Here is a 271,691-nt window from a genome sequence, read left to right as displayed (position 1 = left end):
CAAATTGGTACTAGGCTAGACAGGAATAACCATTTCTGGGGATTTATTTAACAATTTCTGACACTTTACTAAGTGAGAGAAGCCAACGCAGTTCAGCAAAACAACCAAATACAGATACTAAAGCTTTTGGTCTAGTACTGTACTAGGCCTACTTGGGTATTTCACTTTCCTTCGGAATAGTTTTACATCACGGTGGCAACTATAAGGATAACCCTGGCCTGTATCATATATGAAAATAAAATAAAGCATGTTGATCTCGAGAGCTCTGAGGTACATTTATGTAAGGCATTGAAGTGGTATAAAATACAAACACCATGGTATGTTTTTACAGTGCATAAAGCAGGCCTGGCATAAAGGGTAGGAATATTAAGAACGCTATGAAAAATTATGTAGTGATAGGAATATAAGGGGAAACAAGCACTAGCCTTTTTCTGGTGACAACTGACAAGACCACTTATCAAATGTAAAATTTTATGATATACATGTAAGTAACCTGGCGTTATCCTCATTTAGTAAACCTTGTGCTGTGTGGTAATTGAAATGAATAAATATTTAATTACTTTCTTTTTTATGTTCTTTTGATCTAAAGTGGATAAAGCACTTCACTATTTGGTAAAGTCCTGGTTGTAAATTCATTTTATGCATTGGCCCCCAAATAAATTGAATTCTGTTAAGGTTAGTGGAATTGAATATCTGCATTCTGCACAACACTTATCTCACTTGCCATCAATTAATAGGCAATACATGTTTCATCTTCAAAATCTAAATTCACAATTTTGATTCAAATTGTCAAAGTTGATTTTAATATTGAATGAACGTAATTCCCGATTAAGGATACCAATAATCTTTCTTAGAACATGTTTGCATACATGATACATTTTTTGCCTGTTGTGTAGTACATTTTGTCATGTTTATTTTAACTCACTGCATGGTAGTATTAATTCTAGTAACAATTGCTTTTCTTTTATGTTAATAGGGCCACATGGAAAACCACCAAGTTGATGATATGTGCCGCCCTGTGGCCTATTTAAATATCAGAAATAAAAAATAAATAATTAAGGGCCCACTCAGTCAAACTTAAAGGTAAATGCTAGTTTTGGTAACGATACCAAAATGAGTTCGTACAGAATCCAATAAAATGACCACCAAACATGCCAAAGTGTCTGTTTGTATAAATAAAACGCATGTGCCAAAGGATTCTGGAAGAAATTGTGTAATTGCTGAGAAATCAGCAAATAAGCACAGGATTCGGGTAGAGCGTCGGGCCCGACGCTCAAAGCAATAATTATACACTGTCCCACGTGCGCTTATCTGTGTTGGTGAACTTCAGTGTGAACATTTTTCAGCGTAGATTTCAAGATTTCACAAAGTTCAGTTTATGTAACTGTACCAGATCTAGATCTTCGATGTCGATATACTGACAATTAAGCCTTGTTTTACAGACTTTCTCATGAAAGCAGTGTTAACTGCAACTACTGGAATTTCTCTTTAACGTTAAACTATAAAAGACAAGCAAAAGATATGCCCAATCCCAAAGTACATTCATGTTTTTGAGTGGTCAGCTCTGGACTCTGCACTGGTAAAAAAAATCAAATTCAGCTAAATTTACAACGGCACAAAATCTACAATAAGAATTCAGGATATGAAGCTAGGGACTAGTAAATATAGTAATTTATGGCACCACATGACATACCGGTACATCTCACCTCAGCTCTCGCTCTCCAAACGACCGGTGGGGGACCAGCAGAACCTTACATCCAGCCCGACAGTTCCGGGGAAAATTAGTGCAGCGTCCCGCTCGCTACAGCAGCAGTGAGCATTTACGGCGTGCGACGAACTCGGTTGCCATTTTTCAAATCAACGATATTTCACGTATTTTGTTATAAGATCGTACAAATTTGATAAATTTAGGTGGCCGCAAATATATTAATATAAATGTGCAGCGTTAAAATGAATTTCTAACGTCAATTTCCGATATAATTATAAACAAGTGGAATGCCTCTGGCCGTCTCACCTGCATCACGCGATTCAATATAGCAGCAGTGCTGATTTTGAAAACTACTATAACTCGCACAAGATGTTCAGTGATACTTGGTTACTCTTACAGTATTTCCACGTTTTATGAACTAGACCAATACACTTATAGAGATATGATGGCAATTCAACAAATACCCCCAACGTGGCCAAAGTTATTTGACCTTACATGACCTTTGACCTTGATCATGTGACCTGAAACTCGCACAGGATGTTCAGTGATACTTGATTACTATTATGTCCAAGTTTTATGAACTAGACCAACACACTTTCAAATTTATGGCTGTAATTCAACAAATACCCCAATTTGGCCAAAGTTCATTGACCCTAAATGACCTTTGACCTTGATCATGTGACCTGAAACTTGCACAGGATGTTCAGTAATACTTGATTACTATTATGTCCAAGTTTCATGAATCAGATCCATAAACTTTCAAAGTTATGGTAATTCAACAGATACCCCCAATCCGGCCAAAGTTCATTGACCCTAAATGACCTTTGACCTTGGTCATGTGACGTGAAACTCATGCAGGATGTTCAGTGATACTTGATTAACCTTATGTATAAGTTTCATGAACTAGGTCCATATATTTTCTAAGTTATGATGACATTTCAAAAACTTAACCTTAGGTTAAGATTTTGATGTTGATTCCCCCAACATGGTCTAAGTTCATTGACCCTAAATGACATTTGACCTTGGTCATGTGACATGAAACTCAGGCAGGATGTTCAGTAATACTTGATTAACCTTATGGCCAAGTTTCATGTACTAGGTCCATATACTTTCTAAGTTATGCTGTCATTTCAAAAACTTAACCTCAGGTTAAGATTTGGTGTTGACGCCGCCGCCGCCGTCGCCGTCGGAAAAGCGGCGCCTATAGTCTCACTCTGCTATGCAGGTGAGACAAAAATGATTCAACATTTTGCACGCATTTCCAATGGTAGCAGTCGACAAAAAGGCCCGGTTGGAACTATTCGGATCCTTCAAATTTGACCTTTGACCCCTGTTGTCGCAACCTTGTTTATATAGGGCCTTGCTATCTGTGAGTGCACCCCCCCCCCACCCCCACCTCCCCGGTGTCGATCTTTCCCGAGGCAAAGGGTTCCTGCAACCCAAATAACATAGGATCTTAAAACATCAAAATACCTCACATTAGATTCCACCCAAATTTTCTGAAATTCTCTATATTGAGAGAAAAAAGTCATTATTCGCAGCTCTAACGCTTGCTAAGCTCCACCCCTCGAAATAAAGGAGGCATGTGCGGTCACGTGACTTTATGACAATGTGTGGCGTTAAAGCCAGCCATTCCTCGCCTTTGCCGTCAAAGAGATCATGCTTAACGATCTCAGCATATCATAACTTTGACTGAAATTCACAATTACAAATGACCACTGATGGAAAAATTTATGGAGTTTGTCAAATGCACATAATTTGTGAAGAAAATGTCACACTGAGAACACCTTCAAAGTGTCAATTTTGCACCTAATTTGCACCTTTCAGAAAAGAAATCACCTTAAAAGGTACAGCTTAATTGCACCTATTTTTCTGAAAGGTGCAAATTTGCATCATTAAATGTGTTCCAGGTGTGACATTGGTAAAGGTGCAAAATTGAACCTACTTTTGATAGAGTGTTTAAAACATCCTCATCCCATCATTGTTAAAAACTCTTGCAATTTTCAAAAATAGACCCTATTCGAAAGTGAGGGAGCGAAGCAATCGAGCAGAACTTGAAGGATTTGTTGCACAATTTTTTGTAAATTTTATGCATTTTTGCAAGAAAAATATAAATTTTCTAAATTTCTGTGGGTCAACTGCATGACCGTCGCCAAGGGGGTGGGGAGGTTGCGCACGCAGCCCCCCCCCCCCCCTTAATTTTGGGTAAAAAGAAAATAAGCCCAATAATAGACGCAACAAATTTTCTGGGGGGAGGGGGGTTGGGAGTTTTGGAAAAGGGCGACTCGGTTTGTTGTTATTCATATCTATGGCCTTGTTTATATATATATATATATAAATATGAATAGCCTATAGCAAAAAAAAAAAAAAAAAAAAAAAAAAAGGTTTTCTTCAACACAACGGGGGCAGGAGTAGAGGGTAGGGGGTTAACAATAACAGTAACAATTGAACTGTATGTTATAGGCGCTAGGCTTGAGTGTATAACTACAATGGATAAGACTCAACGTTACTCGTTGTTACCCCCCTCCCTCTGCCCCCGCCGCGCTGCATTTGCAAAATGGGCAATGCCAATCATCAGCTAAAATTAATATTATTAGGGTCTAACGTTAGACTCTTAGAGATCTGAAAATATTTAAGAACTGAACACTAACTGTTTTTTTTCTGCATTTGCATGGGTTTCGTGTGTAGCCTCTGGCTCTAACACTAAGTTACTAGCACAGTTCTCAACAATGGAGTCAGGTTGGTCTAGGCTTATTAGTGACTAGGCCTAGTGACACTTATAGATAGGGCCCTAGCCTAGCCGGTCTATACTAGAGCATAGGCCCCAGTGTAACGCCCCAGTGACAATGTTGTGAGGGAGTAGGGCCTAGGCCAAGGCCTAGGCCTATACCGTTTCACACAAACAAAGTTAGATCTAAAGCGTAGGTCTAGATCTAAGTAAATTCTAACTTCAACTTACCCCTTCCCGTTGAAAGTTGTTAATAACTGATTGAGGCATCCCTAAACTATAAAGTATACCCTCCATTTTCCAGATTTATTTTTTCACGATCAATAGATTCATATACGTATGCGCCTGCACTTCAATTCTCGGAAGCAAAAAGAGCACGCTAGCTATACGTACGTACGTGAGGATTTGCTCAGTGCATGCTCACTGCGACACGTTTATGCGCACGTACTGTAAAAAGTGATGATCAAATGAAAAGCGACGACCAAATGAAAAGTGCCGATCAAATAAAAAGCGACGATCAAATGAAAAGCGACCATCAAATATAAAGCGACCATGTATGGAATGCCGAAACCATCAACTTAAATTGTGATGATCAAATGAAAAGCGACGATCAAAAGAAAAGTGACCATCAAAGAAGAAGTGACGATCAAATAAAAAGTAACCATCAAATAAAAAGTGATCATCAAATTTAAAGTAGCCATCAAATAAAAAATAACCATCAAATAAAAAGCGACCATCAAATAAAAAGTGACCATCAAATTAAAAGTGACCATCAAATAAAAAGTGAGCAACAAAAAAGCGACCATCAAATTAAAAGTGACCATCAAATAAAAACTGAGCATCAAATTAAAAATGACCATCAAATAAAAAGTGACCATCAAATTTAAAGTGACCATCAAATAAAAAGTGACCATTAAATAAAAAGCGACCATCAAATTAAAAGTGACCATCAAATAAGAATTGATGATCAAATAAAAAGCGACGATCAAATGAAAAGCGACCATCAAATATAAAGCGACCATGTATGGAATGCCGAAACCATCAACTTAAATTGTGATGATCAAATGAAAAGCGACGATCAAAAGAAAAGTGACCATCAAAGAAGAAGTGACGATCAAATAAAAAGTAACCATCAAATAAAAAGTGATCATCAAATTTAAAGTAGCCATCAAATAAAAAATAACCATCAAATAAAAAGCGACCATCAAATTAAAAGTGAGCATCAAATAAAAAGTTAGCATCAAATAAAAAGTGACCATCAAATAAAAAGTGACCGTCAAAGAAGTGATGATCAAATAAAAAGTGATCATCTAATAAAAAGTGATCATCAAATAAAAAGTGACCATCAAATAAAAAGTGACCAACAAAAAAGTGACCATCAAATTAAAAGTGACCATCAAATAAAAAGTGACCATCAAATAAAAAGCGACCATCAAATAAAAAGTGAGCATCAAATGAAAAGTGAGCATCAAATAAAAAGTGACCATCAAATAAAAAGTGACCAACAAAAAAGTGACCATCAAATTAAAAGTGACCATCAAATAAAAAGTGACCATCAAATAAAAAGCGACCATCAAATAAAAAGTGAGCATCAAATGAAAAGTGACCATCAAATAAAAAGTGACCATCAAATAAAAAGTGACCATCAAATTAAGTGATCAAATAAAAAGTGACCATCAAACAAAAAGTGACCGTCAAATGAAAAGCGATAAAAAAATTGAAAGTGACCATCATCAAATCTAAAGTGGCCATCATCAGTTCAAAAGTGGCCACTATCGAATCAAAAGCAACCATCATCAAATCAGAAGCAGCCATCATCAAATCAAAAGTGGCCACTATCGAATCAAAAGCAGCCATCATCAAATCAAAAGCAGCCATCATCGAATCAAAAGCAGCCGCCATCAAGTCAAAAGTGGCCGTCATGAAGTCAAAAGTAACCGTCATCAAATAAAAAGCAAGTAAAAAGTGGCCGTCATCAAGTCAAAAGTAACCGTCATCAAATAAAAAGTGGCCGTCATCAAGTCAAAAGTAACCGTCATCAAATAAAAAGTGGCTGCCATCAACTTACAGGTGTCCTTTTGGCGCGCACATCAGGAACGCCGAAAGGACAACATTGATTTGATGTTAGAAACTGATTTGATGATGGCTGGTACAGAGGGATATGATGCTGAAAATTGATATGATGATGGCCACTTTTGATTTACTGATGGCTGCACTTGATTTGATGATGGCTGGTACGGAGGTCCATCAAATCAAAAGTGACAGTGATCAAATTTTAGCCTTTCCGCGTTCCATAGTTTTGATCTTTTGTTGACTTCAAGAAAACCTGCTCCAGAGAGTTCGGTGTAGCCAACATGGGTTCTGGGACCAGAACAGTTTATGAATCTAACCATTTTATTCTGTATCATTTTCTACTTCTTTTTATCGAGTTCGCTTATGCCACTAAACCAAGCAGGGTTAGCATAGTCAAATAAACTCTGAATAAGAGCAAAACAGAGAATACGCCTTGCTTTCTGATCCATACAACTCTGATACCTGTACAGAAATTTCAAACGGGCATTCGCCTTTTTTACGATTGATTCTACTAAAGATGAAAATGAAAGGGAGCTGGTCAGCTCAATGCCTAAATACTTTACAGATTCTTTCCTCTGAATTATCTTATTATTGTATGATACTTCAAATTCAAATGACGTTTTATAACTACTTTTAGAACAAAACAGAATGCTCTCGGTTTTGCCTAAGTGTAACGAAAATCTATTATCAGTCATCTAATCGACACATATAGACAGATGTTCGCTAAGTTTTTCCTCAACAAATTTTGGGTTGGAATTTTAACAAAGTAGTACGCTATCATTTCACACTTTGACGCGCGCCTGTGACGTAATGGAAAGCCACTTTAAGTTGCAAATTTTTGCAACTTGTTAAAAAAGTATCAGGATTCCAAAAATGTATAAAAAAAAAACCGAGGTTTCTGCGTTCCGTATGCGCTACGCGCGCACAAAACGCGCGCGCCGACGCGCACGCACGGAAATTTTCCATGAAATTTTCAAAATGCTCAAAATTGTCTGAAATGTACTCTCGTTTGATCAAAGTTGAATTTTGAGCATTTTTAAATTTTGACGCGCATGCGGTCACGAATGCAACACGGCGGTAGATATTAACCTGAAATTAATGCCTACCAAAAGAATTTTGAAAATTACGTTTAGTTAGGAAGATATGGTCAATTACATGACTCAAGGTGAAAAACACCAAATGGCGCCTACGTGACGTCATGTATTACTGGTTATCATGAAAAGCTTGACACCGATTCTTCTGATGAATGTCATTGATCATGGAAATTTTCATGTTAATTGAATGATGAAAACATACAGAAAGTGGGCGAACGAAATCAGGAAGAAAGAAAGAAGAATAAAGAATAAATGAATAACTAGAACTGAACTTGTCACTGAGACAAGTTAGGTGATACGCCATCAGCGCCATACAGACTCAGATACGATGGATGATTATATATGCAGTTGACTTTTAAACTTGGACTGGTAGGTTGTTCCCAAATATGATTATTATTGAGTAGACCGAATCCGACACTACTTTTTCAAGGTCATTTTCATCACTAAATTGATATTTGAAAGTGTGAAAAATTACCCTAATTTGATTAGTGAAGATGACGTCATACGATCTTGGTTTTATTACAAGAAATGATTGTTTAGTCACTACATACTATCTGGCTGGATGTGATCTTTAGCTATGTGATTGAAAAAGAAACAAAGACTGTAATGTACAAATAAATCTTCATATCCTATTATCTTTATTTTTATTTTAGGCCTATAGCCCTAATATAGGACCGCAATCAGCAATCTAATAATTACCTCCAAAATGGCCACAGTTAAATGACCTTAAATGACCTTTGACTTTGGTCATGTGACCTGAAACTCGCACAGGCTGTTCACTGATACTTGATTATTTTTATGTCCAATTTTTATGATCTAGATCCATACACTTTCAGAGTTATGATGGTTATTCAACAAATACCCCCAGCATGGCCAAAGTCCATTGACCTTTGACCTTGAACATGTGACCTGAAACTCGCAGAGGATGTTCAGTGATACTTGATTACTCTTATGTCCAAGTTTCACGAATCAGATCAAAAAACTTTCAAAGTTATGATGGTAACTCAACAGATACCCCCAGCATGGCCAAAGTTCATTGACTTTTGACCTTGGTCATGTGACCTGATATTCGCACAGGATGTTCAGTGATACTTGATTACTCTTATGTCCAAATTTCATGAATCAGATCCATAAACTTTATGATTGGTATGATTGTAATTCAACAAATACCCCCAACTTGGCCAAAGTTCATTGACCCTAAATGACCTTTGACCTTGGTCATGTGACTGGAAACTCTGGCAGGATGTTAAGTAATACTTGATTAACTATATGTTTAAGTTTCATGAACTAGGTTCATATATTTTTTAAGTTATGATGACATTTCAAAAACTTAACCCTAGGTTAAGATTTTGATGTTGATTCCCTAACATCGTCTAAGTTCATTGACCCTAGATGACATTTGACCTTGGTCATGTGATCTGAAACTCAGGCAGGATGTTCAGTAATACTTGATTAAGCTAATGTTTAAGTTTCATGAACTAGGTTTCAAATTCAAATTCAAATTTATTTATTTCACTTCCATCAAACAAAAACAAATTGTATACCATATATAAAGGTCTCTATACTTTCTAAGTTATGATGTCATTTCTAAAACTTACTCTTCGGTTAAGATTTGGTGTTGACGCCGCCACACAGTGGGCCGGGGCGAAACAAAAGTGCGCAAAAAGTCTTTTTGGGCAATTTCATATTTTTAATTTTTCTCATGCCCAGCTAAAAGACAACACTTTGAAGAATACTTCAGCAAAATATTTATTTCAGGAATATGCATAAAGGTTGTTAATTTCCCACCTAAAATCGTAAAATGTGACATTTTGCGAAATGCCGCGTATAATCAACTTAGTTGAAAAACAAGCCATTTCACCAGAGGTTTTTCATGTAGGAATCGGAAATGGCACCCACATAATCCTGATATATTCTTTTTTTCGTGTGAAAGGGTTCAAAGTAGATAAAAGACACATTTCAGGAGGTTTATAGGATAATTATTCCTCGAAATAGGCGGATAATCCATGTTTTATGCATTTGCATTAGAAACGTTTAGATTTCCGTAGATTTCCGTTTGCATTCTATCATCATCATTTTGCCAGATGTCTAAGCTTTAAGTTGATATCAAATTTAGCTGCCTGTTTTTTTCCCGTTTTCAACAACACCCCCAAAACGTACTCAAATACGGTCATTTTTATACCGCCCAGTGGGGTGTACATAGCCGTTCATTTTTGCACGGCGAGGCCGATCCCCTTCCATTCCATGAAAATGATATGAATTCCGGGCATAACGTAAACAAAATAAAGGTTGATAACGCATATAAGGGCTACCCGCCCCTTTTCCAGAGATAAAACTTACTTGTAGAATAATTTCAGCCAAAAACACTCCTTATAGTAAAACATTCGTGGTGTTTATATATACTCTGCGTTTTACCCAAGTCTACACCGCTTGATAAAGCACGGTTAATATTTTTCAGACTTTCAAGCATTTGTTTTTATCTAATGATCATTTTAATGCCATAAAATTATTTTCAGGATCTCATACACACTTTTTAGGCATGTGAGAAGCATAAACCAAGATTCACTCTGGTCAATCTTATAACACAAAGTTTATTACTGCACATTGTTTAGCGTAATTTATCGTTTCACAGATAGGTTTTAAGTAGCCAATCAAAATTTGGTATCAAAGTGACGTCATATCGGCTTTAAATTATGTTCAGTCGATTCTACGCCTAAAATTACCCTTAATCAACATTAGAAAGTAAAAATATGACGCGGAATATAATTTTGGCGAACTTTCAACTCATTCTGGCCCACTGTGCGCCGCCGCCGCCGCCGCCGCGGTGGAGGAAAAGCGGCGCCTATACAGTCTCACTCTGCTATGCAGGTGAGACAAAAACGGCTCAATGAGACGAGACAAAATGACCAAGTGGACAAAACATGGAGCAAAGACGGACGCATATTTGCCGTATTGAAAGTAAAAGAGAATCAAACAAAACTAATCCATAACTGTTGATGTTCTAAAAAGTTTTAGTTCACATCTTGCAAGTAATGGATGAAATGTTTAGAACTGAACAGATTTAATTTCGATTTCATTGCATTAATCCTGGTGAAGTTTTAAAGTGCCGTACATTAAAGGTCAAGTCCACCCCAGAAAGTTTTTTTATTTGAATAAATAGAAAAAACTCAAACAAGCACAGTACTGAAAATTTCATCGAAATCAGATGTGAAATAAGAAAGTTATGGCATTTTAAATTTTAGCTAATTTTCCACAAAACAGTTAATGATTTGGAAGAGTTGCGGTTTCTACACGGAGGGACGATCCATGTATGGGTTCATAGGGGTATAGAAATCAATCATTCCTGTATGCTAATTATCATTAAGTCTACTCAGTGTTAGTCTAATTTCCACTTCGGTTACTTTAATAGTATGTATTACTCTGTCAAATGAGATTGTGGATCATTGTCTTACCATATAGGTTAGATGGTATTAAATTCAGTGGACATTGTGGATGTCGTTGAAAACAGCGTAACCATGCAGAAATGATACAAAATTGTGAATGGGCTAAATGGCAATTAGACCAAATTGTTCGTAGCCGAACTGGTTGTAGGCAAACTAGGATTTAGACTGTGTGGTAATGTATCCATTGCGAAATTATACCACTTGAACCATGGCTGAATTTACCATCAGTGTTCAACAACATGCATGGCATGCTTTGTGACTTTTTTTTAGGGGGGGTTGCGCCAGTGTCATGTCAATCGCGGAAAGAGTGCCCCTTTCCTTCAAGCAAAAGAATAGATGCGATCGGAGTAGGCCTGTGTAAAAGAAATCGTTGAAGGAAAAGAACGTGGAATAAGTTTAGAATTACTGATCAATCTTTTTAGCACGCCTTTATTTTGCATTTGATTTCTTTAAAAAATTGCATCGTTTTTAACGATTTCATGCTAAGGCTCTCTTGAAGAGCAGTATTTCTTGCTATTTCTTTATTATTTTCATATGATTTTTGTTATTCACTGAGTGCTTGACCACAGTATGATGATGCAAATCTGGTGAAAATGAAGAGACATAATTTTAAATTGTTTTAGTTGGCTTTTTTTTGTATTTTTTTTTAATTGACAGAATCAAACATATTGGCTTTGTTAATGAATGTTGATATATAGCATGATTCCTACAGGAACTAAATTATTGAAGCCAGCAAGCTTACTCATTCACAAAAACAAATAACCCTCTCTTTTTTAATCAAAATTTCATAGAAGCACGAAATTTATAACATTCAGTATTACAAAATGAGCGGGAATAAAATTAATTATAATTCAATGGCAATAAAAGGCTTCCAAGACACATAATTTCCACAATTTTTATTAGACATATAGTTCTAACAATTTGTTGGTACCATGCGCGTATTCCACACAAGTAAAGATGAATTAAATCGTCAATTAATTTCAGATGGAAATTGAATACAAAGTGCTACAAATCAATAATGTTATAGTTGTCGGAGCGATTAAAATAAAAACATTATACTTGTGACTCATGTCAAGTTACATTTTTTCTTTACTATCTGTTTGTCAGATATTACTAACTACATTCTTAAAAATGATTAGACAAAGTAACCCTTTTGTTGGTAAGTATGTGTCCTACCAATAAAAATAGTCAATATCAATCGAAATTCTGGTAGATTGTAATCAATTAATTAGTTAATTTTGACCATGTGGTAAATATGTATCCGGCTAATAAAGATAGTCAATATCAATCAAAATTCTGGTAAATTGTAATCAATAAATCAATATTTTTGACAGTGTATAAGCAATAGTCAAATATAACTAGAATTACATTTGAACTCAGCTAATCCTTCTTTTCTCATCATTAAGTTGTTAAATTCCTTCTGATGGACATATAATAACACATTGGTTTATCGGTTCACCTGCTTGCGCGACCTCTAAATCATTTTATCAACAGATATTGTATTGAATCAGGTTGTGACCTTACTTTTTTCGATTACCGGTGGGGGTTTAAATGTTTTTATCGAATCAGCAAAATCATGTCTATACAAACAATTATGAGTGATTAAAACAATTAGAGACAAAATCAAGCATAAATCAAAGAACAAAAACTGTTCTTGTCTTACACACCAGGGGCCCGCAATTCAACGCTTAGCAATGATAACATTTTTCTATTGATTACGTGGACTACAATGTACAATCAATCGTGAAAAATCAAGCGTGCGAGCTAACCTTATTGTTACCGGACCCAGATCATGTTTATAACTTGTATGTATAATAAAGAAAATAAGTAAAACAAAATTCTCTGAGGAAGAGGTGAAAGGGCATTTGAAACACGATATACCGATGGTAGGCCTATTATTTACAAAGTAACTTTATAAATACCGCAAACAAAAATAGGGATCGAAATATGAAACATACGAGGAGCCTACACTCTTATTCCAGAGGAGTCAATTTCAACTCAGAATTGCACCAGCTGGGAGCCGACTCTGATTCGAGTCAAAGTGACTCGTTTTCGAGTTACTTTAGCTCTTCTTTGAGTGAATGTCAGCACATGCCATGCACACCATCCATGTCGTATTCAGATATAAAGGTGTAAAGCATGAAGGCGTTGGTATGGTAGCAGTACCCCCAATGGATACGAATGCGTGCTATTATGCATATCAATGACACTTTAATGACATTACGCACCCTGAACTTGGTAAAGATGGAATCTTTGAGCAAGGTAAAAATATAAACCTTCTTAACGTGAAATATCAAACACCAAAAATATACAAGTTGCATTTTTTAGGGTGTAAACAGGGTTATGATTGTACATTAGTGTGATGTTTGGATTTCGTTTAGTTTGTAATCTAAATCCTTCATTTCTGTAATAGTGTATATCATACTAAATCTCATCACATAAAAATTTTATGCCAGGATGGTCTTGTCATTAGTAGCAACTTATTTAATGAAGTTTTTTATGTAATAACGTCGTGTACTAATTCACTTTCCGAATGAAATTATATAATAAAAGTTATAATACCCCTCAGTCCAAGTTCAAGTCAAACGGAATAAAGGTTTTTTTTTAATACAGTTTCGTGATATATTATAAATCCTACAACGGAATATGGCATGCCATGTCGCATTATTTGCAATTAATATACATGTACATGTAGATGACTTACCAATCCTTAAAAATATTGTTCTTGCATATTAAGTTCGTTTGTTTCTGTTTATTATTCAATATAAGAACATCATATTAATATTTACAATAGAAATAACATATAACAATAAAAATATGATGAATATGATGATGATAGTAATAGTAAAAAAGTAGTAATAATAATAAATAACAATATAACAATAACCATAATAATAATAATAACAATTTTCCTAAGTTTGAAGTTGGACTCATCTAAAGTTCATATAAACATGGCATTAAAAATTAAATAATAATCATCCTTTTCTATCCTGCTTGAAATACCAAAATCTACGATATAAATGCTACAGTATAAGAAGAATTTGCATAAGAAGAATGCCCAAAATATACCACATCAGAAAATAGATCAATCATGATAATCAGGTATTTATACAATATATAAAGGTTTGTTGAGCTATATGTTAATTAGATATTTTAGATTATATCTTCTTGTTCTCCATTTTTGTATCTATTTTTCAAATATTGAAAGGAAGATATATCATTTTACATTATTCGATCCATATCAAATGATGCAATCATTTATTAAGATTTCTTTTTCTTTTTTTTTTCTTTCGAAAAAAGGGGAAACATTCAAGTGGGTTTCTTTTTTAATTACGTTACAATAATGATGACGCTTTGATAATAATTTTTTTGTGCTTGTTTGATCTGTCTTAGAGTTTCGAAATGTAAAATGGTGAACTTATTTTTCTGTCACGTGATTGGTCTCAGGCTTTTAGTTAGTCTTTTCTGTTCTAGGTTTTCTCGTGGTTATTTTATCTTTATGCTTTTTATTGTCGATTGTGTCTTTCTTTTTTTTCAAGAATACAATGTGTCGTTAGTATTTTACCATTTGTACTGCAAACTGCCGCAGTCGATGTGGCATCTCAAATTTGTCAAATTATCATTTTTAGTCTCTTGGTTTATATCCAGTCTTCTTGACGATGAAACCACGATCGATACACGAATATGCCATGTCAACGAGCGATGCCTTGGGGTCGTATGGTGTGATACCGAGGACTTGACGAAGCTGAGACGGAAAAGGGAAGGAAATCGATAAATTTGATCAGTGTGACCTTGATATAAACATTAGGTGATTTTGAGAAAAAAATCCAATAGTGTGATTTTTTAATAGTTTATTTAATTTGGTTGGTGATCAAATCTTATTCTTAACAAAAATCAGCATGACTGGATCCGTCTGGATATAGATATCTACATAGACATTCTATGTAGTAATGAGTATATGATCATGCAGTCGTTCCTGGTAGGTGTTTCATAAAGCTGTTCGCAAGTTAAGAGTGACTTTACGAACGACTGGTGATCCTTTCTTGTGGTAAACAGTATATACCATTAGCAATGGTTTTGCGCGTGAGAAAGGTTCACCAGTCGTTCTTAAAGTCGCTCTTAACTTACAATCTGCTTTATGAAACGGCCCCCAGGTCCACTCTTGATCAGTAGAACACTGCTTTATCACACATATTTCATTTGTTAGAAAATATTCATAAAATTAGGGTGTTGAGGATACACCAGCGCGGCGGGTGTTGGAATCACACTGTCAGGTATTAGAAAATAATAGGCCTACACCACGGCGTATCAACATAACACCAAATAGTGATAAATTACAAACAAATACGTTTTGATTACACCATTGAGCGATGGACGTACACCGTGAATGGCATCAGCATATGTGATTTGTTTATTGTTACTCGGGCATTTTCGTTCTTCTTCGTATCGATTCATAAATGGCTTTACTGCAATTCGTTGTCACTCGTTAATGTTCGTTGTTCATAGACCTTAAAGGCCCCCTCAAACCTAACCGAATTGCCTGGAATATGCCTTGCGATGGCTGGTGAAAGGCATTTTTTTTAATTGTTTTCATTGGTAACTGATAGTAAATCATATTTACCCTTCGTGTTTTTGTTCGTACACCTGAAATTTTGAACATGTTTAAAATTTCCCGACGAATTGAAAAATCGTTGGTCATCTGTTTGAATTCGCATCTCTTATTTAGTCTGCGGTAATCATTCGTTTATCGTTTCTGTGTTATTGTCGTGCACAGTCCATCATCGCGCTTATGCCAAATTAATGGACCGATCTCGAAAGAACCCTTAACGAAGCAACACGATGACACAAACGTACAAGAACGCCTGATCTATTCCCTCGTCTTTATTTCTAATCGCACGCCATATCAAACAATTGCTCACTGTTCGTTCGTCATATTGGGTTATATCAACCCTTCGCTCGCCTTCGGCTGCAATTTACTCAAAGAGGTGAACTGAAAAATCGATATCCTTCTCATGTCATATTTATCCTTCGCTTACCGTTCGTTGATAAAATTTGACAATAGTTACTGATCGCATGATTTGACTGAATTTTTATTTGAATTCGCGTGCATTTCGTGCATTTTCCCATTCGTCACTCTTCGTCCGCCTACATTCGGTCAGGTGTGAGGGGGCTTTATACTCACTCTATGGTCGGAAAACCTAAGATAGTGACCATGAAGTTGAACGATCTTCTTCGTGGTAGAGTCGAACCAGCTAAGGACTTTGAGCATAAAGAATGGAGCCAATCTCGTCGGTGGATTATATCCTGGCACAAAAATAATTATCATATATTATGTCATGTTATATCGTAAATATACACATTAAAAACAATATGATTTAGGATGTCTAGACGCTTTTCTGTACTTTCGTGGGAGGCAGGGTGTCCCTGGCGCAATTTTGAGGATAAGTGAATCAAAACTTAGTGTGACCTTTCCCATGGTTTACGTTGGTAATACTGGGGTCATCGCAAACATTGTATGATATAGTCAAGCTAGTTCTTGTCACGCGGAGCTCTTAATTAGGCACCGTATGAACGCAACTTTTCTCTAAGTCAATGCCATAAAGAAATTACTGATGAAACCGATTCCTAACCGGCAAAAACTATAATGCTCACTCCCGTATAAATGGGAATTTGGGGTCCTGCTCGGCTGCCCCCCACCCCCCCCTCCCGAAATAAATTCTTACGACTAAGAAAGAGGAAAAATCGGAAAGAGAAAAAGAAAGCAAAGTAAACGGGTGAAATACGATATCATGTTTTGATATTAAGTAAAAATCTATTCTGTAATCAGATTTTCATTACAAAAGACGAAAATTTTAGCTCGCCATCTTTTTTTCATAAACTTTGCCCAGACGCCATTTTTATTGAACAATCTGATCTGTCCGTACTTCAACCACACTGGACCTCTAGAAAGGTCTTTGTATTTATATTATGTCACCATTCAAAATAATTATTCATTTGTGCACACTGTTTTGACTTTTATGCGGTGAATAAAACCAAACTGAACCAAACCAAAGCAATCTTATTCATGAACTATCGGGCTTACATCCATCTTTAAGTTCTGTGTAAAATTAATTTTAATACGAAGTTAATTATTATATATCGGATTATATGTATCCAATTATTTTGGCTATTTCCTGGTATTTGTAATTCTGTATCTGGATAAGACGTCATGATGGATCGGAATATAAAAGTAACTTGGGGCCTTTTCACATATGAATCTTGAATCATCATTGTAATGATGATTGCAGTACGTCTTTAGAACCATCGGCCCCTTCACACGCTCACTCGAAAACTGTGATTTGAATTCAAATTTCCGAGCGAAGGCGTTATGTGTCCTTGGTGACTTGTCGATCAAAGCACTGCATCGCAAATTCAAACTACGATGAGTGCATGGCAATTGTATTACATGTATCTACGGAAGTGCTTGAAATGTCACGTAAGCTCCGCCCCCCAAAAAAAATGTTTTGGGGGTCAAGCCTTTCACAGCAAAATTCGTACCGCAATTTGAGTGAAACTTAACTGGAATTCACATCCGGGGTAGAATTTGAATTTGTGATTGTGATTAGCGTTCGTGATTCTAATCATGTTCTAGTTTGGTTGCACACGTGCTAAAAATTCGTCATTACCCTTATTTTCACTGGAATCATCGTTCAAATTAATATTTTTTGTACCATGTGGAAGGGCGGTTGGTTTACTAGCATGGACTGATCGGGTAGGCTTATAGTTCAAAGGTTTTAACAAATGTTTGAAAATTCAGAAAGACATTTTCATTGTCATCTTTGGTTTTGAAATATGAGCGATGCTGTTTAAACTGTAATACGATATTTGCTCCGCGACAACGCGACAATACCCGAGCACTGCACTTAGAATCATAAAACGAGGATGATGAAATTTAAGCACGATGTTTTTTTTTATCCACAATGATGATTATTATAATAATTTGTTGAATAGTTGGTTTCTATCGTATTGTATACTTATGCAGCGACCGCCTCACTCCTATTATTTTTAAAGTATTAAAAGAAACAAACAAAATGGAGAGATGGACAGAGAAAATAAGAAGAAAAGGAAGAGAAAAGAAGAAAGAGGCCTTGGTCATGCTATTTCATAATACCAATATTACTACACTGAAAAACACGTCCTTTTAAGGGTCATGATGTCCCCCCCCCCCCCCCTTAACACAGCCCGTAAAATTGTTAATGTTTGGTTAGAAACAAAGACTATTTACGTACCTTGTTTAGTGAACTCTTCTCTCAGTGCTTGAGAAATCTCTTGATACCACATTGTGTATGGAGCAATAATATGACGATTACCTTAGAAAAAACAAAAGACAATGAAATATCAAACTAGACACTCTCAAATCATCCTTCAAGCATATGAAAGAAAATGGTTTAAATGAAAACTAAACGATGGTGAACAATTATTATCCTTGCTATATCCCTGCTGGAGTGAACACAGTGTCACACAGTGTGGAATGGTACAGAACACTGTGGAGCAGTACGGAACACTGTGGAGCAGTACGGAACAGTACATAACACTGTGGAACAGTATGGAACAGCGTGGAACGGTGTAGAACAATACATAACACTGTGGAACAGTGTTGAAAAGTACGGAACAGCGTAGAATCATGTGGAACAGTACGAAACAGTGTGGAACAGTTTGGAACACTGTGGAACATTACGGAACAGTGTGGTACAGTACGAAACAGTGTAGAACAATTCGGAACAGTACAGAACAGTGAGGAACAGTACTTTACACTGTAGAACAGTGTGGAACAGTACTGAACAGTGCAGAGTGTGGAAAAGTATGGAACAGTGTAGGACAGTATGGAACACTGGAACAGTACAGAACAGTGAGGAACAGTACGGGACAGTGTGGAACAGTATGGAAAAGTACATTATGGAATTGTTTATGTGGAACATTATGGAGCAGTTCGAAACATTATGTGTAATCATCTTTACACTGTTAAATCTGAGTATTTTAACACAGAGAATATCGTCTTTACATACTCCATCAAGTTAACATACTGTGAATATTCACATTGACGAGTTGTCCACAGTGTGTAATTATCTTCACACTATCAAAATGAGCAGTATAGCACTGTGAATCCATGTAAACACAGTGTGAACACTCACACAGTGTGAAATCACCTTCATACTATTAATTTTGGGCACTTTAATGATGTACACATTAAAAACACTGTGTCACCCTGTTTTCTTACAAACGGGAATAGATAGATATTCATCAAAGTCTTTGCAATCGCGAACAGATTATTTCCACACATCTATGTAAAATGCGAAGACAATTAAAGTTTGGTAATGTGGCTTTTAAAAATGTTATGAATTGAATAAACAGAGTAAGCAGAAAACTAAAATTGTTATAAAAAAAAATTTATCAAAAATATTGAAGTAGAACCTACCGCAATTGAACCCCCCTTCCCCTTCCCACACCCTAAGGATAAAATGGTTAAAATGACTAGACCGTGACTAGTTAGTCAGCTATAGGTAAAAGTTTTTTTTTTATAGTTGTAACAAAATCTGTCTCGTTAAATTGATGAGAAAATATGATTAATTATCTAATTGTTGCGCACAACTAACACTTTGATCTAGTCACTTGCTACTGACTATGGATAGAAAAAATACCATTTGCTTCGGGTAGTGTCATTGCGATGACGTGTGCCTTAGCGACATCACGGACGTCACAGATCGGGAAGCTGACCCTTGCAATCATGCTTTGATTGCGTTCCATCAGGCCTCGTAAGATCTCTACGCTGGTACCTGCGCCTCCACACAACACCGGCCCAAAGACAAGGGATGGATTGACCACGGCCAGCTCGAACTTCGAATCAGCTACAGATAAAAGTAAGCATCAGTGAAATAAAGAGTAAAAAATTTGAGGGGGTTAATCATGTTTCGGATGGGGGAGAGCAAATGAAATTTAGTATAATCCAGTATTTTTATTATAAAGCGTGTCGAAACTGCCAAGTTTAATGCTTTTATGGTGCTTTCTAATGCTCTTTAAATTAAAGTATGTTTTTGCATTGCATATTATTAAATTTTGAAGCTGTCAAAATTATTTGTATTATTATTATTATTATATTTTTTTTTTTTCTGGGGGGGGGGGGCATATCGATTTGCCCTCATGTTTAGGGGGCGATCGAAACTCCCACCCTTCAATTGACGCCTCTGGACGTACACCATTATAATGTCCCACATTACGCTTTACACCTTGTTACTTCGGTCAAATGAGGATGAATTGAATATATCATGTGATTATCTTTCATGTGCCATGTGACTTATATTAAAGATCGTAACGAAGACCTCTTATGCAGGGGAGTTACAGGGACTCACGAATTGACGAAGGAAATGATGGGGGTATATCAATGAGGTTTAGAATTCTTATTCAACGATCTTTTGATCATGTTGATAGGGAAAATTCAGCCGTACTGCGCATGGATAAGGAGGAGAGCGCAGATTCGGAGATTCATGGACAAGGTTATGAAATGTATAGCTCCCTGGTGGGGCGCTAGGAGGAGAATCTAAATGATGACGAAAGTTTAAATAATGATGAGAACAAGGAGAAGTTAGAGGCTGATCAAATCGACGAAAGTCATTATTGTGTAATGGGGGGAGGGAGTAAAAAACATACAATTTGTTACCTGGAAGTTTTTCAACGAAATCCCATGCGGCCCTTTCAGCGAGTGCCTTGCTCTTGGAGTACGCATCCGTAAGACCCATTTTCTCCACTTTTAACCATGTTTCTTCTGTCAAAGGTTCTTTCGGGGTTTCAGTAAAATCTACAAACAAATATCATAAACATGTTTCAAAACTCTCACGGACGAACAAAATCAATTACCATTTCATCATAATTGCTTTTGTCATCCTATATATGAATATCTTCCATCTTTCGTTTTTTTTTTACTTTCATTTAACATGATCATAATTATGAACCATGTACAATTGTTGTTGCGGCATTTATATTTTGCCCCCCCCCCCCCCCCCCGGATACATTTGTTGAGCACTCTATTTTATTTAGTAATTCATGCCCGCCTCCCCGATCACGTCTCCCTCTCTCGTTCCCTTTCCTTCTCTTCTTTTCTCTGCCCTTTTCTAGCCCTTCGTCCTTTCTTTGTATTGTTTACTGTATTGTATTTATGTCTATAGGCGTATCCGGCCACAAGCTTGTGCTTTTAGGGTATACGCTTTCTTCTATATAAACCTAACATGTACATACTTATATTCTTCATGACAAACTGATTTTCGTATGACTTTATGTTTACGAAAAATTTAGAAATTAATGTGTGAAAAAGGAAGAAAATAAATGTTTAATTGAATTGAATTGAATAATATACTCCTACAAAAAATGTAAAACCTTATAAGAAAATTTCATACCTTTATGGAAAATGGCAGTAGACATTATATTTACAGATGAAAATATGGCGAAGAACCGAAATCACTTTTGATTTTTTTTACTCAATATCGAATTTACACAAATTACATTGAAACGATTTTCAAGAAATGTTACTGCTATATTAATAGATTATGGATGAATTTGAAAATGAGACGAATGTATAATTTCTTAACTTGCAAACCTATGTTAGCAAAACTAGGAATGTAGAAGAAATTGAAAGATGTCAGAATTCATGTCATTTATTAATTGATTACTTTCATTTATCTATATATTATGTGATATGTATACTGTATTAGAAATGAAACTAAAGTCCTTCGTAAGATATTTAAAGGGGTAGGCCCAACTCAAGGCTGAAAATGATATGATATGAACAGATAAAGTAAATCGGACTGAAAAACCAGAAAATTTCATAAAAATTGGACAAGGAATAACAAAGTTATGACATCTAAAAGTTTTGCATTATTTCTGTAAAAATTTCCTCATTAATAGGGAATGAGCACGCTGATGATGTTATATCCCCCCACTCATTCTTTTGTATTCTATTACATGAAATTATATTTATTCGAAATTTGTCTACCAACAATGAAAAAAAAATGGATTGACAAATTAATTAATGCATATTTTTTTAATATATTTTTTTTCATTCTGTTATTTTTCATTCATTTATTTATTCAAGTCCATTAAAATACTTTGAGCATATAAAAAATATCAAAAATACATAAAGAAACAAAGATACATAGTAAGATGCAAGTAAGATTTTTTTAAGGCTAAGATTGTGTAAGGATCTTTACAGTACATGCATAAAAATGAACATGAAATGGGAAGCTGCAAAAGAACAAAGCAAATGTTCTGTCGAGGCAGTCCCTATGGACAGTAAAATATAAAATTCAAGACTTGTACTGATAAAATAAACATATAATAATTAGGAAATATGATGGGATAAATTAAATTAAGATGTTGGATGGTTGAAAAGAAAGCTTTTCAGCGTGGATTTTAAGGAATTTAAATATGAAATCTGTTTAATGTTACGGGGAAGAGAGTTCCAAATGCAAGGTCCTTTGAATTTAAAAGAAAAGAAAGATGCTGTATTTTCAAGATTTTCAACATAACAATTTTTAGGATTTATATAGTATTATAACTGTGCATCAATATTCTACCTTTGATCATAGAGGCAAGATTAATTCGGCACTGAAATGGGAAGCTGCAAAAGAACAAAGCAAATGTTCTGTCGAGGCAGTCCCTATGGACAGTAAAATATGAAATTCAAGACTTGTACTGATAAAATAAACATATAATAATTAGGAAATATGATGGGATAAATTAAATTAAGATGTTGGATGGTTGAAAAGAAAGCTTTTCAGCGTGGATTTTAAGGAATTTAAATATGAAATCTGTTTAATGTTACGGGGAAGAGAGTTCCAAATGCAAGGTCCTTTGAATTTAAAAGAAAAGAAAGATGCTGTATTTTCAAGATTTTCAACATAACAATTTTTAGGATTTATAGTATTATAACTGTGCATCAATATTCTACCTTTGATCATAGAGGCAAGATTAATTCGGCACTTTATTTTGTTTATGTCTAAAAACCATTAATGCTACACAATATTGATTCAACTGATATACATTTAGGAAATTAAGGGGTTCATTTAAGTGGTTTTGAGGGAGCATTAAAATCAGACATGCAACATATTCTAACAATCTTCTTTTGTAATTTGAACAATCCAAGGAGCCTGGTGGGATACGTGTTCGCCCAGATAGTGTTGCAATACATTAAATAAGGCAAAATCATCGAGTTGTAAAGTAAAATTAAATTATACTGTGGCAAGAAATGGCGCAGTTTGCTGATGGCACCAATAAATCTTGATATTCTATTTGATATGACTCGTATATGTTCATTCCATGTTAAATGTTGGTCAATAACAACCCCTAGAAAATTTGGTTACAGCCCGATAGACCGCGGGTCCGATAGACCGCGGGTCCGATAGTCCGCGGGTCCGATAGACCGCGGGTCCGATAGACCGCGGGTCCGATAGACCGCGGGTCCGATAGTCCGCGGGTCCGATAGTCCGCGGTGTGTGTAAAATTATGATCAGGATATAGTGAGATCCAATGTCATCAAGAGGTCAAAAGGTCAATGATACGAGTCCATGGGGTTCTATAACGATGACACAAAGGACAATCGCCCCCTGAAAGCTACTTCAAGGAAAATATTATCCCCATATTTTTATCGTCGGGGACTGTTACCCCCCCCCCCGGAAATTTGCCCTCTAGACGCCAATTACCCCTAGTACGGAGCCTTTCAAATGCCATTGACTTGACGACAAGGCGAGATACTTTATCTTGCCATGTCGACTAAACAAGCTTATGTCCGCATGGCGAGATACGTTATCCTGCCAAGTCCACATATAAAAAGTTATACGTCAACATGGTGAGATATTTTATCTTGCCAAGTCGACTTGTAACAAGTTATATGTCAACACGGCGATATATCGGGATTCTCGCCGGGACTTGTACACTTCATATCTCGCCATGTCGACATATCGACTTGACAAGATAGAATATATCGCCATGTCGAAATAATAAGCTTATTAATCTTACATGGCAAGATAAAGTATCACGCCATGTCGTCACGTCGATGGCATTTTAAAGGCTCCGTACTAAGGGTAATTATCCGGGGTAATTGTCTGGAGGGTAAATTTCCGGGGGTAACAGTCCCCGGCGGTAAAAATATGGGGATCATATTTTCCTTGAAGTAGTTGTCAGTGGATGATTGCCCTAATTGGGTTATTGTTATCGAACCCAGACGCGGATCCAGGATTTCGTGAGAAGGGGGGCCCAAATTTGATCTGATTCTTGGCGCCCATGTGTACTTTTCGAAAAATGGCGCCCACTCCCTCCCAGTCAGGCTAACTTAAGTGCCTAAAATGGATTTTGAATTTATAAACACATTAAAAAAAGGCAATTAATGACCACTCTTTTAATGGGTTCTTGAAAAAAAATCCATGAAAATATAATGAAATATCAATGGGAGCGCGAAGCGCGAGCGATTTTTGGGGGTTTCAATTTGGTTTAACTTCTCTCCAGAGTAGGCCCTACTAGAATATTGTGTGAACGGGAGCTGTTGTTTCTTTACTAGTTGTTTTAGAATAGCCTTCAATAATATTAATGATAACTTCTTGGGAATAATGCTATCTCGAAGCAATCGACTCATTCTCCTCATTAGTGGCGTATTTATTCAGCATGGGTGCACGGGGGGGGTGGGGGGTTCTTGTTGAACTTATGTAGAGGGCACCAAGATGAAAAAAAATAAATGAAATGGGAGGGGGGTAGACGATAAAGAATATCTGAGATTTTATTTTTTTAAACACATTGAGGTATTTCACAAGGCCTAAATAAATAATGAGAACGCGAAGCGCGATCTGATTTTTTTTTTATTTTTCATGTATTTTATCCTGAAAGCCTAATTCTTGGGGCGGAACCAGCTTCCGCAAATAAGGAGGGGGGGCGAATTTTTTCACCCATATTTTCCCCGATCGGCCGCTCAATGTTGATTTTTTTGTTGGTTTCTTTGAAGGGGTTGTTCCAGTGGCGTAATGAGCTAACAATTTTGAGGGGGCTCGATATGGCGTATCGCATAAAATTAATAAGAAGTTTCCAGTGAGCGAAGCGAGCAAGCAAATATGCTGACATTTTTATTGAAAAAATACAAGGTTGTGATAGATTTTGACATAATATTTGGAAAATAATATCATATTTCATCCTAATCCCTTTCCTTTTCTCTCTCTTTTTTTTTTCTTGGTCGTGATTTTTTTTTTTTTTTTTTTTTTTTTAGGGGGGCAAAACGCCCATGTCCTAACAGTCGTTTCCTAGCTTTACTTTATAAACAACATAAATGTGTAATAATCTCATAAGCCCTATGCAAGCTAAACAAAAATGAAATTTCATGTATTTTGTCCTGAAAATTGAAAATTCTGGGCAATGTTTGTGAACCTGAACAGAACGCGTTATGTAACTAAATAATTACCATGAGCGCGAAGCGCGATCAGAAGTGTTAAATATGCATTCTGGCCTAGTCGAAAAGGGATCTGTTAAGGACGTTTTGCAGTTAGCCATTAAGACGATACATATTTCAACGATTAAATAATGTGAGCGCGAAGCGCGAGCTTAACATTTTTGATATTCCAACCTAAAAAGATAAGATTTCAAACCCCCCAACGGGACACTCGAGTCATGTTTGACAATCATGAAAAAGGAAGGTTAATTTCTGGTATCTTCATAATGCGAGCGCAAAGCGCGAGCAGAAAATGTTTGATATTCTGATCTGAAACTGGATAATTTTAGTACGTTTTGAATAAGATCAAGCTGCGTATATCAAAAAACATGCGTGCGCGTGTTTTAGAGTTAGACAGAATCTGTATTCTGAATACATTTCATTTTTCATCATGAAAATCAATAATTCGAGCGCAGAGCACGAGTTGAAAATAATATTTGAAATTCCGATATGAAATGAGTCAAATTAAGCACTATTTACAGCACTGTGTATATAGGGAAATTGTGACGTCGATGAGGATAGCACTAAATAAATTATGCGAGCGCCAAGCGTGAGCTGATATTTTATTATTATTTTAACCTAGGATCGAGACATTTTAGGCCTAAGGATATTTTGTCATCATATAAGAATGATGACTATCTTCATTTTCTTTGTAATCATGAATAGGATTCGTTGGTTGATATATTTTTAGCAAATAACGCGAGCGCAAATCGCGATCCGAAATTTTTAAATGGGGGGAATTTAAGTAGTTTGTTATAGAATTAATATATAGGTGTACATAACTCACCAAAATGCGAGAGCACAGCGCACAGTGGGCCAGAATGAACCCAAAGTGCGCCAAAACCCATTATTCACACATTTGTACGATTAAATTTGGTAGATAGGGGTAATTTCACCAGTAGAATTCAATAAAAGTAATTTCAAATATTGATGACGTCGTTAAAATACTGTTTTCTGATTGGCTGTTAACATTTGAGAAGAAATTACATGTTTCTAATTTTACAATAAGTTTCAAATTTTCAGAAACTAGTTTTAGAGAAATTTCAGCAATAATTAAGCATATTAGCAAACACACAAACAGGCAAACAAACAAGAAAAGTCTATGCTCGGGGTACAAATAATTCGATTGGTAACTTGAGTATCGCTTAAAGAGGGCGCCCTACCAAGAATCCGGAATTGTAAAATTCAATGATTATCCACACCTATAATTAAAATGGATTGATACCAGAAGTGGACAGTGAAATCTTTAAAATAATGATTCCAGTGATAAATAATAGAGGCCGGGTCCCGGGCCGGGTCCTCTGCAGGTAAGTCAGTACAAGGCCCTACAAGGCCTACCTATTTCACCAAGAACGGTGTATACAAAGTTATTCCGAATCAGAGTCTCTCTCTCTATCTCACCAACTAATATGTCTTTGGTGAGAGGATCTTTTAGCATATTTTGAACATCAGGGGGAAGAGGCTGTGATTGTTGTACTCTGAAAAACTTGCTACTACTCACAATGTCACCTGTTACCATTAGTCTGTGGAATACATATAAAGTCAATGAGCCTCAAACCAAACAATCCTTGAAATGATAATATACACTTCCTTCTTGATCGATACTAACAATTATAGCAAATTTAAAATGAGCCAAGTGATAAACGAATTCATACGTGTATTTGAAGTTACAAACCCTTTGGGGGGATAAATACTAAAAATGATAATGCAACTTAGGCATGTAATAGAGCCCACGTATATCCCATCTCTGTCCTATACACATTTTCATATTTTGTCAGAAAACTGCGTGAGACCTATCACATCCCTAGTCATGTGTGTTATAGTGATATACAGTAGCACCTACTTGGTTTATGAACAACATTTTACCCGGGAATCTTACCTTAAGAATTAATCTCAGGATGACAGCATATCAGATATGGCACACGGGATGGAACAGTTTGGCATCAAAATGAAGTTGTGTAACATGTATTATTATATAGTTAGTGGAATTGGAAATGAAAGTTTGCCTTTATGTATGTTTAACGAAAATATTTTAAAGGCAGACACCAGTCACAAGAGCCAGACACTTGAGCCAGAACCCTCCCCCCCCCCCTCTCTCTCTCTCTCTCTCTCTCCAAGCACGCGACGGGGAGTTTGTTTGGTTTGTTTAATGCCACTCGCAACGTTCGGCACGCGCATAATGGGACACTAACTTGGAACGATTTTTGTGATAAATACGGCGAACATGTGGTTGGAAAATTGGTTATATCTCCAGAAAATGCACGTATATGCAGCTAAATTTGGTATCAGTGTAAAGCATGAACTATAACAAAGACCGTCATGGTATTTACAGCGCAGCAATCGGCAGCAATTTGTAAAAGAAATGCTCATGAAAATTGTTTTTGCTAAAACCCCCCATTATCAAATGGTTTCGTCCAAAATTGCCTCTGAAGGGATTATCATTTTATCTTGAAAATCTTTCATCACTTAAAACAATCATTCATCAAAGAGCACCGTGAATAAGAAATAAATTATCCGTTTTTTTTGTTAAAACAGTGAAATATCTAAAACTGTCATTTACACATGCGGTAGCCGTAAAGAGTCATTTTCCGGTAATATTGAATAAAAATGGGCAACTAATAATCAATTTAATGGAGAAATATTGTATGGAGGCATTCTACAGGTTCTTATCTTTGCTTAGAACATGAAAAAAAACAAAATTTGTTTCATGACCAAAAACCAGTTTTGGCGCACTTTTGCTCTCTCCTGGCCCACTGACTGTGCAGCGTTAGCATAGGCCTTCATTTTTTTAGAATCGAGACACCTGAAAAAGAATATTTAGATAATCTTATATGAAATACAAAGAGACAATAGGTAGGCCTACTTAGCAAATAATGCGAGCGCACAAAATGTTGCAAATGTTGATTCACACCATAAAACGGACATTTTCCAGAGCACTTAAAAAAATAAATTGGTAAATGAAAAAAAATAAAAATGAAAGATCGATGTCCGAGCTGAATTATGTTCTGTATATTGACTGCAAAACTTGATTTTGAACTATATATTAGCCTATATTGACCGAGATATGTATCTCATCGAACAGGCAATGCGAGCGTGATGCGCGAGCGAAATTTTAATATAGTGACATTAAATATTTTCAAAAATTATTTTCCAAGTCTTCTCCTGACCTTATTTTATTCACTCGTCTTCCTCCTTTTATGTTTCGTCTTCTTTTTTTCTCCTATCTTTCCCCTTCTTTGTTTCTTTCTTTCCCCGTCTTTCCCAATTTATTTGCTCCGTCAATAGGGGGAGGGGCCCTCGGGCCCCCTGGATCCGCGTATGTTAGTAGTTGTTAAGATGAACACGATGCATATCTATTAAGAAATGAATGCAAGCGCGAAGCGCTAGCTGAAAACTTTTATAATGATGAAATGAAAAATACATTTTCAGTTTGTGCTTCTCGTTCGCATAAAAAAAAACTGTAAGGTCGGGATGCGTATATAACTAAACAATTTATTGATGCCAGCGCGAAGTGCGAGCCCAATTTTTTTATATACTGACTTAAGAAGGACTAAGGTATAATTCCTATTCTAATTGCTTGTCCTTTTTCTGTTTCTTACCCCTTTTTGCGCCACCATGGGGGGGGGGGGCAAAATCTTTGCCCCTTGGATCGGCCTATGTATGTTGACTTGAAAAATACTAACACTTACATGTGGGATTGATGCAGAGGATGCATACCTCATTGATGAAATATTGCGAGCGCGTAGCGCGAGCTGAATTTTATAATAACCCTTTTTTGTGACCCTGAACAGGATATCTATCTCGCTAAACAGACTTAAAACTCGAAACCATTGTTTTTGTCTATTATCGTAAAAACGGAATATTTCAATTCAGCCGCATTAATTTAAGCTTTTTGGGGGCAGGACATATATTTCACTATTAACAGGCAATACGAGCAATGTTGCGCCCCCGGTCGAAAATGAATTTGCATGAAGCCCCCTAAGTTCAAGGTCAATTTGGCGCCCTCGGTTGAACATTAACTTGGCGCCCCCATGTGAAACATAACTTTGCCCCCCCCCCCCCTCTGAAACATGTATTTGTCGCATTATGGTCAAAATTCAAATTAGCGCTCCCCTAGTTCGAACATCAATTTGGTGCCCCGCTAGATCGAACATCAATTCGGCGCTCCCATAGTTCGAACATCAATTTGGCGCCCCCCTCCCATTTCAAACATCAGTTCGGCGCTCTACAGATCGAACGTCATTTTGGCGCCGCCTATAGTTCGAACATCAATTCGACGTCCGGGTCAACATCTCCCTCTTTCGTTTCCCATCTCCTATTCTTTTTTTTTTCTCTCTTATCCTCATTCCCCTTCCTTTCTCTTTCTTTCTTTCTTTCTTTCTTTCTTTCTTTCCCCCTCTTCCTCTCCCCTTTTCTTCCTCTCTTCTTTTCCTTCCTCCTCTCTCTCTCTTTTTCTTCTCTTTATTTTCCCCTTTTCTTCTCGTTTTTCTTGTCTTCCTTTCCCATTTTCTTCTCTTTTTTCCCCATCTTTTCTTTCCCCCTTTTCTTCTCTTTTTTCCCGTCTTTTCTTTCTCTCTTTTCCTCTCACTTTTCTCTTTTTTCTTCTTTTCCTCCCCCCTTACTCTCTCTTTTTCTTCTCTTCTTTTCCCCTCTTCCTCATTCTCTCTCTTTTACTTATCTTCCTTCCCATCTTCCTCTCTATGTAAATATTCTTCTCTTCCTTCCTCGTTTTTCTTCTTCTTTTTCCTCCTTTTCCTTTCTCCTTCTTTTCTTCTCTTCCTTTTCCCTCCTCTCTTTTTTTCTCTTCTTTCCCCCTTTTCTTCTCCCTTTTTCTTTGTCTTTCCTTTCCCCCTTTTTCTTCTCTTTATTTTCTTCTCTCCCTCTCCTTCCCCCCTCTTACTCTCTTTTCTATTCTCTTCTTTTCCCATCTTCCTCAGACCTCTCTCCCTTTTTATTCTCTTCCCCCTCTCTTTTTTGAGCTGGGGGTGGGGGGATGAGGCAGTTTCCCCTCGGCCCCCCATGGATCCGCACCTGATAGAACCCCATGGTCTCGTATCATTTGACCTTTGGACCTCTCGATGACATTTGATATATCTGATCATAATTTTACACACACTGCGGATTACCGGACCCGCGGTCTATCGGACCTGCGGACTAACGGACCCGCGGTCTATCGGTCCCGCGGACTATCGGACCCGCGGTCTATCGGACCCGCGGTCTATCGGGATGTCCCCGAAAAGGTTTAGATTGCACACGTTTTATGACAACATTATTCATTTTGATGATTAAATTATTTGATGGGTCATCTGTAATTAGATTTTGCTTATAACTAAAATAAATGAAACTGGACTTCGATGTGTTAAGTGACAACTTATTACAATTAAACCATTGTGAGACGTATTGTAATTCATCGTTCATAGTTTTCTTTAAGTCGTTCAAATTTTCATCACTACATAGAATATTGGTGTCATCAGCAAAAAGAATAAAATTCAGCTTATTAGAACAATTAATCAAATCATTTATGTACAATAAAAACAATAACGGCCCCAAAATTGAGCCCTGAGGCACACCACACTTGACTTTCTTTGGGTCTGACAAAACACCACTGTAAAAAGTTATTTGAGTTCGATCTTTTAAATAATCTTTAAACCATTCTAATACCGTACCTCGTATGCCATATATTTTTTGTTTTTTTTAACATAATTGTATGATCAATAGAATCAAACGCTTTGCTTGGATCTAAAAATAAACCCAAAGTATGCAATTTCTTATTTAATGAACATATTAAATAATTATGAAAATCAATGAGAGCCATTTCAGTGGATACATTTTTTCTAAAACCATACTGGCAAGAATTCAATATTGCATGTTTCGTTAAAAAGATTTCTAGACGATTATAAACAATTTTCTCAAGAATTTTAGAAAAAAATGGCAGTATACAGATATTGGTCTATAATTTCCTATAGTATTCATATCATCCTTTTTATGTATTGGTGTAATTTTAGCAATTTTCAATTCCGATGGAATTTTTCCGGTACATAAAGAAAGATTTAAAATATGTACAAGAGGTTTCAAAATCAAGGCAGATATCTTTTTTAAAACACATGAATTAAAATTATCGATACCACAGCAATTAGTGCTTTTAAGTGATTGTACAATTTTGAAAATTTCAGATTCATCAACAGGAGTAAAAAAATAGTGATACTTCATTCAATCGAGGCAAGAATTTATAAAAATCATTTTCATCACTTCGTGGAATATTATTGCACATATTTGGACCAATATTGATAAAAAAATCATCAAAATAATTGGCAATTATTTTAGAATCATAAATATCTTGATCATTTATCTTAAAATATGATGGAAGAGAATTTTTTGACTTACCAAATATTTCTTTGACCACAGACCAAGTTTGCCTTATATCACCTTTTGTCTTTTTTAATTTATGAGCAAAATTATTTCTTCGTGCTTGCTTCCTTAGTTTATTCACCTTATTAGGGGCTTCATGATATTTTGTTTTATTTGAAAATGACCTAACAATATCTTTTATATAGCTTATGCTTATTTTGAATTAATTTTAATAATTCAAAGTTCAACCAAGGTTTTCTGCATTTTTGTTTACTTTTCTTTTTGACTAATGTAAAGCTTTTATTGTAATAGAAGGCAAACTTGGTTTTAAATTTCTGTAAGCAATTTCTACATCATCACAATGAATAATGCTTGTCCACTCTTCCGTGATCAAATCTGATTTCAAATTATCAATAGTATTATCATTAATCAATTATTTTTTTACATTCTGTACATGTTTATACGTATTGAATAAGGTACAATTTGTAATTTGAAAAATTGGCAAGTGGTCAGTGACATCATGAAAAAAAATTCCAGAGGTGATGAACGAATTGATATTATTGGTAAAAATATTATTTATTAGTGTTGCACTAAGAGCTGAAAGGCGAGTGGGCTTATCAATTAATGGCAAGAGTTGTGATGAATATAATACCTGTAAAGTACATTTAGAAATATCAATATTAAAATCCCCCATAATGTATATGAGTTTATTTTCTTTAATAAGTTCCTGAATACATTTATCAAATTCAGTAATAAAACTGTCAATTTCGCTCTTTGGTTGCCTGTAAATGATTCCAACAATAATGTTTTTCCCTGATTGAACAATAATTTCGATAAATAACATATCAGTGCCATCATGATCAATATGTATATAATTTCTGATTTTAAATTTAATGTATTTGAAACTAATAATGCTACTCCTCCTCCCATACCATCATTGCGATCGGAATATACAAATGAATATCCTTCTATAGGTTAAAAAGCTTTGGAGTTTTACAATGAATCGATGTTTCAGAGAAACCATATACAGAAAATGAAGATATAAAATCAACTATTTCACAAGAGTTCTTATTTAAACCGCGTGCATTAAAATGTAAGATACTAAAATCATTATCAAATGAATCAGATAAAAGCCTGAATCAGCTTCAAGATAATATGTACACTCATTCATCTCTTCCTGTAGTTCACAATCTTCAATGTTGCATATGTTATTTTCATGTTTTCTGTCAAAAATACTTTCTAGGTCATTAATATCAATGTACGGAGCAGATTTATGAAATTGAAGAGTATCCATAAATTCATCATTGTTTAATTTATAGAAAGGAAATGCAGAATAAAGGCAAGAAGGACATTCCATGCAAATATCTATTTCACTACACATAACTAAATTGTGAAATACTTAATGTAAATCCATTCCCATCGAGAGATGAAGAACATAAGAAAATTAGAAGAAGACATGTAAAAATGCATCATTGAGTAAGATATTCATTGTTGCGGCTTATTTCGCTACTGTTACAGCGGGCATAAAATGTATGAATGTCAAAATTTCATATAATTATGATTTCATAATAATTATGTAAAGTTGGGACATGACTTAATCGGTCCACCTAATGAATATTCATGACGGCGTGCATATAGCTATTTTAAAAATAAAATATTGATAAATTTGAAACTCAATAACTATTTTGTCATCAGATTTTGATGAAATTCTCCGCGTATTGCTCGGTGAATGGTACACAATGTTGGTTAGATATTTTAGCCAGGAGTACCCCTTTAAAGAAAAAAAAATCTAGTCCGTCTTACCAGTGATAGCTGCACATGAACTGGTGACCACAACTCTTTTGACCCCGCCCACCTCCTTACAGGCCTGGAGAACTCTTGTTGTACCCTCTACAGCAGGCTTGATGAGTTCATCTTCGTGTTTCGGAGCAGCCATAGGGAAAGGACTAGCTGTATGGAGAACATGACTGCACCCCTGCACGGCTCTTTATACCAACAACAACAAAAAGAAATGAATGATTACTTTTATTTCCAGCTACAAGGACTATAAGTTATACATCTTTCTTCAGAATACTGATTTATTTCCTAGTACATGTAGTATGTACATTATGGCCCGTATTCTTAAGTCAGGTTTAACTAAGACCATGTTCTAACTCTGTGCTAAAATCATGGGAAGCCAAAAATGTCAGAGTTATGTTTACATTGTACGCTTCTCATGTTAACTCTGCCCTTTCATAATTCTTTACTGGTGAAGACAACTATCTTATTTATCCTTGCCAGACAGTTGTGAATTATTTGAGAGTCAAATAAGCTGAGCTGCATGATTCAGTGTATCTCTACTGTTAAAGATTTATGTCACGATTGGCTTTCAACATGTTCAATAGTTAAACCACAACTTTAAACTAGAGTTTAAATTAAACCTGACTTCAGAATACGGGCCTTTGGGTTAAAAATTCTGATTTGTCTAATTGCACACATATCTCTTTGAATGTTTTCTGTACTCATGATACATAATTTTTTTTATTACTTTGTTGGAAATGAAAAAAAAAATGAAACTGAGACTGAAGGTAGCTACAGTGTATTTTGATGAAGGAGGTGAGGGTTCAAGACGCCACCCATCTCTCTCAATGAAATTACACATCCCTTTCATACTCTTCTTTTTTTTCTCTCTTCATAAAACCATTTATTATTGTTTTCTATTCTCTCTTCCCTCACTACTTTAAAAATCATAAGGGTGGTCGCTCCCTAACCCCCCCCCCCCAGTCTTTATCTTTATCCGCTGTTGACATTTTTACACAACCGTAATATAGGGGTAATATAGGAGCGCCTTGAACACCTAGCAAGGTGGATACGTGCGCTATACAAATCCTATATTATTATAACAATGAAAAAACATAACGCTGGAAATTTCATCGGATGCAAAATAGATAAATTATAAAGATATGACATTATGAAATATCGTTTATTTTTCACAAAATATTTATATTCACATCACAATGAGCCTGTTCAGACCGGCAGAGATAGCGCGATCTAGCGCGCGCTAGATCGCGCTATCTCTGCGGTGTGGAAGGTACAACGTCGTTTCGGTCCGCCCAACAGCGAGCCACGGCGAGCCAAAACGGCGTGCCACTGGAGCACCTCTTGGGGGTGGTCCACGAGAGATAGCGCGGTCTAGCGCGCGCTAGATCGCGCTATCTCTGCCGGTGTGAACCCGAGCTACGATAGCACGCCGGAAGTCATCTACACGCGGGGAATTTTATACTCATTCTATTTTGGTGCGATCTGAATCTGAATCGGTACAACTCAACACTCCTAATTTTATGGAGTAAAACGCGTCGGAACATCGTGAAAATAGAAATATAGTAAGTAATGCGTCATGGCAACAGGACCTCTCAAAAAAGGGGGTGCTACGATAGACCGCGCTATCTCACTGCGGTGTGAATCCGGTGAATGCCAATGGGCGGACCGTGGATCGCGCTACGATAGCGCGATCCACGGTCCGCCCACGGTCCCCCCTTGCGGTGTGAACAGCCTCAATGATATGCAAAAAAGAGGAATCGGTGATAACTTTTCTTGGGGACAAGACGCATAAATTTTCAAAGAAAGTCGAAAGCGAAACGATCTTGCCATGGGGAGCTTGTGCATTATCTAAAGATAAATTGAAGAATTCCGTGCAAACTTGTAATTTTTTTTTAATTTCGGTTGCGTACGGCCATGGATGATCCGTCACTCTTTCACTGTTGCAGATCTGACAATTATCACGGTAGATAAAAAAATGACGATTCCACATATTCACAGAAAAAAAGATACCTTACTTCACTTAATAAGAAGAAGAAGCAGAATATCTACTATAAATATTCTGACCAAAGAGCAGTCAGATAAAAAGGGAGGAGACAGTGAGTATACCCTTACTCTTTCCATCCTTCATCTTTATTCAAGTCAGCTTCTACCAGTTCCAGTTCATGGGCAGGGTTCTGACAGAGTTCCTTCAGAGGTCCTACTTTCTTGGGGTTGGTGAGACTCCTGACTGTTCCTCTGACCTTGTAACCAGCTTCCTGGAGTTGCTTCACGATGTGGGTTGCTATATAACCAGATGCACCCGTCACCAAGACTCCTGCATTGAAGGTATAAAGACAGCATTATTATCATGTGCCTTGGGTTAGTCAGACTTCGAACGTGTAGCCGGCTTCTTTGAATTGCTATAAGATGTGGGTTACTGACGCACTCGTCACACCCCTGCATGTACATGTAAGAATAAGGACAACACTAGTAGTGCCTTGCTTTTGGGTTAGTAAGAATTGGAACGTTTTCTCTCACCATGTAGCCAGCTTCTTTGAATTGCTATAAGATGTGAGTTACTGACGCACCCGTCACACCCCTGCATGTACATGTAAGAATAAGGACAACACTGGGTTAGTAAGAATTGGAACGTTTTCTCTCACCATGTAGCCAGCTTCTTTGAATTGCTATAAGATGTGAGTTACTGACGCACCCGTCACACCCCTGCATGTACATGTAAGAATAAGGACAACACTGGGTTAGTAAGAATTGGAACGTTTTCTCTCACCATGTAGCCAGCTTCTTTGAATTGCTATAAGATGTGGGTTACTGACGCACCCGTCACACCCCTGCATGTACATGTAAGAATAAGGACAACACTAGTAGTGCCTTGCTTTTGGGTTAGTAAGAATTGGAACGTTTTCTCTCACCATGTAGCCAGCTTCTTTGAATTGCTATAAGATGTGGGTTACTGACACAACCGTCACACCCCTGCATGTACATGTAAGAATAAGAACAACACTGTCCTTGGGTTAGTAAGAATTCGTACGTTTTCTCTCACCATGTAGCCAGCTTCCGGGAGTTGCCCTGAGACCTCTGGGAAGATTTAGTTGTTTTTCTTTTCTATATTGTTGTGATTCAAAGATAACTTTTTTTTTAATCACAAAGTTCTTTAACGTCTCACAATATGAATAACACATCAAGATAAACAAATCTTTATTCCAGCTACGTGATGCATTTGTAATTGAATTTACAATAGCAAGGTAAACTGCGCAATAGCTAAGGGCAGGGGAGTGTTTCATCAACATGTTCGTCCAACAAGATGTCAGATTCGACAACTTTCCTTGATTTTGATTGCCTGAGAGGCAATGTTACTATGGTAACTGTCGGATAAAACAGGACTTGTCAGATAAAATGTCTGACAAGTCCTTTCATGAAACGCTCCCCTGATCTTGGAATATATTAACACGTCTGTGGGCCCCGTTGCATAGAAGTTACCATTGTCGTAAATTTGCCATGGAATAACTTGCATGGATTCCTTGATTTTGATTGGCTGTTGATTAGTGTTACCATGGTAGTTACCATTGGATGACAAAGTTACCATGAAAATAATAACTTTTATGAAAAACGAGCCCTGTAAGCGAAATGTAAGTTGGAACTTCATCTTCGTCTATGCGTGGATGAGGTGAAATATTATCAAAGCATTTCATTCAAGAAAGGGCTTAGCGTAATAGCTTTTTTTTTTAGATAATTCACACAGGTACAAAGGATTGGTCATAATGACCGGTGTGTTGGTCGATATAAATGTTGGCCAAGAAAGTGTCAAAATCAATCAAAATTTATGTACGGTTGAATTTTTTTTGGGTCAAACTTGACCGATATTTATGATCGGGAATATTTCTAACAACGTATAGGCCCTTTACCAATCCTTTTTTGTTTAGTCGTAAAATAAATAAACCTGAAGGTGTGTTTTTTTTTAATTGCAAATAGGACTACTGTTTACCAAGTACGGAATGTTTTAAATTTACAATGTCATTTTGGGTCCACGATGAGATGTCAAATATTGACTCGGTGGACGGTAAGTAGATTTTCTGTGTTGTCCTGATAAGATTCCAAATCTTTTGTTTAATATGCCGTTACATTGGTCGTGTCTTTCAGGTTGATACTGAGCACGTCAATGCCACGATGTGTATGCACTATACATGTATAAGTAGTCCAGTAGATATGTAAAAAGATGCTCGAATCTGGCAGAAAGTGTGAAATTTAGCATAATGCAGGGGTATTTTTCGGTGCTGATTTAAAAAATTGCCGGCCCCAAGCGATTTGACCATCGGGTCGGCCACCATTTTGAAATCCAAGATGGCCGCCATGAAAAATCATTTAATGTCATTTTCTTGAGTTTTACATGGCATGTGACACTGAAATTTGGCATATAGGGGTATTTTTAGGCACTGATTTCAAATATTGCCGGCCCCCAGCAATTTGACCATTTGGTCGGCGGCAAAATGGCCGCCATCTTGAAATCCAAGATGGACGCCATGATATATTACTGCACTCATTTTCTCGAATTTATATGAACTGCGGTATTGAAATTTGGCATATAGGCTTAATAGGGGGTGCTGATTTCAAATATTGCCGGTCCCAAGTGATTTGACCATCGGGTCGGCCGCCATTTTAAAATCCAAGATGGCCGCCATGAAAATTCATTAAATGTCATTTTCTTGAGTTTCACATATGTGACACTGAAATTTGGCATATAGGGGTATTTTGAGGCACTGATTTCAAATATTGCCGGCCCCCAGCAATTTGAACACCAGGTCAGCGGCAAAACGGCCGCGATCTTTAAATCCAAGATGGCCGCCATGAAATATCGTTGCAATAATTTTCTCTAGTTTTGTATGAGCTATGGTATTAAAATTTAGCATATATAGTGTAGGTGTAGTTTAGGGCACTTATTTCAAATAGTCTTACCACCAGGTCAGCCACCATCTTGAAATCTAAGATGGCCGCCATGAAAATCACTAAATATCATTTTCTTGAATTTTACACGTGCTCTGAACTTTGGCAAATAGAGTACCTATTTTGGGGTGCTGATTTCAAATATTGCCAGCCACAAGTGATCTGACCATCAGTTCAGCGGCAAGATGGCTGCCATGAAAAACAATATCAAAATAATTTTCTTGGATTTTACATTATATATGACACCAAAATTCGGCATACAGAAGTATGTGGCACTGACTTTTGCCGGCCACCAGCAATGTTACCACCGGGTTTCGGCAAAATGACCGCCATGAATTTAAAGCTATGATAATTATCTTGAGTTTTATATTCACTCTGGCCCTGAAAGTTGTCATATATTTAGGCACTGATTATTGTCAGACCCCTGTTTGGTTGCCATTTTGAAATACAAGATGGCCGCCATGAAAGATTATTTGCTCAAGTCTTACGTATGGCCTGTAATACTTTGAATTTGGAGAAAAACTTGATCTTTGCATTCTTGATCAATGAAAAAAAACATAATAAATAGATGTTATTTTGAATTCCAATATGGTTACCAAGTTTGAATGATGTACAACATTATAATGGTGAGTAAAACCCATTGTATTGGCACTGAAAACAAATCCAACACAACCACATCTTTGTCCGTTGCAAGGATTATAATACTTTGGCACCCTTAATTGCTGATATAGATGTTACGTAAGTATGAAGCACCATAAATACACAAACCAGCTAGCTTCTTCTGCAGTTACACAATTGAAGTGGCTTTGGTTGAATAATAACCATCCGGAACAATCATTTTCTGTTGAGAGGCTGTAAATTATTTCTTTGAGTTTTATATGATCTGCAGTATTGCACTTTGACATATCGACGGAGTGCGGGGTGCTTATTTCAAATATTGCTGGTCCTCAGCGATCTGATCCCCTGAGTCAGAAGCAAACTGGCAGCCATCTTGAAATCTAAGATGGCTGCCATGAAAAAAGATCATTAAATAAATTACTTTATCTAGTATCACGTAACGTATCATATGAAAATTTGGCATCTAGGGATATTGAAATTGCCCCCAGTAATCTGTCCAATAGATATGCTGCAAAATGGCCACCATCTTGAAATCTAGAGAGGATCGACTGTCATGAAAATTGATTAAAATCATTTTCTTAGTTTTAAATAATTTGAGGCACTGCATTTTAGACATACAGGCAGGTTTTTGGCCTGCTGGTCTTAGAATATTGATCCAATAATTGCAATATTTTATTACAAATCGACATGAAGAAAACTGCTCCAGACTTGAAGTACTGATGGTTATATAGTGGTATGATGATGATGAAATTAATATTAATTATGGATGATAATAATACATATATTATTGTTCAAAATAGAATTCAGTAACATAAATTTTATTCTGCCCATACCCTGTAGATCGTGAGCCCGGCAGCAACTTAGCAGCGCCACATCGGACGTTGCTCTATCCCTTAAAAAGGGAAGTTCACCCCGGAGAAAAGTTTGTTGTAAAAACACAAGAAAATATGATATAAAAAATATATTGGTGGATCCATCAAAGATATTAGAATTTTAAGTTTTTGATTTGTGACGTCATATACTGAACGAGCAGCTGCCCCATTATGTTGTGTGATATAAAATACATAAATGGTTCATCATGGGTAATTTTTTTTTCTGGAGCGGGTGTGAAATAATTTGTTTGTTGATATACTGAGGGTTCAATAAAAAACATTTTTTTTTTTTTTGAGGAGCCTACATTTCATTGATTTTTGTACTTTAAGAAACATGGGGGAACTGCTTGCATCTGACGTCACAAATACACCAAATGAAATTCCAATAGATTTTTAAATATTTGATGGAATTTCCTCAAACCTTCAATATTTTTTTATTATTTATTCTGTTATTGTTTCAATAAACTTTTTGTCAGGGTGAACTTCCCCTTTAATTCGTTGACCGCCAAACAGGGTAGAAGCAACTCCCCTCTTTTAACATCTTTTGGTCTGATGCTGTCGGAGCTTGAACTCCCGATCTCCCCATTGTGAGGCGAACATGCTCCAATTGTCAGATTGTCGAACACACGATGGTTATCAATTAAATCGTTCCAAAGTAATTCCTGGAGATCTGTAAGATTCACTGTCAACCGTCTAGCATATAAATGATTGATAGCAATAATAAATGGATTGCCATCAGTTATACCATACATGAATTTTGATTCGTGCTATCATATTGTACTTATTCTCCCCCACAATAATCAATATTTAGAACTAAGCTAGGTAATCATGTCCTTGTGTCATGATGGGTCATATGGGAATTTAAAATGGCAGATAAAGTGTGTTATGTGTTATATGTTCATTACCTATCCATATTTGAAATTAACATACAATACAAGTTTTTGCTTCATAATACCAATTTACAGTGTCACGGGTAATGTAGAATTCAGGAAAACATTTTTGAAAGATATTTTGTAGTAGCCATCTTAGATTTCAAAGTGGCGGTCATTTTCAGCTGACCCGGTGGATCAATCACTGGGGCAGCAGGCCGAAACCTGCCTGTATGTCTAAAATGCAGTGCCTCAAATTATTTAAAACTCGAGAAAATGATTTTAATGAATTTTCATGACAGTCGATCCTCTCTAGATTTCAAGATGGTGGCCATTTTGCAGCATATCTATTGGACAGATTACTAGGGGGAAATTTCAATACCCCAAGATGCCAAATTTCACAATAATACCTACGTTATAATTATGATACTTGATTTTTTTTTTTTTTTTTTATTATGGCAGCCATCTTGGATTTCAAGATGGCTGCCATTTTGCAGCTGAGGTATCACGGGCCTAAAACATTTCCCATAGACTCGTGTGTTAAAGAGGCGCTCTAAAAAAAAATAAGGATGAAATTTGAAAATTGAATGTTTACTACCAGTGGATAGGATATATGTCTGACTTTCCATATCTGACCAGAAAAGGGTACCTCAACCAGCTCATTTTAAAAATAAATCAGCATTTATGAAGACTACACCTGACAGGATCAAATTCATCACTTGAGACAGTAAAATGGCAATACTTCTTCCGCCAGTATAAAAATTGTTCCAAAGTGGTGATATATCTTCCCAATTTGAAAAAAGGAAGTTCAGTAAAGTTACCCTCCCTAGAATCAGTGTTAGATTATCAATCATATTCATTTAATTTTGTCAATCAGCAATATCAAAATTAAAATTTGAGAATTAATGGGTTGGCTCGAATGAATATCTTTGGCCTGCCAGTTGTAATTACGCCCGTATAACCCTGACTCAGGGGATCAGATCGCTGAGGGCAAGCAATATTTGAAATAAGCTCCCCACTCTACTTCTATATGTCAACGTGCAATACCGCAGATCATATAAAACTCAACGAAAACATTGCAATATTTCTATTTTCTATGGCAGCCAGCTTGGAATTCAAGATGACTGCCATTTTTCCGCCGACCAATTGTCAGATTGCTTGGAGCCAGCAATTTTTTTAATGAACTCACCCAGATACCGATATACTACAAATTTCAGTGGCACATATTATATAAAATTCAAGAAAATGAGTTCAATGATTTTTCATGGCAGCCATCTTGGATTTCAAATGGCGGCTGACCCGATGGTCAAATCGCTTAAGTCCGGCAATATTTGAAATCAGCGCCCAAAATTAAGCATATATGCCAAATTTCAATACAGCAGTTCATATAAATTCGAGAAAATGAGTGCAATAATTTATCATGGCGGCCATCTTGAATTTCAAAATGGCGGCCATTTTGCAGCCGACCAAATGGTCAAATTGCTGGGGGCTGGCAATATTTGAAATCAGTGCCTAAAAACACCCCTATACATGTATACCAAAGTTCAGTGTCACATGTCATGTAAAACTCAAGAAAATGAGATTAATGATTTTTCATGGCGGCCATCTTGGATTTCAAAATGGCGGCCGACCCGATGGTCAAATCACTTGTGACCGGCAATATTTGAAATCAGCACCCCAAATTAAGCCTATATGCCAAATTCCAATACCGCAGTTCATATTAAACTCGAGAAAATGATTGCAATAATATGTCATGGCGGCCATCTTGGATTTCAAGATGGCGGCCATTTTGCCGCCGACCAAATGGTCAAATTGCTGGGGGCCGGCAATATTTGAAATCAGTGCCTTTAAATCCCCCTTTATGCCAAATTTCAGTGTCACATGCCATGTAAAACTCAAGAAAATGACATTTAATGATTTTTCATGGCGGCCATTTTGGATTTCAAAATGGCGGCCGACCTGATGGCCAAATCGCTTGGGGCCGGTGTACCGGCGGATCCTGCGCCTGGCAGATACTGTTCTAGGCACCAAATCCGCCGGCGGATCGTGTTCTACTCTGGCGGATTCAGTACCACTCTCTTCGGAAGATATCGTTCTTGCGCTATCGCGATATCCTTCATTCACATACGTCACGTGGTACGAGAAAACTAGTCAAAAGCGGTAGATTTCATCAATTAATGCTTGCAGAAAAAGATATCTATGTTATCTCTATGTGATATGAGTGAAAAAATAAAATGCGTAATCTGAAAGGGGAAAATAACGCATTTTCTTGTTACAACTCTATGGAATTACACCACTTCTAACATTGCGAGGCCGGTGAAAGCATTTTCGAAACCCGATATATTCAGCTGTAAGCGATGACTGCATGAAACTTGCATTTCTGTTTTTAGTTTAAATTAATAGCTTTCGATTTGTCTGATTTGTCAATTAAATTTTGGGGTCTGGTCTGGGTCTTTAAATAGTCCACATTTAGTCTTCATTCAACTGTCAATGTCTGCTGCACTACTAGTATACAAAGAATTTTCCCCCAAGATAATGCTTGTATTCAAATAACATGCATTTGTTAATTTATTTCATACCTATTAATTTATTGCAGTATGAAAAATCCTTCTTATCACAATTTTAGGGATAAATTGGGCACAATATGCATCGATTAATACAGAGTATTAAATGAAGGCAAACAATGGCAGTTTCGATACTTAAAATCATTATTTTGTATTAAAGGGATGGTCCGGGCTGAAAATATTCATATCTAAATACATAGAGTAGAATTCACTGAGCAAAATGCTGAAAATTTCATCAAAATCGGATAACAAATAATAAAGTTATTGAAGTTTAAAGTTTAGCAATATTTTGTGAAAACAGTCGTCATGAATATTCATTAGATGGGCTGATGATGTCACATCTCCACTTTCCGTTTTCTTATGTTATTACATAAAATCATATTTTTTTCATTATTTCATACTTGTGTGAATAATATGTCTCTTTTATAATGAAATAAGTTGCAGCAATAAATATCTAATGCACTAAATCAATTGTCAATTCAATTTTTCTAGTTCTTGGAGGAAAAATTTTGAATAAACCTAACTTCATATAATAAAATACAAAAGAACAAGTGGAGATGTGACATCATCAGCCCACCTAATGCCGACATTCGCATTCTACAAGCAATAATATTATGAGCGAACAGCAAAACATAATTATTTTCATACATAATTTGCATTATTTATTTTGAAATATGAAGTTTTAACTTGTTAAAATTTTTCTAAACATTTGTAGTTTAAAAAACCTATAGGCCTATATGGGGTGCAAATTTTCGCCAAACAGTCTGGCAAACTAACACTAAACATGGTGTGAAAAAGCACAGTTAAAGAGGTCGATGCATACTGCGGACTGAAAAAAGTATAAAAATTCACAAAATAGAATGATGAAAATTTCATCAAAATCTTATAATAAATAGCATAGTTTTGGCGTATGTGCCAGGTCTATGTAATACATGAAATATCGAGACATCATTTCTCCTATTAATCCTCATCCCCATCGAGCCCTTTGTCAAAAGCTGTATGGATCCGCCCCTGAATAAGAATTCACTAAAGGCGGACGAAACCCCCCCCCCCCTCCCCCATTGCGATCGACATTGCCTGCAGAGCCGCGCATGCGCGCGCTGCCGAGGTTGTCTGTCCAAATCAATATTAAACGTATAGTCAATAGAACCAAATCCGCCGAGGAACCAAATCTGCAAACATCAAGCCGCGTCAAACCCGGCGGATATGGTTCCGATTAAAGAAGATATCGGCCATTTAGAACCATATCTGCCGGCGGATACGGTATCCGCCGGTGGAACCAAATCCGCCGCTACACCGGCAATTTTTTTAATCAGCGCCCAAAAATACCCCTATATGCCAAATTTCACATTTCCTACCAGATTCGAGCATCTTGGCCATTTTTTGTCACATAACCTCTCTACTATAGTACGTCCCACAAAAAGGAACCCGTTTTATAAATTATTTCACATTAATAAATATATTTTTCGTATATCGTCTTTTACTACAGACCAACGGCTTAGAAAATCGTTAGACCATGGCAGATTAATAAACAAATATTAAGGCATATCAGAAACGATTTGCGCAGAAATCACGCGTTAGTCTGAATCCACTCTTATTTCAGGGATCAGTAGTGAGAGAAACTTTAAAAGAATACAAAAGAAATGCTAAAGAGCCAAAAGTCGAATAAGCACGGTCGTCGGATCACGAACCAATCTTGTCCTATTTATCTGCGAAATCTCATTTTTACATTAAAATTTCAAACTCATCTTGCTCATTAATGCGTGAAGTGCTCGTCACATGTTAGGTATCAAAATATAGAGGAATAATTGAATTGTACAATGATGTAAATGAATTATCACAAATTGTATGCCTTTTAAAATAAAAGATATAAGAATCCCGGTTTCCTTTATTCTGGGCCGCTCTTTATAACCGATCAAAATGGAGTGCGCGCCAAAAATAGTCCTTATCGTCGAAGAATCGAGACGTAATAAGACCATTTGATTATGTGTATGTGTGCTTAAAATGACGGCATTAGTTACAATTCGCGTGTCTTATGTATTTTTTCATGTTTTGTCGGGACTTTGTACATTTCAAATATGTAATAGGCCTATATTGTGTTCTTCATCAATGATTATGGACCAGCATGGTAAAGTTTTAATGTGATTTTGATATTGTATATAATTCAGTGTGTCTAATTATGCTGCGATACAAGTTGGCCTTTTTTTAGTTGAATAGAAAAGAACAGTGTTGTTATGGCAACGACGCTAAAGAGCATGCAGACACATCTATCAATCTCTTGATTAATTTTCTTTTATTAAACGTTTTATCCTTATAATAATTGTTTTGGGTTGATTGAAGATAGATATAGGCCAGGTATGCAATGATGGTCTGCAAAAATATCGAAAACTGACTGATTATCTAACCAGTTTTGTTTTGTTTAATTTTAATGATCCCCAAATAGATACAAAAATCATCGTGATAAATTTAGATTGTGTGAAAATATTTTTTAGCATTTATCACATTATATTTCAGTGAAAATTACTTTTTTTATGATAGTCATGTCTCGTTATAAGGATTGTAATATTGAGTTATATTGTAGAGCACAGTTAGCTAATTCAATTCTTTCCAGTGGAATTTTTCAGTGAAATACATGCATAATTATCATAATAAGAGATATGATGGTGATAATGACAATGACATTGATATTAATGGTAGATGATGATGTTGATAATCATCTGATGACAGTATAATGGATATCGTAGTAGTAGAAGTATAGGAGTAGTAGTATAGTAGTAGTAATAGTTAGTAGTTGTAGTATAGTAGTAGTAGTAGTAGTAGGAGGAGGAGGAGGAGGAGTAGTAGTATTAGTAGGAGTAGTAGTAGTAGTAGTAGTAGTAGTAGTAGTAGTAGTAGTAGTAGTAGTAGTAGTAGTAGTGGTGGTAGTAGTAGTAGTAGTAGTAGTAGTAGTAGTCGTAGTAGTAGTAGTAGTAGTAGTAGTAGTAGTAGTAGTAGTAGTAGTAGTAGTAGTAGTAGTAGTACATGTAGTAGTAGAAGGGGGTAGAGGATGAGTATTTAGGAGTAGTAGTGTAGTAGACAAGGGCTGCACCAGGATAATATGATAATTGATATACTGAGTAATTATGAAAAATGACAATTGAAAAAGAAATACGTGATTTAATTGATTTGATACACTGTAAGAAATGAAGTGCTAATTTAGCACTTACAGTGATTGTATAGTGACTGCACTACGAGTGCTGATTTTCTAGTTTAAATTTGAACTAGAAAATCAGCACTCGTAGTGCAGTAACTATACAATCACTATAAGTGCTAAATTAGCACTTCATTTTTTACAGTGTAGGATAACTAAACGACCTCAAAATCCTCATCTCCCTCTCTCTCTCTCTCTCTCTCTCTCTCTCCCTTTCATTTTCACTCTCGAAAAATCAAAGGGGGCGGTCATGCAATACTGATGAAAAAAACACAAATCATTATTAAATTCTATATACCAACAATTGAAAAAAGAGTTCTTTTTACTTACTCTCAACGTTTTCGGTCATTGTTTATAATCAGGCTTTTTCCAAAACAACAAAAAAACAATGCTATTCAATTGATATCATGGGGTATACTATAACGAAACTCCACCTTTCGCTGTATTCCGCACTATATAGCAAGCTTAATTGATGTTGGTATTGAATTTGTTGGTTTGTATTGATAGGTGCTCGTCCGTTCCTGTAGTGTGCGTAAAACGGTCGTGCAGATAAAAATAAACTTGAACTTTGTACCTATATTCTCCTGCTGTCCATACCTTGTGCTCTGACCACACGTTATATACAGAATGAATCAGCATAAAATGAATTCTCTGACTAATGAGTCAGCGTTTTGATCAGTGTATTAATTATATCCATCATGGTTTGCTTATGTTTTAATTATTTACGCGGTTTAGAAAACGGGACACCATTATGGGATTAAAAAAAACCCATGATACTATATAGTCTTCACATCATTTTGAATATCGATAACAACAAATTATCAGATGTTGCTTTTGTCTATTTGAGAAAATCATTCGATACTAGTGACCATAGTATTGTGTTACAAAAATGGAAGGTATTGACTGTTCTGATTGTAGTGTCAAATTGTTTGTATCATACTTATCTAATCGAGAGCAGACGGTTTGTTTTAAAGGGACTACTAGTACTTCAAATTCGTCAAAAGTGAGAATTAATGGGAGTCCCACAAAGCTCCATCCTTGGACCACTTCTTTTTTCTATGTATACCAATAGTTTACCAAAATGTATTCATGATGGCGTTGTTGATATATATGCTGACGAAACAACTCTTACAGTCAGTGGAACTAATGCTATATAAGTAGAACAAAAACTAACCAAAAGTATGGAAAGTGTATTCTCATGGCTAACTAAAAACCGTAGGAATTCTGATAAGACGAATGTGATGCTTATTGGACCACGGTCGATTCTCAATGGATTGGAGGCTTTTTCTGTCCCACTAAACGGCTGTTGTCTGAAAAGAGTTAAGGAGGACAAGTGCCGTGGTGTTATTATTGATGAGGAGTTGCGATGGACAGAACATGTGGAAAAAGTTATCAAAAATGCTCAAAAATATAAGTATAATAAAGCGAGCAAGAAGTTATGTTCCAACAAAATTTCTGAAACTCCTTTACAACGCCATCGTTCTTCCACATTTTGATTACTGTTTCTCCGTTTGGTCGGAGAGATTTCAAAGAAAAAATACGAGGCCGCACGTATAGTCTTGTGAGAAGGATTTGATGTTCCTTCAAAAGACATGTATAGTAGATTAGGTTGGATGCCTATTCAGACACGTTTCCAATTTGGACATACAGTGATGATGTATAAATCAATGCATGACATGGCACCAACATACCTAAAGATTAGTTTACAACATGTCAGCTAGTTACATGGTCACTGTGGAAGACATGCTGTAAAAGATACATTGCAAAAACCTAAATTTAGGGCAGATACGTACAAACATAGTCCTTTAATTTCAGGAATTACAGTATGGAACCAACTTGAAAATTCTATCAAAATGTCACCTACTTTGCAAAGTTTTAAATACAATCTGAAATCTATGTTATCTGCAGGGTAACCCGACACATGCTCCGGCGACGATTGCTCCGGTGACAAATGCTCCCGAAAATGCGACATTCGCTCCGCGACATTTGCTCCTCGACATTTGCTCCACCGACAGTTGCTCCGCCGACAGTTACTCCGCCGACAGTTGCTCCACCGACAATTGCTCCACATCTAGCGACAAATGCTCCGGCGACAAATGCTACCTGAACGACACATGCTCCGGCGACAATTGCTCCGCCAATATTTGCTCCGTCGACAATTGCTCCGCCGACAGTTCTCGCTGCTTTAAAGAAAAAATGGCCATGACGCATGGGAACTGCTACAGCGTTAGCTATAGCAAGAACTGTCATCAACGTGGCATAGTTTGCGATGCAAGCATTCTGTTTAAATGCTGGTGATATTAATTTCTAACTCCGAAAGTAATTCATGCATGACCAAACCAAACAAGAATTTTAACCAAAACAAATTTCTCCCAGGCTAACACCAGGCAGATTTTAAACGTCATCAGTCATTGTTAGATGAACTTAATTTTGCAATGAAAGGAAAAAGTTAAAACAGATTAAACAATGAAGCGTCGTGGTGTAGCGGTTCTGACTCTCGCCTTGTAATCAGAGGGTCGTGTGTTCGAATCCCACCATGGCCTAGCGTCCTTTGGCAAGGCGTTAATCCACACTTTGCCACTCTCCACCCAGGTGTAAAATGGGTACCCGGTAGGATGTGAAAGCCTATATGTAGTATGCCTAGCAATTGAGTCTTGGAACTCTTGTTGGAATGCTCCCCAGGGAGTGGAGAAGGTGCATACATTGTATGCGGGCATGCAAGGATCCGATGACCGGGGTAATAATATGTCTGTAAAGCGCTTAGAGACGTCGTTCCGATGTATTAAGCGCTATATAAATGCGGAATATTATATTATTATTATTAAATACCTAGGTCTTATAATAGATGACAAGTCGAAATAGAATATACACTCTAATAAAAATAGGTTAAACTTTGCATGTTTACCGATGTTACACCTGGAGCACATTTAAAGCTGCAACTTAGCACCTTTCAGAAGAAGGGTTCAAAACTAAACATCTGAAGGTGCAAAGTAGGTACAAAAATGCACCTTTCAAGATGCTCTTAGTGTGACATTGGTCTGCACCTTTTATATTAATGAAAATGATGATATTAAAGGTGTAAAGTTGAACCTATTTTACTTGGCGTCTATATACAAATAATACGTGCAGATCTATACCCTGGTAGCACATAATGTTTTAATAACATTTCGAAAAGGTCTCACTTGTGTTTTCCAAATAATGTTTTGTAAGATAACATTATAACATTTTATAACATTAATACAACATTTTAATCCTCGCGTTTAACATTTTAGTAATTTTCTGACCGAAATGTTTTTATGCTGAAAGAAAATAATGTTTTTGAAACATCATTATAACTTTTCCAAAAATGCAAAAAAACGTTTTAATAACATTTTTAGAATATTATTGCTAAACGGTATATAAAAATGTTTCCCTAACCATACATATAACCATACATTTTGACATTTCAAAAAAAAAATCGTAACCTTTACATAACACTATTATAATATTTTTTTTAATTTTTTTGTACTAGCTGGGTAGCTTTCAATAGCTATTTTGAATACATCGTACAAATATTACAAATCTATCATTCACCCTTGCTATGTGCAGTACTGGGAAATTGCCTTAGATGTTTTTAAAAGAAAATTTTAGAGATTGCAAATAAAATAGATCTGCACGAATTGTCACTGGTATTTTTTATTATGAGACAAGTAGAGGAAGAAACCTACTGCAGATTTGTTTTTCTTGGCCAAGTATCAATTAAAGACTATATTATTTTTAACCACCCTTATGTTTAATGTATTGATTGTTATATACATCAATGTCACGAAGGTGGATTTTTTTCGTCACATTTTTAATACTAGAAAGGCAAATTCCCTCAATGTAGTTTTACCAAATCCGGGTTTAGAATACATCAATGTCACGAAGGTGGATTTTTTTTTCGTCACATTTTTAATACTAGAAAGGCAAATTCCCTCAATGTAGTTTTACCAAATCCGGGTTTAGAATTATTTAAATAGTTGTTCAGACATGCCCTCCATTATGACTGAAAAAGACATCCCTATGATCTTCAAAATCCTAGTTAAAAACAACTTATCGATTCCTTAACCTATCTCAAGCTATACTTATTTTTACCTATATCTTGATATTTGAATGATTTCATAACCCCCGGTTCCATGGATGCAAAATTATGTATACCATAATGATATTTCTGCAATATATTCTTTTATTTTTTAAAGATATAAGCCTCATACATGCAATGTATTTACTCATCTTAGTTTATTTCACGTATATATTGTTAACAGTGATAAAAACCCAGCTTATATTTTGTTAAGATTATTCACTTTTTTTAAACACTGTACTTATACATGTTATATGCGAAATTTATTTTTGGTAGTTTTATACCCATGTACTTACATTTCATATTTTTGGTTTTACAAGAATTTTGACAAGCATTTGGCATAGCATGATGAGTTCCTGTTTTAGCTGTATATGCTTTCTATTTTTGTTTACTTTGTCATATTGTAATTGATTTTCGACCTTGTTTTCTATTTTGTTTTTATAAACTGTGTTGGCTAGGTTTTGACATAACGTCGGAAAAATAACTTTGTAAAAGAAAGTGAAAAAGTTTGTTTTCTTTTAAAAAGTCGTTCATTGTCATTTGGTCTTGTATGTAGTTCTCAACCTTTATGCATGATCATATTTTAACAGATTATTTTGTTGCAGTTTGAGGTTAGTTCAGCGTGATCAAACAATGCCTATTCTTTGAATGGCTCCAAGGCACGTCCTCAGCAAGTCTGTAAAAACTAATTTCTAAGAGGAGGTTTTTTTTTACACACTGCACGTAATTGAAGGGAAAAAATAAAAGAAAATTGAGTGAAGGTGACAGGAAACACCTTTCTAACAAGATTGTAAAACTTTATTAGTTTTTAATTCCATTAGAGGGGCTAGGAAACAGTTAGAAAAATAAACAGTGAAAACAGACCAAAATAGCATTAGAGCGAGAAGAAAGAGATAGGAGAAAAAGGGAGAGGGTGTAAAAGGAATAGGAACAGAAGTTACTAGGAATGCAGAGAGAGAGAGAGAAATTTTAAAACAGGAGGAGAGAGGGACGGGGAAGAAGGTGGTTTTCAGGGAAAGAAAGGGAGAAATAATTGAGATAAAAGCGCTGATGGGAAATTTAATTTGAGCAAAACTATTTCTTTCCGCTGAGCAATTCAATTAGGAATATAAAAAATATATAAAATAATAATAATGACCATACAGCTTTGGAGAAGAAGCGTTGTTATTTTTACAAAAAGAACAATAATTGGATGGCATTTTCGGCGGAGCTATTATCAGAGGAGCATTTGTCCCTACATAAGATGCAATTGTCGGCGGAGCAATTGTCGACGGAGCAAATATTGGCGGAGCAATTGTCGCCGGAGCATGTGTCGTTCGGGTAGCATTTGTCGCCGGAGCATTTATCGCTAAATGCGGAGCAATTATCGGCGGAGCAATTGTCGTTGGAGCAACTGTCGGCGGAGCAACAATCGGCGGAGCAAATATCGGCGGAGGAAATGTCGGCGGAGCAACTGTCGGCGGAGCAAATATCGGGGGAGCATATATCGGCGGAGCAAATGTCGCGGAGCAAATGTAGCATTTTGGGGAGCATTTGTCACCGGAGCAATCGTCGCCGGAGCATGTGTCATGGATTCATCTGCAGATGAGGTGTAAATTATTTCCAAGGATATAAGCATATTTGAAAGAAACTATACTATGCATATCTTATTTCTAGACATGGTCCTTGTCAATGTATCCATTGGCGGCGGAAGCATAACAATTTTTTTTTTTGGGGGGGGAAGAATATTTGCACCTACATTTTCCCAGTCGGCTGCTAAAAGCTGATTTTGTTTATATTTTTTGTTTACGGGGTAGTCCACACTAAATTCTGAAGTTTTAACTACATCTTATAGTTTTCCTTACAAATAATATGAGATAGGCCTATCTAATAAGGCAGGCGCATTACAAAATTTTGCACCCCGTGGGCCCGGGGGGCACTCAGTATTAATGCTTAGTGGGTATGTGCCGCGGAGGGGACCCCCATTTTTACACTCAAATTTCCGTTCCAGGGCATAGCATTTTTGTCTTATTGAGAAAAAGAACAAAGAAAGTCGCTCCAAAGCATAGCATATTTTCCGTTACGTTCCGGTCGCATTGATCTGCTACAATGAGCCGCAATTTTGGTGAAAGGCGGCCGCAGAGCGCTGTCCGACCATCGCCTCTGCGCTCGCGCACCCGGCGCCCGTGCCGCCGGGCTAGCTGCATGCACGTTCCATAGGGATGCATACGCACTCATACGCAGGCGACCCGTTTTCACAAACATTTGTAGTTCCGAAGCCCGTTCCGTGGACCAGGCGCGGATCCATGGGTGGGGGCCGAGGGGGCCTTGGCCCCCTCCCCTCTCCCCCCCCCTTCGGCTAAAAAAAAAAAAGAAGAGAGGGAAAGAAAGTGAAAAAAGAGGGGAAGAGGGGAAAGAAAAGAAAAAAAAGAAGAAAGGAAGAGGGGGAAGAAGGGAAGAAAAAGGAGAGAGGGGAAGAGGAAAAGGAGAAAAAAAGAGAGAGGAAGAAGGAGGAAAGAAGAGAAGAGAGAGAAAGGGGAAAAGAAGAGGGAAAAAGAGAGAGGAAGAGGGGGAAGGAAGAAGAGGAGAAAAAAGAGAGAGGAAAGGAGGAAAGAAAAGAAGAAAAAGGGAAGAGGGGGAAGGAAGGGAAGGAAAAGGGAAAAGAAAGAGAAGGAAAAAGAGAGAGAAAGGAAAAGGAGAAAAAAGAGAGAGAGGGAAAGAGGGGAAAGGAAGAGAAGAAAAAGAGAGAGAGGAAAAAGAGGAAAGAAAAGGAGAAAAAAGAGGAAGAGAAGAAAAGGGAGAGGGAAGAAAAAAGAGGAATAGGGGAAAAGAAAAGGAGAAAAAGGAGAGAGAGGAAGAGGAAGGAAAGAAGAGAAGAAAAAAGAAGAGGGGAAAGAAAAAAAGAAAATAAGAGGAGAAGAGGAGGGGAAAGAAAGAGAAAAAAGAGAAAGAGGGGGAAGAAAGAGAAGAAAAAGGGAGGGGGAGGGGGAAGAAAAAAGAGGAAGCGGGGAAAGAAGAGGGGGAAAGAGAGAGGAAGAGGGGAAAAGGAAAAGGAGAAAAAGGAGAGAGGGGAAGAGGGAAAAAAAAGAAGACAAAAAGAGAGGGAAGAAAATAAGAAAAGGGGAAAGGAAGAGGGGGAAGGACGAGAAGAAAAAAGAGGAAGAAGAGGAAAGAAAATGATGTTCGAACCAAAAGGGCGCCGAAATGATGTTCGAACTGGGGGCCGAATTGATGTTCGACGTAGGGGCACAAAATTGATGTTCGAATTAGGGGGTACCAAATTGATGTTGGAACAAGGGGGCGCCAAATTGATACTCGAGCTCGGGGGGGGGGGGGCCGAAATGATATTCGAACTAGGGGCGCCAAATTGATGTTGGACCTACATGTAGGGGCGCCGAATTGATATTCAAACTAGGAGGGCGCCGAAATGATTGTTTATTGTTTATTGTTTATTGTTTATTGTTTATTGTTTATTCAATAAGGGGTAGCCCATTCAACATCAGTTGATCTCCCATGGGGCCCCTATACACAAGAACATAATAACTGAAAATATTTACAGATAAAAACATTCAAAATAGCTTAACATGTGCAAAAAATGTAATACAAGCTGAATTGCGAAGACATCAATAATAAACATTGCAAAATTAGAGAGATTATTTCAATGGTATTCAAACATTCAAATACATAAATTTTACAAAGTAGTAAGTGCCAGCGTAAACCTTAATTGTCAATCGACCTGAGATGTTTTTTAAAATTATATTTAAATGAATTTAAAGATGACGATTCCCGTATGATGACCGGCAAGCTATTCCACAGTTTTGGACAGGCGTAAAATAAGGAATGCTTGCAATAATCAGAACGACACCTTGGAATAACAAGATCGTGTCTGACGGCAGTGGCGTACCTGGGATTTTTCACAGGGGGGGCAAAACCGTCCGCCAAAAAAATTGACAAGCCCCCCCCCAAAAAAAAAAAAAAAAAAAAAAAAAGGTTTTCAATCACAAATGAAGGATTTCGTACCAGAAAAAAATTTGACATGCAAAAAAAAAAAAAAAAAAAGGTTTTCAATCACAAATGAAGGATTTCGTAAAAAAATTTGACATGCAAAAAAAAAATAATAATTTGACAAGCAAAAAAAAAAAAAAAAGGGTCTTCAAGCTCGTCAGGGGGGCAATAAAGGTCTTCAAGCTCGTCAGGGGGGACAGCGATACGTCCTTTACATGGGTTGTGGCTCGTCAGGGGGGGGCAGACTGCCCCCTCTGCCCCCCCCCCCCCCCCCCGTAGGTACGCTAGTGTCTGACGGACTGCCTCGTATTTTTCGAATGGGTTTTGTTTAGATCCTGAAAATAATTTGAGTAGTATTCTGGTGCGAGTCCATGAGCACATTTATAAACAAATATATATCGAAAATAAATGATGTTCGAATGGATGTTAAAATGATGTTCGAACTGGGGACGCCAGATTGATACTCGAACAAGGGGGGGGAGGGGCCGAATCGTTGTTCGAACTAGATGGCGCCAAATTGATACTCGAACTATGGGCGCAAAATTGATGTTGGACCTACATGTAGGTGGCGCCAAATTGATGTTGGAACTAGGGGGCGCCAAATTGATACTCGAGCTAGGGGGGGGGGGGCGAAATGATATTCGAACTAGGGGCGCCAAATTGATGTTGGACCTACATGTAGGGGGCGCCGAATTGATATTCAAACCAGGAGGGCGCCGAAATGATGTTCGAAGGGATGTTAAAATGATTTTCGAACTGGGGGCGCCAAATTGATACTCGAACTAGGAAGGCTAATCGATGTTCGAGCTAGGGGGAGCCAAACTGATACTAAAACTAGGGGGCGCCGAATTGATTTTCGAACTAGGGGGCGCCAAATTGATACTCGAGCTAGGGGGGGGGACGAAATGATATTCGAACTAGGGCCGCCAAATTGATGTTGGACCTACATGTAGGGGGGGCGAATTGATATTCAAACTAGGAGGGCGCCGAAATGATGTTCGAAGGGATGTTAAAATTGATGATCGAAATAGGGGGCGCCAAATTGATGTTGGAACTAGGGGGCGCCAAATTGATACTCGAGCTAGGGGGCGGGGCCGAAATGATATTCGAACTAGGGGCGCCAAAATGATGTTGGACCTACATGTAGGGGGGCCGAATTGATATTCAAACTAGGAGGGCGCCGAAATGATATTCGAAGGGATGTTAAAGTGATGTTCGAACTGGGGGCGCCAAATTGATACTCGAAGTAGGGGGGCTCATAATTTATGTTGGAACTACGGGGCGCCAAATTGATGTTTGACCTACATGTAGGGGCGCCAAATTGATGTTGGACCTACATGTAGGGGCGCCGAATTGATATTCAAACTAGGAGGGCGCCGAAATGATGTTCGAAGGGATGTTAAAATGATGTTCGAACTGGGGGCGCCAAATTAATACTCGAACTAGGGGGCGAATCGATGTTCGAGCTAGGGGGCGCCAAACTGATACTCAAACTAGGGGGCGCCGAATTGATGTTCGAACGGGGGGGGGGCGAATTGATGATCGACCTACATGTAGGGGCGCCGAATTGATACTCGAACTAGGGGGGTCGCCGAATTGATGTTCGAACTAGGGGCACCACATTGATGTTTGAACTAGGGGGCGCCGAATTGATATTCGAACTAGGGGCGCCAATTTGATGTACCAACTGGGCGGGGCGTCAAATTGATGTTCGACGTAGGGGGGGTTGCGCCGAATTGATGTTCGACGTAGGGGCGCCAAATTTATGTTCGACATCGGGGGGCGCGCCGATTGAATGTTCGAACTAGGGGCGCCAAATTTATGTTCGAACTAGGGGGCGCCGAATTGCTATTCGAACTTGGGGCGCCAAATTGATGTTCGAACGAGGGGGGCGCCAAATTGATGTTAGAACTAGGGGGCGCTGAAATTGTGTATGGGTATGGCCTAAAGAGAATGCAACTAGTATCAGTTATACAAGTTGAATTCTTTTTAAGCCATATACCTATAATTGCATAGGTTACAAAGCACATGTTAACATCATCACGTTCAACACCAATAACAAGCAAGCAATGACCCGCCGTGTAGCTAGTTGTAGGTCGGGATACCTTGCGCTCCATAGTTATTTGGAAAGTGGAAATTGATAATAACCGTATATTCAGACCGCCTCGATCACATTACAAGAACTTGTGCAGACTATTCGTGTTCTTATTTCCGCATTCATACATTCCGTCCTGAAGAGACTTCCGAGAAGTTCTCGAAGTTACGAGCATGCGCATTATGGTCTGGAAAGCGGGCAAGGCGCGAATTCAAACTCGCCAGTCTGCAACTCATGGCGCCCAGGCGACCATGCCCAACTACAAAGCTCTCAAGTACCATGGCCAGCAAAAAATCTTCAGGTTGCGAAAATCGAAAAAGAAAAGCGGAGAGGCTAAAGCAAGCTGGCTCCCTATAGACAAGTACCTCCGCCCAAATGTGAGAGGTAGGAACACATGGTGAAACATGAACATTCATCGATTGATAATTTGATGTCTCATTGAGAAGTTAGAATAGGCTATAGTGAATCCCCAGAAAAAACGAAACCGTAATTCGGTGAAAGTTTTTGCTGCCATAATCATAATTTTTATTCATGTGATGTATAAATCGTAATATATCATTTCTTTCTGTCATTTAAAGACCATATCAATGGTCATAAAACATGCACGACTGAGTTAGAACACTTTTTGGAAATGGTGTTACCAAATTTTCGTTTGCACGAGCAATTTTACGATTTTTCTGGCTTTTACTGCTATCTATTCGGAAATCAAAGTTCATAACTGAAACATCAATTTCTTCTTTTTTCATAATTATGAGACCCTCTTCGTAAAATATGAATGACGCACGGTCTAGAAAAAGTTACATGAAACATACTTGATTCCCTACCTATTCGATGAATCGTTGGAAAAGAAACATTTCACGGCAAAAAATGTTCAGTTATGCCAAATTGAATATTTGTTTCCTTTGAATTATGGCTCAAAGCTCATGACCAGTTGACCACCATAGTCATGAATGTATTTCGACCTTAGTGATGTCAGTATGTTATACATTGATCCCTAGGCTATGAGGATAATTGACTGACGGCTACTTTGTTATTTGGGGGCTAGATCTATTTATTTAGTTCATATGGGGAGCTAAAGAATCGGCCTTAGAGCTGAGTTCTAGTGTATTTCCTACCCTGCTTTGGGGCCTTCTCATACAATAGTTGACATAGACTCTATGATATTTGACATTTACCAAAAAGAAAGACTGGCACATTTTGTGCGCACGTCATCATTTCGTGTGTCACTCTGTGGATTTTGCTTGCCAACCGAATATCAACCCCCCCCCCCCCAAAAAAAGAGCCGTTATTTGCCCACAAGGTCAAAACATTTCTATTGATGTATTACCAATCGGTAAATGATTTTGTATTTTAAAAATAATAATTTTCTTTTGCAGATAAGATCAGAGGTACTGGGCGAGAAGCATCTGGACATGTACAATGCTGCTTGCCAAGTAGCAGAGCAGGTGAATGTTTCTCCATCTCGCCCAATTACCTGCAGCCAGCAGATTCTCCGCGCGAATCCTGATATTAGTGAGGGAGAAGAAACCATCAGTGCATACTATTGAGTTACAATCACAGTACCAATCCTGGACCATCTCCTCGCAGAGTTTGCATCGAGGTAGGCCTATAAAAATAGTGTAGATGCGTGATTAAAAAAAAATAATTAACACGTCTATTTCATTTGATTTAGTTTTAAAAATTGAAAAATTCCACCAACTATTTAAAGGGATAAGCAAAAGGGATATGGATCCCACATATAGAGAAATGGAAAATTAAAATTAAAATATACTAGGATTTATTGTAAATTAAATTTATAAATCAAAGTACTACCAAAACAATTATGTAATGTATTGTATCATTTCTGGCGTGTGATGGTATGCATCAGCCTGTCCAATTCATCATCAATTAATTTGTTTATTTTAGATTCAGTGTAATCCTACCTGTTTAATAGATGATTCATAGTTGTGGGTCGGTCAATTGGAGGTGCACACCAGTTTTGATTTTTGATTATTAGTATGGTTGTATACTTGTATTAGCTGTGTCATTCTCCCCTGCCACTTTTTTTTTAACCCAAGTACAAACCATAAACAAAACACAGTGCGCTTAGAAACACCACTAGTAAGCGCCTTATAAATATTATGTATTATTATTTTATTACTGAAGCAGAAGGCCCTCAATGGATTTCAGATATTGCCGTCCGTAGCTGCCAAAACTCTCCATTCTGTAGAGGCATTTGAATTCTTCCACGACGACATCCCATATCCCGCAAGTCTTCCTTAAGAGCTCGAGCTTTGGCAGGTATGTATAACATGAAGCATCATAATAGTGGCAGAAACTGTTAGCCCAGTATCTGAACAACAGTAACGTAGTCGTGACTTGTCTCTTGGACGATCTTCCCTGTTTCACCCAGAATACCCGCGACGTGACAGATACAATAAAATATATGTAATCACTGTTCTGTTTATCAAAAATCATGTCATTGAACAATATTAGCAACTTCCGCAAAACTCGTTTCAAACCTTGTGTCACCGGTGAGATACCCTGAAACAGCAGCAAAATATATATTTCGTTTTCAATCAAGGAATAAATATGATATCGTCAGGACTCTGGTAAATCCCATGTGATGGAAAATATTTGTATCCATGCAACAATTACAGAGAATGAGAGAAAAATTCGATTTTTTTTTTTTTATAAAAAAGTATTACTGCTAAATTTTGCCCACCAAATTGCTATCTTTCTTTTTTCGTTGATGAAGTGTAATGCAAAATCATTGCATCTGAACAACTTTGCTTTGTACATAGTTAATCAACGATATATGACTTTATATTCTATTATAATTTAACTTTTCATTTTCATTTTAGATGTACTGGTCCCAAAGAAGAGAAGACGAACGACCCATGTCAGCTATCGATGCCCTGCGAGCATGCGATAAAGCGAGATTCCCTATAATGTATGCACAATACTTCATATTATGACAATTTTTCCATTGACCAGCGCTGAGGCAGAACGTTCTTTCAGCGCCATCAAGAGATTAAAAACGCGCATGAGATCGACGATGACAGAGGTTAGACTGAATGGGCTGGCAATGATGTTGCTACATAGAGACCTTGAAGTCGACATTGACAAAGTTGTCAAGGATTTCGCCACTTCCCATCCTCGAAAGATGAGGCTTTCCTGTGCAGAGGCGTCGATCCTGGGGGGGGGGGGCAGGGTGGGGGGGGCGATCGCCCCACCAATTAAAATATTGGAGGAGCAAACATATCGTTTTGCCCCCCCCCCCCCCAATAATTCCGCATGCATGTGCAAAAATAAAATAAGATTGCAGTGTTACACAGAAATCCGCAAGCGAGATTGAGATACACAACTCGTTCTTTATTTAAAATCGTGCTCGAAATGTCCGTTTTTCGGATTGGAATATAAAAATTTTCAGCTCGCGCTTCGTGCTCGCATTATTTATACTTACCCATACTCTTCATGATTAAATAAGGTGAATAGAATGTCCTGTTTTCAGTTCTAAACCTCAAAAAGAACTCCCGCTTCGATTTGCAGTAATCTTTTGTTGAATATATATCTTGTTCTTTATTTTTAAAAGTCCATTAAAAATTTAGGTACATTTTTTCAGCTCGCGCTTCGCGCTCTCATCATTTCTGTAGCAAAAACCCATACTTTTTATGATTAATTAGGTGAACAGAATGTCCCGAACTCAGTTCTAAACCTAAAAAAGAACTCCCGCTCTGATTTGCAATAATCTTTCGTTTAATATATGTCTTGTTCTTTATTAAAAACGTCCATTAACCTGTCAATTTTTCAGATCGAAATATCAAAATTTTCAGCTCGCGCTTCGTGCTCACATCTATTGTTATTTTAGATACCCATCCTAATCATTAGTACCAAAAATGAATAGAATATCAAGCTTTCAGGTCATAATATAAAGAAATTTCAGCTCGCTCTCGGTACTCGCATTATCTGTGTAGTGAGATATGTATCCTCCACGTGAGTTACTGCTACAAACAGTCCTAAACAGGTACCATTCCTGTTTTCAGGTCAGCATACTAAAAAATTTCAGCTCGCGCTTCGCGCTCGCATTAATTTGTTGGTGAGATATGTGTCCGAGTCTCTTTCTTATATATACAATTAGGCCTGTGTGTGTGTGGTGGGTGAGTTTGTTTGGTGCGATCGAGCGCCTTTAGAACGATCCATGATTTTGCCCCCCCCCCCCCCCCCCCATCTGAAAAATGGATCGACGCCCCTGTTCCTGTGTCATTGATGATCCTAACGATGTATAACAAGTGAAACGCGTAACGTATAACAAGTGGATATTTGATTGTTTTTATGTCTAAATTTCATGAATTACTAGTAGATCCATAAACTATTTAATTTATGTCGACATTTCAAAAAAATAATTTTGGTAAGATTTCTATGTTGATTCTCCCAACATTTTCTAAGTTCATTGACCCAGGCGGCCAGGCCTGCATTGACCCTAAATTACCTTTGACCTTGGTCATGTTACCTTAAACAAAAGTAGTCAGGATATTCCGCTATACTTTATTACCCTGGTTTCCAAGTTTCATGAACTATGACATTTCAAAAACTTAACTTTGGTTAAGATTTCAGTGTTGACGCCGTCCCCATCGTCAAAAAAAGGCGCCAATTATTGTCTCGCTCTGCTATGTAGGCGAGACAAAAATTATGTTCTGTCCTAGCGACTTTTGTAACATGTTTTAGTAGGGGGCACGTAGGCAATTCGTCAATGTTTTAATGAGTAATTTGTGAGCTTCACGAGCTGAGCACTCCATAACTCTATTCCTAACAAAAGTCGCTCTTCTTTATTAAAGGCTAAGAAACAAAATATGAATAAGAGTTGTGAATTCTTCTTGCATGAAGGGAAGCACTCTGCACTTTGATAAATGTATGAGAAGCGTTTGATTTTAACTGTTGTTTTTATATTGCTTGCAACACTTAAGCCACTAATCCCAAACGGATTGGAAAATATAATGTTAACAAGTGGAATATAATATTATATATAGGTCCTATGTTTCAATTGGACGGGGAATGGAGTACACGGCCAACAATAATTATATAACTTTAGCAGTAGTGAGAGTATTATTCTTTAATCTGAGCAGATTGAATAACCGATTTTCTTTGACATTTCTGTTAATTTCAAATTACATTTTATACTGACACTGTTTACATTTTGTACTGATACTCTTGATATTTATCAGAACAAAGGAGGATTTCTATTCTTAGGTGAATGTTCTCTTGTTATTTCTCTATTGGAAAGCCGTTTGAGTAAAAATCGGTCTAGTAGTATAGTCACTAGACAATTACTAGTAAACGTTTTGCATGTTCTAGGTGGGTAGACATTCATACCACAACGCATATCATATTCTGAAATAGGATGTGCAGTATACCACCATGTGAACTTAATTGTGTATGGATATGTTAATATATATTATTTACAGAAATGTTGAAGTTTACTTGCAATATGTAAAGGAATAAATGAAACTTTCATTGTTATGGTGAAAGTTTCGGATGCGTTTTTTATTTTTTGACGAATCGTCAAATACTCAAATAACTGAAATAACTCTATGGTTTATATCGTTCCTATATTTTTGTTTAATGTAGTAATGCGTAAAAGACAGTTAGATACAGTTGATGATACGAAACCTTTTCGTTTCCAACCTACAGTGGGAAATCACGTTGTAATTTTTTTAACGAATTCCACTGAAACTATTACGTGGATTTACTCAGGCCTTAACTGCATTGCTATCATTTACATGTATTGTTACATCTTGAAATAGTTGATATATACAAGATACATGGGACCTTGGAATTCATGTTTCACTTGTATTGTATGAAAGAGAGAGATAAGAACTTATCGTCCAAAATGATGCGAACTTAAGAGCATTTTTTTCATATTTATATAGACATGGCCAATAAAGTATAATTTTACAGCATATTTATCTGTAACACCTTTATTATCATATGTATTATTTGCAGATGACACCAACATTTTTTGTTCACATAATAGCTTAGAAACTTTAGTAGATATAATTAACCGTAAATTACCAAAACTATCTTTGTGGTTTAAGTGTAATAAGCTTTCACTCAATATAGATAAAACAAACTTTATATATTTCAAGCATACACACTCACATGATAACGAATTTCCTTACAATATAAACATAGACAATACTCCTCTCAAAAGGAAAAGAGAAACAAAGTTTTTAGGTGTCACAATACATGAAAATTTAAATTGGAATGAACATGTACGTTGTATAACTACTAGTATTTCTAGAAACGTTGGTATACTTTACAAAATGAAAAACATAATTCCACATACAACTCTTGTCATACTCTACAATTCATTAATATTGCCTTATATATCATATTGCAACATAGTTTGGACAACATGTGCAAAAACTAAAATTAATACAATATACTTATTACAGAAAAAAGCAATTCGAATCTGTACTGATTCCCAATATTTATCACACACAAATCCATTATTCCATAAACTAAAGACTCTAACAGTATTTGACATAAATACTCTTCAAAGTTTACTACTTATGTTTAAGTACGTAAATAACATGCTCCCACCTTCATTCCACAATTTTTATACTCTGAATACATCTATTCATTCTTACCCTACCCGTAACTCTTCAAATTTCCATTTAATCAACCCTAAATTGCTTATTGCGCAGAGATCCATAAGACACCATGGTCCAGATTTGTGGAACTCTCTACCAGAGCCTGTAAAACAATCTTCGTCTCTTCACTCATTTAAGGCAAACGTTAAATCTATGTTATTATCAGAATATCTGAAGTAAAATTTCTGTGTCGTATCCTTTTTATCGTGAATTTATTCCTCCTTCGATTTAGTCATTACCAATATCTTCATCATGACCACCATCATCTCCATGGCCTTCATCATCATCAACATCATCATATCACCGTCACCCTCAGCTTTATCATCTTCATACTATAATATTGCATGAATTCATGTTTCGTATTTGAAAATATATGCCCATTCTGCTTTATAAATGTATTAATTAATTCAATAAGTATAAGTTTGGGATTGTCATTTTTTTCAAGCAATCTGCTTATGATGACAATCCTTCTCCTGCAAATTGTGAATATCATATAGTTAATCATTTTTGTCTGGAATTATCTTTTTAATACTCTTTATTTATGATTCATGCCAAAAATGCTAGCATATTATGTTTATTATGTTATGAAAAATGTATTATACGAATGTTATGGATGCAGAAGAAAACAATAAATCAAATCAAATCTTTAGTATCTTATATTTGTTTTATTTACACCGTTTACACGCATTCTGTTTCTTTTGAAAATCTATTTGGAGTATATACAATTTGAGCAAGATTATAAGATACATAACCTTTTGATACTTGATATGATTGTTGCAAGAGCGGAAGAGCCAATGTTTGTTGAATAGGATTGACAAGACAACTCACTGTTTTTAATGGATTTCAAGCGAATAACAAAAGATTATATAATATATACAAACACTTACAGATCTAAGTAGGCAGTGCACTCCCAATCAGTGGCGTACCTAGGATTTTTCACAGGGGGGGGGGCAAAACCGTCCGCCAAAAAATTTGACAAGCAAAAAAAAACAAGGTCTTCAATCACAAATGAAGGATTTCGTACCAGAAAAAAATTGACAAGCAACAAAAAAAAAAAGAGCTTCAAGCTCGTCAGGGGGGGGGGGGCAATAAAGGTCTTCAAGCTCGTCAGGGGGGGGGGGCAAAAAAGGTCTTTCAAGCTCGTCAGGGGGGCAGGGATACGTCCTTTGCATGGGTTATGGCTCGTCAGGGGGGCAGACTGCCCCCTCTGCCCCCCCCCGTAGGTACGCTAGTGCTCCCAATTAGTAAATGCTGAGTGCTGACTACCGAGTCTACCTCAACTCTATTATAAAAAGCATGTATATCTTTTTAAGAATATATTACCCAAAATAAAACATTAATTTTCTTTCATGCAGAATATGCAATTTAGTTATTGCACAACCAGTGTTCATACGCGGCGATACAGGGGCGTCATCCTCGTAAGATTTTTCAAACCCTGAAACAAAAAGTAGAAAAGAAAAAAATGGGAGTACCCAGAAGAACGAAGTATGCCTACACAATGCGAGAGAGGTTTCTGTGTGAAGTAACTAGACATTACCCATTAGGCAATATGAGTCAAAATTTTGGCACGATTATTACTTGACTTGAAATTAGGGCCCCCTAAGAAATCCTGGATCCGCGCCTAGCTCCCGCTCACATAATTCTAGCAGGACCTACTCTGATGAGAAGTTAAACGAGATTGAAAGCATCAAATTGTTAAAAAAGAAATCGCTCGCGCTTCGCGCTCGCATTGATTCTTTTTTCAAGTGATTTATTCATGAACACATCATCATAAAACCATAATTCAATTGCCTCTTCTTCATGTGCCTATGAAATAAGATAGTTTAACATGCATTTAAGGCACTTATGATTGCCTGGGGGGGGGAGGGGCCGCCATTTTTCCGAAAAGTACACAGGGGCGCCAAAATCAGGTTGAATTAGGGCCCCCTCCCTACGAAATCCTGGATCCGCGCCTGCCGTGGACCCTCCTTTTTACAATAAGCCCGCTCCAAGGCCCCGGCTTTTTTGTCTCACCCGCGGCACATACCTACTACTTTTTTGGTCGAGTACCCCCCCCCCCCCGGGCCCGTGGGCCCTACCTGGTTTGGCGCCCTTGTGTACTTTTCGAAAAATGGCGCCCCCATGAAAATGAATGATGAACAGGATGGGTATCTAAACAAACATTTTATGCGAGCGCAAAGGGTGAGCTGAAAAAAGGGTGATATTCTGACAAAAAATGTTGACATTCTAAGCACTTTTGGTCAAGCAGGATGGATATCTAACCAAAAATTTTAGCGCGATCTAAAAAAATTTGTTATTCCAACACAAAACTGGACATTCTATTAAAGCACTTTTGTTACTATGAACAGGATGGGTAGGCCTATCTAACTAAACAAGTGATGAGAGCGCGAAGCGCGAGCTGATTTTTTTTTTATTCTGACCTAAATTTTAGACATTGAAGCACTTTTGGTAATCATGAACAGAAGGGTAAACACTTTATAAAAGCGCGTATAGCGCCCGGGGGGCCACTTACATTGACGAGTGGATACCATGCGCGACCAAAAAAACACGTAAAAATGAGGTCTTTTTCAAGATAGGGCACGTTACGTTCTTAACGTGAAAAGGGTGTCAAAAACACAAAAATATTGAAAAAAGGGTATCTATTTCGCTCGGAAAAATATACGTGTTTAGGGTCAAATATGCGGGGATGATAAAACAAAATCAAAATGTTTTATAAAGGATGTCCTTTTTGCCCCAACACTACGTGTTTAGAGTCCGATTTGCACGAGGTGTGAAAGGTGGGGCCGTACTAAACCAAAATAATGGTGTGTAAAGGTAAAACCGACGACCGACGGACCCGTGACATAACAATAAAATATCGCTGTACTTGTTTAGGGGGTTCATTTCAGGAAATACTTGCCAAGAGTTTCGTTTTGTTTCTAATACTTGTTAAGGGGTGCATTTTCAGAATATGGAAAATACATCACTGTACTTGTTTAGGGGCTCAACTTCTGGGAATACTTGCCAATACGTATTTGTTTCCAATACTTGTTAAGGGTAGGGTTTCACACGCCCATACTTGTTAAGGGGTGCATTTTCAGAATATGGAAAATACGTGTTTAGTGTGCTTTTCAAGACCCTGTGGTCGCGCATGGTATCCACTCGTCAGTGGAAGTGCCCCCCCCCCCCCGGGGTATAGCGGGAGCTGACATTTTTTGTTATTCCAAAACAAAACTGAACATTTTAAGCAATTTTGTGACCACGAGCAGGATGGTTATCTATCTAAACGATTGATGCGAGCGCGAAGCGCGAGCTATAAATTTTTGGTACTCTGACCTAATATTTGCATATTCTAAGCACTTTTGGTAATCATGAACAGAATGGGTATCTAAACATTTTATGTGAGTGCGTAGCGGGACCTGAAGATTAATGTTATTCCAATCCAAAACTGGACATTCTATGCACTTTTGTGACCATTAACAAGATGATTATCTGTCTAAACATTTTATGCGAGCGCGAAGCCCGAGCTGAAAATTTTTGATATTCCGACAAAAGCCTTCTGAAGCACTTTTAGTGACCATGAACAGGAAGGGTATCTATCTAAACAATGATGCGAGTGCGAAGCGCGAGCAAAAAAAAATATATTCTGATCCAAAAGCTCGGATGCGATCGAGGTGAAAATTAATGATATACTGAATTGAAACGGTAACACTTGAATTACTGCATTATGAAAGGTAATAAATAAATCCCGTCCGCCCTGGGAAGCATGGGTGTCGATTCACCGCCAAGATTTTTATTGAAATTGGGTTCTTGTTATAATGGAGACTGAGATTTGACCTAAATTTCCTTCATTTTGGTGCGAGAAAACCCTTTTTTTGGTTGTCAGGTTTTTCTGAACAAAATCGCATTTGGAGTGATACCTTGGTCACATTTGCTCTACGGCGGCCGTACGGCGAGTCAAAAACAGCCGTTTTATTAATTTTAATTCAAACCACCTATATGCAGCTGGTACAAAAAATGTTAAAACGGCTGTTTTCAACTCGCCGTACGGCCACCGTAGAGCAAATGTGACCAAGGTATGAGTTTAAAGTTTGTGTATTCTCCATAGTAAAAAAAATGCCATCTTGACTGTTCTATATAGGTTTTTATATTTCTTGTTTCAGCTGTTCATTTTACTTGTCTTTTTCCTTTTCCTTTCTTCTCTTTTTTCTTTTCTTTTTTTCTTTCTTTTTCTTTCTTTCTTTCTTTCTTTCTTTATTCTTTCTTTCTTCCTTCCTTCCTTCCTTCCCCTTCCTTCCTTCTTTTCTTTTTTTCTTGTTTCTTTCTCTCTTTCTTTTTTAGGGGGGACTGTCCCCTCCTGAAATTTAGGGGGAAGTGTCCCCCTGCCCCCCCCCCCCCATCCTCCGCTTCCGCCGCCTATGAATGTTACAATTTTCAGCGGTCTTGTGAGCAATCAAAATGTAGTGAAAAGTGTAAACATGAAATCATTGATATCAGTGTTAACTGGTTATCATTCTTTCGCTTTTCATATGTGGTAATTTCTTTTTCATTCTAATTTATTATGTTATTTTATGCTCTACCTTCAAAATCTAAATTCACAAATTTGATTTAAATTGTCAAAATTTATTATCAAATGAACATAATTCACAATAAGGATAGCAATATATTTTTTTTAAACATGTTTACATATATTTTGTGCCTGTACATACAATTTATTACTGTATCATCATATCTTGTTCATTACTTGCCTAATATTTTCATTATTGATATTATTTGTTGTTCTTTTTGTCAACAGGGCCTCATGGAAGACCACTAAATTTGTGATATGTGCCACCCTGTATAACAGAAATAAATAAATAAACAAGTAAAGAATCAATACACCGCTTCCATCCTATTCATATCATCATCATATCCGTTAAAGTACAGTTTACCGGGTTGGTGTATCATCGTACTTGTAGATCCATCGTACTTGATCCACATATATGTGGATCAACAGAGTCACAGGCGAGGATTCAGGATTTTTCGAAGGGGGGTGCATTTTTTCCCCAAATATTTGACATCCCCCCACAAAAAAGGGGGCATCACTCAAAAACTAAGACTTCATTCCGACAAAGCAGCTCTGCTGAAAAGAAATTGTATGTTCAAACCGGTAAAAGCGTGTTGAACTGTCAGTGAAAAGAGTTATAAGTTAGAATGAAGAGGAGTGTAATGTTGATTAACAGTGCACTCTAAAAAAATATTGGGTAAAAATGCTCCCTGAGGGTAAATACGTGTCCAACCAACATTAGGCATTTCTTTTGGGCATTTTTATTTATCCAGTGTGATGAAAATTTTTCCCATTCTAAAGTAATTGCTGCTTTTTTTTTAAACCTTACTGGAAAATATGCTTCCCGCATTGGGTAAAATACTGCCCCAAAATTGGTTCGACACATGATTACCCTCGTGGTGGTAAAAATTTTACCCAATACTTTTTTAGCTTTAATGAGATTAATGAGACAAAATGCATACAAATAGCTAATAACTCTCCAAATAATAATAAAAAAAAAGGTAATGGTAAATATGGATTTGAAAATCAGTGCTACAGAGCCACAGATGAGAGTGAAATTTTTTTTAGTCAAATCACATCAAATTGCAAAATAAATTCGATTCTAAGAAGGTATGGAGAATGAAAATGGTGAACCCCAAAAAGGGTCTATTCAGTCCCTTATTTTGTACTTACAAAAAGAGACCAAAATAAATTAAAATTATCTCGATCAGCTAATACTGACCATCGTGCGCCTAAAAAAATAAAAGAGGTAAAACGACTGAAAGGAAGATAATACATAAGAAAAAAATATGAAACATTTTTTTTCTGTAAGTAGATTTTTGATAACTTAATGCTAGTATGCTACACGGCTAGAGTGTAAAAGACCATCTAAAGCTTTTTAATAAAAAAATAATATAAAAGGGGGAGACCATTTGCAAAATATTTTATCGATATAGAAATTGTCTACATTGTAATTTGCATTTATCATTATTGATTAATATGATTATCATATTTACTTATTTATTTTGTATTGTATTCCTTTCATAGTATGGCTAACATTTTCTATTGCCCCTTGGAGTGTTTTTGCTTGAAACTACGAGTATGGCAGGGTATCCTCTATTGCCATATACCCTTTTTCAGTGCTTTGAAAATAACAACTAGAGAAAATACAATCAAGAAAAAATCGCACTAGCTATTCCAAATATGAAAATTATGAATGATAATTTATTATAATATTTACCAACCGTTTTCTGTAGGCCTACAACGCACTTGCCCATACCCCTCCAATTACTCTCCAATATAGGCCAGTAGAGGAAAAATGTTGTATCTCGAAATGAGTCAATAATTTATTGATGATTATTTACATCAACTTAGATGATAACTTCATACCATAGAGATATATACTATAATACCGTATGGGCACTAGTATTCAACCCGGCATAATTCAAAGATTTGGACAAATTCCCCCAAATAATTTAGAAATAGGGAATTTATCTTAATTTCATACCTTTGTTATTTCCAGTGTAATCTGTTGTCGGTATTTTCTTTATCATTCTGTCGACTGTATGCGCGGAGGATCGAATTATGCGGCGATGACCTTTTGCACTGAAATGCACTAGTATTCAACCATAGAGATGTATACAACCTAGTGATGATAGATGGCTAATTTCAAAATGGTTTAGATTGCTAAATCAGATCTAGATTTATGTAAGTCTCTGGCTTTGATTAATTCCCTGTTTGGTCTCATCTCAATTGGTCTTGTCCATAGTCGGATGGGACAAGGCAGGCGCGGATCCAGGAGGGGGCCGAGCCGGCCCCGGCCCCCCCCCCCCCTATTTTTTGACAACCTGCAGAAAAAGTGTACTCTTTAACTTGATAGAAACTACGAAAAACAGAAAGAAAAGAAGGAAAGAAGTATTATACCCATGATGTGTAATTTACATCCTCGTAACGGCCGGCCCGAACAAGAAAAAGGTGAGGGGAAGAATTGGAAAATAGACTTTATATAAAAAATTTCGCTCCCGCTTCGCGCTCGCATTGCCTGTGTAATGAATCAAGAGGATTAAATGACACTTAATATATCCAGTTCTGAAATCAATTTGCACACAATATTTTAGATCGTACATCAAGCTTTCATTATTTTGTTTGATTTACACAAATTGTTATATCAAAGTTTTCAGCTCGCGCTGCGCGCTCGCATTGTTTAATTTGTGTTATACCTATCCTCTGGAAATTCTTTCTTAAATTTGTCAAAATGCTCCTTTATCATGTGGGTATATCAAAAAGTTTAGCCCGTGCTTCGCGCTCGCATTTAATTGTTTGAGACACACAGCTTGTTCTTTATTTAAATAAAAACGCGCTTAGACTGTCCAGTTTTCAGGTCAGAATATCAAAAATTTTGAGCTCGCGCTTCGCACTCTCATTATTGAATTGGTGATACTTGTATCCTCTTCATTAATTACTAAAAACACTCCTAATTGATTCCCTTTTCACGTTACCATAATAAAATTTCGGCGCGCGCTTCGCGCTCGCATTGTTTAGTTGGATACTTATCTTTGTTCATGATTATAAAAAAATACTCAGAATCTTCAGTTCTAAAGACATAAAATATAAAAGAATTTTAGCTCGCACATCGCGCTCGCATTATATATTAAGACCACATACCTTATCTTGTTTATAACAATAAAAACTAACATATACTTAAAACTTCAGTCTATTGTTAGGACTACCCCCTGAAAAACCAACAAAAAAAATCAGATTATAGCGGCCAATCGGGAAAAATTTTGATGAAAATATTTTTCGCCCCCCCCCCCCCCCCCCCCCCCCTTGGGGCGAAAGCTGGATCCGCCCCTGCAAGGGCAGATTGAAAGACAGGGCCATCTTTCATCGCTAGGTTGAATACTAGTGCCGACGGATTTACTAGTGCCAAAAACCATCGCCGTATAATTCGATCGCCCGCGCACACAGTCGACGGGTTTAAGAAAAAAATAACGGAAAAAGAATAACCAGCATTTGCTCTTGGAAATAAGACGGGTCTGAAATTCAGGTAAATTCTATATTTCTATATATTTCAGTAAACTCTCCAAACGGGTTGAATACTAGTGCCCTTACGGTACTAATATATCTTTATGCTTCATACATGAAAAACTTACAGACGAGTTTCACATTCATGTTCGGTCCCTTCGATCAGGTCCGGGGATCAGGTTGAAAATCACAAAATAAGACCAATTTCGGGAGCTAGAAATGCAACTGTTTGCTGAGCGCCCTCAGCAATCTATCATTATTTATTAATATGATTATCATATTTACTTATTTCTTTTGTATTCATAATATGGCTAACATTTTCTATTGCCCCTTGTAGTCTTTTGCTTGAAACTCCGTCGAGTAGCTGGTACTTCATTTTCATAGAGACGTAGAGGGTGTTTCTCTTTCCTGTTCATTGCATTTACAATTTGCACTTTGTTTATTATATCTGGCTGAGATCCCTTGAATTGCGTGATTTTTTGCCTGAATCGAAGCGGCAGTGAGCTAACTTCATTGTTTGTACATGTCGATGATTAATTCATTTTCACTTGAATTATTTCTAAAAGGGGTGAGAAAGTAACTTCAATTGATTTTTTTAATTAACCGTTTTATTTTTGTGAATTAGCTTGATCTTGTGAATGTCTAGTCCCGTATGTTTATTTTGCAGTAGGGTCCACTCTGTCTCTGGGCCACTCACACTATTGCGAGGTTAGTAATAGTATATGCTATACACTCATTCAATGAACAAGGTTATGATATAACCTTGTTCTCAGTTATATCTCCATGTGTGGCAAAATAAGGGTGGCAAAGTTGGGCTTATTTTCTCTTTTTCTTTCGGACAAATGCCACCCAAGGGTTCATTACATGCCGCCGCGCACAGAAAAATCAAGCCATAGAAGTCGTGTGTTGTGGACCCAAGAAGTGAGATCCCAGCACGCGCGACCCACTAGTTAGAAATCCACTGCCAAACGCGGTTCGTGGTGCGAGGTTAGTATACTAATACTAACCTCGCAATACGTGTGAGTGGACAAATGCTTGATTTTTTTTAGACCAAAAGCTTCGGTCTCTGTTATTGTTAATGTTATGTTGGTTGTTCAGCTGAACTCCGTTGGGCTGGCTTCACTCATCACCAAATACAGAGACCGAAGTTCTAGCGCGATCTGTACAGGGGACTCAATGGCCATATGTTTATGTACTTAAGATCGGATAAAATGGGGAAGTGATTTTGCGCGACAGCCGAGGTAAGTCACTGTTTTTGTTCCTTTTAAGTTGATTTTTCTCTGTTTTTTGGCATTTAATGCCAAGAGCATGAAGAGGGAATATTAATTTGCATTTTGGTCGCATTAATTTTCAAAATTTTTATTCATGATTAAAGACAAAAATTGAAGAGCCCTGACGGGGGGATTTTGCATTGTAAGTCCCCTAATGGTGGCTGCACGATAGCGAGCCGTCTGTGTACAAGGAGACATTTTAAAAATAAAAAAATGTTAAAAAACTCCTCGAAACAGACGGCTGCCAGCTGTCTAGATTTTTTTTAACTGACAGTTTCCAATTCCATTACACCTATTCGCCATACAACTTGGCCCTAAGTATATTTGATTTTTCTAATCATTTTTTTCTTGATTAAAAATAGAGATAAACTTCCGGGGCTCTCCGGTAAGTAGCAATACATCAAAAAATTATACATATATGATTATGAAGTAATTTCATTACAAAAAGAGCAAATTTCGCTTACCTCGGCCCCGCAAGTGACTTCGTTTGTCTCTTCTACGGAAATACAAGGAAGCCCGTTGGCGGCGCTTATAAATTTCACAACCTTGATTCAGCTCCTCGGTAATTTTATAACTGTGTCTAAATTCTTTGAATGCGCAATTCTTATGATTAATTTACTAATTAGGGGCACCAATAAATGAAATACCTTCAAAAACATAATTCAAGATTACTATTGGCGATGATAACACTTTTGTTGCAATTAATTTAAAACGATGACTAATAAAAAAAAAAAAAAAAAAATACACATGCCTGGAACGAAACCAGCAGTACAAGCTTTGACGAACGTCAAATAACACGGCACTATACCAAAGTCTATACAATGAAAAGATTGGACACTTCACGGACTTCACGTAATGCCTAGCGTCGATTTGCGTGTAAAATAGTGTAGGTGCCTAGTCTTTCCCCTGTGTCTTTGATATGAATATAAATCGCGCGCCCTCTTCAGGCGAAAATTGATATCCACGCTGACCAATTTTTATCTCCGTGAAATCTCCACTAAAGATCAAGAAAATATACATATTTTTTAAAAGAAACTTCAAGGAGAAGTCACGGAAGGATCTAAATGATTCGGTAAGTGTCATAGCAGAATGTGAAATACCAGATTATGCGTGATATTTTATGTGGGCAAAAGCCCAGTATATTTTGGATGTGTCGTGTGTGTCGCGTGCATATGACTGATATTCCTTCGCACGCGAGACGATATGAACCCATGGGTGACCTCCGCCTGGAAAGTGGCTTCGCACGTCTCTTACACGGAAATAAAAGGAAGGTTGTTGGTGGCGCTAATACAGTTCGCAACCTTAATTCAGCTTGGTGGTATTTTTTAAACTAGATTCATGATTCATTGTATGCGCAATTCCAATAATTTGATAAAATAGAGACCCCAATAAATACAATTACTAAAAAAAACGTACTTTTTTACTATTTTTGCTGACGATAATACTTTTTGGAAAATGTTCAAAAGGATGACAAATTAAACAAAAAATATAGAAAATTCTATGTATCTTGAACAAAGCCCCGCAAGTGCTACCGTTCGTTTGTCAATTAACGTTCCACCAAAGTCTTTACAGTAAAAAGATTGAACACTTTGCCGACTTCGCGTAATGCCTTGCATCGATTTACGTGTAAGATAATTTCTGTGTCTAGTCTTTCAATTGTAGTGTCTTTGATATGAAGATAAATCGCGCGCCCTCTTTCGCTCATTAGACGAAAAATTTGAGAGCTAGAAAGGTAGCTCTCGTATTTTGTCAACGAGAAGAAAAATCAACGCTTAAATGACGCATTTTGAGGGATATTCATCAAATTATGAGGAATTGACTTCACATCGTTTCGTAAGTTATGTAGGAGGACTTCATTCTGTAAGTCCTCGTATTAATTTTTCGTAAATTAACGTTATTTGTTGAATGCTCCGTGCCTTCAATTATTCTGTAGTCGGCGGCTGAGATGTAGCCGTGGGTGCTCTGGGCTACAGCTCAGGCAATGTTCGTGCAGGCTCCACTCCACTTCACTACCGCTACACTACGCTCCACCTACCCGAACATCGGGACCGTGAACCATTTCGGATATACTGAGTCACAAAGGTGGGATGGCAATCATGATAATCGTAAAAATTAAACACAAAAAAATACAACAAAAAAGATGATTGACTTAATATCTTACTCTACACCCGTATTTCACTCCATTTCCATCCTCCGGTTATCCTCAAAATTGGTGATTTTGGGCCAGTATCTTTTTTCTCACACGTATTATTCACGGCCGATTTCAAATCATCAAACAAGTGGCGACACATGTTGAGTGTTGTCGTGATAGGATCATGTACATGCAAATCCAGGGCGAGTTGTCACATGACGCTCGCGAGTCTCTAGCCAGTAGAGGCGCACGGCCAATATTGGAGACTGTCTCCAATGTGGGAGATTATCCCCAATATCAGAGACTTTTGTAAAGAATTTGGGTATCCAATTTCAGAGACGGTCTCCAGTTTTGGAGACCAATTCCTTTGTTTACATTTGCTGCAAAAGGATTACCTTGGCGGCAAATAAAAATGTGATAAGCAGATTCCTCATGAAAAATTACCCCTTTTCACCGTCTACTTTAAAAATTCACCGTCTGCTTTTGTTTTGATAAGGATTTTTGTCAATCACACACAAAACAAATGGGCTTCTGACCTCAGTGAGACAAAATTTTGGGTGGAAAAAATCATGCTTTTGTTAGTGTTGTTTCCTTTGTCCTTTTGCAAAGCAAGTCTCCGATGTGGGAGATTGTCTCCCCTATTGGAGAGAGTCTCCCATATTGGCTGTGCGCCTCTACTGCTAGCCTTTTTGGCCTTTATTCAAGGCGTTCTTTTTGTTAAAATTTTATAATGACTCTTATTATATATCAAAATCAATGTCGACTAGTCAGTAGTCTGTGCAGGGGCATACTAAGTAGTACTAACCTCGCACTAGTGTGAGTGCATAACGGGCACTCAAGGGTTCATTACATGCCGCAGCGCACAGAAAAATCAAGCCATAGAAGTCGTGTGTTGTGGACACCAGAAGTGGGGTCGCAGCACGTGCAACCCACTACCTAGAAATCCACTGCCAAACGCGGTTCATGGTGCGAGGTTAGTATACTAAGTAATACTAACCTCGCACTAGTGTGAGTGCATAACGGGTAACCTCGCAATGCGTGTGAGTGCGTGCGACCCACTAGTTAGAAATCCACTGCCAAACGTGGTTCATGGTGCAAGGTTTGTATGTACATACTAACCTCGCAATACGTGTGAGTATGTATACTAACCTCGCAATACGTGTGAGTGAACAGGGGTATAGCACTCATTCAATGAACAAGGTTATGATATAACCTTGTTCTCAGTTATATCTCCATGTCATGTGTGGCAAAATAAGGATGGCAATGTTTGGCTTCTTTTCTCTTTTTCTTTGGGACAAATGCTTGATTTTTTTACACTGACAGTTTCCATTACACCTATTCGTCATACAACTTGGCCCTTAAGTAAATTTGATTCTTTAAATTATTTTTTTCTTAATTAAAAATAGAGATAAAAAATGAAAATTTTCTTGCCATATTATTTTTCACCAATAGAGGGCGTACACAAAAATATGCCCAAAATTCAAGTTTTTTTAGTGCTCTAGTGAATACAAAAATTATTCCCAAATCCCAAGTTAATAATGAAAAATAAATTGCAACTATACGGAAATTAGTAATTTTGGTCACAAAAGTGATATTTTAATCATTTTTTAAAGTGTGCTCTGTACAGCATTGGCATGCCATAGTCCAACCTGTAGATTCCCCACAGGCAGAGTGGTTGCAGTGAACAAGTGGGGCACAGCACTTGTCGCGTTTGGAAAATAAAATTTACGTAATGTAAGTCCCGAGTGAGCAAAGCGAGCGAGAAAAAGACTTTTCATGAGAATCTAACTTTGAGAGAGATTTTGACAATGTCAATGTTCTTATTTTTTTTCTTTCCTCCTAGAACATTTTGGCGCCATGGGCCAAACCCTTGTTACCCCCGCGCTACATGTATGTTGGTAGCCCTGGGACTTAAGGATATTAATTAATCCAGTTTAATCCTTACAGATGGCAGATTTTTTTATCAAATCACGGGTGTTATAGATTTGAAAAAAAATGTAAAAAGTCCCCAAGGAGCGAAGCGAGCCAGAAAATAATAATTTTTAGATGAAAATTTAATCAAGTAGTAGATTAAGTAGTCCCAGAGACCCTCAAATACCTGGTTTCCTGGCCCAGTGCGCTACCATGGTATGATGTGAGTTCCAGAGACCCACATTTTTTTCATGTGTCAGTTCCAGTGCATTTTTAGTTTAAATACATTGTAGCAATCGCTGATCCAAGAGAGCAAGATATAGTTCTAGACCCCCCGGGCCTATTTTCGAATTTGGTGTGGCACAAATAGGTAGGGCTATATTATGTTATTATCTGAGTAGCCCCCCTCCTGGGCCCTTGGCCATATAAGGACCTAATTGTCCTGGTTGCGACCATTAATTATTGCATAAAATTTAGCAACCTTATAATAGTAAACACATACGCAATTCATCTTCTCGTTCTTTATTTTCAATCTTTGGAAACCCGTTTTTTTGTCTCACCTGCATAGCAGAGTGAGACTATAGGCGCCGCTTTTCCGACGGCGGTGGCGACGGCGACGGCGGCGGCGGCGGCGACGGCGGCGGCGGCGGCGGCGTCAACACCAAATCTTAACCTGAGGTTAAGTTTTTGAAATGACAGCATAACTTAGAAAGTATATGGACCTAGTTCATGAAACTTGGCCATAAGGTTAATCAAGTATTACTGAACATCCTGCCTGAGTTTCATGTCACATGACCAAGGTCAAAGGTCATTTAGGGTCAATGAACTTAGACCATGTTGGGGGAATCAACATCAAAATCTTAACCTAAGGTTAAGTTTTTGAAATGTCATCATAACTTAGAAAATATATGGACCTAGTTCATGAAACTTATACATAAGGTTAATCAAGTATCACTGAACATCCTGCATGAGTTTCACGTCACATGACCAAGGTCAAAGGTCATTTAGGGTCAATGAACTTTGGCCGAATTGGGGGTATCTGTTGAATTACCATCATAACTTTGAAAGTTTATGGATCTGATTCATGAAACTTGGACATAATAGTAATCAAGTATTACTGAACATCCTGTGCAAGTTTCAGGTCACATGATCAAGGTCAAAGGTCATTTAGGGTCAATGAACTTTGGCCAAATTGGGGTATTTGTTGAATTACAGCCATAAATTTGAAAGTGTGTTGGTCTAGTTCATAAAACTTGGACATAATAGTAATCAAGTATCACTGAACATCCTGTGCGAGTTTCAGGTCACATGATCAAGGTCAAAGGTCATGTAAGGTCAAAGAACTTTGGCCACGTTGGGGGTATTTGTTGAATTGCCATCATATCTCTATAAGTGTATTGGTCTAGTTCATAAAACGTGGAAATAAGAGTAACCAAGTATCACTGAACATCTTGTGCGAGTTATAGTAGTTTTCAAAATCAGCACTGCTGCTATATTGAATCGCGTGATGCAGGTGAGACGGCCAGAGGCATTCCACTTGTTTTATTAAATCCTTCTTTTTCATTTTTTCTTGCCATTTTTCCCTTGCCATTTCAACTAATTTTCCTTTGTCATGCTAATGTATTAGCACTAAGGGTAGTCAGGTGGCAAGCTTTCCAAGCCCCCCCCCCCATCTGCGGCCACTCATTTTGGGATGATTTGTTCTTTCTCACATGACTTTCCTTCCTTTTTCCATTTTCCTTCCGTTTTCCTTTTTTATGTTCTCATATCCCTTTGCTTTTCTTTTCACTTTTCTTTCTTTCTTTAATTCTTTCTTCCTTCCTTTTCTCTTATCCCGTTTTTTCCCCGGTGAAATCTACAGGGGGGAAGGGCCAGCCTGCCCCCGCCTGTTTACGCCTCTGAGATGTAAGCTATACTCATGATCTCAATCTTCATTATGATTCCGACTAGGAGCGCATCCACGATTTTCCAAAGTAGGGGGGTGCATTTTATCAAGTAAAATTTGACAACCCCAAAAAAAGGTTATCACAAAAAAAAATGGTCATTTTGTCACCCCCCCCCCCCCCCCCGGACATATGCTCTCCAAAATGGGGTCGCAATTGAACTCAAAATAAAAGGGGAAATATGCACTTACCTTGATTATATGGATGAAGGTCTATCGTGAGACACAGAATCCTGACATTGAGGCACAAACTGGACCCTCAAAAAAAAGAAAAGTTCTGTCTCGTTCATTCTTCTGTCAAAATTGAAAACAAAATGGCCAATCGATACCGAGAACGAACGCAACAGAGATCTAACTTTTCCCTTTTTTGAGGGTCCAGTTTGTGCCTTGACGTCAGGATTCTGTGTCTCACGTTAGACCTTCAACATAGAGTTCCTCACACGTATAAATAATTTGGGGGACACCCCCACAACTAAAGGCTATGTATACGGGGGTATTGTGTACATAATCCTTTTATCTTTCAGTTAAAGGCCTCCAAGGATTTTTTTCAATAGCTATAATAATGAATTTGTTGTATTATGAACTACTTAACCACAGTTAACATCCAAATGTGAGCTAGCAAATTTTCAGTAGTTTGAAGACATGATGACCAAAATCGTCTTTCATGAGGTGTGATGATTGGATAATGTGGCGAATGAGCGTAGCGAGCAAGCACATTTTCAGTAGGTGGAAGAAAGAATGTTGTCCCAAAACCTCTTTTAAGTGGTGTGTAATTATCACATTACGGGCTATACATACAGGGGTAGGGGGTAGGCTATAAAACTGCATGCATAATATTACCATCTTTCACTATTGAAGGACTATCATCATGGTTATATTATAATGAATATGTTGTGACGTAAACTACTCGATTGCAGTTAGTATCCAAAAGCGAGCGAGCAAATTTTCCATAGTCGGAAGAAACAGAAACAGAATGATTATCAAATCTTCTTTCAAGGGAGTGTAATTATGGGAGAAATTGCGGCGGTGAGCGAAGTTAGCAAGCCTTTAAAAAGTTGCTTCAGTTGTTTTAGATAATATGCATTAAATACAGAGGATGATGACGAGGGTATATTATCAATAACGTAAATGGCAAAGGATATGAACAAGAAATATATAAAAAGAGCAAATAGGGATTTAAATAGTCGAGCTTTGTTCAATGAAAACTCATTTGCTCACTGCTCAATGGTGAGATGAGAGTGTAAATAAAATTACGATCATGATTATTGGGAATAAGGGTGCCATGAAATGATCATAGCTATCACAGGCCACAATATAAACTTTAAAAAAACATGGAAATATCACAATGATGAATATGAAAATGAAAGATTTTGAATAATCTTTAAGATTATACTGGGAGATGACGCAAAATTCAAAATTTTGAGAAAAATTAATTGATGAAGTACACATTTCTGTGTTAATTAATGTGATTTAAAGTACCCTATAAATGGATAATGGTAAAGATGATTGTTTCATAAACAGCATTGATTTGATCAATGTCATCAGTATCTCATCGTATATTTTTTAAGAATACGGTAGGCCAAATATTTTTCGTACAAAATCCCTGCTTCCACAAAGATACCAAATGACCCCCTCCCATATAAGAGTATTTTATCATAAACGAATGAATACATGTATTAATTTGTTTATGATAAAAGTTATAATCATATTTGAAATAAATGGACTTATTATAACTAAAATTCCATGATGCAGTGGATATAACCTTTGCCATAAGCTATAGGGATTTGTTGTGGCCAAATTCTTGTAAGAATAGATTGAGCACGAAATTTTGCATTCTTAGAACTCAAAATTAGGCCAATTTAAGCACTTTGACTGCATTTGAAGACGGATCCACGCATTAACATACTTAGTATTAACCATTTGATGAGTAAAAAAATATTTGTTCTATCTTGAAAAGTGGGGGGATGATTGTAGGCTACATGCCATCCCCCTCTCTGAAAAGTGGGGGGATGTGTCCCCCCCCCCCCCCCCCCGGGATTTACGCCTGTGCAGTAGATCCAGGTTGCTGCTAAAAAAAAAATGTTCATGATTTTTACGTCCAAAGATTCTTATGAGTTATGACCCTAAATTTATGCATTTTATAATACATAACGTTGTATGGGGCAGCAGCTCATTTATTACGACACAAATCAAAACATTAATCTTTAATGGATTTTCCTCAAACCATCACAGATATTTGTTATTTTTCTGATATTTCTATTAAAAAAACTGACCTTTTTTGTTAGTGTGAACTACAGTACCCCTTTAACTTAACAGTAAAGTCCACCCCACGCGAAATTTTAAAATGTCATAACTTTCTTATTTAACATCTGATTTTGATGAAATTTTCAGTGTTAAGCTTGTTGGATTTTTCTCTTTTTATTCAAAAGAACTTTTTGTTGGGGTGGACATGTCCTTTAAATGGTGAAGGTCCCTCCAGGTCGAGCCACCACCTCCTAACTCCCAGTGCCAATCCGTCCCATCAATCATTGCTAGCTCTTTTCAATGTGTAGTCTGTCCAATCCAAAAAAGTAGATATTCGATAATGGTGTAGTAAACAGTGATATTTTTCAGTCTTTGAGAAAACTGGAACACACAAAAAAAGTTTCAGCGATTTGGAAATAGCACTAGAATCCAAAACCACCCCCCCCCCCCCCCCCGAGCCCAAAAAAGGGGGTTTTACCAAAAATTAAAAAGTGTATTTTTTTGTCCACGAAAAAATTTCACAAGCAAAAAAAAGGTCTTCTTTTTCAAAAGGGGGCCACACTTCTGTTTTAATGGCATTTTTACATTATGAATTTTAATTGGGCCTCTCAAGGGGGGGCACTGGCCGGCTGTGCCCCCCCCCCCTGGATAGACCAGTGGTCTGGACAACAGTTTCCCACCGTCATATAGCAAAATCAAACTTTCATGAACACATTTATATATAATCATTCCAATGTTTTGACAAAATAATTAACATCTGACTTTTCTTTGTGAAATGCTTGACAAAAGGTATTTGTACAATGTTGGTACCGCAAGAAAAAACTTGCCATTGGTCAAAAAAGCCATCATGGCTTTTGTCATGGGAAACAAAATTTGTGCAATCTTGGGGTCAATCGTCAGCCATATGATTGAAATCATGAAGTGTTTTGATTGCCCGTCTGAGTGATCGGCCAAATGACTCTCATTAATTTCCGTATGTACTCCCCTCCCGTAAAAAAAAGTGTCCACCGTCTAAGGTAAATTTGCCTTGAAGCTGTTGCTCAAAGTACATTCTTCTCAAACTCTTTTTTCTTATTTCACTTTGTAGGAAGATGGCAAGTGGAAATGATGATGAACTTGGGCCAGCAGTGTTTGATTCAGCGGCTTCAGGTGATGTTCAAAGGCTGCGGTCACTGTTGCGTTTCAAGAGAGCTACCAGGGTAAAGGATTCTTTGTCATGGAGAGATCCGTTCAACCGTACACCGCTTTTAGCTGCTGCTGCTGCCGGCCATACTGACATGGTGCGAGTCCTTGTAGAAGAATATGGAACAAATATTGAAGAATCTAAATTCAATAACTATGCCAATGAGGAGCTTACTCCTTTGGTGTATGCTGCCAACGTTGGGCACCACAAGACGGTCGAAGTTCTCTTGAAGAACCGTGCAAGGGTGGACCATGCTTTTCCTCTGCACAGAGCTTGTTTTGCAAGTTCCGCTGGGAATCTGAAATGTGTCAAGCTACTCATGGCACACGGGGCTGATGTGAACAGGAAGTATGTCGGCAGTCTGGAAGATGGGGAAATGATGGACGGGAGCACGCCTCTTGCCGTTGCAAGTGAACATATGTGCACTAACATTGTGGAGTATCTTTTACAGAATAGAGCTGATCCGAATATCCCGGACAAGCAAGGGAATCGGCCGATGCATTCCGCATTCAATGCTATGTGGCATCAGCATTCGGAGCAGAGATGCAGAGGGGGTTGTGTTAAAGACGGTGAAAGAATCATCAAGATTCTTGTCCAGCAAGGGGCAAGGCAGATTCAAAATGAAATGGAATTGACTCCTGTCATGATCGGAGCATTGACTGGAAACCTTCTTGTGGTCTTAGACAGTACAGGAATCATGAGTAATCTTTCACATGAGGAAACAAAGGAAGCCCTTGAACTGATGGCATCGCACTTCTTCCTAACGGAGAGACACCAGATAGGATTGGAGACCCTGGCCAAGGCTCTTGCTTCACCATGTAAGAAACCCAATGGTCTACATGCACCTGAAGGAGAATCTCCATATGGTGACTTCTGCGAGCCTGTGACACTAAAGGATCTAGACAGGATCAGATCCAATGAAACCAACCTTCAAGTGATCTCACTGATGATACGTGAAAGAATTCTGTCTAAGGAAGCTCAGAAGTATTATCTTTGGCAGGCCATAAGGGACTTTGTAGACCGCTGTAGACCCACCCCGGAAGGTAAAAGCTTGGCACTTCTGGCACTGCGACATGAAACAAATCTTGAGATGGAGTCTGGGTTCTTCTGTGGATTTGCTGTTGAAAGTATGATTAGGCTCCTGGATCCTACTCAAGTCAACCTTGCAGACAGTAACCTGGAGGAGATTGTGGTTCTTCTAAAATTAGCAGCAATTAATTTATCCCCAGATGTGAGTGAAATGACACTTGAAAAACGAAGAGAAGCTGTGCAATACCACAGGTTCAAGTCAACTAATATCTTACTACTGCTAGGTGTCTATGCGAACTACCCTCAGCTGAGTAGCGAAGACAAGGAACTTCTCTTCACCTTGGTGCAACAGTTCGTCTTCGCATATCAAATGACGATAGATGTTGTGCACAAACTGCATGCGGCTTCTGCTCAAGGAGGAATGGAGGATGTTGCTGCTGTGAGAAGCACCAATCAGAATACAGGAATGTCCATCTTTCATTTATACTACCCAGTAGTAGCCCGTCGAAGGCCAACAGAGGAAGAAAACATCAAGGAGCGCATGGTGATCATGCTGCTCAAGTCTGGTGCAGACCCATGTCTTGTTGATATCGACGGGTACAACGCTCTTCACTTCCTGGTAAAGAGATGTCCAGCTTCTAAGCAGACAGAAACATTCCGGAACAACATTGTGGTCCCGTTAACAGAATGGGGTTGCCCAATTCTTAAGAGGAACTCTGAAACAGGTCGAAGTGTTATAGAGGACTGTACCAACCCGGACACCAAGCAACTCCTGATAGACCTATCCTTGCCACCACTCTTGAATCTATGCTGCCGAGTGATCCGCAAGAATAAGATTCCTTACCAATCAAGTGTTCCCGTTACCCTTGCAGCTACTCTAGACATGAATGTGTGATTGATCAAAATATACACTAACATCAAAAGTAATGAAAGTTGATCGTGCCATTGTATAATCTTTGAAAGACTAAGTATTCCATTTCATACTGAAATATTTCCTATATTCGAAGCAGATTTTTAAGATTAATAGGTTTCATTCATAGTACATTACAACAGGTGTTCTAAATTCATAAAGTGTGGTCTACAAACTTATCTTGCTTTTTATGACAAATATGTTTTAGCATATTAGCTATTTAGAACAATATACACTAACATCAAAAGTAATGAAAGTTGATCGTGCCATTGTTATATTACATAGGTTATGTAGATTTGAATCAGTGATAGGTCAATACGCCATCACGTGACCATAGCTGCGAGGATCGCATTTGCTATATTCTGGGTTTTGACGTCACCTCAGTGAATATAACTGCGTTGTATTGTCAATTGCGGCGTTATATTCACTTGGGTGCCGTCACTCGCTGCTTACAAGTTGGGTAATCAGGTAGTTTATTTGATGTACATGTACGTGCTAGTGTTAACGCGTCGATTGAATGAAGAACGCGTTTGATGTATTTTCCAAAATATTGCTATTATGACGTAGATGGATCAGAGCTGCAGAAAGAATTTCGGGTTAATCAGATAGCGGGAATGATGATAAATGCAATCTCTGATGGCGAATCCACATAGACTATATAATATAACAGATATTGCCTGGTCTATCTTTTTAATAAATAACATTTCAACTCCCCTCCGAAGCTATATTTTTCCCTCGGGAGAATATTTTCCCTAAGCGCTGCGCGCTTCAGGCAAAATATAGTCCCTTGGGAAATATATAACTCCGGGGAGAGGAAATGTTATATTCAAACTCTAGGTAGGCAATATCTGTATACTATTCATTAATGTATTGACCACTTGTTAAGCGATTTATGATAGATGATTCTTACTACATTTGTGTACTGTACATGAATTGTTAAAGCATGTCTTTAGCTTTGATAAAGGGTCAATAATGTGGATTATACTGAAATATAATCTGATATTCCATTCTTAAAAACTTGTAGTAACGGTTGATCTTTTTTTCAAAGTTGAAAAAAAGATCTCTGTGAAAATTTCAAACCAAAATATATCTTGAGCACCCTGTTACTTCAGTTCATGTCAATTCCTTATTTGTTCCCCCTCATGGTACATGTAGCTACATACAGGTAAATTGTCACTTGGATCCAGTAACACAAAGGTTAGCAATTAATCGTACGCTTGATTTTTACAAATTGATTGTACATTGTAATCAATGCAATCAACCGTAGAAAAATGTTCTACGATCATTGCTAAGCTTTGTATTGCGGGCCCTTGGTCTATACAATGCTTTGTCTATTTTCCGTCCGCTGTCATCCAACATAGTCTAATCCTACTTTGTCTCCCAACTAGTTGGTCTACTAACCAATTTGGCCTAACACCATTCAGTCTATGGGGTTGTTTTTAACTCAGGTTTGATTTAAAATCTGGCTTAAAGTTGTGGTTTAACTATGAATGGCCAATGGTAACACAATTCTCCTGACGGCAAGATCAAGTTATCAGATTAATTGACACTCGAGTCATCTATAACTGTCTGGGAAATAGTTTTTTCTTCACCATACAGCGTTAGGAAAGAACAAAATAGACATTTGATATTTTGATTGCTTTCTATTAATTTAAGCATAGAGCAATAGGTCATGGCTTATTGGACTTGAGCATATTGGCTTTCAATCTTGGACAAGTTGCAAAATAATTTGCAGACGAAGTGGAAATTTAATATGACCATCTGGGCATTTTAGAGTAAGTTGGTATTAGACCAAATTGATAGTGGTATAAGATTATAAGACTATAGGAGCATAGGTAGACCATGTGTATATAAACTTGAAGGTACATACCAGGGGCCGCGGAACGGTTTTCAAAGTGGGGGGGCTGACCATGCAAAAAATCACAATCATATGGTCATTTTTACGTTTTTGTACACGGTTTTGGAAAAAAGTGGGGGGGGCTGAAGCCCCCCCAACCCCCCCGCTTCCGCGGCCCCTGCATACCTTTGATCGAATCTCGACTATTATTCACATTGTCTCGTTTAGAAATTATCTTTCATCTTGTGAGAAGAGTGTAGTATTCTAATGTACATAGTAAAATGGTCTTTAGTTCAGTCGTCTTTCATTCAATGGTGCTGGTGTTCCTATCTCGTACAATAGTAGTAACAAATTCATTGACAGTTATGCTGCTTTTTAAAGTAAAGAAGGAATTCGTGCTTTTCATTGTGTGTTCATCCATAGAAAACAGTATGTCAGTAGATGATTTACCTTTTTGTATCATGAGGAATACCATGAAAAATTCTTTGATTGTATATCAATTTCCTGTTAGATTTGTAAAAACTTAATCGGCATGATATTGAGCAATGCCACTTTTGAAATGAACGCAGGAATTCATACTTGTTGAAATTTTCCATCCATAGAAAACACAATTTTGAGGGTACTGTTTATTATTTTTCATCTTATCTAGATTGAAATGTAGTCGATAGGTAAAGCTTATATGTACATATACATGTAGGTAAATTTATTGAAACAACGTATTGTGTGTAAACTATGGGAAATGAAAAATGTGAGCAAAATGTTGAAAGTTTCGGTTTTTCAAAATATACTGCCAGATTTGCATATCAGATCTTAGGCATGCAAAAGGTAGTCCGTCTTTAAGATTCTAGATGTTGGATTTCAATTATTAAAGAATAGGATTTCTTTACATGTCGACAAATGGAGCCTGAAATCATTGTTTTTTGTGAGACTGAATACATCAGTCATCATAATTTCATTATCATATTCTGAGTTAGAAGCTTAAAGGTCAAGTCCACCCCAGAAAAATGTTGATTTGAATAAATAGAGAAAAATCTAACAAGCATTATGCTGAAAATTTCATCAAAATCTGATGCAAAATAAGAAAGTTATGACATTTTAGTTTCACTTATTTTCCACAAAACAGTGATATGCCCAATTCAGTGACATGCAAATGTCACAGTCGATGATGTCCCTCACTCACTATTTCTTTTGTTGTTTATTGTTTGAATTAAACAATATTTCATTTTTAACAGATTTGAAAATAAGGACCAACTTGATTGACCATATAGTATTAAACAATGCTAATTCCATATGTTCAGGGAGGAATTAATCGTTGTTTCACAGGGACAACAGGTGGAAAATTGGAATATTTCACATTTCATATAATAAAATACAAAAGAAATAGTGAGTGATGTCATCACTCTCCTCATTTGTATACCGACAAGGATGTGAATATAAGTGTTTTGTGAAATTAAGCGAAACTTTAAAATGTCATAACTTTCTCATTTTACATCCGATTTTGATGAAATTTTCATTGTTATGCTTGTTGGATTTTTCTCTTTTTATGCGAATCAACTTTTTGTTGGGGTGGACTTGTCCTTTAAGTGGTATTTTTCATGTTGTTTTATGTAGGTACATGTAGATGTATTTATCCTTTCCAGTATAACATAACATACCTTGTCGGTATATGCAACCTTGATCTTTGTTATTTTTATTTTTTGGGGGCCTTTGTAGTGATTGTCCAGCTAAAGAACAAATTCATATTTTGTTTAAAGCTTTTTCTATAATAAAACATTTCAAAAAGTGTTTCCCATCAAGAAACTTGAGGTAACAATCAGTATTTATTATTTACTGAATTTGAAGAAAAAGGGTTGTTGGTAGAAAATGGCAGATACATGTGTCAAAATAATGTGTAAGAAACAAGGGTGCATTTTCATGAAACAAATAGTGATTTTCTCTATTATTACAAGCTACCACCATCCTTGCATCTGATTCAAATTTGCTAGGAGCCAATCAGATTGGCTCATAGCAAATTTGACAGTGAAAATCACAATTTGTTTCATTAAACACTCCCCTGAAGGCTTCATCTAAATAAATAATAAAAAAAAAATAATACATTACATTTTGAGTAATACATGTACAGTGTAAGTAGATTTGCATGATAGAACATATCAAACATAACATATCAAACATTACCGGTACTTATTTCAATAATGATCATTTTTAGTTTTGGCCCTTTTTACCAAGGTTTGGTGTATGTGAAAGATCCTGGCAGGTGTTTCATAAAGCTGTTTGTATTAAGTTATGCTTAACTTGGCGCATGACTGGACCATTAGAACATTAAACAGTTGTGAATGACTTTCTTAAAACTCAAATTCAGATTTAATAGAAAAGAATATGCTCATTACACAGGCTTAGACGCAGGATGTGCTATTCAATTGGGGAGATGGGTGACACAATAGGTTCACTACTCAAATCTATGCCAGTGACTTGTTCACAAGATATTTTAATGAAAATTCAATGGCTTTTCAATCCAACTCATTAAGGTTCTTGCTTCAAAATTAATATAAATTGCAGTAGTACCGGTCGAATTCACAACTAGCCTTTAATCTGTGATTTTGAAACCATGATTTATGCAGATTTTGAATTGAGCAATCATCCATTAATGAATGCATGTTTTTTTGCCATGGTGGTTGGTTCATGCTTTTCACCAAGGTTACTACATTAATGATCACATGCATGTCTCTGTTCATTAATAAATATAAACAATGCTGTAACCTGGAAGCAAGTATCAATTTAGCGGGCAGAGATCAAAATATACATTCAATGTGGGACGCTTTCTTCATGTGCTAAAATGAGCACGATTAATGCAGGAAATCTGCATGAACTGTTGGTTTAACTAAATATTCAAAACGATCTTTGTGAATTCAAGCCAATATCTCACACACAATGCCATAATAATCCCTCTTGTAAAACCTCCCCTCCATTATTTTTTTTCTGTTTGAAATGTAGTTTTTACATATATTCATAGAAACGCACGTTCACGTCCATTATAACAGGTTTAAAGTTCATTTAATTCTTGAACACAATAAAGACATTTCTTTACACATGAATGATATAAAACTGATATTTTAACACCATGAACCCAGAAAGAAGTTTCATGGAGGCAAATTTTGATAGCCCTGTATGCATTACTAGTATACCAGTCTCAATATGTTGATGAAAATTACATATTAATCACCAAAACGGATGCATCACACTTTGAATAGTTTCTACAAGTTTCGTAAAAAAACAATATCAATGTTATTCCAAGTTCATCAATATATGATTGGATTTTCAATATGAAATTTATAAATGGGACTATAACTTATAAACTAAGTTTTTGCCATATACAGAAATTGTAACTGAGAGACCTGTAAATTGCCTCCTGGGGGCCAATGGAAAAATAGTTGTTCACAAGTCCCAAATACACCCTTTTGATTGGTCAGAAATGAAGTTGCATTTAATTTTTTTTGGAGTTGTATTTAATGACAACTCTTTCTTCATTGGGCCCTAAGGTCTATTGCTTGTTTGTTCTTATAGAAATAATAATAATCCAAGATTTATGAAGGGCACATAGAGGTGTTTATAAAAACACTCGAGGCACACAGAGATTAGACAATACAAAATGTGAATTCAACTAATTTAGAGTAAATTGAACATTTCTAAATGTGACCAGCCACCCCAAAACCAACAATAAGTCACTCAAAATGAATTGCCAGATTTTCATTGAGCTTAAAAAAGGGAAAATGACCAACAACCCTCACAAGTACTTGATTGAATGCAGAAGAAATTCAGGGAGAGCTTTAAAAAATAAGGAGAAAACAACGTTTGAGGTTCAGGGTTCACTAAAAAATGAGATGTGCATACTAAGAATCTTGGTGAAACTACCCAGCAGTCCATCAAAAATGGTGGCAAAAAACTCTTGTATCTTGTCTTTTATTCAACTTTACAACTTGTCTAACAATTTTGGATTTCCAGTTAAGCCACTTGGTCTAATAAGTCAAACTTTGCATTTATATGAAAAGTTTCCCAAGTGGTCAGAAGAATCGGGGTGGGGGCATTACCATTACAAGGTGGACTCCATTCTCATAGTTACACAAAACATGTAAAAAGGTTTAACACGGAAGGGCAATGTACGCATGTACAGTAAAAAAGGTATTAAAATTGCCCAAATGAGGAAAAATTATAATACCATTTGAAACTAGATTCATGAAAAAGGGCATATATTTCACCCAATCATGAGATTATTTGAAGCAGTGTGCAGGGTAGGGAAATCATGAAAGAGACTTACCTAGGGTACTTTGAGATGGATGATTTCCATGTAAAGCATAGTGTCCACTTTCTAACATGAAACCCCCACCTCTCCCTCCCCCCAAAAAAAATTAGGGGACAGGACAAGAAAGATGGTGAAAAGGCAAATGGATCATTGGAACTCATAGCCTAATTTGGCACGAGACAAAAATGACTCGATAGAGACCATGTGATAAAAGACTTATAGACCCAAATTCACAAAGGATATGTTCTAATTGACCCTAACCATGGGTTTCCAAGCGTCTGCACACCGTATGGTCCAATTCAGTATTTTCTGTGGTGTACACATAGTCAATAGATGAGCTCATTTTCAATAGAACTGGTACTGTACTACACTGCCCCCCCCCCCCTGTTTTAAATCTCTTCTTATTTTCTCTTTTTCCCCCTTCTTGTTAGCCTAGGCTATGGCCCATATTCCGGACTGCTGTCAAAGGCATAGTGCCAGAAACTCACAAGCCAAGCGTGAATCCAAAATGCAGGTCAACTAAAAATTTGCACTTAACAAAAGGATTTGCATTGGGTGTTTATGCATGTACCTACACTTGATTTGGTATTGGACGCAAGTCTCATGCAATGCCTTACAAGACTGGGCTATAATTATGGGTAACCAATATGTCAAAGTTTGTTTACACTGAATATTTCAAATGTATGCAGTAGTCATACTCCATGGTGAAGAAAAGGTACATGTACATAGTAATCCATTGCCCAGACAATTTTCAATTGAGTATGAAAAGTGCTGAAAAAAAATTAAAAATCACATTTAGTTATCCATAGTTAAACAAGAGATTTAGACCAAGGTCCAATTCAACTCGGCTCAGAATACAGGCCTATGTGTGTAGCCTTGTGGTCTCGCATGAAGAGAATTCGATGAGCTGGGGGGATGTGAAATTGAGACATCATTGTGGATCTGTTACTCTTGATTCTTCAACATTCCACATGGCTGCTGATTTGCCATCCTGTACCAGCTGCCACTGAAGGAGGTTATCCCTGCAGAAAATATTAAAGATTGAATAGAATTGAAATAACTCTTAATGACTTTTTAAACAAAATATTTTGGATATATTTGTATTGTCTATTATCAATTGGAGACTTGCACAAGCTGGAGTTTTTTTTATATTACTTTCCATTGTTTTTAAAGAGAAAAAAAGGCAAAATTTGTGAAGGGGAGAAGCAGTACTGCCACACTGAACAAGAACATTTCAGTATTTTTTAAAGCTGAAAATCAGTATTTTGGTGAGGAAATCAGTATTTTCAAAAAAATGCCATAGGACAACACATAAAACTGCATGAAACTATCAGTATTCTTCTCATTTGTTAGTACTAAATACGGAAAATTCTTACTACTTGGCAGCTAGCTGGAGAAGGTAAAGAGAGCAGGACTATGATGAAGGGGTAAAAGAGAAGATAATGCAAAAGAAAGGGAATGGTAGTTGTTTTATAGTTTATCAACATATTTACAGCAAAATGTCACTAAATATTGAAAATGATTACTTGAGCTAGGCAAACAATCCAAGCAGTTTTTTTAGAGAAAAATAATACTGGTCACAAGAGTTAACCTTGTGGAACCCCACATGTAGATCTACTGAACGACAGCATCTAACTTACTTGCATCCTGCCAGAAGGGGTTGTGCTGCAGGTAGCATATCGACTATGTCACTGAAGCATGGGAGACAAACGTTTGTCAGGAATTGAACCTGGTACAAAATTGGATAAGAAATGAGATTCCTAATTTTCTATGAATTTTCTGTTTCATTACTTGATCACAGACAAGCATAGTATGGACACTATATTGTTCAGCTTTACCATAATAAAATAAACTCTGTTGACGACAGACCCTATTGTCAATTTAGTGTTAAATGCTTGAATTACACCCAATTTATACTTTGTGCATCTGAAAAATAATTTTGTAAATAGATGCACATGCTGCAGGTACAAGCTCACAATCCCATATTTCAGTAAGCTATTTAAAAGGATGGCCCGGGCTGAAAGTATTTATATCTAAATAAATAGAGCAAAATTAACAGAGCAAAATGCTGAAAATTTCATCAAAATTGGATAACAAATAACAAAGTTATTGAATTTTAAAGTTTATCAATATATTTTGTGAAAACAGTTATATGCACATCGTCATGAATATTCATTAGGTGGGCTGATGATGTCACATCCCCACTTTTCTTTTTCTTATTTTATTACATGAAATCATAAATGTTTCATTTTTTTCATGCATGTGTAAATGATGTGTCTCCATTATAATGAAATTAAGTTGCGGCAATAAATAACTAATGCACTTAATCAGTTGTCAATCCAATTGTTTTAGTTCTTGGTCTAAAAATTTTGAATAAACCTATTTTCATGTAATAAAATACAAAAGAACAAGTGGGAATATGACATCATCATCCCACCTAATGAATATTCATAAAACATTCCTAGAACTGTTTAACCGGAATAATGCAAATCTATAAAATTAAATAACTTTGTTATCTGATTTTGATCAAATTTTCAGCATTTTGCTTTTGTGAATTTTACTCTATTTAATTGAGATATAAATATCTCCAGCCTGGATCATCCCTTTGAGAACTTGATTGTGTCACAGCATTTGCAAGGCTAAAATTGTAAAAGTTGCTTGCCAATCATGATATTAATTGTTGGCATTTACACACTCAATGACTTTTTTTTACTTTACAAACATTGAAAGTCCTAAAGCCACATCTGAATGGGGACTTTGGAGTAATATATCATTATTTCACAATAGATTTAATGAAAATAAATTTAATAAATAATCATTTTCTCAAAAAGCATTCAAATCCTTAACAATTGCATGCTGAATTAATTCTGAAGGGGTGACTATTGATTTTTTTTTTGCTTCGCTTATTTTACCATTGATACTGATGGTTTTGATGTTAATGAAGATTTTTTTTAACTTTCACCGAGCTTCAATATTACAAAGATAAAGGAGATATCTAATAACTACAATTGTTGATATTAACTGTAGGGCCTATGAATGTACAATTGTGCAACATTTGCATTCAAAAGGTTTATACGGTAATATTTTCTGAAGGATTCTTAAATAAATCCTAAATATTCAGATATGTAATCAACATGTAAAGATTACGAGACAAAGTAAACTAGACAGAAAATATATTTGAGGATTACTACTTTTATTTCTTTTGAAGAATATTTTCAAGAGTGTATATCAAAACAACTGATGACTACCTGTTCTTTTGCTAGATTTGGTAGATTGTCTCTGTCTAGCATCTGGATGGGACTTTCCCCTCGTAGCTTTTCAATGTCACCCTATTAGGTAAAGATGAATGGTAAAAGAACGACCTGTAATTAATACTTTATACAAAAGCTTCAAAGCACAGATAAAGGGGAAGAATCAATGATACAAATGCATATTCGGAATATATGGAAGAAAACAATTAAAAATATGAATGGTACATCATTATTACACTTCTATGTACAATTATGTCTAAATCAGAATAATACAATATAGGACAGTCTAAATCATGATGATATTCTAAATATTGAAATCTCTTTTAACTGCATATCTGTACAATACTCATCCATGTAGAAATTACAAGATTTTGTTTTGTTTTAAAGAGCAACGCAAGATTTGCACTTTCAGGGAAAGTGAGATGAATGCAAAGTCATATACTAGGAAACAGTATTTACATGATGTAAGTGGAAGCCAGGTCCGATTTGCAGCTTCAACTACATGCATATCCTAATGAAAGGGTGGACAATCTTGTTATTTCAGGATTTCCAAATGAGGGTGTTAAAAAAAAAATACTGTAGATAAGCGCTCTACTGCGTATCTACATTACATTTCATTTGGGACAGTTCACAATAATAATAACGCAGTTCTTGTGTAGCGCATATCACATTACATGTATGTCATAACATCCATATGCGCTTCCAAAGGACTTGGATATAATTACCCTGGCTTTAGCCCCGCAGCCTTTTTTACAGCGCATTGGTATTTCAAGGAATAAATTCCTGCCAGGTACCCATTCACCTCACCTGGGTTGAGTGCAGCACAATGTGGATAAATTTCTTGCTGAAGGAAATTACGCCATATGGCTGGGATTCGAAACCACGACCCTGTTTCAAAGTCAAGACTAATCCACTGGGCCACAATGCTCCCCAAAGTCAAAGTGTATCACAATGGGAATGAAATGGGTGCTATTTTTTAATGAAAACGTGTACCCATGCAAGGAAAGCTGCAGAAAAGCCCAATATACCATTATTAAGACACATTGGTCAGCTTCGACGTATTGCCAATCTTTACATCTGACCATAGACATCACAATGGGAATTTAGGATTGTTACTCAGAAAACCACATACAGTACATCACATTTATGCAGAGCTGCCAACTTTAATATTCACTCGGCAAGAATTTAATGAGGAAGAAGGGAGGATTTTTTCAGTTATAATAAGGTCAATGAAAGATATGTATGAATCAGGGGAGAAATTGAAAATCTGCAGCTTTTCACTTGAAAATCAGTCAATTTTAAAAAAATCTGCAGCTTTTCATTTGAAAATCAGTCAATTTTCAGTGAGTCTTCCTGACAATCAGGAAGACCTGTTTAATTCTTGCCAAAAAACCCTGCATAGACTTTATCACTGCTGGTAGTAGTGTTTTTACCTGATGGTAGAACTCCTCATAGAGACAATCTACTATGTGTTGTTGAATAGGCCACATCTTTGAAGTTGCACAGAGGTCACAGGCTGTCATACACATGCAGCGGATACTCCATCTACATTTATTAGAAGGGAAATTATTCATTAGTTTATCAGAATGATCGGACCAGTCAAACCACGCATTTGAAAGCACAATAGAGTACCGAAGTGTGACATCATTAATTTCCCATATTTGCATGTTACCATTTTTTATACCATATTTTGGCAGGGCATGATCAGGGGCCGCGGAACGGTTTTCAAAGTGGGGGGGCTGACCATTAAATCACAATCATATGGTCATTTTTACTTTTTTGTACACGGTTTTGGAAAAAAGAAGGGGGGCTGAAGCCCCCACCCCATCCCCCCCCCCCTGCTTCCGCAGTCCCTGATGATGAAATACAATTATGTACTTCCACAACCCAAATCACAACCCAAATTTGGTGGGAAATGGTCCATACATGGCCTTAGATATGACCTTATGAATACATTGACTTCAATGGGGCTAATTATGTTTAGGTCATATCTAAGGCCCCCATAGATCGATTCCCATCACATTTTGGTAGTAGGTGTTTTTCATCATGCCCTGCCTAGGTATATGGTATAATCAAGTGGAATGCCTCTGGCGGTCTCACCTGCATCACGCAATTAAATATAGCAGCAGTGCTGACTTTGAAAACTACTATAAAATAATTATTCACAAGAAACACCATTCATATAATGATACAATACTACGTTCATTGACATTTGACCTTGATCATGTGACCTAAAACTTGTAAGTGATACTTGATTACCCCTATATCCACATTTTATACACTATATCTATAAAATTTGAAAGGTCATGTGACCTGAAACTCGCACAAGATGTTCAGTGATACTTGGTTTCTCTTATGTCCAAGTTTCATGAATCAGATCTATAAACTATCAGTTATAATGGTAATTCAACAGATTCCCCCACATGATCAAAGTTCATTGACCTTACATGACCTTTGACCTTGATCATGTGACCTAAAACTTGTAAGTGATACTTGATTACCCCTATATCCACATTTTATACACTATATCTATAAAATTTGAAAGGTCATGTGACCTGAAACTCGCACAAGATGTTCAGTGATACTTGATTACTCTTATATGTCCAAGTTTTATGAACTAGACCAATAAACTTTCAAAGTTATGATGGTAATTCAACAAATACCCCCTAACTTGGCCAAAGTTCATTGACCTTACATGACCTTTGACCTTGATCATGAGACCTAAAACTTGTAAGTGATACTTGATTACCCCTATATCCACGTTTTATACACTATTTTCCTCCTATGTGTTACAACGTCGGAAAGTTAATTTCCTTTCTTTATCTACCTCAGGTGACAAATACTGAAAAATAACAACAATGACAAAAGATTGAACATGTTTGGTCAGAGCTGGGCAATGATTATTAGCTATCGAGCTGGGCAATGATTATTAGCTCGCTGTTTATTCAATAGACTCATATTTGTTCAGAATGATACGAACATTGCAAAGTATGCATAAGCAAAAACACAGCCAAGAAAATTAACTCGACAACAATGATAAAGGATTGGGATTTGAAGCTTAAATCCCGAGGGATTGTGAAGGAAGAAGATTTAACGTTGCGTCCGATTTTATGTATGTGTCCCTGGCTTTGTCTGACTTCCAACGGCCATGTTGTGAAATCAGAAAGGGAGAAACTCTATTGTTACTAGCGGATGAAGCTCCACCCGACCGGAGACTGTGCAAACCGAACTTAGAGACGTCGGGAACAAAGGGCTTCAACGCCTCCAGGACAATCTCGCGAGTTCTGGTGTAACTTAGGCCGTGAGAAGTGGCGACTAGACCGCGTTTGGAACGAGCAAGCCTGCGAATCACTGGTAGGTGAGAATGAGGAGGATCGCCTAAAGCTGCGAAATATCGCTCGGCTATAATGACGGGACAGGTCGGGTTGTATGTCCTAGCAATGGTAACATCTCTGCCTTGGCGGAATTGATCGGTTTTAGAAGAGGGTAAGTGTAGGACTAGCCTGTCATGATGAAGAGTGCAGTCCTTCCTTCTTATCCTGCTAAGGTCGTCGAAGCGTAGGAATCCAGCATAAGAAATGAAGCATATAAACAAAATGCGTAGATCAGCTAAAGATGCATTGAGCTGACCGTGTGATGCGCGAAGATGGGACAGCATTTCTGGTGTAACAGGCTCCTTACGAAAAACAGGGGAAGAGTGAGTCCGGTTATACCCCTGCACTGCTGTTTTTACCATAGGGTCATCTGTGGGTGAAGAAGGCCTGCGAGACTGTGCGCCCATTTCACTGACGCGACGAGGGAATCTGCTAGAGTCTTGGCTCCGCTAACGGAAGACAGGTGGGAAAGGTATAGACAGAGGTGGTACGCTTGGACTGGAAATGTGGGTAGAGATTTGGAGCTCGCCCACTGGACCCATTTGTCCCAACGGGATTTGTATTTTGATGTGGTAGATGAAGCTTTGGCAGACATGTATGAGTAGGGATGGAAGAACATCAGCGGCTAGGCTGCGTAGATGCGGATCGGAGATGGAGTCTTGCTTGGCGGACCATGTTTCTGAAAGTTAGCTCATGAGAGCAAGAAAATTAGACAAAATTAATAAAAAGAAATCAGTCGAAAGACTGATATACATACTGTAACAGTAAGCAGAGTGAGAAATTTCAAGAAACAAAGTAATGAGTAGAACCAAAAGCTGCTTAATACGTACTCTTTCAAAAGTAGGTATCCAAAAGACCTAGATTTAATCAAAAGAATAACAATGCGACAGGAAACGAATAAGGAGGATGCAAGGCGCCCAGTACCTGACTAGTGTACGAGACACTAGTACTCGGAGGCCACGAAAAACCCCCATATTAGTTCATGGAGGAAACGTGGTTGCGTCCCAGGGTACCGAGCGAGGGCGCACTCCCTTGCTCCTTGTTCCTGAATACTAAGTAATGCAAGTTTGAGCAGGGAAGGGGGGGGGTGAGGGGAAAGCCGTAAGAACAAAAAGGGGGGGTGGGAAGTCGAGCTAATAATGCTGAGCCGAGAATGGAAAAGATATGCGTGTTAGCGCAACGAGAAAACTCGAAATACGCAGTTACGTAAGAAACACAAAAGGAACACCTTGCGTTGGATACCGAAAAGAAATTCAACTTTCCTCCTATGTGTTACAACGTCGGAAAGTTAATTTCCTTTCTTTATCTATCTCAGGTGACAAATACTGAAAAATAACAACAATGACAAAAGATTGAACATGTTTGGTCAGAGCTGGGCAATGATTATTAGCTATCGAGAAACGCAAAAGAAGGCATAACAGATAGGGCAAAAAGTTGCCAGGAACTTAAATTGACCTAAGCAAGGTGTGATTACAATGCAAGCAAGGGCTGCACATCACCTAGGCATGCAAATCTGCCTGTATATCACAAAACGGGGGGGGGGGGGGGGGGGGGGGGGGTGGGTGACTAGGCACGCAAATTGGCCTTGATAGAATAAAAAGAGATAATGATAGGTACGCAAATCAGCCTCGATAGAACAAAATAATAATATTATTGGCCCGCAAATCAGCCTGTATCGTACAAAAGAAGGAACGAAGGGCGCACAAATCGGCCTGTATAATGCAAAAAGCTAATATCGTAATATGAGTACTTGATCATAAGGACTCGTTTGCTTCAAATACAATTTGGACAATAACCCAAGTCGGCAGAACAAAAACCGGTGTTTGAAGTTCTAGGCGAGCGCTTAAAATCGTATCGTAATGCTAGGGTCGAAAATGACGGTTGCTCGTAAAACACATCTTTGTCTTTGTGCAAGGAGGAGGGAGTAAATGAAGCATTTAATATCCTCCAATCGTGAATGTGCGCATCAAAATGGATGCCGTCGGGGCAAATGAAAGGCCAGAAATGGGAGGTAGGCCAACGGGGAACTATCAGCGTGCCGACAGCGCTACAAGCAGCCATTCGCTTTATTACTTGAATAATGAACGATACTGGCGGGCAGAGGTAATTGTTTTCAAATTCCCAATTTTGACAAAATGCGTCCACGGCGGAAACGCCCCGGCAAAAAAATCTTGCGTTAAAATTGGGAAGTTTGGCATTGTGGGGGGAGGCAAACCTATCGACTGTATGTGGCCCCCACAAGTTGTCTACTTGTGAGAAAGAATGATCGTCGATAGACCAGTCGTCATAATCGCGATATTTACTGATCTTGTCTGCTAAAATATTTTCTCTCCTGGGTAACCATTCCGGTGAAATAACAATATCGTGCAACTGACAGTAAGAGAAAATATCAAGCGCGATACGATGAAGATCGGACTTAACACTACCATAGTTAATGATTCGAGGCACGTTGGAATTATCAGAGAACCACTTGATTTTTTGGTTAAAGCAATGGCTGGAAAATGCTTTGAGTGAGCGATAAACAGCGGTCAATTCGCGCCAAGTGGAACTCTGAAGTTTTTCAGAAGGTGACCACAAACTGTGGACACGCAGGTGTGAATGATCTTGGACATGAGCACCAAAACCAAGATCGCTGGCGTCAGAAAATATTTGCATGGTCGGTACAAGGCGATATGAAAATGCAAATCCATTAAGCGAAAAAATGTTGGCAGACCAAAAAACCAGTTCATTGAGCACAGATTCGGAAATAAAAATCAAATCGGACCATGAAGACCGAGATTCGATTGCGCGATAAGTTGCGCGCGTCATCAATCTCGCCACCGGACCGAGAGCGAGATTCATTGAAATGACGTGTCCGGCGAATGAGGCCAATTTTCTCACTGGGACAGGAGCAGCAGCCTTAGAAAATGAGACAAGCTCGTCAGTGCTCTGAACTAAGTTTATTAGTTTCGACTGAGGTACAAAAATCGAGCGTGATGGTGAATCGATGAGGAATCCTAAGTAAAGAATTCTACTAGATGGGTTCCAAGCACACTTTGCTTCATTGGGAACGAAACCGCTGCGCCGGATAGTTTGCCTTACTACTGCCAAATTTGCTAAAGCGGATTCATAAGACGGTGAAATGATGAGGCCGTCATCAATATACATGTAAGCAATTATACCATGTGAACGCCAGTGGTACACTAGTGGCCTTGTCAATTTAGTGAACAAATAACATGCGCTGTTGAGCCCAAAAGGCAGTACAGTGAATACATAATAACGTACTACGGAATCAGAATGGGTCCAAGAAAACCCTAAAAATTGCTGGTGGGGGGGGAAATATTTCGACATGGTGATAGCCGGACTTTAAATCAAATGAGAAATAAAATTGCTCGGAACCAAGCACTTGCGCAATATGAGTGAGATCTTCGTATTTAAATTTAGATTGAGCAACGAACTGATTTGTGTGACGTAAATCCAAAACTAGGCGTAATTTTTTGCCTTCGGCAACGGTTAGAGGGTTACAGCAATAAGGGCGTTGCTTTACTTCTATTGCACATCTGTTTTGTATCAATTCAGAGATGGCACTTTCAACAAAATCTGGGTGATCCAAACTGGACTTGTTATTCTTGCTATAAAATGGGGGAGGTACTTTATCAAAGAGGATTTTATAACCGTACTCGATAATATCGCAAACAAACTTGGAAGCATTTAATTCACTTTTCCAGAATGCTAAACATTCTCTCAATTTACCTTGCACGCCTGAAGGCGGGTCGAGAGATGAGGCGGGTGGGGCACTAGAAGGGGGCCTTGGATGGCTGTTGCTGGTTGACGGCACTTCTAGCGGCTCGCAGAGCGGGGCAGTTGGGGCGGACGTGACCGGCGATGCCACACTGGAAGCAGATGCGGGTTTCAGGACGGTAGGGGTTGAAGCGACGAAAAGTCCCAGGCATAATGTGAGGAGGTACAGAAGAGCGGGGGGCCCGGAAGGGGGGCTGAATCTTTGACTTTTTGGCTGTTTCGGCCCTTTTGGTGGCTGCAGCCTTCTCCGCCTGAAAATAAATCGCATATGAAAAAATTAACAATGCATGAAGAAATGCACAGTGGTATAAAACGCAGTCAAATGTTGCTAAAATTCGTATTAAAAATTTGATATATTTTGTTAAAAATAAAATATTCTGGAATTAAAAACATATTACCTTTCTGAGACGTTTTTCGTCATCGGAATTCTCCGCGAGGTCGTCTGCGATATACTCTTTGACTGTGGCCCAGCCCAAAGGGGAGCGGTCTGCCAGGCGAATCAGTTTCTGCCTCTGAGTAAGGAGGGCGGATGCCTCGAGTAGACGCTCCTTTGCGGCCTCGATATCGATATCCTCCAGCGAATGTAGAGCGTCGTCAATGCACTGAAATTTTTTTTTGGGCGTGGTCGTATTGCTGCTTGTTTCCCTCACTCTTGAAGGAGGGGGAGTTTTCGGGCTTGGCAGATTTCCGGGAGGCAGAGTCCACCTTTCGTTGAAGAGCCTGGATGGCTTGTAAAATGTTGTGAGACGTGGCTGGGCCGGGCGTGGTCTCGTCCACGTCCATGCCGCTATCTTGACGGGAAAAATACGGTAGCAGGACTCGTAGAGAAAATCTGGAGCTGGTTTCCAAACGTGCGCGAGCTAATAATGCTGAGCCGAGAATGGAAAAGATATGCGTGTTAGCGCAACGAGAAAACTCGAAATACGCAGTTACGTAAGAAACACAAAAGGAACACCTTGCGTTGGATACCGAAAAGAAATTCAACATCTATAAAATTTGAAAGGTCATGTGACCTGAAACTCGCACAAGATGTTCAGTGATACTTGGTTACTCTTAGTCTTATGTCCAAGTTTCATGAATCAGATCCATAAACTTTCAAAGTTATAATGGTAATTCAACAGATTCCCCCACATGATCAAAGTTCATTGACCTTTGACGTTGGTCATGTGACCTGAAATTCACACAGGATGTTCAGTGATACTTGATTACTCTTATATGTCCAAGTTTTATTAACTAGACCAATAAACTTTCAAAGTTATGATGGTAATTCAACAGATACCCCCAATTTGGCCAAAGTTGATTGACCCTTAATGACCTTTGACCTTGGTCGTGTGACGTGAAACTCAAGCAGGATGTTCAGTAATACTTGATTAACCGTATGTTCAAGTTTCATGAACTAGGTCCATATATTTTTTAAGTTATGATGACATTTCAAAAACTTAACCTTAGGTTAAGATTTTGATGTTGATTCCCCCAACATGGTCTAAGTTCATTGACCCTAAATGACCTTGTTTGACCTTGGTCATGTGACCTAAAACTCAGGCAGGACGTTTAGTAATACTTGTCTACGTTTCATGAACTAGGTCCATATACTTTCTAAGTTATGCTGTCATTTTAAAAACTTAACCTTCGGTTAAGATTTGATGTTGACGCCGCTGTCGCCGCCACTGCTGCTGTTCGAAAAGCGGCGCCTATAGTCTCACTCTGCTATGCAGGTGAGACAAAAAACGCTGCAATGCAAAAAAAAGTGTGTTTTAACATTATATCCTTGGGATTCTAACCTGTGATGATCAATGGTCCAGTCCAAGGACTGAGCAACGAGGAGCTTGGACAGCTCTTTGTGGTTTGGGAAGAAGGTCGTCAGGTCTGTTGACATCACAATCTCTTGCATCAGATCCATGACCTGCAAAAAAATAAGATGATTCGTAACAAAATCATATTCAAACAAATTAATGAACTGTCAAGAGATAAAAAAAATGACCTCGGCCGAATTTCATAAATACTAATAACTATTGTAACTTAATCATCATGGCAACTACCATGGTAACGGGGCTCAGTAGCCAATCACAACCAGGATTTTCATTGCAGTTACAATTAATGATAACAAAGTTACATTAGCTGTTTACAAGTCTTTATGAAGTAGGCTGCAAATGGACAATTGAATGATTGTGAGCAACATTTGTTTTAATGGATTAGTTGATTGATTGATTCATGATTGATTGACTGATTGATTGATAGACTGATAGATTTGATTTGATTTTGTTCATATATATGTACATCACTGTCAACATTACATCATTCAGATAATATATATACATGAGTTGATCATCATAAGCTCTAAGAGCTTGAGTGCTATGTCTACAGATAGATTGATTGACTGACTGATTCACTCATTCACTCACTCACTCACTCACTCACTCACTCATTCATTCATTAATTCATTCATCCATCCATCCATCCATCCATCCATCACTCCATCCATCCATCCATGCATCCATACATCCATCCATCCATCCATCCATAAGTTATCAATCAATCAATTGTTGAATATGTTCAATGGAAGATAAGAAAAAAAAACATTTTGCCCCTCCCAGCCCAGGATGGAAACTGTCTTAATCAATAAGTGATTGATCAATCATTAGACTTTACCTTCTTGAATACATTCAAAGGAAGGTGTGAGAAGATGTTGTGCCCCTCCCGGTGCAAGATGGATACCGTCATAGCAAAGTGGTGTCTTTCCATAATGGAGGAGGTGTAGAGTTTACCAAGTGGAGTTCCAAACTTCGCATGGAAGCTGTTGGTCAGACCACGGTGATCTATATCATGGCAGATACTTCCAAAGAACATGCCATACATCTGTGTTTCAATATATAGAATGAAGAAAAATATGATTTTACTAAAGTTCACGATACCTTAAAATGATAATCTGTGCTGAAAACAATTACTACTAGTAGTATATTGTTTCTGCATGCTTTTACCATGAAAAGAAATTATGATCAAAAAGTTACAAACTTGAGTTTGTAGCTTTGTTATGTAAAGGGAGTCCTAACTACAAGCTGTTGCTTCTTTGGACCCCTAACCATTTTTTTTAAACTTTGTATTGCTTTGATATATTCACTTTGAATATTACTGTATATTAAATCTTTTTTTTTTTAATGGTTAAATTAATGGTAAATGGTTAAGTGTCAAATGAGTTGATAAGTTGATAAACCTGCAACGTTGAAAGATTTGTGTCACAATTGGCTATCCATAGTTAAACTACAACTTAAGACCAAAGTTTATATAACACGAACCCTGTCATAATTCATGTTGTACCATGCAAAGGACAGGATGGGGGGGGGGTCTTCCATGATGGAAAACAGGTTAGTGTTTCATCAAGCATCTTGTCAGTAATTCTTACTAACAAATTTGATCTAAGCCAATCATATGCAAGGATTTCAATAGCTTATAACAAACAGTCTGTAAAAAAATCACTTGCTTTTTGTATCATGAAATATGCTCCCCCGTTCTTTCTAAATCTAGGGAGTTCCCTGTACTGGGAATGACATGTTTTAATATTCATCAGGAGCCCATCTTACAAAGAGTTACGATTGATCCTATCAATTGCAACTATGGAAAGCCAGCAAATTCAACATCTAAAATAACATGTTTGTTCAAAATATTTTCTGGAAATTATGTATATTCACATTCACTGTTTTCTCGATAATCCAGTATGCTTCTCTTTGTTTTGAAAGGACATTTGAGCAAATCTCCTAAAAGAAAAATGATGACATTAATGGATTTCCGTATACTTGACAATGATCCGATCAATCATAACTCTTTGTAAGATGGGGGCCCAGGTTAACCAGTGTTGTTTGTGTAACCAGCCTACCTCCTCATCCGTGAACCTTCCTTCACTGTGCAAGAGCAGCATGAACATACAGTGACAGACATCAAATGCATGGCAGAAGTTATGGAACGGAACCAGTCTGTAGTTTTTTCTAACAGTTAGGATAAACCGAGCTAGAGTCGTCAGATCAAAGCTGAAAGGACAAAAAATATGATCAAATGATAAGAACATTCAGAGCAGAAAAGCAACCCTCATGGCTACCCAAGGATTTGACTAGCAAGGCTGAGGAGTTTTCTTCAAAAGAAGCCCAGTAAATCTTTTTTACAGACGTTTATCAATCAGACATGATGTTATTTATATCAGGGGCTAAGCTGTTAGTATCGTCACCATCCACAAGATGTGATCAGGGCTTGAACCTCAAACCTCTGCACCAACTTGTAAATTTTTCTAATGTAGCTTGAATTGCAGGCGTATGCAACAACGCCCAGTTTAAAAATGTACGTTGTAATTATGGTGGCATTAAAAGCTTGCAGAAGATGGCAAATGAATTAATAGTCTTAATACAGACGTTATTAATTTCTGTTATCATGACAGACAGTCAAGATGCTCTGAACACCAAGACTATTCAACTCGTTGACTCTACACTGCTCATGTACTCATCGATATTCAGGATTTCTCAACCCATCTCATACTATGCTGATCCAAATTGATCATTGATCTCATTTGGTTTACAGTCCTTTTTAGGACTCCACCTTGCATCACAAAATATACTTCTCTTTCTCATCTCTCTCTTGCCTTTCAATTTTCATCTCCATCACTCCATTACTGGTGAACAGTCCTTTTCAGGACCAACCATATGGTAAACTCTAAGCCTCACCGCTGTTAACTGTACCACCTTGCAAACCTTCCGAGGTTATCATTAAGGGATATATGGTCCCTACCTTTTGACTCAAGACCGGGCAGGTGTTTTTAAATGTATAAAGGTGTTCAGAAGTTACAGGCAACTTTCTCAACGACTGGTGATCCTTTCTTAGGTGCCAAATCCACATCAATGCAAATTTGGTGTATATCATTTAGCACAAGAAAGGATCAACAGTCATTCACAAAGTCATTTGAAACTTATGAACAACTTTCTGAAATATCCACACGCAAAGTTTATGTATAAAAACTATAATGTATGTTTGAATGTTCAATTACTTATTTATGGCAAGACCCCACTGCAAAGCAGACTTTGTATCTGTTTGTGTTTTTTACCGTGTGAAATAAGATTCATCTATTTATCTTCAATAAGGACATGCTGAAAAAAACAGTTCAAATTTTAAATAAAAAAATTAAAATAAATAAAATGAAACTGAAAATGAGGTAGTCAAGGCCAGTAGTATAGAATCACAAAGTAGCTGGAGAAAATCTCCTCCCATAGATTTTATACACGTGACTCAGAGCAAAGTCATAGCCAATAACGGCAAAATCTGGCCTCAACTACATCACTGTTTATGACCGTACAAATTTGTAGAACATTGCTTAAAGTGGAATGAAACCTTTGGAACAAGTTGGCTTTTGTGGAAACACAAAAATCAAATAAGATCAAAGCAAGTTTGAGAAAAATCAGACAAATAATGAGAAAGGTATGAGCATTTGAATATTGCGATCACTAATGCTATGGAGATCCTCCTATTGGCAATGCGACAAATAATTTTGATGTCACATGTGAACAACCTTCCCTTTGATGGACCATAAAATGCCCCGAAAATGTATATTTTTGCTTTTTCTTAGGGTGATACAAACTCTTTATCTATGTATTCTTTAAAAATTTGTATTACATGCCCTTCTATAGAAAGAATACATGATCTACTGACAGATGTGATAATAGAGGAATTTCAAGTAAAATATGTAGAAAAGTAATAGGAAAATTGTTCACATGTGAGATCACACATCTTTGTCGCATTGCCAATGGGAGGATCTACATTACATTAATGATCTAAACTTCAAATGCTCATAACTTTCTTATTCATTCAATTTTTCTCAAACTTTCGTTTATCTGTTTCTTTGATTTTTCTGTATTTGCACAAGCTATCTTGTTTCAAAGGTTTCATTTTCCTTTAAATTCATTACTAACCTTGATGGTCCACAGAGCCTCTGCACCATGTAGATGAATAGCTCATTCAATGAACTAACATAAGGTCTGCTGTGGAACTCAAACCTAGAAGAGAAAGTAAATATGAATTCCTGGGTCCCATAACACAAAGGTTAGCAATTGATCGTGCGCTTGATTTTAACGATTAAGTGCACATTGTAGTCTATGCAATCAATCGTAGAAAACTGTTCTATGATCATTGCTAAGTTTTGTGTTACAGGCCTCAGGACACCATCTTACAAACAGTTGCCATTGATACGATCAACCCCAACTATGAAAATGAAAAGCAAGCAACGTGAACAATTAAATTGTACCTGTATGTTTGTTTAAAATACTTTCTACACGTAAAGACGATGTATATTCATACATTTTTTCTTGAAAATTCAGTGTGCTTCTTTTTGTTTACAGAGGACATTGTGCAAATTTCCTGGAGAAACAAAAATATGACATTGATGGATTTCCATATAAACTCCTTAATTTTTTTTTGTAAATCTGACTTTGTTTGTTAATCCCTCCTCGGTTTTAGTAAATATCAATGTGTAATTAATATAAATGAATAAAGCATTTAATTCTCTTTAAAATGATACCCTACGTGATATGATTATGGTTCACATGGAGGTGCAGTGCCTTGAAATGTGGGGCAAGGTCAAAATTCAAAAGTTGCAAATGACACAATATTGAAAGTAACTGTTCTTTTTTCCGTGGTGATGAGTGAGTTTCTCAGCGGTTTGTTTTGACTTTGATCGATAATTCCTCATCGGTTTCAGTAAATATCAATGTGTAATTAATATCAATGAATAGATCATTTAATCTTCTTTAAAATGATACCCTACATGATGTGATTATGGTTCACACGGAGGTGCAGTGCCTTGAAATGTGGGGCAAGGTCAAACTTCAGAAGTTGCAAAATGGCACAATATTGAAAGTTTTTTTGTTAGTGGTGATGAGTGAGTTTCTCAGCGGTTTCTTTTAATTATTTTCATGCACCTTAACATCAGCATTAACATGGAATCAAACACACCTCTGCACAAGCACATAACAAACAAACAAACATGCATGGGTATTTCAAACCACAACTCAAACCATGTTATCTCACAGAACCATCACTACAGAAGCAGGGGCTTGATTTGAATGGATTTGAATTTTCATTGAAACAGACAAAAGAATCATGTTCTGTATTGACCCTTCATGACTATTTCTGCTCGTTTTGCAGCTTTTCAATTCAGACCTCATCCAACACTTTTGAATCCTGCTCTTTTCGTAATGGCATGATCATAACAATCAGGGTATCATTTTAAAGAGAATAATCTTTTGAATGATATCAAATATGCATTGCTTAAGATTGGGGGTTGGGAGAAATTAATGGCCAAACTCAGATTTCCAAACTTTTTTTGCTCGTTTTGCAGCTTTTCAATTCAGACCTCATCCAACACTTTTGAATCCTGCTCTTGTCGTGATGGCATAATCATAACACGCATGGTATAATTTTTTTTTTAATTAAATGATCTTTTGAATGATGTAAAATATGAATTGTGTAAAATTGGGAGTTGGGAGAAATTAATGGCCAAACACAGATTTCCAACTTTTTTTGAGGGGTTCAGTTGAGGTTGATTGGATCAATTGTAACTCTTTGTAAGACGGGGCCTAGAGCTAATTAAAGGCATTGGCTAGCTTTGTGATTCGCCAATTAAAAAAATTCTCAAACCAAGATGAAACAGGTGTATGAGTACAAGTGTTAGAACTAAAAAAAAGTACAATGCAAACCGTGATTATATAATTGTGTCTTTGAGTTGTTAATAGAACATATATAGTGTATTATGATGAAATTAAGATGGTGTTTCCAGTCACTTTATATTTCACTTTTTTGAAGCAATAAATCATGATTTTCGGATGCTACTTTTTTCTGGGATTAATATTTGTAAGAAATCACAGACACATGTGAAAAGTGGGACCTATCAGCTCAGAGTTATTAAAGTAAAATAAATACTAATTAGCCTTTGCCTTTAACATTATCAATAAATTGACAAGACCATGTTTACACATTGGATGTATTATGATAATTAAGCTTAGGTTTAATCGTAGTCTAAACTAGAATTATTAGACCACACTTGTATGGAATACTGTGTTTCATACTACTTCTACCATATTCAAGGCAGAGATTCCATACATATTGTGCTCTTACCCCTCAAAATCTGGTGGAACAATGAAGCTCTGTTTATTCCAGCTATTAAGGAGTCTATCAACCTGTTGCTCACTACAGGTTGTAAAGTAGACAAGCTGCTCTTGGATGACAGCTAGATGTCTCTCCGATTGCTGGTTTTCACTGTAGATCTACATGTACAAGACAGATGTGGGTAATGGGTGATTTCAAGTCCGGTGTTGGCGTTGGTGTTGGGAGCACAATTTGGATTGCTTCCCCTAGCTCCAAAACTTATTCTGAGTTTTTAAAATTGATCCAGATCACATTCTTGACACCTCAACAACTAGTGAGTGACTTTTCAGGACCATCTTCATTTTATGTTTGGTGTTATCTTCGTGTAAAAAATGACCCAACGCCAACACTAAAAGGTCAACACTGAACTTGAAATCACCCATTGTCCAATATTAGTACTATCATCATCATTGCATGCACAAGTACATAATCATATTACATCGGATTTACAGATTCAATTCAGAGCTGAATATATCACATGTATATTCTCGGTTTGGACGTCACGTCGTCACCTCCATCAAAACATGTAAATATAGCTATCAATATATTCCACATACTTTGAAAGTTGTCATACAATTGACAGAAACACTCAAAATCATAACTATACGTGCTATCTACCTAAGATGTGGATAGAGAATGTGTTAATTGGCAAAAAATTGTTGGAATAAAAACTCTCCAAGAGAAGAATGATCAGTAAATGAAACGTCGTAATAAACAAAGTAGTCATAAATATCTAGACGGACATAAAAACACTCCAAATCATAACCAGTAAAGGTGCTATCTTCTTAAGATGTAGATAGAGAATATGTTTGAAGGAATGAAAACAGTCAGAGAAAAGAATGCTAAGCAAAAGAAACTTTCTGAAAAAAAAGAGATTGTAAATATTCTGAAGTATAAAAATAACACTCTAAATCAAAACTAATATAGGTGCTATCTACCTAAGATGTAGATAGAGAATGTGTTCATAGAAAACTTGAAGGAATGAAAACTCTTCAAGAAAAGAACTATCAGTAAATGAACTGCTGTAATAAATAAAGTCAACCTAAATATTTAGACGGACATGAAAAAATACTCTAAATCATAACTAATATAGGTGCTATCTACTTAAGATGTAGATAGAGAATAAAATTTGATGGAATGAAAACTCTCCAAGAATAGAACGGTCAGTAAATGAAATGTCGTAATAAATAGTCAATGTTATATAAAAACGGACATTAAAATGCACTTCAAATCATAACTCATATAGGTGGTATCTACTTAAGATGTGGACAGGGAATATGTTCATAGAAAAGTTGATAGAATGAAAACTCTCCAAGAAAAGAACAATCAGTAAATGAACTTTTGTAATAAAGCCAACATAAATATTCAGACAGACATAAAAAGCACTCCATATCATAACCAGTATTGGTGCTATCTACTAAGATGTGGAAAGAGAATATGTTCGTTGGCAAAAATTTGAAGGAATGAAAACTCTCAAAGAAAATAATGATCAATAAAATGAACCGGTTTGATAAATACTGTCAATGTAAATATATAGACAGACATTAAAACGAACTCTAAATCATAACCAGTATAGGTTCTATCTACTTAAGATGTGGATAGGGAATATGTTCGTTGGCAAAAATTTGATGGAATGAAAACTCTCCAAGGAAAGAACGATCAGTAAATGAACTGTCATAATAGAGAGAGTATTAGGACATCACCTATCAAACCCTGCAACGGTACATTTTGGATGGTAAATGTGCAACGGTACGAATGTTGCATTCAGCCTCCCATTTGCTTGAAACAAGGTAGGGATGTGTTGTACAACAAAAAATATGTTTTTTGTAACATACAGGAAAAACTAAATCGTAAAAACAATTTTCGCACCAGTCTGATCAAAGGAAGTGGTCTAACCATCCGCACCGATGTCTCCCTTCTCCCCATTCCGTAATGTCTTCAAGAATCCCTATAGTGAACCTACCCTAGAGTAGTGTAGAGCTAGTGCACAGTACATGGCAAACATCTTGAAGTTACTCTCATCGGTCTGATCAAAGGCAGTGGTCTGACCACCCAGATCTATCTCTCCCTCCATCCCAACCCCATCCCGTAAAGTCTTCAAGAATCCCTATAGTGAACCTACCCTAGAGTAGTGTAGAGCTAGAGCACAGTACATGGCAAACATCTTGAAGCTACTCTCATCGGTCTGATCAAAGGCAGTGGTCTGACCGCCCGGATCTACCTCTCCCTCCATCCCAACCCCATCCCGTAAAGTCTTCAAGAATCCCTATAGTGAACCTACCCTAGAGTAGTGTAGAGCTAGAGCACAGTACATGGCAAACATCTTGAAGCTACTCTCATCGGTCTGATCAAAGGCAGTGGTCTGACCGCCCGGATCTACCTCTCCCTCCATCCCAACCCCATCCCGTAAAGTCTTCATGAATCCCTATGGTGAACCTACCCTAGAGTAGTGTAGAGCTAGAGCACAGTACATGGCAAACATCTTGAAGTTACTCTCATAGGTCTGATCAAAGGCAGTGGTCTGACCGCCCGGATCTACCTCTCCCTCCATCCCAACCCCATCCCGTAAAGTCTTCAAGAATCCCTATAGTGAACCTACCCTAGAGTAGTGTAGAGCTAGAGCACAGTACATGGCAAACATCTTGAAGCTACTCTCATCGGTCTGATCAAAGGCAGTGGTCTGACCACCCGGATCTACCTCTCCCTCCATCCCAACCCCATCCCGTAAAGTCTTCAAGAATCCCTATAGTGAACCTACCCTAGAGTAGTGTAGAGCTAGAGCACAGTACATGGCAAACATCTTGAAGTTACTCTCATCGGTCTGATCAAAGGCAGCAGTTTGACCATCTTGACCCATCTTGTTTATCATCTGGACGACGCCAATGACGAGACCGTGGCTGATGATAGGCATGCATAGGATGGACCGAGTGGCGTAGCCGGTCTGCACGTCCACATCCCTGGATACCAGTAAAATATAAAGTGATATCGGTGAAGGTCACTCCAAGTTCTAATCCAATTTTTAGTGGTCACATATAGTGACAGAACTCGCCCACTTATGTACAAAAAAGATGATCTACTGGTTAGCCACGCCTGATATAGAAGCTTTTTTGGAGAGTTTTACAGCCAACCTGCAACATATATTGCACTCACTCTGTAAGAATAAAATTGACAGACTCTTGCAGCTGAGTGACAAAAAAAAATGTCTCCAGCTTTGAAAAGTTTTTTTTCTCCACTATTTGTCTCATTTATTTTTATCTCATTCATATTGACTACGTAGTTCAAACAGTACACAAAAATTAATTTAACTTTGTTTGTAATAATAATAATATGCAAAATCTATATAGCGCTTAATACAAATGTGTCTAAGAGCTGCATACTATTACCCCGGGTTTAGCACGACTACCCTGATCGGGCGCATCAAGCATTCAAGGAATCCCTTCCTACCGGGTACCCAATTACTACACCTGGGTCGAGAGTGGCAAATTTAGATAAACGCCTTGCCAAAGGACGCTAGTGCTGCCGTGGGATTTGAACCCCGGACCTTGTGGTTCAAAGTCCGAAGACTTACCCACTGAGCCACAACACCTCTACTACAACACCTCTAATAGTATCAATGAGCCTTGACAATCTTCTATAAACATTCAACTTTCATACACATAGTCTAATATTAGCCCTAAACACCAACCAGAATCCTCTGATAAACTTTTTTCATTGTTGTGCGATCCCCAAAACATTTCATAACCGGAACCCCAGTTTCTTCAAAGATAATACTTCAGAAAAATCACTGCAATGAAATCCTCCCCATTCGGTATAGTATATCTGCCCTCACTTCATGGGTGGAGAGACTTTTGATTTCAAGCTTAGGTGTTTGAAATGGTGTTAACCTGCAACCTATCTATTACACTTAGTATGAGTGTAAAACAACACAGTTCAATGCCTTGTGTTAATCGTCCCAGAAGCAGCCTCATTGCAGGCTTGGTGTTGCGGCTAATGTTTGTGTCAGTCCAATACCAACATCAAGTTTAAACACCAAACTTGATTAAACCCAAGCACAAGCATTGACGCAATTGTGGTGCAGTGGCTGGTGCTATATAGTTTTGACCTAACACTAACACAAACTTTAAACACTAAACTTGAAATCACCAGTGTTACTTCAATTGTGGTGTTGTGGCCGGTGCTAGTGTTGGTTCAATTTTCAAAACCAAACATGAAATCTACCCCAGCACCAGCATTATTGCAGGATTGGTGTTGTAGTTGGTGCTAGTTTAGGACCAACACTAACACCACCATCAAACCCTCAACTAAAAAGCAATTTCTGCACCAGCATTACTGTAAGATAAGTGCTGTGACTGGTGCTAGTTCTGACCAAACACTACTGAGAATTGTTAAACACCAAACCACATATCACCCATTTTAAAGTAATTAATCAAACCTGTTGAATCTCTGATCTTGGTACGCATCTACAATATTGACCACATCGCCAGTCTTAGCAACATGTCCTGCTATGCCTCGACTTATTGGGAATCTAGCATTAGAAAATTGAATAGTAACTGTAAATATAAGTACATAATGATACAGGTAAAACTGCTTACATTTAATCATTGGGGCCACAGAAATATGTTTTACTCAAGCAAAATTTGACTTAGAAAATATAAATAATACTTTTTCATATTATTCTGGTCTGAAAAATGCTTGGGCTTGTATATTATTCAACTTTTCACCTTGGCCAAGTGTAATGCAATAAAAGTGTCTAAGCAATTGAAATAAATGTATGTAAATAAGATACAAAGTATGACGAGCTACATAATCTTTTATTTCTGAGATGCAGAGCTTTCTACGTCAGGAATTAATTTTTTTAAAAGATTCTAATCTCACTTATCCTGGTGGGTCATGACTGGCACGGTCCTTTTGTTGGAACAAGATGAAAATAAAACCAAACAAATGATGTAGACGAAAAAGAAATACACAAGGCTAAAAAATATGCCTTGTTAACCTACTGGAACCAGGTAATCCCTGAACAAAGCCTATGGGAAATGGTCTTCGAAATATTAAGGAGTCAAGACAATTGATTACCACATAAGGGAGGCTGAACTGTGGTTTTATACATAATGGTGTTAGACGATCTGAGAATTAGACCATCAGCTGTAGCAGACATTGTAGAAAAAATGGGATCTAGTAATCAAACTGACCTTATCTGGCTTCTCTTGACAAAGACTGGTTTCCCATCCTTATCTATTCCATCATCAAATAGATCAGCATACAGCTCTTCTGTCTTGTTATCAACTAAGAAGAGAGCACACCGGTCTGCACTCACCAAGCTCTTAGCAAACATCTGTAACATAGAGCAGTTCAAGGAAAGAATGGTCATGTACTGCTAACAAGTGGAACGCCTCTGGCAGTCTCGCCTGCATTACGCAATTTAATATAGCAGCAGTGCTAACTTTGAAAACTACTATAAAATAATCATTCACAAAAACATCATTCATATAATGACATAATACCACGTTCATTGACCATAAATGACATTTGAACGGAGACTTAAGACTGTCAACTACACCCATGTCCACATTTCATTCACTCTATCCATAAACTTTCAAAGTTATGATGGCACTTCAACAATTACCCCAACATGGCCTAAGTTTATTGACCTTAACTGACCTTTGACTTGGTTTTGTGACCTGAAACTCACAGGGGATGTTCAGTGATGCTTGATTACTCTTATATCCCAAGTTTTATGAACTAGATCCATAAACTTTCACAGTTAGGATGGTAATTCAACAAATACCCCCAACACGGCCAAAGTTCATTGACCTTTAATGACCTTTGACCATGGTCATGTGACCTGAAACTCGTACAGGATGTTCAGTGATACTTGATTACTCTTATGTCCAAGTTTTATGAACTAGATCCATAAACTTTCAGAGCTAGGATGGTAATTTAACATATACCCCCAACACGGCCAAAGTTCATTGACCTTAAATGACCATTGACCATGGTCATGTGACCTGAAACTCGCACAGGATATTCAGTGGTACTTGATTAACCTTATGTTCGAGTTTCATGGACTAGATCCATAAATTTTCAAAGTTATGATAGTAATTCAACAAATACCCCCAACTTGACCAAAGTTCATTGACCCTAAATGACCTTTGACCTTGGTCACGTGACTTGAAACTCGACCAGGATGTTCACTAATACTTGATTAACCTTATGCCCAAGTTTCATGAACTAGGTCCATATACTTTCTAAGTTATGATGTCATTTCAAAAACTTAAACTTCGGTTAAGATTTTGAAAATAATTTTCCCAACATGGTCTAAGTTCATTGACCCTAAATGACCTTTGACTTTGATCATGTGACCTGAAACTCAGGCAGGATGTTCAGTAATACTTGATCAACCTTATGTCAAAGTTTCATGAACTAGGTCCACATACTTTCTAAGTTATGATGTCATTTCAAAAACTTAACCTTAGGTTAAGATTTTATGTTGACGCCGCCGCCGCCGTCGGAAAAGCGGCGCCTATAGTCTCGCTCTGCTATGCAGGCGAGACAAAAATTACCTATAAATTACATCAGTAAAATTGCCACAAAATTGTATACAGTTGATTGCAGGGGTGGATCCAATAATAAAAATCGGCAGGGGGGGCCAAAACTGCTAACGAGCAAAAAAAGGGCAAATGTCACAACCATCAAAGGCACTTTCATGTAAAACAAGTGGAATGCCTCTGGCGGTCTCACCTGCATCACGCGATTCAATATAGCAGCAGTGCTGACTTTGAAAACTACTATAACTCGCACAAGATGTTCAGTGATACTTGGTTACTCTTATGTCCACGTTTTATGAACTAGACCAATACACTTACAGAGATATAATGGTAATTCAACAAATACCCCCAAGGTGACCAAAGTTCATTGACCTTACATGACCTTTGACCTTGATCATGTGACCTGAAACTCGCACAGGATGTTCAGTGATACTTGATTACTCTTATGTCCAAGTTTCACGAGTCTGATCCATAAACTTTCAAAGTAATGATGGTAATTCAACATATACCCCCATTATGGCCAAAGTTCATTGACCTTTGACCTTGGTCATGTGACCTAAAATGCGCACAGGATGTTCAGTGATACTTTATTACTATTATGTCCAAGTTTCATGAATCAGATCCATAAACTTTCAAAGTTATGATGGTAATTCAACAGATACCCCCAATTCGGCCGAAGTTCATTGACCCTAAATGACCTTTGACCTTGGTCATGTGATGTGAAACTCATGCAGGATGTTCAGTGATACTTGATTAATCTTATGTCCAAGTTTCATGAACTAGGTCCATATATTTTCTAAGTTATGATGACATTTCAAAAACTTAACCTTAGGTTAAGATTTTGATGTTGATTCCCCCAACATGGTCTAAGTTCATTGACCCTAAATGACCTTTGACCTTGGTCATGTGACATGAAACTCAGGCAGGATGTTCAGTAATACTTGATTAACCTTACGGCCAAGTTTCATGAACTAGGTCCATATACTTTCTAAGTTATGCTGTCATTTCAAAAACTTAACCTTCGGTTAAGATTTGGTGTTGACGCCGCCGCCGCCGTCGCCGCCGCCGTCGGAAAAGCGGCGCCTATAGTCTCACTCTGCTATGCAGGTGAGACAAAAACCTGAGAAACAAAAGGATATTAAACAAACCTGAAAGTTGTCAAAAAAAAGGGATGGAGCATGTGCGCCCCCCCCCCCTGGGTTTTGGTATCAGCACATTATATTTGAGGTTGATTAGATCAATCGTAAGTCTTTGAAAGATGGGCCCGATTTCGGCCTTGGTTAACAGCAAGTTAAATGTCCTGAATCAATTAGCCAATTGATAAAGTCTGCCATTTAGAATCTCCTTTGCGACATCAAATAGTAAATGGGCAGACAATGTATTTCATTCAAGAGGTCATTGGTCATTCATGCAATGTAAACAACAAAGTATATTAACAAGGCAAACGCCAAGCGTTGTCTCGCCTGCATAATGCAGTCATGACGAGGCTGCATGTCAAAACTACATGTATGCTATATGACTTAGATGGACCTCTGTTACGAGTTTGGCGATCCCACCTCGAAGCTATAGAAAGTTATTGTGTGTACAACACAGCCAGTGCCAGTCATGGAAAGTTCATTGACCTTTGACCTTATTCAAATTTGACTCATATTCGAACTTGACCTGTACCTTCAAGAGATGGACGTCTGGTATGAATTTGGCGATCTCACCTCGAAGCTATAGAAAGTTATTGTGTGTACAACACAGCACAGTGCCAGTCATGGAAAGTTCATTGACCTTTGACCTTATTCAAATTCGACTCATATTCGAACTTGACCTGTGCCTTCAGGAGATGGACCTCTGGTATGAATTTGGTGATCCCACCTTGAAGATATAGAAAGTTATTATGTGTACAACACAGCACAGTGCCAGTCATGGAAAGTTCATTGACCTTTGACCTTATTCAAATTCGACTCATATTCGAACTTGACCTGTGCCTTCAGGAGATGGACGTCTGGTATGAATTTGGTGATCCCACCTCGAAGATATAGAAAGTTATTATATGTACAACACAGCACAGTGCCAGTCATGGAAAGTTCATTGACCTTTGACCTTATTCAAATTCGACTCGTATTCGAACTTGACCTGTGCCTTCAGGAGATGGACCTCTGGTATGAATTTGGTGATCCCACCTCGAAGCTGTAGAAAGTTATTGGGTGTACAACACAATTGTTGACGACGACGACGACGCCGACACCGGAAATAGTGATACCTATGTCTCGCTCCGCTACGCAGGCGAGAAAAAAATGCATAAATTCTTCATAACAATGCTTTTTGCTATTTTTTTATATAGAACAATATTTATAACATTTCGTTTTTCTTTGTTTTCTTTTCATCAACTTTGATCTCTACTTTTTCATTTATAATCTAAGATTCAATTTTGTGTTCTGCTTTATCATGTTTTGTTTTTAAACTTTGATAAATATGTTCCAACAAAGACTAAAAATATAAAGATTGAACACGTGTATTTGTAATTAATTCAATAATTTGAATTGTAAAACAGGTCCAACTCACCATAATGTGCTTGCTGAGGTCATCAATTGCTACAATGTCATCAAAGATTACCCTGCAACATTTTGACAGCAGAAGAAAAACTCAATGAAAAAATGCAAAAAGCATGATGCCTGGAAATACCATACGAGCAATCAAATCTTTTAGTTAAGTCAGAACTATCATTAACTACAACAGTAAAAATCCCATAAGCTTGTAGGAATACAATATCAACTCAGATGGAGTATGTAATCAAGATTGCTTAATAATAATTTGACAAAAATCAATCTAACACAAGCATGCAAACAAATGTATAAACAAAAGATAATCAGGGTGCTACATTACATTTTTGAAGCACTTGCCCAGCCGGGCAAGTAAATTTTCAAATAGTTGGAAAATACTTGCCCGAATATAGATTTCACTTGCCCGAAAAAATCCTTCAAAACAAAGTTTTATTGCTTCAAAACAAGTTATAGCCTTATAGTTTTACATACCATACCATTGACGGCTTTAAAAATACATTTTTCAACATGACTACTGATGTACCTTGTAGTTGTATTTCTTTTTTTTTATGATTTTTATCTTGAACATCATGACAAAATATATGGTAAATATGCTCTTTAATTAATTTCCTAATCTCATATATTTTCCATATATTTTGGAAGGGACTAGGACACACAATGAAAAAGGGGGAAATCACTGAAAATAACCAGAGAAAAAAAAATAAGAGAGGGGGAGAGAATGAAAGAAAAAAAAGTAAGAAGAAAGACAGAAAGGACAAAGAAATAAAGGAAGGAAGAAAGAAAAAAAAAGAAATAAAGAAAGAGAGAGAGAGAATGGCTGCGGGGAAGAGAAAGAAAGAAAGAAAGAAAGAAAGAAAGAAAGAAAGAAAGAAAGAAAGAAAGAAAGAAAGAAAGAAAGAAAGAAAGAAAGAAAGAAAGGAAGAAAGAAGGGAAAGGAGGATGGAAAGAAAAAAGAAAGAAAAAAAAAAGAAAAAAATGAGAGGAAGAGAAAGGAAGGAAAGAAAGGAATGAATAAAAGGAAAAAAGAAAAAAGGTAAACAGAAAGGAAGGAAAAGGGAAAGAAAGAAAACGAGAGAAAGGAAAGGAAGAAAGAAAAGGTATAAGGATAGATGGAAGGAAGGAAAAAAAAAGAAAAAAAGAAAAGATTGATACAACGAAAGACAGACAGAAATGAAGGAAAGTGATGAAGGAAAGCAGAAAGAAAAAATACGGAAGAAAAGAAAGGATGGATGGAAAAAAGAAAGATCAAAAGAACGAAAGACAGAAATAAAGAAAAACAGAAAGAAGGAAAGAAAGGAAGGAGAAAGAAAGAATGAAAGACAAAAAGAAAGGAAGGAATCAAGGAAAGAAATAAAAAAAGAAAAGAAAGAATGAAAGGGATGAAGAAAGTAAAGAAGAAAAAAAAACAGGAAGAAAAGGTAAAGAATGGATGGACGGAAGGAAGGAAGACAGTAAGAAAGAATGAAAGGGGAAAAAGGAAGGATTAAAGAAATAGGTAAACAAAGGTTGGATGGAAGGAAGAAAGAAAAAAAGAAAAGAATGACAAAAAGAAAGACAGCCATAGTAACAGAAAAAATGAACAAAAGAAGGAAGGAAATTTAAAGAAATAAAGAGAGATTCAAAAGAAGGAAAGATAGGCAGAAAGAAAGAAAATAGAGAGGAAGAAAGCTCAAACTATCCAGTCATAAATAAAGAAGAAAATTTATCAATTTCCTTGGCTAAAAAAATAGTTACGAAAGAAACCACGTTTATCAACATACACACAAATGCATATGTGGGACTGTCAAACAATGTATTTCAGTGTGTGCGATATATACAGACGATCATTCAAAACCCAATCTTTTTTAAGCATAACAGAAGTGAAAATTTCTCCTTTTACTGCATACAAATGACAGAGCTACCCCCAATTTAAAGGAAATATGGACACTACAAGAATTTTCATTGGTAAGAAATGTGAATTTTGACAGTTCTGTGGGAAATTTCTTCCAGAGCAAACTTCGTTCGTGCAGCTCCGTAGTACTCCGTAGAAACTTAACCACATGCATCGGCTGCGTGGACTAGGCGCTAGCTAGCTAGGTGTGCTAGACTGCCATTGATTCTGTGTGTGTATGTACGTCTCTGAGCTGTGTGTTTATTGCAGAAAATGGCGCAAATTTTGCAATTCGAAATTAATTATATTGCTTTTTTTTGTCTCTTTTTCTTTTCTATATTTTGTTGGTGAAATATCGAATCTTTCTAAAATATAATTTCCATAGGAGAATTTTGCTTGCCCGATTCGGGCAAGCAGTTTTTGTCTTTGCTTCAAAACACTTGCCCGACTCTAACTTTTACTTGCCCCGGGCAATCGGGCAAGCGCTTATGTCGCACCCTGATAATGTTAGTGTGAATAGATGTTTCAAAGACTTTCATAATTTCATTGTTATTTAATACCCTGATTTACGCACAATATGGAAGACTATAGCATGCAAGTACATGTATTCATTCTTATATTTACATTGTGGTAATATTTGCATAATTCATTGATATATATAAAGAAAACTTTTACTGCTCAGGACTTTTGATGAGGTTATTAATATCAAAACCAAAGTCTAATGCATTACAGTTCACACATTGAATGTCCCTCTTGTCTTATACATGTAGGCCTACATAAAACAATCGGAAAAATATTGTTATTTGTAGGTTTTGAAAAATATGATAGCCACTTGATCTTTAATTTTAACATTATGTAAACACTATGCTTCTTGACAAATTGTGTTAAGAATACAGTAACTGAAAATTATCTATCATAATAATGGACTTATAAGAGAACAAAATGAACATGTTACATCTAGGATATGGACCCAGACACTACATTAGTTTACCGTAGTTCTATAGTTACAACTGTTTCATATAGGATCTAACTATAACTTACATACTACGTAAATAATGGACGATCATACTTAAACATTTGTAAACACAATTGACGAGTGTTTCATAGAGCTGTTTTTAAGTTACAAGTGACTTTACAGAGGACTAGTGCTCCTTTTACCTACAAACTAATTCCACACCAATGAAAGTCTGAAGAAAGGTTCACCAGTAAGTTCATTCGTAACTTAATAACAGCTCTATGAAACACCAGCAGGGAAGCATTTCATAAACATTTTTGTCCAACAAGTTGTCAGATCTGACAACTTTCCTTGATTCTGATTGGCTGGGAGGCATTGTTACCATGGTAACTGTTGGATAAAACAGGGCTTGTCAGATAAAACGTCCGACAAGTCCTTTCATGAAACGCTCCCCTATCAAACAAGTGGAATGCCTCTGGCCGTCTCACCTGCATCACGCGATTCAATATAGCAGCAGTGCTGATTTTGAAAACTACTATAACTCGCACAAGATGTTCAGTGATACTTGGTTACTCTTATTTCCACGTTTTATGAACTAGACCAATACACTTATAGAGATATGATGGCAATTCAACAAATACCCCCAACGTGGCCAAAGTTCTTTGACCTTACATGACCTTTGACCTTGATCATGTGACCTGAAACTCGCACAGGATGTTCAGTGATACTTGATTACTATTATATCCAAGTTTTATGAACTAGACCAACACACTTTCAAATTTATGGCTGTAATTCAACAAATACCCCAATTTGGCCAAAGTTCATTGACCCTAAATGACCTTTGACCTTGATCATGTGACCTGAAACTTGCACAGGATGTTCAGTAATACTTGATTACTATTATGTCCAAGTTTCATGAATCAGATCCATAAACTTTCAAAGTTATGATGGTAATTCAACAGATACCCCCAATTCGGCCAAAGTTCATTGACCCTAAATTACCTTTGACCTTGGTCATGTGACGTGAAACTCATGCAGGATGTTCAGTGATACTTGATTAACCTTATGTATAAGTTTCATGAACTAAGTCCATATATTTTCTAAGTTATGATGACATTTCAAAAACTTAACCTTAGGTTAAGATTTTGATGTTGATTCCCCCAACATGGTCTAAGTTCATTGACCCTAAATGACCTTTGACCTTGGTCATGTGACATGAAACTCAGGCAGGATGTTCAGTAATACTTGATTAACCTTATGGCCAAGTTTCATGAACTAGGTCCATATACTTTCTAAGTTATGCTGTCATTTCAAAAACTTAACATCAGGTTAAGATTTGGTGTTGACGCCGCCGCCGCCGTCGCCGTCGGAAAAGCGGCGCCTATAGTCTCACTCTGCTATGCAGGTGAGACAAAAATTAACAAGTTGAACAAAGTTGGTGATAAAAAATTCAAACTCTAAACAAATAAGGAACAATGATAAAGATAAGTGACAAACAAACATTGAACAGCAAAAATATGGATAAAAAATCTTGAATTCAACTATTAACTAATTCAAATAAAACTTGTTTAACTCCCTTCCTATTACCTAGATACTTCAAGAAGAAAATCATTAAACTCCCTCTGTTTCATAAGGCCATTGCAAACCTGTACAATATTCAAAATGCCAATTAAATTTTCTAACCAACGATATGTTTGATTTTTTAAAGAACTGAATTGTAAGAATATTTTATATGTATTTACATTATATATGTACATGAATTTTTGTAATTTTACCTTGTTGTTTTGTGTATTTTTTATTATTTAATGAAAGCAAGGTTATTGGAGCTATGGTTATCTAACGACAGTTTCAGAAAATGAAATCGTCTGTTTAAAATACAGAGAAGAAATCAAATTTTTTTAGAGTATAATTTTTCTAGACTGAAATATTGTACAAACATGATTTGACTCCTGTGTTCAAAAAGTGGTATATCTCTTAATAACTCATAATTATGGTTCATAGGAAAACTGATGTCAACAAAACTAAACTTTAGACTTCAGAGACTGTCAAATATTTTCATTGGACGTTACACATAGGTGAATCTGAAGCAGTCAAACTTCTTGGGATGAAAAAAAATCTAGAAGTCGTAAATATCCCACACTGTGCATTATCTGGGCTGAAGAATTACTTTGAATTACTTTAAATGAAGGTTGACATATCAATGCTAGATTGTATATATTTTTTAGCTGCATGCAAACACTCAAAGAATCAAAACGTACCTGAACTTTGTCCAAAGCTATGCCTAGCCAAGTGAAGTATGTACCTGCAATCTGCATAGATGTTAATAGTGAGAAGAGTAATTTGTTAGATAGATTGATAACTTAAGTAAATTATCAATAGTATGCAGTGATTAGAAACATCCCATTAAGCACAATGTTGCATATCACTATTATTATTGAATTCACTTTCGCATATTGTGACTCAACAGCCATCAAAACATTCACTTTGTGACAAACAGGTACAGATCGAGTATTAAAAAGAAAGTGCTCTCAATTGAGATCTGAAATTGTAAAACACACCTCTGATCCTCTGCCTCAAATAATTAACATTAAAGTTGCCAGGCAAGATCCTTTATCATCATTATTTGCAAGAGTATAAATCTTCTTCTATAAAACTTTTTTTGACAAGTTTTTGGAAGTTTCACAACGATTGTGCAGTATTCACAGCATGTCATGCTTGACCGAACCCCAAACTTCAAACCTTTATTCTTTGAAACTCTCCCTGAAAATATTGCACATTCAATCAAGTAGTTGTGTGGGTTATTGTAGATCAATTTGACAAGTTATGTCATTTCAAAGCCTTGGAATTGTTTTTCAAAACATAAGGAGAATCTCATAATTCAGTTTGGATAATTTTTGGGGGTATGTGGGTGAACAATCACAAAAAGCAAACACATGTAGAAAAAGAATATAAAATACCTGTTTTTCTTCTTGTGTAAAGGGAGTGCTGCCAACATGACGACTCAATTCTATCACAGCTGTATGAAAGTAGAAACAAGTTTTATTCATATTGATTGGCACGAAACTGGCCTACGAACATTGAAATCTCTCAAGTCAAATCTTACGGGTTCTAACACAATTAATTCATAAAAATAATAATAATAATGTAGGTATATTAGCCCAAGGTAGCAACTTCAGTTGCGAAAATTGTTCTCCCAGTGGGCCCTGCTATTATTAGGCTAGATTAATAATAATATTCAAATTTTGAAGTCTCTAAACTGATAATTTACTATTGTGACTCTTTCATCTATCAATTCACATCGATTTGTATGCTTATTGTTAATGCTCACTGATTTGTATTGATATTATTACTGAATTGTATGATAAAGATTGAAAAGAAATGAAATAATATAAACTCAAAACAAAATGAAATCAATAAATGAAGATAAGCTCCAGATTGACTTACCAACCGTTTCCCCATTAGGTTGTATTAGAGGCAGACTCAGGACAGACTTGGCAAGACTACCATCCATGCCAGTACCCAACGGAAAACGCTCATCCTAATATGTTTTTTAAGGCAGAAAGAATTATACAACGCGATAAAGAATATTGCTCATTCAATCTGAGTTTGAAAAGCTGAAAAATTATGAATCAAATATTCAAATGTCATACATGAAATTTATACTTTCCCCTAGATACCTACAGAAGGCCTACATATAACTACCAATCCTTTCAAACCTTAAGATTCTCAACCTCTAATCTTTTACAAGTTCTGGCTTCAAAGAAATTAATAGGTTAACCGGCCTTTAATCAAGCAGTACCAATACTGTAGAATTCTTTTCCACAGACTTTGTAAACCAAGACATCAGTGACCACGTTTAGAGGCAAACTGAAAACATACCTGTAGATTGCATTTTGATGGAAATCCATCATGTATTAATTTTCTAAGTTCACAAGTCCTGTAATGCCTTGAGCATCTACATGTAATTATATGGAACATACTATATCCGGGGGGGGGGGGGGGGCAGTCAAATGTATTGCTGTACACATGCGTGGTCAAAAAAATATTTCCAAACACCCCCTAAACCAGTTTTTCTCTGTGTGCAAAATAACCCCCTAAACAAGTTTTTTGCGGTCTTTATTTTCACATTTTGGCCCCTAAACAAGTTGTCGCCAGAATATGACCCCACGGAAAAGCTTGGGGAAAAAACATACCCTAAACACGTTTGACCCTGCGATTGATCAGTCTTTCAAAACTACCCCTTTAAAAAAAACAATCGGTGTTTTTGATACCCTTAACAAGTGCACGCGTGGCCCGCATCTAAAACTGAAAAAACACGCCTTTAAACACATTTTTGTGGTCACGCGCGTGTATTTGACTGCCCCCCCCCCCCCCCCCGGACTATATCGTCAACTGCATTCATTATACATGAAGATACATTTTCTTCATTGGATGTTCTTCAGGTCTGCAGCATATTTGGATATGTCTGTACAGATACAGTAACAGCCCATGGAGGAAAAATTCAAAAACCAGTCCCACACTTATTCTACTGTCTGATAAAGGCTGATGTAACCATTGGGGAATGTAAATTCATATTTAATGCATGTACCAAATTTTACATTTTATACCTCCAAAAAAAATGAAGAATTGAAATATGCACTGCTGAGAGATATAGGGACTCACCCCTAAGATGTCCTCTGTAAATACATATTGTCTGCTGTAGGCTACATGAGCAACGATGTTTGTACCCGGATCAATCGGAGCAAAAGGGATTAACTGGATGCTACAGAGAATCAACCAATGGTTATGTTCAGATACTGGATTTAATCAGAGATGATGAGAGCTCAACCCTTACACTACGTCAAGCATCCATATTAAACATAATTTGCAATTTAACTTTAAAATAAAGTCCCACTCAATGATAAAATCACAGGACCTGAAGTTTCGCCATGACAACAGTAGTAGTAAGTCTATGGAGAAGTCATGCTAACTTTTGCAAGGTCATAGGGGCTGATTCATAACAATTTTTTTAAATAATGGTGCCTGCTAGCAGTGACCGGTTGACTGTTGAAATAAAGAAATGCATAATAATTTCAGTGTCACCAAAGAATTAATATTACGCATTTTAAGTTGTGTACTTCATTGAGCATATTATTAAAACTTTCACATGATATCAAATTTCAAACATTTAACCATCCAAGTAGGACTATGGAAATAAAATGATTAATGAGCAGGATATCTCAATTTTCTTGCTTCAATTAATCAAGCTGTCTGTTTCTTGCTTAATAGAGATTTTCTGGATGATTGCTATGATACTGCATTTCAGCACCACAAGTCTATCGTTCACTGATAGGGCGTTGCAAGAAACTTGTAATCAAATGCAAATTTACAATACATTGATTGCTGGTCTGTTCCTTGAAGCAACTTTTCTAGTTAAATTTGATCTTATCACTTGTAAATTTGCAGCTGAACTTTGAATTGACATCAAATATTATCTTGTAATACTGTCTATGATAGCCTTACAATGTTTATTGGCCTGTATTCTGAAGTCAGGTTTTTAATTAGAGCATGGTCTAAATCTGTGCTTAAAGTATGGGAAGCCCCCCCCAAAAAAAAAAAAAAAATCTGTTTATATTGTACATTATATTTCTATTTAGAATTTTGTTTCCTTTTGCTTTCATGAGGAAAAATACCTCAATATATTTTAGTTACCATTCCCAGACAATTATGAACAATTAGGGTGTCATATGAGTTAATAAATTGGATGTGTACTGTAACGGGTTTTGCCCTAATTGGCTTTCCATAGTTAAACCACAACTTAAAACCAGGGTTTGATTTTAACCCCGAGTTTAGAATACGGGCCATTGGGTTTAATGACAAATTTTACTTAGCTTCATACGTACCAGTCTTCCCCCTCACTGCACAAATATAGGCTCTACAAAATAGAAAGAAGATCAAAATGATTAGAATCAATCATGAAGGTTTTCAATTATCAAAACAAAGGCAATGAATTTTTACTTATATGCAGTATCCACCAAATGACTGAAATAAAGTGCAAGTACTGAATAAATGAATTCATATATACATAAATTAATATACTGAATACTGAACAATTTATAGAAAGAAATAAATGATCAAACAATTCTAATGAAATCACATTTTATCTTGGTAGCACGGAAAGTCATTGAGAAACTATACACTTATACTGTATTCATGAAATGTTAAATAATATTATTTGACATTTTATGTTTTCTTTAATCGTGAAAAAAAATGAAAACCATGGAAATACATGTATGCCACTTAATGTATTAGTATTGAATAAATTCTGAAACTGAGATATGGGAGTGCATGAATACAGGGAAAAGTGCAAATAGCACCAATTGAACATAAACCTTCAAAATTAGGTTCATTTAACCCAAAAAATTGAAAAGCTAAAGAATTTCATGCCTGAATACACTGATGGGCCAGGGGTTAAGAAAAGTTTCCATGCTGTGTTTCCAAGAGAGGTAAGGCTAGCTATCTGTCAGGTTCTATAACATTTAATCTCACTGATGTCTACTAGGCATGATCTCAACCAATGAAGCACTGCACTTCACCACACCCGATTGGAAATTTATGAGAAATTTGAAGTTCGACTTTAATAATACAATACCACCAGAGGTACGTAACACAAAGCTTAGCAATGATTGCAGAACAAATTTTCACGATTGATTGCATTGACTACAATGTACAATCAACAGAGCTGCCAACCACACTTGACAAAAAATCCTATTATTTCACCCAAAAAATCCTATTTTTAGACAAAAAATCCTATTCATACCCGTCGTGTACTTTCCTACTATACATCTCATTATTTTGTTGTGCTCACTGTAATTTGACCTTGGTCATGTGACGTGAAACTCATGCAGGATGTTCAGTGATACTTGATTAACCTTATGTATAAGTTTCATGAACTAGGTCCATATATTTTCTAAGTTATGATGACATTTCAAAAACTTAACCTTAGGTTAAGATTTTGATGTTGATTCCCCCAACATGGTCTAAGTTCATTGACCCTAAATGACCTTTGACCTTAGTCATGTGACATGAAACTCAGGCAGGATGTTCAGTAATACTTGATTAACCTTATGGCCAAGTTTCATGAACTAGGTCCATATACTTTCTAAGTTATGCTGTCATTTCAAAAACTTAACCTCAGGTTAAGATTTGGTGTTGACGCCGCCGCCGCCGTCGTCGCCGCCGCCATCGCCGTCGGAAAAGCGGCGCCTATAGTCTCACTCTGCTATGCAGGTGAGACAAAAAGGAAAAAACTGTCTGCTTATTTTTTGCTAGAAAAGACACAGCTCCGAAAGAAACCAAGTATCAACATACATACAAATGCACATATGGGACTGTGATGTACTCACCTATGTGTTTTTATGTGTATTAATACATATGGAAATCGGTCTTTTTGAGTCAAAAGAGAGGTCATAATTCCTGTTTTTAATGCTTGCAAATAGATTTTCAAAGTTCTGTGGAAGATATCTTAGCAGCAACATTTCGTATCGTAGCTCCCCGAGTCTGAATAGGCTGATAGCGCACAGATAGCTACATGTAGCTGCAGTGGTTTCATGCAAAGCTCACGCGCACGCCAGCCGGCGCGGCCGGCTGGATAATAGCTACTGTATGCTAGAGCGGTAAGCCTATGTACTGTCATGTGTGTGTGTATTTGTGTGTAGATCAACAAAAAGGGCGCATGACGAATTGGTTGCAATTTGAACTGTATAAAGTTGATAAATGGTGCAAAATCGGGAGAAAAATTGCGCTACTTTGAAAATTATTGGTTGCCCGATTCGGGCCACCAAAACTTAACATTTTTCAATAATGATTGCCCGAGGTGGATTTCTGTTATGTCGAGCCTTACCATAGCTATATTTTCAAAAAATCGTATTTTATTTGTAAAAATCCTAGTGTCGTATTTTAAGTGAAAAATCGTACGGAATACGACAAAATCGTACTATTTGGCAGCTCTGAATCAAGCGTACGATCAATGGTTATGCTTTGTGTTACAGAGCCCAGAAGTATACTTACGTTCTCCTGTGCACCAACCATGAAGAGAAAGAATTCATCAGCTTTCACAGCTATAAAAATACAAATAAAGAAAATACTTAAAAAACAGTGTACGTTGAATAAACAGTATAATAAATTGCAATCTGAAAGGAAAGATGATGGTATAGGCCTTATACTTACTGTTGAATGCACATACACATGATGATGAAATAAATATGCCCTATTACTATGCTTTATTAACAGAGCCCTGATTTTTAAAGACTTGCTCTATTGTCTTTTTCATGTCAGTCAAATTCTTAAGTTACATGTAGATAGTGGAATGTGTATTAGAAACAATATATCCAGCAGCAGTTTCCATGAATAATAAATGACAAATTATGTCACGAAACACTCCCTTTGTGACCCCCCCCCCCCCCCCCCCCTCTTACTAGACAATTATATTGCTGGCCTTCCATAGATGAGGTTGACTGATTACGATAAGATGGATCTTCATATACCCGTTGAGATGTTTGAGCAGAGTTGATAAAGAACATCAGGTATGCAATCTTGTTCCTCTATTCTCTCAACCATGTCAACCAGAAATGTCTTGATATCATCTCCTGTGCTAGGACACTACAAGGATTTAAGATAATGAATTTTACACTATTAACACTTTTCATTCATTACTAACATTTTAGAAAGCCTCTAGAAGTAAAAGGGAAAAAATGAAAACAAAAAAATAAGGGCAAATTGAATGGAAACATGATGCTTCACAGCTTTTGACATTTCCATGTTGTCAATAATTACTTTGATGATTACCTTTTCTGTAATTGGCTTGCGTTGGCAAAGGGGATGAAGGAGATTGATGCACGGGTCTCACCTCAAATGCCATGCTGCCCTCGATGTTCCCCAAATTTGAAAAGGTATATGCCTTGCATCCCTGATCCATGGATTACTGCAAGGTCTACTATACTACTATGAACTTTTCCCGCATTACCAAAATAGAAACGCCACATTGATGTTTAAAAATCACCCATTATTTTTATTCATCTTGTCTTATATTCATATTTCTGCATCCAGATTGGTTTGGCCAACCACAAAATAACTTTCTTATTTCTTTGTCCTATCAATTTCACCTCACATACCAAAATAATTATAAGGATTTGCACTTGCATTGCTTTTACATATAACAGCAACCCAGCATATCAGTATCCATGGTAATAACATGCAACAGGGTCTGATACTAGATTGGAGATACACCATTGTGCACAAACAATATGGCCCTTGAAATGGAAAATCTATTGAACCTGGTTAGGTCTGCTACTAAGTGACTCAACAACAAAATTCCCAATTACCAAATAAAATCACTTCATAAGAAATGCAATCGATATCAACAGTAAATAGCAAGCTGGAGGAAGAGATTTCACAATTAATGCCAGCAAAAATAAATCATGGTATTAAATAAACAATTTTATTACTCTCCTGGCTAATCAAACAATGCCAATTCAGTGGCATATAACAATAATCTGCATTTTGAAATTGATAACAAGATTCATGAAACAGGGACCCTATCTTCATTAGATATGAACTCATTCTAAACATTCAACTCAAATTTAACTTTATTACAGAATTAACACTTTACTCACCAGCAAGTTTCCTTCTTTCACTGATGAAGGTCTCTCTTTCTCACCTTTTGGTAAGGAAAATTGAAAGTATAGGAAAAGGCTTTGTTAGGTAATCACATTCTGTGCCCCATGAATGATTGCAGTATTGTCTTGACACACCTGTAGTGAGCATGATTTGTCTAAGCAGTATAACCCATGAATACAACACCTACATATTTACATTACATTCCTCATCCATCATTGATCAATGATGAATCTTTCAGATTTATTCAGATTTAATTTAAAAGACCATTATGATGGAATTGAAAAATGTATTATATCCCAATTCTGACCCTATCACGATATCATTCATCCTTTTTATTTATTTTTTTTTTGTTTCCTCATCTTGAACCCTCCTTCTTCTCTCTCTCCCTTGCTCCCTTGACCCCCCCCCCCCCCTCCCCTTCTCACTACTTTCAATGTATCTGTCATCTGTCTCTCTCTCTTTTACCCAAGGCCATTGTACCCTTAAACAGATCTTGATCCAATTTGTGGTGCAACTTGGTTTTGACATTGAAATTTCAAACTCTTCTTTCTCATTCTAAGCATGACTTCCTTATAACATCAAAATAAGGACAACACACTGAATTTTATAATGCTGTTAATGAGACCCAGTAGTCATTTGCCCACATTGGGGAAAAAACTTGGAATCAGTTTTCTTTTGAGTGGACTATATCACCCACCTTTATTTTTAGGCCTATCCTCTTTCAGGAACCATCTCTGTACATCCTCCTGATTGTAGTTATCCTTTACAAACTCTTCAACGAGCCAGGGGTTTTCAGACAGGTAGTGTTTTATTTCTCTGGGTGTGGTAAGAATTCCTGAAAGAATACAATTTTTATGAATTATAAAAGTGAGACTTAATATTTGATTTCATCCATGGAGTTTGATTTGGATCTAGACTAGATCTAGACTATATAGTGAAAGCATACCAGTTGTCTCAAATTATTGTTTCTTCAGTCTTCTGTGAACATGTCTAAGACCTTTTTCAAAATATTAATGCTGATGAAATGGGGAGTATTTAATAAAAGAGATAACAGAGATTCTATGTAATGGTTATCACTGAAAACTGTTAATTAAATCAAATGCTTTAGTTCTGAAGTTGTTACACACAAATCTTATATCTATAAATTCTATTTCTAGCCTCGAACAAATTAGTCAATGAAAACACTCTTTCTGAAGTCTGCGCACCTAACAATTTGAGTTAAGATTTAACATGAATTACTTTTTCTTTCACAAAATCTTTCAATTAATAATGTTCCTTGTATTATTATGAGTAAGTGTACCAATTATCTCATAAAAATTTGAAAGAAATATAGGATTTTCTTGGAAAAAACCTCTGGCTGTCATTTTCAGATTGAAAAAAAAAATGGTACCCAATGTCTGCGCACCCATTCACTTTGCACACCATTCAGGGATTTTGATGAGAAAGGCTGCATTTTGAGGCTGTCACATGAAATGCCAAAAATTCATTATTTTTCCACCATTTTGAGTCAGATTTTTTAATGAATATCTGTCTATGTATTGCACGTGTAAAGTCTGTGTTCGTTGCGTATCTTCTTTTAGCTAGAATTGCGCAGATACACATGTGCGCAGACTAGGGGGACTGCGCAAACTTGGGGGAACTTGCCATATATATCTAGAATCTAACTTGGTCTTGGGCCTATTTAGATCTACATCTAGTCGTAGATCTAGTCTACACTCTAACGTAGATCTAGATCGAACTCAGTTAGAATAGAAATGGGTTTTAGCCCCGGGGACGTTGCATAAAGACAACGTATTGGCAGTAACGTTCGTATCTTAGTATTCGACGGAAACCAGGAATTGTTAAATAAATCCCAGAAATGACGGTTATTATAAGATGGGGGGTCGGGTGTCCGGTCACTGTATATTTTGAAGCCTTCTTTTTTGTCTTTGGATTACACTAAAAATATGAATTCAATACTTGTAATCATCTTCTGTTTTGTTCTTTATAATATTTCCTAACGTTTTGTACTAAAAATTGATGAAACTTCGCTTGTAATTTTTTCCAAATGACTTTCTAAAATTGATCGTCCGGACACACAACCTGTCCGGACACACAACAACTGGGTATACACTTACTCATATTCATAATAATATAAGGAACATTATTAACTCATAACTGAAAGATTTTGTGAAATAAGAAGAAATTCATGTTAAATCTAACTCAAATTGAAAGGTGCGCAGACTTGGGGCCCACCATTATATACCGGTACCCAGTTGTTGTGTGTCCGGACAGGTTGTGTGTCCGGATGATCAATTTTAGAAAGTTATTTGGAAAAATTTACAAGCGAAGTTTCATCAATTTTTAGAACAAAATGTTAGGAAATATTAGAGAGAACAAAATCGAAGATGATTATAACTATTGAATTCATATTTTTAGTGTAATCCAAAGACAAAAAAGAAGGCTTCAAAAATATAAAGTGTCCGGACACCCGACCCCCCATCCTACAAAATGTTAGGAAATATTAATAAAGAACAAAATAGACGATGATTACAAGTATTGAATTCATCATATTTTTAGTGTATGGTAGCACAGTGAGCCAGACTGGTTTGGGTGATTCGCCGTTTTTTTGCCGTTTTTTCTCTCTTTTTTCTCCCTTTTTTCCCACAGGAAACGGCTAAAAAAGGGCGAGAAAACGGCTAAAAAACGGCGACAAAAAAAGTGTACCGACTATGGAAAGCCAACTGTATGCAACAATGATTTTCATCAGAATAAAATGGCAAATGCCTCCCTTGGGAAAAACGGCTAATAAAGGGCGAATACCTCCCTCGTGGAAAACAACTACAAAACTGCTAATAAATGGCGAATACCTTCCTTGTGGAAAACGGCTACAAAACGGCTAATAAATGGCGAATACCTTCCTTGTGGAAAACGGCTGCAAAACGGCTAATAAAGGGCTAATACCTCCCTTGTGAAAAACGGCTAATAAAGGGCGAATATCTCCCTTGTGGAAACGGCTACAAAACGGCTAATATAAGGGTGAATACCTCAAAAGGCCTTCAAAACTGCTAATAAAGGGCGAAAGGCGCAAAAGTAATAAAAGATAAGACTAAACAAGTACAAATCAGCAAATAATATTGTGCCACACAAGCGGGTGAGTGTATACAATTGTGACAACTTGGAATAACATTAATGTATGGTAGTGGATATATATAATACCGAACAATCTTCTTTTTTTTTCAATCGTATCATACCTTTTCTTAAAATTAATCAAACTCCCACCATAAAGTAATTACAAATACCTACAAAATATAAAGATTTTTAAAATGGCTGAAATCAATCGGCCTATATATCTAAAAAAACAAAACTTATCAGCTTCCGATTGCACCCTTCTTCGCATGTGAAATGATTTGTCACTTGTGGTTCGTATAACAAACATGTGTTTTCTGCTGTCAAAAGAGAATTAACAAAAATCTATAATTGACTATTTTTAGAAAAGAGATACTTCATATATATGATTTTTTTTCATTATCTTTAATTTTCTTTTGGAAAGATGTTGCAAAGTGCTAAATGTATGCAATATACTGTACTGTACTGTATTATTTTCTTTATCTTCTTGGGCTTGTTACAATCGTTTGCGTTCGCGGAGCGGGGATGGCCGCACCCTTTCAAGAAAACCAGGATGGCTTTTCTCGAAAGGGTGGGTTGAGAGAGGGGAGTCAAATCTTTTCGGGACAACCGGGGAGCTTTTCACGAAAGGCTGTGTTTAATAGTATTCTGAACCAGTCGTTTCTATGAAAATTATTCATCAAATAATAACAACAACATAATATTAATAGGCTATTGGTAGAAGTGCACATATGGGGGGGGGGGCTTGGGGCGCTTCCCCCTAAAAATGACGACTATAAGGAAAGAAAAGAAAAGAAAAGAGCAAAAGGTGAAATATGATATCATTTTCTAAATATTTTTATGTGAAAATCTATACAAATTTTGATCTTTTTAAAATGAAAATATTGAATTTTTTTTAGGCTTCCTCGCTCACAACGTTTAGTATATTAGCATTTGCATAGAAGTGTGATGTAACATATCAGTGGCGTAATGAACCAAAGATTTTGAAGGGGCTAGATATGGCGTATTTGGCAAAATAAAAAAAAAGTGAGCGAGCAAAAATCAAGACTTTTTTATCTTAACATTTGATATAAACGAGAAGACAACCATATTTCATACCATTCGAAAGCTTAGATGCTGTAATGATATTTTCGTTAGATAATATATTTATCAATAAATATCACGTCAGCTACATCGGCACTCTTCATGCAGCCGATGGGCCCGATTGATACATGTTTGTGAAAAGTAAAACACACACACTTTAATAATTTTCATTGATTTGTCACTTTTTTGTCATGAACATTATGTGTTTTAAAGAATTAACAAAGGTTTTAACAAATCACAATATTTATACTTGCATATTGTGATCAGAACAATAGAGACAAATCAAACACAAATATAAGAAAAAAACAAAACAAAGATAATATATATATTATATGCATCGTACCCATATTCTTACAAAGAATTTTTTATTATTTTTATTTACACACCATAATATGTTTATGAAGAAAGAAAATAATTATGTTATCGTCATCATCATCACCGCCATCAAAATCATTACCACCACCATCATTCTTGTCCTCTTCTCCCCCCTTCATTTTCACCACCATCATTATTAACACCACAAATACACTATCATCCTCGATCATAATTCCATTTTCACAAGAAGCTGACTATTGTAGTAGGTCCTTGATTGGACAATGTGGTTTGGGGGATTTATCCGGGTTGAAGAAACGCAACGAGAGATCATAAAAGATCATTGCGTAACTTAAGTTGAAACGGATTCTTCCTATTGTTAGGTGTTAATTGCAATTTTCACACCTTCATCCATTGTTCACAAAACGTGCGAGACGGTGTAATTAATTGACCCCATTCAAGTCACTACTGCTACAGTCACTCCAAAGCTTCTGTTATAAAAGGGATTTTAAGAGTTATCTTTCCTAGATAAAACAAAGTAGCTCAAGTGCATTGGGGTCTTTAACACTATAAAACACAGTTTTGACCAATATACCAATGAGAACCAACTCATGTCATCACGGAGGCTGATGTATGCCTCTCCCAAGTAATTAAAGTATATCGAAGTGGTGTATATATTACATATCTATGTTGGATACTACTTACATGACCAATGGCCCAGTCACATTTCCCTTACGGCGGGTCGAAAACATCCATTAAGACTTTTTTGTACCGGCTAAAAAATATTAATTAATCGGCTGTTTTCGACTCGCCGTACGCCGCCGTATGGGAAATGTGACTGCAGCATCAGGAACATGAAAAAATGCCTTTCTGCATATTATCATAGAGCTATTTACAGTATACAGTAATATTACTGTAACAGCTCCATGATATTATCATGCGAGTATTTGAATTAACATAAAATGCCAAAATACCAAGTGGGAGGCAAGTGCATACCGGGGGTGAAGTTTTTAGGAGGGGTCAGTGTGTTCGTGGATGAAAGGACAGAAAGCGCAATAGAGATCCCCTGGAGAAAGATGCAACATTCAAAATTCTGAGCCAAATTCATAAATGAAATATTTATTATAGGATGTGATTTACAGTGCCCTATAAGTATAATAAACGGATGAAGAAGGGAATATAAGAGTAAAGAATAAAGTATTCCATGAAGTTTCAATTCCAATTCAATTAGATTTTATTTTCTTCTGATTGCATGACATCAAATTTCACATGAAATATAAAAAATACTGAAATAAAACAATGAATGTAGGCCTATACAATATGTAAATTAGATTTATGAAAGAAGGCGTAACCCCCCAAGCAGAAAACAGGTATGTTATGCGCAGGGCCCGATGTGAGTATAGTTCATAAGAGCTGAAGTGGCTACCCCGGGTAAAATAACAAATTTTTTATATACTGTATGAAATGAGAATTATTATTCAATATTACCCATGAAAACGAGAGCTTATTTCCAAAAGGAGTTCTTAGGAAAATCTTAAGTTTATAGAAATATTGCAAATATATATTCTACGTTTTCCAGCTGCTTTTTCCCATTTTATGCAATGCACTCCTTGCGACTCATTCACCGTTTTCTCGCCCTTTTCTCTCCGTTTTATGCACTGCACGCATTACTACCCATTCGCCCTTTTCTCTCCGTTTTATACAATGCACGCCTTACTACCAGTACTACCCATTCGCCCTTTTGTCTCTGTTTTCTCGCCCTTTTCTCTCCGTTTATTAGCCGTTTTCTCTCAGTGTCTTCACTCCTCTAAGGATCCTCGGCCTTAACATTGGCCGTTTTCTCGCCGTTTTAATGTGGAAATAAATAGCTCCGCTTATATTGGACAATGATGGCACTCCATAATAATTCAAGGTTTACGTAGAAAACCTAATGTAGCCGTTTTTTGGCCGTTTTTTCTCCAAAAATTCTCCCTTTCATCGCCCTTTTCTAGCCGTTTTCAAAACGGCGAAAAAACTGCAACTTTGAATTTCCCATAGGTTATAACACACAAAACGGCTAAAAAAGGGCGAAAAAAATGCAGTGGCTCACTGTGTAGGGGGTCCTAAAGCTGCGCGGGTCCTAAAGCTACGCACCACTCATCGCGCATACAGTTTTTAAGGCAAATGCGCACTCTGTGTGTGGAACTGTGACTGCAGAGTGACGAACGATTCCTATTCAATTTTTTCTACAGAGGCTGCAGTATAAATCTCTAAATGCAGAGAAACCAACAACTGTTTGGAATTTTGGAGTTATATTCGCTTAAATTTCATTTTATCCTATAATATTATGAATATATTTTAGAAATTGAGGCACAGGAAATACTATTTTTTTGCATGATAAACCGAGTGCGTAGCTTTAGAACCCCTTCTACATCGGGTGGCGAAATCAAGAGGTGTTCGGAAAACATGGCGGGATTTTCGTATTAGTGAGTTTTGCGATATTTTCTTCTTGGTTAATGATCTTTAGAATGTTTGCCACAAATTAGTTAAAGATATTTGTTGAAATATTAAAATTGGGATAGTTTTTATTGTTTGAAAACAAAGTGCGTAGCTTTAGGTCCCCCCATCATAATCCAAAGACAAAAAAGAAGGCTTCAAAAATATAAAGTGTCCGGACACCCGACCCCCCATCCTATACCCAGTTGTTGTGTGACCGGACAGGTTGTGTGTCCGGACGATCAATTTTAGAAAGTCATTTGGAAAAAATTACAAGCGAAGTTTCATCAATTTTTAGTACAAAATGTTAGGAAATATTATAAAGAACAAAATAGAAGATGATTACAAGTATTGAATTCATATTTATAGTGTACCGGTAATCCAAAGACAAAAAAGAAGGCTTAAAAAAGATAAACTGTCCGGACACCCGATCCCCCATCTACCTATTATTCTAAAATTAGTGAGTCGATGCCTGGCAAACAACTAATCAGATAAATTTATGAGTGTTACCGGTTTGATGATACGCCATACCCTTCCTTCCGCGATCAGTCTCCCAGCGATCCCGTGTCGAATGAGGTCTCCCTGGGCCTGGCTGCGTTGGTGGTCGTGTGGAATCAAACGTTTCTTCACTTCGATTCAATACAAAGACAGACTGTGATGAGTTGCCGGGCAATGGTGGTAGACGACGCTCTAACTGCTTCCATGGAGAAGACATTTCAATGACAATGTTCTTGCGAAATTATTACTGAGAGTGCAAAAGCGCAAATAATGAGTCGTTTCTTCGAGCGACGTCGAACTTTGGAACGACTAATTCCGGTCGCGTCGCGCGCGTCGATCGCGCGCGTACCGTCGCAATCAATGCGCTGCATGCAGCGCAGCGTGCACGTACGTGCGCGCGGCGCGCAGTGGCATACACGCGCACGTGCACATGCCGCCGTTGGTTAAGGTTGGATGACATTCGACCTACATCTCTGTCCCGGGGGCGCCCGCGTCCCCCTGTCCCTGCCAGCGATCCCCAGGGTGGTGTTCGAGCTCTATAATGAACAAAAAAAAAGGAAAGAAAAAAAAGGAGGGAAAAGGAGAGGAGAAAAGAGGAGAGGAGGAAGGAAGACAAGTGAATAAAATGGGATGAGGGGAAGACTTGGAAAATGAAATAAATATTTCATGTCAAATTTTCGCGCTTCCTAGCTTCTTATTGCCTGTTAGGTGATTTGTATGTCTTTTTTTTTCAATGTGGAGCTTATATATCAAGTTTGGAAGTCAATATAAAAAACATTTCACCTCGGAAATCGAACTTTCATTATTTTGTGTGATTTTCAATGACAGTTTTATGGTCTGAATTTTTTTGCTCGCGCTGCGCGCTCGCAATTTTGATTTATCAGCAGTGGCGTACCGTGGGTCACGGCATTGGGGGGGCACCAGCAAAAATTTTGAGTCGCTCAGTGAGCGCGCAAAGCGCGCTCAATTACCAGCTATAGGCCTATTGACCTTATATAGAGACATTTTAAGGACTGTGCCATTAAACGGATATGTAATGTATCTCACTGATCAAATGATGCGAGCACGAAGCGCGAGCTGAAAATTTTTGAAATTCATACCTAAAAAGGGTCAAAATAAGCTATTAAATAAAAAAATAATAATACGTATCTGTCTCGCTAAACAAACAATGCGAGCGCGAAGCGCGAGCTGAAATTTTTGTATTTATTGACCCCAAACAGAGACAGTTTAAGGATTATCTTTTAGAAATCAAATAAGAGAATACATATCTCACCATACTCATCTAATTTGAGTGCCAAGCGCTTGCTGATTCACGGTTAGAAAACATGAAACACCTTTTGTAGTCATTGTAATCATGATTAGAATACGCATCTCACTAATCAAATATTGCGAGCGCAAAGCGCGAGCTAAAAAAATAGGAAATTCAGACCTGAAGAGAAGCATTCTAAGGCTTGTTTGTAGGAATTTATGAAGACCATACGTACTTCACGTACAAAATGATGCGAGCTGAAAATTTTTGTATATATTGACCCCAAACAGGGACATTTTAAGGACTATTTCTTTTTTTTAATCCATTAAGAGTATACATATCTCACCATAGTCATCCAATGCGAGTGCCAAGCGATTGCTGATTTTGTTAGAATCACATTCAAACACATGAAGAGCTTTTTGTAGTCATAGTAATCATGATTATCATACGCATCTCAGTAGCGCAAAGTGCGAGCTGAAAATATAGGAAATTCAGATCTGAAGAGGGGCATTCTAAGGCTTGTTTGTAGGAATCTACTATGACCATACGTATTTCACTAAACAAATGATGCGAGCGCGAAGCGCGAGCTGAAAATTTTTTATATTTACATTAGAAAAAGAGACATTTTAAGGACCGATTTCAGGGAATTCATGAAGAGCAGACAAATCTCATCAATCCACTAATTCGAACGTAAGCACGAACACGAACAAGGATTTTTTTTATATACAGACCTTAAAATGGGGCTATCACTTTAAGTAGTCATGAAAAGAAGCATATGTCACTACATAAAACAATAATAACTTGAAGTGCGATGATATATATTTGGTGCATATTGACTTGAAAACAGGACGTTTTGGTACAACATGATTATACATGTATATCTCGTTAAACAGACAATGCTAGTAGGATGGGGGATCGGGTGTCCGGACACTTTATATTTTTGAAGCCTTCTTTTTTGTCTTAAGATTACACTAAAAATATGAATTCAATAGTTGTAATCATCTTCTATTTTGTTCTCTATAATATTTTCTAAAATTTTGTACTAAAATTTGATGAAACTTCGCTTGTAATTTTTTCCAAATGACTTTCTAAAATTGATCGTCCGGACACACAACCTGTCCGGACACACAACAACTGGGTATACCAGGAATAATGAACAAATAGGCCCTGAGCACATTATGTTTCATAAAGTAATGAAAAAAAAAAATTCTTATGTAATATAACACAACATATAATATAATATAACATTATAATGTACAATAAATTATTCTCCCTCTTTTTCTCCCTTTTCTCCCGTTTTTTTTTTTTTTTTGCCAGCCGATTGGGGGGGCATGTGCCCCCCCATGCCCCCCCCCCCCCCGTAGTTACGCCACTGTTTATCAGGTATACCTATTATTTTCGTGTATTCCATCAAGTTTTAAAAATATCCCTTTTCATGGTCTGATTGTCAACGTATCAGTTAGCGCTCCACGCTCGCATTTTGATTGGCGAGTTATGTATGTCTCAATATTGATTATATACAACAAACTATTTAAAATCCCCTTTTCATGGCAGTTTATCAAAAATTTCGGCTCGCGATTTGCGCTCGTATTAACGGTTAAAATATATTAACTGATGCATCCTATTCACAATTACAAAAGTGTTTGAAATTTCCAGCTTTCATGCTATAATATCATCAGATTTCGCGCCTCATTAGGCATTCATGGAAAAGATATTAATTTAATGATTAAATTATCCCTTTTGTTTCATCTCGCGCTTAGCAAGAGGAATAGGAAAATAGATCATCATCATATGATGACATGTTCTAAGGATGTCCGGGTCTTTGTCAAAACTAAAAGTTATAATAATGAAAAATATCAGCTCTTTAAGTGCGATCCATATCCATCTCACAATTTCCCTACAAAGTGCTCGAAATAAATGTATAGAGCTGAAATTGGCCCTTTTTTCAGATCGGAATATCAAATATTTTAAGCTCGCACTTCGCGCTCGCTATGATTTTCATGATAAAAGATGCATTTAGAATGCCAATATTCTAGGTCTAAATCTGAAACACGCGCGCGCATGTTTATTCAGAAACTCGATCAACTTGTTCTCTATATTATTAAATCGTCATCCAGTTTAAGATAAAAAATTGTCTGCTCGCGCTTTGTGCTCGCATTAATAATGTAGGAAGTTCCCCTATCACTCATCCTTTTCATGATTTACAATAACATGAATAGAGTGTCCAGTTTTAGGTCTAAATCTCGAATTTTTCCTTATTGCGATCCTGTTCACGATTACAAAAATTGATTAAAATTTTCAATTTTTTATGTAGAAATGTCAAAAATTTCCAGCTCGCGCTTCGCGCTCGCATTATTTTATAGTAAGTTGAAATATGTAACGTCTTCATGGTTAAGTGCATTAAGCAGTCCTTAACAGGTACCTTTTCGATCAGTTCAAAACATATATAAAGATTTTCTGCTCGCATTGTTAATTTAAAGGAAGATTACTCATCCTTTCCATGATTTACAAAACATGAATAGAGACTATGTCTCGTTTTTAGGTCTAAATCTCGAAATTTGCGAGATCGCATCAATATTATTGTTTAGTCATATACCTATTTTGTTTAAAGTACACAAAGTGCTTATAATTTCCATTCTTAAGGTAAAAATGTATAAAAAAATCAGCTCGCGCTTCGCGCTCGCATTATTTTATTGTTGAAATATGTAACGTCTTCATGACTAACTGCAAGCAGTCTTTAACCGGTATACCTTTTCCATCATTTCAAAAAGTGTATCAAAAATTTTTGCTCGCGTTTCGCGTTGTTAGTAATTATTTAGTTGCATACATATTTTTTCAGGATAACAAACATTGCCCAAAATTTTCAAATTTTAGGAAACCATACATAAAATTTCCAAAAAAAATTAGCTCGCGCTCGCATTATATAAATAAGGATTATGATATTATTATGTCGATTTATAAGAATAAAGCTAAGAAGTGATATTAGGACTACCCCTTCAAAGAAACAAACAAAAATCATCTTCGAGCGGCCGATCGGGGAAAATATGGCTGAAAAAAATCCGCCCCCCTCCCCTATTGGCGAAGGCTGGTTCCGCCCCTGTAAACGTCATTTAAAAATTCACCGGCATTATACTATAAACAGAAACAGAGAAACAGAGGTTACACTTTTTTTTCGATCCTCCCTATTTTTTTTAAAAGTTTTTTTCCCTTCATTCCTTCTCCCCCTCCCCCAACTATATCATGTATAGGGGCGATCACAGCTCGTTGATCATTCAGCGAAACCATAGACAAATAAATTTGACTGTCATGGCCACATAGAACCCATCATGGATGTCGATTATAAATGGTGGTGGGGACTGGGATGATGTACTCTGCCGGGGATTTTTATTTTAGTTTTTGACTCAGAATATAAAACAAACTTTTATTAAAACTTTGAATTGAATCAGCACTCGGCATTCACAATCCACAATATAGTACGACAATACACCACAGGTGGTATATTTAGGAAGAAGAAATGAGTCATTTTAGGACTCTTGTCAGTCTTCATCGTTTTTCCCTTACACATGCACTCTTTAAATTGTCAATTCTGATTTCTTTTGTATTTTCTCCACTTAGTTTAAATCATTAACCGAGATGAATGATGTTCAAAAGAGTGCGAAAATAAACGGGGCACACCCCATGCGCTCATGGCGGTATTATAGGGTGCTGGTTTAAATTTGACAAGCCCCCCCCCCCCCCATTTTTCACGACCAGAAAAAATACGAGAAAAGGAGAGGGATAAGGGTGAAAATAATATGGTATTATTTTCTGAATATTATGTCATGCACACTATCACAAACTCGTTTGGCTCGCTCGCAACTTTACTTTTTATTGATACGCCATATCGAGCCCCCTCAAAGGTTTGGCTTATCACGCCACTGCTACAAAATGAAGGTCATTTTGGTCACGAAATATTTGACAATAAAAAAAAAGGTTTTCACTACGAATGAAAGTGATTTTGGTGAAATTTCTGCTATAATTTATACGGAGTTCTGCCAATGTTGACTAACGCATGCACGCACTACCCATTTATTTTTTTAATTGCCATCCATTTGTTTTCTTGCAATATCTGAAAAGAACGGTTTCATTCAATGACAATAAACATAAGACAATCCCAAGAAATGAAATTGATGGTCATCATGCGTAATACAACAATCAATACCATCATGATCATGTAGACCTACTCCCTGCTTATGATTATTTTTTAATTATGATTCATCGATCGTAAATGTGTGAGGGGGTGATAACAAAACCCCCGCCACCTGAAATATTGGGGGTAATTATGTCCCCATCCCGCCCCCATGATTGACAACTCAGAGGTCCACTATTTTTCAGTTGCCACGCAATAACGTGAAAGTCTCCATCAATTTTATTAATGTCCAGCATGCACCCTCCCCCCCCCAAAAAAAAAAAAATAATAACTCTGCGAGCCCGGCCCTCCCCCTCACTGTCAATTTTTTTTATTCACGGCCCATGTTAGATCGCCCGTGGTCTCACTCTTTTTATGGGCATTATGGGGAGCACGCCAACGTTGTCCAGGCCATCCCCATCCCCCGTGCCTTCTCAGGAAAGTCATCAAAAAGGGGAGGGAAATAATGATATTGATAAAATTCACTAATTAAAAAAAAGATGCTAGTACGCGCTTGCATTTTCTTTAGTGCGCCCACTGCCGACTTTTTCAGCCCATTCTCGTATGAGACAAGTTTCGATCCGAGTCTTAACCTCTCTTTTCATGCTCGATCAGCGCCCATTTTCCTTATCTGTTCCCTTAAGTGTTTCTTTAATCCCTTTTCAAGTGTGTTTAATGCCACCGCTTTTATTTCTTGGTGAAACTTTTCCTATTGCAATGTGCCCATTTTCTGTGTAGCATTTGAATAGGCCCTTATAATAGGCCCTATTAAATGCCTCCATTTGTTTAAAATTGTCAGTCTGTTCATGTAAGTTATTAGCACACTTGCCTTTCTGCAGGGGCAACCAAACCGGAATCCCAACCGGGAGGGATCGAGGCAGGGAACACTTGTCCTTTTTATCATTATTTTATGTATAGGCCTAACAATTTTACAAATCTGGGAATTTTGAAGGGCAGCCTTTTTTGATGATTTTCTTTTATTTGTTTTTTTATTCCTATACAGTGAAATATTTTTCTTTCTTTTTCATTCATTTTCTCTTTGGGCACGAAGGCCTAATTCATTAAGCTCGTCTTCCGTCCGTCTCCATATTCATTGTATATAGTTTTGTTAATTAGGTATTGAAACTAAACGTGAAGGGACTTGCCTTTTAAACAAGCTTTTGCTTCTCAGTTCCACATTCTTTTTGGCCAAAATATTTGCAGCTCACTTTAGTTTCTGTTTAATTTAACTTCGATATTTTTTATGAAATATCCTTGAATTTTCTGTGCTATTTTGATATGTTGTTTCTTCGATTGTATTTTGTTATTTTGTTGAACGAAAATGAATACAATCTATATAAAATGTCTCGTTTTCAGAGGAGCGTTTCTTGAAAGGACCCGTCGGACGTTTTATCCGTCAATAGGATCTGTGCTTCTCAGCCAATCAAAATCAAGGAATGTGTTTTTTTCCAATCTGACAACTTGTCAGACGAAAGTGTTGATTAAAATGCCCCCCATGGTTCAGCTGCATAAAAGTTACTATTATGGTATTTTTGCCGTCCAATGGCAACTACCATGGTAATGATGAGATGATCAACTGCCAATCAAAATCAAGGATTCCAAGCAAGTTAAGTTACCATTGCATGGCAAAGTTATCATGATCATGGACCTGGTATATAAGTCCATGCCATGATGGTAAGCTTTATGCAAGTGGGCCCAGGTCATAAACTAAAAAAAATCCAGCTCGCTCTTCGCGTTCACATTTATAGTGAGATATAATATTGTATGACCTCTTCATAATTGCCCTACAAAATTCAACCTGGGCTTCGTTGTCTATATACGCATCCTGTTCTTTATTATATATAAAACTTGTTTCGAAAAACTGTTGTGAATTTTTTTTTTAGAAATGCCATATTTTCTTATTTTACATCCAACTTCAATATAAATTGGCAATTTTTATATTTTTCTCTCTTTATTCAAACCAACTTCTGTTGAAGTGTACTTGCCCTTTAAACAGGCGCGGTTCTAGCCTTAAAAAATGGCGGGGTTGGAAGGGGCTTGAGAAGTTCGACGGTGGTTTATTCAATGCAATAGAAGTTAACTATGTGGGTAGCATAATATGTGTAAGTGAGAGACTATAACTGATAAAGCAGCTATAGTTCCCCGCCTCTTGGTCCCAAAATATGTTTTTATATTATGCGAGGGAGCGTGGCGTCCGCCGAGCAAAAAAAGTCATAAACCAAGAATTTTGAGATTTTTTTGTCATAAACATTAATTTCATTTACATAATATGTCCTGAAGCGATAATATGATTGTGTAGAATGATGAGTGCATGCCATTTCACTTTACGATAGCGGAGGGGGGGGGGGGTAAGAAGTAAGAAGGGATCGAATTTGCGTTGTTACTTTTGTCCAGGCGTTTTGTTCATACGGGAGTGAGCCAAGTGTACAAGCAAAGAATCCCTTGTTTCAAGAGCGACATTTTTTAGAGACCTTTGAACGTATAGTATGAGGTATAGAATATGGCAGGGAATGGAGGTTTTTAATGCCAATGGTACCCCCGGCCCCTTAACATGTTTAAAATGTTACGAGCAAAGTGGTGACCGGGGAGATTTTTTTTAAACTGAAACCTAGCATATTCGAAGCACTTCCGAAAAAAATAAGTTAATCCAAACTGTCCACCTTTTTATAGGCCTCATCAAATTGGATATTCGACATGCAGAAAGCCTTCTAAAGATTATGATCCGGGATTGTTACCCTGTATTAGATGCATATCAATTTCCTCCCCCAATATTTTAACAAAGTGAAACAAATGATAGAAAACCTATTCAAAATGAAAAAAAAAAACAAAAAAAAGCACCGGAAAGCACAATAAAACCATTATACTTAACATTAGAATACTACTAATTGTCAAGTTTTCGGCGCTCTTCATGTGCAAAATTCTGTGTTAAAGTTTGGATATCTTTTTAGCCCGGCCTTTCCCTATCCCAAACACCTATACATCCCCGACTCTTAACTACCTTTTGAATGATTTTAGCTTCGGTCAGGGAGATTAGAGCAACCGAATCATTTAAAAGAAACATACCCAAAAGAATGACAAAATTTCAGAGCGTCCGGATTTGACGAAAATAAGAAAATCTAGAGTTAAAACTTCAATTAGTGGCATTTTATAGTAGGGCCTAATCGTTTGGGGTGAAGTAGGGAGATCACTTTGAAAAAAAAGCTTGGCGTGATTTTCTTGCTTCTGCTGGGGATCAATGACCTCCTACTCGCACTTTAAGAAAGCATGGATGTATTATGTATGTAGATGTTGTTTTGCGATAGCGAGGCTAGAAGATGATCGAATTTTAATATTTAAAAGCTTTAATAGTATATAGAGCACTTGACGACATGAATGGAATGTTACATTATGACATATATACGCATATAGGGCCTATATATTTTTTCTTTGTGGTCGAAAATTTTTGGGGGCTTTATTTATTCATTTTTTTTTTTGGGGGGGGGGGGCTTAATCCCCAAAGCTCCCCCTATATAGAACCGCGCCTGCCTTTAAACATATATTAAAACAAAAAGTTTATTTCATCGTTCAAAGAATTGTAATAATTCTGCATCTAAATCTAAAGATTCTCAATAATCCTTCGTGTTGGTACATATAGATTGCTCATACTTTCACGTTTGTAATAATTGATATGCATTTCAACTGTTTATAAATAATAAAAAAGTGAGTTCAAATAAAAAACCATAGAAAAAAATTAAGCAAAAATATTCAAAGAATTGTCGCTTTATATTCGCTCGAAAGTCAGATACATAAGCTTCCATAACTTCATATCTTCTTTAAAGTTCACCGACTCTCTTTGATGATCACTGACTCTCTTTGAAGTGCACTAGCTGACTCTCTTTGAAGTTCACTGACTCTATTTAATGACTCTCTTTGTATCTACACTGCCTGACAGTAACGTAATGAGCCAACAATTTTGAGGGGGTCAGATTATGATGTATAAGGCAAAAAATTATATTAAAAATAAGTTGCAAGCGAGTGAAGCAATTAAGTAAAAATTTCGACATTAAATTTTCATGACGAAAATCAAATTTTATGTTAAATAAATGAATTAATTAATCTATATATTCATTCAATTAATTTATTTATTCATTCTTTTTTAGGGGGAGCGGGGGGGGGGGAGCTTGGGGGCAAGCGCCCCAAGCCCTCTCCGCCAATACGCCATTGCTGCCTGGTATCAATAGTTTATCCGGGAGTCTATCTCCAATGCTAACTAGGGATGCCCCCGGGGGAGGGGGCACTCGACCAAAAAAGTGGTAGGGGTGTGCCGCGGGCGAGACAAAAAACGGGGGCCTTGGAGCGGGCTTATTTTAAAAAGGAGGGTCCTCGGAACGGGCTTCGGGACTACAAATGTTTGTGAAAACGGGGGTACTTGGAACGGATCGCCATGCAGCGTGTGAGTGCGTATGCATCCCTATGGAACGGGCATGCGTGCATGATGCATCTATATACCGCGGCCTCCGCCGGGTGCGCTCGCGCAGAGGCGATGGTCGGACAGCGCTCTGCGGCCGCTTTTCACCAAAATTGCAGCTCATTGTAGCAGATCAATGCGACCGGAACGGCGTAACGAAAAATATGCAAAGCATTGGAGCGGATTTCTTTCTTCTTTTTTCTCGATAAGAAGAAAATGCTATGCTTTGGAGCGGCTTTCTTTGTTCTTTTTTCTCGATAAGACAAAAATGCTATGCCTTGGAACGGAAATTTGAGTGTAAAAATGGGGGTCCCCTCAGCGGCACATACCGGTACCCACTATGCATTATATACTGAGTGCCCCCCCCCCCGGATGCCATCTCAAAGCGTTTTGTATCCCCGGGTTTGTATCTCATGGAAAAGGCACTGACAAATAAATATCAATCATTTTCAATGGTAATCGAATCCAAGATTTGTTTGGTCGTTCACTTCATCTCACTCTCATTTGATCTATAGTGAGCATCGATGCACGTCATTAAAACATGTCAATCAATCAATTACATATGCGCTATAATACGCATGCGCAATCGGATTATCAACAAGCAAATTCGCGATCACTTGAATACACCGCGCGCACGTAATCTTCGTTTAGCGATAATACCAGTTTTATCGTTAAAAACGCGACCTTTATTCCCATTCCTGCAAATTACTGAGCCATGATGTGAAGCCTTTGTATTTACTGTTTGTGACCAACTATCACCCTGGATAAGCCGAATTCTTTCGACTACTTGGACTGTGTTTAGACGGTGGAGACTGCTGCACTAGGGAAGCCTTCAGTTGCGCTCCCAGAGGTTGTGCGTGAAGGTGAGGGTGAAGTTTTGGCAGAGACACAGAACTTGCAATTACCACCACTCCGCCGAAGTTCAAGGCGAGGGTCTCGTTCTCGGAAAGTTCGCCGAGGTTCTCGCCGTGAGAGCCAAGTTGAAGAACAGAAGTCGGATAACTCGATTACCGGAGAATCTGAGACTATATCACGGAATCCTAGTGGAAATAGTGTTGCCAGTGCCAGTCGTGTAATTTTGCCGCCGTTATTACGATCCTCGAAAGTTTCCCCAGTACTAGTACAAACACAGGATAGCGGAAAAGAAGTTACCAATATGTCGGGTTTAGAGAGAAAGGATACAACCTTCGAGTTGAAGTACAGATCGGGCAGCGACCATGGCCATGGGCCTGGGTTTGGCGGAGATAAAGGCTCGCTTATGATGCCAGAATACAAACCTGCAGCTGCAGATGAAACTGTTCCGACTGCAGCAGTGCTTAGGCATTGGGAAAGCTCAGAAGATCTTGGAGTAACACTTCATCAGGTTAGTATTGAACTTTTGGAGTGGATGTAACTTTCTGTTATTTAGATCTAAAGGACAAGTCTACCCCAACAAAATGTTGATTTGAATAAAAAGAGAAATATCCAACAAGACAAGCATAACAAAATAAATCGGATGTAACTAGGAGATCATTTGGGTGTGGAAACGACCCACAACGAACAACAACAACAACAACCTAAAATAAGAAAGTTTATAATATGACATTTTAAAGTTTTGCTTAATTTCACGGAAAGAGTTCCATATGCACCCCCCACCAAAAATAACAAAAGATTGTTGAGACTTCCGGTTCGTTCACTTCAGATTTTTCTATCATTTTTTTTACTGTTGCTTACCTTAGTTGGCATGGTTGGGACTCGAACTCACCTCGGTTGATCTGCAGTCAAGACCTTTCCCGCTATGCTAGCGAGAAGCGCTGATACCGGAAAGGGTATTTTTTTTACGATTATCAGCCGATAGTTCGACTAGTCTTGACTCGCAGACCCTTTACTGACTAAATAAACCGATGTCTATGGACAATTACACGCACAAGATCTCGCTCGAAATTTGACGGAATAAAGCCATATTTTGGTATGTATTTCCACTTCCCCATCATATATGTTCGATATTAGGCCTTTAGGGCTAGATATATTATTCTGAACCTTCAGGCTTCTCCATGTTTTTATTTTCAATTTTAGTGGGGGGTGCATATGGAACTCTTACCAATTTCACAAAATAGTGTACATGTAGTTGAGGAAAATAAAATACAGAATAATTAACTATTTAAACAAAGAGACTGGATCTGTAGTGTTGTGTTTGTGCATGTGTATCTGTGCATTTCTATGTCTTTATTAAAATAGTCTCTATTTATACTTCTACTTCTACGATGATACTCGGCAGGATCCATAAGTCAGGATGTAGTGCTAAGGAAATATCTTGGGTGCTCATCTGCAGTGCATACTTGTTGGTGCTTTTAAAACATTGTGCTGTTTGTGCAAGTAAAAATATAGTTCCTTGGTTTAGATGTTGGTTGGAAGCACCCCCCTGAAGGCCTCCAATGAAGGGGCATCAAGGATGGTTTTGGGAAGCGCATTCCACGTAGTCACTGTCCTGGGAAAATAGGAGTTCTGGTATAGTTGGGTGCGGCATGGAATAGCCAACAACTTCTTTGGATGATATTGCCGAGTATTGCTGGCAATCATAGGACTTAGGAGCTGTGTAGAGGTCTGCATTTATTGCTACCATCCTGTGTTGAATTTTGTACATGAGGTAGAGCCTAGAGGCTTGCAGTAATGCAGCATTTCTCCTCTCCAGGCTCTCCCATTTAAGTTGTTGGATCATGGCAGAGACGCTGTCCATACGATGGTATCTCTGGAGGGTAAATCTTGCTGCTCGCCTTTGTACTGCTTCCATTTGTGAGATGTGCTTGTTTGTGTGAGGGTTCCAGATTGAGCTATGTACAGTATTCCAGGTGTGGTCTAACAAGACTGAAGTAGGCTTGTTACCTTTGGCCTTCCCGGCCCACCTCAAAGTTGTTGCTACAGGAACATGATATTATTCAAATTACCGGTAACTTTAATAAAGCTAACCAATGAAATTACAGAAAATGGAAGAACCCAACTGAAATGTAGGTAATCCAATTCATAATATATACATGTATAAACTAATAGTGGAATAAGGAGATGAAGATGATAACAATGTCTAGGTGACTGATTATGTAATAATGGAAATAGAAGGAGTGAGGTGAGGGATGGAATGAGTATACATTGTAGAGCACCTGCCACCTGAACAGAGAAGGAATGATGATGTTAAAAGAGGAAAGGAATTCATACTGCAGTGGTGAAAAGAAAAATTAATGCAAATGAAATCAAGTCTAGACAGAACAGAATTGTAAAACAGCTGGCAAAGAAAGCATAATAAAAGAAATAAACAATTAAAAAAATGCCAAAATAACTATCCTACATAACTTAGAAAGAATATTATTAAAGATGGTGATGGAAGAAACTATGGAATTTTGATGACTTTTAGCATAGGAGAGAGGATGATCAGGAAAAGTACAAATCTATACATGTATGTAGATTACTGTTTCAGAACCTTGTTCACATTACAGCTCTACAGTACTAGATTTTCTTGAAAACTGTAGAAGTTTCTGCAGCCAAGTTTCCAGGTTGGTGTTTCATAAAGCTGTTCATATTGATGTTTTATAAGAGCGACTTCAAGAACGACTTGTGAACCTTTCATGCACCAGGTAATCACCAATAAACATTTAATGGTGAACATCATTTACCACCGAGGATCACCAGTTGTTCACTGAGTGTTAACTTTAAATACAAACAGCTTTATGAAACACCCACCTGGGGCCCGTTTCATAAATAGTTGCAACTGTTGTAACTTTGCCATTATGGCAACTACCATAGTAACCTAGATTTTGATTGGCTGCTGAGCCCTGTTACCATGGTAGTTGCCATAATGGTAACTACCATCAACCTTGTGACATACACACTGAGAGTATACAGAGGAGATCATTTGGGTGTGGAAACGACCCACAACGAACAACAACAACAACAACATAATGGCAAAGTTACAACAGTTGCAACTTTTTATGAAATGGGCCCCTGGTCTATCCTGTACACGTATAGATCTATGTTGTCTACAATAAAGACATCCATGTACTGAAATAAAAATCAAGGAAATTGACATGGCCAATTTTGAGAATACCGGTACATGTATCTTTGGAACAAAATTTAGCTATGAAAATAAAATGATAAAGACAAAATTAATAAAGAAAATTCTTTAATGAATGGGTGGTCTAATCTGTCCATATAACAGACTTGTAACCTAAAAGAAATAAAAACTATTTATAATAAAGATATACCGGTACATGTAAATACACATTGTAAAAAAATAGATAAAAAACTGTATTAATAGACAGAGTTTAGCTGTCTACATGTATGTACATGTACAGTATGTCCATCTAATCCAAAAGAAGAGCCCCCCCCCCCTTCACCACCACCCATGAACATCAAGTCATGTTTACTACATGTACGTGGTCCATGCCTACAGTATGTACATTGTATTAGTGGGTGTGTCACTGTCCATCATGCATAATCTGAAATCCTGAATACATGTAGTGTTGATGATGGTGTCCTTCCACTGCACATGTAGTCATGCACTGAAGGATGTACTGTACATGTAGCTATTATACATACATGTACACATGTCCAATGCACAGTACATACATGTATATGTACATGTATAGCCATGGAGGTAGATGTAGGTGACACTTACATGTACACTGTATAGTACAATGATTTACATGTAATTCAAGCTTGGAATGGATTTGAAAACATTTAAATCTTTGGATAGTTTTTGTACACTGTACTGTACCTTGCAACCATGTATGTGTGGCTTTCTATGATGCAATCAATTTGTAAGATTTTCTTTGAAAAAAAAACCCTTCAAATATAAGTGGGTAGCCTTTTGTAACATTAGTTTAATAAACTATTATAAGGAAGTACAATGAGAACAGTGTCTACACTCTAAGTATGTTGCACTTGAGAAGTTGTCATTATTATTGTGAATTGTGAAATTTTTAAAGGCAGTTGTCCATGTACATGTACAGTACATGAAGGCCTATGAATGGAGTACCTATAATTGATACTGATTATATTTTTAGAGAAAACCTTAAATGTGGATCATAGTCAAAAGATATTAATTTTCATAGGTCCTACAGTACACTACAGGATCAGCTGCATATGCCATTCTTCAACTGTCAAGCTCAGTGGAAAGATTGAAAGCTGAAGGTTTCTTCTGTCATAATTGGTGGTAATTACAGGATATTACTGGTAGTCATTCAGAGGAAATCAGATTGATTTGACTAAACACTTGTACTGGTATGGAACGTGTATTTGATTTTTAGTACACGGTACACTGATCAGTGATCACTCTATATTGTCATGGGAGCAGAGTACATTTCCGTTTTACATGTACAGTGGTGTGTACATGTACATTTATACATTTGTACATTATGCTTGAATCATGATACATGTACTGTAGATCAATGAAATTGCACTGATACCTGAAAAAGTAGAATGTTTTGTATGTTCAATGATGGTAAACCCAATTTTCTCTCAAATGTTTCGGATTACAGTAGCTTTTGGACATGTACATATGTCTCTCCCATGTTTCATAGATGCAGGCTAGATGTTACAATGGAAAACACTCCGTCCCTCGGATAGGACGTTAAATGGAGGCCCTGTGTAGAGGAGAGTCACCACCTTTGCATGTTAAGAACCCACTGCACTATTCGTACATGTATAAGAGTAGGGGGAAACCCCGATGTAGTGGTCCACCTGCATTCCCCCCAATCAGTTATATCGGGAGGAGAGACCTGCGGGTCATAGTGATTCAGTTCGCTTTTCGCCTCCCAGGCACAGGTGACGCCAAACAAATAATAATAATAATGTACTGTATCTTATAGTCAATGAAATCATTGTCTACTTTTTTAATGAAATTCCCCCCCCCCCCCCAGGGGTATAGGTGTGCCTCCACTGGATTGCAGGAAGAACATAAGGGGGGGACTTGACTACATGTGTACAGTACAAGAAACCATTTGTTTTTTTACTAATGATTTTTCATATGATTTTTTTTTCTTCTAATTGCTGCATTTAAAACTGCAGATCTTGATCATGTACAGTACATATATATGTGTTCATAAATTATGTACAGTTTATATACATGTAGGGGTCTAAAAAACTCCTACATACTTGAAATAAAGGACAAAAGGACAATTATACAAAGTACATGTACATGTATCTAATATACAGTATAGCAGCCTATCAGACATTTCTGGATCAAATTTGCTCAAATAAATGGAGAGTATTTCATAGTAATGCTACGGTCACAATACCATATGAACATCGTATAAATTTTTTTTAATACATGTATAGCAATAAATGGTATTTATAAAATCGTTTTGAATGGTGTTCGATGTTTGTAAAGGTACATGTACAGTTATTTTTGCCCGAAGCAAATAACTAGTCAAGATCATATTGTGAACTCGATTTTTTTTTCCCACTCACAAAGTGGCCCAATATTATTTCACCTCTTCCAGTACTAAGTACTTCCAATACTACAAATAGTACTGTTACTACTACAACTATTAGTACTCCTACTACAACTATCAGTACTACTACAACAACTACATGTATTAGTACTACTACTTCTACATGTACTACTACTACTACTACTACTACATGTACATGTACTACTACTACATGTACTACTACTACTACTACTATACTACTACTACTACTACATCTACTACTACTACATCTACTACTACTACATCTACTACGACTACTACTGCTACTACTACAACTACTACTGCTACTACTACTTCTACCATTATACTGCTCCTACTACAACAACAACTACTACTACCGCCACTAATACTCATACTACATGTACTACTACTGCTACTTCTGCTACTACTGCTACTTCTGCTACTACTGCTACTGATATAATAATGATCCATATTTTATAGTTCGAAATAGAAATGAAAAATTGCAAAAATTCATTTGCCTTGCTTTTGTTTTTACTTTTACTTCTTGTCTCATAATTCTGATTATCATCACTTTCCCTTTCAATAGCTTGCTCGGGACGGAGATGCTATAACATTGAAGAGACTGATAAATCAGATTAGTAAGAATCGAAGGAGAACTTTAAATGCCCTTGATGAGAACGGCATCAGTCCTCTGCATTATGCTGCCAGATATAACCACCTTGCAGTCGTCAAGATGCTTGTTGACAGTGGCGCAGGTAAGCTGTGAAAAGTGTGAATTGTTCCTATTAAATTATAATAATAATTATAATATCATCAACATTTTACAAACATTCAGGAAAAATATTATTTCTTTATACATGTAATTTCTTATATCATTACTATATTTATTTTATTTCGGGGCTATTTTTCAGAACCTACATGTACATGTATGTATTGACCAAATGTTCAACATTGGGGAAGCTTTAACATTGCAGTGAATGGGCATTTTCCAGGGCTCCGGGACCAAATCGCCCCAGCCCCTGATAATTGATATTTAATAACCGTTGATTTAAGGACGTTCCACAGTTAAAGTGAAATCCATGTCATTTTCACCACACTTTGCACATACTGTAGATACTTTAGAACCTTAATATTCGAAATATGCAAAAATTAACATAGGTCCATGTGCTTGATTTTTTGCTATAGAACTTCAAAGTTCACCCAAATTGATGTTCTTAAGAATTGCGCATTCAAAAGAATTTGGCATTTTTAGACCGCCCAAGATTACTACAATGAGTTTAAACCTGTATTACTCAGTCAAAACACATGAAAAAGTCATCATATTTCGCAAGAGAGTTAATAATTGTATCGTTAGAATGGAGAATATATTTATAGTGCTATTTGTTTGCAATTTTAAGTTTAACAGCACTGTCAGTTCTTAAAAATGGCGTAAAAGATAACAAAATCCCAATCTAAAAAATGTGAAATTTCAGTAACAAACTACAAAAGTACAATAAATGCTGCACTTTATTCAAAATCCATGTCATTTTCACCAAAATTTGTAGAGTTGTAGAGGAAGGTATACCTAAGAGGAACAAACACTAAAAAATAGGGGTTCATGTGCTTGTTTTTAAACTATCAGTATTTTTATTAGAGCAAATGTGCTTTTTAAAACACCAAAAATGCGCCGAATGCTTTGTATCTATGTGAAGAAAAAATCAAAACCACTCTACCATTTATTCAAACTCGGGGTAATATTCGTGATTCTTGGCAGCACTGCAGAGTAAAGTATTTTGAAATTGTAGAGAATCTTTTTTTGAATGGTCCATGGAATAATTCAATTTTTTAGCTTCATGAAATAATGCATCGGATCTGCAGTTAAAGTGCAGAAGATGAGAAAAATCAGCACATACCTGCAGCTAATTAATCACCTGTTCATCCATTGTGACGTCAGCGCGCAGAGTGTAAACTATGCGCAGATCATAATGCGCACAAACATAACTGTGGAACGTCCTTAAAAGAGTGCTGCATTATGACCTTTCTAAAGGGTTTTTTTTTAGAAAGGAGATAATTCCTAATGGGTATATGTACCTTTTTACTCACCTTGGTCAAATGGGGTAAATGTGTGTCCTGCAAAGTAGACTCCGTATTCAAGAATAAAAACATTCTAAAAATTCCCCATTACATTTCAGCTGTAAATAATAAAGTTACACCTGGTACATGTACATAGGGATTGAAAATAAATATGCAGGCCCAAGGTCATCAAAGGCCAATGCTCTGATATCTGGCCTTGATGCCCTTCTCATTGGCCTGGAAATATGTTATATGCTTTTCACACTGCACTTTTTTCCTTAACCCCAAGAAATTGGTGGTGCTAAGAGCTGCAGTGTGAAACAAAACTAGTCTATTAAAGGAGAAGTGGGGATAAGCATTAGCCAATCACAGAAGTTGAAATTGCATGTTAATTGCACTCTGTATGGTAAAATCATCAATATTCATGAGCTGTGTGACAGTACGGGGTTATGGCGTTAACCCCGGCTAGTCAAATAGTATGGGGGAAGAAAGACAGTGTGAATCCATAAAAAAGATAGTGTGGGGTTTAGATAGTCCGGGGTTAAAGATAGTTCTGGGTTAAAGATAGTACTGGGTTTAAATGCAGTGTGAAAAGCAATTAGGGTACTATTGAGTAGTGCATAGTATAACTCTTGATTATGCTTTATATAATAATAATAATAATATACAGTTCTTGTATACATGTAGCGCATCACATTATGAATAATGTCTCTATGCGCTTCCAAAGGACTTGGATATTATTACCCCAGCTGTAGCTTGGCATCCGTAATTACTAAGATTACAGCGCACACACATATCAAGGAATAAATTCCTGCCAGGTACCCATTCACCTCATCTGGGTTGAGTGCAGCACAATGTGGATGAATTTCTTGCTGAAGGAAATTACGCCATGTCTGGGATTCCAACCCACGACCCTCTGTTTCAAAGTCAGAAGACTAATCCACTGGGCCACAACGCTCCACGATGGCTTCATGATTCTGGATTTTCTGACAATTCTGAATGTTTATGACTTTTTTCCCTGCAGATGTAAACGTGAAAGGAGAAGGGGGTATGGTCCCTCTTCATTTTGCTTGCAAGTTTAAACATTCAAAATATGCTGGATCACTAGATGGAGATGATTCGGTAAGTCAATTATTGGCTTTTTCTTCTTTACTTTTTTGTTGTTGTTGATCAGTCACTTAATCAGTCAATCTACATTTAATGTTTATTTGTAGACATGTGCTTCCAGGTAATAGAGTCTTTACAGTGATTTTACTTTTGTTTAATTACCATTTCATTTTGATGCGCTTTAATATTTTTTTGTTCAGCCTATAAATACATGTGCTGTATGTACATTTTATTACCATTTTTTTGCTCTTTGTGATATACAGTGTTATTTTTTATTCTAAAGGGATGCTCCAGGCCGAAGATGATATGATTAAAACAGATAAAGAAAAATCAGACAAACAAAACACTGAAAATTTGATCAAAATCGGACAAGGAATAACAAAGTTTATAGGGCATTTTAAAGATTTGCATTATTCTGGTGAAACGGTTCTAGGCATGTCTTCATGAATATTAAATGAGCAAATTGTTGATGTCATATCCCCACTTGTTGTTTTGTATTTTATTACATTATATGAAATTATTAAGTTTATTCAGTTTTTTTCTACCAAGAACTAAAAAAAATGGACTGAAAACTGATTTAATGCATTAGATATACATTGCTGCAACTTTTTATTCAATTATTATATAAAGGAGACACACTGTCCACACATGTGTGAAAAAATGAAACAATTTTGATTTCATGTAATAACATAAGTATTAAGGAAAGTGGGGATGCGACATTATCAGCCCACCTAATGAATATTCATGATGATGTGCATAAAACTATTTTAATAAAGTATTGCTAAACTTAAAAAGTCAGTAACTTCGTTATTTGTTATCCAATTTTGATGAAATTTTCAGCATTTTGCTCTGTGAATTTTACTCTATTTATTTAGATAGAAATATTTTCAGCCCGGAGTACCCCTTTAACTAAGGCAACTTGTAATGTATGTATTTACATTTTATGTATGTGCTAATCAGAAGAAAGCAACTATAATGTACATGTACACGGTATGGATGCAAAATACGATAAAAACAATCATAAGACGGGGTTTGAAAGCGAAATGTTCATGTATGCTACGCCTGAACAGAGCACTTTCAAGACTTCATGCCCAAAGCAAGTGCATTGTGAGTTTATCATACATGTACCTACTTGAATTTTTGGCCCATTATCTATTTGGCTCATTGTGCATTAACTATTGATTTTAATAGTGTTGGAGGCCCTACTACAGTATGTACATGTAGATGAGATATTTTTAGCACTGATGCCATTCTAATCTTCCATGAATCATTGCCACATTGTTTACAATGCTCTTCTATTTTGAATTCTTATTAAATTGCTCTGGTTTTTAGATCGTGATAATTGCACTCTGATATTGACATTATAATTTGATGAATTTTATACCAAAAACCAGATTTTAAATCTCTGACTGGGAATTTGATAAAATTTTAGAAACAACAACAACGAAGATTTACTATTTTAATCCTTTATAAGTATGTACATTGTACATTGTACATTCATCTTTTATTGGGCAATAAAATGTTGCATTAAAATCATGTACTAAATGTACATGTATTTTGACCTACACCAAAAACTCAATGCATGAAAGTCTATCAGATTGGCTAATCTCAGGCCTTGTACTGTACACATGTACATGTACATGTACCTACAGTACCTGCCAGTGAAAATAAAGAAAAAATCTCTTAAATGATATCTCTTGAATTATTATTCTTTATACTGTGTTTACATGTAGGTACAGGGAGGCGTGGTGCAATACTTCTGTATAGGGTTGAATTCCACTCTATGGTTCTGATTATCAGAACCATAGAGTGGAATTCTTTTATTATCTCGGGCCTATTTTTAGATTCTGTGGGAGGCATAAACTATAAAGCATAAACACAAAAGTTCATGTTTTACATGTTCACATGTACTGTACTGTAGGTAGAAAAGAATTATTGGATTTTGTTTACATTGTCACATTCTTACTTCATGTACAGTATACATGTATGTAGCCAAGGGTTACTACATGTACTGTACCGGTACCTCTACTTTAGATACAAAGACTGTCAAATCAAATCTGTTGCACATGTATATATCAGTGTCAAAAGAGTGAATCAAATGCAAAAAAAAATAAATAATAAAATCCGAGTCCAAATTTTGTACATTTGATTCTTGGATGAAAATCAATTTTGATTTGCATAATTCCAATTTGCAAAACAACCAGCCCCCCAAAAAAAAGAAAAAAGAAAAAAAGATGGGTACAGGACAACTCCACCCATTCTCAGGAATTTTCCGCCGGGGGGGGGGGGGGGGGGGGGATTTGGCCCTAAAGATGTACTGTGTATTTTGCAACTTGATGATTTTTTTTGTGTGCATTGAGAACACAGGAATGTAATGTACGTTGTAGGGTTAGAAAAGTTCTAATAAAAATGAGAATATTTGTACTTTACCTTGTGCCTATGCTTGCTCATATAATTATAAAATGTTTTCATCAAATACATATTTGTGATAAACTTACATGTACATACATGTACAGTGGATATTTCCTTTCAGCTTTTTGCTTGACTTATTTTAATTTGCTTTTTTTGTTTTGTTCCATTTTACCTTCCCCTGTGTTGTGTATGTGTGCTTGATGTTTATTTTTCATTTTCAGCAGACGGGCGAAACTCAAAATGATGAGGTAAATTACATGTACACCTGTACTCTTCAAATCATCAGTCACTTTTCATTGCAAATTATTATTATTATAAAAAAAAACCCACCATATTCTGCTCCATTACAGTATTCACTTCAAGCACATCATCTCCAAAGAATAGAAGGGCATGGTTTTTTTTTTTAATTTCATTACGCATGGAATGGCAAGGTTTGCTATGATAATAATAGTATGTACAGTACTACCCTGTAGGCTGCGAAAGTCTAGTACATGCCTTGCAATTGCGTCTTGGAACTCTATTAAGGACAAGTCCACCCCAACAACAAGTTGATTTAAATAATAAGAGAAAAATCAGACAAGCATAACACTGAAAAGTTAATTGAAAATTGGATGTACATGTAAAATAAAGAAATAACATGTATGACATTTTAAAGTTTCGCTTAATTTCACAAAACAGTTTATGCACATCCTGGTCGGTATGCAAATGATGGGACTGATGACACCACCCACTCACTATTTCTTATGTATTTTAGGGTGTGTTTATGCTTCCATTGCGAGGACAGAATCAGCGTTTTCAAACGTCGATTCAAAACGCTGATCATATACTTGGTTCTGGGAGTGCTGTTTATGCTTCACTTTTCAGAGGCGAAATCATGAACTCCAGTTGGCTTCGCATCGTAATTTTCGTTGAGCAGGAAAGCGAGGTCAAATTGGGCGCGCCCTTTTTCGAAAGTTTTTTTTTTCAGAGAGTTGTTATGGGGAAGGTACGTTGACTACATGTTATTTAAACATCGAACAATTTCCGATATTTTAGTCATTGCATGGAGCTACTTGACATAGCCATATATTTTCCACCATGGTGAGGATAATAGTGAGAAAAAATAAAGAATATTAAAGTATACATAATAAAATAATAAAACATCTATTTGTTTATGGGCATCTGGCGATGTCTCCTCATTATAACTCATGTTCCAGGTTTTTTTTTTGGTAAATCCCTCAACATTCATTGTGATGACAAATTGGAAGAGTAATAATAATGATAGTACTTATTAAAATCAATTATCACACATGCAAATGTAACAAGGGAGATGAGAGGTAATTCCGAATTACATGCGACCATGGAGCAATGCGATTATGCGACTGTATTTGCCCGCGGATTTTCATCTCACCGGAAGCATGCACCAAATGACGTCATTTAAACACGTTTACGATCGTGGTTCTGTTTATACTTCCCCAGAAAGCCTGATTCTGGTCAAACGACGTTTACAAACGCACCTTTTTGTGAGTTTACGATCGGCGTTTTGAAACAGCGTTTAAATGAAAGTAAGCATGGACGCAACCGTGTTTTGGACTAATCACGTTTGGAAACGCTGATCCTGGCCTGAAAAGTGGAAGCATAAACACGGCCTAAGTATAACAAGATATATTTTAATTTTCTCCCCATTGTCATGTGAAACAAAGTTTATTCCTCCCTGAACATGTGGAATAACTCTAGGAATAACCATTCTTTTACATTTTGTCACTCAGTCAAGTCGGTAATTATTATCATACATGTATCTTTAAGAATTGAAATATTGTATAATTCAATTAAAAACCACAAGAAATAGTGAGTGAGGGGTCACATCATTGACTCTATCATTTGCATACATACATGTATATCACCGAGTTGTGCATATTACATGTATATTATGTACCGTACATGTACAACTGTTTTGTGAAAAATGAGTGAAACTTTCTTATTTTTCATCTGATTTTGATGAAATTTACAGCAGTATGCTTGTTTGATTTACATGTATCTACATGGATATTGATTCAAATCAATATTTTTCTAGGGTGGATTTGACCTTCAATATTTGAATTCTCCCCAGATAATGGATAATGTACATTCATTGTGTGTGTGTGCATTCCAGGATCTGATAACTGCACATGTAGTGTACCTGTCAAGCGAGCTAAAACGTCATCCTGTTAGAAGCACTTCATGCATTTAAAAGCAAAATCTTATCATTCTAATTGATACAGTACTTTCATCATGGGACATTGGGACATGAAAATGGAAGTTCTCCCATGGAAATCAAATATTAAGTTGGTCTGACTTTAATATTTTTCAAAATACCTTCATGTATTTTGTAAATAGTATTGAAGTGCTTCGGTTCTTTACTATTCATGTAAGCACGAATTGACAAATTGAATTTTAATACTGTACCTTTGCAAAACAGACTATTTTAGATCAAGTTTGAAACGGAATAACAGTTTTCCTGAAGATACAGAAAAGGCTTTTTTTTTAAAATGTAAAATCGTTGTGCCTACATGTATTGTACAGTATTTGGTATCAAAGGGGTATTCAGTGTACTGTACAATCTCTGTGCAATTTGCGTAGTGGAAGGGCTTTAATTGCTGCCTTCTAATAAAGATACATGTAGATCATTTAATAGGACAATGACATTGAACCCCCCCCCCCCTCCAGCATGAACCCAGTGCTTTCTGTATGTAGCGAGGGAAGCAAGCGATAAAATTGCATTTTTAATACTTAAATCAATTTTGTGATGGATTTTGAAATGTTTAAAACATACATATCAAAATTTGATTTATTTATCAAAAAGGCTATTTTGGGCTCGCTTGCTTCCCTCGCTCTTAGCATTTCGAAATTAATTTTGCCCTTTAATAATGTTATGTCTTGGCCCTACATATAAAACTTTAGACTCATTATGCCACTGACCTCCACCCAAACTTAAATAAAAGAAAAAAAATCCCTCACATTACCATTTAATTTTCCTTCATTATACTATATAGACAGAAAAAAGGAAGTAAAATTTTGTTATTGTTATTGTATATTTTATTATCATTATAATTAGTATTGTTATTACATGTATCATCATCATCATCATCATTAGTAGTAGTACAAGTAGTGAACTATTTTGTTATTAAAGCTGAAATTTCGCCAAGTGCTGCATTTATTCAATTATTTCTCTACCAATGTACACCCGCACAATTCACATGCACTCATCCAAGAAGATAAATAGCTGAAGGACTTTGGAATGGTGTCAATTGTCTTCCTATGGGAGGACAGTTTTTTTAGCCTTTTTTAGGTGCAAATAAAAGTCTGAATAATACTACACACATTGTCCGGAGGTTTTATAGCGTAACAAAGAAAATTACACAATGCAGGCGTTGTTCTTTCTCTTTTTAATAGTTGACACTCATGTCTTCACTGTGACTGTATACTGTCTACTGTTTGAGATTAATCAGCAACTTGCTTGGCATACAAAGATATAAAAAAGGGAGAAAATATTTAGCAAGTTAAATTTCAGTTCAATAATTGTAGATGTGTTCATGTACAGACGTTCTATTACACTTTACTACCTTTTTACACGTAATTCTTCTTGTGCAGTCACATGCATGAAATCAAATTGAAATTCATTTTTTCAACCAATTTGTTGCATTCACCTTGTTGGTATTGAAATAAATATACAGAAATGGTCTTAACATTGTTTATAGAAGTTGGCATTGACGTTATTAAAAAATATATACATACATACACTTATGGGTTTGCTGAAAATCTGCCAATGAAGAAACAAAAGTTTTGAAATCTTCTGATGTTACGTGTAAGCAGCTCCCTCCCCCATAATTTTTAAACACATTCTCAGGTACTACATGAACAAAATAAATATGATCTCGGCAGAGGCTGCATGAATGTCTTTGCTGTTTCTTCGCTGAACATACATGTACATACATAAAGCACCTGATGCAGTCGGGGGGCCAGTCAAATATATTGCTGTACACACGCGTGACCAAAAAAATGCGTTTAAAGGGGTGTTTTTTTCAGTTTTGGACGCGGTCCGCGCGTGGACTCGTTAAGGGTATCAAGAACACTGATTTTCAAGAAAAAGGGTGGTTTTGAAAGACTGGTCAATGGTCAATCACGGGGTCAAATGCACTGGCGTACCTAGGATTTTCCAAAAGGGGGGGGAATTGGAGGATATTTCGTCCGCAAACAAATTTGACAAGCAAAAAAAAAAAACGGTCTTCAACCCCCCAAAAAGGAATTCTTACCAGAAAAAGAATTAAAAAAATGTCTTCAACCAAAAATCAAGGATCTCTTACCAGAAAAAAAATGACAAGCCAAAAAAAAAATTAAAACATGTCTGTTTAATTACATGTTTACATTACAAATTATTTATTTGGCTTCTCAAAAGGGGGGGGGGCACGTCCCCTAGATCAGTTGTGACACGTCAGGGGGGGGGGCAGTCTGCCCCCCCTTAGGTACGCTAGTGGTCAAACTTATTTAGGGTATGTTTTTTCCCCAAAAGCTTTTTTTTTTAAGACTAGCCAAATGTGATAAAGGGTATTTTTTTTCCCCCAAGCTTTTTCCCCGAGCTCATAGTTTGGCGACAACTTGTTTAGGGGCCAAAATGTGTAAAATTAAGCCCGTGTAAAACTTGTTTAGGGGGTTATTTTGCACACAGACAAAAACTTGTGTAGGGGGTGTTTGGAAATCCCTTGGTCACGCGTGTGTACAGCAATTTTGACTGCCCCCCCCCCCCCCCCCCCGAGCAACCACTGCCTGCACACTCCAGTCTTGCATTTAGTTGTTGTTTATACTTGTTTTCTTAATATTGACCTGGATTCTGTCATTTCGGTGCAGGTTTTTATTACCAAAAAAAATTCCACCAGACCAAGAAAAAACTATTAAAACCAAGACTGGAGTATACAGTATGTATGTACAGTCATGTAGGTCTTGACGGCTTCACAGCCGTTGTTTCAACATACGTTTCCATCAATTCCATGTGTAGTATTCTGCATCAGATCGATGTTTCACAACAGCGTCATACTGGTAAAGCCGAAGACAAAAGCTGCAGCCTGTGAATAGATTATCTAGGCTATCATAAACCAATATTTTATTTTTGGGGGCTGGATATTACATCTACGGGGCAGTAGATATTGCATCAGAAATTCAAACTTTGAAAGTTAATTTTGATTTTTCTTCCATGGTGTTTGTCAAACCTTAGCAAATTATATTTTTCTCCATTCTTCTTTGGTGAATATTTTCTTTCTTTAATATGCATCATGGAAGTTTGGTGTACTGTACATGTTCGTTGTATGTTTTTAACATACAATGTACAATGTAGTACATGTTCTCTGCATCTTTGTCTTCCTGAACCCCCCCCCCCCATGATGCAGATATAGACCTGTGCATGTTTGTACGTTTGCCAAGTACACACGTAGTCAATAGTACTAGTAGATTATTTATTCCATGCATTTTATAATAATTCCAAAGTGCCATGCATTTTATGATAGTTCCAAAGTATCACCTTTATTCAATGTATACTTGTGCAGGAAAAATGCTCCTTTTAGAATGCTGGACATCATGCTAATTTCTCAAAATAATGCTGGGCATGTACAGGTATGTACAGGTATGTAACACTGTATGTACATGTACACAGTCAGTGTACATGTGCATACATGATACAGTCCTCAAAAGGTTAAAAATGCAGGTATTGTACCGATAGAGGACGCCCAGGTCCCCTGCAATGCCAAGTGATATGTTTCCTTTTTTTAAAACTGTTCTTTGTAATTTTTCTTCCTTTCATTGTGTCTATAGCAATCTCCAGTGTGGATTTGGCACATGAAAGGGGTACACCAGGCTGAAAACAATACACATCGTCATGAATATCCATTTATAGGTGACCTGCTGATGTCACATCCCCGCTTTCCTTTTTCTTGATATGTTATTTATTTGAAATGAAATCATAATTATTTCATATTTTCATACATGTGTGTACATGTAAATAGGTTCCAGCAATGAATATATTAAAATGCAATTCACTTTCAACCCAATATTTCTTTTGCGCTTGGAGTACATAACATAATTCAATGTAATGCAAAATTAGAGCAAGTGGGGATATACATCACAGTTACTGAAATAATGCAAATCCTTTTAAAATGTCATAAACTTTGTAAATATTCCTTCTCTGATTTTGATCAAAGTCACCATGTTTTTCTTTATCTGTTCAAATTATATTTTCAGCCTGGAGTACCCCTTTCATACATAGCCAATATTGCTGGTCCGATTTGTTTCATGATTTGTTAGATATTTGATCAGCATGTACATGTACACAAGTTCGGTATATTCAGAATTTGATTTTGCTTTAATGTTACCATTTCTGACAGAATTGCCCTGAATGAAACTGCTACAAAATTTCATCTATTTTTTTTATAGACACAGACATACAGTGTATAAGTGTTAGAATGTCTTGTTGATAATTATATGTACATGTATATGTACTGTACATTGCACATAATGTTAATTTTACATTGGCATTTTAGAGAATCGTATTCACTACTAGTAACTCTATCTTTCTGACTTCTCTCCCCCATCCCTTATCTTGATCAACCAGACTGTTGGCAATGGAACGGAGGAGCAGCAAGAGAGTGTTATCCTCTACCTGGAATCCAAAGGAGCTGATGTGAACAGGAAAGACATCTACGGTGTCACCCCGCTTCATATGGCAGCCATCAGGGACAATGACATAGCAGCCAGTGAACTACTCAGTATCAAGACTATACAAGTCGATGTGAGTGAACTTGGCTTCTGAATTCTGTGGTTTTGTAGTGTACAGTAGGTATAATTTAGTCTGCAGGCACAGACCCTGATTGAAACACACAAAGACTAGCATGTATACAAAACTTGCTGTTTCATTTCAGTAAGCGAGAGGGCCTTCAGTACACAAGGCATGAGTAGGCTGCAATTCAGACCCTTTACTCGAGTGAATGGTTTTGCACAGCAGACTAGGTGTAAGTGTAGCCGGGGGGGGGGGGGGGGGGGGGGGTCTGTAGCAAAAAACAATGATATACAATCTATCAAGCAATATACACTGTATACTCACATTCACATATTAATCTACAGGTATATGTATACATGTACCAGTACTTTATCCCAAACACAAAACATAATTCTGGAAAAGAGAGAGAGTACTTTAGCCTTGCTATGTGTACAAGTTTTATACTTTTTATATTAAAAAAAGTGGAGCCGGGGAATTAATGAGTTGGTATTTTGCAATCACAGTTTTCCTGCTGTACGCATATGTTGCTCAATTTATGTACAAAATGAAAATATTCTCCAAACCTTCCCTTCAATATGTACATGTATGTTTCAAGTCATCAACATCACTCAGTCTGTCACTTTTCCAAATGTTTAAATTTGGCATTGTCCCAGATGAACGGGGGACATTGGATTCACTTCATTTCTGCCCTACATGTATACCCCTCCCTCCACTTTTCATGATTCGGTGCACCCCTACCATCCCTCCCACTTTCCTTCTCCTTTTACTTGCTCCTTCCATGTCCCCTCCTTGAATTCAAAAGCCCCTCTCAAAACATGCTCTAGTATCGTCCCTCTGCACATGCCATACCAACATACACTTTCCTTCCCCAACTGGTCCCCTGTTTCTTCCAACATCATTTGTTGAATGTAAAATGAAGTTTTTAGTAGGGACACCACTCAGAGTAGGAGCTGTAGATACACTTTACATATGGTTACACTCAAGGAATGAAAATTCTACAGGTACAAATTTGTAAAATGTATGTGCACAAGCATAAGATTCAATCATGAAAAAGTTTTTTTGTCAATGTGAACATACAGTACAGGCCTGTGATAGACAGATGATGACACCACTGCACATGGCCCGTACCCACGGCAGCAATACAATCGTAATGTCTATAGACTACATTTAATTATGAAAATATGTTATTTTTGTCACTGTGAACATACAGGCCTGCGATGGACAGATGATGACCCCGCTCCACATGGCCTGTACCCATGGCAGTGACACCATCGCAGCCATGTTGATCCAGAAAAGTTCACAGCTGAGAGCCACTGATGAAGAGTCAGGGACTCCATTGCATGCTGCATGCACAGAGGGGCATCTGGACATTGTCAAGCTCTTGTTTGAAGCAGGAGAGGGACAGGGGCTTCTTGAGCAGGTAAACCTGTAGAGCACTGTTTTAAGCTATTGAAATACTTGCATCTGATTGGCTAAGAGCATGTTTGTCAGTCAATATTGCTGACTTATAATGCTTTGTGAAATGCTCCCTTGAGTACGTACAGTAGATCTCAGTGCCATTTTATCCCTCCTTGGGGCTGTTTTCAGAAATAATTTATGCAAAACTTTATATGACTCAATTACCATTTCTTTTGCGAAACGAAATACTCCATCTTCCTCTGAAATCAAAACATAATGGGAGTGCATTCCTACAACCCAAATCAAATGCTATTAAAAATATGCATATAATTTTGGACCATGTACCAAGTACGTCTATAACAATCTACCAAGATTGGATGTCAGCTTTTGCTAATGGAAATCAAAATGATTGAAAACGCCATCTGGTGTTCTTTTGGTGTATGTCAGTATACTTGTCAGTTATACCCAAGGACCAGTTGAATGCAGTGTTATGTTGTTGGCAATGACATTATCAATAGATACTACTTTATAAACATTACTGAACAGAACAAAGGGAGTTGAAGTTTCCTCTCACTTTTAACCATTCAATGTATTGCATGAAAGATTTGTTTTGAATACAAGAAGGCTGTATATGTAAACTGTATTTAGGTAAGCCTTTAGTATGGGATAAAGTCAGATTGAAAAGGAAGAAGATAAAGGGTAATCTTTCATGGAGCATCCTGTCATTCATTTTAACTGACAATTCCGCTCTTAGCCAATCAGATGCAATGATTTTGGTAGCTTATAACAATAGTATTAGTGATAAGCCCTGATTATTTGTTTTGTGAAATGCTCCCAAGGTCTTGGTCTGATTTCCTTATTACACCATAGAGAATAATGCAGGAAGTCACCCTGTCTTCCTGGAATGATCTAATGGGGGTTGCAAGAAACTTGCAATCAATCAAGTCATTTTCATGTCCTAAAATCAATCATAAGTCTTGCAATTACGTACAGTGTATAGTTTAAAACTGGCACTCAATGGCTGTTTGGCTTTAAGAATTTCAAATTTATTTTAATTTTTTTGTGTGGAAGAGCCGGGGTGTATTAGTTCTGACTCTCGCCTTGTAAACAGAGGGTCGTGTGTTCGAATCCCACCGCGGTCTAGCGTCCTTTGGCAAGGCATTCATCCACACTTTGCCACTCTCGACCCAGGTGCTAAATGGGTACCCGGTAGGATGCGACAGATATTGTATGTTTGAATTTGCCAGCGCCATAATGAGGCTATGATGAATGCAAAGAATGCTCCCCAGGGAGTGGAAATCGTGTACTTTTCGTGCGGAATCGAAATGAATCCAATATGATCGGGTTAATAATGTGCTGTAAAGCGCTTTGAACCGTTCTGGGAAAGCGCTATATAAAAATTGGCTATTAATTATTATTATTTGATACTTTTAAAATTGATATATATGTATCAATTGTAAACTTGCAATGGACATTTGCTAAGTACAGGATTTTGTAATATTCAGAAAGCCATATTGAATCATGTAATGCAGGTGAGACTGCCATCTAGAGGCATTCCGTTTGTAAGTTAAACCTACATGTATTACTTTTTATCTGCAGATGTTGACTGATGTGAATAATGACAGAAGTACACCCCTTCATCTCTCTGTGGACAGTGGATACTTTGAAATTGTGGAACTCTGTCTTTCAAAAGGTAAATTAAATAAATTATGGCCTCTAGTATAAACTCTGGTTTGAATAAAATTCTGGTCGAATGGATAGCTGATTATGTTGAATTAAAAAAAATAATCTTGTATCCCAAAATTTCTTGAAAGTAAAAAGTGAATTTAAATATGGAGGAAACTGTATGAAAGCGATTGTGAAAGGGATTGATACGATACAAGTAACAAATAACAATGAAAAAAATTATCTGTTGCTTATTAGTACTAAAATAGAAATTAAGAAAATAAGTATCCTTTTTGATATATATCGCTGTCGCTGTTGACTATGAGAGGCAGTTCTGAATATTCCAAAATATGTTTATGGTAGTCCTATTAATCTATTAAAATGGGCTGGTAAAGATTCCTGAAGTTTAAGTCCACAATGCTGGCGATGATGAACGTGATGTTGAAATGAGATGGGCGATCACAGTCACCGTATTTAGCTAAAATTATCAGTGAAGATAAATTTGATAAACATCGATTGATCGAATCGTTCGAATGGCTTGCCGCCGATCGCTAATCGATAAGCAAAATTTGCACTGTTTGAATGTTCGGCAGATCCCGATTCGACACTTGGGATAACTCGAATACTCAAGTAATAGTAACAAAATGACAAGATAACAATGATAACATTTGTTTTTAAATACTTAAAGGAGAATGAAACTCTTGGAGCAAGTTAGCTTTTATGAAAGCAGAAAAATCAAAGAATAAGATCAACAAAACTTTGAGTAAAATAGGACTAGCAATAAAAGAGTTATGAGCATTTGAATGTCGAGATCACTAATGCTATGGAGATCCTCCCATTGGCAATGCGACCAAGATCTGTGATGTCACACACGTACAACTCTCCCATTCGGACACTGAAAATATACCCCAAAACATCTCTTTTTGCTCATTCTAATCATATGACAAACGATTCATCAATGATATAATGTTGTGAAACCTCTGTACTTGTCATCTCATAAAGAAAACACCTAACCTTGTGACAGACTCTATAAAAGTGAGAATATAAGTGAAATAAGTACTAAAGTAATGAGGGAGTTGTACGTGTGTGATATCACAGATCTTGGTCGCATTGCCGATGGGAGGATCTACATGGCACTAGTGATCTCAATATTCAAATGCTCATAACTTTCTTATTATTCATTCAATCTTCCTCAAACTTTCAACAATATGTTTCTTTGATTTTTCTCTTTAATATGGATTCAGCTAGTTTCAAGGGTTTCATTCTCCTTTAATAATAATAATAATTGGCATTTATATAGCGCTTTGTCAATCTACGACTGTTCAGAACGCCTCACAATTATTATTTCCCGGTCACTGGATTCATAGCATTTCAAGCAGCCTGTTAGGCGCAAACTTGCTAAACCAACCACAATGACGGTTGTTACCCAATTAGCACTACGGTGAGAGTGGCAAAGTGTGGATTGACGCCTTGCCAAAGGATGCTAGACCATGGTGGGATTCGAACACATGACCCTCTGATTACAAGGCGAGAGTCAGAACCGCTACACCACGGCGCTACCACGGCAATAATACTTAATACAGGTTTAAAAATGATGTTACCAAATGTAATTTGTCAAAAATGAACAATGATTGTATCACATTCACAGTTAAACACCAACCTGAAAGAGGTCCGAAAATTATAATCCCATCCTGCCTTGCCCTTGATAAACAATGTATGTTGTATGCATAGGTGTATATAATTCTATGGTTGCATGTCTGTGTGCTTAAAACAGAAAGTACACACACAAATAGCTGACTTGAGCCGATATGTGATTGGACATTCGATGGCCAATGAAACTTTAGGAGATAAAGAAGAAGCCATGTGCGTTCCCATTATTGAAAGGTAATAGGAAAGGTGACTTCAGAAACAAATTGACCCCTCCCTATCTGTGTGTGTGTGTGTGTGAGAGAGAGAGAGAGGGAAAGAGAGAGAGAAAGATAGCGGTGGGAACGAGAATTCTTTTCATATTTCAAAACAATGCAATCTCCAATCACACAATCAAAATAACATTCCAACGTGCGCCATCACCCAATTCCAGTTGTCGACTAGTCTTCCAAAATAGACCCAGTTATAGGTTTAACCCTAAAATGGCCGGGGGGGGGTTGAATCAACCCCCCCCTCAACATTTTCTGCGATCATTCCGCCGCGCGAAATTTTTTGACCGCGCCACTCACAGAGTTTATACTTTGAAGTCTCGCGCATCTTTTGAGACCAAATTTGCGACGCCCGGGTACGCGGTTCCGAAATTACGCAACATTTTGTAAGTGCATGTCAGACCAAAAATTGTTCCAAAACGTGATTTTGTGTACAAAGTCAATGCAAATTGAGTTTTCTCATCTTATTCATAAAGATATGATTATTTCTACTTTAAACAGCTGAAAGCAATTGATTTTAGCATAATTATGCTTCAAAAAGGTTGTGCAATAAATCTGGTGAAAAAAACAAAGAAAAACAAAAGGTTGAAAAACAAAGAAATACATAAGAAATTCATAAAACAATAAAATACATGAGAAATTGATTTCCAAACCGAAGTTTTTTTCAATTGCCATTGTTAAGAATGCTACAAAGAATATTTTTACCAAAAATTAGCATTCTAGGAGCTTTATTTAGTGAATTAGAGCAAAAAGTATGATTTATGCATAAATTAGCATAATTAATTCCTATAAAATAAAATCTCATTATTTTGGAAAATTTTACCATACAGCCTTGTAGATTACATCGCACACTACCAGCGTGCAAATTTTTGCGGCGCTCACGCGATCGGCGGCCGAGATCTCAGGGGGGGGTTGAATCAACCCCCCCCCGGCCACAGAACAGCCAAAAAAGCCCGGCCTAGTTAGGGTTAAATGATAAAAAATGTAATTTTGAGAGGTACTATTAATGAAACAAATTTTGCAAAATATTTTTAATTTCGTGGGCTGTGCCACAAGTGGGGGTCGGGGCATGGTGTGGACAATGGATGAAATTTTTCCATAAGTAAAAGGCACCACATGCGTGTCCGTCTCAAAGAATACTTCATGAATGAGTTGTTTACAGAGATGTATATTGGACCCAAGACTGTCGGCTGATTCATTAATATGCAGGGGTGTTGCACTTGGAGGGATGCATAATACAAGCATTGATTTAGGAAAGATTTTTCATTGGAACAATAAAGTGAAAGTTTTAATCTTATTTCATATAGTTTCTTTTGAAATAGAAATCAAAGAGAGGGGGGAATAAAAGGCTTACTTTCATTTATGAGGAACAGACAATACTTTGGGAGGTTTTCATACGTAGGTCAACTATTGGCTTAGAAGACGTGACTCCCGACGAACAAACTAATGATTCAATTGTTTTTTTAGGAAATAATCGAATGGTAAAATTGATATTCGTCCCAGGCCTCATGATGATAAACAGTTTATTTTTATAGTAATCCATGAGTTAAAGAATGTACTCTATAATGGGTGGTTGATGAGAATGAGAACTGAGAGTTCCTCTTTTAAAAAAAGTTGCAAACAGTTGATAAAATGAGAATACATGTAGATCCACAGAAGTGAATAATGTTGTATTTCACATGAGGTAAACTCAATCTGCAGAGAGATAAATTCTGGGCTCTGAAATTTTAAATTCTGTTGTTCCTAAATGATTTCCCAGCCTTTTATATCAATTTTCAATATTCCAGAAACTTCTAAATCTATATGTGATATAAAGAACGTTCTCAATTCTCCTTGACAGTTCCACTTCTAGAATGACAGGCTTAGTGAAATTAACAATGTAAACAACATACCTAAATCCTAATATCCTTTTTCCTTGAGATTACCAGTTCCTAGTTGTACATTTCTAAATGCTGATAATTCCACTGCCTAAATAAATATGCCTACTTTCACAAACAATGAACAGGAGTGTTGTAACAATGCTTTAATAATTGAGACACCTACAATATTCTAGTCTATTTAAACAGACTCTACTTGTAGTTTCTTACATTAAAAAAAATGATAGTTTCTCTTCTGCAATCTATCTCAGGAGTTATGAACAACCAAATGAATAAAGATAATTCTCTTACAATTCTTCTTTTAAGTAACAGAATTGTGAACTACACACTCAATTCTTGGCCCGACAGTTTCAGCTGTCGTCAAGATATTAACCAACTTTGTGAATACAGGGATGTATTCAAAGAATTCAAAAGAATTTAATCATAGCGTAAAATCACCTATTAAACCATGCAATGGTACGTTTTGGATGGTACGTGTGCGATGGTATGGATATTGCACATTGAGCTGAGCATCTCTTTTGCTAGCATACAACAAGCAGAATACAATATAATACCTAGTGATGCTGAACCCCCCCCCCCTCAGTGATTACTGTGGTAGGTGATTTGTGCTTTGAAGAAAAATCATGTCACTCTCTAGCCATGGGGCCTGTTTCATAAAGAGTTGCAACTGTTATAACTTTGCCATTATGGCAACTACCATGGTAACCTTGATTGTGACTGGCTGCTGAGCCCTGTTACTATGGTATTGCCATAATGGCACAGTTACAACAGTTGTAACTCTTTATGAAACGGGTCCCTGAACAGTTTAAAGTTGGTTCATTCTAACCATGCAAATCGCCAACACTTCATGGTAATGAAGTCCTACTTTACATCATCATCCATTCTTCTTTCATCCCAGGAGCCAATGTGAACTGCCACCGTGAGAACAGGAGTACCCCGCTCCATGCAGCCTGTGTTGCTGGTAACCTGAAGATTGTAGAGCTGTTACTGCAGACAGGAGCTCATGTGAACAGCGTGAATGCTGACAGGGCCACGCCCCTTCATCGAGCGTGCTCCTTCAACAGATACAAGATTGTAGAGCATCTCCTTGAAAGGTGGGTTTTATCCCTTTCACTTGTTGACTGTTTGATAGATGGATGAAAGATATTAAATAAAAGGATTTTATTGAAAACATTGTGTCTCACAGTTATAAACTAAAATGAACATGAATTATAAATACAAAGTGAAATGAAGACAAATAACCAATAAAAAGACTTACAAAATGTTCATCAATAAAAAGTCATGTAACATTGGACATCAGGTCACTTTTGCAGTGCATACGATATTTTGAAAAATTGAAAAATAGACCTTAATGTGCTTTATGATCACCTGTCAACTACATCTGCTTGAAAGCATGTCATCCGACGAGGTAAAGTGCCTATTGAAAAAGAATGTATAAAAAATTATAATTACAGATAATGCAATACAATACTGTATCTAAGCAGGATGCAATAAAATTTATCCACATTGTGATGCACTCAACCCAGGTGATGTGAATGGGTATCTGGCAAAATTAATTCCTTGAATGGAAAGATGTAGTATGAATAGTTGTGTTTTGTATCGATAAATTGGCAATTCGCCTCCTGTCAACTCCTCCACTCACCACATGGTCTACTTTCATTTAGTCTTATGCCATTCCGTCCAATCATCACTTCGTCTAATAACCAGTTGGTCTAATATCCATTTCATTTTTATTCATTTTGCACAATTAACACTTAGTTCAATTAGATCAAATGGTATATGGACTGGCTATATGTCAAACTGGTTATAAGACGAAATGGTGAGTGGACGAACTGGCAATTAGACCATGTGGATAGTGAACGATCTGATGGTAAGCCAAATGATAGTAGACAAGTTAGCAATTCGACGAATTGGAAATAAACCTTTTAAACCATCTGGAAAAGTGCTATACAATCCGACCTCTCTTATCCGGCCTCCCCTTATCCGGATGCACACTTGCCGAGATTTTTTTTATATTCAATCTAGTACGTGGGGAAATGAGATTTCCATCTAAACTCAATCCTACGCAAACTCACTTTGATTTATACATATATTTTCCAATATAGTCTACCTACAACCACATTATTTTTCATGAAAAAATCTCACCGAAAGAACTTTGACAGGATAATTTTCTAGTAAATCAGGGCGCAGCGCAAACATTTGATCACGTTCTTTTTTTTTCCCCGGGGAAAAAACAACACATGTCTCGCTAGCTAGCGCTTGGCCTCAATACTGACAGCGCCATCTATCATGTTTGAGCCTACAGTCAGTATAACAATGGCTGACATTGCGAAGCTGCGATACCCGCCGCGATGATTCAATTGTAAAACTTAGTTTTATCGAGTCATTCTCTTTCTTTTGAGGTATGCTCGATGTATACCTCAATCATTTTAGCAGGTAAAATATCCAAGAGTTTTGGCCATCAATCGATTTCATTTCCGTAAACATACTGCCTATAATTTGCACGGACACTGCAGTGAATACTGTCTGTACGCCCACTACAATAGATTACGTGTAGCTACCGCCGTTGGAGAGGCAGCTGCTTGTATTTAATATTGGGTCTCCCAGATCCGGATAAATCTTTTATGTGGATTGGTGCTGGTCCCAACGTGTCCGGATAAGAAAGGTCGGACTGTATCTAGTATTATGTTTAACATTTGTATTATTCTATCAATCACAGAGGTGCTAAGATTGAAGCCCGAGACAAGGATAACTTCACCCCTCTCTTGATCGCAGCCAGCTCTGGTCACAGTGCCACCATCAAGATTTTACTTGGGAAGAGAGCAAACATAGTAGCCATAGACAAACATGACAAGACTGCACTCTTCTGGGCTGCTGAGGAAAACAAGCCAGAAGCTCTTCAGGTATGATAAATGGCTAGGTTAGAGTTCCCAGTTTCCTGCCTTATAAAACAATGAGAACTTCACAGGCTTCAGGAAGAACACAACATTTGCAGAATGACATGGAAATCACAATTTTCAGGCGAAAGAAAATAATATACAAAAAAGTACAGCGAAAATCATGAAACTGAAGCACAAAATATAACACTGAATCAAATAAAACACTACTGTAGATGAGTGAAAAATTGCCTTCAAACTTATTTGCAGTGTTTAGTATGTGTTTTCCAAGCTTTATCCTGATAGAAACCCACGTTTTGTGGTCCTGTTGCGTAAAATTTGTTTCTGGAGAAAACTCAGGGTATTTCTTACCAGATTTTTTTTCTGAGTTGAAATCAGTGGCAGAATTGTGTAAATCTGATTTTTCATTTTTATCAGATTTTTTTTAAGGTACATGTATTAGTTTTGTCTTGTTTTTTTCTGGTGTGCAACCAGATTTTGGAAAGAAAAAAACAATGTTATGACATTTGATCTGAACATTTGATCATAGAACATCCTTCTGTCTGAAGTTCTTAAAGGTCAAGTCCACCTCAGAAAAATGTTGATTTGAATCAATAGAGAAAAATCAGACAAGCACAATGCTGAAAATTTCATCAAAATCGGATGTAAAATAAGAAAGTTATGACATTTCAAAGTTTCGCTTATTTTTTAAATAGTTATATGAACGAGCCAGTTACATCCAAGTGAGAGAGTCGATGATGTCACTCACTCACTATTTCTTTTGTTTTTTATTGTTTGAATTTTATTGTTTGAACAGTATTTCAATTTTTACGAATTTGATGTTTAGGACCTCCTTGCCTGAAGCACAAAATGTTGAAATAATTGAATTCCATGTGTTCAGGGAGAAATGAAACTTCATTTCACATGACAATGACGAGAAAATCAAAATATTTCATATAATAAAATGCAAAAGAAATAGTGAGTGAGTGATGTCATCAGTTCCCTCATTTGCATACCGACCGAGATGTGCATATTACTGTTTTGTGAAATGAAGGGAAACTTTAAAATGTCATAACTTTCTTATTTTACATGTACATCCGATTTTGATGAAATTTTCAGTGTTATGCTTGTTGAATTTTTCTCTTTTTATTCAAATCAAGTTTTTGTTGGGGTGGACTTGTTCTTTAATGATCACGAAAACTGCGGTTTAACTTTATGACAGTCTGTACTGTTTTCTCTTACAAGCATTAAAAAAATTTGCTTAGTGCATGTATGTGAACAGTAAATTTTGATATAAGTATGCTTAGATCATTCTGAACTTTCAAGTAGCAAAATTCTATTCATCTACCTACCTCAAAAGACAAGCATTGGAATTAGTGTCTTGTTTGAATGAATAATTATAATAATAATAACATCTATAAGGCGCTTTATACGGGTGTTTCAAAGCGCACAGGTGGGCTGACTAATGTAAACAATGAATTCATTAATTATAATACCTCTTGTTACCGAATGATTATAAGGTAATTAATGGAAGCTTGCATCAATGATTTATTGCATTGAATTTCTTATATTTAATGTGTAATCTTTATCTGTAGGCACTGCTGGAACACAAGATGGCATCCAAAATTCTTGAATACAGTGATCGCTATGACAACACGGCCCTCCACGTTGCAGCAGAAAATGGATACCTGGGAATTGTCAGGGTAGGTCATAGGTCATTTGCACCTAGGTCAGAGGTCATTTGCACCTGTTATGTTTAGATTGTTTCCGATCATGATATTGATAGAGATAACAGAATAGTGAAACCTGTCAATTAAAAACAGTTCAATGGAGGAAAGTACATTGTCTATGAGTATGTTCTTTATTGACAGATTCTTATGATATATGTTTTGATGCAAAAAGTTATTGAAAGGAATCCATTCTAGTGGTCTTTATATTAAGGTGACCCTTTCAAGGCAGTCACTATTTAATTCAACAATACAAATTTGTGATTGATTGCAAATAAGAAAGAACTCTCATGATAGGTTCCTGGTCAGTATTTTGAACAAATGCTTATGCCACTATGATCATGATTGGCCATTGCAATTTTGTGACTGATTGCAAACCTTCATGTTATGGAGCCCTGAGAAACGTTTCATGAAAGTATGTTTTATTCGGCAGAGTAATAAATCGGCCAATCAAATCGGAGGTAAATTATAGTGATGAAAACTTGTTAGTACATAGTAGATAAAATGTTGACGAAAGATATGGCACTTTCATTCCAATCCCCCTTTCTTTTTCGTCATATCTTGTTGATGGACAAAAAAAAATGCAGCTACTCATTAATCATAATTCAATTTTATTTTACTCATTCAGGAAGTGTATCATGAAATGTTCTTTTTTAAGGATTTTTGGTGAAAACTCACAAGTTACTGAAACTATTGAACACCTACTCATTAATCATAATCAAATTTTCTTTTACACATTTATGAAGTGTATCATGAAATTTTCTATTTTTTAAGGATGTTTAGTGAAAATTCACAAGTTACTGTACCTATTAAAATCATCTACCTGGCTGTGAGCAAATATGTGAATAAAAATCCCTTGTAAGATGTTTTGTAGCATGTCCATGATCTTGCCCTTTTTAGATTCTGTTGAACAATGGAGCTGAGTTGGACTGGAAAAATGAGGATGAGGAAACGCCAATCCATGTCGCAGCTGCTAATGGTCATACATCGTAAGTTGTAATGATAAAGTAAATCAAAGAAAGCAATTAGATGAAGGCATCGTCTAGGTTACCTTTGTTTGGATTTGCCTTGTGGTAGGGTTGGTGTTCTTTAAAAATAGGGCATTTTGGGGGTTTGATCATGCTGCATTTTTTCTACATAATAGCTTATTTTTATTCCTCCACCAACCGTTGATGGTTGTTCGGAGGTTTAATGTTTTCAGTTTATCTGTCTGTCTGTCTGTCCCGTTTTTCATTCTCAAGATAAGTAAAGAACCATTTGACAGATCAACTTTAAACTTGTTCCACTTGCTCCTGTCTTACTCTCTCGGTAGACGTGGGTTAGAGTTAGTTGTTTGGTATAACGAGAGAATGATTATGGTTAGGGTATTTTTAAAGATAAATGAACATAGTTGCAGTAAACACTGATTTCATGAGAAAGTCTGTATAAAAAAAACCAAGGTTTATTGTCACTTTCATCGTACATCTATATTTTGTACAGTTATGTACAAATAACTGGAAATTGTGAAAATGATAAAATATAAGCTGAAAAACGATCACATAGAAGATCGCCACACACAAGTACTCACAAGTGAGATAGCGTATAATCATAGCTTGGAAAAACACCAGACATTTGGCCTGTATACCACGCTTATTTTGCTGCAGCAAGTCAATATCTTCCAGAATCCTTTGGCGCATTATATTTATTCACACGCAGACAGTTTGTAGTCATTTTATTGGATTCTGTTTGAACTAATTTGAAATCGTATCTGCAACTGGAATTACGGTGTCGGGTTTGAGTTGATATTTTAAGTTTAATGTAGCTTGATGTGCAGATTTTTCTTCGCTGGCTGGAGTAAATTTTTACCAAACCTCGACTCATCTGCATCTATTGTTTTCAATTTTTTTTTTAGGGTGGTGATGGAGTTTGTGAAGAGAGAGGAATCAACAATCAACGATGAGGATGAGAACTCCAACACACCCCTTCACAAGGCAGCCACAGCAGGGCATGCAAAGACTGTCAGAGCTCTCATTGATGCTGGAGCTGATATTGAATCCAGGTCAGGCATTCCTCTTGCAAGGGTTCATTCTTTCAATGCATGATCATGTTAGCGTTATTCATAGGGACAGTGATATTAGTGTGAAGTTAATATTAACGGGGTACTTCAGGTTGAAATTGATGATGATAATGCAACTTATGAAGGACTTGCTTCCACTTTGTAGAGTGCGCTCAAGGCACTCATCATCATTTATGAACTATTATGATAATACAAATGAAAATGATACAAATTATGATTATAATAATAATGAAGATGATGATCATCATCATCTTAACACTGTTATTATAATAATACATATAAACCTACTGTATTTGTAGCCAAAAATATTTGTATAAACTGCATACATGTATGTACCCCAGCTTTGGCACATGATGATGATACAGATCTATTTTTTCCATACATCTTTTTTCTTTTCATTTTCATGTTTCTATACTGTGTCAAGGAATAAATTCCTGACAGGTTCTCATTTACCTCACCTTGGTTGAGTGCTGCACAATGTGAATAAATTTCTTGGTGACTGAAATAACGTCTTGGCTAGGATTTGGACCCATGACTTTGTGATTGGCTCTAGTCAAATCACTAGACCACACATTTTACACATATCATGGCTTGGATTAGAACCTACATCTTTCTGATTGATGGGCATTGGGCACTGGTCAGGACTAGTAGACCACATACATGTACAGTATGACTGGAATTCAAATCCAGGACCTTCTGATTGAAAGGCACTAGTCAGAGCCACTAGACCTCATGTTTTAATATGGTTGGGATTTGAATCAAGACCTTGTGATTGAAGTTCACGAGTCATAACCACAAGACCACATATTTTACAGTATGTATAATAGTTGGGATTAGAACCCACAACCTTCTAATTGACATGCACTAATCAGAACCACTAGACCACAAGTCACCGCATATGTTGTTATTCCTGGGATTCAAATCATGACCTACTGATTTAAGTGGACGAGTCAGAACCACTAGACCACATATTTCATTTTAATGACCTTTATCCCGTAACAGGAATCAGCAGTTATGGACTCCTCTAGACTGTGCAGCCTCCAAGGGTTGGGTGAAGACTGCCTACGCCCTGCTAGAAAATGACAGTCCTGTAGATCCAACAGACAAAGCTAAGGTATTTAAACCTATCTATTAGTTACAATCATGGGCACTTCACTGAAATAACCCTTTTTTGTACATCCAGCCCTGATTTTATGAACAACCGATGATCTTTTCTTAGGAGCTAAATCCACACTAATGAAATTTGGTGCATATAATTTAGCACAAGAAAGGATCACCAGTCGTTTGTAACTTCCGAACAGCTTCCCACCAGGGGCCCGTAACACAAAACTTAGCAATGATCGTACAACAATTTTCTATGATTGATTCTATTGACTACAATGTACAATGAATCGTAAAATCAAGCGTACGATTAATCACTAATCTTTGTGTTGCAGGACCCTGGTGTGGAAATTACTAAATTAGAACCTTAATACAATCCTCAAAAGAAAGTTTTTGGAATTGTTAGAAACTCCCATTCTCAAGCTCACGCACAATCCCTTGCATTTCTGTCTTCATGCCCTTTAATAATATTTTGATATACATGTATATCAAAATTCAAATTCAGAGTGCTAGTATTATGCAATGCATTAAGTAATAATAATGAACATAATATTTTGTCTAATGTTTATCCTTACTGTGCATGTTCATTCATATCATACTTGTTCCTGTATCAGATATACATGTAATTACTCAATGGTCTTCACACAATCAACAATGTATTCTTTATCATAGAAGCCTCCTATAAGAGATGCTGTTGCCATGTACATCCTTTTTTGTACATCCTTTTGTTACCAGAAACTTTACAAATGACTGGTGATCCTTTCTTGTGCTAAATTATATGCACCAAATTTCATTAGTGTGGATTTAGCTCCTAAGAAAGGGTCATCGGTTGTTCATTAAATCAGGGTTGGATGTACATGTACAAGCTTTGCTGTGCTAGTTTGTACAAGCTTTCCTTATTTTCGGCAAGACCCTCCGTTTTACTTTTCAATACAAATGTCATCTGAGATAACTTTATTTATAGAATTGTGTTCCTTAAATCTATGATTATGTTATATATTTGTATTATATTATGTCTTGTACTATTTTACCTTGTTATGTTATGTTTATCATATTATGTACAATTGTGAAACGGAAATCAATAGATCAAATCAAATCATGTATTAAAGCATAATATAAAAATAGAATATTATCATTATTATTAAAGATAAGATTTTAGCTTCACATATTTTGTATATTTTAAATGTTTTTTGTTTGTTTCGTAGGTAACGCCACTCCATCTTGCAGCATCCAGCGGCCATGTTGATATGGTCAAGCTGCTATTGGAATGGAAGGCAGATCTATCTTTGATCAATGCTGATCAGAAGAATAGTCTGGATCTAGCCATTGAGAGTGGTCATGAGTTAGTATACCTCAAGAGATATTTTAATGTTCCTCATCTCAAAACTTTGATGTTTCATGATCAAGCACCTCTGATTTTCTTTATAAAAGGAAATCAAATGTTTTCATTATATTTTAAAGAGTCAAAAGGGGCCTAAGCTTTTGATCCTAGAGGATCGAAAGCTTAGGCCCCTTTTGATTCTATAATTTACTCCATTGGCTCTCTTTTATTAGATAAGCAGTTTTCAGCTGCTTTTTTCTGCCATTATATTTTAAGTAAGAAACTGTCAGATTTCCAATTGTAACAGAAATGCCATTTGGCAAGGCATTTTACTCAAAATGTCTGTAAGAAAAGACAATAACTCTTCCACAATTTTTTAATATTTAATCAGTGAAAATGTCCCTGGGCCACTTATTACCTTTGAAAAAAACAAAACAATGAACTTCACTGGAATGTTCATTGTTATTTTATATTACCAATCTGATAGATGTATTGTGGCTCAGTGGATGAGTCTGGACGTTGAACCACAAGGTCTGGGGTTCATTTCCCTCAACAGCACTCCGGTACTTTAGCAAGGTATTAATCTACATTTGCCACTGTCCACCCAGGTGTAGTGGTTTATTTCCAATTCGTCCAATTGCCAACTCGTCTACTATAAGTTGGTCTACCATCAGTTCGTCCACTCCCCACATGGTCTACTTTCATTCAGTCTAATGCCATTCCGTCTAATAACCAGTTGGTCTAATAGACATTTAGTCCATATACCATTTGGTCTAATTAAACTAAAGTGTTAATTGTGCAAAAATAAATGAAAAGAAAATGGGTATTAGACCAACTGGTTAATAGACAAACTGGTGATTAGCAAGCCTTGAAATAAGCAGCTGCAGACCAGGGGCAATTTAAAAAAAAAATTGGCCCTGGCTCACGGGCTTTTTACAGGAACAGGGGGCAATTTTCTGGAACCGGGGGCAATTACAAAAATATATATACAGTGTATAACGGTGAACCACACCGCAAATTTGTTTATAGTAAGCGCAGCTCCTGCAATTTTTTAATTAGTACATGAATAGCATGCTAAGTATTAGGCTTATTCAAACATTTAAGAAATCAGATTTAAATGTTTAAGTGTTTTGACACCCTCACTCCACATCCCCTTTACAACCATACACACATGGACTTATTTATTTTTCATCTTTAATGAACCACGAACAATGAACCTCCCCCCCAAAAAAAAAAATCTAAATAAATTAATAAAATAACAATATAAAAAAGAGAGAGAGATGGAGAAAAAGAATTCAGATAAAAAAATAAATTTAGAAAAAAAAGATTTTTTTTTTTTTTTTTCATGGTTAGAATCACGGGTGTGGGTGAGTGTTTGTGTGTGATTGTGACTGTGACTGTGAGATGCACTTGGATTGCATATAAATTATGTTAAAGAAATGAAGAAATTAAATCAATATCTAACTCAGTCTATTCAAATTCCAGCACATAGCCATAGGCTATGTACATGTATTGTAGGTTCACAAGTTATTTGAAAACGCAAATCTCCACAGAAAATGCCTTTCATTCTGGGAGAGTCTAAATTTGGTGAAAATGTATTAATTAATAACTTAAATATTTATCACAATGAAGAAATCATGAAGTTTTTTGACAGTTTTAAAAAATTAACATGAAATCTAAACTCTATCTGAAACGGAAAATCACCATCACTTAGGCCATTATTGATAGAAATCTCACCCAGAGCTCTGGCAGAGAACATGAGCTCAAACTGGCTAGCTAACACCACACTCAAGTTTTTTTCTTTTTTTAGATGGAGCCTTGTTTGATGATTTATTGTCTGATATTTACCCATCTCCAAGAAAGAAATTGAAAAGCTACAATTCATAACTATAAGCTAAGTGATTTTGGATTATTAAGGCTCCGTTTTGACAAGCAAAGTCGGCGACTGTGAGGATAAAAGACTCGCACATCGTATGTGCTGTGAACAGGGATTTATCTCCTGTGCAATTCGAATTACTATATCGCAGAATTGTGATATCCCAACTGGAAATGTGTGCATTAGATATTGCACATGGTTAAGTATGTAAAAACCGCTACCGGAAGCACGCGCGCACATGTATTACAGAAAAAAGAGACGGACATAGCTCACTTTTTATGGTACAGAAAAAAAGACGCACTAGGCAATTTGAAACTGTGCTTATCGTAAATTTTGGCTTTTCAGATATTTAAATTACATGTATGATATGGCTTCACTGCTCACTCACGGCGGGTGCAATTACCTGGAAAATATTTGCGCCTGGTCGTCAAAATTTTGATGATTTTGGGGCTTTATGGGTGCAATTGATGGCTTTATGAGCGCGAATTTGCACTCAGCGCCCGCTTATTTCAAGGCTTGGTGATTAGACGAAGTGATGATTGGACCAAATGGTTATTGGACCGAAATGTTGATGGACGGAATGGCATTTGTCTAAATGAAGTTAGACCATGTGGTGAGTGGACGAGTTGGCAATTTACTGGTGTAGTTAATGAAGCTGAAGCCGAAGCTGAGATAATACTCCGCAGCACAAAGAAGCATTGTACATAACAGCACTATATAAATGTTGCATATTATTATGACCATAAATACATGTATCTATCATATTTTGTATTATTTAGTGATGTTGCTGAAGCCATTATCAGTCATCCTAAGTGGCGAGATGCTATGTGTTCCGAGAGCATTGATCCTGTCACCATGGGCCGCACCACACCCATAAGAAAACTCATCAAAAGAATGCCTGGTAAGTTCTATTATATCCTCATAAAAATACTCCTTAAACGCATGGGTTATCATTGATTTAATGCCTGAAGTGAACAAAAAGGAAATTGATGTCATATTTTGGTACTCAACAGATGATCATTCATTCCAATTCCAGTTAAGTCATTAATTTACTGAGTAATAAGAATAATAATAATAATAATATTCCGCATTTATATAGCGCTTAACACATCGGAACGACGTCTCTAAGCGCTTTACAGACATATTATTACCCCGGTCATCGGATCCTTGCATGCCCGCATACAATGTATGCACCTTCTCCACTCCCTGGGGAGCATTCCAACAAGAGTTCAAAGACTCAATTGCTAGGCATACTACATATAGGCTTTCACATCCTACCGGGTACCCATTTAACACCTGGGTGGAGAGTGGCAAAGTGTGGATTAACGCCTTGCCAAAGGACGCTAGGCCATGGTGGGATTCGAACACACGACCCTCTGATTACAAGGCGAGAGTCAGAACCGCTACACCACACCACTACACCATAGTTTAATAATTCCTTTAATTGCACACTGGGGTAGTGCCTGGTCCTATTGTTAACATTAAAGGTCAAGCCCACCCCAGAAAAATGTTGCTTTGAATCATAAAAGACAACTTTAACAAGCATATCACTGAAAATATCATCAAAATGTAAAAGAAGAAAGTTATGACATTTTAAAGTTTTGCTTATTTTTCTCAAAAAAGTTATATGCACAACTCAGTGATATACTAATGAGTAGGTTCACCGTTGATGATGTCCATCACTCACTATTTCCTTTGTTTTTTACAGAATTGACAATAATGTAAAACTTGACTGAACCACATAATGTTGAACAAGGTTAATTTCACATGTTCAGGGAGGAATAAAACCAGATTTCACATGACAAGGTGGAGAAAATCAGAATATTGAATATTGAATATAATAGAATACAAAATAGGTAGTGAGTAGATGACATCATCAGTCCCCTCATTTGCATACAGCTCAGGATGTGCATATAATTGTCTTGTGAAATTAAGCGAAACTTTAAAATGTCATTACTTTCTCATTTTACATCCAATTTTGATGAAATTTTCAGTGTTATGCTTGTTTGATTTTTCTCTTTTTATTCAAATCAACTCTTTGTTGGGGTGGACTTGTCCTATAAATACATATGCCAGTTATAGTAATAGTATAAAGAGGAGTTCAAACAGAATCCACTAAAAATGACAATCCCAAGTATTTGTAGACCTTTGTATAAATAGAAATATTTGTGCCAAAGTATTATGGTAGAAAAAATGTAATTTCTGAGAAATGAGCAAAATAAGCATGGCCTTCCAGCCAGGTGTTGAGCCTTTTCCCAAGTAAGTGTCCCACATGTTCTTATCTGTGTCGGTGATCTGCAGCATTATCATTTGCAACTAAGATTGCATAATATCACATAGTCAGGCTTATGCAAATGGACATGATCTAGATATGCAATAAAACTGAATGGTGATAATTAATCTTGATTTCAAATGATTTCTCATGAAATCATTTTCTTACTGGAGCTACATGTCCTTAGCTTTAATTATACCTGTATTATATGAATGAGTGAATGGTAAAGCGTCATTGTGTGTTGGTATATCAGTGCATCAAGTCATTCTTTTATTTTTTAATCTCCTTCTTCAGATGTGGCTATTAAGGTTTTCAACAACTGTCTGATCGAGAATGATAAACCTCGGGAACATAGAGACTACTGTATCACGTTTGACTACGAGCTCCTTGACGACATGTTCTCACGATGGGGAGAGGATATATCAGGTATGATAGATCAACCAGTGTTGTTTCATGAATCTGTTCACATGTCACACATGATTCAATACAAGACAACCAACAGATTATCCATTTTCTTATCAACCTTTACATTTCTTTTTGGGTTTACTAGAAGACTAAATTACTATTTTACCAATTTACAGAGAACCTTCCCTGGTGACTTATTGTTGGTTTTGGGGTGGCAGGTCATATACATGTATGTACTGCCCATTTGTAGTAATAGGAAGCATGTGACCAAAGTGACATTTCCTGTAAAGAAAATTTTATAATGCAGCGCTGGGATGACTAAGTGAACAGGAGTACACAATAGCATTATAAATGTTTAATTTGGACTGGTTTGTTGCAAGAGTGAAACTTGACCTGTAAAGCCATTAGCTCAAATAATGTTGATAAAGAAATGTAACTTTCTTCCCCTTTTTAAAAGCCAATTCGTGACCAAAGTTACTTGTGATTTTTGCATTTGAATTATTAGCATGGTGCCTTTTTTTAATAATTATATACATATCTGCATGTGAATGAAGAGATTGAATGGAATGTCTATTTATAGCATTCTTTTGAAAGCTTTCTGCTCTTATTTGAATATGATTTCTTACAAAGAATTTTTATTTTATATGTGAAAGTGATTTTTTTTAATCCCATTGTGCATTTCTGATAATTAAATCTCTTATAAAACAATTTCTTTTGTGAAATCATAAATTCAATTCTAAGGCCGTTTTACAAAAGGTAAGAACTTAAGCTAGATTTGTATTGTGTTGCCTAATGACAAATAAAGAGGGGTGTGCTTTCGGTGTCTAACAAGTGTTTTGTAACCATCTTTCACACCTAGTGTAAATACACTTACTGAGCACTTAGTAGCTCCTGCACTGTGTAGTGCATTTGGCAGCAAGTTGTTGCCATCCAGGTCAGTCAGTTATACATGCAACACGTGTCATTGTTTTTGTCTCGCCTGCATAGCAGAGCGAGACTATAGGCGCCGCTTTTCCGACGGCGACGGCGGCGTCAACATCAAATCTTAACCTAAGGTTAAGTTTTTGAAATGACATCATAACTTAGAAAGTATATGGACCTAGTTCATGAAACTTGGCCATAAGGATAATCAAGTATTACTGAACATCCTACCTGAGTTTCAGGTCACATGACCAAGGTCAAAGGTCATTTAGGGTCAATGCACTTGGACCATGTTGGGAGAATTATTTTCAAAATCTTAACCGAAGGTTAATTAAGTTTTTGAAATGACATCATAACTTAGAAAGTATATGGACCTAGTTCATGAAACTTGGGCATAAGGTTAATCAAGTATTTAGTGAACATCCTGCTCGAGTTTCAGGTCACGTGACCAAGGTCAAAGGTCATTTAGCGTCAATGAACTTTGGTCAAGTTGGGGGTATTTGTTGAATTACTATCATAACTTTGAAAATTTATGGATCTAGTTCATGAAACTTGGACATAAGGTTAATCAAGTATGAGTGAACATCCTGCCTGAGTTTCAGGTCACATGACCAAGGTCAAAGGTCATTTAGGGTCAATGAACTTTGGCCAAGTTGGGGGTATTTGTTGAATTACCATCATAACTTTGAACATTTATGGATCTAGTTCATGAAACTTGGACATTAGGTTAATCAAGTACCACTGAATATCCTTTGCGATTTTCAGGTCACATGACCATGGTCAATGGTCATTTATTAAAGGTCAATGAACTTTGGCCGTGTTGGGGGTATTTGTTGAATTACCATCCTAACTCTGAAAGTTTATAGATCTAGTTCATAAAACTTGGGATATAAGAGTAATCAAGTATCACTGAACATCCCCTGTGAGTTTCAGGTCACAAAACCAAGGTCAAAGGTCAGTTAAGGTCAATAAACTTAGGCCATGTTGGGGTAATTGTTGAATTGCCATCATAACTTTGAAAGTTTATGGATAGAGTGAATGAAATGTGGGTGTACATGTAGTTGACAAGTCTTAAGTCACCGTTCAAATGTCATTTATGGTCAATGAACGTGGTATTATGTCATATGAATGGTGTTTTTGTGAATGATTATTTTATTGTAGTTTTCAAAGTTAGCACTGCTGCTATATTAAATCGCGTAATGCAGGTGAGACTGCCAGAGGCGTTCCACTTGTTTTCTTTTATTGACAGCAGTCATTTAATTTGATGCTATTTATTACCAAAATGATATTGCCTACAAATTTTGTAGAAAAAAATAAAAAGAATAGAAAACAAAGAAATACGTAAGAAATAAAAAAAATAAAAAAAATCCATTTTGATACCAGGATTTTTTTACAAACCAAAAATAAGCATTCTAGGAGCTTTATTTATTCAATTAGAGCAAAAAGTATGACTAATGAATAAGTTAGCATAATTAATTGATTAATTTAAAATGTCATATATCAGTAGAATTTACTTGTACAACCACATAGATTACATTTTTCTCTATCATCGTGCAAATTGTTGCTGCATTCGCGCGATCCGGAGTATTCGGGTATGGAAATGTGATTAGTTTTCCTGATTGTAAAGTTCAATTTTGGTGTGTTGCTTTGAAATTCCGATTCTACAATCTGTTTTCTGAATAACAGGAAGTTTATTCTCACAAAGCTGTTGATTGAAATGCCAGTGTCCTACAAATTATTTCCTTAATCTACACCTTATAAACTTTGGGTGCATCTTAACAAAATAATGCTGAAAAGTGAAATGCCTATTCTACAATTTCTTTTCTGAATCTTGTTATTTAGAATTTGGAGCATCTTTCAAATGCTGCTGGTTGAAATGCCAATGTTTTCCCCGTGTCAGTTTCCTTGACATTAACGTTGGTTTAATGTGAAATCAAATATTTATTTCAATTTCAATTATTTCGAATATTTATTAAAATGTCTATGGAGCAATAGCTCTTCTGCAATTGCTAAACTTAAATTTCAGTCTAATGTTAATGCAAATTTCAAATATCTTCTCATACACTTTGGAATCCTACACCTTATAACAATTTTTATTGTTCATCATACTTTTTAATGAAGGATGAGAAAGAAAAGGCCTCATGAAATCCAATTTACATGTAAAATTTATTTCATGAAAGAAAAGAGACAAATTGTGCCGCAGATAGTACATGTAGTTTAGAAATTGAAGAGCATTTATAGTCAAATTGAAGGATACCTTACAACTTTAACTGTAAATCATTATGTTGAAGTTGTGATTAATAAATTAATCTTATTTTCATCCCATTACTCACACAACCATAACATTATTATTCCTTGTAGAATTTTCTTTCAAATTTCACCACTCTCTATTATTTTCACTTGTCACGTAATAGTTATTTTCCTATCCAAATTTTGAAGCCCCTAATGGTTTTGAGTTAAATCAAGATTTTTCTCTACCATGCACAATCTAGTAAGATTGTTTTTAAGGCAAAAGCAAGACAGTTTAATTGACTTATTGCTTTTAGGCTTTTTAACAATCAATAGGCTTTACTGTTTTTTTTTTTTTTTTTTGGGGGGGGGTTGTACCGGATGCAAACTCTTATTAAAATGTCCCAAAATAAGGACAGTTCTATTTGCCAATCCTTGATATTGTAGACATACAGTAACAGTTTACATGTATAATGTATTGTGTCATTCCATCCATTTGTTGATATTTAAATCCATTTGTGCCTTAACCCTCAAGTCCCCCCTTTCAACGTTAATTAATTTTTATTTTCAGTCATTTATTTTTATGGATATTTATTTGTCTTAGCACAGCACAGTTCTTATTATTATTAAAGTTCTTTATATTTATTTTGAAATGCCCAATAAATAATAAATGAATAAATAAAGTCTGCACTTTCTTTCAGCAATTCCTTTTTTGCCCCTTAAAAAGTTGTTTTCTTAATACTTTCTGCATCTTTCTTTTGAGTCTAGTGTGCATTTATTTGCTTGCAATAATATTGTATTTATGTATAAATGTCTTCTGAAAATGCATCTTGTCTATTTGTAGGTCTATTTTTTTCTATCTCTCCAACCCTCTTTAAGTAATCAATGTTTTGTCCCTTTAAGTATTCATGAGATTATATGATTTGATATTTAACTTGCTTTTCATTCTAGTTATTTTGAGCTTTTATGTTCTTTCAATAATTTTGATTTTGTGTAACAACTCATTCTGAAAATTCTTGTATGTACTGTATCTTAGACTAAGCGAAATCAATTTGAAAGTTGTGTTTTTGTTCTGAATGTAGATGCAGATTTGCATTGTAATTTTAACACCTAATACAGTGTGATATAATACAAGTTAATTGTGAGTCTAATTATGACTCTGTGATATTTTTATATGCACTAGTGATGTCTATATTGAAGGAATTTCATTTAACATGTCGAGTATTATGTATGCTTGTATGGTGCTCTTATAAACAACAATTCAGTTGAAGCTATGATTTGAAATATTATCTTCATATAGTTCTAGTGGGCTGTTAAAGTCTTTTACCTTTATTTTGTGATTGATTAGACAATTTCTTACAATAACTCTTTAAGACAGCTGTTACTGATCTGTCTTAAAGTTTTCTTTACTTTTGAGATCCTAGGTTTTAACAGCTCACTGCCGATGTGTGTTTTTTTATGGCTATTTAAAAAAATTAACAACTGGATTTGCTGATACATGTACATGTATGTTTGTATAATAGGTTCCTGGATTTACATGTATAATATCATTTGTTTAAATGATAAATGGCAATTTGATGACAATTTAATACCATACCAGTGTCATTTTGTAGCTATAGTAAAAAAAGTGTCTTGCATACAGAACAGGGCCCAAGCCTTGTCTATAATCATTATCATAATAATAATAATTCAATATTTATATAGCACCTACATGTATCAAAATTTCTCTTACATGTAAGTGCTTTACATCACAAAACCAAAATACTTAACTTGATAAACTAAACTCACTTATAATACATAACTTAACATCCAACGTAACTACCTTACATATCTAAACTACCAACTTAACTACGAACATATTAACTGTAAAAATTATACTATTTACGGAAGAGATATGTTTTAAGTGATACTTTAAAGAAACTTAGAGAAGAATGAGATCTTAAGCTAGGAAGTGAGTTCCAGATTGTAGGAGCCACAACTGAAAAGGCTCTGTCGCCATGGGTGTGGGAGGTTGCCTTCGGAACAACTAAAAGGTTCTTGTCGGATGTCTGGAGTGATCGGTAGGGTTGGTAGTTGTTGATCAATTATAACAATGCTATGCTCAGTGACTGATTTTCAAATTGCAATTTTTTTATTGGTATCATTCATATTTGCTTTAATAATTTTATTTATTTTGTGAATTCAACAGACAACTTATCAGAGAGTGGGTCCGATTATTCAGATAATTCGCCATTCAAAGACAATGGTACTCTTCGGGACAGTGCAACACCATACACCACCAGTTCTGAACTCATCAGGAAAAACCACCCTCTTGTCATAATGGTAAGTTCCATCTCGGCAAGCCTTCCATGGGAAGATTGGGTTCTTCAACTAGAAATGTAGGGGTGGAACTGATCATCCTGGTTCTTGACCATGGACAAACTTGTGAGATTTAGATTTAACTCCCTGATCAGTGCCTCTTCTTCCATCTTAATCCAAGGGGTGTTACAAGAAGAAAAATTTTGCAATAAATTGCAAATTCTGTTGCAAATTTATAACTGATAGATCTACTTTAAGGACGTTCCACAGTTAAAGTGAAATCCATGTCATTTTCACCAAACTTTGCACATAGATACTTAAGAACCTTAATATTCGAAATATGCAAAAATTAACATAGGTCCATGTGCTTGATTTTTTGCTATAGAGCTTCAAAGTTCACCCAAATTGATGTTCTTAAAAATTGCGCATTCAAAGAATTTGGCATTTTTAGACCGCCCAAGATTACTACAATGAGTTTAAACCTCTATTACTCAGTCAAAATACATGAAAAGGTCATCAAATTTCGCAAGAGAGTTAATAATTGTATCATTAGAATGGAGAATCTATTTATAGTGCTATTTGCTGGCAATTTTAAGTTTAACAGCACTGTTAGTTCTTAAAAATGGCGTAAAAGATAACAAAATCCCAATCTAAAAAATGTAAAATATCAGTAACAAACTACAAACGTACAATAAATGCTGCACTTTATTCATAATCCATGTCATTTTCACCAAAATTTGCAGAGTTGTAAAGGAAGGTAAACCTTAGAGGTACAAACATTAAAAAATAGGGGTTCATGTGCTTGTTTTTAAACTATCAGCATTTTTATTAGAGCAAATGTGCTTTCTAAAACACCAAAAATGCGCCGAATGCTTTGTATCTATGTGAAGAAAAAATCAAAACCACTCCACCATTTATTCAAACTCTGGGTAATATTCGTGATTCTTGGCAGCACTGAAGAGTAAAGTATTTTGAAATTGTATATATTTTTTTTTTAATGGTCCATGGAATAATTCAGTTTTTTAGCTTCATGAAATAACGCATCGGATTTGTAGTTAAAGTGCAGAAGATGAGAAAAATCAGCTCATACCCGCAGCTAAGTAATCACCTGTTCATCCATTGTGACGTCAGCGCGCAGAGTGTAAACTATGCGCAGATCATAATGCGCACAAACATAACTGTGGAACGTCCTTAAGTATAGCACATCAATTCATACTCCTTGCTGCAAGTGAACAGAAAATGTGATCTCTATGGAAACAATCACAAGAGCTGGTAGGACTAACATCTGATTTCCCCCTCTTTACAAACATGTCGTACATTTTGAGTAGTCTCAGAATCGGTATTTATTAGGCTAATCCATTCCTTCCCTTGAATAGGTGAGATCGAAGCGAGAACAGCTGCTCGGACATCCTCTGGTGACCAGCCTCCTCAACCACAAGTGGAGTAGCTACGGTCGATTCTTCTACTACTCCTCCCTCCTCTTCTATCTCCTCTTCCTCACCGTGTTCACTGGATACCTGGTGGTCAACCCTCCACCGTTCTACTTCAACGTCACCACCAATGCGGACGGCAAAGGCTTGGTGGTCTTCCAGTTTGATGGCAATGCGCGTTGGATGCTGTCCTACAGCAATGCAACGTTCTTTCTCTTTGGGGAGATAGGACACTGGCTCATCATTGCGCTTGCTGGGGTAAATCTACTCAGAGAGGTAAGTTATTCAAGCAGATTTGGTTGGTGTTTTATTGGGAGCGGTATGCGCTGCATCACCATGTTGGTCAGATCTTATCCAAGAAATCACATTACCATGTATTCACCAATTGTTAGCTAATGGTAATTGGTAGTGATTTTCTACCTGATTGCTATTAAAGAAAGCATGAATGCTTGTAAGTAAGCAACCAGAGGTCTGACGGCTTAAGGTCCTCTCCAAGGGACCTGGTAATGAGGATTTAAATGTCTTACCAAAGGGAATTAGCACACCAATTGGGAGTCGAACCAGGGTCACTGGAATAAGAACCCCCGCTCTACCGATAGATCTATCGCGCCTCCTCAAATCAAATGGATGTAGACGGTATTGGATTAGACCATGTGGGATAACACTCGATGGAAAGAAGACAAAGCAGGTAAAGATCAATAAGCGATTTACCACACAAATAAAAATTCCTTGCTCGTCAACTTGTTAACGTTTGCTCATTTTTGCCCCCTTATACATGTACATGCATTTTAGGGCCGAGTCGAAAACTTTTAAATGCCATAAGCAATAAACATTTTCGTATTTTAGTAACCATTTGACCATGTGTAAAAAAGAAAACTTTCTCCATAAGTTGCTGAAATTTGACATTTCTTATCTTTACAACCATAAAATGTCCATCTATTTTCCATACTTCCTTGAAATTGTTTTGATATACAGTAGGTTAAAACTATCAAGAAAAATAAAAGAATATTCTGTTCCTTCTTGACTCTGAAAGATTGATTTTCAATTGATGTCACACAGTCCCACATGTAGTCTTTAATGTAGGTTGATTGAGTGTGACATCAACTGAAAACGGTCTTTCAGAGTCGAGAAAAAAGGGAATAATCTTCACTTTCTTGATAGTTTCCTTTCAAATCACAATGATTTCACAGAAATTAGATGGGTATTTCATGGATGCAAAGATGTGAAATATGAAATTTCAACAAATTTGGGGGAAGGTTTTTTTTTTGGGGGGGGTAAATAAACGTAGGATTAATGTATTTATAATCAAGTTCTTCTGAATGTACTTCCTTTTTTGCAGGTGGTTCAGATCTACCATCAGAAATTGAACTACCTTGACTTTGAGAATCTGTTGGAGTGGTGTGTCTATGGTCTCGCCATCCTGTTCGTCGCACCCATCAGTCCAAACTTCTACCCTTATGGAGAAAATGCAGGAGAAATCAGGGTCAGAGAGGCAAGTGTTCCATTGTTTTTTCTCCATACCCCTCCTCTCCTCTACCACACAAACAAGGAGGAAATAGGAACCAGAATGGCATTAATGGTGCTCCTGGTTGTTGGTGGTAATGATGCTGATAATGATGATGAGGATGAGGATGATGATGTGGATGATGATTATGATGGTGGTGGTAGTTGTCGTTGTAGTTGTGATTATGATGGTGATGAATAATGTTGTGTTGATGATGATGGCCATGATGATGATGATGATGATGATATTAATGTTGATAGTAGTGATGATGGTAATGCTGCAACTGCTGCTTTTGCTGATGTTGTCAAGTTGAGTTGTTTTGCTGATCACAATATTAGAGACTTTTAGGAGCAGTGAAAGAGAACGACGTAGCAGTCGTCTGATCGTTCGATTCAACGCCGTCGTCTGCCCTTGTTCACTGCAGATGCGAATACTTTAGATTTCACTCGACTTGTGCGTGTACGTATGTCCACGTGAAACAGCGCGATAACCAGGGGGTCATGATATGCTGCCCGACCCGGAAGATCTGGCGTACCATTGCCTGGCGACCTGGTCGGGTGATGCGAAGGTGCAACTTGTGCACACTTGCCCTTTCACTTGCTTTGATTCCTTTTTACGCGAGTTAGGATATTTATCGATATATAGTTTGGAGATCAGAAAGCAATTTCAAATATGATAAACAAAATACAACTTACATTAATTTGTGAAAAGTCACTGAAAACTGTGTTTTAAAAGGGGAAAGGTTGATCTTCATGCTGGGCTTGAGCGGTTGAAATGACGTCACTCACGTTGCACGTCGACTATGATTTTGGAGAACTGCAAAAAGGATGTGGCGAGGTGAGGTTCTCGATTCTGATAGTGGACGTGTGTGAGGACCTGAGGCATATGGAACGCCAAAAAATGATGTCATCTTGTATCAGTCGTCTATGTCAACGTGCATTTCTAAAAGTGCTCATTACCTCAGTGTGACCAGTGATCATGTCAGAGTAATATACCATGAACTACTAATTTCACTGCCACTGATCTTAGGTGATCTCAGGATTACAAACAGTTCAGTCTTGTCAGAGAAGGTACAATTTTCAATGCCCAAAATAGAGGGGAATATATCTCTGTTGAGTTGGCAGTGGAGGGAGGATAGTGTGGCACTAGGGTAAATCATATCTGTCTCCTCTGTATTGGGTTTTGTAAATGGTAGCATCCCTCTCGAAGAGGACAGACTGGACTAGTCCAAGACAAATTGTGACCTGCCGCCTCAAAACCAACATCAAGTCACCCAAGATGCATATTGGGATTGTTATTGAGCTCAAAAAGGCACTTCCTAAGCTTTAAAATAATATACAACTTGTCAAAATTGATCAACAATTACCATCACAAGTACTTGATTGAATGCAGAAGAAATTAAAGGACAAGTCCACCCCAATAAAAAGATGATTTGAAAAAAATGAGAAAAATCCAAAAAGCAAAACACTGAAAATTTCATAAAAATCGGCTGTAAAATAAGAAAGTTATGACATTTTAAAGTTTCGCTTAATTTCACAAAACAGTATCCTGGTCGGTGTGCAAATTGGCAGACTGATGACGTCACCCACTCACTATTTCTTTTGTATTTTATTATATGAAATATGAAATATTCTAATTTTCTCCTCCTTGTCAAGTGAAACAAAGTTTTATTTCTCCCTGAACATGTGCAATTATCATTGTTTTAACAGTTTATGGTTAAGTTCAGTTGATCCTTATTGTCAAATCTGTAAAAATTGAAATATTGTATTATTCGAACAATAAAAAACAAAAGAAATAGTGAGTGATGGACATCACCGACTCTCTCATTTGCATATCGCTGAGTTGCCCATTGAACTGTTTTGTGAAAAATAAGCGAAACTTAAAAATGTCATAACTTTCTTATTTCACATCCGATTTCGATGAAATTTGAAGCGTTATGTTTGTTCGATTTTTCTCTATTGCTTCAAATCAACAATTTTCTGGGGTGGACTTGACCTTTAAGGAAGAGCTTAAAAAAATAAGGAAAAAGCAAGGTTTGAAGTTTGGGTTCCCTCTTACTGCGGCAGCCCGAACACGTACTAAAGACGTCGTGTCGAGGTCCCCGGGGCAAGGTTCCCTCAAGCCTGAGATGCACACTGTGAAATCTCAGTGAAACTTTCAAATGAAAAAAAATGTTATAGGATTTATATAGCGCACGCATCCACCATGCTAGGTGCTCAAGGCACTCCTATATTACCCCGGCTAAGCTAGTCTACTGATTTTGGTGCGCACAGCTTTTTGAGGAATTACTTCCTGCCGGTACCCATTTACCCCACCTGAGTCGAGTGCAGCACAGTGTGATTAAATTTCTTGCTGAAGGAAAACACGCCATGGCTAGGATTTGAAAAGGGGAGAGTCAGAACCACTAGACCACGATGCGACCACAAATAGTAAAAAAAATGGTGTCAAAGAAACTCTTTTATCAATTCTTTTATTTAATTTTAGAACTTAATTTTTTTTACAGAATTAAAGGAAACCAAAACCCAAGAGGAGAAGCAATCTTATTGGAAAGGGTAAAATGAGAGGAACAATTTAAAACAAGTTTCATCAAAATCGGTTGTGAAATAAGCAAGTTATGGATGTTTAAAAGGTCTTGTTTTAATTTCTATGGGGATCCTCAAATTGGCAAACATGCTTCAAAATGGCTGATTTTGTGGACAACTCTCCATTTGTTTTGTACACAAATTTTCAGATTTTCCCCATTATCTTTCAAATTGCATATTGCCTCATTCTGAGCATAATATATGTCATGGGAAAATATAATTCACACCACATATGTCAAGGCCAGAAGAAAATTATGTGAAATATGTAAAATAATGAGGAAAACCTGAAAATTTGTTTACAAAACAAATTGTGGATTGTCCACAAAATCAGCAATTTTGAAGCATGTTTGCCAATTTGAGGATACCCATAGAAAGTACAACAAGACTTTTTAAATGTCCATAACTTGCCTATTTCATAACCGATTTTGATGAAACTTGTTTTAAATTGTTCTTCCTGTTTCACATTTTCCAATAAGATTGCTTCTCTTCTTGGGTTTGGGTTTCCTTTAAGAAGAATTGCTCTTTCAGACAAGATAATTTTCAAATTTTTCTGCTTATTGGAGACCAAATTATATTATTCGCTATTTACTTAGAATCTTCCTTTGGGGTGGCTGGTAACAATGCTATTATTATATCTAGAATAATTCACTTTGACTTCATTTCTCCATGCACATTTATTTTTAGTGACTTCTAATTTCACGAGATATTTTTCTTCTAACCTTGTAGGCATGGCAATGGCAGTGCGGTGCTGCAGGGATCTTCCTTGCCTGGATCAACCTCATTCTCTTCATAAGAAAGTTTCCCCAGCTCGGCATATATGTTGTCATGTTTACTGGTAATTTGTATGATGTAATTTACTGTTTTTGTTCGGATGGGTGTGTCATAAAGCTGTTTGTAAGTTACACTTTACCAACAATTGGTGATCCTTCTGAACTAAATCAACTCCAATCAAAATCTGATGTGTATCATTTACCACAAGAAAGGATACCTTATACATTATGCAGAAAATTTCTATTTTGGGGAATAGAGAATTGCCATTTAACCCTAAATAGACTGGGCTATTTCAACGCCTAAGAAGACGGGGGGGGGGGGGCTGATTCAGCCCCACCTTATGATCTCGGCAGTCGATCGCGACAAAAATTGGCACGCGCGTTACCCATGGCATTATCTACAAAACTATAATATCAAATTCTGCGAAAAATCTCATTGCTCATTAATTATGCTAATTTATGCTTAAAATCATAAGTTTGCTCTAATTAATAAAATAATGCCCCTAAAATGCTAATTTTTGTTTCACATACTCTAGATAGGCATCTGATCAAATTTATTTTTCAAAAATTTCGACATCACATTTATTTTCTTATGTATTCAATTGTTTTCTAAATTTCTTATGTATTTCTTTGTTTTTCGACTTTTTGTTTTTTATTGTTTTTTCAATGGAAATTGTTGGGGCCTTTATTTTGACCATAAAAAAGATAAAATTAATTGATTTTAAGCAGTAAAAGGAAAAATAATGATACATTTATGAATTTTGGCTAAAAACACTATTTGCATTGGGTTTGTACACAAATTCACGTTTTTGAGTAATTTTGGGTCTGCATGCACTTACGAAATGTTGCGTAATTTCGGAACCGCGTACTCGGGGGTCACAATTTTGGTCTCAAAAGTTGCGCGAGACTTGAAAGTAAAAAGTCAGCGAGCAACGAGGTCAAAAAATTTCAAGAGGCAGATTTATCGCGAAAAATGTTGAGGGGGGGGGGCTGAATCAGCCCCCCCCCCCCAGTCTTCTTAGGGTTAAACTCAGTGTTCCTATTTCTGTGAAAATTTATGATGTTGCTATTTCTTGACATTTCTTTAGCTTCCTTTTTTTTAGATTAGGCAAAAAAGAGAGAAAATTCCTTAACCTGACTGATGGACCCTTGTCACATTTCTTTTTTTATTAAAATTTGTGATAATTTTTTTTAAATGTACTGACCAACAATTATTTTCCTAAACTTTTCAAAAAAAATCATTTCTTTTACAAATAATGTTAATAAAAATTGGCAAATGGTGTGTAGAACACTGTCAGTATCATAAGGAAATGATACATTTACTTGTACCTGAACAACCCTCAATCTCATGAACAAACCTCAATCTCGTGAACAAACCTCAATCTCCTGAACAACCCTCAATCTCCTGAACAACCCTCAATCTCATGAACAACCCTCAATCTCCTAAACAAACCTCAATCTCCTGAACAACCCTCAATCTCATGAACAACCTCAATCTCCTGAACAACTCTCAATCTCATGAACAACCCTCAATCTCATGAACAACCCTCAATCTCCTAAACAACCCTCAATCTCATGAACAACCCTCAATCTCATGAACAACCCTCAATCTCATGAACAACCCTCAATCTCATGAACAACCCTCAATCTCCTGAACAACTCTCAATCTCATGAACAACCCTCAATCTCCTGAACAACTCTCAATCTCCTGAACAACCCTCAATCTCCTGAACAACCCTCAATCTCCTGAACAACCCTCAATCTCCTGAATAACCCTCAATCTCATGAACAACCCTCAATCTCCTGAACAACCCTCAATCTCCTGAACAACTCTCAATCTCCTGAACAACCCTCAATCTCCTGAACAACCCTCAATCTCCTGAACAACCCTCAATCTCATGAACAACCCTCAATCTCCTGAACAACCCTCAATCTCATGAACAACCCTCAATCTCCTGAACAACCCTCAATCTCATGAACAACCCTCCATCTCCTGAACAACCCTCAATCTCCTGAACAACCCTCAATCTCATGAACAACCCTCAATCTCATGAACAACCCTCAATCTCATGAACAACCCTCAATCTCCTGAACAACTCTCAATCTCATGAACAACCCTCAATCTCCTGAACAACTCTCAATCTCCTGAACAACCCTCAATCTCCTGAACAAACCTCAATCTCATGAACAACCCTCAATCTCATGAACAACCCTCAATCTCCTGAACAACCCTCAATCTCCAGAACAACCCTCAATCTCCAGAACAACACTCAATCTCCTGAACAACCAACCCTCAATCTCCTGAACAACCCTCCATCTCCTGAACAACCCTCAATCTCATGAACAACCCTCTATCTTCTAAACAACCCTCGATCTCCTGTCACCCTCAATCTCCTGAACAACCCTCAATTTCCTGAACAACCCTTAATCTCCTGAACAACCCTCGATCTCCTGAACAACCCTCAATCTCCTGAACAACCCTCAATCTCCTGAACAACCCTCAATCTCCTGAACAACCCTCAATCTCCTGAACAACCCTCAATCTCCTGAACAAACCTCAATCTCCTGAACAACCCTCAATCTCATGAACAAACCTCGATCTCCTGAACAACTCTCAATCTCGTGAACAACCCTCAATCTCCTGAACAAACCTCAATCTCCTGAACAACCCTCAATCTCATGAACAACCCTCAATCTCCTGAACAACTCTCAATCTCGTGAACAACCCTCAATCTCCTGAACAAACCTCAATCTCCTGAACAACCCTCAATCTCCTGAACAACCCTCAATCTCCTGAACAAACCTCAATCTCCTAAACAACCCTCAATCTCCTAAACAACCCTCAATCTCCTGAGCAAACCTCAATCTCTTGAACAACTCTCAATCTCCTGAACAACCCTCAATCTCCTGCCCTTTAGCAATCTGTGAACTTGGATTATGACTAGATCTGTCATTTGTTGTAAAGAAATATTTGCAAACATTTTATCTTTTGAATGATTTCAGATATCTTGAAAACCTTTACCAAGTTTGTGGTTTTATTCATCCTCTTCATCATTGCCTTCGCATTGGCCTTCTATGCACTTCTTATGAATCAGGTTTGTAATTCATTATATTACATATTGTCTTGTAAAGTTATTCAGTAACCAGCATATAAAAAGTGATGTTTGATACAAATCCTAAATATCAAACACAAAGTGTTAAATTTTAATGCCATTCATTATCATTATTATTATTATAATTTGTAGCAGTAGTAGTAGTAGTAGTAGTAGCAGCAGCAGCAGCAGCAGCAGCAGTAGCAGTAGTAGTAGTAGTAGAAGTAGTAGTAGTAGTAGTAGTAGTAATATTATTAGTAGTAGTAGACATATTGTTATTGCTGTTGTCAATATTCTTGTTATTGTTTATGTTAACTGTATTGTTTTTGTTATAATATTAAATTTATATCGATATTATTGTTATCATTCAAAATATTAATTGAGTAACCCAAGTGTTTATGACATAATCTATTTTTCAAAGGTGTAATCCAAGTGCCGACGGTGTGTAATAAACATTCTCTTGATTTCTCTATTTTCAGTCTCCATTCAACCGCATAGAATACTCTCTGGTGAAGACGTTTGTCATGATGATTGGTGAGTTTGAGTTTGATTCAATTTTCCACACTCAAACCTACCTTGATCAACCTGATCTCACCCAGCAAGAAGATTTCCTTGGGAACGTCTACTACGAGGGCATCACCTACGTTATCTTTGTCGTCTTCGTTGTCATCATGTCAATCATCATTATGAACTTACTGGTGAGTAAATCTTTAAGATGATCTGAAGCTTGTTTAGAGGGTTAAACAAATAATAATACAGACTACTTGTATATAGCCCACAGGTCCGTCTTTTTTTTTTTTTAAGTTTAATTTGTATATATCATACAACTGAAGTGATTAAATGTCATTAAGCTACACTGTACATGCAAAGATTATATTCTCATTTTTGTTGCTCATTCTATGCTTGAGAAGTATCTGAATATAACACCCTCCCCTCCTCCCCCCCCCCAAAAAAAAAGGAAAGAAAAGTAGATATTTCATTTTTTTTAGTCACCGGATTGAAATAAATTTAATTTTGATGTAAACTTGGGAATTAATGAAATACGACTGATTTGTAATTTGTGTCCTCCACGTCATATCTGTTTTAGAGCTATTACATTCATAAAATCTTGCACTGGATTAGAATGGTGACATGCACTTTGGATATTCTAGCTGATTGTGTTGAAGGATCTTGTCATTAATGTAATGTTTCTTTTCATTTGATCTTAGGTCGGTCTGGCAGTAGATGATATCAAGGAAGTACAGGAGCAAGCCAAATTACAGAGACTTGCTATGCAGGTATGGACAGGCCCTTGAAATACATATTTAAAGCCACTATTGGAGATGGGAAATGTTATTTATGGCAGATAAAGGCCATCTTTTAGGGAGATGAAAAAAAAAATTATTTGAAAGTGTGGATTTATAGACAAATTCTTGATACTCTGAAACCTGTATATAAAGATAACACCAGGGAAACAAGGAAAGCGGCTTTCATGAGCAACTGGTCTTAATAATAATAATAATAATAATAACCAGCAAAGTGCATACCATAAGTATTGGACTATAAACAGCACCTTTTCCTTTGCGGGCAAGAGCCAAAAGTCGGGATGCGGTTAAGCCACAGAGCTTGGTCTGAGCTGAGCCAAACTCAGCCTGAAAATAAACCAAGACCACTACCAGTTTACAACTCGCTGGGTGGCCAAGCGTAACTGCTTGGGGCAATGTCGTTTAGAGGGGTTAAAAATGGGAAGCGACTATGACTACCGGTATCATAATCAATATATGTCTGTTTGATTATGGTAACAAATGCACATACTTTCATGAAACAGAAATTGACTTTATGAATAGTGTGACTTTGTTGTCATTGATTAAAAGCAGCAAAGTTCAGACAGACGCCAATCGATAGCACAGTGCAGCCAATTAAGACCTGCATGTTTATCGCAACGTCAACGTAAGCTGGCGCTATTCACCTTACCGTGGCAGTTATTCTGTTTAATGACATTTTTTTGTGTGATTCATCTGAAAATGGGGATGCGGTTAATTCTTGAGTGCAGTTTATATTTTGATACTTACAGTAACACATAATAAATATGTCTCTATGCGCTTGAGAAAATAAAGGAAAGTTTGTTTAGTTGAGTTAAGGTACAATTTGAATAAGTAGATTTTAAGGGCTGGTTTGAATTTGGTTCTTGTAATTAAGGGAAATCTGTATGTAAAGAGCAACTTTAAAGGGAGACAAGAAAAGCAGTCTTTATGGACAGGGTTATTTAATACATGTTTCAATAGGGATTATAATCAAAGGAAACATGAGGTCTTTATTAACAGGTGGTTGTTAAGGTCACCTCAGAAAAATGTTGATTTGAATCAATAGAGAAAAATCAGGCAAGCATAATGCTGAACATTTCATCAAAAGCGGATGTAAAATAAGAAAGTTATGACATTTTAAAGTTTCGCTTATTTTTCACAAAATAATTATATTCATAATTTAGTCACATGCAAATGAGAGAATCGATGATGTCCCTCACTCACTATCTCTCTTTTTTTTTTTTTTTAGTTTGATACAGATTTGGCTATAAGGACCAACTTGACTGAACCATAAAATGTTAAACAATGATAATTCCACATGTTCAGGGAGAAATTGAACTTTTTTTCACAGGACATGTATATTTCATATACAAATGAAATACAAAAGAAGTAGTGAGTGAGTGGTGTCATCAGTTCCCACATTTGCATACCTACCAGGATGTGCATATAACTATTTTGTGAAATTATAAAGCGAAACTTGAAAATGTCATAACTTATTTTACATCCGATTTTGATGAAATTTTTAGTGTTGCGCTTGTTTGATTTTTCAGCTTCTAATAGATTTAGTCCTGTTACACGTGACAACTAATAAATAGTTCTTCTGATTGGTTTTAAAGTGGTGTGATGAACAAAGTATGTAATATGCAACTGCAAATTTTTGATTAATCACGACTTTGGGGTTATGTCACTCAGATGCAAATTTCAGTAACATTCACATTGCTTTCCATTCTCACTGGGTAGGTGGACCTGGCCATGGACGTACAAGAGGCCCTACCATCGTTCATCTGGAGGCGATACATCATCAAGACAAAGAGGATCTACCCCAATCGCTTTGCTTCCAATATCTTTACCAAGCTCTATGCTTCATTCAGGGGAGATTATGACTTTGTTCTTACCGAAGCCATTGAATCGGCTCTCAACCCAGAGAAGGTAGATATTCACTTAGTCAATATGTTTGCTGTTATTACAATATCTTCATTTGATTCTGTGGCATTTGCTTGAGCAGAAATGAATCATCCACACATTTAATATTATATCTAACTCTTATCATGATCCAAATCCTCACATTATCCTGAATGAAAATCCCCATCCCAACCTTAACCCTAATATTCACGGGGGGCCTTTCATGGTTAATCTAATTGTTGAGGAATCAAATCCTATCTGATGCTAATGTCCTTTGACAAGGCATTTATCCACAATTATCACTCTTGTGTCTAATGGGGGTGCTTTAGGATGTGAAGATCAATGTCATTGCATTGGCATATGTGCACTTGTGAGTAAAAGTTCGTGGCCAGGTCTTCCCTGGACATTTTAAAAGTGGAACAGTGGTGGATACAATGATCAGAGTAATAATAATTTACATATGCTAGTACATGAATTAAGCACTATATAGATGCATTCTTTATTGAGTCGATGAAGTATGCATTAGGCTAAGTGTAGTGCAGATCAAAGGCAGTACCAAGTTGATAGTAGACTGGGTTTAGGCTGTCTGGGAAGTAGACCAACTGCTTGTAGGCCAAGTGAATATAAACTCTTCTCTGTACTGTTGTTTTGTATGATAGGGTGAGCTAGCAGAGATCAGCCAACAGCAGGAGGTGATCTCTGACACTGTGGCCAACCTCAAGTACAGGATGAAGCAGGTCAAGTCACAGAACGATCGCATGGAGCGGATGCTGCAGCTGATCCTTGACAACAGCAACCTGACACTCAGTGAGGCAGACTCAGTAGAGAACATCGGAGAATAGAGAAGCTTTATCAGGGGAGCGTTTTATCAAGATTTTCTTGCGACAAGCTGTCAGATCTGACAACTTCCCCTTTGATTGATTTTGATTGGCCGAGAAGCACAGCTACTATGGTAAATGTTTGATGAAACAGGACTTGTTGGATAAAAGTTATTTTATAAAACGCTCCCCTGGTTCTCCTTGAGACAAAAGAGAGAATTGTTTTGAAATCTACTTAGTTGGTGATTGTGAGGCAGTCTCTGAAAAGAACTTTTTGGATGAGAGAAAGGTCAGTGAAAAATCTTCAATGAGTGGAGCCTGTAAACTTCAGGGGGTGACACCAGCAACAGCAAAGTAAGGCCTGTACTCCAGATGATATTCTGTTAATGGTACAACTTCTGGTTACATTTCACTCTGGAAACAGCTTGTGGAGAGTGTCTTTGGAGAAATTCAATAATGTAGTCTTTGGTGATCTACAAAGACACCAGAGACCATCTTTAGATTTAATGTGACCAACTCTGTCAAGAACATTGGAATCACCAGACAGGTGTAGTCTTTGATGATTGTTGACAGTGGCATGATGCTAGGTGAGACATACAGTACCCTGTAGATAATATTAGAGAATTCCGCTGTCACCCATGACCAACCGGCCCATGGAATGTCTTTGGAAATAATGTAAAAGTTTTGGCAGATCTGGAGTAGGTTTCATCAGTGTGACTGTAGGATAAGGGAATTGCCGGTCTAGTCCATGGTTGTTGTGAGGAGGTTTAAAGGAAAAATTGTAGAACAGAAAACTGTCTTCAGTGAGTGGAGTTTTGGCAATAGCAATCAGAAGCTCATTGAGGCTGGTTTTTAATCAACATTGGAGAACTCAAGTTTGAAGATTTGGGGGATAGAGAAATGTAAGATAAATCCTCAACAACGGAAGATATATTTTCTTCATATTTTTATGACAAGGACATGCATGATGAGTTATATCATAGGTCATGTTGATGTGATACATAGTTCAGTAAAAAAATTCTGCTGCCTTTCCTTTCATTGTAGTACGATTCTTTTGATTTTTTGCTTTGATTTTCTTTTGTTAAAAACCGAAAGAGCAAATACATCATATAAAAAGGTGAAAAGTTAAGCTAATTGTTTACTCAGGAAGTATTGTTTTCGCCAAATGCACTGATTTTTTTAAAAATCCTTCCCATATATTTAATGGCACAAATGTTACTTAATAGTATGATCTGCTCAGGAATGTTCTTTTTTTAATTTTATCAAAAAGATGTGTTTATAGATTTTATCAGGTAGCCTGCCACTTATATTTAACTTGATACATGTAGTACAAATGAAACATTTAAAACCCAGTGCTAACTGTGCGTCCGGGATATAGTATATTGTTCAAACAACATTTTGCAAGAGAGATTGGAATAAAAACAATCTGTCTTTATACTATCTTAGTCATTCCTGCCAAACCCATATCATTTTATCTTTTCCAAAGTAATTAAATAGATTTGCATTAATTTATTGACACATTTGCATTAACATTTTTAAATAGTACCTCCAATGAAGATTCCTTTTACCCATTCCCATTCAAAGTATGTAGAACATTTCAAAATTTTATCCAAATGATTGGAATAAAAACAATCTGTCTTTCTACTATTTTAGTCATTCCTGCCAAACCCATATCATTTTATCTTTTCCAAAGTAATTAAATAGATTTGCATTAATTTATTGACACATTTGCATTAACATTTTTAAATAGTACCTCCAATGAAGATTCCTTTTACCCATTCCCATTCAAAGTATAATAATAATAATAATAATATAGGGTATTTATATTGCGCACATATCCACCTTGTTAGGTGCTCAAGGCGCTCCTATATTACCCGGCTAAGCTAGGCGTTCATAGCGCACACAGCTTTTTAAGGAATTACTTCCTACCGGTACCCATTTACCTCACCTGGGTGTGTAGTATGTAGTATGTGTAGTATGTAGAACATTTCAAAATTTTATCCAAATATATATAGAAAGTGATTGTTAAAGTGTAAATATAGAAAGTGATTGTTAAAGTGTAAATTTATCCTGAGTGCCCCCAAAATTTAAATGATTGATAATGAAAAAACGAGTGTGTGTTTTACAAATCTTTTTATACATATCATTGGGATCATGTTAATCATTTATTATGTTTATCATGTTTGTTATATGAAACGTGTGTACAAATGTAGCTTATATATTCACAGATCATCGCTCATGGCTCTTATCACAGTTGTCATTTGAGAGATGGAACAACAATTTTAAAACATAAATGTCTAATGATATTTTTGTAACGACTTTTTCTTGTTCATTTTTTTTCAAAAAGTATGAAGTAAAGTTTTTTAGATTGTATATGTGTTATGTAGTATATATTTTTCTATGAAAACTAAATGTATTATACAGTACATGTATATAGTATCTCTATATTTTTGGTGATCATATGCACTTTATAGTTATGTGGTTTCTAGAATGATGAATATACCATTTCAAGTTTAGTGAATAGAACACAATAATGCTTGCTTAATGACAGTATTAATAATGTCCATATATGAAACGAATTATAACCTTCACATGTATTCACAAAGCTATGCATTGAGTGAATATTATATGAATATCAACTCATTAATGTATTTCTCAATTAGACATCTCATTGCCTTGGTGTCTGTCAATCAATATTTATATGGTGAAGTGTTTCATGAAGTATCTTGTTAGTTAATTTCTTAACTACCTTGTTTTTGGCCAATCAGGTGGGAGGATTTCAGTAGCTTATAACAGTTTTCAGTGACATCAGCGACTATCTGAAATGCTCCCGCTGATTCCCTTCTTCAGCGAATAATTCACCTTGGGGTTGTTTAAACAAAGAGTTAAGTGTTACTTTAGAATCAGATATTCCCAGTTGGTGCATTACAAAATGCATCACTGCATCAATTTGTCAAATTGGTGAGAGGACGTGCTCCTGCTTATTACTCATCAACATTGCATGTTACATATCATGTGCGCTTCGGCATTTAGGCATGACCTTTATTAGAGTCACACTTCACTCTTGTGAAACCCCTCAGGTATCGCATAGGAATTTGCTCCACATTAAAAAAAAAACTGTTACACAAAAAGAATTGTGTAGTTGACTTAAAACTGTACAGAACTTATTTGAGAACTTTTTTCCTGTGACCAAAAAGTTGGTAGCAAGATTTTTTCCCTGCTCTTTACCTCATTTTTTCTTGAAATTGTCACATTGTTCAACTCGGAATTTATGATACTGTCTCTTTCATAAACAAATCTGCATTGTATTCTTTTTCACCTATTATTCTGCCTTTATCTACTGTACATCTGAATCTAAGAAAAGAAAGTAATATCTCTTTCATATACAATTCAAATCTCTATTAGCTACCTTACTGCCTCTAATCTACATGTACCTATCTAAATCTATTTGAAAAAGTAAAAAAATTAGCATTTCTATTTGTAATTCTCCCTATCATTGTGAAGTTTGAGCAAATAATATGAATTTTGACCATTGTGAGCTTTCATTTCTATTTGTTTTTGTCTCGCCTGCATAGCAGAGCGAGACTATAGGCGCCGCTTTTCCGACGGCGACGGCGGCGTCAACATCAAATCTTAACCGAAGGTTAAGTTTTTGAAATGACATAACTTAGAAAGTATATGGACCTAGTTCATGAAACTTGGACATAAGGTCAATCAAGTATTACTAAACATCCTGCCTGAGTTTCAGGTCACATGACCAAGGTCAAAGGTCAGTTAGGGTCAATGAACTTAGACCATGTTGGGAGAATTATTTTCAAAATCTTAACCGAAGGTTAAGTTTTTGAAATGACATCATAACTTAGAAAGTATATGGACCTAGTTCAAGAAACTTAGGCATAAGGTTAATCAAATATAAGTGAACATCCTGCTCTAGTTTCAGGTCACGTGACCAAGGTCAAAGGTCATTTAGGGTCAATGAACTTTGGTCAAGTTGGGGGTATTTGTTGAATTACTATCATAACTTTGAAAATTTATGGATCTAGTTCATGAAACTTGGACTTAAGGTTAATCAAGTATGAGAGAACAACCTGCCTGAGTTTCAGGTCACATGACCAAGGTCAAAGGTCATCTAGGGTCAATGAACTTTGGCCAAGTTGGGGGTATTTGTTGAATTACCATCATAACTTTGAAAATTTATGGATCTAGTTCATAAAACTTAGGATATAAGAGTAATCAAGTATCACTGAACATCCCCTGTGAGTTTCAGGTCACAAAACCAAGGTCAAAGGTCAGTTAAGGTCAATAAACTTAGGCCATGATGGGGTAATTGTTGAATTGCCATCATAACTTTGAAAGTTTATGGATAGAGTGAATGAAAAGTGGACTTGGGTGTAGTTGACAAGTCTTAAGTCACCGTTCAAATGTCATTTATGGTCAATGAACGTGGTATTATGTCATTATGTGAATGGTGTTTTTGTGAATGATTATTTTATAGTAGTTTTCAAAGTTAGCACTGCTGCTATATTAAATCGCGTAATGCAGGCGAGACTGCCAGAGGCGTTCCCTTTTGTTCTTTATTTTTCTCAGTTGTTTTCTCACCCATACTGGTAGCCCTTTGGAAACATCTCCCTACTATTTTTAGAGCAAAGTCATCCTTGATTTTCTCAGGCAAGTTTTCAGGTCAACAAATTATTTTGAGAGCTTAATGAGAATTATACTTAGATTCATGTCTTGGATATACGATGTATATGATTGTTTTGATGCATTTAATCTTTCACATTTATATGTGATGAATTTGGCCCGTATTCTGAAGTCATGGTCTAACTCTGTGCTAAAATTATTGGAAGCCAAGTGTCAACATTTTTATTAAGTTGTATAATTATTTTTAATGTTTACTGTGCTCTTTTCGGATTCATCTATGGTGAAGACAATCATCTATTTATACCTCCTAGACAATTATAAATGATTTGAGAGCCAAATGAGCTGAAATATGATATCTCTACCATTAGTGATGTATGTAACAATTGGCTATCCACACTTAAACCCGAGTTTAAATTAAACCTGACTTCAGAATACGGGCCTTTGTATTCTACTCATCAACAATGATGCAAGATATTTTATATGGTTTTCAATATGAAGTGAAATTTTATGATATAACATGTTTGTTGTGTATGTTTGTTGTAGCTTTTTTTCTTCTAAGGTTTACTGTACACTATAATACATTATAATGTAAATACATATCATGAGTGATAAATGTGTTAGATTATACACTTTTTAGTCTGGAATTATGTACTTTTCGTATACATGTAGAACATTTGAAATATATATCTTATGTAAAAATTACTAGCACTTTATTAGTTAATTGCATATATGATTTCCTTTTATAGTGGAATATATTTCTTTCATATCATGTGGGAAGATAGTAGACAGCTATCAGATATTTGAACAAAATTTTCTTGTAATATAAATATGTTTCGAAAGTTGAACCGTTTCACTCATTGTAAATACCAGATGTATTGTATTATAGTTTCACAGTGGTGATATATTTTACCAGGAAATGTTTAGATGCAAATATCTTTGTATATGTTTGTTGTTATTGCATCAGATGGGTGTTTTATAAAGCTGTTTGTATGTTACGAGCGACTTTACAAACAACTGATGCATATTTCTTAGAAGTTAAATCCACACCAATGAAATATGGTGAGCATTATTTGCCTGAAGAAAGGATCAACAGTTGTTCGTAAAGTCGCTCGTAACTCACAAACAGCATTATAAAACGCCCCCCGGGTCTTTGTAGAAATAAATTAGAAGCATGTGTGTGTGTGGATATCCCCTCAGCTGCCTATGCTATGCTACCGTCACACCAATGAAACTGACTCCAAACCAACCGATGATAGAGTACCGAAGTGTGACGTCATCATTTTTCACTTTTTGCAGCGTTTTTCATACCATATTTTGGTAGAGCATGATGAAAAACCCCCACAACCCGAATTTGGTGGGAATCGGTCCATGGGGGCCTTAGATATGACATCATGGATATATAATTAGCCCCATAGAAGTCAATGTATTATTGGCCTGGTTCCTAACATTTAGAACCAGACCAATTATACACTGACTTCATTTCAGTGGGGATAATTATGTATTCATGAGGTCATACCTAAGACCCCCCTTTGACCGATTCCTACCAAATTTTGGTAGTAAGTGTTTTTCATTATGCTCTATCAAAATATGGTATAAAAAATGCTGAAATGCTGAAAAAACCCATTTGTGACGTCATCACTTGGGTACTCTATAGATTTGATCGGTCTGGAGTCTGTGTCATAATATTGCGCAATCCAGGTTACAAAGATTGTTTATAGTGCAAGTCACAATGTGTGTCACAAATTTATTGTCTTTCTATCAAAGTATACCATTGTAGAAATAAAAGGTCCAAACCTACTTGATTATTTGCAACTGTTTGATGTATAATTTAAAATTTGGATACAGGGTGAATTCTGATTACTAGGTAGGGAGGGATCCAATATTTCATAATGGAGAGGGGGCCACAGAAAATTGACCAACAAGTAGGAAATGATATTCTCTTCATAATCATTTTTTCCCTTAAAAAAAACCCAACAAGACAAAATGGCATAGGGGATTTTTTTTTTATTTCTTGTGTCATAAAACTTTTTTCTTCAAATAATATTTGGCATAATAAAAAGCTTTTCTTTGTGTAGATGAACTTACTATCAATGCCAGAACAAAAGAAGTATACAGTTTGTATTATACGTGTACTTATGTCATATTTCTGTTTTAACCTGTACATTATTAGAGAGCTCAATATATTCCTTAGTAATGCCTATTTTACTTCTCATTGAATTTTAAGAATGGATAGTCTTTCTATGCTGTGTATCTATGTGCAAATAATTCATTCTACACCATTAATGGTGGTGTTACTGCCTATTTAGATTCAAACACATCAAATTCAACTTACTAATCATTACATAATTGTATATTTTGTCCTCTTTTATAACGTTTATCTTATGATATTCAATAAATTACTTCAGTTGTTTCCTCCACTGATTGTAACTTTGAAAAAAAAAAGACTTCATTAACAGTGATCACAACAGAAATATAGATGATTCAGTGTGCTGTAATAAGCATAGGGAGGGAGCAAAATTATTAGCCTAGATTTCCCTAGTTTTAAAAGAGAATATTACAGATGTGTATATTCCTTGGTCTATCATCACGATATTGCAATACCCTTAACTAGTTTCAAAGAACAGGAGCCTGTTTCAAAATAGTTACAACTATGCTAACGTTATTATGACAACTACCATGGAACCCTTGATTGTGATTGGCTGCCCTGTTGCCATGATAGTTGAATGTGCAAAGTTAAAATTGTTTGTCATTTGTAACTTTATGAAATGGGGTCCCATGATTTAGTTACAATTTATGTTGTAACATTACTACAGGTTCACATGAGTACACAATAGTGGGGTCTAATTTACTGTATATGTCAACTAAATCTTTTATTTTGAATTTTCTTAGAATTTATGGGAGTTCATCCCTGTAATTTGTACTTGAACTCTTCAACTTTGGGCCAACTCTTTCTTGATTTCCTCAACCAATGTGTCCTTATGTATATGTACTTATTTTCTCATTTCTCTTATACATCTCTTACAAAACATTAAAATGAATATCTGAATGAAATCAGTGATTATTCTTTGTTTTTAATATCTGTGTTTGTGAGTATTATGTTCGAAAGAGTATTATCAATTCCAAAATTACGTAACATTTTGTGTTTGTCAGATAATTGAAAGAGCGGTGTGTGATAAATGATAAATGTATGGTTATTTCACTTTTGCTGGTTTAAATGAATTTATTGTGTGCTGTTTACGATTGCAAGAGGCGCCTCCAAATTTATTAAAAAAATATTTTTATTATTAAAAGTATTTATAAAAACCAAGCAAATTCATGTAACAAAATACATACAAAATAAAGCGTTTTGGCATATTTTTTTCAGATATTTGTTACAAATATCAAAATATATATTTTCACAAAATATAGCACTCTACTAGTTATTAAAAGTGTGCTGAAGGCAAAAACATGATCATTATTTGCCTAATTAATTACTCAAAATATATCTATTTTGTTGTGAAAATTTTCTAGTCTATTGGTTTACATCTGGCCCTATGCTTGTATAAATTTTCATGGCGATCAGCTACCAAAATCTGAGGGGGGGGGGATATACTGAACACCCCGTATAAAAACCATATTTTAAATAGCCCAGTTAGAATAGGGCTATAAATGAGAAAAGACATTGTAATTAGTGTGTTGACTTGTAGGTGGAGAGAAAGAGGGGAGGGGATGAGGGAAAATGAGATAGAGGGGGAGGGGGGGGGAGAGAGAAGGGGGAACGTGAGGGGTATATATATATATATATATCTTTTCATAAGTCACCTTGGCAAGATAATGTATAATGTATCTCCCCATCGATGAAACTTTAAAAATTAAAGTTTCACAACTTACATGACTCTTTTATTACCTCTTCCTCTTTTCATTCGTTTTCCTCCTTATTTCCTTCTTTTTTCTCCCTCACCCATTTTCATTACTTAAATTCATAGGGGTTGTATTGCCTTTACCCATTTAAGCACCACCATCCCTGACACATGATGTGATGCTTTGAGGTTGCAATCAGTCAAATATGCACTTACGGAATGTTATTTGGGATCTTACAATTATCATGTTTGTATTCATGTAAGAATTTTCGTTAAATCACGAGTTACTGAATTTGTACATTGAAATTTTGCTTGAGAAAGATATATGATTTTGTTCTTTTTGTCACTTCTGAGATTTTTTTTTTTGTTTGGGGGGGGGGGGGGGTTCATTGAAACAAATGAACATGAGTCACAATATATACATATAATTTATATGATTACAACACATTGTATTCAAATTGTTAGTTCACAGTGTGCTCACAATGTGTTCACAGTGAGCTCTAAGTGTGTTATTTTATTTACTGCATGTTCACAGTGAGTTGTTGATGATGATGATGCACAGCATTTGTATAGCGCCATATATCTGTCAAAGACATTCAAAGGCGCATTGGAGGAGCCAGCCAAACTGGGTTGCCAAGAAGGGCGCGCACACAGAACTGTGACCCGCAGGTCTCGCCTCCCGATAACTGGTTGGGGAATGCAGGTGGACCACTACACCGGGGTTTCCCCTACTCTTATTCGAATAGTGCAGTGGGTTCTTAACGTGCAAAGGTGGTGATTCTCCTCTACACGGGGCCTCCATTTAACGTCCTATCCGAGGGACGGAGTATTTTCCACTGTAACATATTAGCCTGCATCGATCTATGAAACAGGGAGAGACGTTTACACACAACGCACTGGCTTCAGTCATCCGCCCGGGGTGGACTCGAACCCATGATCTTTGGTTCACAGTGAGCTCATAGCGCGTTCACAGTGTGTTCACAGTATGTTCAAAGTGTGTTCTCAGTGTCTACAATGTGTTCTCAGTGTGTTCACGTTGTATTCATAGTGTGCTCAATGCACAGAGTGTTTACAGTGTGTCAATGTGAGTTCATACAGTGGATCGACTCTGAGTCGATAAGATTCACATTCTTAAATTGAATAGAAATACACTGCACATCTCGACAGTGTTGTGTTCACCTGAAGTGAAAATGTTATAGCAGTGTGAAAATTTCACATCCTGTTTCACATTGTGGACATACTGTGGGGGTACTGTGTTCCTTCCAGCAGTATCTCTAGCCAAACTAATATAATGCAAATGTTGATGCTTATTATGAGAGATGAACATAAAAACTGTTGAATGATTCCGTTTCTACATCGCCCAGGGCCCCAGGTAATTAGAATCATTTATGTACATATTTTTAACTATGTATTTAATTTCCTAAATGAAATGATTTACGATTCCATTTCTGAGGTGTGTGTTATATACACTGTTCAATGAAATTTTGCAAAATGTCTGCAATAGCAGATTGCAATTATTGAAATTATATGACTGATAATTTCACTGCAACTTTTCAATGAATAAATGGTTATATAAATGACACAATATCAACCTATATATTATCAACAAGGAAAAAAACGGTATTCTTTATGTTCTTTCGTGTGATTATCATCAGTGATCATTATTATATAGTATACTATAACAAAAGAAGTGCATATTACCCCATATTACCTGTGATTGTAAATTTAGGGAATACTCTATTTTTGCGAAAGTATGGCTTATCTCTCATTGTTCGGAACTTGCACATTCTTTTTTACTACCTTATCCTAATGATGAGTGATCATCGAAAGTGAACAGAGAGTGAATGTTAGGACTATTGACAATAATCATTTGTCGTGATTCAGCACGTATAAAATAATAGTGTTGTAAACAGTTGCGCTTTCATTTCAGTGATAAAGTGCTGCAATTATCACATGCGCTTTCAATGCCTAACGACCCGTAAAGGAATTAATTATACCGAAACGATTTAAAATTAATATATTTGTTTTCATCTTATAGACATACCGGGATTTTTTCTTTTAAAACAAATACAGTCAATCTTCAGTGCGGGTTTCATTCTAATGATTTACTTCCCTCTCTTACTGGGGTCTGGTATCAAAGATAAATATCATTGATTATCCTGTACTTATTGAGAGTGAGAGACCGTCGACGATCTGTGACAATTCCATTTCAATAAAGCAGTACGAATAATTCATTTCACTTCAATCACGCAAAGAACTGTGGGTTCAGACAAAACGACGGTAAATATAAGATTACTTTTCTTATTTTCTGACTTTTTTGTGACTTTACATCTGTTTCCATAATTTGTTAATCTCTGTATTAAAGTCCTCACAATTCGTCCCAACCAAATACTAAGTAATAATGATGATGATGACAATAATCTTAATGCAAAACATCTACAGATTCAGGATTTTTATTTCTTTCACATGTAACATTTTAATCAGTATGCTATTGCGGTGTTGTATATACATGTATGAATAGAAATAGCTTTCATTCAATCCTTTGTTCCATCCAACTCTTACATATCTAATATCATACGTTGTTTTGTATAATACCAGCTTTCCCCTCATTATCAACCATACAATAAAACAGTAATCGGTTAAAAGTCATATACATGCAAACCAATTCAAAAAAGAAACTTTTCAATAATTCGTTTATAATTAAAGGTCAAGTCCACTCCAGGAAAATGCTGACTTGAATAAATAGGGAAAAATCAAACTAGCATATTCATTGCTGAAAATTTCATCAAAATGGGATGTAAAATAAGAAAGTTATGGCATTATAAAGTTTCGCTTATTTTTCACAAAACAGTGATTTTATGCACAACTAGGTGAGTCAGTCGATGATGTTCATCACTCACTATTTCTTTTTTTTATCGTTTGAATTATACATTATTTCATTTTTTATAGATTTGGCAATAAGGACCAACTTGACTGAACCATATAATATTAAACAATGCTAATTACACATGTTCAGGCAGGAATTAATCGTTGTATCACTTGCCAATGAGGAGAAAATAAGAATATTTCATATTATAATGAAATACAAAAGAAATAGTGAGTGGATGACGTCATAGTCTCCTCGTTTGCGTACCGACCAGGATGTGCATATAACTGTTTTGTGAAATTAAGCGAAACTTTAAAATGTCATAACTTTCCTATTTTACATCCGATTTTGATGAAATTTTTAGTGTTATGCTTGTTGGATTTTTCTCTTTTTATTCAAATCAACTTTTTTTGGGGGTGGACTTGTCCTTTTTAGAAGAAAAAAGAAAGAAAGAAAACTCATATTTCATGGAGAGTTTATGACTTTGTTGGATCTCTTGTTTCAGACTGGAACCTTTTATCATGGCTCACTACTTGCTACTTCTCCATTTAGCAATTATCTTGATCCAATGTTCACAAAGTCTTGCAGCACAGGTAAACCTGGGCCCGCGAAGATGCCATGAAGACTTAAAAGAAAAGACTGCTATGTGTGGTAAAATGGGTTTTAATTCTGTTCCTCAACATCTTCCAGATGGCATCGAGGTTCTACAATTGGAATACAACAACATCTCTTCTCTACTGAATTCTTCATTTACAAGATATCCTCTCATTGCCAAACTGGATCTTTCCAGTAACGACCTTAGGGTGATAGAAACTGCAGCTTTCCATCCTCTGAATAATCTAACGCGACTGATCCTTTGTGGGAACCTTAACCTTTTGCTTCAAGGTACAGGTATCTTCAAATACACAAAGAAGCTTTCGTACTTCGATATGTCCGACTCACTTTTGGGATCGATTCCCTATGATATGTTGGCATGGAGTCCATCTGTTGATACTTTGAATCTTGAGTCTAATCTGCTTACATTTATAAACATGAGCTTGTGTGGAAGGGCAAAGACCGTCGATCTGACAGATAACAAGATAATAAGATTAACATCAAATACTTTCAATTTCTCCTGCAACACTGATACTTTGAATCTATCTTGGAACCCCATCAGATCAGTGGATCCAAAAGTTATTGCGTCCCTTCATGTGAAATCTTTAAGATTTCAAACTGATGTTATGACTACACAAACGTTGAGTAGCATATTCCTAGGAATCTCGAATTCTTCAACATGGTCAATAAAAAGTTTACAAATATCCCGTGGTACCAAAATCAACTTTTCTTCGCCAGGTCTATTTGATCCACTGCGAGATGGTTCTCTAGAAACACTCGACCTCTCTCAGAATAATATACGCTCTCTACATCCTTATATTTTTTCAAATCTGACAAGTGTGAGGAAATTTATCCTTACTTACAACGATATCATTACTATCCAACCCGAATTTTTCTTCGGCATGCTAATGCTAAGAGTATTAGAAATGAAATATACTCAGCTTAAACGCATAGATAACCAATTTATACCATGGAGTTTGGGATTGTCTGAGTTATGTTTATCTAATAATCAATTGACTACTATTTATAGAGATATGTTTACATGGTTACACAACCTTACGAATTTAAATTTGTCCTCGAACAAATTGCTCACCTACATAGAAGAGGATTCTTTCATTGATCTGAAGACCATTGAAGTCATTGATCTATCTGAATGTAAAATAATAAAATTTCGTAGCATAGTAGTCCCAAACTTAAAATCCCTCTACCTTAACAATAATATCATATGGTTATTTACTTTGGGACCTACACGTCCCTTTAAAAGACTACATCTTCTGGAACATTTAGAGATGATGAATGCGGATTTTTTTAATGACGACCTTTGGGACCAAGGCATGAATACATCTCTTTTCGACGGTATGTTCAACCTCAAAACTTTGGATCTGAGCAAAAGTCACCTATCGAATTTGCATGGTGGTGATAATCTGCCGCCCGAAGTTTTGCGACAGCTCTCCGTTTTACAAAACCTCTCTCTGGAAGACTGTGATCTGTCAGACCTTCATCCGGAAGCTTTCTCAGGATTGAAATCACTTCAGGTACTTATACTAAGAAACAACAACCTAGAAAAGCTATCGGCTGTTCTTTTCAAGCAATTACTTAATATAACAATCATTGACCTCAGTGATAACCTTCTGACGGACCTTGATCGAGGGATATTTTCCAGCAACCGAGGACTAAAAACACTTCTTCTTTCAAATAACAAATTAAGGCATCTCGACCAAAGTGCCTTTAAACCGATAAAAACTTCTCTTTTATCAATTGATATATCAACTAACCCGATAAATTGTAACTGTGATCTAAGCTGGCTCATGGACTGGCTAAGTGGATCACTTATCCTCCAAAATACCAATAAAACTATTTGCGCATCGGATTCTTTTGAGCCTCTACAGGGCCAGCACTTGATCGAATTTGATCCTAAAGAGTTTTGTAACATCGACATCGTCCTCATCTGCCTTCCTTCCCTGGCAATCATCTGCCTAATTTTGATCATTGGACTCATGTATCACAACCGTTGGCAGTTAAGGTACAAATTGTTTCTTGTGAAACTAGCAGCCATCGGCTACAAGGAGATGCGAGATGCTCGGGACCATAATGACTATGAGTTTGATCTGAATGTCATCTTTTATGATGATGACGAAGACTGGACCCGCGGACATCTCCGACCGGCTGTCGCAGAACGGCTTCCGCAGTTTCAGAGGAATGTCTTTGGCGATGATGAACTCGTGCTGGGAATGTATTACTTAGACGCAGTCGACTACGTGGTGAGCCACAGTTACAAGACTGTCGTTATCCTCAGCAGAGCTGCAGTTCGTGATCGGTGGTTTATACTTAAATTCCGTACAGCTATGGACCATGTAAGTGATACCCGAACAGAATTCGTAGTGGTGGTCTTCCGTGAGGACATCCCAGATGATGAGATGCCATTCTTGGTGAGGTTGTTCCTCAGCGATGGCAGACCTTATATTTACTGGACAGAGGATGTGAGAGGACAGGAGTATTTCTTCGAAGAATTGACCAAACATCTTACCATTAATCTTCGCACCAATGATAGGCTACCTGTCGAATAGGTGTGCAGCATGATGGGGAGGAGATGGGTTGGGCTTGGGGGGGGGGCGGTTCCCTCAGAGTCCTAAGACCAAGGGGGGGGGGGGCAAACAAGAAGGAGAAAGGAAAAGAAAATGAAGGGGACAACATGGGTGAAATATCATATCATTTTTTTAATAGGCTTGCTATGTCTAAATTTATCATAAAATTAGATTTTCATTATAAAAAGGTAAACATTTTCGCTCGCTCGTGACATCTTTTTTTTATTTTCACAAATACGCCATGGTGTGCCCCTCATGTTTTCGGGGGGGGGGGGGGTATCATTAAACCACTCTGCAAAGTGATAAATGTTGTTTGGGTGAGAACAAGAATGGATAAAACAAAAATTCTGAATAAAACAGAATCCCCGAAATTGACTTAATCACAGTCACAGAAGTTATTCTTCTTTTGGGGTATATATACTATTGAAGGGGCCTACGTACAGGATCTGGCTTCGTAAATTTCGAGGGATGGGTACCTATCCCATTGCTTTTCGGAGGGGGGGGGGGCATCCAAACATACCCCATCATTTAAGCCGAGAAATTGCTTGAAATTAAAAAAATAGAAGTTCAATTGTAAACTTGATATTCCGACCCTATAACTGGACAGGCCTTTTTTGTAACCATGAACAGGATGGCTATCTTACTAAACGATTGATGCAAGCGCGATGCGCGAGACACAAAAATATGATTTTCTAACCTAAAATGTATTACTTCCCAAAGGGTATTTCATTCTGAAAAAAGGCACGTTTCATTTTGAAAAAGTGCATTTTTCATTTTTCTACCCATAATCTATACTGATTCGCAATATTTATCACACACAAAACCGTAATTTCATAAACTAAAGACTCTAACAGTATTTGACAAATAAGTTCGTTTCAAAGTTTACTGCTTATGTTCACAAGTAGGCCTACGTAAATATCATGCTGTCACCTTCATTCCACAATTCTTATGTCATGGAGATGTCCATTCATTCATACCCTACACGTAACTCTTTAAATGTTCATTTAATCAACCCCAATTGCTTGTTGTGCAGAGATATATATACACCATTGTCCCTATTTATGGAACTCTCTACCAGAGTCTATTTAAAGATGCTCCTCTCTTAACATATTTAAAGTAATTTAACGTTAAAACCATGTTATTATCAGAATATTTTTTGTGTCAATATTTCAGTTAATAAAAAAATCATACTTCCTTCTAATTGATCATCACCAATAACTCCACCATGACCATCATCATCTCCATGGCCTTCATCTTCACCATTGTCATCACCATCCTTATCTTTTCCATCTTCATTATTGAAATTAGGAAGAGATATTATATTATTCTGTTTTATAAGTTTATCAAATAATTTAATGAGTTTTAATCGGGGTTGTCATTTTTTTTTCAAGCAATTTCCTTATGATGACAATCCTACTCCTGCAAATCGTGAATGTTATAATAATTTGGTAGTAGATCTTAATTTTGTTTAGAATTATACTTTTAGTTCATTTTTTCTCTAAGACTCTCGTAAAAACAGTTATCAATATTATGTTATGAAAAATATAATAATAAAAATTATATGAATGCAGAAGAAAACAAATCAAATCAAATCGATAAAGAGTTACAACTATGACAGTATTACCATTACTGTAACTATCATGGAAACATTGATCTTTACTGGGTTTTTAGCCATGTTACCATGGTAGTTGCATTAAGTTAATATAGTTTGTAATTTGTAACTCCTTATGAAGTGGGTCCGATAATCTAGTTACAATTTATGTTGTAACTTTACTACAGGTGCACATGAGTACACAGTGGGGTCTAATTTACTGTACAGCGCGACCCCCCCCCCCAAAAAAAAAATGTCCCTCTGATATGCGGCTAAATTACTTCAAAAAATAAAAATTATTCTCAGTGAAATGTATAAAAATAGGAAGCTCATATCATGTTCTAACTTCTATAAAAAATTAATTGGTCTCGCTTCAGTGGTTTTGATTACACAGTCTATTATGTAACAGTGGTATTTTCAGCCCATTCCAAGTTTGCATGCATGCAACACTGCTGTGTGTTCTTCACTTTCTAGCATATCAACCCCCTTTGACCATTCTGACCAAGGAATTCCCTGATCTGCATGATCTGACCAGGCTCATCAAAGGGATCAAATCACAACCTTAAGCATGTTCAGAAGGTCAAAAACAATAATTGACAGTTTATTTCATGTTTGACAACAAGAGATGCACAATGATTAATACAACGGGTCATGTCTGTTTCATGCCTAATACTGCATTTTTGTTTTCATTACTTATTTTTACTTAATAAGCTACTGTGGTCAATTTAATTCAAAGTAACTTTTTAAAAGAAAAAAGTCAAATTGTTCTCTGGTATAGTTCCTTTTCGCAAAGGGTGATTAACTTGTGGATTCCCCTTTATTTTTCAGCTTATTTTACTCATCCATCATTCACATTTTCTTTCCAAGTTGGTGCAATGACTCCCCTTATCAATCATCATGTTTCTTGTCCTTCTGAACATGTCAAAGTTTATGATTTATTGAGCCTGGATAGGATTAGGGAATGTCCCTGCTCAGATCCTGGATGTAAGAATGGGGTTAATATGCCATATAGAGACAATGCAGAAATGCATCAATGCTGCAAACTTGGAATGGGCTAAAATGCACCACTGCATGTTACGTAACAGAGTGTGCAATAAATGAAATTTTCATAGAAGTTAGATCATGAAGTGAGCTTTCTACCAAGGAGCTTCCTCCTTGTTTCTACTCATGAACATTTATTTGAGAATTACCACATTTTAGAATTAATTCAGCCCTATGTCAGAGGGGCATTTTTTGGGGGGATGAGCTGTAATATGTCAACTAAATATTTTACTTCAAATTGTGTTAGAATGTATGAGAGTTCATTCCTGTAATTTGTACTTGAACTCTTCAACTTTGGGCCAACTCTTTCTTGATTTCCTCAAGCAATGTGTCCTTATGTAAATGTATTAACGCATTTCTCTTATACATCTCTTACAAAACATTGAAATAAATATTTGAATGAAGCAGGGATTATTCTTTGTTGTTATATCTGTATTTATGGGTAATATTGTGTTTAAGCACAACATCGTTTAAAGTTTTTTATGTAAAATTTGCAAAAGAAAATACCAGTGATTATTTTGAAGCAACAAATTATAGATAATGAGAATAGACTTGATGAGCAAAAGACATAGTAAAGTGTGTTGACTTGTAGGCAGAGAGGGAGAGAGAAAAAGAAAGAGAGAGGGAAGGGGAGAGGGACAGAAAAAAATGAGTTGCGGAGGTGGGGGATGATGATAAAAAATAGAGCTATCCAGTTATCAGTCTAACTGTCACGTAAAACAGGTGTTTTGGGTATGTTGTTCAGTTGTTTGAATAAAAATCAAACAGTTGATGAAGCTTTTTTCTCAGAAAATATTTCATTCGAGAATAATTAAGAGAGTAAACTAGCTTTACTGCGATTATCAGTGTAGGGGACTGGGGAGGAAGGGGAGCGAGGAATGGAGGAGGAGGGGAGAATAAGACGAAGAAGAAGAAGACTGAAGAATAAGGAGAAGAAGAAGAAGGAAGAGAAGGAGAAGAAGAAGAAGAAAAAAAAGAAGAAGAAAGGGAAAAAGAACAATTAGAAGAAGGAGGAGGACTCTGAGAAGAAGAACAAGAAGAAGAGGAGAGGAGAAGAAAAACTTTTGTTCACTTTTAAAATATATCTCGACTTTCTTGGTTAATTGTTTTTTTCCCAATAATAATGGTGCTGGGAAATTTGGTATGGTATGTCGATCAATGGCAGAAATTTTACCAAATTAACGTACCCTCCATGAATCTATGGTGAATTTTTTTTTTTTGCTTTTGAAATTTCTCGTTACCAAAATGACCTTTATAGCGACCCTTGTTTTCTATTTTTTTAAATATATATATATATATATAAGTTAAACCAGCACCCCCCGGCTGTAAAAAAAAGTCGCCAGGGCTTATAGCTGTTACTGTCTGTTGCGGCTGAAAATGTCGCACGGAGATAGCTAGGAGTTATTATACTATACATCACAGAGGCGTCGATCCTGGGGGGGGGGGGATTGCCCCACCAATGAAAATATTGGGGGCAAACATATCGTTTTGCCCCCCCCCCCCAATAATTCCGCATGTGCATAAATAAAATAAGATTGTAATGTTACACATAAATCAGCAAGCGAGATCGTGATACACAAATCGTTCTTTATTTAAAATCGTGCTCAAAATGTCCGCTTTTAATATTGGAGTATAACAATTTTCAGCTCGCATCATTTCTGTAGCAAAACCCATACTTTTCATGATTAAATAGGTGAATAGAATGTTCTGTTTTCAGTTCTAAACCTAAAAAAACTCCCGCTTCGATTTGCAATAATCTTTTGTTGGATATAAATCTTGTTCTTTATTAAAAATGTCCATTAAACTGTCATTTTTTTCAGATCGAAATATCAAAATATTGTTCTTTTAGATACCCATCTTAATCGTTGGTACCAAAAATGCTTAGAATATCAAGCTTTCAGGTCAGAAATATAAAGAAATTTCAACTCGCTCTCGGCACTCGCATTATCTGTGTAGTGATATATGTATCCTCCTCATGAGTTACTACAAACAGTCCTAAACAGGTATCTTTTTCCTGTTTTCAGGTCATTATACTAAAAAAATTCAGCTCGCGCTCGCAGTTATTTGTTGGTGAGATATGTGTCTTTTTCTCATGAGTCATATATATATACATGTATATAATATAGAGAGAGAGAGAGAGCGGCCTATGTGTGTGTGTGTGGGTGAATTTGTTTGTTTTGTGTGATCGAGAGCCATTGGAACATTGATTTTGCCCCCCCCCCCCCAATCTGAAAATGGATCGACGCCCCTGATATATCATAATTGTGCTGCACTCGACCCAGGTGAGGTAAATGGGTACCTGGCAGTAATGTATTTCTTGAAATGCCAACGCGCTGTAAAAGGCTGCGAGGCTAAAGCCAGGGTAATAACATCCAATTAAGGACGTTCCACAGTTATGTTTGTGCGCATCATGCATTGGCGGATCCAGCTTTTGGCGAAAGGGGGGGGGGCGCACTGCCGAGCGGCGCACATATTTTTGCACTTCACCGACGCCATAAAAGAAAATGTTGAAAAAGGGGTAAAGTCTGACCCTGTCAAATTCTCTTTTCAAAATGTAGGATTTCCAGTCATGCCATTTTGCATGACCACACGCAAATAATATTTCCGGGGGGGGGCAAGACTCGAAAATTTGGTACACATCTCACATTTGCACATTTTTCATAGTTTTCATGAAATGTTAAGGAAAAAAATGTTTTTCACAACAGCAGATCGCGAATGTGCCCCCCCCTTCCCCCTTGCTGCGTACGACCATTCCCTGAAGTCCACTTAAACATATCTCATTATAACAGAAAATATACATCAATTTAAACATATAATCTTTCTAAAACATATATAGAGAGAGATTGAAAAACTTATTAAAGAAAGAAACAAGCAAAAAGTAACACAAATTATGCATGTTATGTGCGATTTCAAAATCTTGTGTATTAACCCTTTTATTGCGATGAGGCCAATACTTTTCTATATTAATAGAGATATAAGTTTTGTTTTACTATATGTATATATATATATATATATATATACACAGGGGCGTCGATCCTTTTTTAAGATTTGGGGGGCAAAATCAAGAATCAACTTTCCAAAGGCGCTCGATATCACACAAAACAAACAAACTCACACAAACACACACACACATATGCATATATATATATATATATATATAATTATTTATATGACTCATGAGATAGAAACACATATCTCAAATATCACAAATTAATGCGAGCGCGAAGCGCGAGCTGAAATTTTTTGTTATACTGACCTGAAAACAGGAAAAGGTGCCTGTTTAGGACTGTTTGTAGTAACTCATGAGGAGGATACATTTCTCAATACACAGATAATGCGAGTGCCGAGGGCGAGCTGAAATTTCTTTATATTCTGACCAGAAAACTTGATATTCTATGCATTTTTGGTACCAAAGATTAAGATGGGTATCTAAAAAAAACAATAGATGCGAGCGCGAAGCGCGAGCTTAAAATTTTGATAATTCGATCTGAAAAAAATGACAGTTTAATGGACGTTTGTAATAAAGAACAAGATTATATCCAGCAAAAGATTATTGCAAATCGAAGCGGGAGTTCTTTTGACGTTTAGTCCTGAAAAAGGGACATTCTATTCACCTATTTAATCATGAAAAGTATGGGGTTTTGCTACAGAAATGATGCGAGCGCGAAGCGCGATCTGAAAATTTTTATATTCCAATCTGAGAAGCGGATAATTTAAGCACGATTTTAAATAAAGAACGAGTTGTGTAGCTCAATCTCAATATACGACTGGTTGCGTAATTATACACTCCCGGTACTAGCAACGGGTTTTAGCAAAGTTTTGGGCTAAAATATCGAATCATCTTCATAAAACACTATAGTAGGCCATAGAGGTGGCACAATGTGGAATATGTAAAGAAAAGTGACTGACCTTCTTTTTATTAAAGCATTGGAAAAAAAGGATTTGCTCTACTACGCTTTTGTATGATTCTAGGATTTTTTAAATAAATTAAAGATTTCATGACATCTGTCATTCTGTGGGCAACTGCCCTGCCCCAGTCCACTCTGTAAGGGCATGCGATAAGCTTTGTTATGACCATTCAACAATAAAATGTATAACCAGGTGCCGCTGATCATTCTTGACCGGCGCCGATCTAGATTTGGTTGGCAATAGGCCCTTCTTCATTTTTCTACCGGCGCCTATTTATTGGAACCAGGGGACGCCGATTTTTCTTTACCGGCGCCGATTTATAACCAGATGGCGCCGTTTATTCTTGCCCGGCGCCGATTTAGATTTAGGTGGAGCTGATTATTCTTGATCGGCGCTGATTATTCTTGTCCGGCCCCGATTTAGATTTAGGTGGCGCTGATTATCCTTGATCGGCGCCGGTTAAGAACTCAGGCAGCGTCGATTTTTCTGTACCGGCGCCGATATATAACCAGCTGGCGCCGATTATTTTTATCTGGTGCCGATTTAGATTTAGGTGGCGCAGATTATCCTTGATCGGCGCCGGTTAAGACTCTGGCAGTGCCGATTTTTCTCGACTGGCGCCGATTTATAAACAAATGGCGCTGATTATTCTTGTCCGGCGCCGATTTAGATTAAGGTGGCGCTGATTATTCTTGATTGGCGCCAGTTATATGCAGGCAGCGCACTGCTGATTATTTTTAACCGGCGAAGTTGTTGGGAAAAGGGTAGTTAAAAGAAAAGATAAGGAAGATGAAATGATTGTGCTTTGCTGGGGGATAGTCTTTCCTTACTGTTGCTAATATTATATCAGTATATAATTTTTTTTAAGCGGCGCCTTTTCTTTTCTTTCCTTTATTTATATTTTTTCAAGCAGCGCCTTTTCTTTCTTTTACTTTCCTTTTTTTTTGAGCGGCGCCGCTCAAATATTAGGGGGGGGGCGCGCGCGCCCCCTGCGCCACCCCCTGGATCTGCCACTGTATATCGTATATGCTTTTCTAAATTCCGCTGTGAAAACCATCGTCTACCAATAGTTACAGGGAGGTATGAAAATGTTGGAAGAAATAATAAAATTTGCAATCTGTGTCAATCACAACTTGTAGGCGATGGATACCATTATTTGTTTGTTTGTCCGGCTTTTTCAGCAGAGAGAAAATTATATTTAGACAATTACTTCACAAAGAGGCCTAACACTTACAAAATGGAAAAATTATTCAACACAGCTAAATTAAACACACTTCTAAATCTGGCTAAATTTTGTAAAATAATTATGCTTCGCTTCTGATAGAGTAATAAAAAAAATAGAAGTATTCATTTATTTCGTTTTATTTGTATTTTTATAATTTATCTTGATTACTATATAGATATAGATATCACATATGTATTATTTGATAAACTGTTTAATTTTTGTATTTAGTTTGCTGCTGGTGCCTTTGTACGCATCATGTTTTACTTTTTTTTCTGTTAGTTCTAAAATTTAGTAATTCAAGAAATAATTTATTTATATCTTATTATGTTATCATAATATTTCAGTGAAATATGTGGGTTTCTTGTTTGTATTTTTAGTTCATATATGTTTTTTGTAAATATGTTTAAAATTCAAATGTAAATATGTTTCAAATGTTGTTATGTTCTCCAATACCCGTTGGGGTGATCTGAGAATAAATATTACTGTCATTACTGTCATTACTGTCATGATCTGCGCATATTTTACACTCTGCGCGCTGACGTCACAATGGATGAACTGGTGCTTAATCAGCTGTAGGTTATGTGAGCTGATTTTTCTCCTTATCTGCACTTACGATGTGTTATTTTATGAAGCTAATAAACTGGAATTATTCCATGGACCATTTTTTTTATTCCTCTACAATTTCAAAAGAGTTTCTTTTTAGTGCTGCAAAGCATGATGAATATGACCCCGAGTTTGAATAAATGGAAAAGTGGTTCGGAATTTTTCCTCACATAGATAAAAAGCTTCTGGCGCGTTTTCGGGTGTTTTAAGAAGCAAATTGCTCTAATAAGAGTGCTGATATAGTTTGAAAACAAGCACATGAACCCATATTTGTTAATGTTTGCACCTCTTAGGTATACTTTCCTCTACAACTTTGCAAAGTTTGGTGAAAATGACATGGGTTTTGACTAAAGTGCAGCATTTCTTTTACTTCTCAAGTGTGTTATTGAAATTTGAAATTTTTTAGGTTGAGTATCTTTCCCGCAATTTCTAAGAACTGAGAGTGTTGTTAGACTCCAATGAGCAAACAATTGACAGCAATATAAATAAATTATCCATCTTACGGATACAAATATTAATCATATTGCAAAATTTGATGAAATCTTTATGGATTTTGACTGAGTTATAGAGCTTTAAACTCATTGTTGTGATCTCGTGAGGTCTAAAAATGCCAAATTCTTTTGGATGCGCAATTTTTAAGAACATCATCCATTTTGGTTTAACTTTGAAGCTCTATAGCAAAAAATCAAGCACATGGACGCATGTTAATTTTTGTATATTTGGAATATTCAGGTGCAAAAGTATCTATGTGCAAAGTATGATGAAAATGACATGGATTTTCAATGTTTGGGAGCAAGACTATACGGAACCATTCGCATTTTAGACGGTATTAACAGACTTTTGCTTGTTTTCGGCGCATTTTGGGCTGTATCAAGCCAACCCGCAATAATTTGGACACTGATAATTTGAAAACGAGCCCATGGACCCCATAGTTTAAATATCTTAACTTCTTCAAAATATATTCCTCTACAAATCTAGAGAGAATGATGAAAATGACATGGATTTTGAGTGTTCGGGAGCAGAACTAAGGAATCATTCGTATTTTATACATTTCGGACGGTATTATAAGACTTGTGCTTTTTTCCGGCGCATTTTGGGCTGTTTTAAGCCAACTCGCAACCGTTTAGACACTGATAGTTTAAAAACGAGCACATGGACCCCATGTTTTTAATATTTTAATGCCTTTAGAATATATTCCTCTACAAATCTAGAGAGTACTAGGATTAAAATGACATGGATTTTGAATGTTTGGGAGCAGAACTAAGGAACCATTCGTATTTTAGACATATTATTAGACTTTTGCATGCTTTCGGTGCAGTGGCGTAGCTAGGATTTTTTTCCTGGGGGGGCACTGGGGGGTCCTTGCTTTTTCAGGGGGGGCACCATTTTTTTTCCGGTGTGTGTGTATGTGTCACAAGGGCGGATCCCACTTTCGCCAATAGGGGACGGGGCCCGAAATTATCTTCACCTACATTTTCCCCGATCAGTCACTTCTTAGTTTTATTCTTATAAAACACCATAAACATGAAATAATCTCATAAGCCTTATAAAAAGTGCGAGCGCGAAGCGCGAGCGATTTTTTTTTTCTTTCATGTATTTTGTCCTGAAAATTTAATATTCTGGGCAATGTTATGTGTGATCCTGAACAAGATTCGTATGTAACTAGATGGTTACTGCGAACGCCAAGCGCGAGCAGAAATTTTTATTAACTGTTCTAGCATTATCGAAAAGGGACCTGTTAAGGACTGCTTACAGTTACCCGCGAAGACGGTATATATTTCAATAATGCGAGCGCGAAGCGCGAGCAATTTTTTTTGACATTCCGACCTAAAAGATGGTCATTCTAAGCACTTTTTGTATCAATAAATGGGATAGGTATGTAACTAAACAATTTATTTATGCAAGCGCGAAGCGCGAGGGGAAGAAAATTGAGATTTTAGACCTAAAAGCGGGACACTCTATTCATATTTTGTAAATCATAAATAGGATGTAGTTAATTGGGTATCATTAATAATGCGATCGTGAAGCGTGAGCAAACAATTATCGATATTCTGATGTGAAACTGGATAATCTAATTACATTTTAAATAAAGAACATGCAGGCTATCGCGCATGTTTTAGATTTAGACCTGGGCATTCTGAATACATTTATTTAATGGAACATTATGGAATACACGTAGACAATATGAACTTGGCAAATCAAACAATGTGACCAAGCAGCGTGAGCTTAAAATGCTGATATGCAGACCATAAAACGGACATTTTACAGATCACTTAAATTTGTAAATGAAAAAAAAAATAATGAAAGCTCGATGTCCCTGCGAAAATATGTTTTGTATATTGACTTCAAAACTAGCTCCATATCAGCCTATTGGGCAAGATATGAATCTCATCGAACAGGCAATTCTGGCGCGAAGCGCAAGCAAAAATTTTATATAGTAACATGAAAGATTTTTTTTTGCAAGTCTTCCCCTCACATTATTTCATTCACTCGTCTTCCTTCTCTTATTTTCCTCTTCTTTTTTTTCTTCTGTCTTTCTTCTTCATTTCTTTTTTTCTTTTCTTCTTTCTCCCTTTTCTTTTTTGCTCTGCCAATTTTTTCAGGGGGGGCACCTGGGGGGGGCACACCAAATCTCAGGGGGGGCACGTGCCCCCCCAGGCCCCCCCGTAGCTACGCCACTGTTTCGGTGCTTTTTAGGCGATTTTCAAGCCAACTTGCAACAATTGGGACACCAATAGTTTAAAAACGAGCACATGGACCCCATATTTTTAATATTTCAATGTCTTCAAAATATATTCTTCTACAAATTTAGAGAGTATGATGAAAACGACATGGATTTTGAATGTTCGGGGGCAAAACTACGGAACCATTCGCATTTTAGACGGTATAATTAGACTTTTGCACGTTTTTTGAGTGTCGCTTACTTTTTTTCTTCATTTTTATAAGTTTTATTCCTTCTCGAAGAAGATTCTAGTCACAAATGTCATAATCTTTGTTTTCTGTGAATGGCGCTATCATATATAACGTTGAAACAAAAAATTGACCAAGCCAAGCTTAACGTAAATGCAAGCGCTAGCATGCTAGACCTAATTTCCGTTATAATTTTTAAACAAACCTATATAGCCATGCAGTCTATATAATATTTTCCGTGTAGAGAAAGTAAACGAAGATCAATTTAGAAAGGGGAGGGAAATGATGACTGAGTTGGCGAAATTCATGAAGACTCAACTAGACGGTCAATATCTTTAACCGGTATAGATTACTGAAAATTAAGACAAAGTTTCATTTCACATTAAAGTATAAGGCTCCGACCGAAGTCCCCGTTAGTCCAGGATAGAACAGGCATAACCTTGTTTTTTCATATATACAATATTTTTTATGGTTTCTTGTCAATTCGAGGGTGCTGATTACGAATCTGAATGATGCCACTCGTGTAACCTTGAGCATTTTCTGCAAATTGGCAAAATCCAATATGGCCGCCAAAATATGCATATTACCCATGAGAATCATAAAATTGCCAGCAAATTGGCTATAAAATGTATGTAATTGTGTTGCAGGAGTGAAATACTCTCTGAAAAAAACATATGCAAAAACAACTGCAAGTAATTGTGATCTATGGACGAAGTAATATATGAAAATCATCAATGCTAACATGGTATATCATTTAATATGTCTGTATGGGAACATTGTTGTATTTAATATTCAAAGTAGCTGCCACCGGCCCAAATAGTATTATTTTCTATGGCAAATGGGCCAACAAAAATCGCACGATCGAGTAAGCACTAAAATGCATATTATTAAGAGAAACAAGTGGAATACTGACTATAACACAATTGGTCACGAAATATGTTATTTAATATGCCATGTATGTGATAAATGCTGTATTTTGATATTCAAAATGACCGCCAAATGCCCTAACAGTATTATGTACAATGAGAAAGAGGACCAAAGAAATCACTGACAAGAGTGAGCATCGAAATGCATCTATTTGTGATGAATAAATGGGATACTGTCTAAAAACATAATTTTTAACGAGTATATATAAGGTAGGTTTAACGTTTGTGTTTAATACTGTATTTTGACTTTCAAAATGGCCGCCATAGACATTAATTTTATTATGTACAATGCGAACCAGGAAATAAGTTTTAACAGATTTTGGCTTTGCCTTACTAAATGGTGTTGTATGAGTGAAATATTGTCTGAAAGTATGATTACTAACGAAATGTTATATTTCAAAATATAAAATGGCCTCCATATGCCCTCTTGTGAAAATTATCTGTCCTCAAATTTTACATGGTACAATAAGGGCCCATGGCGGCCATTTTCCATTTCAGAATGCAGCATTTATCACCTTAAATGCACCAGATATGATATACCTCGTTAGAAACCATGGTTTCAGGCAATATTTCACTCTTACATCACAATTATATGCAATACTTATAGTCAAGCAAAGCCAAATTCTGTCAAAATTATATATCCCAAATTACAATGTACATAATACTTAAAGGACCTATGGCAGCCAATTTAAATTTCAAAGTACAGCATTTATTACCTCCACGACCACTATGTGATGTATTCATTTAGAAATCATGTTTAAGACAATATTTTTACTCATACATCACAGTTACATGCATTTTATGATTCTCACTCCTGTAAAAAGTAGATTCCCTATACGCATGTAACATAATTTAGTTAGGGCTTGTATCAGTTATTTTGAATTTAAAAATACAGTATTTATCACTTACATGGCAGAAGAAATGCTATATTTCATAAAAATCATGTTTTCAAATAATGTTTTATCATACAACAGGACTTTATGGATTTCATAGTCAAGTAAATCCCAATTATTACAAAATTACATGTCCCCATTTACATTGTAGATAATACTGTTAGGGCCTAAAGGGGCCATTTTGAATTTCACAATACAGCATTTATCTCATGCATGACAAAATAAATTATATGTTTCGCTAGAAAACATGTTTTCAGACATTATTTTACTCGGTGATCATAATTTCAAGCATTTTATAGTTCTTACTCTTGTGAAAATTAATTTCTCCAATTGCATTGTACATAACGTTTAATGGGCATATGGCGGCCATTTTGAATGTCAAAATACAGCATTTATCACATAAATTGCATTTATATTTCGATAAAATTATGTTTTTAGCCAGTATTCTACTCTCTTATCTTAATACTAGTAATATTCATTTTAGTACTCACTCTTGTGATTTTCTTTTGTCCTCATTAATATTGTACATAATACTGTCAGGGTATTTGGTGGATTTTTGAATATTAAAATGCTTCATTTATTACATACATGACATAACAAATGAAAAATTTCGTTAGCAATCATGTTTTCATCCATTATTTCACACAAAAAAATCACAATTACTTGCATTTAGTGCTCACTTTTGTGAAATTTAGTTTTCCCCATTCATATTGTTCATAATATAGAATACAGGGGTCTATGGCAGCCATTTTGAATATCTAGAAAATATTTTTTGTCAAAAATCGGTTTTTCAGAGAGTATTTCACTCCTGCAATACAAATACATACATTTTATAACCAATGTGCGGGCAATTTTATGATTTTCATGGGTAATTTGCAATTTATTTTGGCGGCCATATTGGATTTTGCCGATTTGCGGAAAATGCTCAAGGTTACACGAGTGGCATCATGCAGATTCGTAATCAGCACCCTCGAATTGACAAGTAACCATAAAAAAATATTGTATATATGAAAAAGCAACGTTTGGTCGGTTTTCTATGGGGCCTATCCTGGACTATGTGGATTCGCGAATGCAATTGGATATGCATGAAATAAAGGAAAAGAAAACATTAACATAATTAAAAAAAAAAAAATCATATCTCTCAAGCCTCATTAAAGGGGAAGTCTACCCTGAAGAAAAGTGTAATTGTTGTCAAACTTGAAGTGTCGAACGTTTGAGGAAAATCAAATGTTAAGAAAGTCATTAGAATTAATTTTTTACTTGTGACGTCATGTACTACGCCATTACATAAATAAAGGAAAACCCGGACGATCTCAGGTTAGGGGTGAAGGTAGTTTATTACCGTGACCGAGTCAACCATAAAGTATGGAACGCCATACGAATCACAAACAATTAACACATATAGTGGCGTGACCACTTTTTCTCCTTCCCGTGATTATTTAAAAGTACATACATTTGCAACAAGCAAATCCAGAAATTTATACAACACGAAATCTATTAACAGCTAACTATTGAATTAAAACTTAATATACAGCTCTACGCCCGAATGACAAAACATGCATTTACTCCTTAAACTGAAGCAAACTAAAGAATCATTTCAATCTTACTTTTCCATTTGCAACTACCAACTCCAATTGTACTAACTCCAATCTTTAAAATGAAAATTAAAAAAAACTGCTAATTGAATAGCCTCTTGATACATGTATATATAAATGTCTTTTAACTAACAACTTAAGATGGACATTGATAGGCAATACATGGTAACACACCTAAACTCTATACCTGGCTAAAACTTTTACTAAAATTTAAATTATACAACTTAAACTGTTTTCAGTTCAGACTTTCAATATGCTTAACTTATTACATAAACCAATCTGCCAATTACTGACGCCAAGAAATGATGCACAAACAATATCAAGAAGCATATTATTAGTTGAACAAAGTGCATAAGGGCCTAAAAGTCAAACAAATATAAATACATGTATGAGCTACTAAACAATCAAAATACACAAGTCACCTTTTCTCTCTATCTTCCCAAAAGGAGAAAATCCATACACCCTATATGTATATATATGTATAAAAGAAAAACCCGCAGCAAGACCTAAAGACACAAAATAATCAATTTCCATACGATCAAATAGTCATGTACCTGAAATAATAAAAAGGAAACATATGAAACAAACATACACGTTTCAAAAAGTTGGCACGAAGACAGTAAATAAACATAATCAGCCAGTAAGAAAATATCTGTGCTCACTGCAGTAAATCGACTGGAAAAAAAGGATCAATACAATTATACAAACTGTGCTTAAACAACTTATCACTACACTCTGCACAGAGGGTACTATGCTGTAAAACACGTAAAAGACAATGTATAAGAGCAAAGTGTAAACAACTGGCACAGTCAAAACCAACAACATATAACATCATGAAAGTCATGTCATAAATGTAAGTATAAAACAAAGGTAGAGCATTATAAAGGCATAAAAATTTATGTAGCGACCATATCAATATTCGCAGTCAAAGGAAAATAAAAAAAGGGGACAATGTTATTATCGTTATAAAAATACAAAGTATAGATGCAATCAACAGACAAGTGCATTCATGAAAAACATCAGCAATTATACAGTCTTGCATGCCTATGAGTAACCAATCAACTAACAAATACACCAATCTCACAACCAAGGTACTGTACTGCGAATCCACACTAAATGTAACAAACAACCATCATCAAAAGTCACAAATCATAAATGATGAACAAACAGACATCCGAAAATAAGACAATCATCGAGCTATACATGTACAAGCAAAATAACGGGGAAACAAAAGTTTAAAGATTCAAGGTTATAACTCGTGGAAAACAAAGTCCAGATGACAAAAGTACCAGTCCTTTAGGCTGTCCTGTATAGGCACCAATCACGTGGGGTCAAAGTCCAGTAGAATGTGGGGGAGGGGCTCTTCAACGAGGCGAGGCCAACGAAAACCATGGCAGATTCCTGAATGTCCATTGTGTATCCATTGTGTAATCTGGTGAAGGGCAGTGAGAGTTCTCTTGGACAAAGAAGGTAATCCGGCTTCCGGTGATGGCGGCCGGGGCCCATGGTTCCAGGGGGTAAGACTCCAGGTAAGGTAGGCGTCACAGCAGGTAGGACCAGGAGAGGAAGAAAGGCTCTAGGGTCAAGCAGACTGACCAGTGAAAAAGGCTCAACTGAAGGCCATCCAGTATGGTGAAGATCCGCATCTTCCAGACGTGGGCCATATGAATCACGATAGTTACCATGCCTGGTGTCTGTAGTTAAGGCATGAACAGTAGCATCAGGAGGATACGTAGGCTCAAGCGTGGCATAGTTGTCATAGTAACGAATGTCGGGAACTGAGCACACGGGCTCAACGACACGAGAAGCGTGCGGGCCGCGATCTATAGACATTGACACAAACCTAGTAGTGATAGAGGCATGCCGGCTATGCACCTCTAGAAATGTCCTATACGAACGGTCAACGCTGTAGTACTCTGTGTAAGTATTCGAAGCGGTTACAGTGTGGTTGACAGATAGGTTACATCTGCTAGAGCTGCTATGATATGACTCAACGGCTGATCTGTTGACCACAAAGAGACCTGTTGTTCGTCTACGATCAACAACATGGCTACGACAGTACGACTCGAATGCTAGTCTGCGATTGGCATAGTAGCTGCGATATGATGCGCTTCTGCAAGACGAATTGGATACCGAAGCGTGTTTGGTACGACTGTCGCGATGCGAATCGGATATGGTCTTATCATCGATATTGTATGTAGTAACCGAACACTTAGGCATGCAACGATCTGTTGTACGATTCTCTTGCGAGTAACCTTCAGGGAAAGCCACAACATCGGAGTGCTCAACACCGTCATGTGACGAACTAACAGACCCAGAGCTATGCTCAGTAAGAAAGACCGGAGGACTTGGAACATTGACATGTTCCTCTCGACACATGCTAGCAAACCGACAATACACAGCCAAGAAACCAACAGCAACAGGATTGCTGTAAACATCAATAACTGTATGAGGGAGTTCATAGGCATTGGGGGTGCTTGCAACACAATTTGGTTTGCAATTGATGTAATGATATGTGTCTGAGAGATCGTGTTCAGTGTTAGGCATGATGTCATTACTTATACCTTGTAAGATTTTGGCATTGTTATACTCATGTATTTTCTTAGACATTTTATTGCGGTTAAGTACTGAATCAACCTCACTTTCATCTTCATTCATGGTTTCCTGTGAGAGGTTGTCACTTATATCACCAACAATCCCATGTAAGATGTTATGACATATCATGTCACTTTCACTCATCATGTCACCTTCATTCCCATGTAAGATGTTATCATCACTCATCATGTCACCTTCATACTCATGTAAGATGTTATCACTCATTGTGTCACCTTCATTCTCATGTAAGATGTTATCACTCATCTTGTCACCTTCATTTTCATGTAAGATGTTAACGTCACTCATCGTGTCACCTTCATTATCATGTAAGATGTTATCACTCATTGTGTCACCTTTATTCTCATGTAAGATGTTATCACTCATAGTGTCACCTTCATTTTCATGCAAGATGTTAACGTCACTCATCGTGTCACCTTCATTCTCATGTAAGATGTTATCATCACTCATTGTGTCACTTTCATTCTCATGTAAGATGTTATCATCACTCATCGTGTCAACTTCATTCTCATGTAAGATGTTATCATCACTCATCGTGTCAACTTCATTCTCATGTAAGATGTTATCATCACTCATCGTGTCACCTTCATTCTCATGTAAGATGTTATCATCACTCATTGTGTCACCTTCATTCTCATGTAAGATGTTATCATCACTCATCCTGTCACCTTCATTCTCATGTAAGATATTATCATCACTCTCATATCCAGAATCCTGGTAACCATGGTTACTGACACTGAGGGGTGCACCACACTCATGTTCACTCACTGTCACATCACAATGAGAGAAAGCTTCACTCAACAGACATGCATTGGATGTATCAACAATCGCACATTCAATCTCGTTCTCCGTCTTGTCATCAAGACAAACTGTTGGATTATCCCGCTCTCTCTCTTGTTTGTATTGTATAAAGCTACCGTTTGTATGCTGTGGTTGTGTGAGATCTGTAGGCTGGTGTTCATTGGAATCGTGGTAAATGAACTCAAGTCCAAAGTCACCAAATGTTATTAAACCTTTGGAAGGCCTAACCATCACATCATTGTGCTCCATGAACGGTGCACCAACGAGGATATCACCTCTGAGACCTAGACCTACAAACGCGTCATCTGCAATCACTAAACCATCAAACCATAGGTTATAATCTTCGTAAGATAGCACAAAAGAACTACTGCCAATCACACTCGACCTGGGAATGGGGAATCCCCCAACCGAAGGAATGTTATCATCAGCATCAGACTCGGAAAAATCCACACTGTCATAATCAACAACATCAAATTCAATATCACAATGATCAACAACTGATTTGCTCACCATATTAATGGTACAACCACTTCGTACCTCTACTTGTACGAAGCAATCACTCTCCTGCTGCCCCTGCACGACAGCAGGAAAATGGGGGGCTGGAGCGCGCCGCCTCTTCGACGCATCACCAAAAATGGGCCCGGTCACGGCAATGGCGCATCGCTGCGTTGATGCAAATCCATACATCTTCAGAAGTATGTGGGACTACGATTCACCTAAGAAAAAGAGCTAACCTGACATTATCACGAAAAAGTTACATTCGAGCGCCCGGTCCCACGGATTGGATAAAGTTCCCTAGGTGCCTGGAATAACACTGAGTCGAATGGTCTAGGTTCAGATCCCGACGTAGACAGCTGGCAGCCGTCTGTTTCGAGGAGTTTTTTAACATTTTTTTTTTTTTTAAATTTCTCCTCATACACAGACGGCTCGCTAGCGTGCAGCCACCATTAGGGGACTTGCAATGCAAAATCCCCCCGTCGGGGCTTTTCAATTTTTGTCTTTAAGGAGTAAAAATTTTGAAAATTCACGCGACCAAAATGCAAATTAATATTCCCTCTTGGCATCAATTGCCAAAAAACCAAGAAAAATCAAGTTAAAAGGAACAAAAACAGTGACTTACCTCGGCTGTCGCGCAAATTCACTTCCCCGTTTTATCCGATCTTAAGTACATAAACATATGGCCATTGAGTCCCCTGTACAGATCGCGCTAGAACTTCGGTCTCTGTATTTGGTGAGTGAAGCCAACGGAGTTCAGCTGAACAACCAACATAACAGAGACCGAAGCTTTTGGTCTAATCCCGACGGTGCCACCACGCCATTACATAAATAAAGGAAAACCCGGACGATCTCAGGTTAGGGGTGAAGGTAGTTTATTACCGTGACCGAGTCAACCATAAAGTATGGAACGCCATACGAATCACAAACAATTAACACATATAGTGGCGCTAGGTATATACGAGCAGCTGCCCCATTCATGCACAAATTTCATTTTTATGGTTCGTGATGACTCATTTTTTTAATGTCTTTCAGAAACGGGTGTGATATGATTGATATAATACAATATAATGAAGGTAGGGCCTACAAGGTAAGCCTATCATCATCATCATCTGCTGTAATCTTCAAAGGGCTCGGCAGCCTATCTCGAAGATGAAATTAAACTTGGACGCACGTTATGAGGAGGAGTGAGGGATATTTTCAAAGTGATTTTGCAGGAGCTTTTGGAAGCTGTCAAGCGAAAATGCATTAACTATTTGAAGAGGGAGCTTATTCCATTCAGGTATATTATGTTCTATAATTAGGGCTAGATCGATATATTATTATTATTTTGAAACTTCTCCATGTTTTTATTTCAATTTTAGTACTTGGGGGTGCATATAGAACACCTTCAGCAATAGTTTGTTTTTTTTCCCTGCTGTTGATGTTTTTACAATAAACTTTTTATCAGGGTGAACTATACCCCCCCCCCCTTATTCTCCATCGCTTCTGCAAACTAGTAATAATCTCTATCATTGAGATATTATCTCGATGAGCGGAATTGATCTTCCTTGCAACACGCTTGTGTGTTGCTTCCCTCTACGTTCATTGAGCTAGCCTAACCTTGCAAGCTTGAGAGCTGAAAGTGAAAAGGAAGATTTCAGACGACCGAGCTTTCCTAACTGTGAAGTTAAAATCATTGTATTTCTTTGCTGTGATGGTGGCGAAAATAGTTTGTAAGTTTACCAGATATTTTTATTTCATTTATTGATGGTGCGACGCTTCGCAATTCATGCAATATTGTTCTTTGTGCAGCGACTGAGCGCGATCCTGCACCAGTTGCATTGCCATTGTGTACCACAGTAAACAGGTGACCATTTCCATTGCCAGCGTGTGCAATTTATTATGCCTACAAGTGAATAGGTGAGAGCACGTTTCCTTTCTAGGTGTATTCGAATAGCACATACACAAAATCTCCTGCTACGTACTGTTCATTTGTTATGCGAGGAAAGTATGTCAGTTTGCGTTCGTAATGTCCGAATTGGGAAGTCTTCTGATAAAAAGGCCAAGAAGATAGACGTGAAGTTTTTTAATTTTCTGCATTACTTTTTAGCTAACTTTAGAGTCTAACTTTAGTCTTTAACGTTAGACTTAGACTCTATTTTTTATTTTACTTTTTTGTATTAAAATTAAAAAAAACATGAAAAAAAAACCTTTGCTTTCCTAAAATTGTGATTCATAGTTTTACTAATTATTGTAACAATTTGAGGTAAGATTTGATATGAACTTCTTTTTATTTAACAAAATCTTTTAGTTCATAATGTTCCTTACCGTACAAGTTACATCATTTTGATGTAGGCTCCTAGACCTAGTTTGCCAAATATTTGATAAAAATTTGTCTTGTCTTGTCTTTCCGTTGATGCCCACAATCAAAGTGTTGATTATTATGGTAAAGTTGAAAAAAGTTGACTTGACCTTGTCTGCGATATCCTACAGTACTGTTGAAACTATAGATTTCTTTTTTTTTTCTTTAAGATAAAAAAGGACATTGCTGGTGATGCCGTTTACATGCTGACCCTTGTCACAAATGTGTCAAGGGTTGCAGCATCCACTACCTCAGATGGTAGCCCGTTCCAGTCCTTCACAGTGCAAGGCAAGAATGAAGATCCTCTGTACTGAGTTCTACAGGTGATCAGCTGGAACTGTCTGTTGTGAGAACGACGCAGGCGAGTTGGTAGTGGGACAAGTTTTGAGTTAATTATTGGGCAATGTGCAAGGTTGTTGGTTATTTTGAAGAGCATGGAGAGGCGTGTGATCTTTCTTCTCTTCTGAAGAGTCTGCCAGCCGAGGGTCTTGATCATCTCACTAACACTTGAAGTTTTGTGGTACTTGTTCATGACAAAACGTGCAGCACGTCTCTGTATAGACTCCAGCTTATCAATGTGTTTCTTTGTAGAAGGATTCCAAACTGAGTAGGCGTACTCGAGCACAGGTCTCACAAAGGCTTTATAAGCTCTCTCCTTGATCTTTGTAGAGCTTATTTTAAGATTTCTTCGAAGGAAACCAAGGGTTTTGCTGGCTTTACTGCAGATCCCACTGATATGACTGTCCCAGCCCATGTTTTGTTGGATAGTGACACCAAGGTACTTTGCAGCAGTCACCTTTTCCAGCATGTGACCATGCAGGTGGTAAGATTGATCAAGCGGCTGTCTGCTCCTGGTGATAGACAGTGATGAGCACTTTGAAGGGTGGAACATCATGTCCCAGCTGTTCTCCCAGTCACTAAGATGTTGATGGTCTTGCTGTAGGATATCTTGGTCAGCATCACTATTCACCACCCTGTAGACTGTCGTGTCGTCAGCAAAGAGACGAACATTTGAGGACACCCCGTGATGAAGGAAACTGGCTATCCAAGAAAGTGTATGGCCACGGACTCCATAGCATTGTAGCTTATGTACTAAAAGGCTGTGGTTAACTTTATCAACTGCCTTAGCAAAGTCCATTATCAAGATGTCAGATTGTTTCCCTTTCTCAAGATGGTAGGTAAGATCCTCTGTGAACTCTAGTAGCTGTATGTCACAAGAATGCTGTGTGCGGAAGCCATGCTGGGTCTCTGACAACACCGCATGTGTGTCGTAGTGATCCATCATTTCACTGACAACTATGTGCTCCATGATCTTCCATGCAACTGAGGTAAGTGAGATTGGCCTGTAGTTACTCGGGTCATAGTGTTCGCCCTTTTTTAACACAGGGGTCACATGAGCACATCTCCAGTCTGCTGGTACATAGCCTGTTGTAAGTGAAGACTGGAAGACACAAGTGAGTGCCGGTGCAAGTTCTCTGGAGAGTGCTTTAAGCACTCTAGCACTTATGCTGTCAGGACCGCTAGCCTTAAAGGGGTTTAGATTTTCCATCAGTTTTTCTTCTCCTTGTACAGATATCACAATCTCATCCATAGTGGGAATTCCTGGATCTGTCATGCCAGTCTTTTGTAGAAATTCATCCTTGGTAAAGGATTTTCCATCTCCGAAGACTGACTGGAGATTGAGAATCTCTGCCTGCTGTTCAGGGTCAGCTGTCAAGTGGCCTTCTTTCTTCAGTGGAGCTACCCCAGAGTAGTTTGCTTTGTTGTTCTTGATGTAAGACCAAAACCTCTTGTTGTTTCCTGCTAGCTTTGAAGGGTCGTCATCTGAGAAGATGTTGTTCAAATACTTCCAATAGTTCTGCCTTGTCTGAGTCTGTATCTCACGCCACAGCGTTTTAACTGCATCTTTCAAGACTTGGGATCCAGACTTCTTCATTAGCCTATACAGCCTGTTCTTTTTGTTGATTAGTCTCCTCAGGCTGGCATTGATCCAGGGATGGCTAATCTTTGTTCGAGAAGTTTTGTGTGGGATGTAAGTCTTAATGGCATCAACAAGCTTCTCTTTGAATGTGGTCCACAAGTCTTCTGTTGTGCATGTATCCTTCATGTTCATAAGATCAGCACTTATATTTCTGGCTACCTTCCTAAGGGATTCCCAATCGCCCTTGTCATACAATGGAATTTCACGAGGGGCTTGTTTTCTTCTTGGCACGCTGACATTGAACTCACAATATGGAAATGCAATGATCCGACAGGCCTGGCGTTGCTTCCAACCGAGGGATGAGATGAGGGCAGTTTGTCAAGAAGAGGTCCAAGGTGTTGCCCTCTCTGGTCGGTTCTTTCACAAGTTGCACAAGACCATTGTCGTGAATAATATCAAGAAATTCATTGTGCAACCTAGGACAGGGCGAACTAGCCTTGAGAGACCCTGTTTCCCAGTCTAGGCCTGGAAAGTTAAAGTCACCTCCGATGAGAAAGTGTGCATTAGTTATCTGGGATGCTCTTTGTAGAGAAATGCACAGATTTGTCCAATTGTTTTCATCAGATACGCTAGGTCGATAGTAGGAACACACATACAGAGTGCGTCGCCCATGAAGCTTGATACGAGCCCATATAATCTCACAGTTTTCCACTTCAAGCTCTGGGACAACATAGCTGACAAGCGTATTATGGATAGCAATGAGTACTCCACCACCACGACCACCTCTGTCTCTTCTGTGCACAGTATAAGTGCTTGGAAATATCTCTGCTGTAGCTATGGATTGGTCTAGCCATGTCTCTGTCCCAATGATAATGTCCGGTTTAAGGGACGCCAATAGATTGGGAATTTTTGCACGTTTTGCGCTGGCAGATAGGAAATTGATGTTAAGGACTCTGATCGGCCTGTGTTTCCATTTGTCCTGTTTACTTGCTTTTGTAGAAGTAGAAGAGTGTTGAGGGAGAAAATTGGTTTGGCTTGGGGTTGTACACAAGTCTTCCTCCCCTGAAGATACACTTTCACTGGATCTGGACAAGTCCACATCATGAAGGCTGAATGCTGTGATACTATTGGGGTTACCCAGGGCTCGACACTAGCGCCGGTCCGACGGTCCCAGACCGGTAAAAATCACTGTCGGGCCAGTAGATTTTCAGAAATAGCAAGATTTACTGGTCCGACATGACTAGTAAAAAATATCATTGTCGGGCCAGTAATTTTTCCAAAAATAGCAAGATTTATGGGTCCGACATAAACAGTAATAAAAACTATTGTTGGGCCAGTAACTTTTTCAGAAATGGTCAAATTCGCTAGTCCAACATAAACATGAAAAATATTCCATGACTCAAATTGCGAACCATTTTCCTCCCGTTAAATTCTGGCATTCACACACAGAACACACACAGAATGAATCGCATGCAATTTTTAATAGGGTAACATACAGTGTACACATGGCTAGCCAGCCACACAGCCCACATGGTAAATTTCCTACTGGCTGCACGAACGAAGCTTGGCTAACCTCTGGCAGAAATCTCTCACAGAACTGTCAAAATTCACATTTCACACTAATGAAAAGCTCTTATAATGTCCATATTTCCTAAAAATTTGCCAAATTGGGGTAACTCTGTCATTTGTAAGCAGTAAAAGGAGAAATTTTCACTTCTGTTTTAGTTCAAAGAGATCGGGTTTCGAGTGATATCGTCTGAATACATGATAGCCCCACATATGCATTTGTGTGTGTGTTGATACACTTGGTTTCTTTCGTAGCTAGTACTAGTATATTTTAATTGAGCCAAAAAGAAACTGATAATTTATTTATGATGATAGTTTTAGCTTTCTTCCTTTGTTTTCTTTCAATCTTTCTTTCCTTCTTTCTTTTCAATCTTTCTTTGTTTCTTCCCTCTCTTCTTTTACTGTCTTTCTTTTTTAATTTTCCCTTTTTCTTTGTCTTTCGTTCTTTCATTCTTTCTGTCCTGTTAATATTTTTCTCTATTTCTAATGCTCTTTCTTTTTCTTTCTTTTTTGATTTCCTTCTTTCTTTAATTCTTGAGTCCATCCATCCTATATTTATCTCTTCTTTCTTTCTTCATTTCCTTCCTTCTTTTCCCCTTTCTTTCCTTCATTCTTTGTTACTTTCTTTCTTTCCTCATTCCATCCATCCTTTCTTTACCCTTTCTTGTTTTTATTCCTTCTTTCAGCCCTCTCTCTCTTTCATTCCTTCCTTTCTTCTTTGTCTTTTGTTCTTTCTTTTTCCCCTTTGTTACATCTATCCTTTTACCTTTTCTTTCTTCCTTTTATTTACTGCTTGCTTCCTTTCCTTTCTTTCTTTGAAGTTTGGTCTTTCTTTTTTGTTCTTCCTTTCATTTATTCTTTAACATTTTTTTTTTATATTGCTTGCTTCCTTCCTTCTTTATTCCTTCCCAACATTCTTTTTTCCTTCTATCATTTTCCCTTTTCTTGATTTCTTCCTTCTTCCAATCCTTTCTTTCTGTTTTCCTTCTTTCCATATCTCCTTTTATCCTTTCTTTCTTTTTTTATTCCTTCTTTCCTTCTTTCTTTCATTACTTTGTCTTTTGTTCTTTCTTTCTATATTGCTTGCTTCATTTCTTTCCTTCTTTCTTTCATTCTTTTGTTCTTTCTTTCCTTCCTTTCCTTCTTTGGTTTTTTTTTCCTTCCTTCACATTTTTTCTTTACTTTTTTCTTCCTTCGTTTCTTTTATTCTTTCTTTTTTCCTTCTTTCCATCTCTCCTTTTACCTTTTCTTTCTTGTTTTATTGCTTCTTTCCTTCTTTCTTTTTCTTTTTTCATTACTTTCTGTCTTTTTTATTTCTTTATTGCTTGCATCATTTCTTTCCTTCTTTTTTTTTCTTTCTTTATTTCTTTCTTTCTTTCTTTCCTTCCTTTTTTTCTTTAGTTCTTTCTTTCTTTCCTTCCTTTCCTTCTTTCTTTCTTTAGTTCTTTCTTTTTTTCCTTCCTTCACATCTATCCTTTCTTTACCTTTGCTTTTTTCTTCCTTCCTTCCTTTCTTTTATTCTTTCTTCCTTTCTTTCTTTTTGTCTTTCATTCATTCATTCCTTCATTTTTTTTTGGGGGGGGGGGGGTAACAAGAAAGGACAGCAAAATAAACTCACGCCTTTTTTTAATGTTTTCTTTATTTTTTGGGACCAGTAGATTTTAGGTTCGGACCAGTAAAAAATTGAAAAACTGGGTATCTACTGGTCCAACATGAATAGGTTGGACCAGTAGAAAAAAAGGGTTAGTGTGGAGCCCTGGGTTACCACAGATAGCACAAAACCACTGCTCCTGACTGTCATCTAATGCCAAGTAGCTTCTCGTGTTAACACTCTGACACTGCCCATGAAACCATTGCCCACATCTATCACAAGCAAGGCCTCTATGACTCCATTGTACAGGCAAGTCACATGTTCCACAAATCCATGAAGAATGACTCTGATGTTCATCAGACTGAGTTTCTAGAGTGACACGTGTGCTTGAATGTAGCAGCGAATCATTTAAAGCACTGGCTGAGCTGGACTGCTGTACCATGGGTAAAGATGAAGGGGGAGACAAGTTCAAAGTCGGCATCACTACCAAATATCCAGTGGTAACAACATGCATAATAATATACAAAGCATGCAGGGCATGTCCAAGATTTTTACAATACATAGTAATAGATTACATGTATGTGTGTGATATAGGACTGCAGCTAATAAGTGTTCATACTCTTCACTGGCATTTTTGACAATGTAATTGTGGAAAAGAAAGCATAAATACCGACTGTAGCTATGTAGAAGATATAAAAAGCAGATACACCCAAAACAGTTGACTAATCACTTGAAGACAATGCACCATTTGAGCATTAAGCCATCAAGGACAAAGAAGGTGAAGTTCATGTACTAAGATGACCAACACAGAATCCAATCTATGGGACTGTATCCAATATATTCCATTGACTGAGGTGCTTGGGTTCCAGGTAGAATCCAACAAAATCATGGTAATCCCAACAAAAATCTAGATGAAACGTGCATCAGTATGCTCACAAAATATCACTTTGCTATGATTGCCAGAGATTTGATCCAAAATATATTTTGAAAATGTGAAAAATAGCGGACATTTCCCCCCAGCCCAGTAGTACAGTAGGACAGGCAAGTCAGGCCCTCTCATTTGAAAGAAATAAATGATTTTCTTGAAAAAACTTCTGGCAGTCATCGCAGTCATTTTCAGATTGAACAAATAGTGCCCCATGTCTGCACACCCATTCACTTTGCATGGATTCTGGGATTTTGATGAGAAACTAGGTTGCATTTTGAGGCTATCACAAGAAATGCCCAAAATTCATTTTTTCCACCATTTTGAAACAGATTTTTTGATGAATATCTGTCTATAGACTATATATTGCATGTGTAAAGTTTGTGTTTGTTGCGTATTTTCTTTTACTAAAATTGCACAGCTACGCGTGTGCGCAAACTAGGGGAAACTAATACTCGGATTTACTTGGATGTAGAAACGTAAAGCTTGTAGCTTATTTGCTCCTCGTCACGGATAGTCTCTGGTAGGGTAAAAATTTTAGTGGATGGTTTTTCCAGTGCCTCTCAATAGCTGATTTGAACATATTGACACTAGATGCAGAAACTGCTTCCTCTGGTAAAGCATTCCAGTTATTTACACTCCTAATTGAAAAAGGCATTTTGCCTTATTTGCAATCTGCATCTATTTTTTCATAATTTCATGCTGTGACCTCTGGTTCTGCCATGAACATCAATCTCAAAGAAGTTGTTTAGGTCAATTTGATCAAGTCTTCTTCTTCCGTTGAGTACAGTCCTCTTTACAGAGTATAGTCGTACTTGGCTGAGGCCGCAATCACAAAAACACATGACATTTGGTGCAGTTGAACAAAACTAAACTATAGTGCAAGTAAAAAGATGCATCTCAACTGGAGAGCTAACGGAGGGTGAGTGGTTCCAGGTGGCTCCTGAAAGACTCAGTTGAAGGAGCCAAAACCACTGTTGTAGGCAGGACATTCCACAAGCAGATGGTACTTGGGAAAAAGCTGTGTTGGTAGGAGAGGATTCTACAATGCTGTTGTTTGAATTGTAGGCAATGTCCTCTGGTTGGTTCAGACGAGGCATACAGGAAAGGAGGTGCGGCTGGGATGGCGATTAGACCATTGACGATTCTGTACATCATGATGACTTTGTTGTGAGCTCGTCGTTCATGAAGAGACTGCCACCGTAATTCTTTCATTATCTGAGTGACACTACTCTGTCGGTCATAATCACCTTTTACAAATCTAGCTGCATGCCGCTGAACCATTTCAGTCTTAGAGATAAGCTCTTTGGTATGAGGGTCCCAAACTGAAGAAGAGTACTACTCAACAATTGGACGAACGTAGGACTTATACGCTCTCTCCTTTATGCTAGGTGGGCATTTCCTCAAGTTGCGTCGAAGGAAGCCAAGAATGCTGTTACTCTTTTTACAGATGGCGTTAATATGGGGTTTCCAGTTGAGGTTTCGTTGAAGTATAACTCCAAGATACTTCGCTTCATCAAGGGTGTGGAGAGCAGTTCCATGGATGGAGTAAGGAGATGCTCCAATGATGAGATTTCTTTTGTTTGAAATCCTCAGCACCTCACACTTGTCAGCATTAAATGACATGAGCCATTTCCTCTCCCATTCCTGAACATTGGCTAGATCTCTGTGGAGGGACTCAATGTCATCATGGGAGTTTATTAATCTGTATAGGAGGGCGTCATCAGCATATAGCCTGATAGAAGAAGAGACACAATCAGGGAGGTCATTGATGAAAATCAAGAACAGAAGCGGACCGAGGACTGTACCTTGGGGCATGCCCGATGTGACAGAAGTGGTGTTGCTCATTTTTCCATCAAGTATAACTTGCTGTGTGCGCCCTTTAAGAAAGTCCTTTATCCAAGAGAGTATGTGACCCCGAACTCCATAGTGGTTCAGTTTAAGGAGAAGACGCTCATGAGGCACTCGGTCGAAGGCCTTTGAAAAGTCGAGAAGAATGGCATCGATCTTTTGATTTTTTGTATATTTGGATCAGTTCAGCTCTTTGTCTTCTATATGATAGAGTAGGTAGCTTTAAAGCCTTCAGCCTTTCAGGATAGTCTAGATGATGGAGTTGAGGCAAAGGTTGGTTGCTCTCTGTCGTACCTTTTCAAGTAGATCTCATATCGTTTATATACAGGAATTCATGAAAAGTGTTGAGTAGTATGATCCACTATCATACATGGAATCACGTTTTTGAGCAATATGAATTTTGGGTCTGATGTGCACTTACAAAATTGTTGTGTACATGTAATTTCAGAACCGAGTACCCAAGCGTTATAAATTTGGTCTCAAAAGATGTTGAAGACTTACATGTAGTCACCGAGCGGCACAGTAAAAACAAATATTGCGGTGACAAAATTGATCAAGGGGGCATCAATTTGACCCCCCCCCCCCGTTAAATAGGGTAAATTCCCTCTCAAACTTAATTTTAAAATGGAAATTCTGTTATGCTATAATATGGAAAACATGAAATCCATTTTGGAACGGTAAATTGAATTGATTTTTGCATGCAAAATAACAAAAGTAAAGAAACAAAATGGGGTTTTCCATTTTATAGATTACCGGGAACAGAAAGTCACTGTCTCTATCTTTCCCTGGAAAGTTTTTATAATTTTTCATTTTAAATTTAAGGACTCTACTTATTCAAAACCCACGAGAATGATTAGAAATTTGGTTAGTAAACCGCAGTGAAGACAGTCTCACTGATTTCTCCTTTAATCTGGGCTAACGTTACATGCAAAGCCTCTGTGTGTTTTGGAAACTATACAGGTATGATGCATATTCTGTATTTTTGATGGTCAATTTTTTTCTGATGGTACTTTGGAGTTAAATTGAAATTAAAATGACAAGAAAAATCCCTTCGACCACTGTATAGCCCACTACTTATCTGAAACCCAAGTCCAAGATCATTTCATTTGCTTCACTATATTACATAACTATAACTAACTGCGGGCGTGTCGTGGTTCTAACTCTTGCCTTTCAAACAGGGTCTTGGGTTCGAATCCTAACCATGGCGTGTTTTCCTTCAGCAAGAAATTTATCCCCACTGTGCTGCACTCGACCCAGGTGAGGTGAATGGGTACTCGGCAGGATTAATTCCTTGCATGCACTGAGCGCCGGTGATGGTAGCTAGAGCTAAAGCCTGGGTAATAATAGCAGTGCTTGTATCATCAGGCAAAAGGCGCTTTATAAATACAGCTATTATTATTATTACATATAACTATGAATATGATCCTTCATTAAGACCTGCTAAGTGCAGGATACATACTGATACTGAATTCAACAAATCAGCTTTAGTGCTGTTATCCTTAACTGTTTTTTTCTGTTTTTTCTTCTCAACAGATGAAGAAACAGAAAACTTTGTCAACCATCAAACAAACCTCTAACCTTTGGTAGCTCATCCGCATCAGTTGCTGCGACGGACGCAACCTGCAGAAGAGCTAGACCTCTGAGAGAAGGAAGGACCAACAAGCCATCATCATGGATGGCATTTTATCTTTAGAATCCACTGATATAAAGACTGGTATTAAGAGGAAGGATATCCTACTCAATAAACCTCAGGTGGATCAGACAACCAGTCCCAAGATAGAGGTCAAAGGTGAGAATAGCATAAATATTTTATTCTAAATCACTTGGTTTACAAGCAGTTGGTGTGTACTCCTAATATAAGATAATCTAATATTGGCTAAACCCATTTGTACTATCAGTGTGGTTGAATTGATTTTGGTCTATACTACTGTACACTAGGTCTGTAATTAGACTAAGTATGATTTTCATTTGCCCAATATGTCTAATTTCCACTTTTGTCTGCTTATTTTTATTTTTTATTGCTTAGTCAAATGAAGATATGGGCCCCATTGCATAAAATTTACCATCATGGTAACTGCTATACAATGGTAACTTAATGGAATCCATGATTTTGATTGGCTGTTGATCAGCGTTACCATGGTAGTTACCATTGGATGGCAAAGTTACCACAATAGTAACTTTTATGCAACAAGGCCCTGGTGGGTATTTCATAAAGCTGTTTGTATGTTACGAGCGACTTTACAAATGACTGGTGATCCTTTCTTGTGGTAGACTACCTGCACCAATTTTCATTGATGTTGATTTAGCCTAGAGAATGAGTCACCAGTCCTTAAGAAAGTCCCTCATAACTAGCGAAACATTGTTCATTTTGACTGAGTGGAATTTGTGCAGTGTCTTTGTGAACTCAGGTTAGATTAAGTGATGTTAAATGTAACTTGTAGATATTAGACAAAATGGGTATTTTATGGCCTATTAAAATGAGAATTGGACAAAATGTTAAATGGTATAACTGGAAATCAGAAAAAATGGTTAGGAGATGAACTGCTTGTAGACCAACTAGGATTAGACCATGTGTGCTGAGACAAAACAGACAAGCAGGCGATGACCAACCAGCAATAGAACAATAGATTTGAAAACTCCATTTTCAGTGTTGGTGTCACAGATACAACTCATGTTTGTTAAACCAAAATGGCCCCCAAATCATTATTCATTATTCAAGTGATCGATGAGTCTTGGCCTTCATTCTTATGTTTATTGGACTTTATTTTAGCTTCGAATAAAGAATAGGACTAGTGAGCTTGATACCAATGGCACGGACAGCAACACATTTGCTCTGACGACAATTGCTCCTTGCTGTTTTTCGTCTACGATATATATAGTTAAGGTTAGGTTTGCAGTTGCGTTTTATATTACATTAAGGGTCAGGTTTAGGGCAGTGTTTAGTGTTGAATTCTGGGTTAAAGTTAGTAATTTGATTAGTGTGCGGAATTTATAGCCGAGTACTAGTAATTCTCGCCGGAGCAAATATCTTGGAACCATCACAGACATGTACATAGCATGTAAGAAGGTGGGTAATTTTTTGTTTGATTCAGTTGCAGTTATTTTGGTGGACATGAGTTCACTATTGGAGTTTGTCTTTGATATCATTACAGCTGCCCCAGCCGGTGTTATGTACAAGTTGAGGGATATTAACAAAGAGCTGGTTCAATCTTGGAAGGAGATATTCAAGGGTTGTGATCAAGTAGAGGTAAGTTATCATTGGCCTAATCATCATTATTGATTTCCTTATCCTCCTTGTGGTCATCATTATCATCAATATCATCATCATCATCACCCTCACCATCATCATTATCATCAATATTATCGTCAACATCACCGTTATCGTCATTATCATCATCATCATAACTAAAGCGCATGTATCCACCACTATCATCAACATCATCACCATCATCATCTTCACCATCATCACGATCATCATCATCACCTTCATCCCCATCACCATCATCACGGTCATCATCATCATCATCCCCATCACCAGTATCATCATCATCACCATCATCATCATCGTCATCATCATCATCACCACCATCATCATCACCATCACTATCATCATCATCATGACCGTCATAATCACCATCATCATCATCATCACCATTGCTATCATCATCATCATCATCATCATGACCGTCATCACCATCATCATCATCACCATCATCACCATCACTATCAATATCATCATCACCATCAATATCATCATCATCACCATCATCACCATCATCACCATCATCATCACCATCATCATCATCACCATCACTATCATCATCATCATCATCATCATGGCCGTCATCACCATCATCATCATCATCACCATCAATATCATCATCACCATCAATATCATCATCATCACCATCATCACCATCATCATTATCACCATCATCATCATCACCATCATCACCATCATCATCATCATGACCGTCATCATCACCATCATCATCATCACCATCATCACCATCATCACCATCACCATCAATATCATCACCATCAATATCATCATCATCACCATCATCACCATCACCATCACCATCATCACCATCATCACCCATCACCAGTATCATCATCATCACCATCATCATCATCGTCATCATCATCATCACCACCATCATCATCACCATCACTATCATCATCATCATGACCGTCATAATCACCATCATCATCATCATCACCATTGCTATCATCATCATCATCATCATCATGACCGTCATCACCATCATCATCATCACCATCATCACCATCACTATCAATATCATCATCACCATCAATATCATCATCATCACCATCATCACCATCATCACCATCATCATCACCATCATCATCATCACCATCACTATCATCATCATCATCATCATCATGGCCGTCATCACCATCATCATCATCATCACCATCAATATCATCATCACCATCAATATCATCATCATCACCATCATCACCATCATCATTATCACCATCATCATCATCACCATCATCACCATCATCATCATCATGACCGTCATCATCACCATCATCATCATCACCATCATCACCATCATCACCATCACCATCAATATCATCACCATCAATATCATCATCATCACCATCATCACCATCACCATCACCATCATCACCATCATCATCATCACCATCATCACCATCAATATCATCACCATCAATATCATCACCATCAATATCATCATCATCATCATCACAGCCATCATTATCACCACCACCGTTATTGTCATCATCAAACCTTCATTACCATCATTGTCATCAACATCAGTCCACCCATCAATCAACTCGGCACTAAATCAAAATGAAAGAGAATCGTCCTTTATTGATCAGAACAAAAGTGACAATATTGTATTCATTCAATTCAACAATGAGATATCTTGACAAACATCATTGAACATAAAATCACCACGGAAGAAGAATCATCATTATGATTTGGTTGAGGCAGTCAGAAAAATTATATGAAATCCATCATTGTGCTTTTTATGGGACACCCAGTATGCACAAAAGTACATACATGTACATGTATTATGAATACACAAATCACCATGAAAACTGAAATGACACAATGATCTGTACATTACATGATATGTGTACATGTACATGCATTTACCTCATTTGAGATGTGCCACACTGTTGAGTTAATGTGCAGAGTACAAGTAGGTGTTTACATATGTGCATGTAGGTGTAATAAATCCTAATGATTTGAATGCACCTGGTATTATTACCAGGGTCAAGTGTGCTATGTAGTTAAAGCAAATACCTGTAGAGCTAGGTAAACATAATAGGACATGCCTACTTGTACATTGATTCATACATGTATGTGTGACACCTACCTGCCCGTTATTGACAAAAGGAAGTAACTCAAGCAAGTGAGAAAAGTGACATTGCCAAGTTTTGTAAAAGAGGAGAATGTTCCATTTTCACCTTATGCATTCCCTGATATTTTCGATTGGATTTCATGCTAGGACCAATAACATCAGATTAGAGTACTACAGATGTACAGTAAACCCCACTTTCTCCTCTGTCAATATCTAAATTTTTTTTTTTGTAAGGCAAAACAGAATAATCAAATGAATGATTTAAGATTTTCAGCAAAAAACAGTCTAAACATGCTGTTCATGTAAAGTACATGTACATGTAGGTGAAATCAGAAAATGCCAAAAACTTAAAATTTGTTGATTTGCGACTTGCTCCCTTTTGAGATTGCAAGGCAGTGTGTTTTAAAGGTACAGTGAACAGATTTCAGGCTTGGAATTATTAAGAATGAATGACAATGTTCAAGCAAATAAAACTAGCACACTGTACATATATGAATCAATACATTGGTTTATATCAGAGAGTAACCTGTCAGTATCACACAGCATTGTGTGACACAGGTGAGGTGAATGGGTACCCGGCAGGATTAATTCCTTGAATGCATGAGCGCTGAAAGGCAGCTCGAGCTAAAGCCGGGTTAATAATAATAATAACAACGCACCTCGGAATAGAATATTTCTAGATAGATGGCGCTATATAAATGCCTATTATTATTATAATTATTGTCTACATGTAGTAATTCCATGTGTATACTAGCCTATCTGATATGTGTCGGGCTAGTGGGCAAACTACTGACGGGCGAGGGCGCAGCCCGAGCGCCTATCATCACTAGTTATTTACCTTGTTTCGTTCGTAGAAATTCTACGAACCCTCAAGTAAGCTTCAATATAAATATTCATAACTGTCCGCGAACACGGACCAATAAGCGACGAGGCTTGAACGTGACGTAGACTGCGATGATATTTGATTGGTTAAAAAATACAGTTGATCGCCATATAAGGGTTATCTCATGAATGATGCATAATAAAAAGTACGTCACGCATATGATAACCATACATGTATATGGGCAAGTCCAAGAAAAGGTCACCCTAGAAGGCAAAATTTCATCTTTAATTTAAGAAGTTATCTTTGGTGGGGTAAGAAAGCCCAAATGTTGAATTTTTAAATTTCATTAGGAAAAATAATTGATAATATGCATATTTATGCTAATTTTGGGCACCTAATTTGCATAATTGGTAAAATGGGCGTTACGTATGGGACAATTATGAAAACTCATAAAAAATAATTACAAAACTTCTGAGATTTAGTCATAGGTGGGACATGGACCCCCTAACTTCTTATTACTTTGGGGGGAAAAAAAGTGGTGTCATCTATTTAAAATGCAAATTAGGTCTTGTCCAAGGATGGAATTTCCCATACGTAACATTTTGAGGATGTTTTTTTGAATTATTTCTCATAATACAATACTTGTACACCTTGTATTGTTGCATCTCTGGGAAGTTCTGATTTATTAAGTATGAAATGTTATACCACAAAAAGTTTCAAAAATAGAGTTTACTTTTTTATTAAAAGTTAATAAAAAAAATGGTTACGTATGGGACAACATGTTACGTATGGGACAATTACACACAATGTCAATGGGGAGATTTGTGTACAAAGTGAATGGAGAAAAACAAATTTCTAGAGTGCTCTAAAAAATTTTCCTTTTCTTTAGTATTTAAAGACTGATTTGTTATGAATACTGATTAATGAAAACAATCGAAGCGAAAAAATTGTGAATATTGAAAAATATGAGAAAAATTAAAAAAACAATAGAAATACATAAGAAATTTATGAAACCATGAAAAACAAGAAAAAAAAATGTTGAAATGGCTAATTTCCTTTTCAGTCATATCAAATATGTCTCAATAGAACATTTTAAAAGAAAGAAAATCTTTTGTTATTTCCATATTTTAAATTATTTCAATTTTGTAATTATGGGGAAAATTGTGTACGTTTTCTATAGGGGACAAAATGTCCCATACATAACTGTCCCATACGTAACATGTCATTAATTTCTTTAAATAGAGTCTGTAATTAGAGGGATTTGGCTTATGACATGAAACTTACCTTAGATGTACTAGAGTATTGTGACTAAGTTCTATCACACTAAGTTACAAGTTGTCAAATGAAATACTTTCAGAGAATTCTCAACTTGAAAAAAATGTTTTAAAAATTGTCTTTTTTCTGCGTCCCATACGTAACGGTACATCTCTTCTCTCTAAAAGGTCAAGGTCATATGTCACCATTTTTTGCATGATTATTCTTCTCCTAGATGTCTACCATCATGAGAGTATTCAATCTAATCAAAGTCATTTAACACTACTTTTCAGGTCATTAAAGCCTCTGAAATGTCCCATACGTAACGCGCGCGAATTCTTGGACTTTCCCCTATGCATATTGATGACTTTACCAGTGATGATAGGCGCTCGGGCTTCGCCCTCACCCGTCAGTCTGCTTCGCGCGACCAGTAACTTGCCCACTATAGCCCGGCGCATATCAGATAGGCTATGTGTATACTGATGTAAAAAAAAAGCCGTGGTGTCTGCAACGTTTAGATTGTAACTAATAATGTTTGTCATTATTTCGTCATTATTACTGTTCCAGGTTTCGGAAGGTGATATTTTTAAGAATGCACCAGCAGCAGATGCAATAGTAAGTAGGAACACTGTTGATACATGTATGTACTCTGTAGTGTTCATTTCACTTTTATACCTCCGCCTACTGGAGATGGATGCAGGAGGTCTAATGTTTTTGTTCATCTCTCCGGTCATCCAATTGTTTTCATGATAAACATTCGAGGGCTCAATTCAAACTTTGCTCATGTATGCATGTATGTAGTAGAGATGATAATCTGACTAGATTCAGATCATGAGGTCAAAAGACACAGTTCAATATCAAAATATCTTGTTCTCACAAAGAAATGTTCAAGCAATCAACTTCAAACTTGGTTCATGCATTATGGAGGGACACTGATCTGGTTAGATTTTGGGGTCATAAGGTTAAATGTTGAAGATTACAGAGTTAAAATTATCTTGTTCCAACTTCCAACGGGAAGTAAAGAACCATTTGAGGGTTCAATTTCAAGTTTAAGTTCATGTGTAGGGGAGTAAAAAAAGAGAATCTAATTAGAATGTGGGATCATTAGGTCAAAGGTCACAGATGTAAAATGCATTAAAATTTTCCTCGCGATAAGGGAAGAACCTTTTTTTGGAATCAACTTTAAAAGTTTTAATGTAATTCATTGGATGGATATTGATTTGAATAGATTGAGATCATGAGTTCAAATGTCGCAATCGTCGTTGTATACCTGAAAATATATCTTTCTCATGATAGTTGAAGAACTTACTATTTTAAACTGCATGAGGATCTGATGAGTCTCTTTTGGTATCAAGGTGAGATGTCAAAGGTCGTAGAGTTCATTTTATGTGAAGGTTTTTTAGTATGGTCGGATGGTAATTTTTTTTTATTATGCGAACTATGCATACAGTTAGAATAATGTTATTGTGATATTCTACTTGTATACACGTGTTGGCATGAATGTTCTAAATTGTGAATTAATGGCTATAAAGCACTGCTGATTTCTGACTGACCTGAATATTTGCAATTATGATTACCACAGTTGGTAGAAGGTGATTTTGATTTTTAGATCTTGGATAAAGTTTCTAACTGCCTTTATTATTAAAATTCTTTCATTTCTTCCACAGGTTTCTCCAGCGAATAGTTTTGGTTACATGGATGGAGGCATTGATTTAGCATACTCTAGACATTTTGGTTGGCAACTGTAAGTGTTTATCATATCCCAGGAACTCTTTCATAAAGCTTTCACAAAGTTCTTTTTCTACTCATCAACATCTACTTTAGTATATATTTGCAAGTAATATAATTGGAAGTGACTTAAATTAATTTAATTTGATTACATTATTAAACATCAATGAATGAATGGATTTGTCGAGATGACTCCCAGGAACAATATTGTTACAAAAAAATATATAAAGATACTCTAAGATTTACAATGTGTACTAACTAAAGGTAAACTTTTTGTGTGTTTTTAACTGTTCCATGAATATGTAATGAGTGGGCTGAATGATCTTATTTATAAAATAAGTCACACAATGATTATCTTACACATACCTTGACTATCCATTTTTTATACTCTTTGAGTAAATTAATTAATAATGGGCAATTCCATAAAATGAAGTACAAAAGAAAAAGGAGAGGGTGGACATCATCGGCATATTCATGTAAACATGCACATAGCTGCGTCACCCAAATTATTCAAATCTAAAGATGTCATAGATTAAAAAGAAGTCCCTGTAAAACAATTTTCAGAAGGAATAATGCTGATTTACAAACATTTTGAGAATATATCCACAAGAGCCAATGTCTCCAGATATTTTCTTTGTAAAAAATGTTCTGTGTGGGAAAAAATTTAGATTTTTAATATTTTTGTCATATTTTTTTTTTTATTACAGCATGAATAGGTTACAAAAAATGATCATGACAGAGAAAGATGGTGAACTTTTAGTGGTAAGTTTGAATATTGGACGTTGACTGTTTCATAGAGGCGTTATCAATCCCATCCCAATGTTCCTTAACTATGCTTAACCCTAATTCTCCCGGGGGGGGGGGGGGGGGGGGGCGGGGGCCATAATGGCCCCCCCCCCCTCGACAATTTTCGCGATATATCTTTCTGCGCAAAATTTTTTGACCTGGCCGCTCACTGACTTTTTACTTTCAAGTCTCGTGCAAATTTTGAGACCAAATTTGTGACGCCCGGGTACGCGGTTACGACATTACGCAACATTATGTAAGTGCATGTCAGACCCAAAATTGCTCATAAACGTGATTTCATGTACAAATCCAATGCAAATTGTGTATTTAGCCAAATTTCATAAATTTATCATTATTTCTACTTTTACTGATTAAACATAATTAATTTTGATCAGAATTAAGTCTGGAATGATTTCCATAGAAAAAAAAAAAAAAAAAGTAAAAAAAAGAAATACATAAGAAAAAAAAAAAAGAAAAGATGAATAAGAAATCGGTCTTGGTACCAGAATTTTTTTCATTCACAATTGTTAGGAATGCTATAAAGAATCTTTTCACCAAAAAATAGCATTCTAGGTGCTTTATTTAGTGAATCAGAGCAAAAAGTATGATTTCATGAATAAATTATCATAATTAATTCATATAAAATAAAAATATATGAATTCAGTGAAATTTACAAATGCAACAGCATAGAATACGTCATTCTCTACCATCATGCAAATTTTTGTTGTGATCGCGCATTCCGCGGCTGACATGACAAAAACCTTTCATTTGAAAACACTATACCCCAGATTCCCTCAATCAATTCTCTTCTCCAAGTACGACAAACCATAACTGCCCCAAGCAAGCAATTTAAATATCAAAACACCTGTTTCTGGTCCGAAGATAGCACAACAGCCCGAGCAAAGCATGCCGTCATTTTAATTCACTTACTTTCCTTATTTCGAGGTCGATTTTCTTCGTTCGAACTTGAAAATGGACTAACATTGGATTTCTGAATACAATATGCATTTGAAAACGTGATTAAATATCGAATACAATAATTTCATTCCGAAGGTCCTACTACAGGCAGAGAAGTCTTACGTAATAGCACAGCTGTTGTTTATCATTTCGTCCTTGGCTCAACGCTCATAATCTGGCCTGTGGAGGTAAAATTGAGACAGCGGGGATTACCTGGCCTAGCGGGATTGATCAGGCGTGTGTTTCATAAAGCTGTTCGTAAATAAAAAGCGACTGGTGATCCTGTCTTGCGGTAAATGGTACACACCATTGGCGAAGATCTAGCGCGCGAGAAAGGATCACCAGTCGTTCTTAAAGTCGCTCTTAACTTACGAGCAGCTTTATGAAACGGCCCCCTGGGCTTGGAAATGATTTTGGGATTTCCAAACGCAAAATGGGGTATAGAACCGCAGTTTGCAATCTGAACTGCGGTCTTTCTCCAAACGGGGGTTTGACGTAATGGAGATCTTAAGGGGGGGGGGGCCATAATGTCCCCCCCCCCCCCCCCGAATGACAAGAATAAAAATACCCCGGGAGATTTAGGGTTAAGCATTGACAATTTTATAAAGCATAAATGATAATGATAATGATATGCAACATTTTTGTAGCACTTAATTCAGATATTTCTGAGAGCTGTGTATTATTACCCTGGCCTTAGCATATCTGCCAATACAGTGCTTTTTACCATTTCGAGGAATGAATTTCTTTCAGGTACCCATTACCTCTCCTAGGTTGAGTGTTGCAAATGCAGATCAAATGACTTGCCAAAGTATGTTAGTGATTAGGTGGGAATTGAACCCTGAAGTTGTACCTTGGAATCTACAGTCTTCAGACGTATCCACTTGCCGACAACAACCTCTGCACATCTCTATCCGTTCTTATAGATCATCTTTTGAAAATATTTGCTGTTATCTTTTCAACTTTTTGTCAATGCTACTGTGTTCATACATATAAAGTTATGCTTAAAACTCACCTTTTTAAATCTTAAATGGATCATATCCTATGTCTATTGGCCAATTTGATGGTATTTCTTTATTCATGGTCTGGTGAGAAGTAGTTGTAAATTGTAATATTAGTTTTGATACATTTTGTTGTGCAAAGTATTTCTATTTCTATTTCCTTTATACTTGATATTTCCTTTCTTTTAACCGCTTAGAGGCAATTTGCGAATTTGCGGTATAGAAAATTGTTAAAATTATTATTATTATTTTAAATTTCAGGGTGATGCAATTATTATACAAACATGTCAGCAGTTCTGGGGCAACACAGAGAAGACATCGTGGGAAGGTTTTAACCAAGGCACACCCATCAAGTACCTTATATCAGCCCCTACTATGAGGGTACCTATGGATGTATCAGACAGTATCAATGCTTACTTAGCATTTAGAGCTGTCATATTAGCAGGTTTGTAATCATTTATCCAAGAGGCTGTTTTGAATCTTGTCAATTCAAAGACCTCTTCCCCATCACTCTTGGTGCTATTATTTGTGTCATGACTTGCACTTGCACAATATTTTATCTCCTGATTTCACAATTTAATATCTGAAAGATGGCAGAACTTGAACTTATAAATATGTTTATTTTTCCGGTTGGGTTCAGCACCTCTGTACACATGTGCCAATGTATTAGCATAATGGTTAACCAACAAATTTCATTGCAGGATTAGTGTTAAAAAAATGAAATTTGGCCTGGAAGAAGAAAACAAGTTGTAAATTATGAACACATTTCAAAACTCAGTTTGGGTTAATACACTTTTTTTATTTTATCCAAGAGGGCAGCATAAGACGAAGTTGTTCCTTTATATCCTTAATGCACCTTTGTGATTCTAGAGATCATTCATACAAGCACAGAAATATTCTTGTTGTGTTATCTGATTTAACAGTGTTCTTTGTTTCTTGTTTTGTAGTACAAAAGCACAATGCGAATTCAAGTAAGACCGGTCTCTTGCCTATATCTAGTGTTCTATGTCCAGGACTAGCCACCAATGTAGGGATGATGCCTCCTAAGAAATGTGCAAAACAGGTAAGCTCATTGATTTTATTGGTGGTAAACCCATTTGGTCTACCATCAATTTAGTCTTTAGTGCCATTTGGTTTACACAACAAGATGATGATGATGATAGTGATAGTGGTGATGATGTTGATGATGATGATAGTGGTGATGATGATGATGATAGTGATGATGCTGATGATGATGATAGTGGTGATGATGTTGATGAATAGCATCTGTGTAGCGCCATTTATCGCAAGAAACATTCAAGGTTTCGGCTCCCCAATATGTCACACATTCACAAAGTTGCTGGACCTTGCACATCGACGTCATCGCGTCGCCATCTTTGAGGCTAAAGCAATTGCCTTGCATGCGTTGGTGATCTGCAGCTGGCGCACCTCTGACAAATCTGTATATGTATATTTCTATATCCTCTGAGGGAGATTATGGTGTCCATACATACATGTAAGGTCTATACTCACTTGGTCAAACTTCACATCAAATCTAATGCCAAGATGTCTACTTCCTATTTTTCATTTTGCCATATGAAAATTTGATTCATACATAGGTTCACTTAACGATTTAGACTAAATGGTGTTGGGTCAAGTGGATATAAGATGAAATTGGTATCACCAGACTGGATATTAGACGAAGTGGTAAATGGACTTAAAGGCAATGAGAGACTAATTAGATAATATATATATTGCATTACGAAACTTTGTGTTTAAGAATGGATCTCATCTGACACCCCAATTTCAAATTCCAAGCTACTTTCACTCGCCCCCCCCCCCCCTCCCGATATCAGCAAAGTCTTTGCAGGAATGGTAATCCTTAAGTAAACAATCATACACTTCCCAGATAATCCACCTTCCCCCCAAGGAGAAGTGACCTTCATAGGCCTGGCAGAGAGAGAGAGAGAGAGAGGGAGTTAACTGGGGGTAATTTTTTTTTTTACTTGTTATTTCGGCAATTGTGGATCATTTTGCATCGTTCAAAATTTCATTTCGATCTTCATCTAAATTTCGAATCGTTTTTAGATATGCTAATGTCCTAAAACAAATTCATTATTTCAAGATTACTGTCAGCCAGGAAGCTCTTAAGAGTTTGTTTATACTATTACATATTAAAGAATGACAGCTAATCCCACTCCATGCTGTTCATCAGCCTGTTGTGGTGGCATGCACAGTGTTTTATCGGCTCTTATCAGCAGCTACAGTCACTAAATCGACCCCATCCCAGTTTAAACGAGAGAAATGAAACTTTCCCCAAAACTGAAAGTGGGGTGTCAATACCCCACTTGAGCTCCTATTGACTAACACGCAAGGCATTATCAGCAGTCAGATGAACCCCACCCCAGTTTAAACGAGAGAAATGAAGCTCTCCCAAAATCTGAAATTGGGGTTTCAAATTCCCCACTTGAGCTCCCATTGACACAACACGTAGGGCAATGGGGCTTCTGTGTTATAAGCTGGTGGGGTATTTTTTAATCACAGGAATCGCGTAATGGGTTGTAGATGAACTAGGAAAGGACTATTGAACCTTCCACATCAAAAGCAACATATGGAAGCGCCGTGGTGTAGCGGTTCTGACTCTCGCCTCGTAATCAGAGGGTCGTGTGTTCGAATCCCACCATGGCCTAGCGCCCTTTGGCGAGGCGTCAATCCACACTTTGCCACTCTCACCCTGGTGCTATTTGGGTACCGGTAGGAAACAACCGTCATTGTGGTTGGTTTGGCAAGTGTGTGCCTAACAGGCTGCTTGAAATGCTATGAATCCAGTTACTGGGTAATAATAATCATAAAGCGCTCTGAACAGTCGTAGATTGATAAAGCGCTATATAATGCCAGTTATTATTTTTATTATTATCATTTATTCTCTGGGCTGCTGTAGGAATTTGCAGCTGCCATGTGGTACTCCTGCTATTAAAATCTCCTTGATATATTAGCCATGGTTATATCTTGTTTTCTTTCTCTCCCTCCCTCTAGATGAAGTGTGCGTATGAAATTTATGAATTAAAAGAAGATCTATACCTTCAGAACCCAGAGAGTTTAGGGAGTGTTTGGGAACACCATCTATATATGAAATCAGATGTGAGTAGATAACCTAATTATTACTGTCATACACATAGTATTGATTAAGATTACTAGTTTCTATAATCATTGTACATTAGATAAATCTCTGATTTTAAGGGGCACCTTTTACCAAAATAAACAAGATAGAAGACCTTTATCCAAATTTTATTTTGATTTTGCACTAAAAAGTGCACCCCACTTAAATTTTGAATGAAATGAGAAGAAAAGATAGTTAGATTAATGTGGTTCATTATCTTTAATATTGTCATGTTATTATTGTAATTTATAAATATTGATTTCATAGAACAATGAAAGCTATCACTTCTTTGAATGGTGAAAATTTGCTCCTGAAATGTCACACACTATTCTTAGACTAATCTTATTGCAACGTTTTCTTGAATGTGGAGTATTATATACGTAAATTTTGTTTCCCCCCTGGTAAATTCTTGTCTTCTTTGTAACTTGACCCGTGCTTTAATTGTTGTATTTTGCAGGATGACTATAATCCAGAAATCACATTTTTAGAAGAGAGCTGAGGTTTGGCCTTCTGTTTGTAAAGTACTCTCTATCCTTCCTGCCCCCACTCTGCTCTACCCCACCTCACCCGCTCTTTTCCCCCTTTCCCTGGCACCTGTGTATAGCGCCCTCAACGTTGCTCCATTACCAGACGTAATCTCTACACGGCCATTGCAACAGGGGCAATCTGACTATTCAACATCGGTTGCTTGCACAGATGATATCATTTTCAAGCTGTACTCCCAGCTATCGGCTACCTGGATCAACCGCTTCCATGTATGTCATGTTTGAACATTATCAACAATTGAGCTGCAAGAAATAAGTTTTTCTTGTAATACATGAGCTCCAATGTGTATGCATGATGATTTCGGACAACATCAAAGATTACTACAGTTGCAGGGTTTTTATCCTGTACTACAATAAGCCATTACTGGCTAGAATTGTGGATGATGTTTGAAGATATTCAGCAATTTCTGCTAGGAGCAAGTTCTTTTCTGTTAATACATCCAACTCGAATATGATATGACAATGTTTGGATGGGTTCAGCAATTGCTACAAATACAATTTTTTTTCTTGTACCACAACAAGCTGTGACTGGCCAGAACTGTGAATGATCTTTGGACAACTTCAGTGATTGCTGCAAGGACAGCTTTTCATTTACAATACCAGTGACGGCTCATACGTTACTACATCACATGCATGGGAATAGACTATCGTCAATATCACAGCTTTGGTATGCACGGTGGAATGGAATTCAGTTTTGAATGAGCAGGACACTTCAAGTCTACACATGCTACACGTCCAGAGCTACAGTGAGCCAGGAAAACTCCAATGATCGATACTACAGTGATGAGTCCTGAGGAGAAATTCATGATGTAATAAGGTCCAACCTGATTGTTTATTTTGTTCCTACATTGTTTTTATAGCTTTTGTTGTCATTTTGCAGACTATCATCATGCGTATATTGAAAAACACTGAATAACAAGTGAATTTTTAAATGGTGTTTACCCCACTAAGCTGCCCAATGCCCTGTAAAACACAACTTGATCATAAGTCTGATTTTTATGATTACTTGCATTATAATAAATGCATTGATTAGTATGTACAATTGATCATAGGATTCAACTATATGATCAACTGCTATGATATGTGCTTCAGGGCCCTTATCACGAAATGGTCTCTCACATACGCATCAATGTCTATTAGATAATTGGCCCCTCATAAATGCTATATATTTTTTTATTATGTGTGGAATCTAAAGTAAATCACTGACCACAAACAGAGCACACTACAATGCATTGGAAGTATAAAAAGCATTCATTTCTTATCTGACCTTCTGCTGAAAAAAATGAGCAACAGTTGTTTTCTTAACCACTTAGGTAGTGTTGTGTTTCTACCAACTGCAAACATACATGTCCTTATGCGGAGTAATTACTCAATTATTACTTTCTGTGTATGCAAAATGTGCTTAAATGTGACCTCCATATATAGTGTACATAAGACTTGAATGATGTACGTGTATCTATTTCTTATAACAAAGGCAATACAGATAATGTACATTGGCTGATGCGTTCAACTGCATATAACATGCAGTGGTATTGTGTTTTTTTTTACGCTGCATGTTCATGTCAGGCCTGGATGTTATATCCAGCAAAGTTTTTTTTTTTGCCTTACTTTGAATATTTTTAAAGATGGCACTGGCAGGATCATGTTTTTGCGAATGTACATGAACAGATGTGTAAAGAAAGAATGAGTTTTGATATTCTTAATTCTGTGTGTGTATTTGCTACATGTTACAAAGTAAATGATGCAGAAACTTCTTATGGTAAATGGTGAATGGTGGTTATTTTTTACCTGATTGCTATTAAAGCATTGAATGCTTGTAAGCAAGCAACCAGAGGACCGACGGCTTAAGGTCCTCTCCGAGGAACCTGGTAATGTGGATCAATGCCTCACCAAAGGGCATGTGCACCAAGAAGGAATCAAACCCGGGTCACCGGGATCCGAAACTCCCGCTCTATCAACTGAGCTATCGCGTTAAATGTTAATGCCGAAAGACTATGGATATAATAATAGCATACATATTTCTTTTAGGTATCTACCTAGGCTTTAAGGAATTCTGTTCTCAGTGAATTATATTTTGATAATGAAATAAGCAAAATTTGTATAGCTCATCATACAAATATTTCTAAGTGCTGCATATTATTCCTATGGCTTTAGCACGGCTACCATGATCAGGTGCTTTAGCATTCAAGGGAATCCCATGATGTCATTCATATTGAAACTTTGAACAAGAATCCTTTATTTCAGAATTAATGCAGATAATATTTGGCAATATCATTTCATCTTAATAACTGATTCCTTCAAGAAAATGTTGGATTGTTTTGTAACACCATAAATGCAGTGTTTGGCAGAACCATTTTACATGTTGTTTGTCCTTTATATATGAATGTACATATGAGTGTACATGCAGTCTCTTTAGATTTAAATGGAAGAAATCTCTGCACTCAATATTTACATAAAAATAAATATTCACTAACCTATATTGATTGAAGCTCTTCATTGAACGATGCAATATTTAATCCTCAAATAAATATAAAAACCTGAGTATGATATTAGACATGCGGGCAAAGTATGTATAAAGAATCTATGTTTCTAGAAAGCAATTATTGAGTGAGAGAATAGAGTATCATTTACAATGTCATGATGTCTCAATGAAGATTGATTTATGAAGTTTTGGAACTACTGCCAGTGTGCTTTTATGAAGGGGACGAAATAGATTCTATAGTTTGTACTTATTGTGATTATTTTTATTTATATTTGATCAAAGAGAATGAAATCGAATCATATGTTTGGATACCGAGGTGTGACCAATGTTGTGATGAACACAGTGTGACCAATATGTGCATCTTACCTGTTTACAACCTGTTGTAGGCAAGTCCAGATTTAGTAAGGTCTACAAAATAATAAAATTTAATCAGAAACCGTATTTACTGTATTTCCTACACATGTAGGTGCAAAAAAAGGTGTTAGGTTTTGGAGGATAGGAGTATACCACTTGAAAAATTGTAAAATAATGTGTGAGACCTGAGCGAAAAAAAGGCATGAAATAATGCGGCCATTTCTTTTGGCAGTGGCCACCAGGGCTAATTTCTATATTAACATGCACAAATAAAAAACTTTATTTGTATACTAAATTAGTAATTAACAATTGTACATAATACAAACACAACAATCAACTTGTGATTTGATTCAATACACAAAGGAATATTCAGAAATTAACTTGCCAATGTGTATATCTCATCTGTCTTTGCCATTAAGTTCCATTATACTTTTTATAAACTCTTTTTTGTGCTCAAAATTATGATGATAGTGAAGACTAAATATGATAACGAAGAATGGTATTCTATGGAAAAAAGAAAGCACAAATTACATATTTTCTTAAAGATTATTCTTATATTTTTAGTAGCAATGTGGAGGTGGTTGATATGGGATAAATTTTAAATATTTGTTGTGAGTAAAAAAAGTATGTATGAATTTACATAAGGTTTGGTTACTCGACTGCTATATGTACAGTCAAGTTGTTATTTGATACATACAGTTTTACATATGAATGCTTCTGATTTTAAAGGAATAAGGATTCAATTATTTTGATGTACATTCACAATAATAATAATGCAGTTATTTTATAACACATCAATTCATGACACAACATCCCTATTAAGTTAATATTCTGTTAATGACAGCATGGGTCATATTTACTTTTTTGTTGTTGTTGAGTTCTACTATTGTTGAACGAGTCATGTGGATCCGACTGTTTTTTCACATTTTGTTGTTATGATCGTAGCAATTTGAATGGCTTCTAATGGTATGTATGTGCACTATAGTGACCTTAGTTGGTTCAGCCACCAGAGAGAGAGAGAGATTGAAGGAGTATATTCATATTTGTATACAAGCAGTCGGCCTTCTTATCAGATAGTCCAATAACCACATCGACATGGGCTAAACCAGTAAACGTTAGACTTGTGACTTGATCTCATATCTACTTACATGTAGTCTAATTCATAGTTACTTGCTTGCCCAGATGGGCTATTTTCCTCTTTAGTTCGTAAACAGCTCATCTATAAAGCATGGCTATAAGACAAAACTGAAAATCAGACAAAGTGGTGAATGAGGTAAATGGCAACTGGACCACATGGTTTGTAGATGGTCGTAGATGAACTATAATTACATGTAGATCATGATGAATTAGACCTAACATAACAAAACAGGTGTAGACTAATTTGAAACGTAGTGAGATAAAATGACATAACTCAGAAAGTATATGAACCTAGTTCATGAAACTTGGACATAGAGTAATGAAATATTACTGAATATCCTGCCCAAGTTTCAGGTCACATGACCAAGGTCAAAGGTCATTTAGGGTCAATGAACTTTGGCCAAGTTGGTATTTGTTGAATTGGCATCATAACTTAGAAAGTTTATGGATCTAATTCATGAAACATAGACATAAGGGTAATCAAGTATAAATGATTGTTTTGCACACATTGTAGGTCACATGATCATGGTCAAAGGTCATTTTGCGTCAATGGACCTAGTATTTTATTATCATATGAATATTTTCTTTTGTGAATAATTATTCAATAGCTGTTTTCAAAGCCAGCAGTGCTGCTATATCTTATCGCGTAATGCAGGCGAGACTGCCAGAGGCGTTCCACTTGTTTTATTAATAGACAAACAATAAAACGATTAGTTTACATTAAATATGCTATCCAAATTTGATATCAAAGTTTGACAATCTCGCATTTCAGAATTATCAGATTGGATCTAATGGTCAAATTTAAAGTGCAACCACTGTTTTATGTTTTGGGGAGGGGTTCATTGGTATAACACATTTTTGTGTTTATCTTTGACACATTTTGAGGATAACGGCATTTACTTTGTGTATATGATATATGCACAGGAAAGGAATGATATATGCACATGAAAGGAATGCCCAATATAAAGATGTGTTATTTGTTTACTTTATTGTCTAGTATGTTCTTTCTGTTAATTTTCTTTTTTTAACTATTTGGTTTTATGTTTACCTTTTAATATACATGTAGCTAATTTGAAATTCAAAGTGAATATACCAAATGAACCGTATTTTGCTTTTTTATTACATGTATGATGCTGAGAAAAAGAAAATGATGAATTGTACCTCATTCAATATGTAGTTGTAGCATCGAAAAGTAACTCTTGAATATTAAGAGCTTCTTTGCTTTGATCTATCCATTGCCATAATTACTTTTTAAACTGTTGCACAAACTCTATAAGCACAATGTTTTGCAAGAATTAATAGTTACATGGAAGTCTAGAAGAAAAAAAATTGTTATTATTGAAATGCCTTGCCTCTAAGGCATCAAGCTTTTATGTTATGTATGTTACAGATATTTTGACATCCATGTATTCTTAAAATATGATTTTACTTTTCATCATGAATATATGTTTCGAGATGTCTATTAAATTAACAATGTGAGAATGAATCTCACGGTATACTTGCATCATGTTGGAATTGTACAAGTACAGTTAATATCGTTTGGGAATAACATGTTTGCCTGTTGAAACGTGGTATCTATAAATATAAACATTTTGAGGACAGGTCAGAAAAGGATGTATTTTAGAATCGTAACAAGGGTGGCAGCATCATATTGTCTGAAAACTGTCCCCTAATTCCTGTGAACTCTTTCTCGGCAAAAGCAGGTTGCCACTTCTGTCATAACTCTGAATATACATCCGTATGCTGAATTGCTAATATTTGTGATATAGGGGCCTGGTGCCTTTTAAAATTGTATCTGATTGTAAGGCATGATTGTAGTATAACAAGATTATGTGGTCTTATGTAAAATGAAAAAAAAAGGAAGAAAAGGAGGTATCCGAAAGGATGAGTTTTAAGTTACTGAAAAATGAAAAAAACTCACTGGTTTATTTCCAATTGGTCTAATGCCAATTCGTCCAATTGCCAACTCGTCTACTGTCATTTGGTCTACCATCAGTTCGTCCACTCACCACATGGTCTACTTTCATTTATTCTAATGCCATTCCGTCTAATAATCAGTTGGTCCAATAGCCATTTAGTCCATATACCATTTGGTATAATTGGACTAAGTGTTAAAATTGTGCAAAATGAATGAAAATGAAATGGATATTAGACCAACTGGTTATGAGACGAAATGGTCATAGACGAAATGGTGATTAGACGAATTGTTGATGGACAGAATGGCATTAGATTAAATGAAAGTAGAACATGTGAGTGGACGAATTTACCCACTCACTTTCCAGTGAAGTTGATATATATTTTTTGTGCTGCTATTGTATGTGTTATAGTAATGTGATTCTAATTGTTTATTCCAGTGGAAATGAATATGATTTCATTTTTCATTCGAGTGGATGAGGTTTGAACTGTGTAATACTGAGAATGAGAAATAAAACTACAGACTAGACTGAATCACACCTTTGTTTATATCTTGTTTGATGTTAAAAAAAATGAGAGAATTTAACAAAGGATATCTATTGTTTTTTTTATTTTACTTTCATTTTTCGATATTGTTTTTTTTATATTCAGTCATTATTCATACAAACTTTATGACAAAAAGTACTTTGCTCCACGAACCGTATGTACAAAAAAAATAAATAAGGAATTCAGCTTTGAAAGTCGTGGAATAACCTTTTTGTGATTTTTCTTTGTCAAGCTTTCATTGACACTTTTTTTGCAATTATGAGAACCAATTTAATATTATGGTTAGCTTTTCCTTATTATGAAAGGGATAAGGCGTGTGGCATCAGGATAATTTGATTGGGGCCCGGAAGGGGGGGGGCAAAACACCAAAACATGACGTCATATTTTGCCTTAACAAAGTGACACCGCCTAG

At 36.7% G+C, this 271,691-nt stretch overlaps 9 protein-coding genes across 13 annotated transcripts; 4 read left to right on the top strand and 5 right to left on the bottom strand.

Moving 5' to 3' along the window:
* Positions 1–11,927: 11,927 nt before the first annotated feature.
* Positions 11,928–21,498, bottom strand: LOC129258719 (uncharacterized). The gene is made up of 6 exons (XM_064098018.1): positions 21,474–21,498; positions 20,741–20,878; positions 19,725–19,931; positions 18,315–18,395; positions 16,229–16,350; positions 11,928–14,791 (listed from the first exon to the last, which is right to left on the bottom strand). Exons 1-6 carry the CDS (start codon positions 21,496–21,498, stop codon positions 14,672–14,674), a joined length of 693 nt encoding a protein of 230 aa, XP_063954088.1. The 3' UTR covers positions 11,928–14,671.
* An 8,925-nt stretch (positions 21,499–30,423) lies between these two features.
* Positions 30,424–36,281, bottom strand: LOC135153841 (uncharacterized). The gene is made up of 3 exons (XM_064098017.1): positions 36,209–36,281; positions 35,804–36,005; positions 30,424–33,876 (listed from the first exon to the last, which is right to left on the bottom strand). Exons 1-3 carry the CDS (start codon positions 36,279–36,281, stop codon positions 33,681–33,683), a joined length of 471 nt encoding a protein of 156 aa, XP_063954087.1. The 3' UTR covers positions 30,424–33,680.
* Positions 36,282–74,558: 38,277 nt separating this feature from the next.
* LOC129258720 (protein fem-1 homolog B-like) lies at positions 74,559–86,937 on the top strand. The gene is made up of 2 exons (XM_054896950.2): positions 74,559–74,685; positions 82,168–86,937. Exon 2 carries the CDS (start codon positions 82,172–82,174, stop codon positions 84,185–84,187), a length of 2,016 nt encoding a protein of 671 aa, XP_054752925.1. The 5' UTR covers positions 74,559–74,685; positions 82,168–82,171; the 3' UTR covers positions 84,188–86,937.
* Positions 86,938–89,027: 2,090 nt separating this feature from the next.
* Positions 89,028–138,380, bottom strand: LOC129258651 (cAMP and cAMP-inhibited cGMP 3',5'-cyclic phosphodiesterase 10A-like). The gene is made up of 24 exons (XM_064098805.1): positions 137,984–138,380; positions 131,193–131,330; positions 130,492–130,535; positions 129,364–129,478; positions 128,888–128,937; positions 126,721–126,752; positions 125,501–125,600; positions 124,283–124,376; positions 123,796–123,854; positions 123,097–123,147; positions 122,426–122,484; positions 118,015–118,066; positions 114,106–114,248; positions 113,349–113,441; positions 111,675–111,873; positions 108,887–109,035; positions 106,687–106,770; positions 104,613–104,763; positions 103,391–103,597; positions 102,523–102,644; positions 95,021–95,132; positions 93,585–93,665; positions 91,977–92,065; positions 89,028–91,358 (listed from the first exon to the last, which is right to left on the bottom strand). Exons 1-24 carry the CDS (start codon positions 138,186–138,188, stop codon positions 91,268–91,270), a joined length of 2,520 nt encoding a protein of 839 aa, XP_063954875.1. The 5' UTR covers positions 138,189–138,380; the 3' UTR covers positions 89,028–91,267.
* LOC135153930 (uncharacterized) lies at positions 100,694–101,728 on the bottom strand. The gene is made up of 3 exons (XM_064098850.1): positions 101,711–101,728; positions 101,140–101,601; positions 100,694–100,992 (listed from the first exon to the last, which is right to left on the bottom strand). The coding sequence occupies exons 1-3, from the start codon at positions 101,726–101,728 to the stop codon at positions 100,738–100,740; spliced, it is 735 nt and encodes a 244-aa protein (XP_063954920.1). The 3' UTR covers positions 100,694–100,737.
* Positions 138,381–148,326: 9,946 nt separating the features above from the next.
* On the top strand, positions 148,327–208,325 carry LOC129258652 (transient receptor potential cation channel subfamily A member 1 homolog). Of its 5 annotated transcripts, none has more exons than XM_064098799.1 (26): positions 148,327–149,198; positions 154,844–155,012; positions 157,334–157,431; positions 160,053–160,076; positions 166,445–166,621; positions 167,820–168,029; positions 169,607–169,700; positions 174,364–174,559; positions 176,185–176,368; positions 177,937–178,044; positions 178,969–179,057; positions 179,960–180,106; positions 181,127–181,238; positions 182,431–182,567; positions 185,202–185,323; positions 186,989–187,120; positions 187,841–187,855; positions 192,438–192,571; positions 193,924–194,253; positions 195,317–195,469; positions 198,790–198,898; positions 201,837–201,928; positions 202,405–202,623; positions 203,134–203,202; positions 204,949–205,137; positions 205,770–208,325. In XM_064098799.1, exons 1-26 carry the CDS (start codon positions 148,992–148,994, stop codon positions 205,950–205,952), a joined length of 3,699 nt encoding a protein of 1,232 aa, XP_063954869.1. In that variant the 5' UTR covers positions 148,327–148,991; the 3' UTR covers positions 205,953–208,325. The 5 variants fall into 5 exon arrangements, with proteins under 5 accessions (XP_063954869.1, XP_063954868.1, XP_063954872.1 ...); XM_064098798.1 differs by having other exon boundaries at positions 160,050–160,076; XM_064098802.1 differs by lacking the exon at positions 160,053–160,076.
* Positions 208,326–217,795: 9,470 nt separating this feature from the next.
* On the top strand, positions 217,796–220,435 carry LOC129258655 (slit homolog 3 protein-like). Its single transcript, XM_064098016.1, has 2 exons — positions 217,796–218,508; positions 219,133–220,435. The coding sequence occupies exons 1-2, from the start codon at positions 217,796–217,798 to the stop codon at positions 220,433–220,435; spliced, it is 2,016 nt and encodes a 671-aa protein (XP_063954086.1).
* A 14,393-nt stretch (positions 220,436–234,828) lies between these two features.
* Positions 234,829–239,333, bottom strand: LOC135153922 (uncharacterized). The gene is made up of 2 exons (XM_064098797.1): positions 238,014–239,333; positions 234,829–237,974 (listed from the first exon to the last, which is right to left on the bottom strand). Exons 1-2 carry the CDS (start codon positions 239,245–239,247, stop codon positions 236,443–236,445), a joined length of 2,766 nt encoding a protein of 921 aa, XP_063954867.1. The 5' UTR covers positions 239,248–239,333; the 3' UTR covers positions 234,829–236,442.
* Positions 239,334–240,625: 1,292 nt separating this feature from the next.
* LOC129258656 (uncharacterized) lies at positions 240,626–271,267 on the top strand. The gene is made up of 10 exons (XM_064098796.1): positions 240,626–240,770; positions 250,787–251,042; positions 252,406–252,500; positions 257,261–257,308; positions 258,361–258,437; positions 259,129–259,183; positions 261,424–261,607; positions 262,110–262,225; positions 264,178–264,282; positions 264,759–271,267. Exons 2-10 carry the CDS (start codon positions 250,925–250,927, stop codon positions 264,798–264,800), a joined length of 840 nt encoding a protein of 279 aa, XP_063954866.1. The 5' UTR covers positions 240,626–240,770; positions 250,787–250,924; the 3' UTR covers positions 264,801–271,267.
* Positions 271,268–271,691: the final 424 nt, after the last annotated feature.

This window comes from Lytechinus pictus, chromosome 4 (genome assembly GCF_037042905.1).
Source record: "Lytechinus pictus isolate F3 Inbred chromosome 4, Lp3.0, whole genome shotgun sequence".
NCBI classification, from domain to species: Eukaryota; Metazoa; Echinodermata; class Echinoidea; order Temnopleuroida; family Toxopneustidae; genus Lytechinus; species Lytechinus pictus.
Note: the sequence above shows the minus strand (reverse complement) of the source record. Positions and strands in the feature narration are given on the sequence as shown.

What these genes read in the sequence shown, in the direction of transcription:
- LOC129258719 (XM_064098018.1), bottom strand. Translation starts at nt 21,498, where the DNA reads ATGTCTACTGCCATTTTCCATAAAG. An exon ending in GACACTACCCGAAGCAAATG is followed by an intron (nt 18,396 to 19,724) that starts GTATTTTTTCTA and finishes GTTTTTTCTAAG; the next exon opens with GTAATCGTCATATTATTGCT. An exon ending in AGAAGAGTTCACTAAACAAG is followed by an intron (nt 16,351 to 18,314) that starts GTACGTAAATAG and finishes TTTTTGTGCCAG; the next exon opens with GATATAATCCACCGACGAGA.
- LOC135153841 (XM_064098017.1), bottom strand. Translation starts at nt 36,281, where the DNA reads ATGTACATGCAGGGGTGTGACGGGTGCGTCAGTAACTCACATCTTATA. An exon ending in TCAAAGAAGCTGGCTACATG is followed by an intron (nt 36,006 to 36,208) that starts GTGAGAGAAAAC and finishes CCTTCAATGCAG; the next exon opens with GAGTCTTGGTGACGGGTGCA. An exon ending in AAAGATGAAGGATGGAAAGA is followed by an intron (nt 33,877 to 35,803) that starts GTAAGGGTATAC and finishes GTTGGTATAAAG; the next exon opens with AGCCGTGCAGGGGTGCAGTC.
- LOC129258720 (XM_054896950.2), top strand. Translation starts at nt 82,172, where the DNA reads ATGGCAAGTGGAAATGATGATGAACTTGGGCCAGCAGTGTTTGATTCA.
- LOC135153930 (XM_064098850.1), bottom strand. An exon ending in ACGAAAAACGTCTCAGAAAG is followed by an intron (nt 100,993 to 101,139) that starts GTAATATGTTTT and finishes ATTTATTTTCAG; the next exon opens with GCGGAGAAGGCTGCAGCCAC.
- LOC129258651 (XM_064098805.1), bottom strand. Translation starts at nt 138,188, where the DNA reads ATGTCTTCTCCATGGAAGCAGTTAGAGCGTCGTCTACCACCATTGCCC. An exon ending in TTACAGAGGACATCTTAGGG is followed by an intron (nt 124,377 to 125,500) that starts GTGAGTCCCTAT and finishes AAAACATATTAG; the next exon opens with GATGAGCGTTTTCCGTTGGG. An exon ending in CAAATCTAGCAAAAGAACAG is followed by an intron (nt 92,066 to 93,584) that starts GTAGTCATCAGT and finishes ATTTTGTACCAG; the next exon opens with GTTCAATTCCTGACAAACGT.
- LOC129258652 (XM_064098798.1), top strand. Translation starts at nt 148,992, where the DNA reads ATGTCGGGTTTAGAGAGAAAGGATACAACCTTCGAGTTGAAGTACAGA. An exon ending in TCAAGACTATACAAGTCGAT is followed by an intron (nt 166,622 to 167,819) that starts GTGAGTGAACTT and finishes GTGAACATACAG; the next exon opens with GCCTGCGATGGACAGATGAT. An exon ending in ACAAGCCAGAAGCTCTTCAG is followed by an intron (nt 176,369 to 177,936) that starts GTATGATAAATG and finishes CTTTATCTGTAG; the next exon opens with GCACTGCTGGAACACAAGAT.
- LOC129258655 (XM_064098016.1), top strand. Translation starts at nt 217,796, where the DNA reads ATGGCTCACTACTTGCTACTTCTCCATTTAGCAATTATCTTGATCCAA. An exon ending in GATGTTATGACTACACAAAC is followed by an intron (nt 218,509 to 219,132) that starts GTTGAGTAGCAT and finishes TCCCTTTAAAAG; the next exon opens with ACTACATCTTCTGGAACATT.
- LOC135153922 (XM_064098797.1), bottom strand. Translation starts at nt 239,247, where the DNA reads ATGTATGGATTTGCATCAACGCAGCGATGCGCCATTGCCGTGACCGGG. An exon ending in CATCTTACATGAAAATGAAG is followed by an intron (nt 237,975 to 238,013) that starts GTGACAAGATGA and finishes ATGAGAATGAAG; the next exon opens with GTGACACAATGAGTGATAAC.
- LOC129258656 (XM_064098796.1), top strand. Translation starts at nt 250,925, where the DNA reads ATGGATGGCATTTTATCTTTAGAATCCACTGATATAAAGACTGGTATT. An exon ending in AGACATTTTGGTTGGCAACT is followed by an intron (nt 258,438 to 259,128) that starts GTAAGTGTTTAT and finishes TTTTTATTACAG; the next exon opens with CATGAATAGGTTACAAAAAA. An exon ending in TAGAGCTGTCATATTAGCAG is followed by an intron (nt 261,608 to 262,109) that starts GTTTGTAATCAT and finishes CTTGTTTTGTAG; the next exon opens with TACAAAAGCACAATGCGAAT.